This window comes from Cavia porcellus, unplaced genomic scaffold (assembly GCF_034190915.1).
Source record: "Cavia porcellus strain 051 isolate PalLab524CR breed Dunkin Hartley unplaced genomic scaffold, mCavPor4.1 scaffold_34, whole genome shotgun sequence".
NCBI classification, from domain to species: domain Eukaryota; kingdom Metazoa; phylum Chordata; class Mammalia; order Rodentia; family Caviidae; genus Cavia; species Cavia porcellus.
Genome location: NW_026947517.1, coordinates 2407205 through 2695562, shown reverse-complemented (window position 1 = coordinate 2695562; position 288358 = coordinate 2407205). Strand labels below are relative to the sequence as shown.

Sequence of the window (288358 nt, the reverse complement as noted above, 5' to 3'; positions counted from 1 at the left end):
AGCATATGTTGATAAGTTAGCAATACACTTGTTGATAATAACCCTTCCATCTACAGGTAAAACAAATTAACAAGCAAGAAAATTTTCAGGAAACTTACAGTTATCCTATCTGGAAGTTAATTTTCTGATGGGGCCTATGCCTAAATATATATCCCCCAAAAGAGTGCACAGCAAAGGACCAAAAGAATGAGAAAAGTGGCATTGTCTTGAGGGCAACAGGAAGAGTGAAATCTTCTTCAGAACACATAACTCTGCTAACCAGCCAGCCACCTGTCACTAGGCACCTCATATTTAATCAGAAAAGCAAGGAAGTGAGTGGACAATGGTAAAAACCTGAGCAGCCCCTGGGAGAGGTTCAAGGAACTCGCAGAGCAACAGATGATTCTAATTAAGAAAAACTATCCAGGAAGTCTCCTGGTGGCCTCAGCTGTGGCCTATCTTGTTCCTTGCAGTGTCTGCTCATTCTAAAATCAGTCATGCCCAGACCACACCACAGCCCTGCACATGTATTCATCTTCAACCCTATCCAACATCTCTCTCTTATTTTGTTTTGTTGACTCCCAGGATGGGTGGCCAGGTTAAGGTGGGGAAGCACTGAGGAGAACTCCAATTTAAACTAATCATAGTCCATCAGTTCATAACAGTAGTCATTTACCAGTATACCCAGCAATTGTCAGAGAATGTTAGTGATCCTAGCTTTCCCCACAGCCAAGCTTTTACATTGTACTATATCTTCAGAGGCCAGACCTTTCTGCAGGATGTCCAAGGCCAAGCTAACATGAGACCTGCGTTAACTACTGTCTTAGATATTTTTTACTTGTTTCTGAGACAAAATACCTGAAGCTCAAGTTGAGAAAAGAAAGGTTTATTTCTTCAGTTTTTGGAGGTTTCAGTCCACACTCAATTGGCTCCAAGGCAGATGGGCATGGCTGGGACACAGTTCATGGCAGCTGCAAACAGCAAGCAGGAACCAGCAAAAAGCAAGACACACTTTCTTCCTGCCATTATATTACATCCTGGCTTCATGCCTATGTGGGTGTAGCACCAACACCATCAATCCACGTACTACACAATGAACCATCACAAATGCACAATGTAAACTCATGAAGCCTGGGGGACACAGGCATAAACCATGACATTCCACCCCTGGCCCCCAGGACTCATGTACATCCAATATACAAAAGACATTTAGTCCACTTCCAAGAGTTGCCAACGTCCTATGTTTCAGCATTGCTGAACAGTCCAATTCCCAAATCTCATCCAAGATCTAAGGCAAACTCTTAACTGTAACCCCTGTACAAATGAAACAAGGTTAAACAGTTCTCAAATGCAAAGGCACAAGGTACACGTTACCACTGCAAAGGTTACAAGAAGGAGAATATAAAGCATTGGGAACAAAAGAAGTCCAGCAAGGTGAACATTAAGTCCTAGAATTCCATGTTCAGCATCAGAAGCAATCTGGTTGCAAACTCCAAAAGTTTGGATAATTCCACCCCCATGGCACTTCCACTGATTTTAACTCCCACAGCTTTTCTCTTAAATCTTCTCTGCTCTCTTTTTGCAGCTTCCCTTGAATCATCCACATTCCTGCCTTTTAAAAACTGCAGTCTATACCACACCTTTGGCTTCACCCTTACATCTTCACAAATTGCCCTCTCAGGGGCACACTTTTTGGCCTCCCAGGCACTTTACAGTTGATGTGGATGCCATCTTGCTTCAGAATTTGTTCATTTTCCTTGCACCTAAAATCAGCACCTTGTGGATACCACCAAGGTTTTCTGCTGACTGGAGCAGTACATAGGCTTTTCTGTCTTTTGGTTATAGGGTTCAGTTGCCTGGATTGCAGGGCTCTGTTTATCTGATTGTGAAGAAAAGCTTCTCCAAGTTGCCACCATTCTGGAACCTCAAGTGGCCTCTGTCACCATTCTGGAAACATGGCACTCTGCAGCTTTTCCCTCTGAGCAAATTCTTTCACTTTTGCAGTGAGGCTGCATAGGATGTGGACCCCTTCCTATGATGCCCCGCGGCCATTTTTCTTATCTCTCTGTTTCTCCTGAAGAATGAAAATCTCAATTCTGTCTTTGCAATCCACAGACTTCCTGGAATTTTTCTTCTGGCCAAACTCACAGCATTGTACACTATCATGCTGATCTCTTATGCTTTTGATATGCAACATAAATCTGGCTAAAAGACCCCAACAATAGCCATGCCACAGCCTCAAAGATTGATTGCTTTTTAATTTCTTTTTCAAGATTAATCAGTCCATTGCCCTTTGTCTCAGTCTCAGCAAAGTCTCTGGGCAGGAGCAAAATGCAGAAAACCTTCTGCCAAGCCATAACACACACATTGTGGAGTCCAACGACCAATGCAGTTCTTCTTCCCAACATAAACCTCCCAAGAAACCTTTACCATCAAAGCCACTATCAGACTTCTGGTCTCCTGAGCTCTGACCAGAGTCCCCTCTACAGAACAGCCTAAGCTGCTCCAGCTCTATGCATGCAGGTGACATGTCCAAACCTACCTACAAGCCATTTCCAAATCCTCTCAAAAAACATAGTCAAGTATAATCACAGCAAATGACCTCACTCTAGGTACCAATTCTGTCTTAATTACTTTTTACTTGTTGCTGAGACAAAATACCTGAAGCCCAATTTGAGAAAGGAAAAGTTTATATTTTACAGTTTTTGCAGGTTTCAGTTCACACTCAGTTGGCTCCAAGGCAGGCAGGTATGGCTGGGTCACAGTTCATGGAGGCTGAAAACAGCAAGCAGGAACCAGCAAAAAGCAAGACACACCTTCTTCCTGCCATTGAATTACATCCTGGCTCCACTCCCAATGTGGGTTTAGCACTGACACCATCAATCCAAGCACTAGACAATGAACCATCACAAATACACAATGCAAATGTATGAGGCCTGCAGGACACATGCATAAACCATGACAACTACAGTCAGTTACTTACTTCCTATCAAGGTCACTTAGGTCTTCTCAGGAGTTATCTTAGAACCATGCATAACATCTCATGGCTCTTCTGTCAGTGTCAGCCACTTAGAAGAGTCACAATCATTGTTTGACCACATTGCTCTCTGTGAAAGCTTGGAAGATTTTTCTCATGGTGAATCTTTTTAGGCACACCTTGCATTGAAGGTGACTTTCCTCTGTGGTCTCATCATCTTCATGATGAGACAACCAGGGACTCACTGAATATCTTAGGATGATGCAATAAGAAGTTATTTTATATCCTGGGTCTCCACCACCCTTGAAGTGCTGGGGTGAAAATATTGGCTATCCATTTATCCCATCTGTTTCTCTAAGTTTTGGCTTCCAAACCTTAGCTTTCAAACATCCAAAAGAAGTTTTTGTTAACAATAGAGTATATTAGAGGCAGTAAGTGTAACAGTACTATTTTATCTAAACATGAAACAACTTAGAACATTAAATGAATCCTATTTTCTTCTATCCATGTACATTTTAGCATTTGAATACCTAGAGTATTAACAGTTGCATATTTTACATAATATAGCAGGAATCAGAACCATACATAGTATTGTATCATGACAATAATGAGATTCTTGTAATAATCTAAATTCTTGTTTTGACATACAATATCCCATTTAGCCAATCACCCTTATCTAATACACAAGAAGTTTTTTGTGTATTATTGAACAACTTGTTGATCTTTAGTTGAATGTAAATCTCACAAGTCTTTGTTATTAGCAAAGGTGTGCACATGAGACAAAAATCTGTTACCATAAGTAATCCCCATTTTACAATCATGGAGTCTTATGCATCCAGCATTATGAATATATGCAATACATCATATAGTTGACTACAATCAACTGTCACAACCATGTGAAGCCTTTATACAAGCATCATCAAACCAAAAATATGTATTACTTCATTTGATAATGACCAATGTGAACATTTAGGAATACATTTCATAAATTTATGTGAGGTGTCTCCTATAATGCCCTGGATATCATTGAGGTCTCTAATCAATGGACAAAAACTGGTTAAAAGTGTTACCAGACTGCTGCTTTCTTATTTATCAATCAGAGCTTGGTCCACTAATCTCACTGCTAAGGGACTTTATTTATTTATTTATCTTTTTAAATTTATTTTTATTTAAAGAAAGAGAAAACAAAACAGAAAGCAGGCATAAATAGTACATACATTCAAAGAAAAGAATAAACAGTAATAAATCACTAGTTTGTGTTTACCTATTGTCCTGTTACAAATAATTGTTCAAGATACAAAAGTGGGCCATATAAATGGGAATTCAAACAGGGAGACTGCATATAGTTCTGTTCAACTATCTAATAAAAACTAAGTAATATGGAAATCAATCCTATACACTTAAACATGTATGTATTTATCCATATATTCATTTATGTTGAGTTTAAACAAACCAAAGCAGATTAAAATTACTCTAATTGAAGATTAATGGTATTGCTTGATTTCACATCATGACAGTATGAAATCAACACTGGGTACTTTAGTCCCTTTTTTTCTCCTTCAAAGTATTTGTTCATTTCATCATGTGTCATAAGATCAGTTATTGTAAATTGTTGAGAGGTTTTATGGAAGCATGCATCTTAACATGTGTTACTATCCTTTCTATATTAGAGGGAGAAACAGAACAAAGCAGGACAGAGCAAAACATAATCCTAGAGATACATAAAACTAAAAAGACATTTAAAACTGCTGTACAAGGAGTTCTACCATGGTTACTGTGTTGTCTCTTGTTATCATCAATAAAAATGGCTATATCATCAGATAAAGTATAATTGAATCTATCAGTGCATAACAGTATTAACGAAATAGAACTTTGTAGATAGTGTAGAGCTACAAAAATAGATATTAATCAAATCAGAATGGGTATTATAGTGAATCATTGCTATTTTCAGTAAAGATGTCTACACTCTGACGATACTATCAACCTAATGGTTTTGAATAAAATAGTCAATAATAAGAAGCAATCAAACAAATCAGATTTAACTAAAATCAGTAGTGATATAACAGTATAAGTTATAGAGGGATCCAGTTTAAGTTAACAGGAAATTAAAGATGATTACTGTGGTATATCCTGATATTTTTGGGATAGCTGTCTGTGCCCTCAGATCTAGTGCTTGTATAAAAACTGGAATGGAATAAGTTCTATCTAAGTAGAGTGGTACAAGTAATATGGGTTTTAATTCCTGATACACTTATAACAATATCTTCTTCTGTCTTTTTAAAGACTATTCTTTCCCTTTTACTCCCCCAGGGTGTACTGTGTATTTTTGGCTCTCCCTAACACCCTGGGTTTTATATTGTGGGGGGCAACCTGCTATTTATCTAAATGTTTCTGAACTTTCTCACTCCTGGCCTTGATTTCTAGTTGTATTCCTTTACTTATTAAAGCCCATCTTTCCAACCTACCCATAAATACTGGTCCAGTTGCCCCTATTACTCACTCATTCCCTATCACATCGAGTTCTATTTTCTTATATTCAATTTTGGTCCAAATACTCTTCTTCAGGTCAATTATAGTTCCTATAAAGAGCATCTTGGTTGGCCCTATTTCTTGATCCACTCTTCCTGTGATTATCTCATTTTTTCCTTAATTTAGTGTATATATGACATCTGCATTAGAAATTATATTGAACCTTCTCTGTCTCATTTCTGCTGTTCTCTTTTTCTGTCATCATTTGTCTTCTTCACTTTGATTTTTGCTCCATTCATTGTGGCCTCTCTACCACTGTTCCTGAAATCCTGGTGATTTTCTTTCTCTTTAGAATGTCCTATAGTATTCTCTGTAGGGTTGGATTGGTGGTTGTAAATTCTCCCGGTTCCTCTTTATCTTGGAAGCATCTTGTTTCTCCATTAATTTCTAGAAAAATTTTTCAGGATACATCAATCTGGGCCATAGGTTATTTTCTTTCACAACTTGGAATGATTCACTGAATTTTCTTCTCCATTTGATGGTTTGTGCCAAGAAGTCTCATGTAATTTTGATGGACTTTCCCTTATAAATGATCCATTTCTTGTCTCTGACAGCTTTTAATATTCTGTTCTTATATTGGATTTCTGGGATCTTGATTATTATATGCCTATGTGTAGTTCTGTTTTGGTTTAGGTGGGTGGAGTTCTGTATACCTCATACACCAGATTATCTTTTTCTTTTCCAATGCTTGGGATGTTTTCCTTATTTTTGTGAATAGCCTTTGTAGTTCCTTTATTTGTACTCCTGCTTCTTCATTCACATTCGTTTTTCTTAAGCTATACATGCTTTTCTCATCATCTAGCCTGTGTATTGTTACTACTTGTTTCCTTGTTATTTTTAAGAAATTTTTCCTTTCATGATCCCACAGTGCAAACCTGTCCTCTAGTTTCGATAATCTATTCTTAGTTTCTTGCAATCAAATTTGCCAGCTTTCAAAGGAGCTTTTAAATTCATGGTTGTCTCTTTGAACCAGCTTCCTTTATTCTATTTTTTCTCTATTTTCTTCATGAAATAATTATCCTCTTTTTTTTGTTTTCTGCCCTTTTTCCATGTTTTTTCTTGAGAGGTGCTTAGCATTTCTTAAATTATTCTATTTATATCTTGCTTTACTCGGTTAAAAACTTCACATTTCAAATTATCTATGCGTTCCTGAAGATATTGCTTTATATCTACTGGGCCCATGTCTGATATTGCATGTTTGTTGTCCTCATTCTCCTTTGCATTTACCTTTCCTGGATCCATGTTCTCATGATCGGGGAATGGGAACCCTTTCTTGTTGCTTCCTCTTATTATTTTTTGTTCCTTCCATACAGGTGTATATGGGAGGTCCAGGTTCTTTCTTTGTTGGTTACAGTTTGTCTGAAGTGCTGATTGTATATTCCCACCCAGTGCAGTGTACTATGTAGATACAGACCAGGGAAGCCTATGCTGGGTCCACCCCTCTGGATTAATCAGCCTGCTTAAGGCTTCACTGCAATAGGGTAAACTGACAGGCATTGGGACTGGTATGGGCTAGCCTATTGGTCTCAGCTTGAGGCGTGACACAGGTCGGGTGCTCCCCATCAATCCCACTTGAGAAGGGAAAAGCTGACTGAAGTCACTGAAACCCCTTGTTCTGGCCAATTTGCCCCATCATAGAATATCATCTCTTGGAGCTTTATGGAAGTGGTTTACTCCCGTCACTCACAACAGGTCGATGCAGGGGTCTCTTCCAGCTCAGCTGTCAGTTAAGATCACAAACTCCCATCCTCAGTGCGAATGCACCTCCAGTGAGATGAAACTGATGAGATTTTGTGTAGTTCCATAAATCTTGGCTGCATGAGATCAAGTGTAGGAGTGCAGCAATTTAAGTGGCAGCACCAAGACTGTAGCTGTTTCAGTAGAGGCACTGGGACTGTATTTTTAAATGGTTTCTCTCAGCTTAATTTGCTCCAGGCTTTGGAGGGTCTATCTTCCTCTGCCTGGGTCTTACTATGCTGTATTATTTTTGGAAACTAAGTTGACATCTCAGAGAGTCTCTGTAGCCTGCTCTTACCTATCCACCATCTTTTCTCCTCCAGGACTTTGTTTATTCATCCTAATAATATAATTTCTAAATAATGAGACTGTAAATCAGTGATGAATAACAACATATTGCATTCATATACCCAGTCTTTGTGACATTTGGAGCAGCTGGCAACTAATGTGAAACCATGTCTCGTAAATTCACAACCCAAATATATCTTTGATCAAACAATGCAAACTTGGAAAAAGAGAAAAGGTACTGAGCTTAAAATGAAAGGAACAGCTGTTCACATAGTGGACAATTGGACAAACAGACAGATGATCAGTGTGGATTCAAACAAACACAGAAATCAGCACACAATTTGTCAGGGTCTGTGATAATATTTAAGTTCCCCAAAGGCCATTTATATACTTGTACCATGCCTCTTTGTTAAACTAGCTGCCCTCTTAAACCCCATGCTCCCAGTGCTGGAACACCTGTTCACCTCAAGCATTCCATGCCCTCAGCATGATTCCCAGATATTCGGTGCCACTTGAGCAAGCCTGTATGGGTATTTTTGCTTTCTGCTTTACAGATATGAACAATGAGTAGCTCAGCAACTCCCAGCAACTGCTTAAAAATGGACTGGACAAACAGGCAACTGATATATGGACAGACTGATAAACATCTTACAAAATCGGAGTGCACTCAATCATATCCTTAATCAAGCCAAATTACAATACCTTCTTACAAATTTCAAATCTATAACTATGAATCAACCAAGTGGATTTGCTTTAGACCAACTGGTAGAGATCTTATAAAAAGGCTCAAAGGCCTGATTCAGGGAGAGTTGAAATGGTGGTATTGCATTTTGTAGCCTGTGATGCCAACTCATTCCCTACAGGGCTAACACGGTTAGCAATCCACACAAGACCTTAGCAAAAACACAGAGGATTCTCCTTCCCCAGATCAACAGAGGCATCAGCTCTAGCCCTCATGGGCCTTGGGGAGTTTTGTATAATACAAAATGGTTTGTCAGAGGTATATACTGGCAAGAATGTATTTGAATCAGGGAAGAAAAGAGTCTCATTGAGACAGACAACTGACCTAAAGTAAATAGCACCATGAAGAGAATAGGAAAAGCTGTGCAGGAAGTGCATTTTTCTTTTTTAATTGTTTAAAGAGAGGAAATGTTCTTTTCTTATTTTTTATTTAAAATAGACTAAACAAAACAGAAAACAGGTAGAAAAGATATATGCTTTCAAAGACAAACGAAACTATAAGAAAGCACTGGTTTATGTTTACATATTGTCCTCTTACAAATAAGTGTTCAAGATACAAGAGTGGGATTATATAAAGTGGGGATTCACATGATTCCCCATTATGTGGCCTTGAAGTCTTACAAAATTTTCACTTATTAATTGGAATGGCTTTATTCTGGGATGCTTGATATGGAAATATTTGAAGCTATAGTATATTAAATTATATTCAAATATTTCAAGGAAAAAGACAGACACTATGGTAACTACTATTAAGTTGGGTTATTTGTGGTGAAACACCAGGTTGCAGAAACTGTCACGCTTTGACCTATATTGTTATGTTTTTATGTCCTCTTTTATCTCAATCTCTCCATTATTCATTAAAAAATATTCAGTTATTTTTTATGATTTTTTAATTAAGGGGAAAAATTAAAAGAAATCAGCAGGATATATTATAGTAATTTTTTGATTTCCTATTAACTTAATTTGAAGTCCTGTAATACTCCCACTATCTTGTTGTGAATGATTAGAATCTATTCCATTCTGTATGATAGTATCAAGTTTAAGGGTATATGCAACTACTTTGAAGGCAATAAGATTCACTAAGATACCCATTCTGATTTGACTATTATCTCCTTTGGAAGTTCTGTAATGTTTACAATGTTTAGGTTTTATTGGTCTTATTCTCTACTGTTTAGTTCAACTTTATAGTACATAATGAGATAGACAATTCTTTTTAAGGAAGCAATAGGCATTATGGTAACAATTGTTGATAACCTTGTACTCTGTTTTTACATCATGTGCTATGTCTATCCTTGGTTTTCATTGACAGCTTTGTTTTGCCATATTTGACTTTATTCTCTTCCAAAAAAAGGTAATAAGAACTAAGGAGTAATAAAACCCCAAATGTGTAAATTGTGTTGTAAAAAGAGAGGGAAAAAATGTCTAAAGGATACAACAGCAAGGGTGTTTAGGGATGTTAAATAGCTGACCATATTAAAGTTTTTAGTTGGATTATTGAAGACAACTGTTTACAGTCTCACCGTTTGAATGTCCACTTTGTATGCTTTGATACTGTGACTTGAGCAACTATCTCTAAGATGATAATGTTTAATCTATTAACTGGTGATTACTTACTGTTTTTTTTGTAGTCTGTGTTACTTGTACGCGTTCACCATTTTGTTTTGTTTTTTCTCTTTTTCCTTTTAAACAATAATTTTTAAAAAGTGGGGATTCAAAGAGCAATGGATCAAAATCATGACTGTTCACTTGCAAGGCAGGCATTCATGCCACTGAGCTAATACTACAGCCCTGTGTTTGCAGAGGAAACAGCAGAGTACAGCAAAAAGGAAAAGTAAGCCTTGGTAAGTGCCAAGATAGTAGTGATTAAATTAATTCTAAGTACTATAGGTGTTCCAGTACATCTCAAGAGATGAGAGGGAATAGCATTGACAATGGAAATAAAATATCACCAAGTTAGTGAAGTACAAGAGAAACATCAGCTCCAGTAGCAAACATGAAAAGGAAAGGTCATCAATAGTTAAAGAGAGGCTTCGGCATGCATCTCCTATGGGAATAGCAGCAGACACCAAGTTGCAGTCAAATCTTTGATTTCCACAAATAACATGACAAGCTTTAGAGGAGACATGAGACAAGACAGTTAGTTGAGCTACAGATTCAGAAACATTTAGTTGAATGGGTACGAGAGATCACAATTGAATCAACAATATGCCTGCATAATCAGCATCAAAGATATAAAGAATCACAAAAGTGGCTATTTTTGATGCATGTGAACAGGAAAGAACCAGGCCAGCTGTCCCAGGAGGTAGGGGATCATGAAAAGTAGTAGGGACCTTATAAAACTTACCAGGGATTTCCAATGTAGGGCCAGGTGTCATAGAAATGTCTTTCAAAGAATTTTTGTACTCTGGCTTTGCATTTTTGTATGTTAATTGAGGTCAGACAGGTATATACTGCTATCATAAATATTTTTGGGAACTCAGGTTGTGCATCCTACATTTTTCTTCACATCAGAACATCAGTAAAAAACTTAAAGGACTTTCAAATTATTTTTCAATGAAAAATTACTGCCTCTGTGAGTGCATCCTTTAGTGACAATTTAGGTACACAGAGGCCAGACAGCATAGGTTGCAAAGGCTCATGTTCAGGTGACTGGCAGCACCATGCAGGTTCCTAACACACCTACTTCTTGCCCATGCAACACACAATGTAATGGCTTGATAGTGCTGGAGAAGCTATCAACAGTCCTGAAAATCAAGCTATTGATATAGCTGGGTTTCTCTCCAAGAGAAAAATGCCATATAACATTAGGTAACTAAAGAAATTTGTCCTGTCTCAAAAAGTCACATCTTATCCTTTCCCATCTGTTATAGTCATGGTTTTCGAGGAACGAGACTTAACATGGAACTTATAATTGATAAGATAATATAAAAATATTTATCCCAGAATGTCAGATTTAGAGAGATGTAGAGCTTTTCAGATACTAGAGACCAAAAAATCCAACTGAGTACTTGAATGCTATGACAATATCCAGCACAAGTACAGCTGAAGAATTTGAGCCCATGGCAAGCACAATCAAATTTTACCTGGAGACTTAGAGGCACTTACAATGTGTCATGAAAGTCTCTGTTAAGGTAGTACACTAGGAAGGCTCAAAGTTCAGTGTTGGAAGCTAGAAACTCTGTTCCTTTGGTCACAGAATCTATGCCACAGATTTGAGTGATCATTGCTGGAGCCAAGGCATAAAGCTCAAGATAAGAGCCAGAGATCCGCAAAAGAGAACAGTAGCCATGCACAGCAATAAGGAGGACCTGAGCTTCTTTGATGATGATGATGATGATGATGGCTGATACCACATCTGGAAAACCAGTGCTACCAGCTTCTCCATGAGAATCAATATCCCAGCTCCTTTCCCTCTAGTTCTCTTTTAATGCTGTTTTAAACAATCCATCAATGGATATTCTGTCCAAAACCATGATGACTTCATGCACTGGGTAATCCAAGTTGAACATTACTAAGCAGGCCACAGCACCAGAGCAGTTCTTTAGATACTTAAAATCCAAACAGGCTTTATATCACTCCATATATTAAAGTGGTCATCTGGTCTGCTTCTCATAAACAACAGTGAGAAAAAATGAGGCTCATTCTAATGAAATAATCAGGAACATAAACCTTCACAAAGTAGTCTTCACATCTGCTTTGACAAACCTCTTGCTGGAACTATGTGATATGTTTCTATCTGTGTGTCCTACACACTACATAACTGTGGGCATTTGAATGAAACTATAGTCAGGGTAATTGACCCTCTGATTATCCATGAAAATTTTAAAAATCTTTTCTAAGGAATGTATAAAAAAACAGTTATGTACACTTATGTTTCACTGCAGTACCCTGACAGCACTGAACCCAGGAGAGAATGTCACGAGGCTGGTGGCATGCACATCACCATCTCAAAAGGCCAAGGTTTCTCCAGATGCTGGAGGTAAAATAGTGGAAATGCTTTAACAACAAAAAGAGTTGAAGTAAAATATACTGAATACACTGAATATACCAAATCCTCACTAGGCCTGGTGGCTCGTGCATGGAGCCCATTACTTGAGACACTGAGGAAGAAGACTTGTTGAGACCACTCTGGTTTATAAAGTGATCTCAAACCCAGCCTGGACTTCATAGCAACATGCTTACTCAAAAAGATAAATATATCAAATCTAATGAACATAACAGTGTACTAGTGATTGCCTTGTGACATTAGCATGACTTTCATGTTTATACTGACCTATAGTCTACTAGGAAAACCTAACTCACAGCCCATTTCACAATAAAATATCACACAATTTACCAAATGGGTACACTGGTGAGTATTTATTGTTCATCACTGATACTTGGTGGTGATGGAGCAGTGCTTGCTGCTGCTCTCCACAGAAAAATGACAATTGCTGTAGTAACAGGAATCTGCATGCATCACTGCAATATGTCCTTAACTCTCTGAGGAAGAGACCCACTAAAGGAAGCACTGTACTAATGAGAATTACTAATTTTAGTCTTTTGAATACTTTAAAAACTGACTTCGGTAGTAGTTGAACTACTTACCTACATTTCCAACAACAAGGTTAAATAGTTTCTTTACTCCTGCTGTCTCATGTATGTTCCTTAGATCTTGTGGTGATTTGTTTTCTCTGCAATGAGATGATGTCCCAATTTGAATTTCTCTATTGGGCAAAAATCCTCAATAGTTCTTCAGGTATTTCTTGGCGAATTGTACATATGCTGAAAAATGTGTGTTCCTTTCACGTTCCTATTTGTTTTACGTGTTAGCTGTCAGGGAGTAATAGACAAAATTTCTCTCATTCTGAAGTTTATTTTGTCATTTTGTTTGACTTTTTTTGTGGCTTTTATGTTTATGCAGAAGAATTAAAATCTTACAAAGTCCTTTTTGCTTGTTTTGTCACCCTATCTTATTTTCTACACAAAACAGGAGCAATAGCATTAAGAAAAAATGTTTTTAATACCTCTACATTCAGAACATGGAATGCCTGGCTCTTTATGTTTCACTATGTTTTACTCTAATAGAGGCATAATTGAAAGTGCTGCACAAATTACGATAAAATGTACATTTCCTGAGTGAAAGAAAAATCACAATTTGCAGTAGCTATTCTTTTGTTGTAATGTTCTTCATTTTTATTCTTGACCTCAACTTACTTTTTTCCTTAAACTTCAAATGCAGGGATAAAAACAACTGCTTCACAGTCTGCTAAATCATCTAGCAGTTGCCACCCAAAGCCAGCTTCTAAGCCATGATCATCCCATCTCATTCTCTCCTGATGCTGGGACTAAAGAAATCACCATTAGCCCATCATTATAGATAACTCCTTACCAATGCAATTATTTAAATAAAAAATACTCAAAAATTGTATACTTTTTCTTAGTTTTTATAAAATAACAAGTAATATAAAAGTGACAATTCTGCTATACTCAATACAAGAATGAATGGGTTAAATTGACAACTGCCCCAATTATGCTCAGGATGGTCACTGCATAAAGAAATGGGCTTCCCAAGTGACTCTTGGGGATAACTGCTAGGTGGACAAGTGATAAAAGGACAACTATTGATGTGTAATTGTGAATATTAAAAAATGTTGATGCTGGGGAGGAAAGGGAGGAGTTCTAAAGCATTAAGCTACATCAGCAGAACTTGAAGATATATTTTGAGACAGTGTCACACTAATTGTATTGTTTAGACTCAAATTCTTCTTTGACTAATTTAAGCACCGTTAGGTGCTAGGATTACAAGCATGCATCAACAAAACCAGCAAGATTTACTTTCATGATAAAATGAGAAAGTACATGTACTCAGGATATATGTATTATAGATTCCATCTTCTATTATTAGCTGTAATACAAACTCCAAATTTTCCCATTGATGGTACGCAGAAATGTGCTTCAAAGAGTCTGGCCACATGCTGCAGTACATACAGGCTGACAATGTACTTTACAGTGGTTTTACTTTATGAAGTATGTCTGGTACTTCAGGTACAAAATAGATACAGTTTTAGTGGTGATTACACAACAGGTGAGTAATGTATTCTTCCAAGGATAATTGAGACTTGGGCAAGCTATCTTCACTGGATTAGGGGTATTTAATGAAATGCTGACTTGTGTTTTCATGACACCACATTTTTTAAAAACATAATTCCATTGGAACCTAAGCAGATTTTGAACTCAACAACACTGCATTAAACATGTTACAAATCACATGAATGTTAAAATGGAAGTGAAAACCACCAGACACAGAAAACCAACTGGGACTCATTGCCCCTTTTATGTGTTTAAAGATAATCAGCACACACCACAAACATCAGGCACTGGTCCTTATAAATAAAGAGATATGTCATTGTATAAATTCATAATTCAGTAAAACAGAACACAATCTGAAACTTAACTTAGCAAATTTACTTTTTACTGTGTTGACAGCTCAAAATTTAGGTTTCCCTTCGTGCCATTACTTTCAGTGTTTTAGGAAAAAGCTGTAATAATTGCAAAATATATAATGCATTCATAGCATCAAGAAATAAAATAAAGGCATTTGAATGATACATACAATAGCAACATTTTCCCCCAAAACAACTTCAAATTTAAGAAAAATTGATTTCAAAGTATGGTTACTCATAAATCATGCCAAATTTTATAATTTCTGGAGATATTAATATATTTTCTGATGTGCCATTAGAGACAAGTTATGGTTCTGTCAGTATGGGGCAATCAGAAATTCACAGAAGTATGGTTTACTTTGGTACATGTGGAGAAACATTACTAGCAAAGTAAAGATGCAATATAAACATAACAGGTAAAATTCTGATGGTTAGAAAAACAACAGTTTATTTAAGTGACAAATATTGGCACCACTGAGAAAGAAAATCAGGCAACATAATGTACATGGTATGATGTCCAGTGATGTTAGGGAATCAGCAGATATCTTGTCTCATCACAACATGGAAAACACAACATTCAATAATGTGCAATTTATGTGAAAAGAACACAACTTTATCAAAACCACATGCTCCAAGCCTTATAAATGTATATCTTAATGCCATATATTGCATCCACTTCAGAACCATCATTTATGAAAGAAAAAATGAAGCATGTGCATCAAAAGATTAAAGCAAATGCAGTGTTAAAATTACAATTCACCAAAAATAAGTGACTAGACTAATTAATAATACTGCTCAATTTTATATCACAATACTATAGAATTTGCATTGGGTTTCTTAGTGTCTCTTCTTCAGAGTATCTGTTCATTACATCGTGCATTATATAATTTGTTCCAATAAATAGGTTAGAAATTCTTCCCAGGTATGAATCTCTATGTGTACACCAATCCTTTCTGTATTATTGGAAAAAAAAAATCAAAACAAGACAACAAAACAAATTCGTATAAAATCATGATATGAAAAAGACATATAAGACCACAATATTAGGTGATGTACAGTATTTACTATGCTTTCTCTTGTTATTATCAATAGAATTGTCCACACTACCAAGCATTATATAGTTAAGCAAAACATTGCATAGTTATTTTTATAAAAACAACTTTGAAGACATTGTAGGATGTGAAAGCAGTAATAATCAAACCTGGAATGGATATCTTTTATTTATTTATTTATTTTTGGTACTGGGGATCAAACTCACAATCTCAAACTTGCCAGGCAGGTGCTTAAGCCACTGATCTAAATCCCCAGCCCCACAGTTCATATCTTTTACATCTTGTCATCTTCAGAGTAGTTGCCTCTACTCTTAGACTTGATACCAGCAAGCATACCAAATGTGAATAAAACCAGTTAAGGCCAAATAGCATTCAAACAAACCAGCTTCAAATAAGATCAGTCATAGTAAGACAATGTAAGTAATATAGAGTTTAAGTTAATAGGAAATTAAGGATAATTACCATGGTATAACCTGATATTTTTGGGTTATATGTCTGTGCCCTCAAATCTAATATGAGTAGACAGACCAGAACAAAATATAATCACACTAAAAAGACCAATAAATGTACTATAGCTTTTAAATCCTGATACACTTTTAAAAATGTACTCTGCCTTCTTTTTTTAAGCAATTCCTCACCTTTCTTCTTCTCAGGATACTATTATTCACTGTTCAGAGTGATAATAGTTGTCATGGTTTATGTCTGTGTACCCCAGGCCTCATAAATTTGAATTGTGCATTTGTTATTTGTTCAGTGTCTAGTGCTTGGATTGATGGTGTCAGTGCTCCACCCACAAAGGGGTGGGGCCAGGATGTGATGTAATGGCAGGAAGGTGTCTCTTTCTCTTTGCGGGTTTGAGCTTGCTGTTGGCAGCTGCCATGAACTGCGGTCCAGCCATGGCCACATGTATTGGAGCCAACTAAGTGTGTACTGAAACCTCAAAGAACTGTACGAAATAAATCTTTCATTTCCCAACTTTGGGCTTCAGGTATTTTGTCTCAGTGATGAGTAAAATGTAACTAAGACAGTAGTCTAGTCTCGTATGTTGAATTTCAGCATACATAAAGATAAAGACAGCTACTATGAAGAGAGTGAAAGACCTTATTGTAATTATTATCAACTTCCCCAAAATCAGTTCTTGAAGACCAAGAAAGCCTGCATCATCCTGTAATTATTTGATTAGTTCTATAATGTTCAGTATATATTCAATGCATGTGAAAATGGGAACAACTATTTAAAAGAAAACTAGAGACAGTAAGATAAACAGTGAACATCTCCAGTGGACTTGCTTTGAAATCTGTGTTTCTTTAACTTGTTTTCTTATGAACTGTTCTGTACTGTTTTGTCATGTTTAATCTTACCCTCTTTAAGATTAAAAAATAATTATGTAGGACAGATAAGCATATTACTATTTTTATTGGATCATTGAGCAGAACTATTCACAGTGTCATTATTTGAATGCCACTTTGTATGCTTTTATTTTTTAACCTGAACAACTATTTCTAAGATGACAATATGTAACTTATCAACTAGTGATTTCTTGTTTATTTTTTTGAAATTCTGTATTATTTCTTCCTTTTTCCTGTTTTTCTCTTTAAATAAAAAAAACATTACAATTCACCAAAAAATATAAAAATTAAGTTATAAAGACAAAACATTAAGTACATAGATACTGTTTTGCATTAAGAACTGGTAGTCAACTTAACGTCAGCTGGATTACATCAGCATGGCATTGAGCAAAAATGTTCCACCTGAGGTAAGTTGCCAGGATAAATACGTGGAGAAGAAGGGAGGTGATGAGGGTTGAGGCATTAAGGAAGCATTGTGGGTTGTCCTACGAGTTGCTGTCTGAGCTGTTGGTTCTCCTGAAGAAGCGTTGGTCCTCATATTGAGCATTGTTTCTTGGCTAGGAAGGGCTTGGATGGGAAGACATGTGCTGCTTGGTCTGCAGAATGAGCTCATCACACTGCTTCCGGACTGTGCTTCTCATCGGAGGGGCTCTGGGCCTCCACTAAGGATGGCTGTGGTGCCTTTCAGGATAGACCTGTTCTTGTTGTGAGTGTGACTTCTCAGCTCCAGCGTAGATCACTCATCCCACTAGCACAGCTCCATCATCCAGCTGGCATAGACTTTCTAGCTTCCACTGCTGACCCTTGAGTCTTTCCAGCATGGATCCATAAAAGAGACTCCATGAGTCCTTCTTGTGTGCTCTGGACCTCCAGTTGGACTAATAGTTGGCATTGTCCTGAGCTCTGGATTTTTATCTGGACTCACGTGGGGCATTGCTGTGGGGTTTAGGCTCTTGACTAAATAATCTATGTCTTTAGTGTTGTGGATAGACTTCCTGCAGTTTCCTGTGTTAACTCCCGGTGACTATTATAAAAATAATATTATAAACATTTGTCTTGATCCAATTGTTCTCTGTGTACACCCTGACTACAACAGTCACTATCCATACTTGAAAGTGAAAAGCACATTTCAGTTTAACATGTTTAATTACAAGATGCCATGTTGAAGCACAAAAACGCTTTTAAAAATCTAGAGAGGTAAATGTGATTAACTGAAAACCATAAAACTTGTGCACTTGAGGAGAGCTCCACCTCAGATTTGTCGTTTCTGGAAAATTTGTGATTATTTCTTCAGGTCTCCTAGGGATTTTTCAAGTAAACTTAGATCTAAACTGTCTGACCAGTGATGCTTTTAATATGTATTTAACAACAAATATGGATTGCTATATAACTCACATTGCTAATCCACATAGGATCTCAGCCCAGTGAGCTCTTTCAGATATGTAACAATGATCATGTGTGCTGAGAGGATTCCCATAACACATAGGATTTATCTCTTGCATGAGTTTCTTCACGTAAGTGAAATACATGGCTCTGGCTGCTGAAAGCATCTCCACTTGCTTACATAGCCAGTGGTTCTTCCCAGTGTGAATTCTTTCACATGTTTTACAATGACTGTGTACTTTAAAAGCTTGCCACATTGTTATATACATAGAGTTTCTCACCAGTGTGAAGTCATTGATGTCTTTTAAAATATCGATGTGTGGTGAAAGCTTTGCCACGTTCTTCACAAACACAGGGTTTCTCAACAGTGTAAACTTTTTCATGTATTGGACAGTGAGTGTTTCTGCTGAAACCTTTCCCACATTCCTTACATATATCACTTTTCTGCACAGTGTAAGATTTCATGCATTATGCAATATGTACATGTGCTCAAACCATTCTCACAATGCTTATATACACTGGATTTATCTAGAGTGTGAACTTTCATGTTGCTTACAATGTCCATGTTGGGCAAAAACTTTCCCACATTGCTTACACATGGAGGGTTTCTCTCCAGTGTGAATTTTTTCATGTTGCTTACAATTTTTAGGTTGGGTGAAACCTTTTCCACATTGCTTACAGACATAGCATTTCTGTCCACTGTGAATTCTTTCATGATTTTTACATTGTCCATGTGTGGTAAAAGCTTTCCCACATTGCTTGCATACATAGGGTTTCTTTCCTGTGTGAATTATTTCATGTCCCTTACACTGTCTACGTGTGGGAAAACCTGTCCCACATTGCTTACATACATAGAGTTTCTCTCCAGTGAGTTCTTTCATGTTGTTTATACCCTCCACGTGTGGTAAAAGGTTTCCCACAGTCCTTACATACGTAAGGTTTCTCTCCAGTGTGAACACTTTCATGTTGCTTACAAATTCCAGGTTGGGTGAAACCTTTTCCATATTGCTTACATACATAGTGTTTCTCTCCAGTGTGAATTCTTTCATGGATTTGACAATGAATGTTACTGCTAAAAGCTTTCCAAAATTTCTTACATATATACAATTTCTGCTTAGTGAAGTTTTTCATGGATTACACAATAAGTATGTGTGCTGAAAGCTTTCTAACAGTGCTTACATTTATAACATTTTTCTTCAGAGTGAAGATTTTCATGTACTTAACAATATGTACATGTTGTAAAAGCTTTCCTAAATTGCTTACATATGTAGGGTCTCTCTCCTCTGTGAATTCTTTCATGTTTCTTACAAATTCCATGTGTGGTAAAACCTTTCCGGCATTGCTTGCATACATAGGGTTTCCCTCCTCTGCAATATTTTTCATGGATCTGAACATCGTGGTGTGTTTCTGTTTATTTCACAATCAAATTACCTTCTGCAGTACAAAGAAATACTTCTTTACACTGATTCTAAGATGTATGTCCATAGGATTTCCCTAGCTTGTCATTTCTGTAAAGAAAAAAAATCACATATAGGATTAACAACCATATTATTAAGTCTTTGTTGGAGAGCTGAGCAAAACTGTTTGCAGTCTCGCTCTTTGAATCCCCACTTCATATGTTTCACTTTTGTATCTTGATTAACTATTTCTATGAGCACCATATGAAATCAATGACTAGTTATTTCTTACCATTTATTTTCACTTTGAAAATAGCATTATTTCTACTTATTTTGTTTTGTTTAGTCTTTCCTTACATAAAATTAAAAAAAAAATCACAGTGAAATGGTTCTCTGTGTTAATGACTCCATTAGTGTCAAGTTCTGACTTTAATGCCTGCTAAGGAATTCTGACAATGAAGCAACAGAATGGCCTTGTAAGATATGTTGAAAACAACCATTCCCAAAACACTAGTACACATTTGGAAATCTTAAAATTTGGTACCTTTTGAAATGCAGAATATTTAGCTTCACTTTGGGCCTGGGTTCATATGTGTATCACATACAGATCATTCTGATACATTTCTCAATCACAGTCTCCCTTCTGTCCTTAACCTGTAATTCCCTTTTCCAAACAGTCAGTGTTACCTTTCTCTATCAACCCTCTTTCATTTCATTCCACAATTAATAGTTTCGTATATCATCTAAAGGAAACCCTGTGACCTTTTAGGCTTTATATCTGAGCTATTTCACTGAATTGATGGGAGAGAGACTCACGCATTTCTTATTGTAAATGACATTATATTATTTGTTTTTTGAAATTATATAACATGTTTTTATTTTCCATGCTGGGAATGAACAACAGGTGTTAGCATAAAATCTCTAGGTTTTATATTTATTTTAAGAGATGTTCACTGATTATTAAGCTGTGAAGTTTGAACTTGAATTTGCCTTTCTGCAAAATCTGATTCCTAGGGTGCTGGGTTTACAAGAATGTACCATCACAGAGTGCCTATTAACATTTCCCTTCCCCAGAAATCCAGTTATAGATTGCTAAGCTGCTTCAAGGCCTTCTCTCTTATAACTTGATCTGCTTTGTATATGAGTAAGCATGTATCTGTATTTTATGTGGATTTTGAGGTTTTAAAAATATATCCAGGACAAGTATGAGGGGATCAACTTCTATAGATAAATGCATACTGATATTCAGAATGAATGCACTTAACATTCCACCAGCCTACTAAAAATTTTAATCAGAATGGCTGATTCTCTATAGCATGGCTGGGAAACACAAGCACTCGGTTTTATTTCAAATTCTATTGCAATCTTAGTAATTGTTAGATAATGAACGTGTTGTATTTGCAAGTATATATGGATAGAAAAACTGGAGGCAGAATGTCCTAACTCAAAGTGTATGCCTTTTGTACACATCTATATGCAATGTCATACATTTTCATGATTTAATTCCCTCATTATACATATCCTGGCTTATACATCTTGCGAGAATATTACTGACATTAAATTGAATGGTGCCTCATTTCTTTAGTTGTCATTTTTCTGTTCACAAACTGGTTACTCAGGAACATTCCTTCTCCTTGTGAGTGCGAATTACCTTATTATCTCCAGTAAATTTTGCATTCTTTTTCAGCTTCCTGGATATTCCCAAATCCTCCTGAATTGTAGCCATAGAAATACCAGGACTCATTAGAGTAATACATACAAATTAATAAATTTTGTTTAGATTTATGATATAATGTGTCAAGGTTTGAGTTATTTTTAAAAATATTTTCACATTCTTTTTAATGAAACAGCACTGATGAGCAACAAACATTCTACCAGCATGAGTGACAAAAAGATGTCATGCTTACCTATCGCAGTCAAGTTCCTAAAGATTTTGCCCATCACATCTCTGTAGAGGTTCTTTTGGGATGACTTGCAAAGTCCAGTCCTCATTGCTGAAGTTCACACCCACATTCTCAAAGGTCACCACCTCCTAAAGGATCATACATATATTCCTCAAAGAAGGTTGAGACCCCAGGTTTGGGATATCTTAAATTCTCTCCTACAAATCTGAATGAAAAGCAAAGTGTGTTGGTGTATATCTATAATCCCAGCACTCACAAGGCTGAGACAGGAGGGCTTTGGTGAGGTCAGGAGAATTCTAGGCTCCATACAGGGTACAAATCCAGCTGATATACATACAGAATGCTTGTCTCTATAAAACAAAACTCACCTAAACAAATAACACCAAACAGAACAGCTGAATGGAGACTCATTCATTCAAATCTTAATTCCATGTCTGAGTCCTTAATTGTGTGTATATAGACACTTTTGGAGACAGCAAGTTTGATGCTAGATTGCATCTCACTGCTAATTTAACAGCCATATAGGAGCACTGACTCTTGTGCTCAGTCACTGCAAGATTCCCTGTGTACTGTCTCTAAAGCAGAGCTCACAGTGAAAAGCCTGAAGGACCAGCATCCACAAAGTACAGAGGCAGATAAATATCTCATCAATCAACTGGGAAACCAAGCAACACATCCCGTCCCTGGTAAGTGGTGGCAGTCTGGCAGACTGCAGCCCTTCCAGGGGGAGAACCATCAGCAGCTCCTGAGATCCATGCTATATTGGAACTTAGGACACTGGGAAGCCAAGCAAGCACATGCCATCCCTGGTAAGCAGTGGTGGTTTGGCAGACGTGGCCCTTCAGGGGGAGAACCAACAGCAGCTCCTGATATCCACGCCATTTTGCAACTTAGGACGCTGTGAAACCAAACAACCAGCCTGCCTCCCTGCTAAGCAATAGTGAACCTACTGCTTCACAGCCTAGAATCAAATATCCCACTTCCCCCATCCCTCTTCTCCTATCATCCTCCTATTAGCAAATGGGAACCAGAAAACTGAGCATCTCCTGGGAAGCTGAACAAAGCAAATAAGGGGGACTTCTTCTACTATCTCATGGAAGGAAAATATTTTTATTACTGTTTTGCTGTTTTCTGATTAATGGTACTGCTCTATTCAATATTTTGTTTTGATAAGTTCTGTAATGCTCTGTATTTCATCTCATTTGGATATATGTGATTGAAAGAAAAACTATTATAAAGATAATGAAACATACTGTGATACCTATTATTATTGTCCCACTAACCTGCTGTGAAGTTCTGTACCAATTTTACTGTACAATCTTAGGTGGCCTTATTCTGTCTTGTTCTGTTGTATTTTACCACTTTCAAAATTAAAAAAAAAATAACACTATCTCATCAATCCCTTTGATAGACTACAGATGATGTCTCTTCAAATCTTATTTGAGTACTTTGTTCTTAATATAATTAAGTAGTATTTTGAAATATAAATTTGGTTTTAAGACAAATAATAAGCAAATTCATGCCTATTTAAGGATTGATATTCTAAATAGTTCCATAGCCCTCTAAGGAAGTCAGGAGTCACCATTCAAAGAAATGTATCCTTATCTTAAAGACTGACATTCTAAATAGTTCCTATCATCCTGATCAACTCAGTAGTTACCCTCCCAAACCCCTAAGTGAAGAGTCACAGCTGCCTAAGAACGCCTGCTTTCTGTGTGACTCCCTTCCCCCTTTGTTCCCAATTTAATCAACTTTACCTGAACTTATAATCTTATTGGCTACCATAACTCTGTCCCATCTTATGCCCATCTGCATTGTGAGTTCCTAGTTTTCCCCACCTTAAACTCATTTCACCACATGATTTTACTCTATAAAGTCCGTAGAAAGAACAGTGTTTGGCAACATGCTAAGAAACCCTTCTCTCTCTCAAGCAGCTTTATTTCTCTCAATAAGTGTATTTTCCCTTAAACACTTTTGTTCCTAAAATTCATTCTTTGACCTTGGAGAACATGAACTCATATCAGACATAGTAGACTGGGAGATTCATTCCCCTATAGCAATATCAGTATAAATTTTTCTCTTTCTTGAAGTCAGAGAAATCAGCAGTAGTTTGTATTCTACAATGTTGATGTCACCATTCCAGTCATACTTGCATTGAAGGGCTTTATCCCTGCCTCAAGTGCTGCTTCTGTTTTCTGAAAGTGAACTGCTCTGTAATTTTGGTTATGGCATCAACAATGCATTAAGGAAATGACTCAAAATATTTCTTATGAATGGTTTACCATCAGCCATGGAGGAAGACAGATAGCAAAAATTCTTTGTTTTGATTTCTTCATTCAAACCGAAGGATGTACTTGAAAGAATTTTGCCCTAGAAACAATTACAGGACCTCATGGTTGTAGTCCAAGGTGGAAGAAGTTGAAATCATGGATGCTTGCTCATATGGCCACTTCCTCTTTTCTCCTTGATTACAACTTCCTCTTTCCCAGGGGCCTAAAGAAAATTTCTATCAGCTCGTTGCATGACATCAATGTCCCCTCCAAGCACCACATCCAGTCAAAAGTCACATATACCCCAAAACCCCATAGTCAGTCAGAAAAAAAAAAAGCCAAACCCTTGGTGGCTGTGGGAACCTCTCCACATTCTTTAAATAAAAGGTCACTTTTCCATTTCTTATATGCTGCTTCTCTATTGTGCTAATTTACCTCTTCACTAACCTCAGTAATCTAACCCACTTTATACCTATCTCACGACATGCTTTTATTCTATAAAGTCCCTAGAAAAGACAGAGCCCTTTGCTACCTGCACAGAACCCCTCCTCTTTCTCTCAGACAGAAGCTTTCCAATAGGATTTTTGGTTTAGTAATGAAGAGAATATAAAGTCAAAATGGCCTTTATTCTAAGATGTTGGAGAGAATCCCATGACCACTGGGGTCTGGCTTTTTCTTCTGGAAATGTGTGGGGCACACATATAGTTTTGATTTGGGTGGTGCTTAAAGGTGGCATTGCTGTATTCAGGTGCCTGATTGAGACTCTTTTCTGGACACAGGTAAGTTGCATAGGGGATGGGAAAGTGATCTCAAGATAACAGTTTCCTGGCTCCTCATTCCATTGCCAAAATATCCTACTTAGGACAAAATACTTTCACGTACTTTCTCTAAATATATATATTCTGATCTTCACCTCTGTTGTTCCTAAAATTCATTCTTCCATTTTAGAGAACACAAACTCATACCAGACATAGAAAGTCAGGAATTTCATTCTACTATAACACGGTATGGCTGCCTGTATTTCTAATTAACTCAGCTGCCTGTAACTTTAAGAATTGTTTATCAATTTCACTTGGAATAATTGTAGCAAATACAATGTTCTTAATGAATATAGGGAAATATATCATTAAATTGAAAAAATGATTACCACAGTTTTTCTACCTAGCACCAGCCAACATTTTCAACTTTCAACTATGTGGGAAAACAAAAAATAAAAACAACTCAGAAAATAGCAATCCTATAGGGGACAGTATATCATTCACTGTAATTGCCATGTAATCTGCAGGTATTTCGTAGACCACAAAAGAAACATTGAGCCTATTAATTAACAAGTATCAGTCTCAATGAATGTGTTCATAGCACTGCATCATTGACAACTGTGAATTATTTTTTTCTGTGAGGGATTGAACTCATGACCTTCTGCTCTCCAGGCAGCTCATTGTATCACTGAGCTCAATCCCCAGCCCCAACAACTTTAGATACTAAATATGACTATTAACAATGCTTAATTTTCCATTTACATATTTAGTTATAAAGGTTTAAACCTACATTTTCATAAATGAAATTATTTTATTTCATTGCCATTTAAATTACTTTATTTTTTAGATACCGTGGATCAAATTTACAACCTAGCACTTTCCAGGCAGGTGTTTTTGCCTGCTGAGCTAAATCCCTGGACTGTATTAATGAATATTTTTAAATGTATAAACATCACTTTATTCATTCAAATAGTATTGTGATTTTAGCAAAGGATGTCAATGTAGACAGAAATTGATATACAATCAGAGAAGAAATGCAACCCCAAAGAGTCAATGCAAAATTCTAAATACAACATTCACTGCTGAAGAAAGCCATACCAGAACAAGAAGATGCAGTGACCATGTCTACACGATCCTGAAGAGAAAAACAACAGCTTGAAATGTACTACAGTTACCACCACCTCCTCCAGGAAGTTCAGATAGGCCTCAATTACCATACTCAATGACCAGAACAACTGGACTATTGTTCCCACAAAATGCCTTGGCTCTTTCCACATACCTTTTCTGGCTGACTTGTTCCCCTGCTGAATAATATTAGTTAAGCAGCTTTAAGCTTATATTTTGGTTGTAGTTTGAGACCCACACTGTACCCACATTGTGACTTTCCTGTTTAAATGACTCCTAACAATAGGTCTGTGGCCAAACACTGAAGACCACTCCTGAAAATTCAGGGCTACACTTCTCTCTTTTTTTCTAAGAAAACTTTTGAACTTCTTTTGGTTTGTGACTTCCTTTCTCAATGTTGTGAGCCATTAAACTTGGTGCATTTGACATCAAACAGGGCAGGTTATATTAATCTTATTTGAATTTGAATATGAAATGTCTGCTAAAGGCCATGTTCCAAAGCCTCAATTTCAAGCTGCTTCTTTGCCATGGGTTTAACATTTCCAAGAGCTTTTAGAAATCCTCAGTGTAGTGAATTTCAGATGTATTGCAGGAAGGAATCACTGTTGTACTGTAGCACAATAGGTGCCATTCCTAAGTCTGTGTTGTTCACTGTCTCCTGGATGCCACTACATGGATTTCTTTCCTCTGCAGCATCATTCAATAATTTCCATTTTAGAGAAGTCAACTTTCACACAGCTCTATTATTGTTTTTTTTTTTTTTTTTGAGTAGTCTTTCTCTCCCCTTGGTTGTTTATTTTTTTCATTTTAGTTTTTTGATTTAAAGACCTAGTCTCACTTTGGAGTTCTGGCCAGCCTTGCACTCACCTGTAGGTTAGGCTGTCCTTGAGTATATGGCCATTCTCTTGTTTTAGCCTCTTCATTGATGTGGAAAAGAGGTGGGCATTATAACACATGGCATTTTTATTTTTCTCCTCTCCTGTTCACTATTATTCTTTCATTTCAGTGGCACTGCCTTTTAATCATGGTGTTTACTTGTGTCAGTTAAGGTTTCTGCTGCTTGAGTTGAGTTATAGGAAACCAAGCTACCCAATTAAGAAATACGGAATTTCATTAGCTGGTCTCAGGACCACTTGTATACAGAAACACCACCCCCATTTCAGGATCTAAACAAGAGGCTCTAAAGTGGAAAGTTACAGATGTTTTAAAAAATAAAATCACAAAATATCCTGGTGGAAATCATTGAGCTAGAATCTTACAATAATTTTTGGATGATAACTGTATTCTGCTTCTTTTGCTGAGCAGGTTAATTTTTTTTCATTGGGTAGAGCTCATTTTGCTTTTCTCCTGGGACTTGTACCCTGAGTGATTTTCCATTTTGCTGGGTAAAATACAGGGCACCATTTAAATGCAAAGCTCAAAATGGCATCTATTATGCCAAGGTACAACATGACTAAGTTACAAGCCTCCATATTTCCTGGGGTAAAAATAATATATCTATAATCCCCACACTTAAGAGGCTGAAACAGGAGTGCTGCTTTGAGTTTAGGGCAATTCTGAGCTCTGTAAGGGGTTCAAATCTAGCTGACATACATAGAGAAAACTTGTCTCAATAAAATAAAACTAAACAAATAAATGCAAACAAAACAGCTGAATGGAGACTGATTCCTTCAAATCTTAATTCGATGTCGCACGCATTAATTATTTGTATATACACATTTTTTGAGACAGCAAATTTAATACTAGATTGGAACTCACTGCTAATGCTACAGCCAAATAGGAGCGCTGATGCTTGTGCTGAGTCAGTGAAAGGGTCCCTATTCACTGGCTCTAATGCTGAGCTTATAGTGGGAGCCTGCAGGATCAACTTCCAAAAGCACAGAGACAGACAAATATCTCACTCATTAATCACTTTGATGTACTACCAATGATATCTCTTCAAATCTCATTTAGGCCACTGAGTCCTTTGTTCTTAATATACTTAAGCAGCATTTTGATATTTGGATTTGGTTTCATAGAACAAAACATAAATAACATCAAATATGGTACATAAATAATAAATGTTCATGGAAAACTGCTGTAAGTAAAAAATGTATAAACAATGAAACCAGGTACAAGCTTCAAATTATAGCTCAGTGTCACCAAGTGATCACTTTACATTCAGATATAATAAATATATCTTGGGAGGCTGATGCAGGAGAACTGCCTTGAGTCTGGGGCTAGCCTAAGTTATAGAGCACTCTCGAATAAAGAAACCCTGACTGAGACTCCTCACAGACAATGTGAAATTTGAAGTGACTGCATGAGACATATTTGGTTTGCTTTAAAAAATAATTATAGCCATGCAATATACAAAAATTTCACAATATTCAACATTTTCTCAGGAACAATGTTGATATCATTCATAATATAGAGAAAACACTTTCAGAGCTGGGTATTTAGCTAGCAGCATGAAAACCTAACTGGCAAGCTTGAGATCATGTGTTCGATCATTGGTACAAAAAAATTCAACTTTCACTTTCATGATACCGGGTCATAATTAGAGATAATCAAAATTGGATCTCAAGTGAAGAACACAGAATTCATGGGTTTACAGAGATGTGGAATACTGATTGATACCAGAGCTGGTGTTATTCACCTCAAGGAAGAAACAATAAGCCACCTTTAACTTCATGCTTGCCCTAAGAATACCTGACTTTCAGTGTGGACGCTCTATGTTGTATGTCATGCTATTGTCACATTGTTTCCTGCCAGTCACTTCCACATCCTTTCCATGCTCTTCTGATCCCTCCTAAGCAGAAAACCCTTCATGCCTAAACTGTTGATATCCCTGCACAATTTCAATTTAGGACATCTTCACATGACTTAGTAAAGACCACTGCAGAGCATTTCCATATTTAAACAATGTCTATGATCAACCAAGCTATTAAATCAGCTGTTAATTCAGAGCTGACACCCATATTCCTTTCCATCCAGAATAATATCACCTGTATATGTTCATGCAAATGACTAAATTTAGGAATTTTTCAATGAGGATCTAACAGGCAGCCCTTTCTGGAATTTGTCCTTAGCAAATACACTTTACTCTGCCCTTGATAACGCTTTTAAATCAGTTTCATTTTAGTCAGAATTCAATGTTCTCACAAACATAGTCTAGGAGCAGGTGGGTAACAAAAAGTACATTCAGAAATTCTTTGCATTGTTCTGTGTAATTCGCAGGAGTTCCCCAGGTGTTTGGGAAGCCTTCCTCCACTGAGCCACATCACTACACATCTCTGAATTATTAGGACTTTTGCCAGCACCTGTCATGAGGATGGAAATGCGAGAATATACCATAAATTTAGATGATCCCTATAAATACAAAAAAGCACAAGTTTAAGGAGAGCCATTGTAGATATGAGGTCCTGCATTACAGATATTTATAAACTTTAGAACCTAAATATTGCTGCTAACTGGAATGAGAACAGAGACCAAGCTCAGTACTGCTGCTCCAGCTACAAAATGCATCAGAGTCAGGGTCTCCCCAAGCTCCTTCCTCTGCCCCCTATAATGGAGGTGCCAGGGTAGTAGAGAATTTCAAAGATGATACTCCAGTCTGTTGCTATCATAGTTAGGGCAGGGTTCTGGGAACACAAAATCATGCTTACTCCCAGCAGGAGTAAAAAGGGACAGTGGATGACCCAAAGCCAATGCTAGAATATATCAGGAGCTGAAGCTGTCTAAATACCTGTGTCTGCAGACACCAGAACTGCTTCTAACCACTTGTAACTGGTTTCTCTCAATTCCACCCAATTTCTGGCCTCCCATCCAAAGCCTCACCATTCTGTGGCTACAGCGTCTCCCAGGTTCTTTGCTAATCAGGCCACAGGACCCCGAAACTAGGAAATGAGATGCAGCAAGTATTCTGCTCCCAGTTTTGTGCTCCAAACAGGTAAATATTGCCTAGACAATGGAAGAGACCAAGAGACCCCCTGTCATGGCTCACCTAACTGGACATTTCATATAGCCTGCCTCTTCATCATTGATTGACTGCTGCTCTACTGCCCTTCTTCTGAGTCAAAAATAAACAGGGAAAGGAACTCCTTCCTGCAAGAGTGGATCCCAAATGATAGACTGTAGTCAGAGACTTCTGGAGCTGGCTGTCTTCTACAATGTTGATCTCAGCTGCACAGAGGAATATGTGTACCAAAGGGCTTTACTTCAGGCTTTTCATTTCCAAATCCATTTTATTTCAAGGATAAAAAATAAACTAAAATTAAATTTCAGAACATGTGAATCAGGGGGCAACACTGGTATATACATTGCATACTGTCATCCCCACATCATTCACCCAGAGCACAAGACATCTGTATTCAATTTTCAGAAAAATACTGTTATGGGAAGCTGAGTTAGTTAAATACTATTGGCAGTGAGACAGAGCTAGGTCCTCTAAGGAGCTCATACAGAAACCCAAATACCTTGCACCTATGGATAAGATGGATGTGATAGTTTGGACCCTGGAATAAAACCCAAGGAAGCAAGAAATTAAAATTTTGGGAGCAAAGGCTTTACTTTAGGCCTGGCCTGGCAATGCAATCTCCAGGAGCCAATTTGGAGACTGCCAGCCTTACAGCTAAAAAGGTTGGGTTTTAAAGCCACAAACCACAGGAATGTTGCAAACTTGGACCCAGTTTGATAACTTCCTTGTAGTTAAACTTTTCTAAAAGACAGCACATTGTATTGCAGATAGGCTGAAGGGGGTTGGGAGGATTACAAGAAAGTGAAACTTAAAGTTTACTTAATCTAAAAAGAATAGGGAGGGAAGGGGGATTTACAAGGAGATGAAATTTAAGTCTTTACTGTAGATGGAATTTTAATCTCTATTGAAATGGAGCATACAGAACAGAAAGGGGATTGGTCCATTGGTTAGAACTAGATTACAACAATGGACAGCTCCTGGGATGGGCCAAGCCTCAAGACAGAAAATCAACAAATTCATCCATACTCTAAGGACTGATATTCTAAATAGTTCCCTAGCACTCTGAGGAAGTCAGGAGTCACCATTCCAATAAATGTCTCCATATCCTAAAGACTGATATTGTAATTAGTTCTTATCAAGAGTCACCCTCCCAACCTCCTAAGGGAAGATTCACTGCTGCCTAAGAATGCCTGCTTTCTATGTGACGCCCTTCCCCATTTGTTCCCAATTTAATTAACTTTACCTGGACTATTTTTCTTATTGACAACCATAGATCTGTCCCATCTGATGCCCATCTGCATTTTGAGTTCCCAGTTTTCTCCAACTTAAACCCATCTCACCACTTGATTTTACTCTATAAAAGTCCTTGGAAAAGACAATCTTTGCCAACCCACTCAGGATTAATTCGTTCTCTACTACAGCTGTCTTTCTCCAAATAAGTATATTAATTGACTTTTGTTGTTCCTAAAATTCCTTTTTTGACTTCAGAGAACACAAACTGATACCAGCATAGTAGACCGGGAGTTTCATTCCCCTATAGCAACACCACTATGAATTTTTCTTTTTCTTGAAGTCAGAGAAATCAGTAGATGATTGTATTCTTAAAAGTTGATCTCACCTTTTAAGGGACACTTGCACTGAAGGGCTTTATCCTTGCCTTTGAGTGCTGCTTCTGTTTGCTGAAAGTGAACTGATCTGTAGTTTTGTTTACTTGTACAATGCATTAAGGAAATGACTAAAAACTTTTCTTGTGAATTGTTTACCACTAATTGTAGAAGAAGACACATAGCAAAATTCTTTATTTTCATTTTGTAATTCAAACTGAAGGATGTACTTGAAAGAGTTTTGCCCTAGAATAAATTACAGGACTCATGGTGGTAGTTCATCAGGGTTAAAGTTCAAATCAGCCATGCTTACTCATATGGCTACTTCCTCTTTTTTTCCCTGAATGCAACCTCCTCATTCCTTTCCCAGGGGCCCAAAGAAAATTCCTATCAGCTCCTTGCATGACATCAATGTCAGTGCCAGGCACCAGATAGAGCAAAATTCCATAATCCCATAATCAGTAAGAAAAAAAGGCAAACCCTTGGTGGCTGTAGGTTCCCCTCCACATTCTTTAAATAGAAAGGAAAATTTAAATTTTTCCTATATTCTGCTTCTCTTTTAGGCCACAAAATCCTAACTGATAAGATTATATAGTACGTCCAACAGATGAGAAGTTTAAAACAAAAGGGCCCTTTATGCTGAGAATGCGAAGAGAGAAAACAAAAGCCCCCTGATCACTGGAGTCTGGCTTTCTCTCTCATGGACTTGTGGCATGGGGGCATATAAGCAACCTAGGTTTGGGGTGGACCCTGAGGGGGCATTAGGGATGCACAAGTAGTCCATTGGTCTTTGTTTGGCATCATAGGTAAATTCCTAGGTGCAGGGAAATTTGAGTCACAGGTAAATTCTTGGGGTGGGGGAGATAGGAGCTCCTTGATTCTGCCTCACTGCTACAGTGTCCTGTCTCAGCCAAAACTCTTTCAGTAACAGTACTGATTCTTGTTTATGTATGAAGCTAATTTAGCTCTTCAGTAATTCTCATGTTAAATGCCACGAGAACCCAATGGAAATTAAGGCAGTTGCTGTTGCTTCACTCTATCAGTGTCAATGCAGTAAGTTTAATGCTAAGATAAAAATAAATCTTCATATAAATTTCAAAACACAAATATGCATCAAAATACAGCCAAGGTCCTAGAGACCTAAAGACAGCTTTCAATAATATAATAGAAGCCTTCTAGAAACTGACAAAAATACACAGTTTTTCTAATTAAAAATTGTTCAAGCAGCCAATAATGTAGAAACTTTTCTGAACAATTATAGTTGAATCTTTTCTTTAATAAGATATAACCTACTGCAATGGCAATGTCTAGTTCTTGCTAAATAATACACTCAAACCAATTATTTAACATTTATAATGACTGATATATACAATTTTAGATATTGCTAGGACTACAATCACTGTGATTTGTATTAATCACTTAAAACTGCAGGAGAAGAAGCAAATTTCTGACCTTATATAGTATAGTCATGTTAATTTGGCTCATGTTAATGGTATAGGGTAATGAAACTCCTTACCTACTATACGTCTGGTATGAGTTTGTGTTCTCTAAATTTAAAAAATGAATTTTAGGAATGATGGAGTTTAAGAATGGAACATATTTATTGGGAGAAGGAAAGCTTCTGAGAGACAGAAGGGGTCCTGAGTAAGTTGCCAAGACTCTGTCCTTTTGAGGAGCTTGTACAGAGTTAAACCATGAGGTCAGATGGGTCACAGAAGGGGAAAAATAGGAATTTTCAAGATTAGCATAAGGTGGGATAAGACTGTGGTTAACCAATAAGGTTAATTGCTCAGGTAAAATTGATTAAATTGGGAGCAAATAGGAGAGCAAGTCACATACTAAGTGGGCCTGTTTTAAAGAAGGGACACTTCTGGTAGGGGGTTGGGATGGTGACTCTTGAGTTCCTCACGGTGATCAGAGAACTATTTGGACTGTTGGTTCTTACCACTTGGTTGTATTACCTTGCCTTTTGTTTTGAGATTTGGCCCACAGTAGAAGGTGATTGTCTCTTCCAATGCTACAAGCAATCTGAACTTATTTTCTGGCTCCATTGAGGGCCCAGCCCTGTTGTTACAGGTAGCCGAGTTAGTTAGAAATATATAGCCAGGGAGACAGGATCAGGTCCTAGAAGTGGCCAGTGTAGAAGCCCAGACACCTTGCAGATACAGGGGAGACAGAAACCTCTTGTTATGGGCCAGGCTTCAAGACAAAATATGTCTTTAAAAATGCATATCAAGCAAGTAGCTTCATGCAAAGGGTTTGGAACACTTAGCAGAAGTTTTATATTCAAATGGAAATAGGACAAATATAATCTTGCCCTGTTTCATGTCAAATGCACCAAGTTTGTTGGCTCACAACATTAAGGAATGAAGTCACACACCAAAAGAAGTTCAAAAATTTTCTGGGAAAAGAGGAAGAATAGCCCTGGATTTTCAGGAGTGCTCTTCAGTGTTTAAGTCACAGACCTATTGTCAGGGGTCATTTATGCAGCAAAGTCACAATGTGGCTACAGTGTGAGTCCCAAACTACAATCAATCTATAAGCTTGTAGTGAGTGGCTTAACTAATATTATTTAACCTGGGAAGAAGTCACCCAGACAAAGTATGTTGAAAGAGCAAAGGCATTTTGTGGGAACAATAGTCCAGTTGTTCTGGTCATTGAGTATGGTAACTGATGCCTCTCTGGACTTCCTGGAGGAAGTAGTGGTAACTGTAGTACATTTCAAGCTATTGTTTTTCTTTTTTGTTTTTTAAAGAAAGAAAGAAAGTTTAATTTCTAGGAAGACTTGAAGAGGGAATTTATGATACACAGGAGAACTGGTAAAAAAAAAAAACTAAAGGCAAAGAGCCCATATTTTGCTTTCCTTATACAAGCACAATAAAACGTGAAATTGACCAATCATCAATATAAATAGTTTTCATAAAGATCAACACTTTTAAAACTATCTAACTACCTTGATTCCCTTCTCTTCATCACATGTGCTAATGTGGACTGTAACTTCGAACTAAATTTACATTTAAAATTTTTTTTAATTTTTATTTAAGAGGAAAAAGAGAAAAACACAAAACAAACCAAAGCGGCGTAAGGGTACACACAATACAGAACTACAAAAAAAAAAAAAAAAAAAAACCAAACAAAAAAAAAAACATAACAGTAAGAAATCACCTGCTAGTAGATTACACACTATCATCTTGAAAATAGTTCCTCAAATCACAGTATCAAAGAACACAAGGTGGACATTCAAACAGGGAGACTGCAAACAGCTGTGTTCAATGATCCAAAAACATTGATATAGTCAGCTATTTAACACCCCCAAACACTCTTCAGGAGGCATGTAGACATGGTCACTGCATCTTCACATTTATGTCTGGATTTCTTCAGCTGAGCCAGTAGAGGGATTGTTGTTTTTAGTTGTTTATGTTGACTTCTTTGAGGTTCCAATTCCTCTCTGACTGTATATCAATTTTTCTCTAGTTTCACTTCCTGTAGTAAAATCACAATACCATTTGACTGGATAACGTGATGCTTATACATTTAATAAAATATTATTCAATAGAGGCCACGGGTTTAGCTCAGCAGGCCGAAGCACCTGCCTGGGAAGTGCTAAGTTGTGAGCTTGATCCCCTGTACCTAAAAAAAAAAACAGTGTTTTAAACTGCAATGAAAGAAAATAGCTTCATTTGTGAACATGTAGATTAACAAGAGTTTTAATTAAATATGTCAATGATAAATTAAACATTGGTAATAGTGATATATAGAATCTGAAGATCTTGGGCTGGGTTTTGAGCTTAGTGGTCAAAGCAGTGTTCCAAATCCTTTGCATGAAGCTACGTGCTTGCTCTGAGTTTAAGATTTCGATGAGTTTTTTATTCTCTTCATTCTAGCAAATTGCAGATTTATTGGAAGAAGGAGGTCACTGTTGTGCTATAGCAAAATAGGTACCATTCCTAACTCTGTATTTGTCACAGCTTCCAGGATGCCACTACATGGCCAGCTGTCCACTGCAACATCATTCCATAATTGCCAATTTAGGTCAGCTTTCATTCAGCTCTATTATTTTTGTTTTCCTTTAATAGTCTTTCTCTCTCCCTTGGTTTTTTACTTTTTTCATTTTTTGTTTTTAAAGATGTAGTCTCACTTTGTAGTTCTGGCTGGCCTTTCACTCACTGCATAGTTTAGACTGTCCTTGAATAAATGGCCATTCTCCTGTTTCAGCCTCTTTAATGCTGTGGAAAAGAGGTGGGCATTATAACACATGGGGTTTTTCATTTTCTTCCCTCCTTTTCAGAATTATTCTTCCATTTCAGGGGCACTGACATTTAATCCAGAGGTTTGCTTCTGTCAATAATCTTTCTGCATCTTGAGGTGAGTTTGTGAACAACAGTATAGGAATCAAAACATCCAGAGGATAAATTTGGAATTTAAATATTTGAGCTCAAAACCACTTTTATACAGACCCCCTTCCCCATTTCAGAATCTAAACAATTGGCTATGAACTGGAAAGTTCAGCATTTTTAAAAGAGAGAATCACAGAAGACATCCTGTTGGAAACAATTTAGCTAGAATCTTACATTAATTTTTAATGACACTGTATCATGCTTCTTTTTTTAGCAGGTTACTTTTTTACTTGGGTACAGCTCCTTTTGCTTTTCTCATGGAACTTATACCCTGGTGATTTTTCATTTTTTTAGATCAAATACAGGGCACTAGATAAATGCAGGGTTCAAGATGGCATCTGTCATGCCAGGCTACAATACAGCTGAGCTACAGTGCCAAGCCTCAATATTTTCTAGGGTCAAAAGTCCATAATGTTTGAATATTTCACTGTTTATGATGTTCATCCTTATAGTAAAGCATGATCTATAGTCAGGACAAACGAAGCTCACCAGGACTCTCATTGCTTTCCACTGGTCTTTTTCTCATCATCCTTAAATACAATACTCTCTGAATTCTTAATACTAATGCTCACATTTGATGCATATTCCTACCCGTGACATTTCCTGTTTCTGCAGTAGTCTATCCTGGCATCCCAGGCTCATAAGAGATAGAAACACATCTTCTGATTCCCTACCCTCCAATGATGTTATGTGTTATACTGGACAATTTCCTTTAAGGGAATGGCAGTTAATAAATACATGTGTATCTCATTACTGTTTTTTCAGGTTTCAAATAACACCAGGAATTCTTTCAAGTTTTATGTGCACACCTGTAATCCCAGAACTTGGGAGGCTGAAGTAGGATAATCAGTGTGAATTGACTGGACTAAGATGTGAATCCGCAGTCAACCTGAACTGCATGGGGAAAACATGTCTCAAAGAAACAGAAAAAATATCATATTATTGTGGATATCCTTGGAAGAAGAACTCAAAAGTTTGAAACTCTTAAGATCATACCTATTATGTTTCATCTGGTGAGAATAAGAGACCAGTAAAACTACGTTCAAGGATATGGAGAAAACTCAAAAAATCTTATTGCAAACTGTCATATAGATGTAATGCATTGCCCACCAAAATATCAGTAGGATAGCTCACAAATGTACAGACAACATTTCTAAAATTCATCTGGAAACAGAAATGCTCTAGATCACCAAAGACATTGCTGGGCAACAAAGGCAAGTCAGCAAGCATCACAATTCCTGACTTGCTATTATACTAGAAAGCTACTATTAGAAAATCAGCATAGTTATGGCAGAAAAACAGACCTGAGAATCAACCAAAAAGACTAGAAGATGCAAATAGAACTACAAACACACTCTGATACTTTGTGTTTGACAAAGGAGCCAAACATGTTCACTGGAAGAGAGATAGCCTCTTAAATAAATGGTGCTGAAGAAAATGACTTTTCTCATACTGAAGACTTAAACTGGAGACAAGTCTATCACTATGAAACAAACAAAAGTCAAACTAGTTTAGATCTAAATATTAAAACAAAAACACTAATAAGGCTTCATGAACAAAATACAAATTTTAAAGAATCAACCACTGGGACCCCATCTTATTAAAAATATTTCTACATCAAAAGAAATCACTGACAGAGTGAAAAGACAATGCACAGAATGGGCCACTAATATCTTTCTCTTTATGATAATCTCTTCAATATCCTTTTCCAAAGTACTATAATTTTCAATATGTAAGTCCTTTACTTTCTTCATTAGGTTCTTTCCAAGTATTTTGTTTTCTGGGAGGCTATTGTAAAGGCTGTGCTTTCTGTAACTTCTCTCTTGGTGAGTTTGTTGATTGTGTACAGGAATGCTATTGATTTTTGATTGTCAACTATGTCCCCTGCTACATTATTGAATTTGGTTATTAATTCTAGGACTGTTTTGGTGGAGTCTTTGGTATCTTCTATTTAGAATATCATATCATCTGTGAATAATGATAGTTTAATTATTTTCTATTATATATTTATTCTTATTTCTCTCTTTTGTCTAATTGTTCTGCCTAATGTTTCCAGAGCTATATTGAATGGGGATGGTCATAGTAGTGATCCATGTCCTTTTCATAACTGTAAAATGAAAGTTGTCAGTTATTCTCTATTTAGTATGATGCTGGAATTTTTTTCTCATTGTTTGATTTTTTTGTCTTTTTTTATCAGTACAGGTGATCAAACTCATGACCACACAATTGCAAGGCAGATGCTTATGCCACTGAGCTAAATCCCCAGCCATGTCATTGTTTGATTTTATCAGCTTGAGGTAAAAGTCATCTGTCATTATTTACTATAGGGTTTTTATCATAAATCAGTGCTTGATTTTATAAGAAGCTTATTGTGCATTTATTGAGACGATCACCATGTGACTTTTGTTTTTGACTGTGTTGATATGACATTTAAATTTGTTGATTTGCATGTACTGAAACATCCCTGACTTCCTAGGATGAATCGAAGTTGATTAGGTTTTAAAATCTTCTTGATGATTTGCTACATTCACTTTGCTAGTATATTGTCAAGGATTTTTGCATCTTGTACATTAGGAAAACTGTTCTATAGTTTATTTTTTCTGGTTGGATCTTTCTCTGGTGTTAGTATGAGGGTAATACTTGCCTCCAGGAATGAGTTAGGGAGAACAGCTTCTCTTTCAATGTCATTAAACAGCAGTGGCCAGGGGTTGGGGATTTAGCTCAGCAGCATAAGCGCCTGCCTTGCAAGCAGGCAGTCCCTGAGTTTGATCCCTGGTACAGATAAAAAAAAAGAAAGAAACAGCAGTGGCCTTAAATTTTTTTCTACATTTATTGTAGAATTAAGCAGTAAATCCATCAGGACCTAGACTTTTTTATGTTGGTCATTTGCTTTTCTGTTGTCATTGTTTTTCTTTTTTTTAATGTGCTCATGAGATAGGCTCTCATTATTCAGTTCAGGTTGGCCTTGGGCTCACTTTGTAGCATTGTTTATTCTTGAACTCACAACAATCCTTGTACCTCAGCCTCCCAAGTTCGGCACCACCATGCCCAGCAGCTGATAAATTTTTAATTATATCTTCATTCTCATTTACTGATACTACATTTTCTAGAATTTTTATATCTTCTTGGATCAGATTTGGCATTTCATATATTTCTAGGAATCAGTGCATTTCTATATTTTCTAACCTATGAAAGTATAAGCTTTTCAAGTAGATATTGATGATCTTCTGAATTTTCACAGGATCTGTAATTATTTTATTCTTCTGATTCCTTAGTGCATGGTTTTCAGTCTTTATTTTTTTCTTTTATGATATGGTTGTCCAAGGGTTTATAAATTTTGTTTATTCATTCAGTGAACCACCTCTTTGATTCATTAATTATTTGTATTGTTTTCTTCTTCTGCATTGCATGAATTTCTTGTCTGGTCTTATAATTTCCTCCCTTGTATGGGATTTGTGTTTGTCTTGCCATTCTTTTCTGGAAGAATGAGATACAACATTACATTATTTGTTTGTGTTCTTTCTATTCCCTGATGTGAGGTTTGACTACTATAAATTTAACTATTTGGATTTCTTTCATTGAATTCCATAAGATACAGGATTTTGCATCTATGTACTTGTTAGTTTGTAGGTATTTTTAAGTTTCTTCCTTTACTTAATCTGCCAACCGTTGGTTGTCTAGAAGAGTGTTATTTAATTTCCATATAGATATGCAGTTTTTGCATCTTCTTTTACCATTATTTCCCAATTTAAATTCATGCTTAAGAATACTAGCCTTAGGCTGCAAAGCCAATCAAGTAATACAAGGATTAAGTTTTTTTATACCTCCATTGCTATCAACTCAGCGTGTGCTCTAAACCAGTCAGACTGTTGGTGGTGGGAGGAGGGGACTGTGGTGCTCATCTCCCAGCCAATGCAATGGCTAGCTCACAGGAAGTGCAAGTTACTGTCTTGTTTTTCTTCAGAGAACCCGAATAGCTTCCACAGAATCACAACATCGGCACATTGGCTAGTTGCCCCATATGACCTCCACCAGCTCATAACAAGGGCATATTAGCTTTCTATTTCTCCTCTCAAGCCTGGGATGGCTCTGGATTGTTAATTTTTTCTTCAGGATGACTTGGTGGAGACATATCATAAAACCTGCATATCTGTGTGTGTGTCCTACAGAAAATAATTCATATGTAGGTCATTGATTGGAGTGGAAATAATTGTCTTGAGGAAAGTTGTGTCATGTAAGAGGATTTGGCATTGGTGAACCAAAAAAATACAGTGCAATATAACAGCTTTTGTGTTCGTGAATTGTCTTAAACAGATTTGATACTTGTTCCTGTCATCATCCAACAATACCAGATGTCAGTGCTGAGTCTTTAAAACAGGTACATTTTATGTTTCATGTTGGGGTCTTTTCCTAGAAACCAAGATGCCAAAAAGGTGTACCAAAAAGGCTCTAAGAAATGAGAAACACAGCATGGTCTTCAGGGCTGCAGGAGGAGAGAGATCCTTGGCAGAACTCATCACTCTGCTAGACAGCTGGCCAACCTCATGCAGGCAGGAGTTGAGTGGACAATGGAGGAAACCTGAACCGGATCATGGGAGAGGTTCAAGACGTACTGCAAGCAACAGACGATGGTAACTGCAGAGAGCTATCCCACAGAAAGTGTCTAGGTGGCCTCAGCTGTGGCCTATCTTGTGACTTGAGGCATCTCTTTATTCTCAGTTCAATCATGCCTGTGCTACATCACAGCGCTGAATGAGTATTCAGCTTCAATGGCTCCAACATTTCCCTCCTTTTTGTTTGGTTGATACACAGATTGGTGACCAGCTGAAGATGTAGAAGTTGTGTTAGAGCTCCCACCACTGCACAGTCCATCCATCCATAATGGTAGTCAGTTACCAGCATAGATAGCAATTGTCAAATGATGTTAGTGATACGAGATTCACCCACAGACAATATTTTAGAATTGCACTGTACCTCCCAAGTCCAGACTTTTCTGCAGAAGGTTCAAGATAAAGCTAACATAAGGATTACGCTAAGGACAATGGGTTCGTTACTTCCTATCAAGGCCAGTTCTTATAACCATGCATAGCTCCTCATATCTCTTCTGTCAGTGTCTACCACCTGGAAGAGTCATGGCCATTGCTTGGCCATGTTGATTTCTGTGAAAATTTAGGAGATTTTTCTGGTGACTCGTGACTCTCCTTAGGCATACCTTGCATCAAAGATCACTTTCCTCTGTGGTCTCATCATCTTCCTGATCAGAATACTAGGTACTCACTGGTTATCTTCTGATGATGAAAGCAAGATTTCTTTTACATCCTGAGTCTCCTCCAAGCTTGAAGTGCTGTGGACAAAATATTGGCTATCCATTTAGCCCATCTGTGTCTCTCATTTTTGGTCCTAAACCTTAGCTGTTGGACATCCAGAAGAAAAGATTGATCACAATACAATACATTAGAGGCAGTAAGCTTAACATTACTATTTTATCTAAACATGAAACACCTTAGAACATTAAGTGAAATGTATTTTCTACTACCCATGGATATTTTAACATTTGAATACCTACAGTGTTAACAGTGACATATTTTACATAGTAAATCAGAAATCAGAACCATACATGTTATTGTATTATGACATCCTGGCAATAATCTGAATTTCTCTTTTGACATAAAATATCCATTTTAGTCAAGCACCCTTATCAAATACCCAAGAAGTCTCTTATGTATCATTGACCAATTTATTGGACTTTAGTGGAATGTGAATCTCACAAGTCTTTTGGATTAGGAGAGGTATGAACATGGGAAAAAAGTCTGCTACCATAAGCAATCCACATTTTACAATCTTGGAGGCCTATATCTCCAGAAATATGAATATATCAAATGCATCATCAATTTGACAACAATAAGCAGTCATGAGCCCATTTCATAATAAACTATCATATCATTTACTAAAAAGAGTACACTGATGAGTATTTCTTGTTCATCATTGGCATTTGGTTGTGATGGAGCAGTACTTGCTGCTGCTCTCCACAGAAAAGTGACTATTACTTCAGTAAACAGGAATATGCATGAATCACTGCAATGGGTCCCTAGACCTTTGAGTATGAGACCCACTAAAGAAGCACTGCACTTAGTGAACTTACTATGTTTAATCATTTGAATACTTTGAACACTGACTTCAGTAGTGGCTGAAATACTTGCTTACATTTCCACCAACAAAGTAAAATAGTTTCCTGATGTGTCATGAGTGTTCTTTTGATCTTGTGGTGATTTGTCTCTGTAATGACATGGTGTACTGATTTGCATTTCTCTATTGTGCATAAATGCTCAATAGTTCTTCAGGTATTTCTTGACAATTTGTACCTGTTCTAAAAAGTGTGTATTCATTTCACAGTTCTATTGGATTTACATGTTAGCTGTCAAGGAGTAACATGCAATCTTCTCCTATCCTGTAGATTGTTTCTTCATCCTTTATATTTGACTTTTTTTTGGTTTGTTTGTTTTTTGGCTTCTTCATTTGTGCACAACTATTAAATTATTATAGAATCATTTTTCGTGTTTTGTTGCCCTATCTTATTTCCTATAAAAAGCACCACCAATAGCATTGAGTAAAAAAGTTTTGATAATGCCTCTACTTTCAGAACCTAGAATGCCTTGCTCATTCATGTTTCACTATGTTTTACTCTAATATGGGCATATTTAAGACTGCTGCACAAATTACCATGATATGCACATTTCCTGGGCCAAAAAAAAAGAAATCATGATTTTCATGATTCAGCTATCCTATCCTACATCTATATTCTTGACCTAAACTTACCTGTTTCCTTAAACTTCAAATGCAGGTATAAAAACACCTACCACACATTCTGCTAAATCACCTAGCAAAATTGCTTCACAAAATCAGCTTCAAAGCTGTGATTGTACCGTCTCATCCTCTGCTGATGCTGGGACTAAAAGAATCACACTTAGCCAAAGGCTTTATACATAAGTCCTTACCAGTGCAATTATTTAAGTAAAAGATAATTAAAAATTGCATACATTTGTTAGTTTTTCTAAAATAACAGCAAATATAAAAATGACTATTGTAATGTGTTCAATACAAGAATCAACTGGTTAAAATGACAACTGTCCTGGTGTCTTAGTTACTTTATGGTCTTTGCTGAGACAAAATACCTGATGCCCAAGTTGGGAAAGGAAAGGTTTATTTCTTACAGTTTTTGGAGGTTTCAGTCCATACTCAATTGGCTGCAAGACAGGCGGGCATGGCTGGACTGTAGGTCATGGAGGCTGCAAACAGCAAGCTCAAACCAGCAAAAAGAGAAATACACACCTTCTTCCTACCATTATATCACATCCTGGCTCCACCCCTATGTGGGTGGAGCAGTGACACCATCAATCCAAGCACTATGCAATGAACCATCACAAATGAACAATGCAAACTCATGAGTCCTGGGGGACACAAACATAAACCATGACACCCGTTTACACTCAGTATAGTCAGTGCATAAACAGATGTGCTTCCCAGGGGATATTAGGGGTATAACTGCTGAGGGGCCAAGTAATAAAAGCATGATCCAAAAAATTCATACATATATTTCTCAAAGGAAGATTGAGACTCATGATCTGGGATATCTTAAATTCTCTCATAAAAATCTGAATCAAAAGCAGAGTTGGGGCATATTTATAATCCCAGGACTCAAGAGGCTGAGAGAGGAGGGCTATTGTGAAGTCAAGGAAATTGTGGGCACCATACGGGTTTCAAATCCAGTGATATACATAGTGAAATCCTGTCTCAATAAAACAAAACTAAACTAAACAAGGTAGAACCAAACATCACAGCTGAATGGAGACTGAATTCTTTAAAGCTTAATTCCATGTCTTGGTGATTAATTTTATGTATAGACACATTTTTTTGAAAAAAAAATTTGGATGCTAGATTGCAACTCACAGCCAAATGGGAGCACTGATTTTTGTGCTGAGTCACTGCAATGGTCCCTGTGCACTGTCTCTAAAGCAAAGCTCACAGTGGGATCCTGCAGGACAGCATCCACAAAGCAAAGGGGTAGGCAAATATGTCGTGAAACACTTTGATAGACTACAGATGATATCTCTTCAAATCTCATTTAGGTCACTGAGTCCTTTGTTCTTGATATACTTAAGCAGCATTTTAAAATTTGAATTTAGTTTCATATAACAAAACATAAATAACATCAAATATGGTACATAAATAACTCAAATAATAATGGAAAACTGTGTATGTAAACAATGCATAAACAATGAAACAAGGCACAAGTTGCAAATTATAGCTCACTGTCACGAAGTGATCATCTTTCACTCAGAAATAAGAAATATATCTTGGGAGGCTGATGCAAGAGAACTGCCTTGAGTTAGAGGCCAGCCTCAGTTACAGAGCTGTCTGAAATAGAGAGAAAAACCTTGAGTGAAAACCCCACAAAAAATGAAACTTGAAAATTGACTGCATAAAACACCATTGGTTTGTTTTAAAAATTATATCCATACAATAAAGTAACATTCCAAGAACATTCAACACATTCTGAAGAAGAATGTTGATACTTTCCATAATATACAAAAAACACATTCATGTTTGGGTATTTCTCTCAGGGGCATAAACACCTGTGTGGCAAACATGAGCTAATGAGTTCAATCCCTGGTACAAAAAAAAAAAAAGATTCAAAATCCTGCATTATGACACTGCCACATAATTAGAGAAAATCAAAATTAGATCTCAAGTATGGAACAAAAAATTCATGGGTTAACAGGTATGTGTAATACTGAATATTGACAGAGTTGGTGTTAGTCATCTCAAGTAAGAAATCAGAAGCCAAATTTAACTTCATGCTTACCCTAAGAACTACTCAATTTTCAGTGAAGATCTTCTGACATGTAAATCCTATTGGCACCTTGTATCATGCCAATCACTTGCACAATCTTTCCATTCTCCTCTGATCCACACTACACAGAAAACCCTTCATGCCTAACTATGGATATTCCTGCAGCACAACTTCTATTTAGGGATTCTATTTTACTCCACTTAGTAAAGTCCATTGCAGAGAATTTCTATAGATAAACAATGTATATTAGCAGTCAAGCTGTTAAATCAGCTGTTAATTCAGAGATGACACTCCTATTCCTTTCCATTCAGAAGGATATCATGTGTATGAGTCCATGCAAATGCATAAATTTTGGCATTTGTCAATGAGGGTTTAACAGGCAGGTGATTCTGGAATTTGTCCTTAGCAAGCACACTTTACCCTGCCCTTGATAACACTTTCATATATGCTTCAGTTTTCTCAGAATTCAAAAATCCATGGCTGTTCTCACAAACAGTCTGTGAGCAGAGGTGTCACCTAAATAATTATGTTCAACATTGTTTTGCATTGTTCTCTATGATGCACAGGATTTCACCAGGTGTTTGAGAAGCCTTCCTCCACTGAGGCACATCACTACACATCTTCAACTACTCAGTACCTTTGCCAACACCTGTCATGAGGATGGAAATAAAAGAACATACTATAAATTTAGGAGATCACTCTAAATACAAGAAAAAAAAACCCACAAGTTTAAGGAGAGCCGTTGTGGCTATGAGAAACCTGTATCACAGACATTTATAGACATCAGACCCTCCAGGCCTGCTTCTCACAGCAATGAGAGCAGAGACCTTCCTCAGTACTTTTGCAGCAGCTACAAAATGCATCAGAGTCAGGGTGTCCGCAAGCTCCTTCCCTCACTGAGCTTGTGGAGTTGCCAAGGCAGCAGAAAATTTCAAAAATGATATTGGAATCTGCGGCTGTCAAACTGAAGATAGTGTCACTCTTGCCACCAGAAAGAGGAAAATACACAATGGATGACCCACAGCCAATGCTGGAGGACTTCAGTAGCTGAAGCTAACTAAATACCTGAAGATTGAGACACCGGATCTGTTTCTAACCACTTGTAACTGGTTTAGCCCATTTGCACCCTATTTCTGGGCTCCCACCCACAACCTCAGCATTCTGTGGCTTGAAGATCTCCCAGGTTCTTTCCTAACCAGGCCACCTGACATTGAAACCACTAAATGAGATCCAGCAAACATTCTGCTCCAGTACTGTGCTCACAACAGGTCAATAATGCCCAGATAGGAAGACCTAAGAGACCGCCTGCTGTGGCCCACCTGCTTGGACTGTTCATACAGCCCACCTCTTCATCAGTGATTCAGTCTTTCTCTACTGCTCTCCTCCTGAATCAAGAATAAACAGGGAAAGGAACCCCTCCCTGCAAGTGTGGATCCCAAATGATAGACTGTAATGCAGACTTCTGGAGCTGAATATCTTCTACAGTGCTGATATCCACAGAGGAGTGCTTGTACCAAAGAGATTTACCTCAGGCTTTTTATTTCCAATTCCATTTGATTTCAAGGATAAAAATAAACTAAAACTAAATTTCAAAACATGTCAATCAGGGGACAACAATGGTAAATACTTTGCACACTGTCATCCACAAATCATTCACCCAGAGCACAAGACATTTGTATTCAATTTTCCAAACAATACTGTAATGGGCAACTGAGCTAGTCAAATAATGTTGGCAGTGAGACAGGGCTAGGTTCTCCAAGGATCCCACGCAGAATCCCAGATACCTTCAACTATAGGGAAGGCAGACACTTCCTGCTAAGCGTCAGACTTCAGGACAAAAGATTAAGCAAATGTATTCATATTGTAAGGATTGATATTGGAAATGGTTCTCTAGCACTCTGAGGAAGTCAGCAGTTACCATTCAACTAAAGCCTGATATTCCAAATAATTCCTATCATCCTAGTAAAGTCATGAGTCACCTTCTGAACCCCTTAATTGAAGAGTCACTACTGCATAAAAATGCCTACTTTCTGTGTGACAAGCTTCCCCATTTGATCCCAATTTAATCACTTTTACCTGAACTATTAATTTTATTGGCTCCCATATTTCTGTCCCATCTTATGCATATCTGCCTTGTGAGCTCCCAGCATTCCCACCTTAAATCCAACTCACAAAATGATTTTACTCTGTAGAAGTCCATAGAAAAGACAGTCTTTGGCAATCCACTCAGGACCACTTCTCTCTCTCAGACAGCTGTATTTCTCCCAATAAATATATTCTACTCTTAAATTCTGTTGCTCCTAAGATTTATGCTTTAATTTTAGAGAGCACAAACTCACACCAGACATAGTAGATCAGGAGTTTCTTTCCCCTGTAGCAATACCATTATAAATTTTTATCTTTAGTGAACTCAGATAAATGAGTAGTAGTTTGTGTTCTATAAAGCTGATCTCACCTCTTCAGGGTACTCTCATTGAAAGCCTTTATGCCTGCATTTAAGTGCTGCTTCTGTTTTCTGATCTGTAATTTTAGTTATGGTATATAATTTATTAAGGATATGACTCAAAATATTTCTTGTGAATGGTTACCACCAGCTTTGGAGGAAGACACATAGCAAAACTTCTTTATTTTTGTTTTGTCATTCAAACTGAGGGATGTACTTGAAAGAGTTTTGCCCTAGAATGAGTTACAGGACCTCCTGGTTGTAGTTGAACATGGTGGAAGGCCCAATCAGGGATGCTAACCATATGGCCACTTCCTCTTTTTCCCTGATTACAACTTTCTCATTCCATTCCCAGGGGCCTGAAGAAAAGTGCAATCAGCTTCTCACACTACAGAAATGTCTGCTTCAATCTCCACATCCAGGCAAAATTCACATATACCCCTAACCCCATAGATAAAAAAAAATTCCTTGTTTTTTGGGGGGGTCCTCCTCACATTCTGTAAATAGAAAGGCCACTTTTCCTTTTTCTTATATTCTGCTTCTCTATTGCACCAGAAAATGCTAACAGTACTGATTCTTGTCTATGTATGTACCTAATTTACCTCCTTAGTAATTCACATGATCAATGCCATGAATATATAATTGAAATTAATGTAGTGGACTGTTGCTTCACTCTATCAGTGTCAATGCAGTGAGTTTAAGCCTAAGATAAAAATAAATCTTCATATAAACTTCAATGCAGAAAAAGCATCAAAATATAAACAGGGTCCTACAGATGTACAGACTTCTTTCAATAACATAATAGAAGCCTTCTACAAAAAGGCAAAAATACACAGTTCATGTATCTTAAAATTGTTGAAGCAGCCAGTAATGTAGAAATTGTTCTGATTGAACTCCTTGTTCTACTCTTTTCCCCCCTCTCACTCTTGCACTTGACTAGTCTAAAAAAAAAGAAATTGTTCTGAACAATTTTAGTTGAACATTCACTTTTATATGAGATAACCCACTGCCATGGCAATATCTAGTTCTTGCTAAATTATACACTCAAACCAATTATTTTACATTTATAATGACTGATATATACAACTTTATACATTGCCAGGAATTCAAACACTGTGAGTTGTATTGATCACTTAAAACTGCATGAAAAGAGAAAAGGATTCAGACAAATCATAAAGACATTTATGTTAATTTGGCTCATGTTAATGATAGAGGGGAATGAAACTCCTGACCTACTATATGTCTGGTATGAGTTTGTGTTCTCTAAAATAGAAGAATAATGTTTAGAATGATGGAGTTTAAGAATGGAATATATTTATTGAGAGAAAGAAAGCTTCTGTCTGAGAGACAGAAGGGGTCCTGAGTGGGTTGTCAAAGACTCTGTATTTAGAGATTAGTAACAGGAGGTTAGATGGGTCAAAAGTGGGGAACACTGGGAATTTGCAAGATGAGCATAAGGTGGGATAGAGCTGTGTTCAACCAATAGGGTCAATTGCTCAGGGAAAATTGATTCAATTAGGAACAAATGGGGGAGCATGTCGCATAATAAGTGGGCTTGCTTAACAGCAGGGAGTCTTCCTGTAGGGGGCTGGGATGGTGAGTCTTGACTTCTTCAGTGTGATACAGAACTATTTGGACTATTGGTTCTTAGTACTTGATTGTATTTCTGTTGGCATTTGTCTTGAGATTTGGCCCAGAGCAGGAGATGATAGTCTCTTCCAAGGCTATAAGCAATCTGAATGTATCCTCTTGCTCCTTTGAAGTCCCAGCCCTGTTGTTACAGGCAGCTGAGCTAGTTAGAAATATACAGGCAGTGAGACAGGACTAGGTCCTAGAGATTGCCAATGCAAAAGCCCAGATACCTTGCAACCATGGGGGAGACGGATAGCTCCTGTTGTGGGTCAGGCCTCAAGACAAAACATCAAGCAATTGCATCCCTAATCCTAAGGGCTGAGCCAGAGGTGACAGACAGGCTTGGACTGGCTTTGACCTGGCTGCTGCCCCAGTCTCAGCCCCAGGCCAGGTCTCATTGTTCTGTTGCCCCCTGATCATATAAACTTTTTTTTTTTCTAGAAAATATCTGGTGGATCACAGCACAAGGAATCCAAAGGGAATTTATAATTATCTCTTAACTGTAGCTTTTAAACATCCAGAAGATTAATACCATACAGTACAGGACAAGCAGTAAACTTAATATAGAACATTAAATGGAAGTGTTATATTCTATTAACCATGGGTGTTTTAACATTTGAGCACTGAAAAAATTTGTGACATATTTTGAACTGCTCACTATTACATTACATAAATTTTTGTTAAAAATTATTATTTGACTGGTGACCTTGTATTGGCCTGATTTAAATCACCAGGCTGGAACACAAGAAAAAGGCATAAGACCTCTAGATATGAACGAAAACATTTGCCATCATAAATAATCACAATTTTATATTTAAAGACATGAAAATACCATCAGATCAGCAAAATGAATTGTCTTAGTAATATGAACTTTACTGGAACTTTTTCCAATGAGGCTAAAGAATTTATTTGGACCTCCCATCAGTGAACCTGACCTGGTTAAAGTACCTTGTTGTTCATGTGTAAATACCATATAGTCTCCCTAGTGGGAGAACTGGTAAGAGTACATAAGAGTGTGTGGTAATCCTGCTTCCCCATTACACTGCTTTGGAGCCTTGTAATATTTCCATCCATTACACAGAATTGTTTCATCCTGGGTTGTTTGATTTTATTATCTATGATTATTTGAACAGCTATTTTGAAGAAAAGAAGACATTATAATAGCTAGTGTTGATTTAATATCATCTTGTTTTGAAGTGCTAACATGCTTTTAGTCTTCTGTTTCCTTGGTTCTATCTTGTTGTATCTTATTGGATTGTATTATGTGTGATAGTATAAACATATTTTATGGACAAAGAGATAATATAGTAACCATTGTTCATAATATTTTGTTATGTTTGATAGTATTGTGTATGAAGATATACTCAACTACTTCAAGGAAAGAGACACTAAGGTAGCTACTTATATGTCAGGTTGTATGTGTTGAAATACTGTGTTGCTTAAACTGTTGTGCTCCAATCTCATTTGTTAAGTCCTCTTTTATTTTAATCTCTTTAAAATTAAAATACATTTTTCAAAAAGTTACCAGGTGGCCACTTTCTTGTTTATCAATTGGAGGGCTGTTTAATGTTGCCTCACCCCAAGAGATTTTGTTTAACCAATTTTAGCATCATTTTGACAAGCTGGCAACTTAGGTGGAAGCATGTCTTTTAAATCTGTTACCCAAATAAACCTTTACTACATGATCTGAAAATATAAATGTTGAAGGAAATAGTTGTTGAGCTCAAGTAAGAAGAAAAAGCTGCTAACAGAGCAGACAATTGGACAAATGGACAACAGATATATAAACTGACAATCATCTTATAAAATTAGAATGCACTCAAATATATTTGGCCAACTTGTACTATAATAGAGTGAACCTTCTTATAGATCAATTAATAGAGATCTCGTGAAATAAGAATACTAGAAAAGGAACCTAATTGATGGTTAAGCTGAGGTAGCTCAGAAAGTTAAAAAGAAGGAACACAACTATTAGTTAATCATTTAGGTCCAGCCTGTTCCCAAAGCAGCAGTAGAGATGAGCCCAGCAGGTGCATGTGTGGAATCAACATGGCTGCTGGCAACCATGTGGCCTGCCACAAGGCTGCAATGCCTGAGTATGCTGGGCAGGCAGAGAAAATGCCAATGCAGGGGAAGGAGAAAAAGAACCCTCAGATGGGACAGACGGCTAGAGCACGGGGATTGAGAAGTCAGAGCCTGTGAGAAATGCTAGGGGAAGGATGAGAGACCCTAGAGGAAGGATTGGAGACCCTTGGGAGTGAAGGAGGAGGAGAGGATGACGCAGGGGTTATAGAAACTTTTGGCTGAGAAAGCAGCGGGATTTGGTATGAGAGATATGGGGAGAAGCTGGAAAGACAGAAGCTGCATCATAAGTGAGGGGAAGGGAGCAATCCTGGTGGAGTAGAGTGAGCCAGGAGTACTTGGGTCATCACAGAAGACAGAGTGAGAGAAAACCACATGCTTAAAGTGAAGAAGGCCTAAAAATGAAGGGTTTTTGCCAACTTTTCACCATTTTGACAAAAGCATAAATAAAAGACCAGCTTTTTGGTTGTTGTAGCCTTTTAGAGGCCAAAAGCACCAAGGTTATGAACCAGGCACCAAGAGGTGTGTTTTCTGGAGGACAGGAAGTGGTTCCCATGACTGAATTATAAGGGAGCTGAGAGAACAATTTCACCTCAGGAACTAAGAGCTGTAGCTCCCCCAAGGAACGTGGAAGCTGTGCTTGGTCACATACAACATAAGAGATTATAATCTATTTTGAAAGTGTGTTAGGCAGAATCCCAACACCCTTTCTTCTTGGCAGGTAACCAAAGAGAGCAGGGCGGGGTCCCAGCACATAAAAATCTCCATGTTACCTCCAGCTGTGTGACCTAAGGAGCGTGGAAACTAGTAACCCTGTTTGGGGATGGCAGGATGTGTTTTCTGTCACAAGCTTGCTAAAGAACAGGAACAAACAAACAAACAAACAAGCAAACAAAAACCAGAAGGTATCTCACCCATGTTCAGTGAGTAAGGTTGCTGCTGCATACATATTAGCAGTGGCAAGTAACCAATACAGGAGGAAGAAACTGGTGGTTTTAAAGCAAAGGGACTCAAACTGGGAGGGATTCTTAGGAGACACTCAATCTGCCTTAGGGAACCAAATGATAGGATTTTTGGCATGGTAAAAGGGAGAATACACAGTAAAAATGTCATGTGGGGGCATACATATAGTTTTCCATTGGGGTGGTGCTTAAAGGTGGCATTACTGATGTGCAAGTAGCTGATTGGGATTCTTTTCATGCCACAGGTAAGTTGCAAAGGAGAGGGGAAAGTGACCTCAAGGTAAATGTCCCCTGGTCTCACCTCGCAGTGCTGAAACATCCCATCTAGAGTAAAATCCTGTCAATTTATTTCTCTTAAAAAATATATTCTGCTCTTACCTCCATTGTTCCTAATTATTCATTCTTCAGTTTTAGAGAACCTAAACTCATACCCAACAAAGTAGGTCAGGAGTTGCATTCCCCTATATCACTGTCTGACTGCTTATATTTCTAACTAACTAAGCTGCCCATAACATTAAGAATTGTTTATCAACTTCTCTTAGCATAATTGTAGAAAATAAGATGTACTTAATGGATATAGTGAAATATATGATTAAAATGAAAAAAATAATTATCACAGTTTCTCTATCTAGCATCACCAAATATTTTCAGGTTCAAGTATGTGGAAAAATAAAAACTAAAAACAACTCTCAGCAAATACCCAGAGTATAGGGGACAGTATATCATTCACAGTATTTACCATGTTATCTGTTGATATTTTGTAGAACACAAAAGAAAAATTGAGCCACTGAATGAACAACTGTCAATTTCAATAATTGTGCTCATAGCACTACATGGTTGACAATTGTAGAAATTTTATTTTTCATACCAGGGATTGAACTCATGACCTTGTGCTTGCCTGGCTGGTCCTTGTACCGCTGAGCTCAATCCCCAGCCTGAATAACCTTAGATTCTAAATACGACTATTACCACTCTTTAATTTGCCATTGAAAGATTTAGATTTGAAAATTTTGTTCATCTACATCTTCAAAAATGAAATTATTTTCTTTCCTTGCATTTTAAATCATTTTTTTAGGTACTTGGGATCAAACTCACAACCTGGCTCGTGCCAGGCAGGTACTTTTGCCTGCTGAGCTAATCTCCAGGCCACTATTAAATAATATTTTCTTAAATGTATAAATACCACTTTATCCATTCAAATAGTATTGTGATTTTACTACAGGAGGCCAAGGTAGACAGAAATTCATATACAGTAAGAGAGGAAATAGAACCTCACAGGAATCAATGTAAAAAACTAAATACAACAATCTCTGCTAGAGGCACAGCTGAAGAAAGCCAGACCTGAAGGTGAAGAAGCAGTGACCATGTCTACATGCCTCTTAAAGAGAAAAACAATAGTTTGAAATGTACTACAGTTAACACCACCTTCCCCAGGAAATCCAGATAGGCATCTATTACCATACTCAATGACCAGAACAACTGGACTATTGTTCACACATAATTCTTTGGCTCTTTCTGCATACCTTTTCTGGGTGACTACCTGCCCTTCTGAATAATATTAGTTAAGCAGCTATACACTTATAGGTAAATTGTAGTTTGTGACCCACACTGTACTCACATTCTGACTTTGCTATATAAATGACCCCTGACAACAGATCTGTGGGCTAAACACTGAAGACCGCTCCTGCAAAGGCAGGGCTATTCTGTCTTTTTTCCAAGAAAACTTTTTGAACTTCTTTTGATTTGTGACTTCATTCTTCAATGCTGTGAGCCAACCAACTTGCTGAATTTGCCATCGAACCAGGTAGGATTATATTTCTCCTATTTCAACTTGACTATCACACATCTGCTAAAGTCCATAATTCAAAGCCTTGATTTTAAGCTACTTACTTGCTCTGAGTTTGAAATTTCCATGAAATTTTGGACCTCCTGTCTAGTAGACTGCAGATATATTGGAGGAAGGAGGTCACTATTGTGATGTAGCACAATAGGTCCCATTCATAACTGTATTTTTCACTGCCTCCTGGGAGCCACTTCATGACCAGCTTTCCTCTGCAACATCGTTCCATAATTCCCATTTTAGTTAAGTCAATTTTCATTCAGCTCTGATATTTTTGTTTTCCTTTAATAGTCTTTCTCCGTTCCTCAGTTTTTACATTTTTTCATATTTGTTTTTTGTTTTTAAAGACATAGTCCCACTTTGTACTTCTGGCTCACCTTGCACTCACTATGTCGGGTAGTCTGTCCTTGAATACGTGGCCATTCTCCTGTTTCAGCCTCTTTAATGCCATGTAAAGAGGTGGGTATCATAACACATGGTGTTTGTCTTTTTTCTTTCCTCCTTTTCACTAATATTCTTTCATTATGGTGACACTGTATTTAATCTAGGTTCTTGCTTGTGTCAGTAAACCTTTCTGGAGCTTGAGGTCAGTTTGTGAACAACAATATAGGAATCCACACAGAAAAAGGATAAATTTGGAATTTAAATAGCTGTGCTCAGAACCACTTCTCCCATTTCAAAACCTCCCCCGTTTCAAAATCTAAACAAGTGATCCTGGACTGGAATGTTAAGAGTTTTTAAAAGAGAGAATCACAAAGAATATCCTATTGGAAACAATGTAGCAAGAATCTTATGTTAATTTTTGGTTGACACCTGTATCCTGTTTTTTGCTGTTGTTGTTATTGTTGAGCAGGTTAAATTTTTTTCTTTGGGTACAGCTCATTTTGCTTTTTTCATTGTACTTATATGCTGAGTCATTTTCCATTTTCCTGGTTCAAATACAATGCACTAGTTAAATGTAGGGCTCAAGATTGTATGATTTATGCCAAGCTACAACACAGCTAGGATACAATGCCCAGCCTTAATATTTTCTAGGTAAAAACACACATAATATTTGACTATTTCAATATTTGTGATGTTCAGCATTATAATAAAGCCTGATCTAGAGTTATGAAAGACTAAAGTCATCAGGTCTCTTATGATTTTCCACTGGTCTTTTTTCTCATCTTCCTTAAATACTCTCTTAATTCATAATACTGGTGCCCAAATTTCACACATATTCCTAGCTGTTATGTCTCCCATTTTTGCAGTAGTGTAGTCTGCTATCCTCAGACCATAAGAGATAGAAACACGTCTTCTGATTCCCTACACTCCAATGGTGTTATGTGTTAATTTGAACAATTGTCCTTTAAGAAAATGACAATTAATGAATACATGTGTATCTCATGACTGTTTCCTCATCTTTCAAACAACACCAGGAATTCTTTCCGGTGTCAGGTGCACACCTATAATACCAGGACTTGGAATGCTAAGGTAGGATTACCAGTGTGAATTTACTGGACTAAGATGTGAGTCCACAGTCAGCCTGAACTGCATAAGGAAACCCTGTCTCAAACAAATAGGAAAAAAAGTATCTATTATTGCTGATATCGTTGAGAAGAAGAACTCAATAGTTTGAAACTCTTAGGATCATACATTTTAGAATGCATCAGGTGAGTATAAAAACCGGTAAGACTATCTTTAAGGATATGGAAAACTCAAAAAATATCATATTGCAAACTCTAATACAGATTTAATGTAATGCCCATCCAAATATTATTAGTATAGCTCACAAATATAGAGAAAACTTTTCTAAAATTCATTTGGAAATAGAAAAGATCTAGAATACCAAAGACATTCCTGGGCAACAGAGGCTAGTCAGGTGGCATCACAATTTTTCACTTGCTATACTACTAGAAAACTACTGTCACAAAATCACCAGAGTCCAGGCAGAAAAACAGACCCAATAATCTATCTAACAGACTAGAGATGGAGACACAACTACAAACACACTCTGCTACCTTGTCTTTGATAAAGGAGCCAAATATGTTCACTGGAAGAGAGATAGCCTCTTCAATAATCCTGAAGAAAATGACTTTTTCCATACTGAAGACTTAAACTGGGTCTATGCCTATCACCATGAAATAGATTAAAGTAAAACTAGCTTGGAGATCTAAATATTACAACAGAAACACTAATGAGGCTTCATGAACAAAACACAAAATTTGAAGAATCAACTTCAAAGAATCAATCACTGGGACTCCATCTTATTAAAAAATATTTGTACATCAAAAGAAATCACTAACAGTAAAAAGACAATGCACAGTTTGGGCAAGGGATATCTGTTTGGGCAAGGGATATCTTTCCATTTTCTGATAATCTCTTCAGTATCCTTTTACAAAGTACTGTAATTTTCAATATGTAAGTCCTTGACTTTCTTTGTTAGGTTCATTCTAAGTATTTCATTTTCTTGGAGGGTATTGTTAAGGGTGTGATTTCTGTAACTTTTCTCTTAGTGAGTTTACTGTATACAGGAATTCTCTTGATTTTTGATTGTCAACTTTGTCTCCAGGTACATTATTGAATTTGGTTAAGTCTAGAAGCCTTTTGGTGGAGTAATTGACATCTTCTGCATAGAATATCATGTCACCTGTGAATAATGATAGTTTACCTACTTTCTGTTATATGATTATTCTTATTTGTCTCTTATCTCTAATTGTTCTGCCTAATGATTCCAGAGCTATAATGAATAAGAGTGGTGATAGTAATCATCCTTTTCTTGTTCTTAATTGTAGTGTGAAAGTTTTTAGTTTTTCACCACTTAGTATGATGCTGGGTGTATTTTTGTCTTTGCTTGTTTTATCAGAGTGAGGTAAAGGCTCTCTATTGTTACATTCTGTAGGATTTTATTACAAATTAGTGCTTGATTTTATCAAAAGCTCATCATGCATTTGTTGAGATGATCACTATGTGACTTTTGTTATTGTGTATGTTGATATAATGTTTAAATTTGTTGATTTGCATGTACTGAAACATCCCTGCCTTCCTGGGATGAATCCAAGTTGTCAGGTTTTAAAATTTTCTTGATAATTTGCTACATTCACTTTGCTAGTATCTTAGTAAGGATATTTGCAACTATGTTCATTAGGCAAACTTCCCTGTGGTTTTCTTTTTCTGGTTGTGTCTTTCTCTGGTATTAGTATCAGTGTGATGCTGGCCTCCAGGAAAGAGATAGGGAGAACTGCTTCTCTTTCAACTTCATTAAAGAGTAGGGGCCTTCAATTTTCTGTACATTTCTTATAAAATTCAGCAGTAAATCCCTGAAGACTTAGACTTGTATATGTTGGTCAGTTGCCTTTTTGTTGTCATTGTTTGCTTCATTTTAATGTATTTTCCAGATGGTCTTATTATGCACTGGAATGGCCTTGAGCTCACATTGTAGCCCTGGTTAGTTTCGAACTCACAACAATCCTTCTACCTCAGCCTCCCAAGTTCTGGGGTTACAGGCATGCACCACCTGGCCAGTACCCAATAAAATTTAATTAGATCTTCAGTCTCATTGACAGATACTGCATTATCTAGAATTTTTATATCTCCTTAGTCAGCTTTGGCAATTCATATGAATCTAGGAATTGATTCATTTCTATGTTATGCAACCTAGGGAAGCATGAGTTTTTGAAGTAGATACTGATGATCTTAATTTTCACACGATCTGTAGTTACTTTAATGTTTTCATTCCTCAATGAATCGTTTTGAGTGGTTCTTTTCTTCTTTTGATGTGGTTGGCTAAAGGTTTATCAATTCTATTATTCTTTCAATGAACCAACTCTTTGATTCATAAAATCTTTTTATTGTTTTTATGTTCTGCACTGCATTACTTTCTTCTCTGATCACTATAGTTTCCTTACTTTTATTGGCTTTGAGGTTTTCATGCCATTTTTTTTTTCTGGAAGTGTGAGGCACAACAGTATATCTTTATTTATGCTCTTTCTATTCCCTGAAGTGAAATTTGAGTACTATTAATTTCCCACTTTGAACTGCTTTCATTGAATCCCATGAGAACCAAGGTTTGCATCTATAATTTTGTTCTGTTGTTGATACTTTCAGGTTTCTTCCTTTATTTCATCTGTGACATATTGATTGTTTGCTAGAGTGTTACTTAATTTCCATATATTTATGAAGTTTTTGTACCTTCTTTTACAATTATTTCCCAATTGCATTGCACTATGGTCAGGTAAAATGCACGGGGTAAGTTCAGTTTCTTTGCATTTACTTCAGCATGTTCTGTGGACTAGTTTATGTGGCCAGTTGTAGAGAACCTCCCCTGCACAGCTGAGAAGAATGTTTATTCTGAATATGTTGGGTCACATACTTGGTAAACATCTATTCAGTTCATTTGCTCACAGATTCAGTTCTACTTTCTTATTTGTTTGCTGATTCTTAGTCTCAGTCACGTATTTGTGATAGTGGGATATTGAAGTCTCTTGGGTCAATTGTGTTATTTTTTGTTTGCATTATTTTCATGTCTTTTAACAATTGCCTTATCTTGTTGGGTGCTCTTGTATTAGATGCACACATATTTATGATTGTTATCTTATCCTTTTAAAAACTTTCCATTAACATCTATGCAGTGAGTCTCTTTATCTTTTTGGACATTCTTGGTTTTATGTTCATATTGTCTGCAAAGAGAATAGCTACTCATGCTTTTTTCTGGGCCTCTGTTGCATGGAAGGTTGTTTTCTGTCCTTTGACTTTCAGTCTATGAATTACTTTTTGAATTAAACAGTTTTTCTGTATACAGCATATTTTTATATCTTGTTTCTTGATCCATTTCACCCATCTATTTCTTTTGGATAATGAGGTGTGACCATTAACAATGATATGTATTGGTTTGTCTTTGTTGTAATATTGTTCTTCTGTTGATTCTCTGCTTTTCTCCACTGTTTAGTTACTTGTCCTGCCTGGTTGTTTCTCTGTTTTTCTTGTAATTTTTGTCATTTTTACCTCTCTCTAGTATAGCTTTCTTTTTTTTTTTATTTAAGAGGATTACTTTTTCTACGGTCAGTTTTGCAGTCATATATTTCTCAGTTTTTCTTTGTCATGGAAGTATCTTATGTTTCCATTAATTTTGAAACTTTTTCAGGATACACCAATCTGGATTGTATGTTCTTTCCTTTCAGGACTTGTACTTCTGTCCAACTTCAGGACTTGTTCTTCTGTTTCAACTACAGCTTTCTTCTTTACTTGAATATTTGTGTTGAGAAGACTGAGGTAGGTTCATGAACAAAAATAAAGGAATCAAAGCATACAAATTGATAAATTTGGAATTTGATTAATAGAGTTCAGGACCGCTCATTTAAATTATGCCAATTTCAGAGTCCAAACAAGTGGCTGAACTGGAGACTTACAAAGCTTTTAAACAGAGAACCACAAAGTTACATCCTATTGGAAACAATTGAGCTAGAATCTTACATTAATTTTTAGTTGACACCTGTATCATGTTTCTTTTGTTGAGCAGGGTAATTTTTCTCCAGGTGATGCAGCTCATTCTGCTTTTCTCACAGGACTTGTACTCTGAGTCATTTTCCATTCTTTTGGTTAAATATAGGCCACCAGTTAAAAGAAGGGCTCAAGATGATGTTAGTTATGCCAAGCTACAAAAAAGACTGCTAAGAATTTGATTTGCTTTCAATTATAAGTGATCTGTGTCTTTTCCTTAGTAGCATTTTATACTGTGTTCTTGTGCTGTATTTCTGGAATCTTGAATATTATATGTCTTGGTGTAGTTTTATTTTGGTTATGTCTGTTTGGAATCCTATGTGCTTTACTTATTTGTATGGAAAGTTCTTTAATCATGCTTGGGAAGTTTTATTCCATTATTTTTTGAAGTATTTTTTATAGTATTTTTGTTGGCCCTGGCTTTCGCATTGACCCCAATCAATCTCATGCAATTCTTCTTTGATGCATTTTGTACCTGTTGGATTGATCTCTCATAGTCCCTTGCTACTTTTAAGATAGCATTGTTTTCATGACAACTAGCTACAATTTTGTCTTCAAGATCTGAAATTCTAAACCTCTCTTTTGTTCAGTCTGTGCATATAATTTTAATCTCTTCTAGGTTTTATATATCTCTTATGCAGCATTGAACTTGTTGAACTCTTGTTTGCATCTCTTTCATGTATTCCATTTCTTCGCTATGTTGGACAACCATTGTTTTTCATATGTTCATCTATTCTTTTATTTGTGTGTTCTCTAATATATTTGACTTAAAGTATGTTTTTGTATCTGAAAGTTTTTCTCTGTAAACTTTTCCACTTTTTTTCAATTCTGGGTGATTAATGCAAACAATTTTGAGAATAGGCTCTAGCTGATGGGTTGCACTGTCATGCACCACATAGGATCTAATATACATTCTGGATAATAAATAAACCATGTGCCTATCATCAGTGTAATCAATATAAACTGCAAAGAAGTGTATATTGTATCAGGCAAGGGGTCCTTCAGGCAAATGCAGGCTCAAGAACAAAGCATCAACTGTCCTCAAGTTAAGACCTTGCTAATGGAGATTCTGGGACCAATCTTTCTATCATGGGAACGTGCACATTTATACTTTGCTCTATATACCACCTAACAGAGACACATGGAGATCTCACTGTGTGCTGACTGCCCCAGATCCCCAGAAGCAGCCCACTCTTTTGGAGACAAGTGAATCCACACTGCCACTATCTGGTGATGAATGAGTCATGAAACCGCAAAAATGAAAAGCAGGCAAAACTTCTGGAGGAGCCTTCAGTCTGGCTGCAATGTCCTGCCTTTGTAGCTCTGTTCAGATCACTGATTCTAGCAAAGTGTTCAAAACTGCTGTCTCCTCTCTGACCACAGGCTACAGTCTCAGAACTGGATGCATCAGTGACAGCTGAAGGCCTGCCCCTCTGTAACTGCTGTCTCGGAGGACAAAGCCACTTGTCCTCCTTCACCTCCCTCCCCACCTCTCCCACCCAGCTTTGAAGGCTGAGCTGCTACCAGACAGTCTGGGTGGAGATGCTTAGCAGGGCCTTGAACATATATTTACCTGGCACACAGCTTCTGAGTAATATATCATTTGAAGGAAAGTTATAGTAAAAAGTGACATCTGAGTGGCAGGAATCTTGCCCTGTACATCATGACTTCAGCAACAATGTAGTAGGGATCAAAACACATAGGGTTCTTGCCACAATCCACAGCTGTTCACAACACAGAATCCCTATTGCTGGTGGCACACGTGCTTGCCTCACACCAGCACACTGGCCTACAACCTCACTGTGCAGCTGGACTTGGGAAATCAATTCTGCTGTGATTCAGGTGAGAACACAATGGAAGCCTGGCAACTAGGTGACTAAAACAAAAGAATAATTGACGGTGGCCATATCCTGAGGCTGGTCACTGAGTCACAGTCCCATTGTACACAAGTGAGCCTTGCACCTCTCTCTGGTTCAGGTGCTGTCCAGCTCCTGAGGGGCCCAGAGGCTGGGCCATTAGAAGACTGACCACACTGCCACACCTTATGATATCTACCATTGCTCTTAGGACAGGAATGAAATGCATGAGCTCAGGGGGCAGGAATTTGCACGCAGACACATTTGGGCTGGGGCACACTTATTTGCCTTTATTCCAAAGTGTATCACATATCTGAGGGACTTGCTTCACGGTCTGGTGCACCCAGCCTCTGTTCCCTGAGCAGATACAATTCTGCCCATATCATATGAACCATTTCAAAGATACTGTATCTACCTGGATTCTTCCAGACAGGAGCATCTGCATTTGTCTCCCCACATATCCAGGAACATATGCATCACACAGGGACTCAAAGATTAGGTCAGGTCCTGGGTTGGTCCCCAATCAGGTTGATCTTGATCCCCCAGTTCTGACCAGCATGTCCTGAGGAGAACTCTAGAGCTTAGAGCCAAGAATAGAATTCCTGGTAGCCTCAGTCCCACATTGTGAATCAAGGACAACACATTTTGCTTCTAGTTTGTTGTGGGTGACAACAAATCAGCCATACCTGTGGGTACTGGATTCTCTCTTCTGGGGGAGTGCAGAGCAGCTCCCAGTCCAGCCAGGGCTAGCACAAGCCCAGATGTGTGCTCTTGAGAGGAGAAGTGTGTAAAAGAGGAGGATGGAGGGATGCCTGGGGAAAGAGAGAATGGAAGCTGAAAGAAGAAGCCTGAGAAGTCCCTGAGCTGTACAATGGTTGGCACTTCATTTTGTCACCCATCATACCTTTTGGCTGATGGCACCAAACTGCACCATATATTTTGGGCAGCTACACATGCAGTGTCTCCTCTTGTGGCTCCACCAAAAGGTTCAGAAAAGACTGGGGTGGACAAGGAAGGACCTGGGTAGACAATGTCAACCAGTCACACAATCTGGGTTGTGCAAATTCACTGCCAGACAGAGCCAATGTCCACTGCCACCCTGATCCAGAAATAGCAGGCCAGGAACTCCCTTGCTCAATGTAAGAGGCCCATCCTGATGCCCTCACAGGCACTGGGGTCCACACATCAGAGAAGGGCTGCCCACCTCTGTGGTTTCCACAGCACCTGTTCCTGCCCTTGTTTTGTGCCCTCTCTCATGGTGCTCAGCTCCCACATGGTGCCACACAGAGGGGCCTGGATTTTTCCATGCTACCTGGCACTGATCCTGTGCTTCAGCTTGCTGTGCACAATACCAGTTCAAGTGACTCCTCTCAGGCTCAGGGTGTAAGGGAGGCCACACTCCAAGTTATATTGCTGCCATGTGTGAAAGTGGGGCCAAGAGATGCTATTGCCCTGGACCTTCAGCCGGGGAATGATGCCCATCAGAGCAGCAAGCAAGGGAACGGTACATCTGCTGCTTGGAGAACCATGTACCAGTCCAGGTCAGGACACCTGAGACCCTCAGTAACCTGTGCGGCACAGGAGCAGGATGGAAGTGAGGCAAATGTCATCACAGGGCTTAGGAAATGATGCCAGGGAAGAAGAATGAAACTCATTCTGCTCTCAAAAGGTGTACTCACCAGGGGATTTGGTGAGTCATCAGTGCCATGGATCAGGGTACAGGGCATTTGGGCTTGTTCACTGTGTGTGAGATATGCCAGTCCTTGCAGGCACTTGGTAATAATGACCAAAGAGGATGAAGTTGCCTCAATGGACAATTCAGTCAAGAACAACCTGCAGCCCTCCCAGTGTACTGGTGGCCCTAAAGCAGTTAGCTGCTATGCAGGAGGAGATAGGGTTAAGCATTCATTCTTTAGGAAGGTGAGAGTTCAGGAAAATACTACTAGTAACTGCAAACACCCCTTTAAATTGTTTACTTATTTCAGATGACATCCTTAAGGTAATGAAAACCACAGAAGTCATTGTTTTAGGCTGAGGACTTCGCTCAGAAGCTTCAGCACCTGCTTAGAAAATGCAACGTTGTGAGTTTGATCCATGCTACTGAAAAAACCAAAACAAACATGAGAAATTATTTTAAACCAACCAAAAGAGCACACACACACACTCATCTAGAGTAAACAGTGTTTGTTACAATCACCCTATGAAACTGGCATAGTTGTACACAACTGAAATTCCCATACTATAGGAATCTGAGACAGGAACATCAGAAGTTCAAGCCTAGGCTGAAGAATATGGAAACTCAAAAAAAAAAATGGAGAGAGAGTGAGACAGAGACAGAGATAGAAAGAGCAAGGAAGGAAGCAAGACTCAAGACTCATAAGGCCATGAGTTCAGTCCACAGTGAGTGAGAGAGATAGAGAGAAAGAAGAGAGAGAGAGAGAGAGAGAGAGAGAGAGAGAGAGAAGTTAAACAGAAAAAAAGCTATGCACACATTATAATACCCAAATTTCTACTCAGAAGTGTTCTAATCCACCATTTGTTTAGTTTAATTTTGTCTTTTTGAAACAAGGTCTCACTTTGCAGTTCAGGCTAGACTTGAGCTCACTGTGTAGCCTAGGTTGGTCTCAAACTTTCAAGAATCCTGACTCAGCTTCTTGAGTGCTGCGATTACATGTGTGCAACACCATGCCCTGCTTCCACTATTTTTTAAAACACAGGCTTCAGAAAGGTTTGCTAGAGGGAGACACAAAATGCACTCAACCTTGGAATGTGGGTGCTCAAACAGATAAGTCACCTAATCCACCACTTTTGATGCACAGTGCACAATGCAGCATGATCTATAATGTGATTCCAGGAGAACAGGAAAGTGTCTCCCTCTAGAGGTGAGACCAGTCCTCCCCATATGGGTGTGATAGGTCTCTCCAGTACAATCCAGCTGCGCTTGTGTTGGGGAGGCAGTTTTGACAGTTACCCCAGCAGCTCTCTTCAATTGCCAATAGTCATGAATCTGTCTTCACTCTGCTATTCTCTGGCAGTGTATGCTTTTGGCATTGAACACTGCAGGGTGCACCCCCAATGCTGTTCCTTTAGTACTTAGGAAACAGTGTCAGCAAAACATAGGGGCCAGAGATATGGATTACTGAACATTTATCACAATTGTCAAGACTCTTTTGAGACATGAGCCTTCCATAATCCTGCCTCTTGGGCTGGGGGCAATGAACCAACCAGGTTGATGGCCGGGTGCAAGGAAGGCAACTGGCAGCCTAAATTTCCGAAGATGCAGGCAGATGCCAACCAATGATGATTCTGCTCTCAGTCAAATACTTACCAGTCAGGAGGTCATTTAGCCACTAGTCCATGAAATTAGTGCCCTCTGGAAGAGCATGGGGTGGGATGCAGCTGCCTCTGTTGTCTGTGGCCTGAGGCTCAGAGAATAGAAAGGGAGGTTCCCCAACATCTGCCAGGTCTCTCTGCCTGTCCATGGGAGCCTGGCAGGAAGTTAAAGGGTGCGGAGTAACCTCCCTGGGCACACACTCTACCTCCCTCCCAAACCTTGACCACATACTGGAATCCACAGTATCTTGTGCCTGGGACCCACCACACCCTGCCTGACATGGGGTTCATGCTCCAGGTGACAGAATATGGTCCCTTAGGGTATGGTTCCCACTGAGCACAGCTTCCATAGATGCCTCTGCCTTTTGGGGCCTAGGTTCACCCCTTCCCTGTTGGAACCTTTATTAAATTCTGCTCTGTTATTCTGAGACTGTGAGTCAGCTTCAACACAGACAGTCATGGCCTTGGCCATGACCAAGTGCTAGGTCATAGGTTTGAGCAGCCATAGAGAGCATGGATTGAGAGGACCACATGCAGTGTCTTGGTTGCTGACCCCAACACTCTATTCTGTGCACCCAGCATGAGGGGGGCTTCCTTCCTGTGTAGACAGAGCCTTGTGGTGGGGAAGAAGCCACTGCCCAGCTCCTGGTTGCAGACCACGTCATAGTGTTCTCTTTTGCTCTGCATAGTTCCCATGGAGCATGAAGCCCACTCTCTGAATGGACTTTTCCTACTAATAACGAACCCCAAACACATCAGGAGTCTGACTTTGACAGAAGCTTACTTTTTGGAGCTGAGCAGGCCTGAGCCTGGAAATTTTGGTGTGGGATTTCATCAGTCCAGGTTCACCATGATCTCACAGGTCAAAGTCCCGGTCTCAGACAGCACAAGGCTTGAAAAGTGGCCTGTGAGACACAAGGTCAAGTGCAGGTCTCTAATTACACAGGGCCAGCACTGCTCCTTTGGGTATCAGATGTGTGGTCTAAACGGGAAATAGGTTACACACATCTGAATTCAGCAGTCTGAGCAAGAATTCCTGAGGCTGAGAGCTTGGGACCATATAGCAGGCTGGGTCTCTTGTGTGCTGTCTTAGTTACTTTTCTCTTGCTGGTGAGGCAAAATAACAGACACCCAAATTTAAAAAGGGGAGGGTGTTTTAGTTCACAGTTTGGAGAGGTTTCAGTCCATTACCTGCTGGCTTCAAGGCAGGGTGGGACATGGCAGAGGGCAACAGTCCATGGCAGTGGAAAACAGTAAAAACAACAGGTGAGGAGGGCAGAGGAAGTTCCTTCCATCCCTTACAATGTAAGCAGGTACCAACCCTAGGGCAGGTGTGCCACAAACACCCTTAATCTCAGCATTAGACCATGAATCCATCACAAACTTAGTTTCAGCGATGTTTGAAAAACCCATTCTCCTGTGACTACATGAGGTTTTGGGGGTACAACCAGACACAAAATGTAATGTGTACAATATGTACTACCAGTGAGAGATGGTACAGCCTTCTGACCTGGCTCTAATGCAGAAACTTCAATACAGAATCTAGGGACTCACTGCTTAATTTCTAAAGAACTTTCCTGTGTACATAAGAATCTCTGTTACCCAAGTGCTCACTCAGGTGGCCCTGAGTCCCCAGCAGGAAACAGGAATAGAGATGGGGTTTTTTCAGGCCTCATATGCAAAGCAGAGGCCAGACATGCAGGTAGAGGGAGTTTCACTAGGGCTCTGAGGAAGACCACCTGGGGGCTGATAAGTGAGCCTGAGCTGGTCTAGGGTTGGGGAACCACAGGGTGAGAATAAATTCTAGATGGGGAGGGAAAGGGGGGCGAGATCAGCTTCCAGAAGGACCTAGCCTGGCTTCCCCACCAGGCCAGCAAGCCCGAGGTGCTGTCTGAAAGGCTGCCATGGGGAACTGTACTAAAGGACGTGGTTCATCACATGGCTGGTGGCTTCTGTGCTGTCACTAGAAAGGTGAATCCTTTCCCACTTAGGCAATCCCAAAACAGACAAAGTGAGACCTCCTGGTTTCTGTCCTGGCTGGCTGTTGGCTTTGAGGGCTTCCTGGATCATAAATGCTGGTGAACACCCCTTAATGACTCTCTGCTCTGTGGGCCTGGGTGTCCCTATAATCCCTACCATGGGGGAGCAGGGTTATGGGACAGTGCATGGCCCCTCCCAGCTCACTGTGCAGGGCAGACCCTGCAGCTCTATGTGCAGCCTGTGCTTCCAGAAGCTGCCATGTCTCTCTGTGCTATACTCAGAACTCTGGGAAGCTTTAGGGGAGTCCTGATGGCCCCATTCTCTGCTTGTCTGAGATATCAGAAGCTTCTTGCATACTACTAGTCACTGCACCAACAGTGCGTCCCATACATCAGCCTGGAGCAGGTCCCTGCAGGGCTGCAATCCACATACCTGTACCACAGTGGGGCCTCGCAATAACAACAGATGCCAGCAGGGGGAGAGAGTGAGCTAAGGGAATTCTGTAAAGAGGCCCAAAGTGGACAGGGGATATTCAGGGGCAGATTACATTTTCAGCACTTCCCTCAAGAATGTGTAAACAGCAGGCCTGTGTTCCTGCCCCCAAAGAAAATGGGGTCTAATTCTTCAACTATCACCTCCTCTCTGCTCAGCCAACTCGGCCAGGTGCCAGGTCACTGTCCACACATTAGTGGGAGCATCAGAATAGGGACATGGACACTAAGTCACTTCACCTCCTGTCATGATTTACTTCTGCTGTTTTAGTTCACTGTAACGCCTTGGCCCATTTATCCCTTTGGCACTGGTGTGACTGTGCTTCTACCCTGTCCCCAGCTCTGACACATCATCACATCAGCAGGGGTGCACTCACCCAAAACCTAGGCCCTTGCTACTTTGTCCATGTCTCAGGGAAAGTATCCAGCCCCTCAGGTCAGAGGTTGAGGCCCCACTAGGCTAAATGACATTGTACCAGGAGAGAGTGAACACAGCTACTCAGCCTTTCATGGCTAAGGAAACTGGACCCAATTTCTTCAGAAGCACCACAGGGAAGTACCCTGTGTGTCATCACATACAGGTCCGCACTCCCACACCCAGGACAATCCGGTTTTCTCATCTCCAGAATGTGTGGTTGTCACAGGACACGTGGGATGATACTCTTCATGTAGGAAGCTAATGACTTATTTGCTCACAACTGATCTGAAAATGCTATCATTTCTAACTGCTCGTTATGAAATTTAACCTTTGAGTATCACTACAGCTTCCAGCACTCACGGAGGGGCATGGCTGGGCCAGTAACTTCAAGCTTCCCACTGTCTCATCACAGACTGGAAATCAGTCAGTGGAGAACCTGGCAGTGGTCTGCACAGTGAGGGTGACACAGGCAAAAGGGCTGCACAGCCTGATGGAACCCCTGGAGCAGGACTTTCTGCACAGCTGCCCTATCCACAGCTCTTCCTTCCCAGGTCCCTCAAGGGCCAACATTTCCACCCCACAGGTGGGAAGGTGAGTTTGCTCTCAGGTGTACAGGTGCCACCTATAGCTGAGTCTTTGAAATGTGCTTATATCTCTCAGCCTCAGTTCATTGAGAATTGAGAATTGCACCCAGTAGCAGTACAATTCTCAGAACAGTGAATTGCACCTAAGGCCAATCTTACAGGGTCCCTATGGAACAAAATGGGGTTTCCAGGCAATTGCTGACCCCAGCCAAGGCTCTGTGGAAGGCCTGCTTGAGTAGCCATGTTTATTCTCCATTGAGCTGCTCTCTCCGTGGTAAAGGTTTGTTTCTCCTGTGCTAATACCTACACTGAATAAACATTCTCTCTTCATTTTAAAGGAGATTGGAGAGTTGCTCTATGGGTTTGGGATGTATTATTCAGAGCCAGATTCTCTGGGGACTGGCAGAGGCATCACACCCTTTTAGACATCAGGGCAGGAACCAGTTGGTACCATGAGTACACGAATATACATAGAGCTACACCATGCAAAGACACTATTCCAGGGACTGACCATGATCCAATGACCAGGAAGTATGTATCTACTCCCCTCTTGACCCTCCACACTAGTGGGGGCTACCCTGAATGGCAGATCATGTATCACTGAGATTATGGTACATGAGACCCCCTCTTGGCTTCCCTAGACAAAGATGCACAACAGTGGAAGAGGAGCCCAGAGGAAGCACAGAGTACTGGGTGGCAAGTCACTGCACAATCTAACAAATGGAACAGGACACATCCTTCTGTACCCTCGCTTCTCACATGTTTATGGAAGACAACCCCTGTTCCATAGCAGAAATTTTCCATCCCCCATGAAAGCAACATGCCACTGGGGAGCACTAGACAGATGTGTGTACAGCTTCCCTGAAGAAGGGAGAGATGGTCACCCCAGTGTCCACAGACTTTCCCATGGAGTCATCTGTCAGTCTCTCAGGGCTGTCTGGGCCAGCCCTGCTTCACTGGTGGTGGAGATAGAGTGAACTGGGCTCTCCACTGCTGGAGCAGCAGGCGGGTGTCGAACTCAGCAGGTTGCCTTGGGTTAGCAGTTTGGGAGGGAGGACCAGACCTCACACTCAGCTCCCCACACCTGTCTCCTCCAGAACCACAGCCCTGCTTCTTAGCTCTAAGCAGCAGCTGCAAACCCACATGGACCCTCCAATGCAACTCCACTTTGCTGAGCTGGAGCACTGTGAACCCACTGAGGCAGAAACAAGGGTGAGAAGGACTGGGTATAGGCTTGAGGGTATGTGAGGAGGACAAAGCTAAGGGACCACCCTGCAACTCTGAGCCACAGCAGTCAGTGGGTGGATGCAGTGTGGGAAACTTCCTGATAGTGTATTTTTGCACAGAGCTGTCTCTGACAGGCACTGGGAAGTTTGTTTGCTCTGCAAGGAACATGGGAAATTGATGATCTTTCCTCTCTTTACTGTTGAAGTGTTGGCTGGACACCATGTTCAAGGACCAGCTGAAGAGTTTGTACCTGATTCATCTCCAGTGCCTTCATCAGCTCTGGGACCACTGGAAGAGGCAGCACCAGGAAGCCCATCTCTGTCAGCTCAGATGTATGATTAACAGCTTCACAGCCAGTGTCAGCTCCTCAACTCCACTGAGGCCAGCTCCTGCTGAAAACCTGAATTTCCCATCTCCTCCACTATTTTTTCCATTTTCTTGCGCTTACCTCTATACTCTTTTTAAATATTATGGCATGAATTAATTTTAAACAAATTATAGGATTTCATTCATTTTAATTAAAATCCTCAGGGAAGTGGCACTATCACATTCTCAATGTGTACAGCCTTCATTTCTGCCCAGTTCCAGAATGTTTCCACCAACTTCATTCCCATTCGGACACCATTCCCTCTCTTCCCTGCCATCCCAGTCACCACTAATCTTTTTGCCGCTGTGATTTACTACACCATGTTTTCACATCAGTGCATCACAGCTCTGTTTGCCCAAGCAGTACTGGAAGAGATTAACTGATATTTGTCTTTGATAAAGGGGACTATCCTAGATAGACTATAGGATATAAGTAAAAATTAAATACATTCATCTTTGAGGTTGGAATTACCTTTCCATTTGTTTTGTGAGATATGAGATGAACTCTTACAATTCAAAAGGGGATCTGCTCATATGGCCAACAAGTGTATAAAATACACAGTATCCCAAGAAGATACATTAAGGAACACATCACTGAGATGTGCTGTGTCCCCATTTGACTTCAGGTTTTAAGGAGGGTGGGGAAGTGCAGTGGGGAGAAAATGGAGGGGCAGAGCAGAGCCCTTTCCCTCAGGTCCCATCAGACCTCTACACAGGTCCCTGGACCTCCTTTAGCTAAGCATAGAGGTTTCTTCCACACAGAGAGCTACACAACAACAACACACAAAAAATAAAGAAATGGCTGCATAACTTCTTAACTTTCCTTTCAAGATTGTTGTTCACAACACTGTTAGAAGCAGAAAGGAACTGGGACTCTCCCTATCCTGCAGGTAGATGCTGCAGGCACGAGTGTGGGCCATGGAAACCAGGGAAAGCTGTAGGGATTCTGAGCTCAGTCTCTCTATGCCCACAGGGAAAGAGGCCAAGGAATCTGGTCATGAAATAACCATGGATGCAAGATGGATGTGTGTGAGGAAGGTCTCAGATTTTACAATGAAATACCTCTGACATCAATGTGCATACACACAGAGATGTGTGTGAGGCGGAGTGACAGATGAGAGTGAGGCAGAGCCTGGGAGACTTGCCCATCACTTAATGAAGTGGAGCTGCAGAGGATGGAAAATGTGAACACTCTTCTTGGTTTTACTCTCAAAGTTCTTTATTGTACAATGACATCTTTGGGTGGGAAAGTGGCACAGGGAAGTAACAGGAACCTGGAGAAATAGATAAATATACCACGATTTTCTTTTTTTCTTTTTCTAAATATGGCATTTACAATAAGAGAGAATACATTAATGAAATACAAATAGTTCTCCAGTAGCAGAGTCATCCATGGGCTTGTCATTAGCAGACTCAGAAGACAGAAGGGTGAGGGAAGGGAAGGGAGGTCCATATAAAGGGGGAAATGGGGATTAACCTGAGTTGAAAAAAATGTCACCTGAGACTCCTTGCTTAAATCAAAGAGAGATGCCACCACTTCCCAGTGTGTAGGGGGGAGGGCGGGGATGCAGCACAGAGTACAAGGCTGGGTTGGAAGAGGTCCAGGGCTCAGCTGTGGGAGAGGGGATCACAGTATCCCTACAGGGCTACTATGTCTCTGCTTTTCTTCTGCAGTTAAAAACTAACAAGAAAACAACACAACTACCAGGTGAGAAGAGTTTCTGAAAAAGGAGCCACCAAAGACATGAACAATAGAACCATGTTAAATTTTTAAAAAGTATTTACATGTCAGCTGTTTGGACATTGGCTAGTTCTGTAGGAAAGGTGGGAAGCTGTGTACCACTCAGCTGCTCAACAGATATGAATGGTCTTGCTGTAGGGTCCCCTCATTAAAAATCCTTCAGTGTAGAAATATGAGGACTTAAGCTGAATACAGTCACTGAGATAATGGCATTGACACAGGGGAGAGACAATGTCTCCTCTTCTCCTGGAAAGGAAGGAAACTTGAAGATTGTGTCATTAGCAGCTCTGGGAATGTCTACCAGCCTCAGTACTCCTACAGTGAGGTGTCAGGGTGGCCCCTCCCACAAGTCACAGACCACGGGTAAGGTGGAAGTAGGAGAGTGTGTGGAGCATGCTGTGCACGGTTGCTGGAGAGAACCCTGCCCTGGCACCATGCTCTCAGACTACGGATTGCACTATGTGTTTACATAAACTCCCATCATGATTTCAGGTTGGGTGGCAGCCTCTTGTCTACTGGAAATTATTTTTCAAGTTTGGGCATATAAAACTTTAGACAATGTGCTTAGCCAGTTGAGCAGAAATGACATTATTTGGAAAAATCTAGGAAACACATTTTGCAGTGGCAGATTCAAGCTACTGAATCTACTGAAACCCATATTTTGGGGATAAAAAGACATGAGTCAGGGTTTGCTGTACAAGATGCTGGAGGCACAGAAATGTGCCCAAGTTCACTTTCTGCTTCGCTTCACTCATTCTACCAAGCTGCAGAGTAGATTCTGAGCATCCAAGAACTTAAGGTTTGAACTGCAGTAGAAATCTGTAAAAACTCAGGCAAGTGGAGAATAAAAACAAAAGAAAACCTTTGTTGGCAAAATGCAGTTTTAAATATATGGTTAAATAAATTTTAAAAAACCCAAAAATGAAAAAGAACAAAGAAGAAGAAAAGGTAATGTTAATGCTGTGTTTTGTTCCAATGCTGCAGCCATAGTCAGAAAGGAGAGGAGTGAAATTTGAAGACTGGAAGGGTCACTGTGGTAAACGCACTTGGCCTAGGAGGCTGAGGGTGTGTAGACCTACTATGCAAGCAACACCCAGGCAGTATCAGGCACCTGGTGGAGGCGGACTTAGGACTGATGTGGCAGAGTCTAGGCTGCATCCTGGCAGCTCTGCCTTGCTGTCCCTGCAGGGCTGCTGCATGGATGTGGTGGGGGAGAGGAGTGTAAAGCAGGCGGTGCTGGGATCCTCTGCACACTGCACACTCCGTGTTCAGCCTGGCAGCAGGGAGATTCAGGTCCTCCTCACTGGTAAAAGAGACTCTGAAGAAAATCTCTTGTTGTCCTCTGAGAGTTATTGGCACAGGTGAACCGGTGCTTTCTAGGGTAGGAGGGCAGCACCTCCCCACCATGGAAGGGATCCACAGGTGTTAAGGTTTTAAAAATTAGTCATAAATGATGTGTTGTTTTTCTGAATAACAAAACTCCTTATTTTATATATCTATAAGATGACGTTTGAAGTTTCTGTACTATGCATATCCTTCATTTTACATAAATGAAAATTAAGTCATCCATTTTCACTCATCTGTTTGAGAAATTACATACTATTTTTTTCTTAACTAGGTTGGTTACAAGAGAAGAAATAGTGAGTTGGACACTAGAATAATTCAATGGAAATTAAAAATTGAAAAACCACAAAAGCATCCCTCCGAGGATGAGTGGTCTGCCACTGACCAGCTCCTCTCTCCTGTCCTCGCCTACTGTGCTGGCCTGTGTCTCTTCACTGATGGGTGGAGAGAGGGCTAGGACACAAGCTCCTGTCATCTCAAGTAAGACTGGGGACATGGCCTAGGACATGGCCTTCTTTCAGCATTTTCAGTGCCTGTAAGTTTATAATTCACTCAGCAGCTTTGCTGTCATAGGTTCATGGCTTCTAACCTTTGACACCTTAACTGACTAAGCATAGAATATGGGAAACTGTAAATCTCACTTTTTGTTATGAAGACTTAGCAGTGGATATTCCAGGAAAAATGTATACATGTTGAATTTCATAGTGACAGATTTCACACCTGAAGTCTCCACATTGAGTTGGAGCCTGGAAGAGCAAGTCTAGGGTGTGCTCAGATCCCTGTGGAGATCTGATGTCAGTGGAAAATGGTCCAGGCAGATGTAGAGGACACCATGGCACCAGGGGCAAGAAAGGCCCAGGTCCAGGCCTCCTGATCCACAAGTCAGCTTCCAGCAAAACAGCATACACTGCACACTGGACAGAAGAGGGCTGGTGTGGCCCTGCTCCCAGAACTCCTTCCTGAAGGCCCTAGGCACCTTGGCTGACTCAGGGAAGCACTGTACGAGAAGGTCAGCCTGTTACAGAGCCCACCTTGACTGAATGTCTTCCACCCAGGTGCAGATTTCAACTGCCGCATGTGGACTCACCACAGCTATGGAGCAGGGCAGGTGTTTACAGGGAGCAAATCAGGAGATGGGGACACTGCAGGCAGGCCAGAGTATGAAGCCTGAAATAAGATACAGGCACCTGACCAGCTCCAGTTTCCTTCAGCAGTAAACTCCCGACAAGAACAGTGTGCATTAAAGACTAAATAACTGAAAGGAGTTACTGACAAAAATATATAAAATACACAAGTAAATGGCTGCATCCCTAAGTAAAATGAGATGTGACCATTAATGGAATGTGGTCACCTTTGGTGTCACTTACCCACACCCATAAGGAACAAACACACTGATGAAGAGAGCAAAAATTAATATAGGCTATGGGTCAACAATCAAAACTCATTAATAACAACCACATAACCAGGATAAGACAAAAACACAGTGATTTTTTTCAAGTGTATAACAAAAAATAAATAATAATCATTTTTGGATGCTTCCAGGAAATTGAAGGGAAAAATCCAACACCAACCTCTTTTAGATGACAAAGTCACCCTGAGAATGTAGCCAGACCATAATGTATTGAAAAATAAAATAATAAAATAAATGAAAGCACCCTATTGACCAATATTCCTAATAAACATAATCAAAAATTTTCAGCTAAATACTTGTTATCTAAATTTGCCAGCACCTGCAAAAGTTAAGCACCACGAACAACACTCGGCTCAATCTCAGTGATGCAAGAACTGTCCCACTGTAAAAACCATTCGGTGTCACTTGCCACTCTCACAGAATGGGATAGATGTAACCTCTCAATAGATTTGGAAAAATAGCTTTGAAAAATACTGAGTTTCAACATTTTCTCATTGTAAGAACTACCCACACACCATGTATTGGAAGAATGGACCCCAGCACATCAAAGATCATGCATGAGAAACCCATCCCTAACACTGTGCTCAGAGGCTGACAAGCTGCAAAATTTTCTTCTCAGATCAGGAACCAGACAAGGCTTGCAATGCCTTTCAACACAGTACTCCAAGTCCTCTCCCTAGAATTTACTCAAGAATAAGAAATCAAAGGATTCCATACCAGAAAGGAAGAATTAAACATGTTCTCTTTTTCCTGAGGACACAAACTTTCATATAAGAAACTTATATCTCACTGAAAACCTTTTAGAACAAATTCACAAATCATATAGGGTGCAGGGTACAAGATCCACATGTCTTAAACAATTCATATCTATGTGCTTCAAACAAACTGCAGCCTCAAATACAAAGAACACAATTCACTTCATAATTCATCAAATAGAATTAACACTTAGGAAAAATTTAATGAAACTCACCTGTTGTTTAAAATTTGTAGAAATTGATGCAATCAGTGAAATAGCACTAACAGAAGAAAACACATAGCACAATGGTGGATAGCAAGAATTTATGTTGTTATAATATATGTGCATCCTAGAGCAACCAGCCATTTCAAAGCGTTCCTGTCAAAATACCACTATTTTCCTACAAATCGAAAAATTCAATATGAAAATTCACAAAGAAGTACAACATCCTCTAGCCATGTAAAGAACATTAAACTTAGAAGTACCAAAATCCCTGGTGTCAAGGTATATTTTAAAGTGACAGCAGTCCAAAAGTTCTTATACTGCAATAGTACCGCAGATTAAAATCACTAGCCCAGATTCAAAAGAACTCATAGAATCACCAGGAACTTGGTATTGTATCTTCCTTCCATTCCTGTCCTTCCCTATATTTTCTTTTTCTTTTTCTGGTCCAGGACTCCCTCTGTCTCTCTGGCCTGAGCTGAAATCAGAGTGTGTTTCAGGCTTGTCTGGAATCCTGCTGCCTCAGTGGCCTGAATGCTGACATGACAGGCATTTTCACCAATCCCTGTGCAGCCAATGAGTTTTTAAGAACACCATGATGAAATCACATCTGGTGGTGTGGCTTGTAAGCTTACCACTCTGGAAGACTAAAACAGGAACATCATAAATTCAAGGAGAGACTCACCAACTTAGTAACTTATTAAGAAACTCCTCAAAAAAGGAAGACTTTTAAAAGTGGAAGGTAATGGAACTAAATACAAAACTTCTGTATTCAATTCTAGAGACTAAGTGTAAAACCAAAACCATAACCAAAAAAAAATTGGAAAGTAGAAGGGGAAGGCAAAAATGTTTTACCCTGGCCTGACCTTCTGGAGGGCAGTGGGCCCCAAGCAGCTTTAATGTTCACATCTTTCTTGGGATTTGACGTCAGTCATCAATTGCCATGAGTGATCAGAGAAAAAGAGACTGTGCTTCAAGGGTACCAAGCCTCAGTCCCACAGCAGAAGGCATTTGGGGTGATCTCCTGACTCCCAGGCTGACCACTGTTACAGTTGAAAAGCAGTGACTCTACTAATATTGTTAATGGGATTTTCAGTCTTGCTCACTATGAAAGAAACTGTGGATTAGGAAGGTAGGAGATAGCTTAACTAGATGAATTCTTTCTACAAAGAGTCTAAGGATCAAAGCCAAGAATTTTATTCCATGTATACACAAAATTACTGTGAATTGTCAACTCAGGATAATGTACACCTGTAATTCCAGCCCTCTGGGAGTGAGAGGACGGATGAGGAAGGGTTTAACTCTAGCCTGGGAAACTCGGAGAACTGGTGAGGCCATGTCTTAAAATCTTTTTTAAAAACTTACAAAAGTATGAAATTATTGATCATTAAGCAATCCTGGAAATCACTGTGCAAGGTACTTTAATATTCTACAATTATTTTTATCTTTCCATAGTCTTAAAAAGAGTATCTTTTATACGGTCCTTAGTTTTATTTTAAAAAATAGCAATTGCTTGATCAACTTCTGATTCTAAATATAAATTTAGGAAATGGAAAAAAGCAATGATCATATTCTCTTCAAACTGAGCTACGCAAGTCCTAAGAAGGTATATCCAGTAGCATATCTACAGTCATCTCAGTAAAACATTAAAAAAAATTGAAACAATGCAAACTTGGTAACACATCAATGTCTACATGATGGGAAACCTTATGCTAGGTGTACTGACTAAAGTACACTTGTTATAAAAACTCACATATGTTTTTATTCTGAATTCACAGTCAATATTTGACTTTGTATTTTTAATTGTTCTTTTACCTATTCTTTCTTTCTCTCTTTCTTTCTTTCATTCTTTGTTTGAGACAGGCTTCTGCTATGCAGTTGAGCCTGGCCTTGATCTTCCCTTGTAGCCCAGGATGACCTCAAACTTACAACAATCCCCCTGCCTCAACCTCTAGGTACTGGAATAACAGGTGTGTACCAACATTGCTGACCCCGTTTTCCTTTTAAATTTTCTCCAAAAAATACTTACTCAGAGTTATGTGATATTCTTATATTTTCTCAGGTTGATTATACAAAATCAAATCAGAAACCACAGAAAATACAGTTTCAAAATCCTCACCAACATATAACATAATGTAAAATAACATAGCATAGCACAGTATACTATAATAAAACAAATCAAAATAAAATGAAAAACAACCACCTAACTCTGCTAAACAACTGCTTGCAATGATACTTTAAGAATTTCTAAGTTAGCCATAAACTGCAATGATCCAGTAATTTCACATTTAAGTAGTTTTTCTTTAAAAGTCTGCATTGACTCAAGCCCATGTATAAGAATGGCTATGGCAGCTCGTTTTCACAGGTTGACCCAGAAACACAAGAAATGGCCATCAGCAGATGGGTGAGGGGTGCATGAACAAGTCACAGCTGGTTTCTTTCAGCACCACAATGGCATGTGGTGGCAGCACACTGGGAGCCCAGCATGGAGACACTGCTTGAAGGAGACCAACGAAAGAGCGTTGTGCCTGATCAGCCTCAAGGCCATCACCTCTAGGAAAGGTAAACTGCCTAGCAGGGACACAAAGTCCATGGTCTATTTGGGATGGGAGGACAGGAAGTCATACCAGTTGCTATGAGGCAAGTTCCCCAGGAGGCATGTACATGTGTCTTTCCTCAGCATGGGGTGATAATGTCCATAGCCTTGGAAAGCCACCCCTTGCAATCACCACCTGCTGACCCCTCCACAGGTTGTCAGAATGTGGAACACTACAGTGATATCAGTAGCTATGAGACAAGTTCCCCAGGAGGCATGTGCATGTGTCTTTCCTCAGCATGGGGTGATGATGTCCATGGACTTGGAAAGCCGGCCCTTGCAATCACCACCTGGTGACCCCTCCACAGGTTGTCAGAATGTGGAACACTACAGTGTGTGGTCGAGTGAAACATCTAAAGGTAAGTAATCATTCATATGCATGTGAGAGTAAAACTTGCTAGGAATCCTCCCCTAGACATATGGGGGTTATAATATGAAACATTCACATCCTTTGGGAAAATTATTATGGGTATTCTGGGAACTTACCTAAAGGAATTGAAATGAAACTAACATGAAGCCAGGAAAGAATCTCATCCTAAAATTTGACAGATCTCTAAGTGAAACCTAATTCTCAATGAAAAGAACTTTTGGATGGAAATGTGCACTTGGCAGCCAACCTGCCACATCTGAGGCATCTACATGTTGGTTGTATTAAAAATTTCAAAGTGAAGAAAAGTGTAAAACCACACTCAATTTTCTAGTTTTTCACTTGCTGTTTCTAAGGAACACAATAAAAACAAAGGGGGCATCAGAGGGGGCAGGGCAGCTATGGACCCGAGCACATGACACAACTTCCTTGGCAACCGGTCTAAACAAACCTCTGAAGGCTCTGGTCACCAGGCACCTTGTTCTGGCAACAGTTGACCTTTATAGGCACTTGGTTCAAGAGAGTGACCAGTGAATATACTATGCTGCTTTCCAAGGCCTTGAAGCCCCAGCCTCAAGATCCCACAGGGGAAAACCACATGGGAATGAAGGAAAGGATGGTTCACCAGGCCAAGATGCTACAGGATGCTTACCAGGAACTGCTCAAATGTCAAGGGCAGCATAGGCTTCCCAAGAGACCAGAGACAAGAGGGATCCCAGGACAGGTGTCCCTAGGCTCGGCCACTTGCCACTCAGAGACACCAAGTACAGGACAGGTACATTAAGGCCTGGCCACCTCTGTGAGTTCTCCTAAACATTTCACATTGTAAATCATCAGTGAAAGGGCTCTGAGGACAGACATCAAGGGCAGATGCTCTGCAGAAGGGGCAGGTGCTGGGATGCATGAGCCTGTGCTCATGTGAAGTTCCCACCCAGGACAGGGCAGCCTCGAGGTTAAGGAAAGAGCTCATGTCTATTCACAGGCTCCAGAGTCATCTCTTGTCCTCCTGGGTAGACGTCTGGTACAGATCTGTGTGTCTTTAAGGAACATAGGTTATCTGGGTTCACAAAGTGAAACCTGTGGTGTCTGAGTCTCAGGCTTCTTGTTGGCGTCTGGGCACTGCCCCACCTGAGCTGCATACAGGACATCAGCATGGAGATGGACCCTGGAACCTGTGTGCCACATCCCTGATCCAGACATGGTACCCACAGTAACAACATATATCAGCTACGGTGCAGGGTGTGTGAGCAGAAGGGACTGTATGGAGACCCACAGATGACTGAGAGGAACTTTGTGTCAGATCAATCCTTCCAGCACCTCCGTCCAGGGCTTTTCAAACACTGGGCCCATGGTCCTGCTCCAAAGGAATCTTGACTCCAAGTGCTCAACTACTATATACTCTCAACTCTGTCTCTACCTTGTCACAGGCAAGGTCACTGTACACATATCAGTGGGAGCAGGAGAAAGGGGACAGACGAAAGTCATTTCATTTCTTGTCATGATTGAATTCTGCCATTGCACCTTATTGTCAGTCCTGAGCCTGGTGTCCAAGGACAATTAGTGAGCTGTCTTTCCCCTGCTGTCTCCAGCTCTTACACAGCATCATCTCGCTAGAGATGTGCTCACCTCAAATGTCATCCACTCTGTCCATTTCTCTGGCACTTGTCTCATGGGAATTTGCAACCTTTGCAATTACTGTTGCAGGATCCTCTGGGCAAAATGAGCAGAAGAAGAGATCATTGAACACAGCTGCTCAGCCTCCCATGGCAATGGAAGAGGAACTTAATTCCTTCCTGGGAACTTTTCATCAGAAAACTGAGAATTTCTGTGGTGTCTCATTAATGGATCTGGACATCCAGAATGAGCCTCCTTTTCTCATCTTTAAAATGAGGGGCCGTCTTAGGACTCATACCTTTTGTTCATGCATAGACTTCTTTTCAACCTCTCTATCAAGATGATCTGAGCATACTAGTATTCCTAAGTGTTCCTTGTGAAATATAACTTTTAATATGAGAATTCCTTTTTCTGCAAGGACCATCCTGTGAGCCCATTACCATGAGACTCTGTGGACCAATTGGAGTGTGGGCTTTGCTTCATCCCCAAACCCTCCTAAGAAGCCACATGCAGGACATCAATTCCATATCCAGCCACAGTCTCACCACATTCTCAGAAGTCAGGCAGCAGAGAGCCTGGCAGAGGTCTGTACAGGAAGCACGGTGCAGGCAGATGGGCCTCACAGCCTGAAGGAGCCTATGGAGCTGGCTTCTGGATAGATCCTCCAGATCTATCCAGATCCCTGGACTCCTCCAAGGATCACATCCCTACCCCACAAGCACCAAGGCTGAGAAGGGGAGTTCTCACCTTAGCAGCCCAGTGGGACTTGGCCATCTTTGGATTCAGGTCCTGGCCATATGCAAGGCCACAATCGACCCTAGTTTACAATGCTGAATGGGTGGGGTCTGAGTGGATTCAGAACTTAGGGTCACTAAGGATGAAATGGAGGCTCCATGCCAAGTGTGGCCTTGGCCCCATGAAGACCTACAGTGGAGGCTGTGATGATTCTGAAGGATGATCTCCCATCTCATTCACTGACCAATACTTGGTGGTTGCAGTTCTGTTCATTGGGAAGGAGATTGGAGAGTAACTTTGTGGACTTCAGGGTTTGTTCAACACAGGAAATCTTAAGAACAGCAAATTTTCCATGGCTGTCAGATGTCATGGAAGAGCAGATAGATGTCATCAACCCACAAATGTACATGAAGACACACTGTGTGCAGACACTTTTCTGGGCATTGACCATGATCCTATAAGCAGAGCCAGTGCAACCACTGCCCTTTTGAGTTTTGATGTTCTTTGGAGTGCACAGAGTCACCCTTGGCAGCAGAAAATATATTGTTCACCTCAAGGCCATTGTTCTGGTCCCCAGGCCTCTCTAGATGTGGGGACAGACCATAAACAAGGAGTTATACAGAGGCTAAGAGAACTGGGCAATGCATCACTGCCTGAGCTAGAGACTGCAGAGACACAGGACAGACACTGATTCATCCCTCACTTCTCAGATATTTATGGAGAGGCAGCCCTGAGCCCTTGAGTGCAAAGACAGTGAAGATTCAACTCTCTCTGTTCACCAGACTGAATTGCACTGAGGATGGGCAGGTAGAAACTGTGTCAGGATTCCTTGTACAAAGCAGAGGTATGATTCAATTGAGCAAGAACTCCCACCCACTGAGACTTCTGTCAGCCTCTAAGAGCTCCTTGGGCTGTAACTGCCCAATTATGGGTGGGTGAGGATGGGGATGCATGTTGTACAGACTGGACAGGAAGCCCATGCACCCCTCTCTACAAGTGAGCTGTGCAGACATTGTGGCAGGAAAGGCCAGGCCTCTCACTCTGTTAGCTCCCTGTCTCCCCAGGTCTTCTGTGCTTGATGCCCCCTTGGAAATGTATGCCCATGTGGATCCCCAGGCTGAGCTTCTCTTGGAACAGCTGGAGCCTCCTGAACCACCAGGGACTGAGCCCTAAAATAGGTAGCCCTGGTGTGTGGGATGTGGGCTTGTGGGAGGTAATGGCCTTGGAACTCAACAAAATGCCCAGGTGTTTGGTGACCCAGGAGCGTGACACACTCAGCAGTCAATGTGTGAATACAGTCAGGGAGGCTTTGCTGGGGCTGTATTGGTGCACATGGCTGCCTGGACAGGCCATGGGAAGGTTTTGTTCAGGAAGACCATGGACAGTTGGCAATCTTTTCACTTCCTGCAACTACAGGGCCAGGTTCATCCCATGCAGAAGTTACACCTGCAGACCTTGTGCCAGCTTCACCTGCAACTCCCTCACCAGCTGTGATCCCAGAGCAAGAACCAGCACCTGGATTCCTTTGTCCAGCAGTTGGAGATCTAAGCCTCCTGGTGCCTCCACTCAGGAGTCATCTCTTGAGGTCTACCTGTGGGCAGCTCTTGACCCACACCTTCCATTCCCCTCTTTTCCATATTTACTTATTACTGTATTCACTGCTACACTTATTTACAAGAGATAAGTTAGTGATAGAAGAAACATAGATAAAATTTAAGATTTTAATGTTGTTTAAAATAATCAGCTTGCTGGCATTCAGTGCATTCTCAATTTGAAGCTAATTTCCCCAAGGTCCACTTCCAGAATATATTCTTCAAATGTTTACACAACAGTGTTTTCTTTTCTTTCCCTTCTTGCACCATCCCAGCCACCACAGATTGTATATTCTCATAATTAACCTATATTACATTTCCCACATCAGTGCCATAAAGTTCAATTGGCCAGAGAATGCTGGTAATGACTTTCTAGGGTTAGAGTTAAGTTTAGGATTTGGCTAGAATTTTAAGTTTAGGTTTGGGCTAAGCTCCCAAATATTGTATCATTACCCACTGTATTGGTCATAAAGAAAGGACAATCAAGACAAAGCAGCACCTTGTGTTGCCAATGTCTTAGTCCTGAGATGTGTGCTCAGTGCACAAAACTTTGAGAACAGTCACTGGTTGTTGGATTGTACCACTGTGCACAAGATGGGGCCTAATTTCCATTCTATGCATCACACTTGCAATGGACCTATCACCAATGTAATCAGCGTACACAGTATATAGGTACTAATAAAAATATACAATAATCTGTAAACAAAACACAAAGCAAGAAAATATATTCAGACATGTGGGATAAAAAAGAGCAAATGATGAAAAACCTCACACAGGAAGGACACACTCTAACTGGCCAGCAGTGGGTCCTTCATGCGGATGCAAACCTATAGAGCAAAGCATCAGCTGTCCTCAATCTACATCCTCTTTAATGGAATTTCTGGGGCTAACCATCCTATCATAGGAATATGCACTTTTATACATTTGTCTATGCACTACCTAACAGAGACACATAGAGGACTAACTGTGCTGAGTACCAGAGATCTACAGAAGCAGCTCAATCTTGGGGAGACAAGTGAACCCACACTGCCAACAGCTGGTGTTGATTGAGTCATGGAACAGAAAGTGAAAACCAAACACAGGAAAGTCTTCTGGAGGAGCCCTCACTCTGGCTCCCAAGTCCTGCCTTTGTAACTCTGTTCAGACCCCTGATTTCTAGCAAAGTGGTCAAAACTACTGTCTTCTTTCTAACCCCAGAATAGAGGCTCAAAAGTGGGTCTAACAGTGACAGCTGGAGGTGACCCTTGCCCGTCTGTAACTGCTGTCTTCGAGGAGAAAGCCCCTTGTCTGCCTCCTCCTTCCTCCCCTGTCTCTCCCACTAAGTTTTGAAGGCTGAGCTGCTGCCCAGAGGTCTGGGAAGAGATGCTCAGCAGGGCCTTCAACACACTTTTATCAACATACTTTTATATGTGACATACTGTGTCACATACAGACAGCTTTCAAGTAAATTATCATGAGATAGAAAGATGTAGTAAAAAGTGACAGTTAGTTGGAAGGAACCCTGCTTTATACATCAAGATACCCACAACAATGTGGTGGGGAAGGAAATGTATGGGATTCTTGCCCCACTCCATGGCCACTCAAAACTCAGCTGCCCCATTGCTGATCACACAGATGCTTGCCCCACCCCTCCACACTTGACTAAATTCTCATGGACATCAGGACTTGAACACTAGGTATTTCCCTCATGATCCAATGAGCAGGAAAGTGAGAACACAGCAGTGCCTGGCAACTAGCTGGCCACACAGAAAAAAGAGATGACAATGGCCATGACCACCTTAACCTGAAGTTCAGTCACTGAGAGGCACATTATGCACAGGTGAGCCTTGGGCCATCTCCTTTCCACGTGTTGTCCGCTCCTGAGGGGCTCAGAGATATAACAATAACAGGGTGGTGACAATTCCAGGCCTTATAACATGGTCATCTTGTCTTGGGACAGAACAGAGATGTACTATAACAGTTGGGAAGAACTTGTCCCCAGACACAGTTGGGCTTGGGCACCCTTATTTCCCTTCCTTCAAATGTGTGGTCCAGATCTCAGAGTCCTGCTTCAAGGTCTGGTGCACACAGCTTTTGTTCCCTGGCCAGATCCAATTCTGCTCATCCTCCAAGAGCTATTTCAATTACTGTTTCTACTTGGATTGTGCCAAACAGGAGCATCTGCATTTGTCTCCCCACATATCCAGATACACATGCATCACATGGCAACTCACAGTTTAGATCAGCTCCTTAGATGCTCCACAGATTGGAGTTTCCAGACTGACCTTGAGACCTCTATTCTAAGCACCATATTCTGAGAACTTCTAGAGCTGTGAGCCAACATTAAGGGCTTCTAAGTACCTCAATCCTAGGCCTTGGGCCAAGAGCAACACAGGTTGGATTAAGCTTGTTCTAGGTGATAATCAATACTTGTGGGAACAGGATTCTCTCTAGGGCAAAAAAGTATGGAAGGGGCCTAGAGCAGCTCCTCAGCCATCCAGGGCTAGCACAAGCCCAGCTGTGTGATCTTAGAAGGATAATAGCATATAGAAGGAGGAGGGAGGGATGCCCGAGGAATGAGGGAATGGAAGAAGGAAGATTAGAAAAAGGCCCCAAATTACTCAGTGATGGACACCACTCAGTGATTTTGTTACCCACCATAACTTTCAGGTGACAGCAGACACCAGTGACACTGGATTTTGGGCAGCTACACGTGCATTGCCTCCTCCTGTGACTCCATTCAAAGGTCCAGTGAAGATTGGAGTCGTAAAGGGGGGCCCTGGGTATACAAAGTCTGGTAGGGAAATGACAAAAGAATGACCTTGTGGGAGGATGTCCTGGTCATGGGGCAGTGGTACACACTCTGTTTTGCCCAACGTGGCCCGACATAGCCAGTGTCCACTGCCACCCTGACCCAACACCCCCAGGCAGGGATATCCCTAGGTATTCAAGAGGGCCATCCCTATATCCTGACAGACACTGGGGTCCACACATATCTGAGAAGGGCTGCCCAACTCTATGGGTTCCATAGCACCGGATCCTGCCCTTGCTTTGTGCTCTCCCTCATAGCACTCAGCTACCATGTGGTGCCACATATTAAGAACAGATGGCTTGCAGAGTACATGGGGAGCTGCCTTCAGGAGGGTTGGTGCTGGATATAGGTTCTATCTACTATGTGTTAATGCTGTGCCTGGTTTTAACACACTATGATACACAGGAATAACGAGTCTCCATGTGTTCAGGTATCAGGGGAGGCTAAAATATGCTGGCAAGTAGCTCCACCCATGTGAGAGAGGGGCCAATGGACCTTATTGTCCTGGCCTATGGCCTGGGACTGACTCATCTCAGACCATGGTCCCACAAAGCTGCTCAGGAACTGCACGTCTGCTGCTAGGGGAGCTGTGTTCCACTTCCAGGTCAGAACATTTGTGAATATTAATGCCCTGTGGAGTACAGAGAAGTGATAGAAGTGGGGCAAATGTCCATCACAGGGCTTAGGAAGTGATCACCAAGACAGGCATAAAACTCGGTCTACATTCTTAAGCTGTATCCCAACAGAGAATTGGGCTTTTGGATGTGATGATTGGCTTGGAACAGGGCACAGGGAGTTTAGTTTTGTGGGGTATTAAAAGGGTCTGTGGTATGATATTTTCTCAGAGTTAGGGAGGTGAGTGGGTATTTTAGTGGGTAAGATCCCCAGGGAGAAGAAACCACATAGAGCCAACATTAGCAACAGTAATAAGCAAGCATTTTTATTATCCAGCCTGTATATATCAGCCATCCTCAGGCATTCTTTCTTGCATACTGTCACAAGCCTGAGCACATTCATGGCTGTCTATGTTAACTCATGCTTATATAACTGTGTCCATGGTGTGCACATGCCAGTCGGTTGGGTGAGGTCCATACAAGTCCTCATACCCTTTGATATTGAAACAATATGCAGTGGTTTTTCTCATTCCACCAACTCAAAAATCAGGGAAAATGTGCTTATTGTAAGTGACTCATAGGGTGGACTCACGTATGCAAAGAACACAACAACTGTAAATGTACAGCATAATACCACTAATCCCACCACAGTGCAGGTTATGGCCATGCAAAGCTAGGTGGGTCCCAAGGATTCCCACCACTGCATGAGCAGGTCCTGCTTCAAGGAATCAAAGGCACAAAACTCCAGGTACATTACTTTTTTTTTCATTTTTTAAATTGTTTATTTAAAGAAAGAAAACAAAATTTTAAAAAACAAAATACAAAAAGCAAAAAGGTATAGAATATAGAATTCAAAAAAATTAACACCATAAAATTACTAGTTGATATATTATGCATTGTTGTCTTAAAAATAGTTGTTAAAGTTACAAAAACAAAGCATAAAAAGTCACTGAACACTAAAACATTGACCATGCAAACCCTCATGTTCAACGATCTAACAGAAATTTAGTAATATGGTCATCTATCTTACATGCTATACATACCATTATATCCTTTAGAGCACTTTTCTACCCTTTCTTTTTTATAATATCTATTATACTTTTTTGGGTCCCATTACTTTGTCAGTTTTTATTATTTTTTACACTAGAGAGACAATGTGACATTTTCTAATGTGAGTCTTATTTATTTTACTAATGAGGATATTCTTGTTACCTCAAGATCATCCTTTTCTGTAGCTGAGTAGTATTCCATTGTGTAAAAATACAATTTTTTCATCCACTTGTGGTTGATGAGCAGTTTGGTTGTTTCCAAGATTTAGCTATCACAACTGTGCTCCACATATGGGTGCACATATATCACTGTGACATGATATTTTCAATTTTTCTGGGAAAATACCCAGGAGTGGAACAGCTGGATTAAATGAAACTTCCATGCTAGGTTTTGATGAATTTCCACATTGATTTTGATAGTGCTTTCACCAGTCTGCATTCCCACCAACAGTGGAGAAGTTCCTTTTTCCCTTCATGCTCGCCAACATTTGCTTCAGTTTATTTTTTGATGGTAACCATTCTTCACGGAGTAAGATGAAACCTCAGTGCTGTCTTAATTTGCATTTATCAAGTGACCAGTTATGGTAAACATTTCTTCATACATTTGTTTGCCATTTGTATATCTTCATCCTAGAACTGTGTGCTCATTTCTGATGCCCATTTTTGGAAAGGGACTTTGATGTTTTTTAATTCTTTATATGTTCTGCATTTAAGTCCTGTGTCTTATATCCAGATGCTTTCTCAATCTGTTAGTTTTTTTTTCCTCACTTGTCTGATTTCTTTTGAAGTATAAAAACTTTTAGTAATATGACATCTCAGTTGTTGATTCTTTGAAATATTTCCTATGCACTTTGCGTTTTATTCATGAATTCTCGGTCTACTCCTATATCTCCAAGATTTCCACCTACCTTGTCCTCCAGTAGATTTTTGTTTCTTTTTTAATATTTAGATCCTTGATCCACCTGGACTTAAGTTTAGTGTATGATGATAGTTAAGGGTCTAGTTTCAGTCTTTGGCATGTAAACTCAATATTTCCAACAGCATTTATTAATGAGGCTATCTTTTTCCAGTGAACATGTTTAGTCCCTTTGACAAATGTAAGGTGGCTCTGTGTCTTTGTAGTAGTGTTCGCATCTTCTAATCTGTTCCGTTGATCCTCGGGTCTATTTCTTTGCCAGTACCATGCTTATTTTATTACTGTGGCTTTGTAGTATAGTTTCAAGTCAGGAATTGAGATGCCTCCTGTCTTGCTCTTGTTGCCAAGAATCATCTTTGTTATTCTAGTTTTCTTCTGTTATCAGATTACTTTTAGAAATATTTTCTCTATATCTGTAAATATATTAATGATATTTTGATTGGGATTGCATTGAATCTGTGTAAGAGTTTTGAAAGTATGTCCATTTTCTCAATGTTGGTTCTTCCTAACCAACAGGAAGAAATATCCGTTCATTTTCTAAAATTCTCTTGAGTCTCTATTTTCAGAGTAGTATAATTTTCATCATATATTTTTTACATTCTTTTAAGTTGATTCCTAAGTATTTCATTTTTTCAGATGCTACTATGAAAGGCTATATTTCCATAATTTTTCTCTCATGCAGATTTTGTTTGTGTGTAGGAATGCTATTGATTTTTGAGTGTTGACTTTGTATCCAACTATGCTGCTGAATTTGTTTATTACCTCCAGTAGTCTTTCAATGGAGTTTTTGATGTCTTCTATGCAGAGTATCATGTTGTCTTCAAATAATGATAACTTAACTTCTTCTTTTCCTACTTTTTCCTCGTTTTATTTCTCACTCTTGTCTGATTGCTCTGGCTAGTATTTCCAGAAGTATATTGAATAGGAGTGGTGATAGTGGACATCCTTCTCTTGTTCCTGATTTTAGTGTGAAGCTTTTCAGTTTTGTCCATTTAGTATAAAATTGGCTGTAGATTTGTCATACATTATCTTTATGAAATTGAGGTACATAGTGTATATTCTGAGTTACTATAGGGCATTATCATGAACAGGTGTTGTATGTATTTATTTTTCATTTGTATATCTTCATCTGAGAACTGAGTGCTCACCTCTGATGCCCACTTTTGGAAAGGGTCTTTGAATTTGGGGCTTGACATTTTTCAGTTCTTTATATGTTCTGCATACAAGTCCTTTGTCTTATATCCAGATTCTTTATGACTCTGTGGGGTTTTTTTTCACTTTGTTTGATATATGTTTAAGTACACAAACTTTTTAGTAATATGAGATCCCAGTTGTTGATTCTTTGAAGTATTTCTCGTGTGGTTGTGTTTTATTTATGAATTCTCTGCCTACTCCTATGACCTTAAGTTTTCTACCTACCATGTCCTCCAGTAAAATTTTGTTTCTTTTTTAATATTAAGATCCTTGATCCATTTTGCCTTTAGTTTAGTGTATGGTGATAGGTATGGGTCTAGTTTCAGTCTTTGGCATGTTAACTCAATGTTTCCAACAGCATTTATATACGAGGCTATCTTTTTCCAGTGAACATATTTAGCCCCTTTGACAAATGTAAGGTGGCTCTGTGTCTTTGTAGTAGTGTTTGCATCTTCTAATCTTTTCCTTTGATCCTCAGGTCTATTTCTTTGCAAATACCATGCTGATTTTATTACTGTGGCTTTGTAGTATAGTTTCAAGTCAGGAATTGAAATGCCTCCTGTCTTTCCATTGTTGCCCAGAAATGCTTTTGTTATTCTAGGTTTCTTCTGTTACCAGATGAATGTCAGAAATATTTTCTCTAGATCTGTAGGTATGTAATGATATTTTGATTGGGATTGCATTGAATATATATAACAGTTTTGGAAGTATGGCCATTTTCACAATATTGATGCTTCCTAACCAAAAGCATAAAATATCCTTCCATTTTCCAATATCCTATTGAATCTCCATTATCAGAGTAGTATAATTTTCAGCATACAGGAGTTTTACATTCTTAGTTAGGTTAATTTCTAAGTATTTCATTTTTTTGGATGCTATTGTGAAAGGCTACATTTCAGTAATTTCTCTCTCATGGGGTTTTTTGTGTACAGGGATGTTACTGTTTTGTGAATGTTGAGTTTGTATTCAGCTATTCTGTTTAATTTGTTTCTTAACTCTGTAGTCTTTCAATTGAGTATTTGGGGTCTTCTATGTAAAGTATCATGTCATGTGCAAATAATGATAATTTAACTTCTTCTTTCTCTATTTTTATTTCTTTTATTTCTCCCTCTTGTCTGGTTGCTCTGGCTAATATTTCCAGAACTATATTGACTAGGAGTGACAGTGGACATCATTGTCTTGTTCCTGATTTTAGAATGAAGCCTTTCAGTTTTTGTCCATTTAGTATAACATTGGCTGTAGGTTTGTAATAAATGGTCTTTATGACATTGAGGAATATAGCATCTATTCTGAGTTACTGTAGGTTTTTTTTTATCATGAACAGGTATTGTATGTTATCAGAAGCTTTTTCTGCATGCATTGCGATGATTACACGATTTTTATTTTTGGCTCTGTTGATGTGGTGTATTACATTCACTGATTTGTGTATGTGGAACCATCCCTGCATTCCTGGAACAAATCCTACTTGGTTATGTTGTATAATCTTCTTGATGATTTGCTACATTCTATTTGCCTATATTTTATTGAGAATCTTTACATCAATGTTTATTAGTGGGATTAGTCTATAGTTCACTATTTGGTTGGATCTCTCTCTGGTTTTGGTATCAGAGTGACACTTGCTTCCAAGAATGAGTTAGGGAGGACTGCTTCTCTTTCAATTTCATTGAAGAGTTTAAGGAGTATTGGAGTCAGATCTTCTCTGAATTTCTTATGGAATTCAGCCCTGAATCCAGCAGGATCTGGGCTTTCCTTTGTTGGTAAGTTTTTAATCATGCTTTTGATTAAAGTAGCTGATATTGGGTTATTCAAAATTGGTATATATTCTTGATTGAGCATTGATAGGTCACATGTTTCTAGAAATCTATTTCTTCTGTTTTCCACCCTATGTGAGTAGAGATGTTCAAAGTAGGTGTTCATGATGTTTTGAATTTCCATGGGGTCTATGGTAATTTCCCTTTCAGTCCTTACTGTGTGTTTTTTTCTTGATAAGCTTGGCTAGAATTTTATCAATTTTATTCTCTCAAAAAACCAATTCATTGATTCATTTATTCTTTGTACTGTTTTTTTGTTTCAATTTTATTAATTTCTTCTCTAATCTTTAGAATTTCCACTCTTCTATGAAAGTTGGGTTTTATTTGCTCTTCCTTTTCTAGAAGCTTGAGATGTAGCATTAGGTTATTTGTTTTCATTCCATTTTCTTGATGTGACTACTTATTACTATTTATTTCCCACTTAGGACTATTTTGTGTCCCATAGGTTTTGGTATGTTATTCTGCATTTTTCTTGTGTTATAAGTATTGTTTTATTTCTTCTTTAATTTCATCTGTAATCCATTGGTTGTTCAGAAGTTTGTTATTTAATATCCATGTATTTATGCAGGTTTTGCATACTTTTTGCCACTGATTTCCAATTTTAGTGCACTATGGTCCCATAATACACATGGGATAATTTTGATCCATTTGCATATACTTAAAAATGTTTTATGGGATAAAATATGGTCTATTTTGGAGAATATCCATGTAGATCTGAAAAGAATGTATGTTCTGATGTGGTTGAGTGCAATACTATGTAAACATTCACTAAGTTCATTCACTCACAGGTATGATTCAGTTCTGTTATTTCTTTGCTAACTTTTTGTCTAGTTGACTTATCTCTTTGTGACAGTGGAGTGTTAAGGATTCCTATTGCAACTGTGTTCTTATTTGTTTAGTTCTTCTTGTCCATTAGGATTTGTCTTACATAGTTGGGTGCTTCTATATTTGGTGCATACATACTTATAATTGTTAGTACTTCCTATGTATTTTTCAATATACAAGTTTGTAGTGGCCTTCATTAACTCTTTTAATCATTTTAGGTTTGAAATTCACTTTGTCTGCAAACAGAATAGCTACCCTTGCTCTTTTCTGGTTTCCTGTTGCTTGGAAACTTTTTTCCATGCTTTGATTTTTAATCTGAGATTCTTTTTGAGTCAGATGTGTTTCTTTTATGCAGCATACTGTGAGATTCTATTTCTTGATCCATTATGTCAATCTGTTTCTTTTGATGGGTGAGTTGAGCACATTTACATTTATGGATATCACTGATATGTACTGGCTTGAATTTGTGTTCCTGTTTTTGGTTTCCTGTTTTCCACCATTGTTTAGTTTTCTGTCCATTCTGGTGGTTTCTTTCTGTTGTTCTGGAGATTGTGGTCATTTTTATCTACATCTAACATGTCTTTCAGTATTCTTTCTAGGGTTGATTTGGTGGGCCTGAATTTCTTCAGTTGTTCTTTATCATGGAACTATCTTCTTTCTCCATTAAATTTGAATGAAAATCTTGCTGGATATGTCATCTGGGCTGAAAGTTGTTTTCTTGTAGGACATGAAATACTTCACACCAAGCTGATCCTTAACCTGAAGACTTGTGCTGAAAATTCTGCTGTGATTCTAATAGGCTTTCCTTGATAGGTGAGTTGTGTCTTTTTCTCTAACAGTTTTCAGTATTCTGTTTCTATGCTGTGTGTCTCAGATCTTAATTATTATATATCTGGGTGTAGATTTATGTTGGTTGTGACTGTTTGACAGTCTGTATGCATCACTTTCTTGTATATCAGACTTTTACCACCTTTGGGAAATGTACTACTATTATTTCTCTGAATAGTTTAGTTATGTCATTAGTATCAACTCCTGTACTTTCACTGTCTGTTACTGTTATGTCTCTCTTCACATCATCTTGAAGCTACTGATTTGTTATTTCATGTTGCTCTGTTGTTTCTAGAAGTTCTACCCTATCATGATCACTATGTATGACACTGTTCTCAAACTATCCTCAGCTTCTTATAAATAGCTTTACCATCTTTCAATAGTTTTTTGTCTTGTATATCTAATTGCACTTGTTTCATGGATTCTGCTTATTTTTTTACATTATTCATTCAAAGTTTCAATCAAATTCCCATGTTCTTGTCTTTTTTTAAAATCTATTTCTTCTCTAGCTATGTTGTGCAAATAGTTTAATAAGGTTGGTATTTCTGTCTTTACATGGGACATTCTTTCTAATTTGATTTCTGCTATAGCCTCATGGATTTACCTCTTTACTTCAGTTGCTATCTTTACAGCGATTTATGGTATATGATTTTTAAGACCCTCTATTTCAGTGTTACCTGTACTTGCTCCTGATTGACTAGATGTTTGAGATTGCATTTTGCCAATTCACCTTGTCATTTTCATCCTTTGGGTGCATATTTGGTCTTCCAATCCCAACACAGTTTGGATTTTAGGGTCATATTGTGTGGTTGATTTTTGTGCAATTACTGGGTACCAAAATGAAAAGAGGAGCCCGTCACCCGAATTCCTCCAGCAGGGCCTGTTTTGTGAGTTCTATACTCTTCCTGGACTAACTAGCCTAAAAGAATAGATCTAGTTCTTGCTATTGCTGTGTCTTCAGGTTGTTGCAGGTCACTAGATCTCCCTGTCTATAGTGTTTGTGTCAGCTGAGGCCCTATTGTGTCACTGTGTGTTTTATAAGCTCTTTTAATTTTCTCCAAGTGAGGGGAGGCCTTATTGGTGTACTCCTCAACTTGTCTGATGTTCTCTGTGTGGAGTGTTACTCACTCTCTTTCTAGGATTGCCAAGGGCTTGTAGCTGGAGGGAGCTTCATTTCTGCTCCTATTTATGCACTGCAAACCTCTATTTTAGGGGCACACTCACCACACTGACTGGAGCCTGCTGACAGCTTCTGTTTGCGTGAGGGGTTCCTGAGTCTCACATTGAGCCAGCATGGTAATCCACTGAAGTCCAAAGTTTGAAGAGAAAGGGTCAGAGCCAAAGATCTACTGTAATACTAGGTCCAGAGCTGGGGGAGTTTCCAACTCTGTGGGCCTGAGTGGCAGTCCAGTGTGTCCTTGGTTGATGGGTTGTGGAGCAGACCCATGGTGGCAGTCTGGGAGTCTCAGCTGAACATCCATTTATTGGAGGGCCTCTTGTTCCTATCTTTATTGGTCAGAGATATAAATGTCATATTCTAATGAAAGACGGCACAAATACCTTGTTGGGTTGCGGTTCCCAAATCAAGGCTCATGTGGTTTTGCAAAACCACCTTTTACATTTGAGAAGTTTCATCCATGAGCAACACCAAGCCTAGCAAGTAGAGTTAATGGCGTGGGCCCTGCATTAACAAGGGTTTAGGTCCATGCTTTTTGTCCTTGGTAGCAACACAGCCACCAGAGAAAACCACTAGGCCATCTGTACAATATGGTGGCACTTATAGAACAGTTTCACAATATTGCAGTGTGTCCATAATAATGGGTTTGATGGTGTCATGGATATATGGGAATACCCAGGTGGTGTCCTGGTCAGTGTAGGATAGTTATGGCCAGCCCTAGCTCACACAGCTTTAAGAGGCTTCCACAGTAAGCCAATCAGTGGGCATCACCCTGATGAGCTTGTTGCCACCCCAAATGTCTGCATCATTTTTCAGTGATACACAGTTACACAGGTGAAGTCATATCCACACCACAATGGGCTGCTCCAATGCTGCATTTACCTGTTGAATAAAAGTGGGGCTGCATCCAGTTATGCTCCTTTGTTCCCTGTTATCCATCCCCAGACACTGTACATAACAGGCCCCAGTCCCTGTGGTGCAGTCATGCTCTCCATATCAGCACCTTGCTGGTCTGGCATCTCTGATCCCAGCTGCTGCTGTCAACAAGTAATCAAAGTATGCTTATCTGCTCACAAGTTGTCCTTTTCACATTCTGTATAACTTGTCACATAGAGGCAGTGCTGGCTGGAATAAATTTGGCACATCTTCTGTGGGCTCAACTTTGTGTTATCAGCCCCATTTTCCCATAGCTATAACACCCATGTTGGGACAGTTTCACTCACATTTTAATTCAAATGTTTCACCAGCTCCCATATTCCAGGGCTATACAGATTGTATACATATATCATGATTAGAGAGGAGCAGTCCTTCAAGTCCCCTTCCTTGGGCTAGGAGTTCCTCCACCTCCTCCTTCTGTCAAGGAGCAGGTCTGAGGGAACTCACAGAGACTGTCCTGGTCATGGGGCCTTAACTTCAGAAGGAGGCGGAGCTCCCTGGTTCATGCAGTGTGATTTCAGCAGGAGCTTGCAGTGATTCGAAGGCCTCCATGGGATCCACATGTCTATCACTTCTGAAGGCCTTCCACATGCTCTTGGGAGTTATATGGATCCTTCCCAGTTCGTGCATGTCTCAACATTATAAGTAATCAGGTAAGTGAATATTCATCTCACAAGGAAAAACCCTGCTCATGTATTGAAGAGCACTAAGAGCCGACTTTGTTTTTTAGGTCAAAGTACACTGCTATTGGTGAGGAAGGAGACTCCTTTTGCATTGTTAGTGGTATATTCACTTCAGAAATCATTTTGGTATTTAATTTAAGAGTAGCGCATCTGCCTACCTTAACATTCTGTGCATCCTCTCTATGTCATGAAGAGAATTTCACAAGATATTCACATCAGGTTTGTTTTCAATAACTGAAAACTACAATGTGAATATTCAGTAACATCTAAATGAATAAAGAATCTACAGCAAGCCATGACTTGAAATTCTAATTAAAAATATAAAAACATTGTAGAGTAACCTCAGAATGATTGATTGGTGAAAGAAGGCAGAGAGGACAAATTTTGTCCAGGCATTACATACATTTGCAAAATATTAAAAAATACAAGGCAGGTCAGTCTGTGCCTATCTGATACATGAGATAATACTCTGTTCTAATAAGAGTTGCTGTGGATCAGGAATCCAGAAGTCTTTTCTGAGGCTGCTACCATAGTAGTTTGGTGCACCGAGCTACATACTCAGTGAACATGCCACTAGGGCAGAATTTGCTCTCAGGCTTTGTCCTTTGTGTACAGGAAGGACTCAGGACAAAAGCCTAATGTCTCCTCTGTCTGTTTTCCCTTTTGTCACTCAAGGTTCATCAGCCTCTCCTCAGGAAAGCTGCAGAGATAGCAGCAACTTCTTTGGAGCCAGAGATCCAGAGAGGGACCAAAAAAAAAAAAAAAAAAAACCCACCATACTGGGGAGAACAAAGGAAAAGATCAGGAGATTGGTCACAGTTATTTTGTGTGAACCATCGTAGTACCATCACATAAACTCTCCCATATTCAGTTATTTAAGAGTGAGTCAGGAACTGGAGAGAGAGCTCATGATACAATACTTGCTTACCATGCATGAGGCCCTGGGCTCAATTTCAGCACTGCTAATGCAAAATTAAAATAATAATAATAATAATAATAATAATAATAATAATAAGCCACAAAGTTTGGACCATAGCGCTGGGGATTTCGCTCAGTGGCATAAGTGCCTGCCTTGCAAGCAGGCTGTTGTGAGTTCAATCCCCAGTACCGATAAAAAGGAAAAAGACAAGAAAAAAAAGTTAGGACCATAATATAGGCAACAGGCTACTCAGGATATGGCCATCACAAGATGAACTTTCAGCTACTGAGTAGGAGCACAGGCCATAGGCCTGGTGGCTCACACAGGTGTGAATGTAGGAACTATGGATTTAGATATGGGGATGTAGCTCCATCCATAGCACTTGCTCAGCCTGTGTGAGGTCCTGATTTGATTCCACAGCACCAATATTTAGAAGAAATTGAGATGGGTAGGGAAAACATGGATGGCTGAATCAATGCATTTCCACACCCTCATGAAGCCACCAGGGAAACATGTCCAGGAGGTGAGTCTCATTTCTACCACCACACAGCAGGAGCCAGCATTGTGTGCACTGTGTTCCACCTCCATCCTACCCTTTCCTGGATTTCACTTCTAATTCTCTGCTCTACGTATACGTGACACCAGCCCACAGATTTTACAAATGTCATCTCACACCACTGATAATGTTCCCAGGTGGCAGATGCCAGGATGAGCTCCATAGAGCACACTAACACTTTGGAAGGTCCTGAGAGACATGCTGTGTTGTCTAGGTTGACAAAGGAAACAAGTAAAATAAGTTCTATCCAAATCCCTGACTTTTGCCTGAGAGGTGAAACACTTCCTGCACTGCTGTTTTTTCTTAGCCTTGGGAAAGCGTTGCCTCCGGCCAAGGATCCATCACTTGAGTGAAAAAGCTGTTGTTTATTGTGAAGGACAATGGAGAGTCATTCCATGGGATTCCCTATTATCTAGAGCAAGAATTTCTGTGAGATATCATGGTCCACACAGAAATCATGCAGGAAGCTGCTGGATGCATTTAATTATCAATTTACTAGGCTCTGATAGATGTAATGACCAGATTAAACATAAACACTGTTGTCTTGTGCTTTAATGTTGTGCAGGCCACACAGTCACCCTGGAGAGAACACCATGTAATACCCACATTACTGTGAATGTGCCTGACTTCCTGGCCTCTGTACATGTGAACACATAATAGGGTTAGGGGAGTTCCTCTAAGGCACACAGAATGAGGTGATGCATCATTATATAAACTGAAGATGGAGGAAAGGCAGGCAGAACCCACACTCTCTGTCCACTCACTTTGCAGATATTTATAGTACAGCACCCCTGTAGAGTGACCATGAGTAGAGTAACACTGCAGCCACCACTCTTGCTCAGAGACAACAGGCCACGAGGGTTGGAAAGGGAGGTTTATGTTAGGCTTACCTGAAGAAGAGAGGACAGGTGGTCACAGCACTATTAGGGACTTCTCTCAGCATGTGAGGACAACCTGGGCCACCACTACCCCATTCAAGGCAAAGAAAAGGCTGGGGCAGGGCTCTGCAACTGCACCAGGAGGTTGATGTCCAAATCTATAAGATGCCCAGTTGAGTTGGACCCATCTGAGCTCACTGAAAATGAGAACTGCAGTCAGAAGGGTTTGGCCTGGGTCTGTGGGCCTCTGGGGAGTGCATGGGACACTTTACACAGACAAAGACTCCAAGATTTGGGGCCTCCTGCAACACTGAGACATGCAGAAGTGAGTGGGTCAAAGAAGAATGGGAAGCTTTCCTGGGGTGGATTTCTGCACAGAACTGTCTGTGACAGGCACTGGGAAATTTAGGGCCTACAAGGAACAAGGATAGTTGGTGACTTTTCTCCTTCTGCTGTCACAGGGTAGTAGCTAACTGAGCTCCAGTTCCACATGCAGAGTTTATGCTAGATCCATCTCCAGTGACCTCACCAGCTTTGGGATCAAAGTGAAAACTAAGGCCAGGCAGCCTGTGTTGAGGAATTCTAGAGCTGAGGCTTTTACTGGCTCCACAGCAAGCATTCTGAGCTCCAGTTAGGGCCACTCCTGCAAAGCACCTGCCTTTCCTTACCCCTCTCCTTGTACACCTTGTATTATTTTCAGTTTACATTTCTACTCCTAAGTCTCTAATTCTTCTAGACATTAAATTCTAGTACAATATACCTTAAAAGTTAAGATACCATTAATTTCACTATGTTCAGTTCTGTAGCATATAAGTACATCATCTATTTGTACAATTTCCACATCTGTTGATTTCCAGCTCTCTTCTCAGTATTGGAATTACCCATACCCTTGTCCTCTCCTGCTATACCCCACCCACCTCACACATTTTTATCACTGTGATTTAGTACTCTGGGTCTTTAATAATCATTTATCAGACTTTATTCAGTCAAATTTTACAGAAAGACAGTGGCTGATGTTGCTCTTTGATAGAAGACAAAATCCCAGGTAGACAATTCTATCAGGAAAACATAGTGAGCATTTTGTATCTACTCATCTTTTCATGTTGGAAAAGTGTTTCCGTGACTTCAATGATAGAATGGAGCTAGAGAGGTCTGATTCATTGCATTTGAAAAACAGAAAAAAGAATAATGTAGAAACTACAACAAGAAACCTTTCCTTACAAGCCATAGTCAGATAGTTTGTGATACAGGTGTAAAAGTGGTGTCATGAGTCCATTCTGTGAGAGATGAAAAATTCTTATAAATCAAAAGAGAATCACCACAGGTGGCTAACAGGGGCAGAAAACACTGAGCCTCCAAAGCTGATTCATGCAGGCACACATCCCTGATATGTGCGATATCTCCATCTGATGGCAGGTTTTAAGGCAGGTGCTGAACAGCACTGGGGAGAACAAAGGGGGCAGAGCAGAGCCCCTTCTGGCAGCTCCCTTCAGAGCACTACACAAGTGTCCCTGGACCTGGGAGGGTTAAAAATAGAGGTTTATGACTTACAGAGAGCTGCACAACTTTGCAAGATTGCTTTTCAGGAGTTTGATTCACAGCTGTTTGAAGCAGGAAGGAACTGGGACCATCCCTATCTTCCACATAAAGGGTGTGGGGCATCAGTGTGTGCCACAGGAAGCAGGGAAACCTGGGGGGGGGGTGCTGAGATTGTTCTCTGTGGGTCCACAGAAAAAGAAGCCATGGAATCTGATCATGAAATAATACATGAATGCGAGAACAAGGATCTCAGTTTTCAAAGTGAAATGTCTCTGACATTATGGGGTTCTGTCCTATATCTTGGATCTCCCAAACTAGTTTATGGTGGAGGTTAAATAAAAAGTGAGGAATTATATGATATGTAGGGCTTCTATGTGAGGGTAAATACAAAGGATTCTCTGTGTCAGTCCACTTATATTAGGACCAACGACAAAGGGCAGAGAAACAGAGGAAAGTACAAGCAATGAGCAGGACCTTGGGAGTCACTTCAAGGATGTCTCCAAGTAATGAATCAAGTCAATTCAGTAGCACTGTCTTATCATGAAGACATGGTAGAAGTGATCTGTAGGAGTAATGTTTGCAGCTGCAGTCTCTACCTACTTAATTGGGGTTGGAGCCAGACTGTCCACAGCTTGGCCTTATGTTACCTTTTGAGATATCTCTGGCCTCACAAGCCACTACAGACCTCAGTCAGGACCTGTGATTCATAGAGGTTCACTTACTATGAATCAGCTCCCGTCTCCAGGCAAGGGGCCTGGGCCTAGGACAGATTCACAGCTAAACATAGAAAGCCATTAGTAAAATTTAAATCCTGCTCAGAGCCACTTCAACTCCTAGTGGTTTCCAATATGACATCAAGGTGCATCCACACATAGGCATGTAAGAATCTATGTCCAAGAATGTTGTCTCAGCACTGTAGTTCCTTGTGGTGACCCTGGCTCAAAATAAAAAAGAATATTAAAACAGAAGTTAGTCTAGTTCAGTGCAAGTCCCTTGTCACAATTTATGTCTGTGGCCCCCAGGCCTCATGCATTTATATTATGCCTTTGTGACTGGTTCATTGTTTATCCCTTGGACTGGGGGTGTGAGTGCTACACTGACCTAGGGTTGGAGCCAGGATGTGATGTAATGGCAGAAAGAAAGCCCATCTTGCTCTTTTGCCTGTTTCCTCCTTGCTGTTTGCAGCAGCCATAAACTGTGGCCCCACCATGCCAGCCTTCCTTGGAGCCAACTGAGCATGGACTGGTACCTCCAAAAACTGTAAGAAATAAACCTTTCATTTGCCAACTTTTGGCATCAGGTATATTGTCTCTGCAACCAGGAAAATGTACCAAAGCCAGCCCTGCATTCAATTCCCAAAACTGAGTTAAGGAAAAAAAAAACAAAACAAAAAATAAAAACTGGGAGCAAGGTGAGGTGCTACAGGGTACCACTGCCTGGTCGTTCTGAAGAGCAGTGTGCCCCAAGTACCTTCACACCTTTCTTGGGCACTCTGATTTTTAATATGATCAATTCCATGAGGGATGGGGAAAGGAAGATGTTCTCCTAAGAATACAAAATCTTGGGCACAGTGGAGAACAAATTTTCACCTCTCTACTAAACTGCATGGTGACCACAGTTAATAAGAAGGATAACTTTCAAAACTGCTAAACAGTGAGATTTGCAGTCCCAGTCACTGTGAAAGATTTTGTAGGTTGGGAAGGTGGTAGACACATTAACTAGATTGATTCTTACTACAAAGGAGCCATTGATCAAAGGCACATTTTATCCCATAAACATATATAATGATTGCTAATTTCTAAGTAAGAATAGCCTGTAGATTCCCAGCAATCTGGGAGGCTAAGGAAGGAGGACCACAAATTTAAATCCAACCTGGGGAATTGAGTGAATTATTTAGACTCTGTCTCAAAATTTAAAAAAAATTTTTTTTAAATTTTATTTAAAAGGAAAAAGAGAAAAACACAAAACAAAACAAAGCAGTGTAAGTGTACAAGTAATACAGAACTACAAAAAAACTGTAAGAAATAACCAGTTAATAAATTACATATTATCATCTTAGAAATAGTTGCTCAAATCACAGTATCAAAAATACAAAGTGGACATTCAAACAGTGAGACTGCAAACAGTTGTGTTCAATGATCCAACCAAAGTCCTGTAATGTTTGCAATGCCTAAGTTTTATTGGTCTTGTTATCTACTGTTTTGTTCAACTTTATAATATCTAATGAGATAGAGAATTTTTTTAAGGAAACAAGAGACATCGTTGATAACCATTGTTGATAACCTTGTACTCTGTTTTACATCATGTGCTATGTCTATCCTTGGTTTTGACTGACAGCTTTATTTTGCCATATTTGACTTTATTCTCTCCCCCCCAAAAAAGTAATAACAACTAAGGAGTAATAAAACGCAAAATGTGTACATTTTGTTTTTAAAAAGAGAGGTGAAAAAAAGAGCTCTAAAGGATACAACAGCAAGTGTGTTTAGGGGTGTTAATTTTTTTTTTTTAAATTGCACAGCCATATATCTCCTGCAGAAATCCCCAGGATAATGGAACATAGTATGTAAACTGCATAGCATGAAAACTGCATAGTATGAAATTACTACACTGTTTCATATTATATAGTTATATAAAGTATATTATAGTTTCATAGTATATAAACTGCATGGTATAAAAACTTTAATCTATTTATAAAAGTGTTTTCATATTTTCTTTATTAGTATCTACTTATGCTACATTAAAATAAGAAAAGACGAAAAAGGGGTTGTTTTGTTCTGAGACAAGATCCTTCTATGTACTACAGCTTGACCTTGAACTCATCAAGTATTTCAGGCTAGCCTGGTATTCCCTGTGATGCCCCTGTCTAACTCTCCAGAGTGCTACAATTATAGGCATGAACCACCATGCCCAGCAAGAAAATGGTTTTTTTTAAATTTTTTTTTATTTTAAAGAGAATAAAACCAAATGAAACAAAACAGAATAGTCAGTCAAAACAAAAACATGAACATGTTACATGACTTAAAAACAAAATCCTACAGTAGGTTGTGCGGCCTGCCTCTCAGCCTGCACAGAAAATGACTCAACATCTCGCTGAACTCCAAACTTTCCAAGATAATTGGACAAATACCTAGATTTTGAAAGATGTAAACATGGCTTGTTTAGGCACCAGTTCATGTCAAGTGTCAGGGAAAGAACAGAGAACTCTGAATTAGTATTTCCAAATTCTGGAATTTATCCCAAGAAAAAATGATATATGCTCAATGCAATTTTTCTAAGAGGAACTAGACTTTTGTACATGGTCAGTAACAGGATAACTAAATAAACCTCTACCTATGTGTATAAATATTCAACATTATGCAAATATATAAATCATTTGAGCAGAACTGGCTAGTAGTGGTTAGAGACAGCAGAATATGGGCAAGATGGATATTCTGTAGCAGGGTTCAACAATGTGTGTGAATTATTTTTATTTGTGGATTTAAATTTTTAAACCCTACTGATCACACTTTGCCTTGTTGTCAAAGCCCCATGCTGCATTCAGTCTCCTTATGTTTACAAAACATAAACACCCAAGTGGCACCAATATTAAAAGAAGCAGAAACCCCTTATCAATGGAAGGGACTTCAGCCAAAGCATGTGCGGGAGAATAATAACTGCTATCTTACTGTAATATCTTGGTCCTCTCTCAGTCTCTGCAGGGAGGAGCTCGGAATGGAATGAAATCGTCGTTTTGGGGGTAAATGTCGCCTGCTCAGCACAGCCAGGCTCACTGACAGCAGAGGCCATGTGAGACCTGAGCCGCCTCCCGCAGGTCCCACACCAGAGCCGGGCTCCCAGCAGCACCTGGCTGGGGCCAGGGACTCCGGGCCGCGAGTCATTCCTGGCTGTGCGGACCCCTGAAGGAGAGAAGGGAGGAAGGGAGAGAGGGGCCTTGCGGGCTGCGGCCGGGTCGCCCCCAGAGCCGCTCCCCCCGCCCTGGGCCAGCGACCCCGTCGGCAGGACTCCCCGCTGAGGCACCTGCGCCCGCTAACCTCGGGGCCACCGGGCCGTGCTGCTGCTCACAGCTGGCTCCCGCCCACCTAACTGGCCCAGCCCCCAGCCCCCGCCCAGCCGCAGGCCAGGCCGCTGAAGAAAGAGCGTTCAGGTCTCCAGAGGGCTTCTCTAGCGGCAAAATGGCGACTCTGTGCACGAGACCGGCATCCACTGTGAGGGCGAGGCCAGAGGCGGCATGGGACTGAGTGGGATGTGCGGGCACAAGGCGAGGGACAGTCCGTGGGCGCGGCACACGCAGGTTGGGCCAGGTTGAGTGTAATCTTCGCTTGAGGCCAGTGGTGGGGCTCAGCGGCTTGGGAGGCGGGGCAAGGGGCGTGGCCAGAAAGTTAGGACCCAATAGGTATGTAGTCCTCATGTGGCAAGGGGGGGGGAGGATGAGGAAGGGAGCATGGCTTTGGGGGTTGGGTCAGGCTGAAGCGAGGTGTGGTTGCAGGTCTCTGATGAGGCTTGTGGGAGACTCTGAGCCCCAGGCCTGCTATGACAGGAAGCAGAGCAGTGGACTGAGTCTGAGGCTTGGAATTTATGGATGTCTGGACTCAAATCTTCCCAGGCCTGACACCTTAGGCACACTGCTTCTCTTCTGGGAGCCTCAGGATCCACTATTGTTATTCTCCTATTATTTCGCTTTGAAATATTGTGGGGTGTTTTCCATTAAAAAAACAAAGCATTATGAAAGGCAATACTCATCTCTTGGCACTACTGTGAAGATCCAAAAAAGAGATCTTCCCATGGTTCCTAGCATATAGCAATTGCTCAGATACAATTGTTATTTGTGTTGTTGTCCTTTTATTACAGAGAAATGAGTGCTTTCAGTATCCATCGTCTGATTTCTTTATATCTTAAAAGTATCTTTACATGGGGGCTGGGGATTTAGCTCAGCGGCATAAGCACCTGCCTTGCAAGTAGGCTGTAGTGAGTTCGATCCCGGTGCGGATAAAAAAGTATCTTTACATGTTAATATAACATATTAATAAGCACGTAGCACTTATAGGTGTCAGGACAGGGCCCCTTTGAGACGCTTTACATATGTTAATTCTTACAACAGTGTTAGTTAGGAATTATCTTCATTTTCATAGCTGTGTCAGCTTAGACAACAACATTAAATACCTTTTCCAATAACAAAGCAGTGGACAGAATTTTAACCGAATGGGCCCAACACCAACCTCTCTGTTAACTAACCCATAATTAGCACAGCACCACTGCAGTTCTGCTTTGGATTTTTCACATGAGCGAGGCATGAGATTGTTCAGGGGAGGTTGCACAGGTAGCTGGAGGCATTTTGTGTCAAGGTGCACTAGAAGATCAGATTTAATTTGTGTGTGTGTGTGTGTGTGACAGATAAGGATTTACAAAGGAGGCTTAGGTTGGCCATCTGCAGAGCCTGGTGGAGAAGAACACAAAAGTGCCAGGTGCTCATTTGAGATGCAAAAGATCCACCCATAAGTCTAAGGCCTGGAGCTCACAGCAGAGTCCTGGGAGAGTCTCTAGCAGAAAGCAGAAGAATCTGCACTAGGATCCTGGAAATGACACCTAAGTTGATGGCAAGGACTCAAACTCTTCTGAAGAGGCAGAAGCTAGACTTTCTCCTTTCCATTTTTACTGCCTCCAGGATGCAGGACTATTGGTTTCCCACCACACACAGGGAAGGTCTTCCATCTTCAATGAGTTAGTAATCTACACACAAACACAAAACTGTGATAAAACAATCACCTAGGTGTTCTGTGCTTGTTGGCTGTTAGTTTTTTGAGACAGGATTTTCTTTGGAGCTCAGGCTGGCCTTGAACTCACTGTGTTGCACAAGCTAGTCTCAAACTCAGATTTTGCTGCCTCAGCCTCCCAAGTGCTGAGTTTACAGGTATGCACCACCACACCCAGTTCTTCCTTCATTTGAATGCACTGATTCCATCATTCTTTCCATTTTCTTCTGAATCAATTCTGGAAGTCCTCTTATAAGGATCTTTAGTTTTGCTGTTGTGGCTGCCTCAATGTTTGAAGCAGTTCAAACTATTTACTTTTCATGATCATTTTGATTTTGGAGAAGAGTCAGAAGTCACAGGGTCCAGATCTGGTGAATCAGGTGGATAAGGACACACCATAATGTATTTATGAACTGTTCTTGCCATTGGATGGCACTCAGCAACAGCACTCACTATATTTTTTATCTCAATTTGTAAAGACACTTGCAAAAGAGGACTTCCAAACTGCTCCAAAAATTGCAAGAACAAATGGAGAAGTGTGTTTGAAGCAACGAGGTATATTTTATTTAATTTATTTTCAGAATGTGTTTTTTAAGGAGGATTAATGAGTATGTATCTCTTATTGTAATAAATTTAAAGAATTTGAATCTTAGCTGTATATTTTGATCAGCTCTTGTACTTCTTCCTTGAGGTTATTAATTGAACATCCGCATTATTACGTGTCATTTATACAAAATGCTTGGGACAAGAAGTGTTTTGAATTTCTGATTTTTTTATTTATTGGAGAACTTGCATAGACATAATAAGTTGCCTTTAGGATGTGACCCAAGTCTAAACATGAATTTTATTTATAGTTCATATATACTTCATACTCTGAGCCTGAAGATAATTGTATACAATATTTGTATTAATTTTGTGATTAACGTGTGTATTGTGTTGTTTCTCGGGTGTGGGAAACTGAAAATGTAGATAAGAACTAAAATAAAATAGATATTTGAACATTTTCTAATGAGATGGGGAATTATGGATGAGGGGGGGAGAAAGGAAGAAGGGAAATGAAAAAAATGATGAGAAAAAAGGAAACAAGCCTTCCATAAATAAGGAGGGGAAGGGAGTTGAAGGAAAGGTAGGGGAATGGAGAAAACAGATTCATACCATGTATGGTACACATTTCCCACGATTAACATGATCATTATTTTTATCTAAAATGTACCAATTATCTTAATTAAATAACATTTTGTGTTTGAAACAAAATTTCTTTTTGTGGAATTTCTCAATTTGGCACTACATCAGTACTCAAAAGTTTTGGATTTTCAAGCATTTCAGATTTCAGATTTCAGATTAGGAATTTTCAGGCTCTACTTGGATAGTGATTTGATAAATATCCCCCTACCTCAGTAGACCATAAGCTTCATGCTGAGAGTATGAGATCAGTCTCTTTGCCTCTACTGGTGTGATAGTTTATGTCAGTGCCCCTCCCAAGCATCATGTAATAATGAATGTGGCCAAATCCACTATTACTTGTTGGTTCATGGTCTAGCACTCAGATTGGTGGTATGAGTGCTACACGTGCCCAGGAGTGGAGCCAGCATACAGTGTACCTGAGGGAAGAAGGCATGTCTCTCTCTTTTGCTGTTCATGCTTGCTGTTTGCAGCCACAATTATCTGCTTCCCCTCAAAATGTCACTTTGCCTTGAAGCCAAATGAGTAGGGACTGAAACCTCTGACCTGTAAGAAATAATCCTTTCCTTCTTGCATGTTGGGTGTCAGGTATTTTGTCTCAACATCCAGTGAAAAGTAACTCACACAACTGGTAATCACTGTTTCTCAGTACCCAACTCAATGCCTGACACAAGAATGGTGCGCACTTGTTGACAGAAAGAAAACCAGCAGTAGCACACAATTATAGATTTGTATCACACAGAATTTCACTGCTTCCAAGGCTCTGCAGTGAAATGAGGTCTCATCCGTTTTCCTCTCTGTAGGCACTAAGCTTGTCATTTCTTTTGCTTTATGATAGCGAATAATGCTCCTCTATCCATGTTCCATTCTCCCTATGGTCTTAAAAATCAACTGTAAGCTGTTATACAATCTCATGCTGGGCATGGAAGTCAGGACATCTTGCATGCTAGGCAAGTGCTCTACTCTCAAGATACGTTCTAGTCCTCCCTTTCGTATTGCTGGACTTTAGGCCATGGGAATGTACTGCAGTTTTAGCCCCAAGCTGACTGAAGTTATTTGACAGGACACTGTAATCAATAACTACCCAACTGAGCCTAGTAAAACCAGAAAATTGAGTGCCAATTATAAAATTTTGCAATAAGGCACTGAGTTTGGGAATGCTTTGTTATACAACAATGGCTAATGAGCAAGATAGGAGCAAGAGAGGCACTATTCACAATAACCAAGGCAAGCAATCAGTCTAGGTATGTGTCAGCAAGAGAATGGGCAAAGCAAACGTGGAATGCACATGTGCACACATGCACACATGCACACACAGACACAGACACAGACACACACCCTATTCAACCATAAAGAAGAAGAAATCCAGTCATATGCAGAAAAATTTAGGGAAGTGGAGGATATCATGTTAAACAAAATAATTCAGACAGAAAAATATTGTGTGTTTTCTATCATATGTGGAAACTAAAAAATAAAGTAGAAGAGGGGCTATACAGGCCTGGGAGGACAGTTAGGTGAGAGCGAGAAGATAGGAGAGGGGTTGACAAACTTGACCAATACACAGTATATGCGTATATGAAAATATCATAATGAATCCCCTTACTCTATACAACTAGTATGCATCAATAATTATAATGTGTAAAAAGGAAAAGAGATGGAACAAATTTTAAAGCATGTGGGCAGGTACATGATAATGCATATGTTGCTTAATCCCTTGCTAATCCCATACACCTGGGGGGGTTTGCAGGCAATAGGAGTGCAGTGATTGCTGGGAAAACATCATTGGCCATATCCAAGGCTCAGACACTTGCATGTGGAACATGAATTAAGAGGCGCAAGCCTAAGAAGCTAAATGATAGAAGGTCCCCTCACCCCAAGCCATGCACTATAGCAAAAAGATCCCCTGCCTTCATATGGTAGGGAGGTAGCTGCCAGACACCAGGAACAGGGTCTGCATGCTGACTCTCCTATTGTAGAAATGACCTTGAACAGATCTGGTCACTTTTCCACACTTAGTTTTCTCACTTACAAATGATCACTTATGTTAGCAGCAGGATAGAGACTGGAGGTGAGAAACAGCATTTCCATGGTGTTCATGAGTTAGAGGTGGCCAGCAGAAACTGTTTTGCAGCATCTTCTTCAGCCTTGCATCTCTGGCTATCAAGGATGAAGAACAAGGCTCTTGATTTTCCCTAAGGAAAACAAGAGGACAATGGGTTGTCCTGCACTAGGAGTCAGCAGAGGCCTAAATCAGGTCACCATGCTGGGGAGCTTTGAAGGTTCATAATTGAATCCTCTAATTTTTCTTTTTCTGTTTGCCTTTCAATCATTGATTTGGTAAGTATGATAATATTTACACATTTCAAAAAGTCCAACAAACAAGGAGAAAAATTAGAAATATTTGCTGTTTTTCTATGTAGAGAGGTAACTATCTTTGGTACATTTTTTAGCCACCCTTTTCCTGTTAACAATTTATTGTAGATGTGGTTCCAGGGTGATTAATTTAGGTTTACATCATTGAAACAGGAATCAGTGAAATAGGAATTAGGATTCTACCAGGCATTAAGGACAGCAGCACCAAAATCGAGTCAGGAAGACCAAAATGGAGCCTGCTCTGTTGTGACATTTCCGGAACCTTACAAAAACATCTGCTGACTGTCCTGCAGTTTTTTTGGGACCTGTCCAGAGCATGATCAGGCAGGACATTGGCTGAAGGATATATGCGCTGTGCATGGGCACTGTGTAAGCACTTTTGGCCTGTTTTGGGGACTCAATGAAGATTTTGTTGGGTAGTGCACAAAATTAGAGAATGTACATGTTGAAGACATCAGCAACATTGGTAGGCAGAGTGGAACGGAGCAGAAAACCATTGTTCTTGTATAATTCTTCCACAGGTTGTTATCTCGTATTTACCTTCTTGTGTAGTGTTCTAACCTGTTCATGGGAGTTCACTCGTGCTAAGTTATGGTTACATAACTGTACCCCACTGTGTGCCTGTGCAGACAAGCAGGGTCATGTCCTCAGTTGTCTTTAGATGTCACAGAACTGTGAATCAGTCTGAGTGGTTCTCCACAACACTACATAGATTGAACCCTGAAAAGTAGGCAGTCTTCCATAGGGTAGCTCTTTTCTAAACCCATTAACAACTTCAAGATAAAGACTCCCTCGTGGGTATCCTACTCAGAACCCACTCCTTGCTGGTGGGAACTTTACTCCCTTGCCTTTATGTCTATTGGAGAGGAGGAGGCTAAGGGATAAATTGCTTGTGCGGTCCCCAAAAACAGCAAGGAGGCAGACCTAAGCACATCAGCAGCAGCAGGTATCAGGCAGCAGGCAGGGAGAGTTGTGTTTTTATCGTCCAGCCTCTGTATATGTTGTTATGTTTACATTCTTGCATGCTGGCCTCCCAGTAATGCCACATGCTGATAACCAAGCCTGTACCACAAGGACCGCTGAGGGACAATTACAATCCAAAGCCTCACACACACAAACAAGAAGCATTACTCATGTGTGCATCACTCAGGGGCCAACACTGGTGTCCAACTCAGGTCGCCTGCACTTCCTTCCCCTCAGTGGGACACTGCACTTCTTACAGCAGAGGAAAAAGAATTTTTACTAATTATTCAATGTCAACTACAAAAAATAGATGCCTAATGAAATGGTACATGGGAAACCGTGTTGCAATTCAGGTGCACACCCTCGAGGCAGCCCCATAAAACAGATGCAGTGAAGTTTGTTGTAGAGGATTCCCAGAGTTATTTTCAGAGACAGCTCCATGATTACGCAGACTCCTGAGTCACATGTGCATCTGACTGTTAGTTAGCAAGGATGTTCCTGGGTGAGAGGTGTTGGAGGAGGAGATGAAGATGTTCATTTGTTCTGTAAGTCTAGGAACGTCCTTCAGTTTCACCTTCAGCGGGTTTGCATACTGCCCTGTGGCCATTTCCTGACTTACCTCAGAAAGTCTTAACTTTCCTGATTTTATTTTCTTTCACAGCCCTGACTCTTAAAGCTTCTAGTGGGTAGTGACATGTGTCACTTGCATTCATGTTTGACAACTATTCTCTCCTTGTCCAAACCCTAGTCAGGATCCTCTGGTCACCTGACAAGGTTTGAGAAGTCTCCGCAAAGAGGAGATGGGGACCTCCACTCATCCTGGGCCTGGTGCAGAGGTTCCTGTCTTGTCATGGAGGAGAATTGCTATGTATCCCTGTGAGAGGCTCAGGTAAATTTAGTCAGCAGATTCAAAGATGCAGGCAGTCAGAACAGAGTGCAGGTGCTCAGAGAATGAGGCCTATTGTGGTCTAGGGCTGGGCAGCTTCTGTGTTATGAGGGATGGAAATCTGTGGAATTTGTGAATCTATAGAAGGCAGGGGTTCAAGTTACAGGCAACAGGCAATGGCCCATTTTCTAGGTAAAAGGCAAGAGAAGGCCCAGTTTAAGGCCTTATTTTATCTTTAAGATAGTGGATTTTTTTTTCAGTGAGGTTCTTCGAAGGAAAAAAAGACATTGCAACTTTTGATACATTTGTATCCTGAAGCTGGGATTTCCCAGGGCCCATCTCTGGCTATACCTGGCCTTCTCATTTACCAGTCCTCTGGACACATCTTAGCAAAGCAAATTGTGCTGTCCCAGCAGCATTCCATTGAGACTCTGGGGTCTGCATTCATTAACTTAAACAGAATACATTTGTAAACCTTCCTTCAGAACAAACACTCATATGGCCTAGTATAGCACAGAGTCCTTGGTGTGAGGAAAAGTTAATCTAGTTTAAGTTAATCTGTTATCCATATCTGGGTTAAATGGGACCAGCAATCCTAGATTTTAACGAATCTCCACACTTATTTCACAGGGATACACCAGTCTATGCTCCCACCAGCAGTGGAGAAGCTTCATTTTTCCCCACAACACCTCTAGTATTTCTTATTGGTTGATTTCTTGACATAGACATTCTTTTCAGGGTGAGGTGGAATCTCAGTGTTTTAATTTTTCACCTATATTTATTTCATCTTCCTCACTCTCAGTTCATTTTTGGCTTCTGTGTTCATATCTGCATTGTCCAATTTTAGCAAGTGTCCTGCTAAGGCAGTTGGCCATAAGCCCCAATCCCTAATGTCTGATCACCCTTAACATCCAATTGGCCCCTCATCCTCCACAATCTGCAACTCACCCCTGTCCAGCTTGGCCTGCCCTCTGCAAGCATCCCATCAGCCTGGGTCAGGAAACAGCTCCCTTCCATCTGCTGCTCACTCTTAGTTTTGTCAGCTCCCTGACCTGAACCTGGCTTGAAGCTGTATATCCCTAATTTTCCTAGGTGCCTGTGGTGTTCTCTGTCCTCCACTGTTGAACTCATCTCAGTGGCATCTGCCTCTCTCAGGATGGTCCCCATATTGTGAGAAACTTTTTGACAACACAAACAGGGCCCAAAGTGGTGGCCCAGAAGACTGTGGCAACTTCCTGAATGAACTAAGTCAAGAAAAGCCCTCAGTGTAGCTGCCTACTGCTTCTATGGTTGGTTGTTCTGTCCCTGTCCCAGGACAATTTTTGTTGAGATCAGGAGAATCTCAGGTACAGAGTTATGACTTCATATGTTTAGAGCATACAAAAATAACAAGTGCTCTCTGTCACAGTGTACATCTAAAGGTTAAACAGCAGTAAAATATTTCAACATCTCTTTGGTCAAGTTACCTAAATTTTGATCTACATCTAGTGGAATTTATTAAATAAGCATTTTGTTATTGCATAAATAAGATACAATTGTATTGGTTAATAACTATATATATATATATATATATATATATATATATATATGGTCGTTAATGCTGTATCCTAAATCTATTAGATTTCTACAGATGTCTGTTAAAAAATCTAAATTTTGCCTAAAGTGTCAAATCTAGGTAAATGCACCCAAAGTTTTTATATGGCATTGAAATTAATTATTGCTAACCTCACGGTACATCAAATACATTTCTTTTATGAAGTGTGTAGGGTTTTATATGATATAGCATGTGAGAAAGACATCTTATCATATTGAACTTTAAACTACAGTTGTAGGTGGGATCTGGGGTATGTAGGAGAGATGGCAACCATAGGAAGTTGATTAGGTTGATGACTTTGTCCCACTCCATTTGTGTGCACATGCAGGTTTGGGTCGGAGAGTGGTGTTTGCAACAGGTCCCTAAAATGGTGTTTGCACAGTGACAGGGCTTGGTTGGTTGGCTGGCCCTCTCACTCAGCCCAGCTGCACCCTCTCTAGTCCAGCACTGTAGTTCACAGAATGGCCAAGAAGTGGCGTCGGAACAGCAAGTCAAATTTAACAAGTTTTGTAGGAAGGCAGCAGGGAAAATGAAGCTTTGGTAACGAGGAATAATAAAGGAAAATGTTGAATTCAATGAATTTTCAGAAATGAAATTAACATTCACCTTTTATGCACTTTTCTGGCTGCTTCTCCTCTCCTCCCCCAAGATAAATCCTATCCAGTGATTAGTTTGTCCTGTTTTTATCAGTTATACATATGCATATGCATTTATATCCATGTATGTGCTCTTACAGTTTGTGTTTTCTGATGGTCTGCCTTCTTCATTTATCTTTATGTTTGCGAGATTTACACACTGACTCATTCACAAAGCCATTACATTATGACCTGCTTCATGTAGTTGTAGATGTCTTTCTTCTCATGGCTCCGTGTTTCTCACCTTCATTTGTTCCTTCTCCTGGCTGGTCTCTTCTCCTCACAGGTTGATTCCCATCTTGAACTGTATAGTGAGACTCTGTCTCAAAAAGTCAAAAAAACATTAAGTCAATGAAAACACTGGGGATTGCATTTGTTACTGTGGATCATCTTATGCTTTTGGGCTACTGTTTTCAGCTTTGAATTATATTAAATCTGATACATGAAACAGAAAAACAGATGACTTGAGTATGGTGTGTGTTGCTCTGAAATGAGTGCAGTATGAGCCAACGTTTGACAAACTATAGTGTGCATGCAACAGCAACGATAATATAAATTGTGTGAAAGCATACCTTGGTTGCTTCCTTCACTTTTCAATAAAAGGTTGTATCATTGAAAGCTTTGTGATTGTGTTTTTCTCTCGAGACAAAATATGTCAATGGATGAGTAGTTTTATCTAAACTAAAACTTCTTTTCAGTATTCAGATCTAGTTGCAGTGTAGGTATGCAATAAATAAGTGGGTTTTGGCTTGCACTTTGGGCCATTGTTCTCTAAAAGGTTTCCCCTAACTGATCCAGGAGGCCTGAGGGGAGAGAATTCCATCCCCAGCTTACCTGTCACTCACTGGGGTCTCTGACATGGACAGGGCATTCAAACAGGGTCTCTTCCCTCCAGCTCACCCAAAGCAGACCCCAGCTTGCAACATCAGTTCACTGGAAACTGTGAGAGTCAGCAACTAAGTTTGGGACACAGCCAATCAGAGCTCTGCTGACCTTGTAATAGCAAAAGTTGATTCATCTAGCTCTTTCCCCTAAAACACAGAAAGTGGAGCATCCACACACTCATCCTGCAAAGGCCAGCATTCAGGGGGCATCTAGGCTTCACCGGGGAGTGAGGAGCTTCAAGGTGTGTGTCACCAGGCTACTGATTTCCATGGTGTAGAAGGGGACAGTTGCTAAAGAGTTCACATCAATGCAGAACTGACCCTAACTTGGATGTGACTTGGGTCCAGACTGTCTTTGTTCCTACTGCCCCATGTGCCAAACAAATCCATCAGGTGGAGTGTAGTCTGAGGCTTCCAAGAACCAGGATCAGTGCCAGCTGCTTGATTAGATGCTGTGACCAATCCCTGGTCCAGAGGATTTCAGTGAGAAATCCAAACATCATGTTCTGTTGGTGGGGTTGTAAAATGGACTGGCTGTTGTAGCGAACAACATAGCTGTCTTCCCCAAATTCTATAGAATTATCCTATGGTTCAACCAATCTAAATATGCTTATACAGCTTAACAGAAATCAGGAGCTCAAGCAGATACTTGCATTCCTATGTTCACTATAGGATTATTTCCATGAACCAAAACATGGAAACAACTCCCAAAGGGTGGATGAACAAAACGTGGTTGCTATATATCCTGCAATATTATGTTAAGCGAAATAAAACAGAGAGAAAAGGAAAATGTTATATGATTCCAAATATGTGATGGTCCAGAAAAGTCCAATTCATGGAGACAGATAGTAGAATGGTGTTCCCAGGAGTTGAAGGAAGGGAAATGATGCTATTGTTGGGAGGGCTCACAGTTTCAGTTTGGAAATAGAGTTTTGGAGCAGGATGGTGCTAATTGCACAAGATAAATGCCTTAACTCACTGAACTGGTCACTGACAAAATTAGTGGATTTTGTGTTGTGCATATTCTAACATATTTTTGATAGTAGATACAAGATGATAAATTCGACAGTAGAGATGAATGGATTCAGGGACAATTTTGTTACACCCTGTTCATTATTTGAGGAGTAATTCTCTCACTATTCCTAATCATAACACACATCCCATATGTTACTCAAAGGACAGAACATACAGTTAAAACTTCCTGCCTCCTGACTATGCACATGTGATTCTTCACCTAAACTCAGTAACACATCTCTGATCACTTCATTCTAAGCAAAGAGAAGAAAAGAAGCATTTGGGAAAGGTCTCCATGACCAGTGATGTCCTTAGGAAGCTCCCACTCTACAGGTCTGTGGTGGGGGTAGGCAGATTCCTCATCTGCTCTTCTTTCTTTATTAAGGCAAAATTCAATCTAAAATTCAGTATTTGTCCACAAGCACACAGCTCAGTGGCATTTCATGCACTCAGGGCTGTGAGAAACTCACCATGCCTGGTAAAGAACATCTTCACCATCCTCAGTGGTAACCTAGGTTCATTAAACTGTCATTCTCCATTCCCCATGCTCAGCCATGGACCACTATTGTGCCTTCTAAAATGTGCCTGGTCTGGATATTTATATAAATAGAGGCATAAAAATATATATTTACATTTGACAATAATTTAATTTTATTAGTCACAAAAGTTCTAAATCATGAAGAATACATTTAACAGTATATTTGTACACAGCTCATTTAAATGGGTAAAAAAATTGAAAAAAATTCCCATATCTGATGTGAAAGTAAGGGTGAAATTATGGTAAATTCTATACAAGCTGTGTAGATTGAAGCTCATATGTGAACATAAACCAATTGTCTTGGTCAAGCTTTCCCATTAATAGGACACAGAATCCAAGACCCACAATTGAGCAGAGTGTAAGTTTAATCTGGCTTATGGTTTCCGGGGATTCATTCCTGCCTGGTTCCAAGGCAGGGACACCACAGCAGAAGGGTGTGATGGAGCAAAGCTGCTCAGTCCATGGTGTCCAGGAAGCAGAGAGGAGGGACAGTGCCAGGGAGGAAGGGGCCAGAGACCAGATGTAATACCTAGGGTCACTCCTCCTTGGCTCATACAGGTGAGCCCAGAAGTACACTTTGCTAATCCCTGGACAGCTCTCACACCCATCAACTTGACAATGAAGATTAATCACATAGCAGAAGTTTTATGATGTTAAAATTATAGGTGATTTATATATCTGCATATATACAGTATTTTGGGGTTTTTACACCTTTAAAATTCTAACCAAAGTCAAAAAATGCTGAATTTTATGTAATAAAAATAACCTTCTATAAAATCATTTCAAAAAGACTGAAAAACACAATAACAGGGTTTAAAAACACTCACAGGAAGAGCCAGAAATCTTAATTCTTCTTTGAACAACTACGCTGAAAGACAGTTAAAAATTCAAGGCACTAAATATTCAACTTCACACTAAGTACCTTCCCTGGGGAAATGAATGCTACAGCTATACAAAAGCAAGAATGACTGCAGCAACTTTGTTTTTAAGATTAAAACTAGAAACAACACACAGGGCCTCAGCCGATGGACACATGAGGATCTCTGGTTCATTCATACAGTGGGATGTGATGGCTCAGCCACTGACAAGGAGCAGCACATGGGGGCTTACATGGTTATGAGGATTGAAAATACTCTACCAGCCCCCCCCCCCAAACTAAAACAAAAACACTCTGTATACTGGGTGGTTACAGACCTGTCACCCCTAGAAAATACAAAGTGTTTCCCAGAGACAAAAAGCAGGTGCATTGCTTAGGATAGAAGGAAGCAATTGTAAGGAGCAATAAGGAAAATTTGAACATGACGTACGTATTACCACTAGGTGTTGGTTTTCAAGGGGCTCATGTATGTCAAGTTTTCTAGGGGATTTTTTTCAGTTTGAGTTTTGTTTTGTTTTTGGTATTTAGGAACCAAATTCAGGAACCTGTGCTTGCAAGGGAGCACATTGCTGCTGAGCTATATTCTTGGTCCATGTCAAGATTCATCTAGTTTTGTACTTTAGACATGAGAGTTCATTGTATGTCAATTATAAAGAAATAAAATTGCTTTTAAAACACTTCTCATGTGAGCTATCCAGCATAGATTTTGTTTACTGATAGATTTACTTACAAGCAATTTTGTTTATTTATAAATTTATTTCTAAGCAGTTGTGTTTATTTATAGATTTATTTATAAGAAGTTTTGCTATTTATAGATTTATTTATTTTTGACAGTGCTGGGGATTTAATCCAGTGCTTTGGTCCTTTTATCATAATGTATTTTATTTTTTTATTTTAGATTTTTTTGTCTTTTTCTTTTTTATCGGTACCAGAAATTGAACTCTTGACCGCCTGCATGCAAGGCAGGTGCCTATGCCGCTGAGCTAAATCCCCAGCCCCTATCATAATGTATTTCCAGACAGGGCCTTGCTAAGTTGCTAAGGTGTTTAGGTTGGTCTTGAATTTCATCACATTTATTAGCATTTTTGTAAACTGAAATATAACAAGGGTAACTAAATTGTGTAGTCTCAAGTAAATCAATAAATACAACTTAACAAACAATAGCTTAATGTGATGGTACATGCCTTTAATACCAGCCTGTAGGAGGCTGTGACAAGAGGATTGTTGCAACTTTTAGGCCAACCTAGTTTACACAGTGATTTGAAGGTCAGTCTGAACTACACAATGAGTGTCTCATAAAATAAGTAAGATAAAAACATGGACTAAGGCAAGGAATTGTCTTCTAGTCCAGAGCATGGGCATCTTCAGAGGATTTACTTTAGAAGGTGATATGGTTTGTATCTGAGTGCCCCCCCAAAAGCCTCATAAAGTCACAGAGGCAGCTAAAGCTGGCATCAGTGATTGGTTCATTGTTTAGTGCTGGGATTGGTGATGAAAGTACTTCAAATTCCTGGGGTTTGAATTACGAGTGTAAAAGACGTCTCACTAGTCCGTTTTGTGAGAGAAGTGAGAAAGTCTTGTAATTTAAAAGGAAATCACCACCTGTGGCCAACAGGTGCAGAAAACATTCAGCATCCTAAAGCTGATTCATGCAGGCACAAATCACTGACATGTGCTGTGTCCCCATCCACTGGCACATTTTAAGGAAGGAGCTGAACAGCACTAGAGAGAACATGGAGGCAGATCAGAGTCCTGTCCTGCAACTTCCATCACAGCTATATATACAGCCATCCCTAGACCTCACAGGACTAAGAGAGATTTCTTCAACATCAAATGCTGCAAAAATCGTCAAGATTTCTTTTCAACAGTTTGATTCACAGTACTGTTTGAAGCAGGAAGGGGCTGGGACCCTCAGTAGCCTCCACGTAGAGCATGCACAGGAGAGCTGTTTGGAGGATGCTGCCCAAGGCTTTTGGAGAGAACTGTGCCCTGGGCCATGGAGGTGCAGGTCTAGGTGTGAAAAACTCATGGCACAGCAAGGTTTTCAAAGGGTCAGCCAGTGCCCTGGGAGTCTACACTGCAAAGCAGTGATTCCCCAAACAAGGACCAGCCCTGAGCAAGGGCATTTGTATGCCAGGGTGGCCAGTCAGGTGAGGGTCAGCCCTGCCTGACACAGATGAGCAAAGAGGATCACTGCAGAGCTGAACCTCCAGCAGTTCCACCTCACTTCATTCTTTAGGTCTGTCAGCAAGGACTTCACACAGAACCACAGCAACAGGACTGAAGTTTGCTCAGACTAAATTGTTTAACTTCCTTTAAAGAAATGATTGAAAACAACCCTGAGAACAACATTCTGCATGTTGTATAAATAAAGTGACCCTTTACAAGTCAGGAAAATAAAACACATGGGTAGGTCTGCTATAGCAGAGGTTTGAAATCACATGCATGCAGGTTTTACAACAGCAAAAGAAAAATTCTAAATAAATGCTACATGTACATGACTTCACTTCTGCACTGCACTACAGGAAGGAAAATCCCAGCAGCAATCTAGATTTACTGAGCCACCTCAGTAAACTCAGGGCAAAATTCACCAGATGATTCCATCACGCAACTGTGAAGGCTCAGCAGCTCTGTTCCCTGCTTGATGCTGCTGCTGGTTGACAATTTTCAGGTGTTTCTGCATAAGCGATCTCCACCTCTCTCAGCTTATGCTGCCAGGATGTGGATCAGACTGTGTTTACATAAAATCCCATCATGATTTCAGGATGGGTGGCAGCCTCTTGTTTACTGGAAATTATTTTTTAAGTTTAGGCATGATAAATCTTACACAATGTGCTTATCCAGCTGAGGGGAAATGAGATTGTTTGAAGTAAATGCAGGAAATTCATTTGTCACTGGAACATTCAGGGAGTACTGAAGCCCATACTTTGAGGGTAAACAGGTATGATTCAGGGCTTGCTGTACAAAATGCTGAAAGGACAGCAGTGTCCCCAATTTCAGTTTCTGATTTGTTTCCCTCATTCTACCAAGCTGGAGAGTGGATTCTCAGCATTCAAGCACATAGGGTTTGAACTACAGTAGAAATCTGTAAAAACTTCTCTCAACTGAGGAGTGAAAAGACAAGGAAATGTTTATTTGGCAAAATGCAGTTCTAAATATATGCTTAAATAAACAGAGAAACCAGGAAAAAAGGAGAAGAAAAAGAAATGTAATGACAATGCTGTGCTTTGTTTCAAAGCCACAGCCTCAGTCAGAAAGGAGAGAAGCAAAATTTGCAGATTGGAAGGGTCACTGTATCAGTGGTCTTCCTCCCCTGGGGGCTAGAAGGTGTGTCCAGCCCATTAAGCCAGATGAATGCAGGGCAGCACCCTAATCCTGGTGGATCCTGCAACCAGGACCCCATAACTGAGGCCCCTGGGGCTGAGGAGGCAAAATCTTTGCTGCATCCTGGCTGCTCTGCTTCCCTTGCCTGCAGGGCTACAGAATGGATGTGGTGGGGGAAAGGGGTGCAAGGCAGGAGGTGGTGGGCTCCTCTGCATGCTGCACACTACCTGTGCTGCCTGAAAGCAGGAAGGTCCAGGATGTCTTTGCTGGAAAAATAGACTGAAGAAAATCTCTTGCTGTCCTCTGGCAGTAGCAGGCACAGGTGAACATAGTGGCTTCTAAGGTAGGGAGGGCAGTGACACCCACCACAGCGGGATCCTCATGGCTTTATGTGTTGGAGTTTTTAAAAGTTAGTCATGAATGATGTGTTGGCTTGCTGAATATCAAGCCTCCTTATTTTATATATACAATAATATTTGAAGTGTCTGTATTGTGCATAACTTGCATTACATATAATGAAATTAAATCATCCATTTTCACATACCTATTCAAGAAATTATCCATTATTAAATATTAACTGAATTGAATAAAAGGAATATTGATTACAACACTATAAATAATGCAATGGAATGGAAAATGGAAAAAAAAAACACCACAAAGGCATCTCTCCCAGGATCAGTGGGCTGCCCTGAAGGAGGTTCTCTCTACTGTCCTTAATGGTGATTTGGGTCTGTGTCTGTTTATTGCTCGGTAGAGAGAGGCCAGGCCATGAGCTCCTCTATCATCTCAGGTAGGACTGGGGACATGGCCAAGGAATTGACCTTCTTTCCACATTTTCAGTGGTCTAGGACAAGGACTTCTTTCAGCATTTTCTGTGACTGTAGTTTTATAATTGACTCACCAGCTGTGCTGAGACAGATTCACGGTTTCTAACTATCCACACTCATAACTGAGGAAGAAGTGATTGCAGGTGTCTGTCAATCTCATTTTATTATAATGAGGCATTAGAAGTGGAATTTCCAGGTTAAATGTATGTAAATTGAATTTCCTGGTCTTAGAATTCACACTATTACTGAGCATAGAGTTGGAGCCTGGAAGGGGAAGCCTGGGGATGCTCAGGTCTCTGTGGAAATCTGAAGTCTGGAGAAGATGTACCAGGCAGAGTTGGAGGACACCACTAGTAGGGAAACATCAGCAAGAAAGGCCAAGGTTCAGGCATCCTAGTCCTTCATTCAGCTTCTCAGCATAGCAGCACACACCGCACGCTGGATAAGAGAGGGCTAGAATGGCCCTGCTGCCAGACCTCCTCCCTGCAGGCCAGAGACCCCCTGTCTCATTCAGGGAAGCTCTTTATGAGAAGGTCAGCCTGTTACAGAGCCAACCTTGGCTGAATGTCTTCCACCCAGGTGAGATCTCAACTGCCGCATGTGGACTCACCACAGTTGTGGAGCAGGACAGGTGTTTTACAGGGAGCAAGTGAGGAGGTGGGGACACTGCTCAGGCAGGTAAGCGAAAAAAGCCTGAAATAAGAGACCCAGCCCTAGCCTGCCCCAGTGTCCTCGAGGAGTAACTGCACACTGCAACAATGTGCATTAAAAGACTAAATAACTTAACAAATTGCTCACAAAAATATATACTGTAGGGGAAGATTGAAGATACAAAAGTAAATGGCTATGTCCCGAAGTAAACTGAGACATGACCCTTAATGGATACATGATCTCCTTTGGTGTCCCTGACCCACACTCTGAGGAGAAAACACACCATTTGACAGAGCAATAACAAACAGGCAATGGGTCAACAATCATAACTGCTTAATAAAAAACAAACACTAGGATATGATAAATGCACTGCTTAGTTGTATCAAGTGTATAATAAAGAATAAATACTGGATCTAGCCATGTTGGGACTTAGGCAGCTGAACAAGAAAACAATTCTCAGGGCTTCCTGGCAAGCACCACTTGTGGGATCCAGGAGGAGAACCAGGCACCATCTCCATTAAGCCTATTGGTTCATGGACTGAGAACCATACATCCCACTTGCTCATCACCTGGTTAGCAACAGGAGGCAGAGTTCTGAGCATCTCTTGGAAATATGACTGTGTACAATATAGAAAATATGGGGGATTTCCTTCTATCTTCTGTTTGAAAATAAATGTCTTTAATCTTTTGCTTTGTTATGATTAATTGTTTTTCTCTATTCAATATTCTCTTTTGACAGGTTTTGAAATGTTGTTTTTTGGTTTGATTATGCTGTAACTTATTGAATGGAAAATTACTGTGAAGATAACAAGATATACTATGTTAACTTACTCTTACTTGTTATCATGGTACCATAGTGTGAAGTTCTGTACCAATTTCACTGCATTGTCTCGATTTGCTTTATTCTGTCTTACTGTCTTGTACTTTTCTACCTTCAAAATAAAATTTTGAAAAGAGTAAATACTAATCATCTTTCATGTCTTTCAAGGGAAGGGACCTACCCCCAACTCCTTTTAGATGATGAAGTCACCCTGATAACAAAGCCAGACCATAATGCATTAAAAAATGCTAATACTCTAATGGCCAACATTCATAATGAACATAGACAAAAATGTTCAACTAAATGATCATCAGCTTAATTAACCAGCACATTCAAAAGTTAAGCCCCACAATAAACACTGGGTTCACTCTCAGTGGTGCTAGAATGGTTCCACTTGCACAAATTATTCATTGTCATTTGCCACATTCACAGCATGAGGCACAGCTAACCCCTCAAGAGATTTGGAAAAATCACTTTGGAGATTCAAAAGTTCACCATCCTTTCATGATAAGAACCATTCACACACCATGTGTAGGAGGAATGAATCTCAGCATAGCAAAGAACATAAATGACAAGCCCATCCCTGATATCCTGCTCAGAGGCTGACAAGCTGCAAGCTTTGCTTCTTAGGTCCTCTCCTCTCCTCTCCTCTCCTCTCCTCTCCTCTCCTCTCCTCTCCTCTCCTCTCCTCTCCTCTCCTCTCTTCACCTCTCCTTTCTTCTTCTCTCCTAACCTCTGCTGCCTCGCCTCTGCTTTACTTCACTTCCTTTTGTTTAGTTATCTTTCTTTTTCTTTTTTTGGTCAAGGTCTTCCTGTGTAGCTCTGGCCTGAGCTGAACTCAGAGTGTGTGGCAGGCTTGTCTGGAACTCCCAGGAATCCTGCTGCCTCAGCCTCCTGAGTGCAGGCGTTACAGGCATTTTAACCATTCTTTGCTCAACCAATGAGTTTTTAACAACACTATGATGAAACCAGGTCTGGTGGTGTGGCTTTTAATGCCAACCGTCTGGATGGCTGAGGCAGCAACATCATAAATTTAAGGACAGCCTCAGCAATGTAGCCACTTATCAAGAACCTGGATGAAAATAAAAAGCATTTTAAATGTGGAAGGTCATGGAGCTAGTGCAAACCTCAGTATTCAATCCATAGTAATTGAGTGCAAAACAAAAATCTTGCAAATTCTGATGGCAGAGAAAATAATATTTTACACTGTCCTGGCCTTTGGGAGGGCAGTGTGCCCCAAGTAGCTTTAATTTTCACATCTTTCTTGCAGTTTGACTTGAAACAATAATCACATACATGAGGGATATAAAAAAATATAGAACGTGCTTCAAGGACACCAAGCCTCAGTCCCAGTACAGAAGGCATTTGCAGCGATATTCTGAAGTGCATGATGACCACAGTTACAAATCAGAGAATCTACCAACAGTGTTAATGGGATTTTGAATCCTATTCACTGTGAAAGAAACTGCAAGTCAGGAAGGTGGTAGATAGCTTAATTAGATTGAATTTTTCTGCAAAATATCTAAAGAGCAAAGCCAAATATTTCATTCTATGAATGCACAAAATTATTGCTGATTACCTACTCAAGATAATGTACACCTGAAATCCTAGCACTCTGGGAGGGGAGAGAGATTGAATATGGAAACGTTTAAGCCTGACCTGGGAAACTCATGATCTTAGTGAGATCATGATTTAAAATTTGTAAAAACATTAACAAATTTTACAAATGTATGAAAATATAGATCATTAAGAAATCCAAGGAATCATTGTGCACAGTACGTTACCTAATGTTATTCTCTCATTATCATTCTGTATAATTTTTATCCTTCTATAGACTTAGAAATAGCATCTTTTATATGGTCTTTAGTAATATGTACTTGAGTTACATTAAAATAAGACAAAAAAGTCTTTAAAAAAAACAGTAATGTAATGCTTCACTCAAATCCTATGTCCATACATGAATTTAGTTCAAAAATAAAAAGAACCATCAAATTCTCTTCATACTAAGCTCTCCAAATCCTGAGAGGGTATATTCAGTAACATATCTACATTTATCTCAGTTAAAAGGTCAAAATATTGAAATGGTTCAACTTCTTGGCAGTAGATCAATGTCTACTGGATGGCAAACCTTCTGCTTGGTGTGCTGACTAAAGCACATATATAAGAAAAATTCACCAAGGTTTGATTTGATTTGTAGATGATTTTTGTCTTTTTTAACCTTTTTAACTGTATTTTGATTTGGATTTATTTATTTACTTTTGAGACAGGGTTTTGCTAAGAAGTTCAGACTGCCTTGAACTCAGGTTGTAACTCAAGCTGACCTCAACTCACAGGAATCTTGCTGCCTGAGTCTTGTAACTTCTGGCATTACAGATGTTTACTACCAAACCTGGCTCTCATTTCCTTTTTAAATTTTCTCCAAAATAAAATTACTCAGGATTATGTGATAATCTCATAGTTTACAAAATAAAATCAGAAAGCCCTGAAAATACACTGAAGGAGATTCAAAATCCTCACCAACAGAAAACATAGTGTAACATAACATAATATAATATAGTATAAAAACACAACAAAACAAAACAAGAAAACAGGGATGGAGGTCTAATTCAGCAGTATAAGTGCCCACTTCGCAAACCTGAGGTCATAAGTTCAATCCCCAGTACCAAAAGAAAACAACCACCTAACTCTGATTTTTAAAAATGCTTCCAAGGATACCTTAACAGTTTGTTAGTTAACCATACACAAGACATAAAATCTGGCAATTTCACACTTAAGTATATTTTTCTTTGAAATTAAAGTCTATGTCCACTCAAGACCATCTATACAAATGGTTATGGCAGCTGGCATTCAAGGGCCAACCTGGAAACAGAACAAATGGGATCAGCAGAGGGGTGATATACGCATGAACAAGTCACACTTGGTTGGTTCAGCCCCATGAGAGTGTGTGGTAGATCAACCACCAATAAAAAGCAGCACAGGGGGAGTCCAGCACAGAGATGCTGCTTGAAGGAGACCAAGAGCATCAAGACTGAACAGGCTCAGTGCCATCACCTCCAGGAAAGAAAAACAACCTAGCATAGACCCAAAGCCCATGGTCTTTTTGGGATGGGAGGACAGGAAGTGACAGCAGTGGCTAGGAGACAAGTTCCCCAGTAGTAATGCCCATGTTTCCTTCATCAGCACGGGGTGATGATGTCCACAGCCTTGCAAAACCTTCCCTTGCATTCACCACCTGCTGTCCCCCACAAGATGTCAGAGTATACAGCACTGTAGTGTGTGGCTGAAGGAAACATCTAAGGATAAATAAGTGATCATTCATAGGCACGTCAGAGGGAAACTTGCTATGAATTCTCCTCCCCTGGACACATGAGTGTTATAACATGAAAGGTTTCATATCCTTCAAGGAAAATTATAATGGGCATTCTGGGAACATCTCCATGCTCCTTAATGAAATTGAAGTGGATCTAACGTAAGCCCAGAAAAGACAGTCAAAATAAAACTTGACAAATCTCTAAGTGAAGACACTGTGCACCTCATCCTCAAGGGAAAAGATCTTTTGGATGGAAAAGTGTGTTTGGCACCCTGCCTGCCACATCTGAGACATCTACCTGTTTGTTGCATTACAATCTTCAAAGTGCAGAAAATTCTAAAAGCACACATTTTTTGAGTTTTTTAACTTGCTGTTTCTAAGGAGGACAAAGATGAGCTCACAATAAAAACAAAGGAGGCATCGGATGGGGAGCCTCAACTGTGGACCCCAGCACATGACCTCACTTCCTTGGTGACAAGTCCAAACAGAACTCTGAAGGCTCTGGTCACCAGGCACCTTAGTCTGGTGACAGTTGGCCTTCACAGACCGTTGGCTTGAGAGAGTGAACAAGCAACATGTTGTGCTGCTTTCCCAGGTCTCGTGGCACAGCCTCAAGATCCCATGTCATTGAACCACAGAGGAATGTATAAGAGGATGGTTCACTTGGCCCAGATCCTTCAGGAAGCTCACCTGGAAACATGCAACCATCATAGACAGCTCAGGCCAGCACTCGCCAGCCCAGGCCAGATGATCCCAGAGAAAAGAGGGAGCCCAGGACAGGTATCCCTAGGCTCAACCACCAGCCACTCAGAGACACTGAGCCCAGGACTAGTTCAGATACAGGGAAGTTATGTTCTCACCTGAGCAGCCCCGTGGGACTTTGCCACCTGTGCATTCAAGTCGTGGCCATGTGCAAGCACCTCAGCCTCGGTTTACAACACTGAACTTGGGGGTGCCCCATTCAGGGCACAGTGATGGCTGGGGCTGGGCTCTCTGTAGCTGGAGCAAGAGGCTGGTACCACTCCACAGGATGTCTTGGGAGGGCAGTTTGGGAGGGAGACCAGACCTGTACTGCTGCTTACACCTGTCCTCCCTAGGGCCAGTGCTTCCCTTAGTGACTCCCGGCAGGTGCTGCTTACCAAGTTGAAACACCCAGTCCAAACTAATCTGGGTCTTTTGGAACAACCTGAGCTAACTGAAGCTGAGAACTATAGTGAGCAAGGTTTGGCTTCGGTCTATTACTCTCTGGGTAGGGCACGTGGCACTTTACATGGAGAAAGGCTCTCAGACTTGGGGCCTTCTGCAACACTGAGGCATGCACAAGTGTGTCGGGTGAGTCAGTACAGGAAACTCTCCTGGGGTGGATTTGCACACAGTGTTGCCTCTGAGAGGCCCTGGGGGGCTTCCTGGGGCCTACAAGGATCAAGGACAGTTGGTGATTTTTCTCCCTCCTCTGAGGCAGGGCTTGTACCTGGCTGAGCTCAAGTCCTACTTGCAGAGCTTGTGCCAACAGCACCTCCAGTGACCTCACCAGCTCTGGGATCAGTGTGAAAGCTATGCCCAGTTCAGTACCAGGTCTTCATGAATTTCAGAGCTGGGGCTGTTGCTGGCTCCATGGTAGACATCCTGAGCTCCACTTAGGGCCAAGTCCTGAAAAGTACTTGATTTTCCCTTCCCTCCCTTTGTACCCCTTGTACCCCTTGTATTTCCTTCAGTTTTCACTTCTGCTCTTATGTCTGTAATGCTTATAAAGATTACATTTTAAGTTAATCTAAATTAACAGTTAAGATTTCATTAGTTTCAACATGTTCAAATCAGTAGCCCATAAGTGCATCACCAATTTGTACAATCTTCACATCTGTGGAGTTTCAGCTTTCTGCTGTTTTGGACCCATCCATGGCCTGTACTCTCCTGCTATTCCCCATGTGCTTTTAACATTTCTCTTGATGTGATTAGCTACTCTGAATCTTTCACATCAGTGCATCAGATTCTGTTTGGCCAAACATTAGTGGAGAAGACTGGCTGCTATTGCTCTTTGATAGAAGAGAAAATACCAGATAGACAAAGCCTACAGGGAAAATGTAGAGACCATTGTGTATATACTTATCTTTTCATGTTGGAACAGCTTTCCCATGATTTCAGTAACAGAAGGGAGATTGAAAGTTCTGATACGTCACATTTGAAAAATAGAAACAAGACTAATGTAGAGACCACAGCAGGAAACGTTTCCATACAACCAATATTCAGATAGATGATTGTTATTACAGGTGTGAAAGATGTCTCAAGAGCCCACTTTGTGAGAGAAGTGACAAATTCTTGTAACTCAAAGGCAATCACCACACATGGCCAACAAGTACAGAAAATGCTGACCCTCCCAAAGCTGATTTACACAGCGACACATCCTTGAGATGTGCTGTGTTCCCTTTTGATGGCTGGTTTTAAGGCAAGTGCTGAACAGCATTGGTGAAATTATGGTGTGCACAGCAGAGCCTTGGCCCACAGCTTCCATCAGAGTTATACACAGGTGTCCCTGGAGCATGCAAGGCTAAGAATAGAGATCTCTCCCAGAGAGAAACTTTCACAATTTTTCAAGATTTATATTCAAGGGTTTGAGTTCACAGTACTGTTTGAAGCAGGAAGTTACTGGGTCCTTCTCTATCCTCCACATAGAGTGTGCACAGGACAGCTACCTGGAGCATGCTGGGCATGGTTGCTGGAAAGAACTCTGCCCTGGCCCCAGAGCCACAGATATGAAAGTCTAGGGGTGACACTCTTACAGCAGCACAAAGCTTTCCAAGGGCCAGCCAGTGCACAGGGAATCTCTACTGCAATCCAATGCTTCCCCAAATCATGACCAGCATGGGGCAAGGGCATTTGGATATCAGGGTGGCCAGTCAGCTAATGAGCACCCCTGCCTGACACAGCTGTGCAAAGCATGTCCCTCTGGGGATAACCCTCCAGCAGGTCCAACTGACTGCCTTTTTCAGGTCTGGCAACAAGGAAGTCACACAGAAACACAGCAACACAATTGAAGTTTGCTCAAACTAAATTGCTTAGCTTCCTTTGAAGAAATGATTGAAAATGCACAAGTCTGGAGAAACAAGGCTGAGAAAAGTGCTCTGCATGTTGTGTAATAAGCTGGCCCTTGACAAGACATGGGAATAATGCCCATGAATGGGTCTGCAATGGCAGAGGCATAAAATCCCATGCATGCAGATTTCATAAATGCACATAAAAATGGCAAATAAATGCTGCATGTACATGATTTCCCTTTGGCATTGCCCTGCAGAAAGAGAAATCCCAGCAGCAACCTGGATTTACCATTCCACCTCAGTAAACTCAGGGCAAAACCTACCACACCTTTCCATCACCCAACTTTGAAGGGTCAGCAGATCTGGCCCCTGCATGTTGCTGCTGCTGGGTGACTATTTCTATCTGCACAAGCCATCTCTGCCTCTCTCAGCTCATGCCTGCTAGGGTGTGGTTTGAAGAGGGAGCCTAGGCCAGACATCTCTAGGTTCTGCCACCAGCCACTCAGAGACACAGACTCCAGGACATGGCTATTTAGGCCTGGCCACCACTGTGAGTCTGCATAAACAATTCCCTCCCTAGGTCATCAGTGTGAGAGGGCCTGAGGACAGGCCCTGAGGGTAGATGCTGCTGGGCAGGGGCAGGGAAACTGAGCCTGGGCCACTGTCACATTCATGTTCCATCTAGGACAGGGCTGGCAGGAGGAGAAGGGCAGTGGCCATGTTTATTCACAGCCTACAGGGTCATCCCCTCTTCTCCTGGGTAGAAGTCTGGGGCAGTGCTTTTTGTCTTCGAGGAACATAAGGTTACGTTGTTTAACAAAGTGAAACCTGTGGTTTCTCAAAGCCTCAGGCTTCCTCTGGGTTCTGGGCTCTGCCAAAATGGAGCTATACACAGTACATTGGCATGGAGCTGGACCCTGGGCCCTTTGTGCCACATCCCTGCTCCAGACATAGTACCCACAATTACAACAGGTATCAGCCCTGGTGCAGGGTGTGTCAGCAGAAGGGACTGTATAGAGGCCCATAGAGGACTGAGACAAATTTAGGGTCAGATTGACCCTTTAAGCACATCCATCCAGGAATGGTCAAACACTGGGCCTGTGGTCCTGCTCTCAAGGAATCTAGACTCCAAGAGCTCAACTACCATATCCTCTCTGCTCAGTTTCTACCTTGTCACAGGCAAGGTCATTGTACACATATTGGTGGGAAAAAGAAAAAGGGGACACAAACACAAAGTCACTTCATTTCTTGGCATGATTGAATTCTGGCATTGCATCTCATTTTCAGCCCTGGGTCTGGTGTCCATGGACCATTAGCTGGCTGCCTCTCCACCCTATCCCCAGCTCTTACACATCATAAACTCACCACAGATGTGCTCACCCCAAATGTCAGTCCACTCTGTCCATTTCTCTGGCACTTGTCTTACGGGATTTTTTTCAGGCACTGCTGTTCCTATCACAGGACCCTCAGGGCTAAATGAGCACAAGAAGAAATCAGTGAACACAGCTGCTCACCTTCCATGGATATGGAAGAGTAACTTAATTCCTTCCTGGGGAAATTATATCAGGAAACTGGGGAACATTCTGTGGGGCCTCATTAATGGATCTGGACATCCAGAATGAGCCTCCATTTTCCCATCTCTAAAACTGGAGCCTGTCTTAAGATGCATAGGTTTTGTTAATACATAGACTTCTATTAAGCGAGTATGGTAGTATTCCTTAGTGAGCCCTGTTCCACAGGCCTCTGTGGACCATTTGGAGTGTGGGCTTTGTTTCAGCTCCACACCCTCTTGAGAAGTCAGTACAGCAAGCCCGGTGCCAGCAGATGGACCTCACAGCCTGAAGAAGACTCTGGGCTTAGTCTTCCTAGATGGCTTTCCCAGCTCCAGCCACTCCTCTCTAGCTTTCTCCAGGGCTGACGTCTCAGCCCCACAGGCACCAAAGCTGAGAAGGTGAGTTCTTACCTTAGTAGCCCAGTGGGACTTGGCCACCTGCAGATTCAGGTCCTGGCCATGTTCAAGTTGATCATTCAATGCCAGTTTACAATGCTGAATGGAGAGGTGCTGAGTGGATGGAGAACTCAGGGTCACTGAGGATGAAATCGAGGCTCCATGCAAAGTGGTTAGCTGTGGCCTTGGCCCCATGAAGACCTACAGTAGAGGATGTGCTCATTCCCATGAATGATCTTCCATCCCCTTCACTGACCAGCACTTGGGGGAAGTTGTTCTATTCTTTGGAAAGGAGATTGGAGAGTCACTATATGGGCCTCAGGGTTTGCTCAATGCAGGAAACCCTGAATACAGCAAAGAATCTATGGCTGTCTGATATCATAGAAGAGCAGATAGGTGTAATCATACTACAAACACACATGAAAACACACTGTGTGCAGACAAATTTCCGGGTATTGGCCATGACCTTGTAAACAGAACAGATGCAACTCCTGCCCTTTTGAGTTGCAATGTTCTTTGGAGGCCACAGAGTCACCATTTGCAGCAGAACAGATATTGCTCACCTAAAAGCCATTTTTATGGACCCCAGGCCTCCCTCAGTATGGGTACAGACCATGCATAAGTGGGTACTGCAGTGGATTACTGCCTAATAGAGACTGCAGAGAGGCAAGACAGATACTGACTGACCTCACACTTCTCAGATATTCGTGGAGCAGCAGCCCTGATCCATTGAATGCAAAGACATGGCATATACCAGTCACTGCCTTCACCAAGCTGACTGCACTGGGGAGGGGCAGGGAGACAATGTGTCAGAAAGTACAAGTGTGATACAACTATGCAAGGTCTCCCTCTCACAGAGACTTCTTTCAGCCACTAAGGGCTCCTTGGGCCCAAAGTGCCCCCACTGTGAGTGGGAGAGGCTGTGGCCAGAACTGTACAGGCTGGGCAGAAGGCCTACCATCCTTCCCTAGAGATGAGTTGCTCAGGTATATCAGGCCTCTCACTCAGCTGGCTCCTTTCTGCCCCAAGTCCACATCTTCTGTTCCTGACTCTTCATTGGAATTTAACTTCCATGTAGATCCCCAGGCTAAGCTTCTTCAGGAACAGCTAGAGCATTCTGAACCTCCCAGGCCTGAGCTCCAGAGTTTGTGGGCTTGTGGGGAGGGATATGCCTTGGAACTCAGCAAAGTGCCCAGATGCTCTGTGACCCAGGAGTGACTTTGAGAACAGTCACGAGTTGATGGACTGCACCACTGTGCACAAGGTAGGGCCTAATTTCCATTCTATGCATCACATGTGCCATGGACCTATCAAAAACACAATCAGTACACAATCTAAATAGGTACTAATAAAAATATGATAATTTATAAGCAAAATATGCAGCAAGAAAATCCACTTCTGATATGTGGGAATAAAAGCACAACTGATGAAAAACCTCATGCAGGAATGACACACTCTACCTGGCCAGCACTGAGTCCTTCATGCAAATGCAAACCTGACAATCAAAGCATCAGCTGTCCTCAAACTAAGACCTCACTAATGGAATTTGGGGCCAACCTTACTATCATGGGAATTGCACTTTTATACTTTGCTCTATGCAAAACCTAAGAGACACATAGAGATCTCACGGTGTGCTGACTACCCAATATCCCCAGAAGCAGCTCACTTGGGAAGACACGTGAGCCCACACAGCCAACAGCTGGTGACGACTAAGTCATGGAACAGAAAGTGAAAACAAAATGCTGGCAAATCTGGAGGAGCCCTCAGTTGGGCTCCCAAGTCCAGCCTTTGTAGCTCTGCTCAGACTCCTGATTTCTAGCAAAGTGATCAAAATGGCTGTCTCCTCACTGCCCTCAGGATATAGCCTCAGAAGTGGGTGTAACACTCACAGTTGGAGGTGCCCCTTGTTCTTCTATATTTTCTGTCTTTGCAGAGAAAGCCTCTTGTCTTCCACTGCTTTCCTACCCTGCCTGCCCAACGGAGGTTCAAAGGCTGAGCTGCTGCCAGGCAGGCTGGGTGGAGATGGCTAGCAGGGAATTCAACATACATTTATCAACATACTTTTATATGTGACATAATAAGAACAGGTGCCTTGCAGATTACATGAGGAAATGATTTCAGTAGGGGTTGTGATGGACATGGGTTCTCCCTACCACACATTAATGCTGTGCCTGGTTTTAACACACTATGAACCACAGGAAAAGTGAGTCCCAATGGGTTCAGGAATCAAGGGAGGCTAAGATATTCTGGTAAGTAGCTCCACTGTGTGACAGTGGGGTCAACAGATAACACTGTCCTTGCCCTTCAGCCTGGGGATTGACTCATCTGAGCCTTTTGTCTGACCAGTCTGCTTGAAGGCTGCACATCTGTTGCTTGGGGAGGTGCATTCCAGGTCAAGGTCAGGACGTTTTAGAACTTTAATGCTCTGTGCATACAGAGGAGGGATGGAAGTGAGGCAGATGTTTGTCACAGGTCTTAGGAAGTGATCTTCAGGGTGCAGGCATGAAATTCAGTCCCTTTTCTAAAGCTGTACCCCAACAGATATTTGGGCTTTAGGATGTTATGTGTGCCTTTCAACAGGGTACATGGGTTTTAGTTTTGTGGGGTATTAAAGTTCTCTGTGTCTGTGGTATGAGATTTTCTCAGAGATAGGGTGGAGAATTTTAGTGGATAAAAGGAAAAGAAACCACACAAAGCAACATTAGCAACAGCATTAAGCAAGCATCTTTATTATCGAGCCTGTATAGATCATCCATCATTAGGCATTAAATTCTTGCATACTGTCACAACCCTTAGTGCATCCATGGCTGTCTATGCTAAGTCATGCTTATAGACTTGTGTCCATGCTGGTCATATGCTATTCAGTTGGGTCAGGTCCATACAGGTCCTCAAAGCCTTTGGGGTTGAAACAATGTGATGTGATTTCCCTCATTCGACCACCTCAAAGATCAGGGAAAATATGCTTATTGTAAGTGACCCATAGGGTGGACTCATGCGCACAAAGACCATAACAACAATGTAAAGCATAATACCACTAATCCCACCGCAGTGCAGCTTATGGCCAGCCAGAGTGAAGTGGATCACAAGGATTCTCTCCACTGCATGTGCAGGTCTTGCTGCAAGGCCCGGAGGGCAGAGAACTCCACATCCATTTCTTTTAAATTATTTTTTTGTTTAAAGAAAGAAAATAAAATTAAAAGAAACAATAAAAACGTACCATACAGATCTCAAAAAAATTAACATAATCAAATCACTAGTTGATACATTACATATTGTCATCTTAAAAATAATTGTTAAAGTTACAAAACCAAAGCATAAAAAGGGGCTAAACACTCAAACATTTATAGTGCAAACCCTTCTTATCAATGATTAACAGAAATTTAGTAATATGGTCATCTATCTTACACATAATACATACTGCTTTATCCTTTAGAGCACTTTCCTTTCTCTTTATAATATCTATTATAGTTTTTGGATCATATTACTTTGTCATTTTTTAGTATGTTTTACACCATAGATGCAATGTGACATTTATTAGTGTGAGTGTTGTTTTTTTCACTTGTGAGGATATTCTCAAGTTGCCTCCACTTACCTATAAAGAACTCAAGACCATCCTTTTCTATATCTGAGAAATATTCCAATGTATAAAAATACATTTTTAATCCACTCTGCAGCTGATGACCATTTTGGTTGTTTTCAAGATTTAGCTATCACATATTGTGCTGCCATGAACATGGGTGCACATATATCATTGTGACATGATATTTTCAGTTTTTCAGTGAAAATACGCAAGAAAGTAATAACTGGATTGAATGGAACTTCCAATCCTAGTTTGAGGAATCTCAATACTGATTTTCACAGTGGTTGCAGCCAGTCTGTACTCCTACCAAATCATCAAGAAGATTATACACCATGACCAATTGGGATTCACCACAGGAACACAAGGGTAATTCTTGATGTTCCTTTTATCCACAGCCTCACCAACATTTGTTATCAGTTGATTTCTTGATGGCAGCCATTCTTTCTAGAGTCAGAGGAAATCTCAATGCTGTCTTAATGTGTACTTCTGAAATGATCATTATTAATGGTGAACATTTTTTCATCTATTTGTTTGCCATTTGTATATCTTTGTCTGAGAACTGTGTGTTTATTTTTGATGCCCATTTGTGGAGATGGTCTTCGAACCTGGGGGGCTTGATGTTATTCAGTTCTTTATATGTTCTGAATATAAGTCCTTTGTCTGAGTGGCTGTTTGCTAAAATTCTTTCCCATTTTGTGAGTTTTCTTTTCATTTTGTTGTTGATTTCTTTTGAAATGCAAACATGTTTCAATAATATGAGATCCCAGTTGTTGACTCTTTGAAGTATTTCCTATGTGGTTTGGATTTTATTCACAAATTCTCTGCCAACCCCAATGTCCCCAAGATTTGAACCTACCTTGTTCCCCAGTTGATTTAGTGTTTCTTTTTTTAATATTCAGATCCTTGAACCATTTGGACTTTAGTTTAGTGTATGGTGATAAACATGAGTGTAGTTTCAGTGTTCAGCAGGTGGTAAGCCAATTTTTCCAACACCATTCATTATGGAGGCTATCTTTCTTCTAGGGAACAAATTTAGCTCGTTTGTCAAATGTAAGGTGGCTGAGTGTCCCTGTGGTAGTGTTTGCATCTTCTAATTTATTCCATTGATCCCCAGGTCTCTTTGCCAGTACTATGCTGATTTTTACTACTGCGGCTCTGTAGTATAGTTTGAGGTCAGGAATTGAGATGCCTCCTTTGTTACCCAAAATCACCTTTGTTATTCTAGGTTTCTTCTATTTCCAGATGAATTGTAGAAATATTTTCTCTAGATCTGCAAGGTATGTTAATGGTACTTTCATTGGGATTGCATTGAATCTGTGTAACAGTTTTGGGAGTATGGCCATTTTCACAGTGTTGGTTGTTTCTAACCACAATCAAGGAATATCCTTCCATTTTCTAATATCCTCCTAAATCTCTTTTTTTAGAGTAGTGTAATTTTCAGCACAAAACCCTTTTATATTCTTGGCTAGGTTGATTACTAAGTACTTCATTATTTTAGGTGCTATGATGAAAGGCGATATTTCCATAATTTCTCTCTCATGGCTTTTGTGTACAGGAATGCTATTGATTTTTTGAGTATTCATTTTGTATCCAGCTATGCTGCTGAATTTGTTTATTACCTTTAGTAGTCTTTCAATGGAGTTTTTGGGGTCTTCTATGTAGAGTATCATGTCATCTGCAAGTAATGATAATTTTACTTCTTTTTAAATTTTTATTCTTTTGTTTCACCCTCTTGTCTCATTGCTCTGAATAATATTTGCAGAACTATATTGAATAGGAGTTGTGATAGTGGACATCTTTGTCTTCTTTCTGATTTTAGTGTGAAGGCTTTCAATTTTTGTCCATTTACTATAACGTTGGCCGTAGGTTTGTCATCAATGGTCTTTATGAGATTGAGGTGGATACTATCTATTCCAAGTTTCTGTAGACTTTTCATCATGCACAGGTTTTGGATTTTATCAACAGCTCTTTCTTCCTCTTTTCAGATGATCATGTGATATTTATTTTTGGCTCTGTTGATGTGGAGTATTTCACTTATTGATTTGCATATTTTGAACCATTCCTGTATTCCCACTTGGTCATGGTGTATAATTCTCTTGATGATTTGCTGCATTCTATTTGCCAATTTTAGTGAGAATCTCTGCATGAATGTTCATTAGTGATATTGGCCTATACTTCTCCTTATTGGTTAGGTCATTTTCTGATTTTGGTATGAGAGTGATACTTGCCTCCAAGAATGAAGTTAGGGAGGACTGATTCTCTTTCAATTTCATTGAAGATTTTAAGGAGTATTGGAGTTAGGTCTTCTCTAAACTTTGTATGGAATTCATCCATGAATCCATCAGAATCTGGGCTTTTGTTTGTTGGTAAGGTTTAAAATTGTTTTCAATTTCAGTAGCTGATGCTGCATTATTCAAAATTGTTTTATCTTCTTCAATGAGTTTTGGTAGTTTATGTTATTAGAAATCTGTCCATTTCCTCTGTGTTTTCCACCCTATGTGAAAAGAGATTTTTAGAGTATATATTCATGATCTTTTGAATTTCCATGGAATCTGTAGTAATTTACCTCTTTTCAGTCGTTATTGGCTGGAATTCAGTTTTTTCTTTCTTTTTCTTGATAAGGCTGGGCAGGGTGTGTCAGTTTTGTTTATTCTCTCAAAAACAAAAACAAAAACAAAGGCAAAACAAAACAAAAAAATGAGCTGATTCCTTAATTCTTTGTAACATTTTTTTAGTTTCAATTGAATTAATTTCTGCTCTAATCTTTACAATTTCCTCTCTTCTATCAGTGTTGGGTTTGACTTGCTCCTTTTCTAGAAACTTCACATGTAGCATTAGGTTATTTATTTGTGTTCATTCCATTTTCTTCATGTGACTATTTATTGCTATATTTTTCCCTCTGAGTACTGCTTTCATTGCGTTCCATAGGTTACAGTATGTTATATCTGTGTTTTCATTGTATTATAAGAATTGTTTTATTTGCCCTTTAGTTTCATCTGTAACCCACTGGTAATTCAGAAAGTTGTTATTTAATTTCTATGTATATGAAGGCTTTGCACTTTTTTGTCATTGATTTCCAATTTTATTGAGATATGGTCTGATATTATGCATGGGATAATTTTGTTCCTTTTGTATTTAGTTAAGCACATTGTGTGGGTTAATATATGATCTGTTTTGGAGAAGGTCCCATATGCAGCTAAGAAGAACGTATATTCTAATATAAATTGTGATGTGGTTGGGTGGAACACTCTGTAAACTCCATCAAGTCCATTTGCTAACAGGTATTATTCAGTGCTGTTATTTCTTTGCTGACTTTTTGTCTCATTGATCTATCTCTAACAGTGGGGTGTTAAGGTCTCCTATTGCAATTATATACTTGTGTTTGGTTTTTCACATCCATTAGTATTTGTCTTATATAGTTGGGTGCTCCTGTATTTGGTGCATATATATTTGTAATTCTATCTCTTGCAGTTTCTCACTTACACATATGTAGTGGCCTTCTTTATCTCCTTTAAACATTTTAGGTTTAAAATTCACAATGTTTGAAAACAGAATAGCTACGCTGCTTTTTTTGGGGGGTTCCTGTTTCATGGAAAACTGTTTTCCATCCTTTGTCTTTTAACCTATGAAGTTTTTTTTTTTTTTTTTTTTTTTTTTTTTTTTTAGTAAGATGTGTTTGTTGTATACAGCATATTGTGGGGTCCTGTTTCTTGATCCATTACATTAACATGTTTCTTTTTATAGGTGAGTTGTGCCCATTTACCTTTATGGATATCACTTATATATACTGGCTTGACTTGCCATGTTGTATTCCTCTTGTTGATTTCCTGCTTTTCTCCCTTGTTCAATTTCTTTCCCAGCCTCGTCATTTCTTTCTGTTGTTCTGGAGATTGTGGTCATTTTTATCTCTATCTAGCATGTCTTTCAGTAATCCTTCTCGGGTTGGTTTGGTGGACATGAATTCCTTCAGTTGTTCTTTGTCATTGAAGTATCTTCTTTCTCCATTAAATTTTAAAGACACTTTTTCTGGGTACATCAGTCTAAGTTGAAAGTGGTTTTGTGTTAGGCCTTGAAATTTTTCACTCCAAGCACATCTTAACCTGAAGGTTTGTGCAGAAAAGTTTGCCTTAACAGTAATCATAGTCTTTCCTGACAGGTGAGTTGTGTCTTTTCTCTAACAGTTTTAGTATTCTGTATTTATGCTTTAGTCTAGGATCTTAATTATATGTTTGAGCATAGACTTATGTTTGTTGTGGCTCTTTGGCACTTTCTGTGTCTCACTTATTTGTGTATCAGAATTTTCCTCATGTTTGGAAATTTTTCTGTTATTATTCATGTGAATATTTTAATTATGTCAATTGCATTGACTCCTGCATCTTCACTGATGTCTATTAATCTTACATTGCTTCTCTTGGCATCACGTTGAAGCTGCTGGATTGTCATTTCATGATGCTTTGTTATTTTTATACGTTCTACACTTTCATGATCACTTCCTGCAGTACTGTCCTCAAATTGTGAAATTCTATCCTCAGCTTCATTTAAATGGTTTTGCCAGCTTTCAATATATTTTTTTGTTTCTTGTATATCTATTTGCATGTGTTTCATAGATTCTGCTTGTTTTCTACATTATTCATTCATAGTTTCAATTTACCATGCTCCTGTATTTTTTTTTTATCTATTTCTTCCCTAGCTATGTTGAGGAACTTGTTTGCTACAGTTGTTATTTCTGTTATGTCTTTACATGAAACATTATTTCTAATTTGATTTCCTCTATAGCATCATGGATTTGTTTCTTTACTTAATTTGCTATGTTTTGAGGTTTCTGATTTGTGACTTTTAAAGTCCTCTATTTCAATGTCGGTTGGTCTTGCTTCTGATGGAGTAGATGTTTGAGACTGCATTTGCCTTTTCTTTTTGTAATTTTCCACAGGTATAACAACCATGGTATAACACCTTTTGCTTTAACTCTTTCGGCCACTCCCATATTCCAAAGCTGTCTAGTTTATACACATGTATTATGGGTACAGAGAAGCAGTCCCCTGAGTCCCCATCCTGGGGCTAGGGGCTCCTCTACCTCCATCTTCTGTCAAGTAGTAGGCCTGTCATGCAATACCAGGGAACTCTCACAGGGACTGTCCTAGTTATGGGGCCTTAACTTCAGGAGAAGTCAGTACTCCCTGGCTCATGCTCTGTGACTTCCACAGGAGCCAGCTGTGATTCCAAGTCCTCCATGGGATTCACAAGTGTATCACTTCTAAGGCATTCCACATGCCCTTGGCAGTCACATGAACCCTTCCCAGTTTCTACATGCCTCCTATCATTGTCAAATATCAGGTAAGTGAATATTCATCCCACAAGAGAAATCCTGTTTATGTTTTGAGGAGCACAAAAGCAGACTTTCTTTTTTTTGGTGAAAACACACTGGTATTGGTGAGGAAGTGCATGAAGGAAATTTCTTCTGTCTTGCTTGTGGTACATTCACTTCAGATATCATTTTGGCAGCCAATTTCAGTTTAACTCATCTGAATATCTTAGGATTCTGTGCATACAATCCTCTGTATGTCATGAAGAGAATTTTATAAGATATTCACATAAATTTGTTTCCAACAACTGAAAACTGCAATGTGAATATCCAATAACATTTGAATGAATAAAAAAAAAACACAGCAAACTATGAAGTGAGAACCTACTAAAGAAAATCCATAGGAAAACACGGTACAGCAATCTCATTGTACATAATCTTTAATAATTATGATTGGTGAAAGAAGGCAGAGAGGTCAAATTTTGTCCAGTCATTACATACATTTTCAAAATATGACAAGACACATCTAATAGAAGACAGGTCAGTTCATATAAGAGATAAAATCTGTTCTCTCAAAGTTGCTGTGTATCAGGAATCCAGGAGGCTTTGCTGGGTCTGCTACCATCATATCTCTATGAAGACAGGCTCAGGGGAGATGGCACTAGGGCAGAATTTGCTCTCAGGCTCTGACCCTTGCTTACAGGCAGGATCCAAGGCAAAAGCCTGATGCCTTTTGGACTGTTTTCCCTTTTCTCATTCAAAGATCATCAGCCTCACCTCTTGCAAGCTTCAGAGAGAGCAGTGGCTTCCCCTCAGCCAGAGATACAGAAAGGGAAAAAAATAAATACTAAAATGTAAGAGAGAGCATAAGAGGGAAAGAACAGAAGATGGGTCACAGTTATTTTAATGCTTGAACCTTAGTATTCACATCACATGATGTATGCCATATTCAGTTATTTAAGAGTAAGTCAGGAGCTGGGCAAAGAGCTCAGCGCAGAGTACTTGCTTACGATGCATGAGGCCCTGGGCTCAATTTCAGCACTGCTAATGCAAAATAACAACACTAATAATAATAATAATAACAATAATGCACTAAGTGTGGCCCATAATGTAGGGTATGGGTTACTCAGCTTTTGGCATCAGTAGGTCAGCTGTCAGCTGAGTAGGAGTCAGCTCATGGGAGTGCTAATTCACACAGGTGTGAATGTAGAAGCAAGGCCAGAAGTTTTGGGATATGGATGGTGAAACTCCATCGATAGTGCTGGCAAAGCCTGTGTGAGGTTCTGACTCAAGGCCATAGCACCAGTACACAGAAGAAATTGTGATGCTTAGGGAACATAAAGATGATTGAATTGAAGAACTTCTGCCCCCGCACGATGCCACCAGGGAATATGTCCAGGAGGGCAGTGTCATTTGTGCCACCAGGCAGCACTGTATTTCACGTTGATTGCAACCATTCCTGAATTTAACCTCTAATTCTGTACACTATGTACTCAAGACACCAGCCAACAGGCATTATAATTGTCATCTCAGACTGGTGATAATGTCTGTAGGAAACAGATGCCACGATGACCTCTATAGTGCTTGGGGACACTCTGTGAAAGACCTGAGGCATGGTGTCTTGTCTAGGTTTACATAGGATTTTAGGAGGAGGATTTGTGTCTAAACCCAAATCTTTCTCCTCAGAGCTGTGACCCTATCAGCATTACTGGTTTTTCTTAGCCTTGGGGAAGCGTTGCCTACTACCATGGATCTGTCACTTGGGTGAAGCTGTTCTCTTCATTATGAAGGACACCGGAATGTCATTCCATGGGCTTCCAAGGTATCCACAGCAGGAATCTCTGGGGGATACCATAGGACACAGGTTTACACAGACATTATAAAAGGAGCTGGTGAGTGCCTTTAACCACCAATTTACTAGGCTGTGACCATGATGCAATGACCAGAGCAAATGTAGCCACTGTTCTCTTGTGATTCCATGTTATCCAGGACACAAGTCCCTCTAGAGAACAGATCAGGTACTACCCACATTACTGTGAATGTGCCTAACCTCCTGGCATCTGCATATATGAACACATAATATGGGAAGGGGTGTCCCCAGAAGGCTCACAGAATGGAATGATGTATCACTATATGAAGTGAAGAGGAAGGACTGGCAGTCAGAACACACTCCCTCTGAGCACTCACTTCAGAGATATTTATAGTGCACCAACCCTGTAGAGTAAGCACAAGTAGAGTAACACTGCAGACACCATTCTGTTTCTCACAGAGACAACACCATGAGGGTGGGAAAGGAAGATGGATTTCATGCTTTCCTAAAAAATGGAGGACAGGTGGTCACAGCAATTTTAGGGACTACTATAAGCAGGGGAAGGCTTCTTGGACCAGCACTCTCCCATCAAGGCAGAGAGAAGGCTGGGCTGGGCTCTGCAACTAGAGCAGGAGGCTGGTGTCCAATTCTACAAGATGTCCCAGCTGAATTGGACCAACCTGAGCTCACTGAACCTGAGCCCTGCCTTCAGAAGATTTTGGCTTTGGCCTGTGGGCCTCTGATGAGTGCATGGGACACTTGACAAGGAGAAAGACTGCCAGTCTTGGGACTTCCTGCAACCCTGAGGCATGCAGAAATGAGTTCATCAAAGCTGAATCAGAAACTTTGCTGGGGTAGATTTGTGCACAGAGTTGTCTGTGACAGGCACTGGGAACTTCTGGGGCCTGCAAGGAGCAAGGACCGTTGGTGATTGTTCTACTTCTTCTGATGCAGGGCTGGTACCTGACTAACCTCAAGTCCCAACTGCAGAGCTTTGGTCATCTCCACCTTCAGTGACCTCGCTAGCTCTGGGATCAAAGTAAAAACTAAGGTCAGGCACCCTGTCTTAAGGAATTCCATAACTGGCACTTTTACTCATGCCATGATAGATGTCTTGAACTCCACTTAGGCCAAGTCCTGCAAAGCACCTGCTTTTACCTTCTCATCCCCTTGTAACCCCTCCCCTTGTATTTCTTTCAGTTTTGATTTTTACTCCTATGTCTATATTCTCAACATCAAATTCTAAGGTAATTTAAAGGTTAAGATATCATGCATTTCAACATATTCAATTCAGTAGCACGTCATCACATCACCAATTTGTACAATTTCCACATTCATTGAGTTACAGCACTCTGCTCTCCTTCCATATCCTTGCACTGTCTTGCTACTCCCCACTCACTCTGACTTTTTCACCCTGTGATTTAATACTCTGGGTCATTAATGTTCATGCATCAGATTACATTTGGCCAAATATTCCTAGAGGAGACTGGCTGCTATTGCACTTCGAGAGAAGAGAAAATCCCAGGTAGACCAAAACGTACAGGTAAAATGTAAAGACTATTGTGTATCTACTCATCTTTTCATGTTGGAAAAGCTTTCCCATGATTTCAGTGGTACAAGGGAGAGAGAAAGATCTGATTCTTTACATTTGAAAAAACAGAAACAAGAATAATGTAGAATCCACAATTAAAATCTTTGCTTACAAGCAGCAGGCAGATAAATAGTTTGTATTAGAAGTGACAAAGAGGTATCATGAGTCCATTCTGTGAGAGATGAAAACTTCTTGTAATTCAAAAGAGAATCACCACATGTAAACAAATGTAGAAATTGCTGAGCTTCCCAAAGCTGATTCATGCAAGCACACATCCCTGACATTTGCTGTGTCCCCATCTGATGGCAGGTTTTAAGGCAAGTGCTGAACATCACTGGGGAGAACATGGTGTGCAGAGAAGAGCCCTGTCCAGTAGCTCCCATCACAGCTCTACACAGGTGTCCCTGGACCTTGCAGTGCTCACAATAGAGATTTATCCCACACAGAGATCCACATAACTTTTCAAGCTTTCTGTTTAAGACTGTGGTTCACAGCACTGTTTGAAGCAGAAGGACAGTGGGTGCCTTGCTACACTCCACATAGAGAGTTCAAGTCATCAGAGTGGGTCACGAGAACCAGGGAAAGCTGTGGGGATGCTGAGCTCAGTCTCTGTGGGCCCACAGGAAAGAGGAAAAGGAATCGGATCATGAAGTAATACACTGATGAGAGAAGGATGTGTGCATGGAGGATCTTGGTTTTGAAAATGAAATGTCTCTGACATCAGTGTGTGTCCACATACAGACATGTAAGAATCTATGCCCAAGATTGGTGTCTCAGCAGTGTACTTATGCAAAACCTGACTCAAAATAAAAAAGAAATTTAAAAACCGAATTTACTGTAGTTCAGTGCATGGGCCTGCATTCAATTCCCAGAATTGAGTTATGGAAAAAAATTGGGAGCAAGATGAAGGGCTGCAGAACACCACCACCTGTTCTTTCTGGAGAGCAGTGTGCTCCAAGCAGCTTGAGGCTCCACATCTTTCTTGGGCACTTTGATTTTAAAGAATGATCAGTTCCATGAGGGATGGAGAAAGGAGGATTTTCATCCAAGAATACAAAGTCTCATTAACAATGGAGAAGAAATTTTCAATGATTACTAAACTGCATGGTGACCACAGTTAATAAGAAGGATAGCTTTCAAAACTGCTAAACAATGGGATTTGCAGTTGTAGTCACTGTGAAAGCCTTTGTAGGTTAGTAAGGTGGTAGACACATGGTAGACACATTAACTGGATTGATTCTTTCTACAAAGCAGACATAGATCAAAAGCAAATGTTACCCCACAAACATTTATAATTATTGTGAATTATCAAAGGAAGATATCCTATACCTGTACTCCAAGAACTCAGGGAGAGTAAGGAAGGAGGACCACAAGTTTAAACCAAACTTGGAGATCTGAGTAAAATATTTAGAGATTGTTTCAAAAATAAAAAAAAAAACAACGACAAATTTTTAAAATGCATGAGCATATAGCTCATACAGAAATCCCTGGGATCATTGAACACAGTGTATTAACCACTATTCTGTTATGAAAAAAATCTATTTATAAAAGTGTTTTCATACTTTATTAATATCTACCTGTGCTATATTAAAATAAAAAAGAAGAAAAAATTGTTTGTTTGTTTGTTTGTTTTATTTTCCTTTGAGACAAGGTATTCCTATGTACTGCATGCTGACCTTGACTCAACAAGTATTTCAGGCTAGCCTTGAACTCCCTGTGATCCTTGTGTCTAAACCTCCCATGTGCTGGGATTACAGGCATGCAACACCATGCCTTGCAAGAAAAGTGTTTTTTTTAATTGTCAAGAGGATAAAACCAAATGAAATAAAACAGAATAGAGTGAATCAAAACAAAAGGCTGATCATGGTACATCAGTTAAAAATAAAATCCAACAGTAGGTTGTGTGGCCTCTCAGCTGGTATAGAAAATGACTCAACACCTTGCTGAACTCCAAATTTCTCCAGATAATTGGGAAAATACCTAAATTTTGCAAGGTGTCTATTGTTAACATGTCTTGTCTAAGAAGCAATTCATATCAAGTACCAGGGAAAGAACACAGAACTTTGATTTACTATTTCCAATGTCTAGAATTTATCCCAAGAAAAAAATATATATGTTCAATGCAGTTTTTCTAAGACGAACTAGACTTGTGTACATGGTCAGTAACAGGATAACTAAGTAAAACTCTACCTATGCATATAATATAAATATTCAACTGTATGCAAATACACAAATGATGTGAGCAGAACTGGGGAGTATGGTAAGAGACAGCCGAATACGGACAAGATGGGTATTTTGCAGTAGGTTCAACAATCTGCGTGAATTATTTTTATTTGTGGATATAAATTTTTAAACTGCTGATCACACTTCCTAATCCCTCAAAGCCCCATGCCACATTCAAACTCCTCACAAAGCTTAAACACCCAAGAGGTGCCAATATTAAAACAAGCAGAAAGCCCTTATCAATGGAATGGACTGGAGACAAAGCATGTTCAGGTAGAATAATAACTGCTATCTTAGTATAGCATCTAGGTCCTCTCTCAGTCTGCAGGGAGGAGCTCCAAGCGGAATAAAATCGTCCTATTGGGGTAAATATCCTTGGCTCAGCAGGGCCAGGCTAACTGAGAGCAGAGGCCATGTGAGACTCTGAGCTGCCCTGCGCACAGGTCCCACACCAGGGCTGGGCTCTCTACAGCACCTGGGGGGGCGCTGCAAGGATCCCGGGCTACACGTTAGGCCTGGACCCCGAAAGAGAGGAGGGAGGAAAGGAGAGAGAGCCCTGAAGACCTGATGCGAGGTCGCCCCAGTGCTGCGCCCACCGCCTCCCCGGACCCCCGACCAAGGGCACCTGTGCAGCTAAAGTCGGGGCCACCAGGCCGCACCGCCACTCAACACCGGCTGCCGCCAGCCTACCTGGCCCAGACCCCAGTCCCAACCCAGCCACAGCCTAGGCCCAGGAAGGAAGGAAGAGTGCTCAGGTCTCCAGAAGGGGTCGCTAGCGGCAAAATGGCCACTCCGTGCATCCCCTGTGAAGCGAGGCCGGGGGCGGGGCGGGACTGAGTGGGATGTGGAGGCCAGTGGCTAGGGACTGTCCCTGGGCTCGGGCCCCCAGGTTGAGCCAGGTGGAGTGTAATCTTCTCTCCAGCTCGCGGCCAGGGGGTGGGGCCAAGCGATGTGAGTGGCGGGGACAGAAGCTGGGACCCAGGAGGTGCAGAGCCCTCCAGGAGGCAAGAATGAGGCGGTGGGCGTGGCAGTGGGGGTTAGGGTTTCTCTGACGCTGGGTGTGGCTGCAGGTGGAGCTTCTGGGAGACTGAGCCTCAGGCCTGCTGTGAGAGGAAGCAGAGGAGTGGACTGAGTCTGAGGCTTGGAATTTATAGATGTCTGGACTCAAATCTTCCCAGGCCTGACACCTTAGGCACACTGCTTCTCTTCTGGGAGCCTCAGTTTCCATTATTGTTATTCTATTATTTTGCTTTGAAATATTGCGTGGTTTTTTCCATTAAAAAAACAAACTGTGATGAATGGCAATACTCCTCTCTTGGCACTGTTGTGAAGATTCAATGAAAACCCTGCAGAGTCTTCCCATGGTTCCTACCATATAGCAACTTCTCAGATGCCATTGTTATTTGCGCTGTTGCCCTTCTTTTATTACAGAGAAATGAGTGCTTTCGTTATCTGTCATCTGATATCTTCATAACTTAAATATATGTTTACATGTTAATACAGCATACTAACAAGCATATGTAACACAGGTGTAAGGCTAGGGCCTCTCTGAGGTGCTTTACATATGTTAATTCTTACAAGAGTAGGAGTTAGGAATTATCTTCATTTTCATAGCTGTGTGAGCCGAGACACCAACATTTAATACCTTTTCCAATGACAAACGAGTGGACAGAATTTTAACCCAGTGGGCCTCATATCAACACCTCTCTTAACTATCCCATACTTTGCACAGCACTGCTACATGGATTTTTCACATGAGTGAGGCCTGAAATTGTTCATGGGAGGTTTCACAGGTAGCTAGAGGCAATTTGTGTCAGGGTTCACCACAAGGTCAGATTTAATTTGTGTATGTGTGTGTATGTGTGTATGTGTCACACGTAAAGGATTTATAAAGTAGGATTAGAATGGCCATCTGCAGAGTCATGGGGAGAACACAAAAGGGCCATGTTCTCCTTGGAAATGCAGAAAAATTGGCTGAAGGTTACATGGGCTGTTCATGGGCACTGTGGGAACACTTGTTGGCTTGCTTTGGGAACTCAAGGAAGATTTTTTTGGATGAGGTCCCAAGGTTAGAGAATGTACATGTTCAAGACATCAGCAACAGTGGCAGTCAGTGTGGAGCAGAGCAGAGAACCACTGTTTTTGTTGTATAATTCTTACAGTTTGTTATCTCATATTTGCATTCTTGTATAGTGCTCTATGCAGTCCATGGTGGCCAGCAGAGTAGAGGGACAGCACAAGGGAGGAAGGAGCCACAGACCAGATGGAGTACCTAGCGTCATTCCTCCATGACCCATACAGATGAACCCAGAAATACACTTTACTAATCTCTTGGACAGTTCTCAAGCCCATAAAGTTGACAATGAAGTTAATCATCACATAGCAGAAGTTTTGTGATGTTAAAATTATAGGTGATTTACATATATGCATATATACAGTATTTTGGGTATTTTCCACCTTAAAAACTCTATCCAAAGTCAAAAAATGCTGAATTTTATGTTATAGAAATAAACTTTCCTTAGATAAATTTTATAAAATGAACTGAAAATGACTGAAAAATAAATGAACATGAGTTTTAAAAAGAACAGGGTTTAAAAATACTCACAGGAAGAGCCAGAAATCTTTACTCTGCTTTGAACAACTACTTGAAAGACAGTTAAACAATTTCTGAGTTAAATATTCAAGACTTGAAATATTCAACCTCAGACTAAGTATCTTGCCCTTGGAAATCAGTGCTACAGCTATACAAACACAAGAATGACTACAGCAACTTTATTTCTGAGATCAAAACTGGAAACACCACACAGGGCCTCAGCTGATGGACACATGAGGATCTGTGGTTCATCCACACAGTGGGATGGGATGGCTCAGCCACTGACAAGGAGCAGCACTTAAGAAACTTAACATGGCTATGAGGATTGAATAAACCCTACCAGCTCCCCCCAAAACAAAAACAAAAACTAAACACCCTGCATCCTGTGTGATTACAGACCTGTCACCTCTAGGAAATACAAAGTGTTTCCCAGAGACAAAATGCAGACACATTGCTTGGGATGGAAGGAAACAATTTTAAGGAGCCATAAGGAATATGTGAAGGTGACATATACATCACCACTTTGGTGACTATTTTCAAGGGGCTCATGTATGACAAGATTCCTAGAGGATTTTTGTTTGTTTTTAGGTTTAGTTTTGTTTATTTTCGTACAAGGAACCAAATTCAGGACCCTGTGCTTGCCAGGGAGCACTTTGCCACTGAGCTATATCCCTGGCCCATGTCAAGATTCATCCAATTTTGTAGTTTAAAACTGTAAGTTCATTGTATGTCAATTATAATGAAATAAAATTGCTTTTAAAACACTTCTCATCTGAGCTACCCACAAAAGATTTATTTACCTATAGATTTCCTAATAATCAATTGAGTTTATAGATTTATTTCTAAGCAGTTTTATTTATTTATAGATTATTTTATAAGAAGTTTTATTTATTTACAGATTTATTTATTTTTTGCTGCGCTGAAGACTGAATCCAGTTCCTTGCTCTTTTTATCATAATTTATTCCCAGACAGGGCCTTGCTAAGTTGTTAAGTTGTTTACATTGGGCTGAAATTTTATTGCATTTACTAACATTTTTGTATACTGAAGTATAACAAATGTAACTAAATTGAATAGTCTCCAGTAAATCAATAAAAACATCTTAACAAACAATAGCTGGGTGTGAGGATACATGCAGGTAATCCTGGCACTTAGGAAGCTGTGGCAGGAGGATTGTTGCAAGTTCTAGGTCAGCCTAATTTACATAGTAAAATGAAGGCCAGCCTGAACTACACAGTGAGAGTCTCAAAAAACAAATTAATAAAATAAAATAAGATATACCCTGGACTAAGGCAAGGAATTATCTTCTAGTCCAGAGCATGGGCATCTTCAGAGGATTTACTTTCAAAGGTGTTATGGTTTGTATTTGGGTGTCCCCAAAAGCCTCATGAAGTCACAGAGACAGCTAAACCTAGCATCTGTCATTTGTTCATTATTTAGTGCTATGATTGGTGATGAAATTGCTTCACCTTCCCGAGGTTTGAATTACCGGAGTAAAAGAGGTCTCACCAGTCCATTTTGTGAGAGAAGTGAGGAAGTCTTATAATTCAAAACCACCACCTGTGGCCAACAGCTGAAGAAAACATTCAGCCTCCCAAAGTTGATTCACTCAGTCACAAATCACTGAGATGTGCTGTGTCCCCATCCAATGGCACATTTTAAGGCAGGAGCTGAACAGCACTGGAGAGAATATTGGGGACAGAGTAGAGTCCCATCACGCAGCTCCCACCACAGCTATATTTGGAGCCATCCTTAAACATCACAGGACTAAAAGAAAGGTTTCTCCAACACAGAATGCTACAAAAATTTTCAAGATTTCTTTTCAAGAGTTTGATTCACAGTACTGTTTGAAGGAGGAAGGAACTGGGACCCTCCCTAGGCTTCACGTAGGGCATGCACAGGAGAGCTGTTTGGAGGATGCTGTGCATGATTGTTGGAGGGAACTCTGGCCAGGGCCATAGAGGTGCAGGTCTAGGGGTGAAAAACTCATAGCACAGCAAGATTTTTCATGGGCTAACCAGTGCGCTGGGAGTCTACACTGCAAACCAGTGCTTCCCAACACCAGGGACAACACTGAGCAAGGGCATTTGGATGCCAGAGTGGCCAGTCAGGTGAAGGGCAGCCCTGACTGACACACCTGAGCAGAGTATCCCTCTGGAGCTGAACCCCCAGCAGGTCCACCTCACTTCCTTTTCAGGTCTGTCAGCAAGGACATCACACAGGAGCATGGCAACACAATTGAAGTTTGCTCTAACTAAATCATTTAGCTTCCTTTGAAGAAATGATGGAAAATGCACAAGTCTGAGAAAAACAAGGCTGAGAACAGCATTCTGCGTGTTGTGTGAATAAACTGACCCTTTACAAGTCATGGAAATAATGCCTGTGGGTGAGTCTGCAATGGCAGAGGTGTGAAACCTCATGCATGCAGGTTTCACAATTGCAAAAGAATAACTCCAAATAAATGCTACATGGACATGACTTCCCTTTGGGACTGCACTACAGAAAAGTCCAGAAAAGACAGTCAAAATAAAATTTGAGAAATCTCTAAATGAAGAAACTGTGCACCTCATTCTCAAGGGAAAGGATGTTATGGATCAAAAACTCTAAAAACACACATATTTTGCCAGGTTTTTAACTTACTATTTCTAAAAGGACACAGATTAGCTCACAATAAAAACAAAGGAGGCATCATAGGGGTATCAGGTGTGGCTTGTAATCCTAGAGGCATCAGGTGTGGCTTGTAATCCTAGCAGTCTTGAAGGCGGAGTCAGGAACATCACAAATTCAAGGTGAGCCTCAGCAATTTAGCCATTTATTAAGGACCTGGCTCAAAACAAGAAAAGTGTTAAAAGGTGAAGACAAAGAAGCCAATGCAAAGCTCTGTATTCAAATCCTAGAAATTGGACAACAACAACAACAAAAAAAAACCTTGCAACTGACACCAGGAGGGTAAATAAATTTTGACACTGGCCTGGCCTTCTGGAGGGGAGTGTGCCCCAAGTAGCTTTAACCTTCCCACCTGTCTTGCGATTTGACTTCAAACAATCATCAAATTCCATAAGGGATCAAAGAAAAAGAGAATGTGCTTCAAAGACACCAAGCCTGAATCCTAGTGCAGAAGGCATTTGGAGTGATCTTCTGAAGTGCCTGCTGACCACAGTTAGAAAAGCAGAGAATCTACTAACAGTGTTAATGGGATTTTAAGTCCTACTCACTGTGAAAGAAGCTGCAGGCTAGGAAGGTGGCAGACAGCTTAACTAGAGTGACTCCTTCTACAAAGTGTCTGAAGACCAAAGCCAAACATTTTATTGCATGAATACACAACATTGCTACCAATTGCCAACTCAGGATAATATACACATGTAATCCCAGCACTCTGGGGGGGTGATGATGAGGAAAGGTTTAAGGCTAGCCTGGGACATTTAGAAAATTAGTGAGACCATGTCTTAAAATTTGTACCAAACCAAAGCTTTTACAAATGTATGAAAATATTGATCTTTAAGAAATCTCAGAAATCACTGAACAAGGTACATTAACCACTATTAATCTATACTTATTTTATCTTTTTATAGACTTAAAAAGTGTATCTTTATATGATTCTTATTATTATTTCAAAATAAAAATAGTAATCCCTTGCTCAAATTCTGGTACTAAATATAAATTTAGGACAGAAAAAATAAAAAAAACAGAATGATCAAAATCTCTTCATACTGAACTACCCAAATCCTAAAAGGATATATTTAGCAGCATATCTGCAATCATCTAAGTAAAAAGCATTTAAAAATTGAAAGAGTACAAACACCAGGAAGCACATCAATGTCTCCATGATGGTAAACCTTATGCTAGGTGTGCTGACTAAAGTACACATGCAAGAGGACCTCACAAAGATTTTTCACTAGAAAGTCTATTTTTGACTTTTCATTTTTATCATTTTTTTTTGCTCTCTTTCTTCTTTCCTTTTTGCTTCCGACAGGGTTTTGCTAAGCAGTTCAGTCTGGCTTTGATCTTCCCTTGTAGCCCAGGATGACCTAAAACTCACCACAGACTTTCTGCCTCAGCCTTCAGAGTCCTGGAATGACAGGTGTGCACCAACATCCCTGATTGTGTTTTCCCCTTTAAATTTTCTCCAAAACAAAACTCCTCAAAGTTTTTGATTTTCTCAAAGTTCATCAGGTTGGTTATAAAAAACAAATCAGAAAGTACTGAAAACACTCTGAAGGGCTTTCAAAATCCTCACCAACATATAACATAACATAACAGAGCATAATATAGTATAGCATAATATCACAAAACAAAATAAAAAGAAACCACATAACTCTCCTTTAAACATCTGCTTCCAAAGATACAGTAAGAATTTCTAACTTATCCACACACCAGCAAAATGATGCATTTTCTTTGAAATAAATGTTGGTATCCACTCAAATGCTTGTGTAAGAATGAGTGTGGCAGCTTCCTTTTGAAATCCGACCCAAAAACATTAAAAAAAAATGGCCATCACAAGAAGGGTAACAGGTGCATGTGCTTGGTTTCACCACATAATAGTGGGTGGTGGCAGCACAGAGAGAGCCCAGCATGGAAACACTGCTTCAAGGAGACCAACCAAAGAGTATTACAACTGAAAAGGCTCAGCACCATCACCTCTAGGAAAGGGAAATTACCCATCAGGGACACAAAGCCCATGGTCTGATTGGGATGGGAGGAAAGGAAGTGACAGCAGCAGCTAGGAGACAAGTTCGCCAGGAGTGATGCACATGTGTCCTTCATCAGTACGGGGTGATGATGTCACCTCCTCTTGTACTCACCACCTGCTGTCCCCCCTCCCTGGAGATCAGAGTTCAGAGCACTACAGGGTATAGCTGAGTTGAACATCTAAGGATGAATAAATAATCATTCCTAAAGCATGTTAGAGTAAAACTGGCTATGAATCCTCCTCCCCTGGATATATGGGGTTTATAACATGATACCTTCACATTGTTGGGTAAAATTATTATGGGTATTCTGCTTCCTAATGGAACTGAAATTAAACTAACATAAGCCCAAGAAAGGAAGTCATCCTAACATTTGACAAACCTTTAACAGAAGACAATGTGTCTTTCATCCTCCGAGACAATGGACCCTTTGGATGGACATTTGTGTTTGGCACACAGCCTGACACATCTGAAGCATCTACATGTTTGCTGCATTAAAATTTTCAAAGTGCAGCAAAGTCTAAATGTATACACAGTTTTCTAGCATTTTAACTTGTTGTTTGTAAGGAGGACATGGATTTGTTCCACAACAAAAAGAAAGGTGATATCACAGAGGAAGGCCAAACTGTGGACCCCAGTGCATGACCTCACTTCCTTGGCGATAGGTCCAAACAGAACTCTGAAGGCTCAGGTCACCAGGCACCTTGGTCTGGTGACAGTTGGTCTTCACAGACAGTTGGCTCAAGACAGTGAACAGGGAGCAGGTTATGCTGCTTTCCCAGGACACGGGACCCCAGCCTCAGGATCCCGAATAGGTAGACTATGTGGGAATGGCTGAAAAAATGGTTCACTCATCCCAGAGCCTTCAGGATGATTGCGGGCAAATGCCAAATGAAAAGGGCATTAAAGGACAGGGCTCACTGTCCCCAGCCTTCTGGGACCCAGAGGCAGGAGAGAGACCAGGTCAGGTGTCACTAGACTCAGCCACAAGCCACTCAGACTCACTGAGTCCAGCAGAGTAACATTAAGGCCTGAATACCACTGTGAATCCCCCTACACAATTCCTGACCTAAGATAAGTGTGACTGGGTCTGACATGCCCTGATGGCAGATACTCATGGGCCGGTGCAGGTGCTGGGAGGATGCAAGCCTGGGCCACTGTCAGGTTCCCACCCAAGACAGGGCTGGCAGAGCAGAAGGGCAGCACCCCAGTCTAATCCACAGTCTCCAGATTCCTCTTCTGTCTTCCTGGGTAGAAATATGGGACAGAGCTGTCTGTGTTACAGAAATATAAGAATGTCTGTGTTCACAAAGTAAAACCAGTGTTGTCTCAGAGCCTCACAGCCTCTGGCTTCCTGCCAGAAGCTGTGCTCTGCCTCAGCAGAGTGGCATATAGGACACCAGTCTAGAGGCGGTCACAAAGCTATGTGTTCCATGGCCTTGCAGCAGATTCTGGGACCCACAACAGGTACTGGCTCAGGCACAAAGTGTGTGTACAGAAAAGACTATAGAGACTCTCAGATGACAGAGAGTATCTTCAGGTCAGTGCTACACTGTACTTAACTGTCAGCATTTCATGAAACTCTAGCCAGGGTTACTGACACTCTGATTATCCATGGAAATTTTAAAAAATGTTTTCTAAGGAAAGTAGAAAAAGAAAAAGTTATGTACAGCTATGTTTCACTGCAGTACACTGACAGCTCTGAACCCAGCAGACAATGTCATGAGGCTGGTGATATGCACATAACCACCTCAATAAGGCCAAAGTTTCTACAAATGCTGGAGGTAAAATATAGAAATACTTTAACAACAAAAACAGTTGAAATAAAATATTCTGAATATGTACTTAATATACCAAATATAAACTAGGCCTGGTGGCTCTTGTGTGGAGCCCAGTACTTGAGACACTAAGGAAGGGGAATTGTTTGAGACCACTCTGGGTTATAATGTGCCCTCAAAGCCAGCCTGAACTTCATAGCAACATGCTTCCTCAAAAAGATAAATACATCAAATCGAATGAACGTAATAGTGTACTAGTGATGGCCTTGTGACATTTGCATCACTATCATATTTACACTGACCTGTAGTCTACTGGAAAACCTAAGTCACAGCTGACTTCACAATAAAATATCACATCATTTATTAAATGGAATACACTAGTGAGTATTTGTTGTTCATCATTGGTATTTGGTGGTGATGGAGCAGTGCTTGCTGCTGCTCTCCACAGAAAAATGACTATTGCTGCAGTAACAGGAATCGGCATGCATCACTGCAATATGTCCTTATACTCTTTGGGGAAGAGACCCACTAAAGGAAGCACTGCACTAATGAGAATTACTAATTTTAGTCTTTTGAATACTTTAAAAACTGACTTCAGTAGTAGTTGAACTACTTACCTACATTTCCACCAACAAGATTAAATAGTTCCCTTTCTCCTGTAGTCTCCTGAATGTTCTTTAGATCTTGTGGTGATTAGTTCTCTCTGCAATGAAATGATGTCCCTATTTGCATTTCTCTATTGTGCAAAAATGCTCAATAGTTCTTCAGGTATTTCTTGGCACTTTGTACATATTCTGAAAAATGTGCATTCCTTTCACGTTCCTATTGGTTTTACATGTTAGCTGTCAGGGAGTAACAGGCAAAATTTCTCTCATTCTGTAGTTTAATTCTTCATCCTTTTGGTTTGACTTTTTTTGTGGCTTCTATGCTTGTGCAGGAGGATTAAAATCTTACAAAGTCCTTTTTGCTTGTTTTTTCACCCTATCTAATTTTCTACCCAAAACAACAGCAATAGTATTAAAAAAATGTTTTTTAATACCTCTACATTCAGAACATGGAATGTCTGGCTCTTTCATATTTCACTATGTTTTATTCCAATAGAGGCATATTTGAGACTGCTGCACAAATTACCAAAAAAGTACACTTCCTGAGTAAAAGAAAAATCACAATTTTCAGTAGTGATTCTTTTATCCTATCGTACATTTATATTCTTGATCTCAATGTACTTGTTTCGTTAAACTTCAAATGCAGGCATAAAAACAACTGTTTCACACTCTGCTAAACCATCTAGCAATTGCCTCCCAAAGTCAGCTTCAAAGCCATTATTATCTCATCTCATTCTCTCCTGATGCTTGAACTAAAGAAATCATCTTTAGCCTAATCTTTATAGGTAACTCCTTACCAATGCAATTATATAAATACAAAATGATCAAAAATTGCATACTTTTTGTTAGTTTTTTTAAATAACAAGGAATATAAAAGTGACAATTCTACTGTATTCAATACAAGAATGAATGGGTTAAATTGACAACTGCCAAAATGATGCTCAGGATGGTCACTGCATGAACAAATGTGTTTCCCAAGTGATTCTCCAGGATAACTGCTAGTTGGCCAACTGATAAAAGGACAACTACTGATGTGCAATTGTGAGTATTAAAAAATGTTGATGTGGGGCTGGGGATTTAGGTCAGCGGCATAAGCGCCTGCCTTGCAAGCAGGCAGTCATGAGTTCAATCCCTGGTACCGATAAAACAAAAAAGACCAAAAAAAACGTTGATGCTGGGGAAGAAAGGGAGGAGATCTAAAGCATTGAGCTACATCTGCAGAACTTGAGGATATATTTTGAGACAAGGTCACTCTAATTGTGTAGGTTAGACTCAACTTCCTCTTCCACTAATTTAAGCCCACTGAGGTGCTAGGATTACAAGCATGCATCAACAGGACCAGCAAGATTTACTTCCATGGTAAAATGAGAAAGTGCATGTACTCAGGATATATGTCTTATAGATTCAGTATTCTATTATTAGCTGTAATACAATCTCCAAATATTCCCATTGATGGTAAGCAGAAATGTGCTGCAGGGAATCTGGCCACAAGCTGTAGTGCATAGAAGCTGACAATGTACTTCACAGTGTCTTTTACTTTGTGAAGTATATCAGGTTCTTCAGGTACAAAATAGATATAGTTTTAGTGGTGATTACATAAGAGGTGAGTAATTTATTTTCTCAAGGATAATCGAGACTTGGGCAAGCTATCTTCACTGGATTAGGGTTATTTAATGCAGTGTTCACTTGTGTTTTCATAATACCACAGTTTTTAACAACATAATTCCTAAGCAGATTTTGTATTCAACAACACGGCATTAAACACATTGCAAATTACACCAATGTTAAAATGAGTGTGAAAACCACAGGCCACAGGAAACCAACTGGGACTCATGGCCCAGTGTATGTGTTTAAAGATAATCAGTACACACCACAAACATCATGCACTGGTCCTTATAAATAAAGTGATATGCCATTGTATAAATTCACAATTCAGTAAAACAGAACACAATCTGAATCTTAATTTAGCAAATTAAACTTTTTACTGTGTTGACTGCTCAAAATTTAGGTTTCCCTTCATGCCATTACTTCAGTATTTTAGGAAAAACAGTAATAATTACAAAATATATAATGCATTCACAGCATCAAGGACTAAAATAAAGGCATTTGCATGATACATCCAATAACAACATTTTCCCCCAAAACAACTCCACATTTAAGAAAAATTGATTTCAAAGTATGGTTCCTCATAAATCATGCCAAATTTTATAATTTCTGGAGATATATATATATATATATATATATATATATATATATATTGTGATGTGCTATTGGAGACAAGTTATGATTCTTTCAGTATGGCACAATCAGAAATTCACAGTAGTATGGTTTACATTTGGTACATGTGGGGAAACCTTACTAGCAAATAAAGATGTAATATAAACATAACAAGTAAAATTCTGATGGTTAGAAAAACAAAGGTTTACTTAAATGACAAATATTGGCTCCACTGAGAAACAAAATCAGGCAACATAATTTACATGGTATGATATCCAGCGATGTTAGGAAATCAGCAGATGTCTTGTGACAACTTGGAAAATATAACATTCATTAATGTACAAGTTATGTGAAAAGAACACAACTTTGTCAAAAACACATACTCCAAGCCCCTACAAATGTATATCTTAATGCCAAATATTGCCTCAACTTCAGAAATATCATTTATGAAAGAGAAAATGAAGCATGTGCATAAAAAGATTAAAACAATGCCATGTTAAAATTACAATTCCCAAAAAAATAAAAGACTAGACTAATATCACTCTGAACAGTGAATAATAGTATTGCACAATTTCATATCATAATGCTACAGAATTAGCATTGGGTTTCTTAGTTTCACTTCTTCAGAGTATCTGTTCATTACATTATGCATTATAGTATTTGTTCAAAAAATAGGTTAGAAATTCTTCCAATGTGTGGATCTCTATGTGTATATCTATCCTTTCTGTGTTATGGGGGAAAACAGATCAAAATAAGACAACAAAACAAATTCCTAGAAAATCATGATATGAAAGAGACATATAAGACCACAATATTACTTGATATACAGTACTTACTATGCTTTCTCTTGTTATTTTCAATAGAATTGTCCTCTTCATCAGGGACTATACAATTAAGCATAACATTATATAGCTATTTTTATAAAAACACAACTTTGAAGATGTTGTAGGAAGTGAAAGCAGTTAATAATCAAACCTGATGTAGAACCCATAGTTTCCTTCCAGGACCAGCAAGTCACGCCAAGGCACAGAATCCTTTCCCAGTTTGGGGTAACTCTCTCTCACCTGGGGACTAGCCCACGGATTCTGCTGGGACCACGGAGTGGGGCCGAGGAACAGATTCCAATTCGAGTCTGGGGGAACTCCCTATGTTGCTTCCAAGTTCGGCCGAGGCATGGAATCCCGTCCCATTCTAGTGAACTTACTCCCTCAATTGGAACAACACTTGAAGCTTGAAAATACAGCAAAATGACAAAATGAAAGACCAAAATGCAATCTCAAACATTCATCCCATCCCCAAGAAGCCTAGGAGCCATGTGCATAGAAGAAAACACATTCCACTGAAATCCCTGAAATAATAGTAACTGAAATAAAGAAGCAACTTTGGGAAGCATTAAAGAAATTCAAACTAGAAATAATCTCGTAGGTAAAAAAAAGAAATGAAGGAGATTCTGAACATATCTAAAGAAGACACAGTTAAAAAATTGGAGGAACTAAACAAAAAGATAGAATCCCTGGATGAACTCTATAAGAAACAAACAGAATACATAAAGCAGATGCAAACTGATATACAGGAAATCAAAAACTCCATTTAAAGTTGTAAAAACTGCCTCAGTGAATGTGAAGATAGAATCTCAGACCTCGAAGACAAGATTGCAGCTAGTGAACAGGAAAGGAAAGATCTTTTAAAAATAACAATAAATCAGGAAGTAACTATTCAACACCTGCAAGATGATGCAAAGCAGAACAATATAAGGTTGATAGGGATAAATGAAAAAGAAGGGGACATCGTAAAGGATGTCAAGAGGATATTTAGAGAAGTAATAGCTGAAAATTTCCCGAACACAAGATTGGAAATTGATATAAAGATCAATGAAGCATATAGAAATCCAAATAGCCATAACCAAAATAAATCTACACCCAGACATATAATAATGACCATCCCAGAAATTAAGCAATATAATAGAATATTAAAAGCTGTCAGAGAGAAGAGACCGATCACCTATAAAGGAAAATGTATCAGAATCACAGCAGACTTCTCAGCACAAACAATAAAGTCAAGAAGAGCAGGCAGTGAAGTATTTCAGATCCTAAAGGAAAATGATTTCCAACCTAGACTGATGTACTCTGCAAAACTGTCCTTCAAAAACAATGTAGAAATAGGATACTTCTATGACAAAGAAAAGCTGAAAAACTTCATGATCACCAAGCCAACCCTGCAAAGAATACTGAAAGACAGCCTAGATACATTTAGGAAAAAACCTCTAAACAAAACAGACAGGGTGCTGGGGATTTAGGTCAGCGGCATAAGTGCCTGCCTTGCAAGCAGGCAGCCATGAGTTCGATCCCTGGTACCAATAAAAACAAAAAAGACCCCCCCCAAAAAAAAAAAAACAAAACCAACAGTTAAAAAGAGCAGAATGATAAAGATGCAACAGCAGAAAGATAACATGTCAACAATAAACCAATATGTAACAGTTCTAACCATTAATGTAAATGGTCTCAATGGACCAATAAAAGAAACTGACTGGCAGAATGGATTAAGAAACAAAATCCAACCATATGCTGTCAACAAGAAACCCATCTAAACCCAAAAGGATACTCACAGACTGAAAGTCAAAGGATGGAAAGCAATATTTAATGCAACAAGAACCAAAAACAAAAACAAAAACAAACAAACAAAAAACAGAGGTAGCTATTCTGTTTGCAGACTATGTGAACTTCAAGCCAATAATGATCAGAAGGGATAAAGAAGGTCACTAAATCCTGGTTAGGGGAAACCTCCACGAGGAAGAGAAAACTATCTTAAATTTATATGCACCAAACTCCAGAACACCTAATTATATAAAACAAGTACTAACAAAAATGAAAAATCAAATTAGCAGTAACACAATTCTAACAGATCTTAACACACCACTGACACCAATGGACAGATCAACCAGACAGAAAATGAGCAAAGAAATAAAAGAACGGAATCACATCTGTGAATAAATGGACTTAATAGACATATACAGAGTATTCCACCCAACAACAACAGAATACACATTCTTCTCAGTATTACATGGGTCATTCTCTAAAATAGAATATATATTACCTCACAGAGCATATTTAAATAAATGCAAAAGGGTTGAAATTATCCCTTGCATGCTATCAGACCATACCACTATGAAATTAGAAATTAATGATAAAAGATACTGCAAAAATCCCACAAAAACAGGGAAACTGAATAACACTCTTGAGTAATCAGTAAGTCACAGAGGAAATTAAAGAAGGAATTAAACAATACCTAAAAACAAATGGAAACACAAATAAAACGTACCAGAATCTGTGTGATGCAATGAAAGCTGTCCTCTGAGGAAAATTTATTGCACGAGTTCCCACATTAGGAAAACAGAACGAATACAAATAAATAACCTGATGTTATACCTCAAACATCTAGAAAAAGAAGAGCAAGTCAAGCCCAAAGCCAAAAGAAAAGAAGAAATTATAAAAATCAGAGCAGAAATCAATGCAATAGAGACTAAAAAAACAATCCAAAAAAATCAATGAATCAAAGACATGGTTCTGTGAAAGAATAAATAAAATCAAAAAGCCCATAGCCAACCTTATTTAAAAAATGGAAGAAAAAGTTCAAATCCATGCAATAAGGAATAAAAGAGGTGAAATTACTACAGACCCTATTGAAATACAGAAGATCATCAACACGTATTTAAAAAACCTCTACTCTCAAAGGTTTTATAACACAGAGGAAATAGACAAATTCCTAAAGCATATGAAGTACCAAAGCTAGGTCATGAAGATGTAAAAGTACTGAATAACCCAAATTATATTAATGAAATTGAAAACATAATAAAATCGTTACCTACAAAGAAGAGCCCAGGCCCAGAAGGATTCAATGAAAAATTGTACAAGAAATATAAAGAAGACCTAATGCCAACACTCCGCAATCTCTTCAATGAAATGGAAAGGGAAGCAATCCTTCATAAATCGTTCCTAGAAGCAAATATTACTCTAGTACCAAAACCAGAGGAGGACCCAACTGAAAAAGAGAACTACAAACCAATCTCCCTAATGAACAAGGATGCAAAATTTCTCAATAAAATATTGGCAAATAGGATGCAGCAAATCAACAAGAAGATCATATATCACGACAAACGGGGATTCATCCCAGGCATGCAGAGATTGTTTAATATATGTAAATCAATAAATGTAATACACCATATCAATAGAGCCAAAAGTTATAATCACATGATCATTACTATAGATGCAGAAAAGGCTTTTGATAAGATCCAACATTCATTTATGATAAGAGCCTTGCAGAAAATTGGAATAGATGGTCCTTACCTCAATATAATTAAGGCTGGCAATGACAAAACAACACCCAGTACCATACTAAAGATCAAAAATTGAAGGCCTTTACTTTAAAATCAGGCACAAGACAAGGATGTCCCTTATCATAGCTCCTATTTAATACACTACTGGAAATACTGGGCAGAACAATTAGACAAGAGAGAAATAAAAGGCTTAAATATAGGAAAAGAAGAAGTTAAATTATCATTATTTGCAGATGACATGATACTTTATATAGAAGATCCCCAAAGCTCTATTGAAAGACTCCTAGATATAATAAATTCAGTAATGTAGCTGGATACAGAATCAATACTCAAAAATCAATAGCATTCCTATACACTAACAACAAAGTCACAGAGACAGAAATAAGAGAGGCCACACCCTTCACACTAGCAATCAAAAAAATGAAATATTTAGGAATTACTCTCACGAAACAAGTGAAAGACCTATACAGGGAAAATTATAACACACTCAAAAATGAAATTGAAGATGATCTCAGAAAATGGAAAGACATCCCTTGCTCATGGATAGGAAGAATAAATATTGTGAAAATGGCCATTCTCCTAAAATTTTTGTACAGATGCAATGCAATTCCGATAAAAAAACCATCATCATACCTCATAGAACTTGAGAAATCACCCCTAAAATTCATCTGGAATGAGAAGAAACCTAGAATAGCAAGGACAGTTAGAAGCAGCAAAAGCAAGGCAGGAGGTACCACAATCCCTGACTTGAAGTTATACTACAAAGCAACTGTAGTACAATCAACATGGTACTGGAACCAAAACAGAGCCAAATATCAGTGGAATAGATGAGAAGATACAACCACCACTACAAACACACTCAACTACATTATCTTTGATAAATGGGCCAAACATGTTCACTGGAAGAATGACATTCTGTTTAATAAATGGTGGTGAAAAACTGGCTCTCCATATGCCTAAAACTAAAACTAGACCCATGTCTATCATCATGTACTAAAATATAATCTAAATGGATCAAAGATCTAAATATTAAAACAGAAACACTAAATCTATTGGAAGACAAATTGGGCAAAAACCTTGAAGACAAAGAGTAGGTAGAGAATTGATGAACAGGACTCAAACTGCATGGGAAATGTTTCCCAGAATCAATAATTGGGATCACCTCTTATTAAAAAGTTTCTGCACATCAATAGAAATCTCCAGTATAGTGAAAAGAAAACCCACAAACTGGGAAAAAGTCTTAGTGAACTGCCCCTCAGACAGAGGGCTTCTGTCTAAAATATATAAAGCATTTTAAAAAATGAGACCACCAAAATTCAGAGACCCAATCCAAAAATGAGCATATGAGATGAATAGACAATTTTGAGATGAAGAAATACAAATGACAAATATATACATGAAAAAATGTTCACCATCAATGGTCATTAAAGAAATGCAAATTAAAACCACACTGAGATTTCATCTCACTCCTCAAACAATGGCCAAGATCAAGAAAATCACCAACAACAAATATTGGAGACGCTGCTGGGACAAAGGAAGTCTCCTGCACTGTTGGTGGGAGTGTAGACTGGTAGAACCATTGTGGAGGTCAGTCTGGAGATTTCTCAGAAAGCTGGGACTGGAAGCACCTTTTGACACAGCTATTCTACTTCTAGGCATATTCACGGAAGAACTGAAAGCATCATTCCACAGTGATATATGTACACCCATTTTTATAGCAGCACAGTTTGTAATAGCCAGATCTTGGAAACAACCTAAGTATCCATCAACTGAGGAATGGATAAAAAATTCATGGTATTTTTATACAATGGAGTACTACTCAGCTATGAAGATTGATCACATTGACATATAAATAAATGGGTGCAGCTTGAGACCATACTCATAAGTGAAATAAATCAAACTCACATGTACAAATACCAAATATATTCCCCAGTATAAGAAATGATAACCCATAGAAGTATGTGGCAATCATAATACCCAATCATATTGGTTTGAATCCATATAATGTTTTCACTCATTAAGTGCAATGGTTTTACACTGAGTTTTTCGATTTTAGTATCGGTGATAGTATGAATAGCTATTCTGAAGAAAATAACACGTCATAAAAGCTAGTGCTGATTTAATATCATCTTCTTTGGAACTCCCATCAAGCTGTTGTACATGTTTCCACTGGTTTTAACATGTTGTATCTTAATATATTTTACCGTATGTGATAGTATAAATAAAATTTTTCACAGGTGAAGAGATAATATAGAAATTGTTGTTCATTTTCTGTTAACTGGCTCTAAATACCTTGTAATTCTTTCATTCTCTTGAATGGCTACACACTGTCTTGATATGATTGATTCTATATTATACAAAATTATACACAATTCAAGGAAAGAGGCACTATGGTGACTAATATTATGTTAGATTATCTGGTGATGAAACAAAATCATGCTTTAATTGTTCAGTTCTGACCTGTGTTGTTCTATTACAATGTCTTTTATCTCTATCTCCACCCTTTTTAAAAAAATATTCTATTTTTTCTTATTTTTTTCAATTAAAGGAAAACTAAATTAAAAAATAGCAGGATATATTATAGTAACTTTTTTGTTTTCCTATTAACCTGATTTTAACCCCAGTATTGCTCTCCCCATCTTGTTCTGTCTGATTTTACTATATTCTATTTTGTTTGATAGTATCAAGTTTGAGGGTATAGGCAACCATTTTGTAGGCAATAAAATTTACTATGATGCCCATTATGGTTTGACTATTATCTTCTTTTGAAATCCTGTAAGGTCTCCAGTGTAGATTTTATTGGTCTTGTTCTGTACTGTTTTGATCAATTCTATTACACCTGATGATATAGCAACTCTTTTTTAAAAATACCAAGAGGCACAATGGTAACCATTTTTGATCACCTGATATTCTATTTTTGCATCAAGTACTATGCCCATCCTTATGTTCTAACCAACTCTGTTTTGTTAACTCACTTGAGGTTTTATTCTCTTCAAAAAGAGTAATAAGAACTATAGGAGTAAAAAAAAAAAAAAAACCAAAAGTGTAATTGTTATTGTGAAGAAGAGAGGAAAGGAAGGTGGTCTAAGAGATATAAGTGCCTGTTTGAGTGTGTAGGGAGGAAAACCATATTACTGAGCTTTGTTGGATCATTGAACGGAACTGTCTGCAAAATCGCTGTAGAAATGTTCACTTTATACGCTTTAATTTTATAATTTAGACCACTGTTTCTAAGAAGACAATATGTAACCTATTAACTAGTGATTTCTTACTGTATTTTTTTCTTGAAATTCTGTATGATTTGTACCCTTTACTGCTTTGTTTTTTTATGTTCTTTTTTCTCTTTAAATAAAAAATTAAACCTGGAATTTATATCTTGTATTTATTTTTTGGTACTGGGGATCAAACTCATGACCTCACACTTGCCAGGCAGGTGCTTAAGCCATTGAGCTAAATCCCCAGCCCCCCAATATATATCTTTCACATCTTATCATCTTCAGACTAGTGGCCTCTCCTCTTGGACTTGATACCAGCAAGCATACCAAATGTGAATAAAATCAGTCAAGGCCAAATTACATTCAAACAAACCAGCTTCCAATTAGATCAGTCATAGTAAGACAATGTAAGTAATACAGGGTTTCAGTTTCAGTTAATAGGAAATTAAGGACAGTTACCATCATGGTATAACCTGCTATTTTTGGGTTACCTCTCTGTTCCCTCAAATCTAATATGATTAGACAGACCAGAACAAAATATAATCAAAATAAACAAGGCAACAGAACTACTGTAGCTTTTAAATCCTTATACACTTTTAACAATGTTCTCTGCCTTCCTTTTTTAGGCAATTCCTCACCTTTCTCCTTCTCAGGATACTATTATTCACTGTTGAGATTGATAGTAGTTTAGTCTCTTATGTTCAGTTTCAGCATACATAAAAATAAAGACGTCAACTACGAAGAGAATGAGACACATTATGGTAAGCATTATCAACTTCCCCTAAGTCAGTCTTGAAGATCAAAAATGCCTGCATCATCCTGTAATTATTTGATTAGTTCTATATGTTCAGTATATATTCAATGCTTGTGAAGATGGGAACAACTATTTGGAAGAAAACTAGACACTGTAAGTTAGACAGTGAACATCTCAGTGGACTTGCTTTGAAACCTGTGTTTCTTTAACTTGTTTCCTTATGAACTGTTCTGTTTTGTTTTGTCATGTTTAATCTTACCATCTTTAAGATAAAAAACAAGTTTGTAGAACATATAAGCATATTAATAAGTTTTTGTTGGGTCACTGAGGTAAACTGTTAACAGTGTCATTATTTGAATATCACTTTGTATGCTTTAATTTTGTAACTTGAACAATTACTTCTAAGATGACAATATGAAAGTAATCAACTAGTGATTTCTTATTGTTTATTTTTCAGAACTTCTGTATTATTTCTACACTTTTTGGCTTTTTTCTTTAAATAAAAATAATTCACAAAAAATATGAAAATTAAGTTTTAAAGACAAAATATAAAGTACATAGACACTATCCATACTTGAAAGTGAAAAACCCATTTCAGTTTACCATGTTTAATTATAAGATGCCATGTTGAAGCTAAAAGACACATTAAAAACTCTAAAGAGGTATAAGTGATTAACTGAAAACCATACAAAATGTGTACTTGAGTAGAGCTCCACTTCAGATTTGTTGTTTCTGGAAAATTGTGAAGAAATATTGACATCAAACTTCTGTATTGATTATTTCTTCAGGTCTACTTGGAATGTTTAAAGTAAACTTAGATCTAAACTGTCTGAAGAGTGCTGCTTTTTCTATGTATTTAACAACAAACATGGATTGCCATATTTCTCACACTGTTAATACACATAGGATCCAGTGAGCTCTTTCAGATATGTAACAATGATCATGTGTGCTGAGAGTATTCCCATAACACATAGGATTTATCTCTTGTGTGAGTTTCTTCATGTATTTCACTTACAATCTGGCTGCTGAAAGTGTCTCCACTTGCTTACATAGCCAGTGGTTCTTCCCAGTGTGAAGCGTTTCATGTGTTTTGCAATGACTGTATGTGGCAAAAGCTTTGCCACATTGTTATATGCATAGGGTTTCTCACCAGTGTGGAGTCACTGATGCATTTTACAAAATCCATGTGTGGTGAAAGCTTTCCCACATTCTTCGCATAAACAGGGTTTCTCAACAGTGTAAATTTTTTCACGTATTGGACAATGAGCATTTCTGCTAAAACCTTCCCCACATTCCTTACATATATAAGTTTTCTGCCCAGTGTGAAGTTTTTCACGCATTATGCAATATGTACTTGTGCTCAAAAATTTTTCATGATGCTTATATACACTGGTTTTATCTTGAGTGTGAACTTTCTTGTTGCTTACAATGTCCATGTCGGGTAAAAGCTTTCCCACATTGCTTACATATATAGGGTTTCTCTCCAGTGTGAATTCTTTCATGAACCTTAAAATTTGCACGTGTGTTAAAAGCATTCCCACATTGCTTACATACATAGGGTTTCTCTCCACTGTGAATTCTTTCATGTTTCTTAAAATATCCCCATGTGTTAAAACCTTTCCCACATTGCTTACATACATATGGTTTCACTCCAGTATGAAATCTTTCATGTTGCTTACAATGTCCAGATTTGGTGAAAACTTTTCCACATTGCTGACATACATAGAGTTTCCCTCCACTGCAATATTTTTCATGGATCTGAACATTGTGGTGTGTTTCTGATTCTTTCACATTCACATTACCTTCTGCAGTACAAATGAATACTTCTTTACACTGATTCCAAGATGTATGTCCATAGGATTTCCCTAGCTTTTCATTTCTGTAAAAAAAAATCACATATAAGATTGATAACCATATTACAAAGTTTTTATTGAAGAGTTGAACAAAACTGTTTGCAGTCTCACTGTTTGAATCCCCACTTCATCTGTTTCACTTTTGTGTTTCATTAACTATTTCTATGAGCAGCATATGTAATCATTGTCTTTAGATTTCTTACTGTTTATTTTCACTGTGAAAGTGGTATTATTTCTACTTATTTTGGTTTTTTTTAGTCTTTCCTTACATTAAATAAAAAAAAGAAAAATTCACAGTGAAATGGGTCTCAGTTTAATGACTGCATTAATGTCAAGTTCTGTTTTTAATGCCTGCTAAGAAATTCTGACCATGAAGTAACAGAATGGCCTTGTAAGACATGTTGAAAACAACCATTCCCAAAAGACTGGCACACATTTGTAAATCTTAAAATTTGGTACTTTTTGAAATGCAGAATCTTTAGCTTCACTTTGGGCATGGGTACATATGTGTATCACATACAGATCATTCTCATATGTTTCCCCATCACAATCTCCCTTCGTTCCTTAACCTGTAGTTCCAGTTTCCATACGGCCAGTCTTACTTTTCTCTATTAACTCTCTTTCATTTCATTCCACAATTTATATTTTGGTTTTTCATCTAAAAGAAACCCTGTGACATTTTATGTTTTATAGCTGAGCTATTTCACCGAATTGATGAGAGAAAAAACCACCTATTTCTTATGTCAAATGATGTTATATTCTTTATTTTTTGACATTATATAACACATTTTTTTTTCTTTTCCATGCTGGGAATGAACAACAGCTATTAGCATAAAATCTATAGCTTTTTAAATCTGTTTTAAGAGATTTTCGCTGATCATTAAGCTGTGAAGTTTGAACTTGAATTTGCCATTCTGCAAAATCTGATTCCTAGTGTGCTGGGTTTACAAGAATGCACAATCACAGAGAGTCTATTAACATTTTCCTTCTCCACAAATCCAGTGATAGATAGCTAAGCGTCTTCAAGTCCTGATCTATTATAACGATCTGCTTTGTATATGAGTAAGCATGTATCAATATTTTATGTGGATTTTGAATTTTTAAAAATATATCCAGGACAAGTATGAGGGGATCAATTTCTAGAGACAACTGCACACTGATATTCAGAATGAGTGCACTTAACATTCTACCAGCCTTCTAAGAATTTTACTCAGAATGGCTGATTCTTTAGAGCATGGCTTGCAAACACAAGCACTCTGTTTTATTTCAAATTCTATTGCAATCGTAGAAATTTTTAGATAATGAATGTGTTGTATTCACATGTATATATGGGTAGAAAAACTGAAGGGAGAGTGTCATAACTCAAAGTGTATGCCTTTCATACACATCTATATGCAATGTCATACATTTTCATGATTTAATTCACTCATTATACATACCCTAGCTTATATGTCTTTGGAGACTATTACTGACAATAAATTGAATGGTGCCTCATTTCTTTGGTGGTCATTTTTCTGCTGACTCACTAATTACTCAGGAACATTCCTTCTCCTTGTGAGTGCGAATTACCTTAAGTATCTCCAGTAAATTTTGCATTCTTTTTTAGCTTCCTGGATATCTCAAAGTCCTCCTGAATTGTAGACATAGAAATACCAGCGATCATTAGAATAATACACACAAATTAATAGATTTTGTTTAGAGTTATGATATAATGTGTCCATGTCTGAGCTATTTTTAAAAATATTTTCACATTGTTTTTAATTAAACAGCACTAATGAGTGACATACAACATTCTGACAGCATGAGTGATGAAAGTATTTTGTCCTTACCAATTGAAGTCATGTTCCTAAAGGTTTTGCCCATCACACCTCTGTAGAGGTTCTTTTGGGATGGACTCAGCAAAGTCCACTCCTTATTGCTGAAGTTCACGACCACATCCTCAAGGGTCACCACCTCCTAAAGGATCATACATATATTTCTCACACGAAGGTTGAGACACCAGGTTTGGGATATCTTAAATACTCTCCTACAAATCTGAATCAAAAGCAAAGTGTGGTGGTGCATATCTATAATCCCAGCACTCAAAAGGCTGAGACAGGATGGCTTCGGTGAGTTCGGAAAATTCTAGGCTCCATAGGGTGTTCAAATCCAGCTGTTATACGTTCAGAAAGCTTATCTCAATAAAACAAAACAAAACTAAACAAAAAACCTGAATGAAGACTGATTTCTTCAAATTTAAATCCATGTTTTGGTCATTAATTTTGTGTATATACACATTTTTGAAGACAGCACATTTGATGATAGATTGCAACTCACTGCTAATGTAACAGTGAAATAGGAGCACTGAATTTTGTGCTGAGTCACTGCAATATTCCTTGTGTACTATCTCTAAAGCAGAGCTCACAGTGAGAAGCCTGCAGGACCAGCATCCACAAAGCACAGAGGCAGATAAATATCCCATCAATCAACTGGGAAGCCAAGCAAGCACCTCCCCTCCCTGATAAGTGGTGGCAATGTGGCAGACTGTGGCCCATCTAGGGGGCAAACAAGCAGCAGCTCCTGAGATCCATGCCACGATGGAATTTAGGACACTTGGAAGGCAAGCAAACCACTTCTCTCTGATAAGCGGTGGCAGTCTGGCAGAATGCGGCCCTTCCAGGGGTAGAACCAGCAGCAGCTCCTGAGACCTGTGCCATGTGGGAACTTAGGACGCTGTGAAACCAAACAACCAGCCTGTCTCCCTACTAAGCAATAGTGAACCTACTGATGCACGGCCTAGAATCAAACATCCCTCTTCCCTATTCCTCTCCTCCTGTAACCCCCCGTTATCAAATGGGAACCAGAAATCTGAGTGTCTACTGGGAAGCAGACCATAACAAATAAGGGGGACTTTCTTCTACTATCTCTTTGAAGGCAAATATTTTTATTATTGGTTTGCTGTATTCTGATTAATTGTATTGCTCTATTCAATATTCTGTTTTGATAAGTACTAGAATGTTCTGTATTTCATCTCATTTTGATATACGGGTTTGAAAAAACAACTATTATAAAGATAATAAAATATACTGTCATACCAATTACTGTTATCCCAGTAACCTGTTGTGAAGTTGTGTACCAATTTCACTGTATGATCTTATTCTGCCTTGTTCTGTTGTACTTTATCACTTTCGAAATTTAAAAAAAGAAAAAAATTTCATCAATTACTTTGATAGGCTACAGATAATGTCTCTTCAAATCTCATTTAGGCCAGTGAGTACTTTGTTCTTAATATACTTCAGCAGCATTTTGAAACATGAATTTGGTTTCATAGGACAAAACATAAATAACATCCAATATGGTACACAACTAATAACTCAAATATTAGTGGAAAATACTGTTTTTAAAAAATAAGTATATAAAATGGAACGAGGCCCAAGCTGTAATTTATAGCTCACTGTCACCAAGCCATCACTTTCAATTCAGATATAAGAAATATATCTTGGGAGGCTGGTGAAGGTGTTCTTCCTTGAATTTGGGGCTATTGTAAGTTACAGAGCTGTATAAAATAGAGAAACACTGACTGAGACACCCCACAGACAAAGTGAAACTTGAAAACAGACTACATAAGACACCTTTGGTTTGTTTTTAAAAATTATAGCCATACAATACCAAAAAATGCCAATAATGTTCAACACTTTCTGAGAAAAAATGTGCATATCTTCCATAGTACACAGAAAACACTTTCATAGTTGGGTATTTAGCTCAGTGGCATGACCGCCTTCCTGGAAAGCATAGGTCATGAGTTCGATCCTTGGTACAAAAAAAAATCCAAATTTTACCTTCATGACACTAGGGCATAATTAGAGATAATCCAAATTAGATCTCAAGTATGGAACAAAAAATACATGGGTAGACAGGGATGTGAAATACTGATTGTTGCCAGAACTGGTGTTGATCACCTCAAGGAAGCAATCAGAACCCAACTATAACTTCATACTTATTCTAAGAACTACCTGAATTTCAGTGAAGACCCTCTCTTGTATGTCCTGCTATTGGCTTCCTGAATCCTGTTAGTCACTTGCACATCCTTTCCATACTCCTCTGATCCATCCTCAGCAGGAAACCCTTCATGCCAAACTATTGATATCACTGCAAAATTTCTCTTTAGAGCTTTTCCTTTACACCACTTAGCAAATTCCATTGCAGAGCATTTACATATTTAAACTGTCTATGAACAACCAAGCTACTAAATCAGCTCTTAATTCAGAGATGACACCCTATTCCTTTCCATTCAGAAGGATATCATGCGTATATGTCCATGCAAATGCCTAAAATTTGGCATTTTTTGATGAGAATTTAACAGGTAGCCCTTTCTGGAATTTGTCCTTCACAAATTTTACCCTGTCCTTGATAACACTTTCATATTTGCTTCATTTTTCTCAAACTTCAAAACTCTATGGCTGTGCTCACAAACCTAGTCTGTGGGCAAGGGTGCCATATAAATAATTCAGTATGTTCAGAAATCATTTTGCACTGTTCTGTATAATACACAGGAGTTCACCAGGTGTTTGGGAAGCTTTCCTCTACTGAGGCACATTCCTATACATCACTGAATTCTCAGGACCTTTGCCACTACCAGTCATGAGGATGGAAATATGAGAACATACTATAAATATAGGAGATCACTATAAATACAAAAAAGCCAAAGTTTAATTTGAGCCATTGTGACTATAAGGCCCTGTTTTACAGGCATTAATGAACTTTGGACATTCCAGATCAGCTACTCTGAGGAAAGAGAGCAGAGACGTAGCTCATTACTGCTCTACAAGCTACAAAAAGCATCATAGTCAGGGTCTTCCCAAGCTCCTTCCAATGCCTAAGATTGTGGAGTTACCAGGCCAGCAGTGAATTTTAAAGATGATACTTGCGTCTGCTGCTGTCATAGTGGAGCCAGGGTTCTGGGGACCCTAAGTCACCCTTGCCAACAGCAAGAGGCAAAAGGGACAGTGAATGAACCATGGCCAAAGCTTGAGGACCTTAGGAGCTGAAGCTAACTAAATACCTGAGGACCCAGACACCGGAAGGACTCCTAAACACTTTTAACTGGTTTCACCCAATCCACCATATTTCTGGGCTCCCATCCACAACCTCACCATTCCATGGCTTCAGGATCTCTCAGGTTCTTTGCTAATCAGGCCACAGGACATCAAAAGTACTAAATGAGATCCAGCAAGCATTTTGCTACCAGTATTGTACTCAGAACAGATAAATCATGATGAGACATCAGAAGAGACAGAAGTCACAGTCAGCAATGGCCCATCTGATTGGACAGTTCATATAGCCTGCCCCTTCATCACAGATTGACTCCTGCTCTACTGCCCTCCTTCTGAGTCAAGAATAAACAGGGAAAGAAACCCCTCCCTGCAAGAGAGGATCTCAAATGATAGACTGTAGTGCAGAGACTTCTGGAGCTGCTGTTCTTCTACAGTGGTGATCTTGACGAGAGGAGTGTTTGTACTGAAGAGCTTTACCTCAGGCTTTTAATTTTCAAATCCATTTTATTTCAGTGAAAAAAGAACACATCAACTAAAATTAAATTTCAAAACATGTCAATCAGGGGGCAACACTGGTATATATACTGCACACTGTAATCCCCAGATCATTCACCCACAGCACAAGACATCTGTAATCAATTATCCAAACAGTACTGTTACAGGCACCTGAGTTATTTAAATAGTATTGGCATAAGGCAGGGCTAGGTCCTCCAAGGAGTCCATGCAGGAGACCAGATACTGTCCAACTATGGGGAAGACTGACACCTCATGCTATGGGCCAAGGCTCAAGACAAATGATAAGCAAATTCATCCATATCATAAAGACTGACATTCTAAATAGTCCCATAGCACTCTGAGGAGGTGAGCAGTCACATTCAAAGAAAAGTATGCTTATCCTAAGGACTGACATTTTAAATATTTCCTATCATCCTGATGAACTCAGGAGTCACCCTCCCAAACCCCAAAGGGAAGAGTCACAGGTGCTAGAATGCCTGCTTTCTATGTGACTCCCTTCCCCCTTTGTTCCCAATTTAATCAACTTTACCTGAACTTACAATCTTATTGGCTACCTTAGCTCTGTCCCATCTTAGGCCCATTGGCATTGTGAGTTCCTAGTTTTCCCCACCTTAAACTCATTTCACCACACTATTTTACTCTATAAAAATCCCTAGAAACGACAGTGTTTGGCAACCTGCTCAGGACACCCTCTCTGTCTCAGGCAGCTTTCTTTCTCTCAATAAGTATATTCTTCTGTTAATTTCTGTTGTTCCTAAAATTCAGTCTTTGACTTTACAGAACAAAAGCATCATATCAGATATAGCAGACCAGGAGATTGATTTTGTTATAGCAATATCAGTATAAACTTTTCTCTTTCTGGAAGTCAGAGAAATCAATTGTAGTTTATATTACACAACGTTGATCTCACCTTGCCAGGGATACTTGCATTGAAGGACATTATCCCTGCCTTTAAGTGCTGCTTCTTTTTCTGAAACTGAACTGATGTGTAATTTTGTTTATATTATCAACAATGCATTAAGGAATTGAATCAAAATATTTCTTATGAATGGCTTATCACCAGCCATGGAGGAAGACAGATAGCAAAAATTCTTTGTTTTGATTTCTTCATTCAAACCAAAGGATGTACTTGAAAGAGTTTTGCTAGGACCTCATAGTGGTAGTTCAATGTGGAAGAAGGTGAACTCAGGGATACTTACTCATATGGCCACTTCCTCTTTTCTCCTTGATTACAACATCCTCTTTCTTTCCCAGGGGCCTAAAGAAAATTCCCATTAACTCCTAGCATGACATCAATGTCCCCTCCAAGCACCACATCCAGTCAAAAGTCACATATACCACATAACCCCATAGTCAGTCTGAAAAAAATAAAAGCCAAGCCCTTAGTGGCTGTGGGCTTGTCTCCACATTTTTTAAATAAAAGGCCAATTTTACATTCTTATATTTGGCTTCTCTATTGTGCTAAGCTACCTCCTCAGTAATCTCAGTAATCTAACCCACTTTAAACCATTTTCACCACATGATTTTATCCTAAAAAGTCCCTAGAAAAGACAGAGTCCTTTGCTACAGGCTCAGAATCCCTCCTGTTTCTCTCAGACAGAAGCTTTCTGATAGGATTTTTGGTGTAGTAAAGAAGAGAATATAAAGTCAAAATGGCCTTTATTCTAAGAATATGGAGAGAATCTCATGACCACTGGCGGTCTGGCTTTTTCTTCTGGAAATGTGTGGGTGGCATACATATAGTTTTTGAATTGGGTGGTGGATAAAGTTGGCATTGCTGATATACAAGTAGCTGATTGAGATTCTTTTCTGGCCACAGGTAAGTTGAATAGGGAAAAGGAAAGTGATTTCAAGGTAAAAGTCCCCTGTTTCCAACTCCCACTTCCAAAATATCCTACTTAGAGCAAAATACTTTCACTTTCTCTCCCTCAATAAATACATTGTGCTCTTCAACTCTGTTGTTCCTAAAATTCATTCTTGCACTTTAGAGAACACAAACTCATCCCAGACAAAGAAGGTCAGGAATTGCATTCCACTTTATCACGGTATGGCTGCCTGATTTCTAACTAACTCAGCTGCCTGTAACTTTAAGAATTGTTTATGAATTTGACTTGGAATAATTGTAGCAAATAAATGTTCTTAATGGATATAGGGAAATATATCATTAAATTGAAAAAATGTTTATCACAGTTTTTCTCGCTAGCATCAGCCAACATTTTCAACTTTCAAGTATGTGGGAAAACAAAAAATAAAAACAGCTTAGAAAATAGCAATCCTATAGGGGACAGTACATCATTCACTGTAATTGCCATGTTATCTACAGGTATTTCATAGACCAAAAAAGAAACATTGAGCCTCTTAATTAACAAGCATAAGTTTCAATAAATGTGCTCACAGCACTGCATCGTTGACAATTGTGAATTTTTTTTGTATGAGGGATTGAACTCATGACCTTGTGCTCTCCAGGCAGCTCCTTGTATCACTGAGCTCAATCCCCAGACCCAACAACTTTAGATACTAAATATGACTATTAACAATGTTTAGTTTGCCATTGATATATTTAGTTATAAATTTTGTAAACCTACATTTTCACAAATGAAATTATTTTCTTTCCTTGCAGTTTAAATTACTTTTTTTTTTAGGTACCAAGGATCAAAGTTACAACCTAGCACTTTCCAGGCAGGCATTTCTGCCTGCTGAGCTAAATCCCTGCTTTGTATTAATGAATATTTTTAAATGTATAAACATAAGTTCATTCATTCAAATACTATTGTGATTTTAGCACAGGATGTCAATGTAGAGAGAAATTGATATACAATCAGAGAGGAACTGGAACCTCAAAGAGTCAATGCAAAAAACTAAATACAAAAATCACTGCTACAGGCACAGCTGAAGAAAGCCAGACCTGAAGGTGAAGATGCAGTGACCATGTCTACATGGTCCTGAAGAGAAAAACAACAGCTTGAAATGTACTACAGTTACCAATACCTCCTCCAGGAAGTCCTGCTAGGCATCAATTACCATAATCAATGACCAGAACAACTGGACTATTGTTCCCACAAAATGCCTTGGCTCATTCCACATACCTTTTCTGGCTGACTTGTTCCCCTGATGGATAATATTAGTTAAGCAGCTTTAAGCTTATATTTTGATTGTAGTTTGAGACCCACACTGTACCCACATTGTGAATTTCCTGTATAAATGACTCCTGACAATAGATTTGTGGCCAAAATACTGAAGACCACTCCTGAAAATTCAGGGCTATTCTTCTCTCTTTTTTTCTAAGAAAATTTTTGATGTTCTTTTGGTTTGTAACTTCTTTATTTCTCAATGTTGTGAGCCATTAAATTTGGTGCATTTGACATCAAACAGGGCAGGATTATATTTCTCTTATTTCAATCTAAATACGAAATGTCTGATAAAGGCCATGTTCCAAAGCCTGGATTTCAAGCTGCTTGTTTGCCTTGAGCTTAACATTTCCATGAGCTTTTATAAGTCCTCCATTTAGTGAACTGCAAATGTATTGGAGGAAGGAGGTCACTGTTGTGCTGTTGCACTATAGGTGTCATTCCTAAATCTGTGTTTGTCACTGCCTCCTGGATGCCACTACATGGCCTTCCTTCTTCTACATCATCATTCAATAATTCCCATTTTGCATAAGTCAACTTTCACTCAGCTCTATTATTGATTTTTTTAAATAGTCTTTCTATCACCTTGGTTGTTTATTATTTTCATTTTAGTTTTTTGCTTTAAAGACATAGTCTCACTTTGGAGTCCTGGCCAGCCTTGCACTCACTATGTAGGTTAGGCTGTCTTTGAATACATGGCCATTCTCCTGTTTCAGCCTCTTCATTGCTGGGGAAAAGAGCTGGGCATTATAGCACATGGTATTTGTCTTTTTCTGCTCTCCTTTAAACTACTATTCTTTCATTTCAGTGGCACTGTCATTTAATCCTGATGTTTGCTTGTGTCAGTAAAGGTTTCTGAAGCTTGAGTTGAGTTTGTGAACAACAATACAGGAATCCAAGCAACCCAACTGAGAAATGTGGAATTTCATTAGATGGTCTCAGGACTACTTGTACTCAGAACCCCCACACCCATTTCAAGATCTAAACAACAGGCTTTGAACTGTAAAGTTAGAGATGTTTTAAAGATAGAATCACAAAAAGATCCTGTTGGAAATAATTTAGCTAGAATCTTATAATAATGGTTGGATGACAACTGTATTCTGTTTCTTTTGTTGAGCAGGTTAATTTTTTTTCTTTGGGTACGGCTCATTTTGCTTTTCTCCTGGGACTTCTACCCTGAGTGATTTTCCATTTTTCAGCGTAAAATACAGGACACTAGTTAAATTCAAAGCTCAGGATGGCATCTATTATGACAAGCTACAACACAGCTAAGTTACAAGCCTCAATATTTTCTAGGGTAAAAACACACATATCTATAATCCCAGCACTCAAGAGCCTGACACAGGAGTGCTGCTTTGAGGTTAGGGCAATTCTGCACTCCAAAAGGGGTTCAAATCTAGCTGACATACATAGAGAAAACATGTCTCAATAAAACAAAACTAAACTAAACAAATAAAACCAAACAAAACAGCTGAATGGAGACTGATTTCTTCAAATTTTAATTCCATATTCTGGGGATTCATTTTTTGTATATACACATTTTTTGAGACAGCAAATTTGATACTATATTGCAACTCACAGCTAAGTAACAGCCAAATAGGAGCACTGATTCTTGTGCTGAGTCATTGCAAGAGTCCCTGTGCACTGTCTCTAATGCAGAGCTTATAGTGAGAAACTATAGGCCCAGCATCCATAAAGCACAGAGGCAGACAAATATCTCATCAATCACTCTGATGTACTACCAATGATATCTCTTCAAATCTCAATTAGGCCACTAAGTCCTTTGTTCTTAATATACTTAAGCAGCATTTGGATATTTGAATTTGGTTTCACAGAACAAAACATAAATAACATCAAATATGGTACATAAATAATAACTCAAATGTTCAGGGAAAACTGCTGTATGTAAAAAACATATAAACAATGAAACCAAGTGCAAGCTTCAAATTATAGCTCAGTGTCAACAAGTAATCCCTTTCCACTCAGATAGAAGAAATATATCTTGGGAGGCTGATGCAGGAGAACTTCCTTTTTGGGGCTAGCCTAAGTTACAGAGCTGTCTGAAATAGAGAAACCCTGACTGAGACACCCCACAGACAATGTGAAACTTGAAAAGTGACTGCATAAGACACCTTTGGTTTGCTTTAAAAATTTTAGCCATACAATATAGAAAAATTCCACAATGTTCAACATTTTCTGAGGAACAGATATCATCCATAATATACAGAAAACACTTTCAGAGCTGGGTATTTAGCTAGCAGCATGAAAACCTAACTTGCAAGCTTGAGATCATGAGTTCTATCCTTGGTACAAAAAAAAAATTGAAATTTCACCTTCATGATACTGGGTCATAATTTGAGATAATCAAAACTAGATCTCAAGTGAAGAACACAGAATTCATGGGTTTACATGGATGTGGAATACTGGTTGTTAGCAGAGCTGGTGTTATTCACCTCAAGGAAGATATCATAATTCAACTTTGACTGCATGCTTACCCTAAGAACTACCTGACTTTCAGTGAAGACCCTCTCTGTTGTATGTCCTGCTATTTGCACACTGTGTCCTGCTGGTCACTTCCACATCCTTTCCATGCTCGTCTGAACCACCCTAAGCAGAAAACCCTTTATGCCTAAACTATTGATATCCCTACACAATTTCAATTTAGGGCATCTCCTTTACAGGAATTAGTAAAGTCCATTATAGAGCATTTCCATATTTAAACAATGAATATGATAAACCAAGCTATTAAATTAGCTCTTAATTCAGAGATGACACCCATATTCCTTTCCATTCAGAAGGATATCACGTGTATATGTTCATGCAAATGACTACATTTAGCAATTTTTCAGTGAGAATTTAACAGGCACCCCTTTCTGAAATTTGTCCTTAGCAAGCACACTTTACCCTGCCCTTGATGACACTTTTATATCTGCTTATTTTTCTCAGAATTCAAACCTCTATGGCTGTTCTCACAAACATAGTCTATGAGCACATGTGTCACATGAAGTATGTTCAGAAATTCTTTGCACTGTTATTTATAATACACAGGAGTCCACCAGGTGTTTGGAAAGCCTTCCTCCACTGAAGCACATCACTACACATCTCTGAATTCTCTTGATTTTGCCAACACCTGTCATGAGGTTGGAAATGTGAGAACATACCATAAATTTAGGCAATCCCTATAAATACAAAAAAGTACAGGTTTAAGGAGTTCTGTTGTGGATATGAGGCCCTGCATTACATACATTTAGAAACTTTAGAACATCAAGATTAATGATTCCTGGAATGAGAGCAGAGACCAAGCTCAGTACTGCTGCTCCAGCTACAAAATGCATCACAGTCAGGGGCTTCCCAAGCTCCTTCCTCTGCTCCTTATGATGGAGGTGCCAGGACAGTAGAAAATTTCAAAGATGATACTCCTGTCTGGTTCTATCATAGTTAATTCAGGGTTCTGGGGACACAGAATCATCCTTGTTCCCAGCAGGAGAAAAAGGTAAAGTGGATGACCCAAGACCAATGCTAGAAGAGCTCAGGAGCTGAATCTAACTAAAGACCTGAGTCGACACACACCAGAACTGCTTCTAACCACTTGTAACTGGTTTCTCCCAATTCCACTCTATATATGGGCTCCCATCCAAAGCCTCACCATTCTGTGAGGGTCTCCCAGATTCTTTGCTAATCAGACCAGAGCACTTCGAAACCAGTAAATGAGATCCAGCAAGCATTCTGCTCCCAGTTTTGTGTTGAAAACAGGTAAAAAATGTCTACACACTGGAAAAGACTCAAGAGACTTCCTGCCATAGCTCGCCTGATTGGACATTTCATATAGCCCGCCTCTTCATCACTGATTGACTGCTGCTCTACTGTTCTCCTTCTGAGTCCAAAATAAACAGGGTTAGGGTAGGGTTTAAGGAACTCTTTCCTGCAAGAGAGGATCCCAAATGATAGACAGTAGTCAGCGACTTCTGAAGCTGGTAGTCTTCAACAGTGTTGATCTCAACTACACAGAGGAATATGTGTACCAAAGTGCCTTACCTCAGGCTTTTCATTTCCAAATCCATTTCATTTCAAGGAAAAAAAGAAAAAATAAACTAAAACTAAATTTCAAAACATAGGAATTATTGGGCAACACTGGTATATACGTTGCATACTGTCATCCTGGATCATTCACCCAGAGCACAAGACATCTGTATTAAATTTTCCTAAAAGTACTGCTATGTGGAGCTGAGTTAGTTAATTATGATTAGCAATGACACAGGGCTGGGTCCTCTGAGGAGCCCATCCAGAAACCCAGATACCTTTCAACTATGGAGAAGATGGACAACTCCTGCTACGGGCTAAGCCTCAAGACAGAAGATCAACAAATTCATACATATTCTAAGGACTGATATTCTAAATAGTTCCCTAGCACTCTGAGGAAGTCAGGAGTCACCATTCAAAGAAATGTATCCTTATAAGGATTGACATTTTAAATAGTTCCTATCATCCTGATGACCTCAGTAGTCATGCTCCCAAACCCCTAAGGGAATATTCACTGCTGCCTAACAATGCCTGCTTCCTATGTGACTCCCTTCCCCTTTTGTTATCAATTTAATCAACTTTGCCTGAACTATTTATCTTATTGGCTACCATAGCTCTGTCCCATCTTATGCCCATCTGCATTGTGAGTTCCCAGTTTTCCCACCCTTCACACCATCTCACCACATGATTTTACTTTATAAAAGTCCTTGGAAAATACAGTCTTTGCCCATCCAGTCAGGACACATTTGCTCTCTCTCACACAGCTTTCTTTCTTCCAATAATTATATTATCTTGACTTCTGTTTTTTTCTAAAATTCATTTTTTGACTTCAGAGAACACAAACTCATATCAGACATAGTAGACCTGGAGTTTCATTACCCTATAGCAATAACAGTGTAAAATTTTCTCTTTCTTGAAGTCAGAGAAATCAGTAAATGATTGTGTTCTTAAATGTTGATCTCTCCTATTAAGGAACATTTGCATTGAAGGGCTTTATCCCTGCCTTTTAGTGCTGCTTCTGTTTTCTGAATGTGAACTGATCTGTAGTTTTGTTTATGCTATCTACAGTGCATTAAGGAAATGACTGGAAATTTTCCTTATGAATTGTTTACCACTAACCATGGGAGAAGACACATAGCAAAAATTCTTTATTTTCATTTCTTAATTTAAACTGAAGCATGTACTTTAAAGAGTTTTGCCCTAGAATAAATTACAGGACATCATGGTGGTAGTTCATCAGTGTGAAAGATCAAATCAGGGATGCTTACCCATATGGCTACTTCCTCGTTTTTCCCTGAATACAACTTCCTCATTCCTTTCTCAGGGGCAAAATATAATTCCAATCAGCTCCTTACATGATATCAATGTCCGTGCCAGCACGACCAAATTTCAGATATACCCTATAATCCCATAATCCATCAGAAAAAAAGGCAAACCCTTGATGGCTTTAGGCTCCTCTCCACATTCTTTAAATAGAAAGGACACTGATACTTTTTCTTATATTCTGTGAAAGGGTTTTGGCCCAGACAGGACTCTGTAGCTGGGAAAGGCTCAACTGGAAGCAGGAAGACCCTATCTCCCCCGCCCCTAGGAATTTACATGTGATGCCATCTTCTCGCACCTGGAAATTTACCTATGGTGCCAAACCTATGACCAATGGGCTACCTGTGCATCCCTAATGCCCTCCTTAGGTTCCACCCCAAACCGAGGCTACTTACACACCCCCACCCCACGTATCCGCCAGAGAGATCACTGGACTTCTGCAGTGGGGGGGTACCAGACATCTCTCTCCATGTTCTCAGAATAAAGGCCTCTTTTTGTTTTATACTACTCATCTTTTGGAAATATTTTTCATCTTTTGGAAATAATCCTATCATTGGGCTTCTCTATTGGGCCATAAAATCCTAACAGTACTGATTCTTGTCTATGTATGAAGCTAATCTACCTCCTCAGTAATTCACATGCTCAATGCCATGAGTATCCAGTGGAAATTAATGCAGTGGGATTTTGCTTCACTCTATCAGTGTCAATGCAGTGAATTTAATACTAAGATAAAAATAAATCTTCATACAAGTTTCAAAACAGAATTATTTGTCAAAGTATATATAGTAAAGGTCCTAGAGGCCTACAGACAGATTTCAATAATATAATAGAAGCCTTCTAGAAACTGAAAAAATACACAGTTTATCTAATTAAAAATTGTTCAATCAGCCAATAATGTAGAAATTTTTCTGAACAATTATAGGTGAACCTTCTCTTTTGTAAGATATAAACTAGTGCCATGGCAAAGTCTATGTCTTGCTAAATAATACAATCAAAGCAATTATTTTACACTTATAATGACTATTGTATACAATTTTAGATATTGCCAGGACTATAATCACTGTGAATTGTATTAATCACCTAAAACTGCAGGAAAAGGAACAAATTTCAGACATTAAAAAAGTATAGTCATGTTAATTTGGCTCATGTTAATGGTATAAGGGAATGAAACTCCTTACCTACTATATATCCGGTATGAGTTTGTGTTCTCTAAAATTGAAGAATGAATTTTAGGAATGATGGAGTTTAAGAGTGGAATATATTTATTGGGAGAAGGAAAGCTTCTGTCTGAGAGACAGGAAAGTTCTGAGTGGGTTGCTAAAGACTCTGTGTTTTTGAGAAACTTGTTTAGAGTTAAATCATGGGGTTAGATGGGTCCAGGGGAGGGGAAAACTGGGAATCTGAAAGTTAAGCATAAGGTGAGATAGAAATGTGGTCAACCAATAAGGTTAATTCTCAGGTAAAATTGATTAAATTGAGAGCAAATGGGAGAGCAAGTCATAGTAAGTGGGCAGGTTTAAGAGCAGAGACTCTTCTTTTAGAGGGTTGGGATGGGGGCTCTTGAGTTCCTCAGGGTGATCAGAGAACTATTTGGACTGTTGCTCCTTAGCACTTGGTTGTATTTAATTTACGTTTTGTTTTGAAATTTGGCCCACAGCAGGAGGTGATTGTCTCTTCCAATCCTGCAAGCAATCTGAACTAATTTTCTGGCTCCTTTGAGGGGCAAGCCTTGTTGTTAATAGGCAGCTGAGTTAGTTAGAAATATATAGCCAGGGAGACAGGATCAGGGCCTAGATGTAGCCAGCTCAGAAGCCCACATACCTTGCAGCTATGTGAAGACAGATAACTCCTGCTATGGGACAGGCCTCAAGAGAAAATACCAAGCAAATGCATCCATGTTCTAAGAATTGATTTTCTAAATTGTTCCCTGTCACCCTGCTGAAGTCAGGAGTCATCCTCCCAATCCCATAGAGGAGAATTACTGCTCTGTAAAATGCCTGCTTTCTATGACCTCGCTTCCCCATTTGTCTGCAGTGTAAATGATTTTGCCCGAACTATTAATTATACCGGCTAAACATAGCTCTGTCCAAATTATGCCCATCTGCCTTGTGAGTTCCCAATTTCCCCCACCTTAAACCCATCTCACCCCATGATTTTATTCTATAAAGACCCTAGAAGATACAGAGTCCTAGACAACCCACTTATGACCCCTCCTGTTCTCTCAGACAGAAGCTTTCTGATAGGGTTTTCACTGTGGTAAAGGAGAGAATATAAAGTAAAAATGGCCTTTATTCTAAGAAGGTGGATCACATGACCACTAGATGTCTGCCTTTTTCTTCTGGATACATGGTGAAGGGGCTTATATCTACTTTTTGACTGTGGTGGTGCTTAAAGTTGGCATTGCTGATGTGCCAGTAGCTGATTGGGACTCTTTTCCTGCCACAGGTAAGTTGCCTAAGGGAGACGTAAGTGACCTCATGGTAAATGTCCCCTGGCCTGCTTCCCATTGCTATAATATCCTATCTAGAGCAAAAACCTTTCACTTTTTTCTCTCAGTAGTATATTCTGCTCTTTACCTCCTTTGTTCCTATAAATTCATTCTTCTATTTTATAGAACACAAACACCTACCAGAAATAGTAGGTCAAGAGTTTCATTCCATTATATAACTATCTGACTGCCTATATTTCTGACTAACACAGCTGCCTGTAACATTAAGAATTATTTATTTATTTCACTTAGCATAATTGTAGCAAATAAAATGTACTTAGTGGGTGTAGTGAAATATCCGATAAAATTGAAAAAAATTATTATCACAGTTTCTCTATCATCACCAGTCATTTTCAGCTTTCAAATATGTGGGGAAAATAAGAGCAGCTCTTAGCAAGTAGCAATGGTATAGTGCACAGTGTATTATTCACTGTAGTTACCATGTTATTTGTAGGTACTTCATACACAACAAAAGCAACATTGAGCTTTTTAATGAACAACTAACAATTTCAATAGTTGTGCTCATAGCACTACAGGGTTGACAACTGTAGATTTTTCTTTGGTACCAGGGATTGAACTCCTGACCTTGTGCTTGCCAGGCAGGTGCTTTGACCACTGAACTCAATACCCAGCCCAACATCTTTAGATTCTAAATATGACTATTACCAATGTTTAATTTGCCATTGACATATTTAATGAAAAATCTTGTTAATCTACATCTTCAATGAAATTATTTTCTTCCATTGCCGTTTAAAACAGTTTTTTTTTTTTTTTTTAGGTACCAGGGATGAAACTGACAACCTAGCACTTCTCAGGCAGGTGCTTCTGCCAGCTGAGCTAAATCCCAGGCACCCATTAAATAATATTTCATTAAACATTTAAACATTACTTTATTCATTCAAATAGTATTGTTATTTTACTAGAGGAGTTCAAAGTAAAGAGGAATTGATATACAGTCAGAGAGGAAATGGAAACTCAAAGGAGTCAGTGTAAAAACCTAAACACAACAATCCCTGCTAGAGGTACAACTGAAGAAAGCCAGAAGGTGAAGATGCAGTGACCCTGTCTACATTCCTTCTGGAGAGACAAACAACAGTTTGAAATGTACTACAGTTACCACGACCTCCTCCAGGAAGTCCAGAGAGGCATCAGTTACCATAATCAATGACCAAAACAACTGGATTGTTGTTCCCACAAAATGCCTTGGCTCTTTACACATACTTTTTCTGGATGACTTCTTCCAAGAGTTGAATAATATTAGTTAAGCCACCACAAGTTTATAGGTTGATTGTAGTTTGAGACCCACAATGTATCCGCATTGTGACTTTCCTGTAAAATGACCCCTGACAATATGTCTGTGCCTTAAACACTGAAGAACATTCCTGAAAACCCAGGGCTATTCTTCTCTCTTTTTTCCTAGAAAGGTTTCTGAACTTCTTTTGATTTGTGACTTCATTCCTCAGTGTTGTGAGTCAACCAACTTGGTGCATTTGACATCAAACAGGGCAGCATTATATTTGTCCTATTTCAATTTGAACATGAAATATCTGCTAAAGGTCATGTTCCAAAGCCTTTGTGTGAAGTTACTTGCTTGCTGTGAGTTTAAGATTTCAATGAGCTTTTGGACCTCTTCATTCTAGCAAATTGCAGATTTATTGGTGGAAGGAGGTCACTGTTGTGCTGTGGCACTATAGGCACCATTTCTAACTCTGTATTTGTCACTGCTGCCCAGATGCTACTACATGGCCAGCTTTCCTCTGCAACATGATTCCATAATTGCCAATTTAGGTCAGCTTTCATTCAGCTCTATTGTTTTTGTTTTCCTTTAATAGTCTTTCTCTCTCCCTTCTTTTTTACATTTTTCATTTTTATTTTTGATTTTAAATACTTAGTCTCACCTGTAGTTCTGGCTGGCCTTTCACTCACCATGTAGGTTAGATTGTCTTGCATACATGACCATTCTCCTGTTTCCGCCTCTTTAATGCTGTGGAAAAGATTGGGCATCATAACACATGGTGTTTGTGATTTTTTCCCACCTTTTCACAATTATTCTTTCATTTCAGGGGCACTGACGTTTAATCCTGATGTTTGCTTGTGTCAGTAAATCTTTCTGCATCTTGAGGTGAGTTTGTGAACAACAGTAAAGGAATTCAAGCATCCAAAGTATAAATTTGGAATTTAAGTAGCTGAACCACTTATATACAGACCACCCTCCCCATTTCAGAATCAAAACAAGTGGCCCTGAACTGGAAAGCTAAGCATTTTTAAAAGAGAGAATCACAAAAGACATCCTGTTTGGAAACAATCTAGCTAGAATCTGAAATGAATTTTTATTTGACACCTGTATCCTGCTTCTATTTTTAGCAGGTTACTTTTTTTCTTTGGGTACAGCTCCTTTTGCTTTTCTCATGGAACTTATATCATGAGTGATTTTTAATTTTCCTATGTCAAATACAGAACACGAGATAAATGCAGGGCACAAGATGGCATCTGTTGTGCCAAGCTACAAAACAGCTGAGCTACAGTGCCAAGCCTCAATATTTTCAAGGGTACAAAGTACATAGTTTGAATATTTAAAAAATTGCGATATTCATTCTTATAATAAAGAATGATCTATAGTCAGGACAAGCTAAGCCCACCAGGTCTCTCATTGCTTTCCACTGGTCTTTTCCTCATCATCATTAAATACAATACTCTCTGAGTTCTTAATACTAATGCTCACATTTGATTCATGTTCCTACCTGTGACGTCTCCTGTTTCTGCTGGTTGTCTGGTCTGGCATCACAAGCCCATAAGAAATAGAAACACATCTTGTGATTCCCTACACTCCAATGATATTATGTGCGAAATTAAACACTTTTCTTTAAAGGGAATAGCAGTTAATGAATACATGTGTATCTCATGACTGTTTCTTCATGTTTCAAAAAACACCAGTAATTCTTTCAAGTGTTAGGTGCACACCTGTAATCCCAGGACTTAAGAGGCTGAAGTAGGACAATCAGTTTGAATTTACTGGACTAAGAAATGAGTCCACAGTCAGCCTGAACTGCATAGGGAAATCCTGCCTCAAACAAACAGAAAAAAATATCATATTATTGTTGATATCCTTGGGAAGAAGAACTCAACAGTGTGAAACTCTTAGGATCATACATATTAGGTTTCATCTGGTGAGTATAAGAGACCAGTAAAACTACTTTCAAGGTTATGGAGAAAACTCAAAAAATCTTGTTGCAAACTGTCATATAGATGCAATGCATTGCCCACCAAAATACCATTAGGATAGCTCACAAATGTAGAGAAAATTTTCTGAAATTCATTTGGAAACAGAAATGCTCTAGATCACCAAAGTAATTGCTGGGTAACAAAGGCAAGTCTGGAAGCATCACAATTCCTGACTTGCTATAATACTAGAAAGCTACTATCAGAAAATCAGCATTGTACTGGCAGAAAAACAGACCTGAGAATCATCCAAAAAGACTACAAAAGGCAAATAGAACAACAAATACATTCTGCTACCTTGTCTTTGACAAAGGAGCCAAATAGGTTCAGTGGAAGACAAATAGCCTCTTCCATAAATTGTGATGAAGAAAATGACTTTCCTCATACTAAAGACTTAAACTGGACATGTCTATCACCATGAAATAAATATAAGTCAAAGTAGATGAAAGATCTAAATATTAAAACAGAAACACTAATGAAACTTTGTGAACAAAATACAAATTTTAAAGAATCAACACTGGGACCCCATCTTATTAAAAATGTTTGTACATCAAAAGAAATTACTAACAGAGTGAAAACACAGTGCACAGAATGGGCAAGGGATGTTTTTCTATTTTCTGATAATCTCTTCAATATCCTTTTCCAAGGTACTATAAATTTCCATATGTAAGTCCTTTACTTTCTTTGTTAGGTTCTTTTCAAGTATTTCATTTTGTTGGAGGCTATTGAATAGGGTCTGGTTTGTGTAACTTCTCTCTCGGTGAGTTTGTTGATTGTATACAGAAATGCTATTGATTTTTGAATGTCAACTTGGTCTCCAGCTACATTATTGAAGTTGGTTATTAATTCTAGGACTGCTTTGGTGGAGTTTTTGGCATCTTCTATTTAGAATATCATATCGTCTGTAAATAATGATAATTTAACCAATTTCTATTATATACTTATTCTTAATTCTCTCTTTTGTCTAATTGTTCTGCCTAATGTTTCCATAGCTACATTGAATAGGAGTGGTCATAGTAGTCATCCATGTCCTTTTCATAACTGTAGAATGAAAGTTTTCAGTTATTCTCCATTTAGTATGATTCTGGATTTTCATTGTCATTGTCTGATTTTGTTGTTGTTGTTTTCTTTTTATCGGTACTGGTGATCCTACTCATGACCACACAATTGCAAGGCAGGTACTTATTCCAATGAGCTAAATCCCCAACCCCATCATTTTTTGATTTTATCAGCTTGAGATAAAGGTCATCTGTTGTTATTTAGTGTAGGGTTTTTATCACAAATCAGTGGTTGACTTTATCAAAAGCTTATTGTGCATTTATTGAGATGATCACCATGTGACTTTTGTTTTTGCCTGAGTTGATATGACATTTAAATTTGTTGATTTGCATGTACTGAAACATTCCTGCCTTCCTGGGATGAATCCAAGTTGTTCAGGTTTTAAAATCTTCTTGATGATTTGCTACATTCACTTTGCTAGTATCTTGTTAAGGATTTTTGCATCTATGTTCATTAGGAAAACTGTCCTATAGTTTTCTTTTTCTGGTTGGGTCTTTCTCTGGTGTTAGTATCAGAGTAATACTTGCCTCCAGGAATGTGTTAGGGAGAACAGCTTCTCTTTCAAAATCATTAAACAGCAGTGGCCTTAAATTTTTTTCTACATTTATTGTAGAATTCAGCAGTAAATCCATCAAGAACTAGACTTTTTTTGATGTTGGTCATTTGCTTTTCTGTTGACATTGTTTTTCTTTTTTTTAATGTGCTCATGAGACAGGCTCTCATTATTCAAGTCACGATGGCCTTGAGCTCACTTTGTAGCCTTGTGTAGTCTCAAACTCACAACAATCCTTGTACCTCAGCCTCCAAAGTTCTGGGATTACAGCAGTGCACCACCATGCCCAGCAGCTGATACATTTTTAATTAGATCTACATTCTCATTAAGTGATACTGTGTTTTCTAGAATTTTTTATCTTCTTGAATCAGATTTGGCATTTCATATGTATCAAGGAATCAGTGCATTTCTATATTTTCTAACCTATGAAAGTATAAGCTTTTCAAGTAGATATTGATGCTCTTCTGAATTTTCACAGGATCTGTAGTTATTTTATTCTTCTGATTCATCAATGCATGGTTTTCAGTCTTCATTTTTTTCTTTTATGATATGGTTGTCCGAGGGTTTATGAATTTTGTTTATTCTCTCAGTGAACCACCTCTTTGATTCATTAATTCTTTGAATTGTTTTTTTTTTTTTTTGCATGAATTTCTTGCCTGGTCTTATAATTTCCTTTCTTGTATGGGATTTGTGTTTGTCTTGTCATTCTTCTTCTGGAACATTGAGATGCAACATTTCATTATTTGTTTGTGTTCTTTCTATTTCTTGATGTGAGATTTGACTACTATAAATTTCCCTATTTGGACTGCTTTCATTGAATCCCATAAGGTACAGATTTTGCATCTATATTCTTGTTAGATTGTAGGTATTTTTAAGTTTCTTCCTTTATTTCACCTGTCACCCATTGGTTGTTTAGGAGTGTTTTATTTAATTTCCATATACTTATGAAGTTTTTGCAACTTCTTTTACCATTATTTCCCAATTTAAATACATGCTTAAGAATACTAGCCTTAGGCTACAAACTCAATCATGTAATACAAGGATTAAGATGTTTTTATACCTCCATTGCTATTAACTCAGCATGTCCTCTAAGCCACTCAGATGGTTGGTGGTGGGAGGAGTTGATTGTGGTGCTCCTCTCCCAGCCAATGGAGTGGTTAGCTCACAGGAAGAGTAAGTTATTTTCTTGCTTTTCTTCTGAGAACCAGAATAGATTCCACAGAATCACAACATGGACACATTGGCTAGTTTCATCTACTATTCCCCACATGACTTCCACCAGCTCACAGGAAGGGCAGATTAGGTTTCTATTTCTCCTCTCAGGCCTGGAATGGCTCAGGATTGTTAATTTTGTCATCAGCATGACTTAGTGGAGTTATATCATAAAACCTGCATATTTATGTGTGTGTCCTACAGAAAATAATTCATATGTAGGTCATTGATTGGAGTGGAAATGTCTTGAGGAAAGTTGTGTCATGTAAGAGGATTTGGCATTGGTGAACCAAAAACATACAATGGAATAGAACAGTGTCAGTATACTTAAATTGTCTTAAACAGGTTTGATACTTGGTCCTGTCATCATCCAACAATACCAACAATACCAACAATATTTCAGTGCTGAGTCTTTAAAACAGATACATTTTATGTTTCATGTTTGGGTCTTTTCCTCGAAACCAAGACACCAAAATGGTGTACCAAGAAGGCTCTAAGAAATGAGAAACACAGCATGGTCTTCAGGGTTGCAGGAGGAGAGTGATCCTTGGCAGAGCTCATCACTCTGCTAGCCAGCTGGCCAATTCATGCTGGCAGGAGTTGAGTGGACAATGGAGGAAACCTGATAAGGATCTTGGGAGAGGTACAAGCCCCCCTCAGAGCAACAGAAGATGCCAACTGAAGAGAACTATCCCACAGAAAGTGTCTAGGTGGCCTCAGCTGTGGCCTATCGTGCCCCCTGAGGCATCTCTTCATTCTCAGTTCAATCATGCCTGTGCCACATCACAGGCCTGCATGAGTAATCAGCTTCAATGGCTCCAACATATCCCTCTTTTTTGTTTGGTTGATACACAGTTGGGTGACCAGCAGAAGATGGAGAGGCTGTGTTAGAGCTCCCACCACTGCACAGTCCATACATTCATAATGGTAGTCAGTTACCAGCATAGCCAGCAATTGTCAGAGGATGTGGGTGATCCGAGATTCACGCACAGACAATATTTTACATTGCACTGTACCTCCAGAGGCCAGACTTTTCTGCAGAAGGTTCAAGACCAAGCTAACATAAGGACTGCACTAAGGACAATTGGTTCATTACTTCCTATCAAGGCCAGTTAGGTCTACTCAAGAACAATCTTATAACCATGCATAGCTCCTCATATATCTTCTGTCAGTGTCAGCTACCTGCAAGAGTAGGGCCATTGCTTAATCACACTGATTTCTGGGAATGCTTAGGAGATTTTTCTGGTGATGCATGACTCTCCTTAGGCACACCTTGCATCAAAGTTCACTTTCCACTGTGGTCTCATCATCTTCCTGATCAGAACACTAGGTACTCACTGAGTTTCTTTTGATAGGGCAAGCAGGGCAAGCAGAATTTATTTTACATCTTGGGTCTCCTCCAAGCTTTAAGCGCTGGGGCCAAAATATTGGCTATCGATTTAGCCCATCTGTGTCTCTCATTTTTGGTCTCTAATCCTTAGCTGTTGGACATCCAGAAAAAAAAAGATTGATAACAATACAGTATATTAAAGGCAGTAAGCTTATTTGAGAGTATAATGAGCTTGTTCAATGATTGCTTGTCCAATGGCATTATAGGGGATACAAGTTACATGAGAAATGTCCATATGGAACAAAAGGAAGCCAAAGCCTGTGAGGTATACGCTGGACCATTGACAGTTTTAAGAAAGGAAGATACGCCCATGACTGCAAATGTAGTCAGGAAATGTTGAACTACATGTCGGCCATATTCACCATGCAGTGGTGAAGCCCAAATAAAACCAGAAATTGTATCAACAGAAACATGAAGAAATGAAAAAGAAATAAAGGAACAGTGTGTGGCATGTTTACCAAGGGTCATTGGAACAGAGGCCATGAGAGTTGATAGCATTACAGGGAAAATGGTGAGGCATGGCAGCACAATGGAAACCAGTGGAAATAAAAGCTTTAGCTTCAGAAATTGGAATGTGAAACAATTTATGCAAGGCACAAGCTTATTGTTGAAAAAGGCATGGCTTTGCTTAGTGTTATCAAAAAGAGGGTAGACTACAGAGTAAGCCCAAGGCCAGACTGAACTGCATAGGGATAACCTGCCTCAAAAAGGCCAAAAAAAAGGGTGGGGGCTGTAGAGTATGTGCAATCCTTGATCAGAAATAGCATTATCTTGTAAAAAGCCAGGTAGGTATAAATGACTACATATATGTAAAGGAAAAAGAGCAGCATTATGAGGGCAAAGAAGAATCTGTAAATGTAAAAAAAAGACACTAAGTGTGAGTCCATTGCCACAGAAGAGATAAAAAAAGAAGATAACTTAGATGAAAACAGAAGAAAACTAGCTCACTTCTTACACTCCGTGTTCCCAGTGCTGGAACACCTGTTCACCTCCAGCACTCCATGCCCTCAGGACATTTCCCAGATGTTCTGTGCACTTGAGCACTCCTGTATGGGCAGTTTTGCTTTCTGCTTTACCTGTATGAACAATCACAAGCTCAGCAACTTTCAGCACCTTCTTAGAAGCCGACTGGACAAACAGGCAACTGATATGTCAACAGACTGACAAATATAAAATCAGAGTAAACTTGAGCATATCATTAATCAAGCCAAATTATAATACCTTCTTACAAATTTAGAATTTACAACTACAAACAAACGAGTTGTATTTGTTATACACCAACTGGCAAAGATCTGGTATAAAAGGATCGAAGGCTTGATTCAGGGAGAGGAGAAATTGTGGAATTATGTGAGTAGCCTGTGGTACCAAGTCATTCCATGCGGGGAAAACACAACAAGCAGAAATCCACACAAGGCAATAACATAGAAGCATCCCATCTTACCCAGTTCAGTAGGGGCACCTGACCCTGCCTACGTGGCTCTTGGGGTGTTTTATATAATATAAAATGCTTTGTTAGAGGTATGCCCTTGTGAAAATGTATTTGAATCAGAGAAGAAGAAAGCCTTGTAGGGAAAGACAAGTAACAGAAAGTGCACATGGACAGAATAGTAAAACTTGTGCAGGAAGAGCATTTTTCTCCTTTAATTGTTTCAAGAGAAGAGATTTGAGTGAATAATGAGCTTGTTCAGTGATAGTGTGGCTACTGGGATTAGAGGGGATACAAGTTACATAACAAATTTGCTATGTGAGACAACAGGAAGCAAAAGGCTGTGAGGTGTAGGCTGGACCATTGTCAATTTAAAAAAGGAAGATACACCCTTGATAGCTAATGCAGCCAGGAGATGTTGAATTACATGTCAGGCAGATTCACCAAGCAGTGTTGAAGCACAAATAAAAACAGAGAATGTATCAACAAAAACTTGAAGAAATTAAAAAGTTTTAAGGAGGAACACTGTGTGTAGCATGTTACCATGAGTCATTAAGCAGAGGCCAGCATCACAGGGAAAAGGGTGAGGCATGGCAGCACAATGGAAACCAGTGGAAATAAAGGCTCTAGATGCAAAAGGTGGAATGTGAAACAATTTGTCCAAGGAACATGCTGATTGGTGAAAAAAGGCGGGGCTTTCTTTAGTGTTATCAAATGAGGGTAGACTACAAATTAATCTCAAGAGCAGCTTGAGCTGCATATAGAGACACTGTGTCAAAAAGACTTTGCCCAAAAAAGAGGTAACAGAATATTCAGTGCTTGATAATAAGTAATAGCATTATCATATCAAACAACAGGTAGGGCTTAATGACTACCTATATGTCAAAAAAAAGAGGGGCATGGGGAAGGCAAAGAGGAGCCTGTAGATGCAAAAATGAGACATTTAGTGTGAGTCTATTGCTACAGGAGAGATAACAAGAGAAGATCAGTGTGGGATAGCATTATGTACACAAAAAGAGGCAGTAACTGTGTTAAGGACTTGGTATGAAAAAAATTTGCAAAGCAAGTATAACACAGAGAGCTCACTGCATTGACCAGAGGTGTGTGGTAGTGAACACAGGTGTTTCCAAGTATTATAAAAACATATGTTACAGCTTCATGATGGGGGTTCCATTAGTGAAGACAGTGAGGGCACTGTTTAAAGTGGTGCTAACCAAAAACGTTTGAAGAGAAAAGGGAAGAAGGGTAAATAGAGACAAAAGTGATCATGGGTCATATCAATAAAAATGGAGCCAACATAGACAGCCAAAGTCACTTGCAGAGGATTTTTTTTTTTTTGGTCCCAAGGATCAAACTCATGACATTGTAAGGCAGGCACTCATGTCACTGAGCTAAATTCTCAGGCCTGCATCTTGCCGAGTAAACAGCAGAGAACAGCAAAAAGGAAAAGTCGGCTTTGGTAAGTGGTAAGACAGTATTGATTAAATCAATTCCAAGGACTATAGGCATTCCAGTACATCCTCAAGAGATGAGAGGGAATAGCATTGGCAATGGGAAATAAAGTATTGCCTGGCAAGTGGAGTAAAACAAAATCATCATCTCCAGTGTGTAACAAACCTGAAAAGGAAAGGTTGTCAATAGTTACAGAGAGGCTTCAGCATTCATCTACTGGGGGAATAGCAGTAGCCACCACAGTAGAGCCAAATGCTTGATTTCCTTGAGTAACATCACAAGTTTTAGAGGAGACAAGGCAAGACAATTAGTTGGGCTACAGATTCAAAAAAAATTAGTTGAATGGGTAAGAGAGATCACAATTGAAGCAACAATATGCCCGTATAACCAGCATCAATAATGAGGCCAAGGATAACAAAAGTGCCTCTTTTTTGATGCAGGTGAACAGAAAAGAACAGGCCAGCTTTCCCAGGAGGTAAAGGATCATGAAAAGGAGTAGGAAGCTTCTAAAACTTACCAGGGAATTCCAAGCTAGTGTCAGGTATCATAGAAACATATTTTAAAGCATTTTTGTAGCCTTGGTTTGCATTTTTGTATGTTAATTGCTTTAACAAGATAGAGGCTACTGGGGCTGTGGATTTAGCTCAGTGGCATAAGCACCTGCCTTGCAAGCAGGCAGTCATGTGTTTGATCCCTGGTATTGATATAAAGGCAAAAGACAAAAAATAAAAAATAAAAAGATAGAGGCTCCTGTGTTGTTGTCTACCTGGCATTCAATAGCTTTATTTAAACTTCTATAAAGGCAAGGCAAGGTTCAGTGTCCTCCTATTTGATAGTACTAAAAACCTTGTGTGTCCACTGCTTCAGAAATTCTTTTTCAAGCTTTTAAAGCAATTTGAAGATAATAGCCTGACAGTGGCAATGAACTTGTTGACAAATGTCTGAAAAATCTCTCTCCCCTCATAATTCAGCAGCTCTTATAGGAATATAGCAATCTAAATTAATAATAGCTTGCATGTCCTCAGCACCAGTATGTTCTTAAGACACACCTGATGTTGGGCTGGAGTGATAACAGTACACACTGAGACGTTCCAATCCAAAGGTGTCATTTCACAATAATGAATGATACCTTCAATAATGTCAATTACAAAAGTACTTTTAAATCCATATTCCATGAGAGCCATTTTAAACTCTAGATTTTACTTGTTTTTATTTTTTTGAAACATGGGATTGAACTCACAAACTTGAGTGTGTCAGGCAGCTACTTAGGCCACTGAGATTACTCCCTGCACCTTTTAACTCTTTAAATAGAGTACTGCAAACTTTTAAAGTGGGGCTCTTTTGCTGTTGATACAAAACAGGTCAAGCAATTAATTTGCCATGTTGTTTACCTTCTTGAGCCATCTTTTCCTGGGAGTTCCAAGAGGTGAAGAGTTGCCCAGACATTTTACAGGGTTTGCATATTTTGGGGGTAGCAGCAAGAGGAGGTGGAGAAGCAGCACAAGTGAGGCATCCAGGAAAACTGGGAAGTGAATCGTGTGTTGTTCCATGTGCCTGCCTGCCAAATGTCACCACATCCCAGCAAAGATACCAAGTGTGCAAGACAGAGAACAGAGCTCAAGGCTCCTCAATGCAGCAGTTTATGTATGTTTCTCCCAATCTGCCACAGTGACCACACCAACCTCAGAATAACAAGCAGAATGATCATGAATTTCCCACAAGAGGTGCACCAAACTATCCTTGGAAGTAACATGGCCCGCTGTCCTAAGGAAATGCATTTCTGCATTTTGTTTCTGTTGCACTTCAGACACAGAATTCCCCATGATTTAATGGGTGAAGTGATTTTTTTCAAATAAAAGAAAGGATTTTCCAAAGAAAGTGAAATAAACATTCTTTGGGGGCTGTATTCCACTCCAGAAATTCAGCAAAAGTAAGTTACACTCTTCATCAGTCATCTCCACTCTAGAGTCCCTGTTGAGGCACCAAGACTTTGGGTTCCATTCCTGGATCCCCAGCTCCTCAAACAGGTTCATGGGAAAGGCCCAAAACAATGAAACAAGTGACACAATCTTTAGGGCTGCAGGAGAAAAATTCTTGGCAGAGCTCATAAGTCTGCTAGCCACCTGGCTGAATGATGCTGGGTAGCAAGTATTTAATGAGAACCAGAAAGGAGTTTAGTGGACAATGGAGGAAACCTGAGCAGGATCTTGGGAGGGGTTCAAGGATCCCTCAAAGCAACAAATGATGCTAATTTAGGAAAACTATCTTGCCCTTTCTGTCCCCCTGTGATGTCTCCTCATTCTCAGTTCAGTCATGCCCAGGCCATGCCACAGGCTTGCATATGTATTCAGCTTCAATGGCTCCAACATTTTCCATATAATTACATCAATCACAAGTGCACATCACTCAGGTCTCATTCATCACTGCCACTTTCTCTCACTCACAGACCTGGCCTTTCAGTTTTACTGCATACTGATAGACATTTGCCCTATCTCATCACATTTATGCTTAGTCACCATGCTCAACAGGAGAATTTGTCAGTCTGAGCCATGAGATGCTGAGGACAGAGTAACACTTTTTTTGATCAATACTATTTCTCAGTGTGCATAATACTTTTAGACCAAGTGAGTATGAAACTCACAGTGGTGATAATAAGGAAAAATTAAAAGTGCAAGATGCTGTAAGAAAATGAGAAAAAGCAGTGTGAAATTCACTAGTGCAAATGAAGAGTAAAATTGCTTTTTACCTAGAGTTGCTTGAATAACACAAATAGGTTACCCAGACAATGTAAAAATAGCATTGATGGCAGAAACAGCAGTTTGAAGCAAAGGCGAGGGTCTGCTGACCATAGAGACATGGCATTGTTACACACTGTGTAAATGTAAACTAAAAAGGAGAAGAGAGGCTCTGAGAAACTTAGCCCTCTTGTGTTTGTAAAAGTTAGTAATATGTTGCAGAACCACTTAGGTTCAAGGTTGATTCTAGATGGAATAGGAGGAGCCTATAGTTGAATTTCCATGAGTTCAGATAGGTCTATAGAGTTGTAATAATTGATTATTGGGAACTCAGATTGTGCATCCTACATTTTTTTTCACATCAACAAAAGCAGTAAAAGATATGGGAGACTTCAAATTATATTTTTTTCAGAACAGAACAATTTAAGCAACTCAGTATTTCACCACAAAACAACCCCATATATCAGTAGCTACCTTAATTTCCCTTTCCTTTAAATAGTTGAGTATACCTTCATATACAATAATATCAAATGTAACAAAATAAATAAAATCATTAAAGAAAATGAAATTATTATAGGACATTCAAAACCTAATAACAGAAAATCAAAAATTGTTACCATATTACCTCATTATTTATAAAAGATTTGTTTATACTATCACACATAATAAAATCAATTAGATAAAACATGATGTAACCAATGGAAACAGGAGGACAAAACATGGTAGCACTTCAAAGCAAGATGATATTAAATTAGCATTGGTTATTATAATGTGTTGTGTTCTTAAATATAGCTGTTCATACCATCACAAATAACAAAATCCAACAACCCAGGATAAAATCATTACAACTAATCAATGGGAACATTATAAGTGTCCAAAGCAATGTAATGGGGAATCATGATTACCATAAACTCTTATGTACTCTTATCAGTTCTTACACTAGGGAGAGTATACAGTATTTGTTCATGTGAGTTTGATTGATTTCACATATGAGTAAGGTCTCAAGTTGCACCCATTTATTTATAAATATCTCAATGTGATCATTCTTTATAGCCGAGTAGTACTCCATTGAATTAAAATACCACAGATTTTTATCCATTCCTCAGTTTACAGACACTTAGGCTGTTTCCAAGATCTGGCTGCTATAAAATTTGTGCTGCTATAAAAATGGATGTACATATATCACTGAGGTATGATGCTTTCAGTTCTTCTGGGAATAGGCCTAGAAGTGGAATAGCTGGATCAAGTATGACTTCCTGTCTCAGTTTTTTCAGAAATCTCCATACTGAGCCCAAAATGGTTTCACCAGTTTAAACTCCCATGAACAGTGCAGGAGAGTTCCATTTTCACCACAGCCTCTCCAGCATTTGTTGTTGGTAATTTTCTTGATCCTGGCCATTCTTTCTGGAGTGAGATGGAATCACAGTGTAGTTTTAATTTGCGTTTCTCTAATGAGTAATCATGATGAACATTTTTTCATGTATTTATTTGCCAATTGTATTTCTTCATCTGAGAATTGTGTATTCATCTCAAATGCTATTTTTAGATTAGATCTTTGCATTTTGGGAGTCTGACTTTTTTCAATTCTTTATATGTTTTATACAGAAATCCTTTGTCAGAGGGATGGTTCACTAAGATTTTTTTCCCAGTTTGTGGTTTCTTTTTTTTTTTTTTTCACTATGCTGGAGATTTCTTTTGACATGCACAAACTTTTTAATAAGATGTGATCCCAGTTGTTGATTCTGGGAAATGTTACCCATGTGGTTTGATGACTGTTCATGAATTCTCTACCTACTCCTAAGTCTTCAAGGATTGTACCCTATTTATCTTCCAACAGATTTAGTGTTTCTGTTATACTATTCTTATCTTGGATCCAATTATATTTTAGCTTAGTACATGGTGATAGGCATGGGTCTATTTTTAGTTTTTGTCCTATGGTGAGCCCGTTTTTCAAGCACAATTGATTAAAGAGACTGTCGTTCTTCCAGTGAACATGTTTGGCCCCTTTATCAAATATAAGATGGTTGAGTTTGTTTGTAGTTGTGGTCGTATTTTCTAATTTTTTCCATTGATCTTCAGAACTGTTTTTATTCCAATACCATGTTGATTTTATTATAATTTCTTAGCAGTATAAGTTCTACTCAGGGAATGTGATGCCTGCTCCATTTCCTTTGCTGTTTAGAATTATATTTGCTATTCTAGGTTTCTTCTCGTTCCAGAATAATTTTAAGACTGATTTCTCTAGATCTATGAGGTATGTTGATGCTATGTTCTTTGGGATTGCAGTGAATCTCTATAACAGTTTTGAGAGAAAGGCCATTTTCAAAATATATATTCTTAATATGCACGAACAAGCTATGTCTTTCCATTTTCTGAGATTCTCTTCAATGTATTTTTCAGGATATTAATTTTCCTTATATAGATTTTTTTAACTTCTTTTGTGAGATTAATTCCAAAGTATTTCATTTTTTGGGGTGGTAGTGTGAAGGGTGTGGCTTCCCCTATTTCTCTCTCAATAATTTTGTTGTTAGTGTATAGGAATGCTATTGATTTTTGAGTATTGACTTTGTATCCAGCTACTTCGCTGAATTTATTGTATCTAGGAGACTTCCAATGGAATTTTGAGGGTCTTCTATGTAGAGTACCATGTCATCTGCAAACAATAATAATTTATCTTCCTCTTTTCCTGTCTTTACCCCTTTAATTTCTATTATCTCACTGCTTTGGCTAGTATTTCCAGTACTATTTTGAATAGGATCAGTAATGAGGGGCATCCTTGTCTTGTGCCTTGTTTTAAGGTAAAGGCCTTCAGCTTTTGACAATTTAATATGATGCTGGCTGTTGGTTTGTCATAGATGACCTTTATCATATTGATCATCTATTCCAATTTTCTGTAAAGTTCTTTTCATGAATGGAAGTTGCACCTTATGAAAAGCTTCTTCTGCATCAATAGAAATGCTCATGTGATTCTTACCTTTGGTTTTATTGATATGGCGGATTATATTGATTGATTTACATATGGTGGAACATACCAGCATGCCGTGATGAATCACACTTGGTTGTGGTGTATCATCTTGATGATTTGCTGCATCCTGTTTGCCAATATTTTATTGATGATTTTTGCATCTGTGTTCATTAGGGAGGTTGGCCTGTAGTTCTCTTTTTTAGTTGGGTATTTCTCAGGTTTTGCAACTAGAATAATATTTACTTCCAGGAATGTTTAAGGAAGAATTGCTTTCCTTTCGATTTCATTGAAATGTTTGAGGAGTGCTGGCATTAAACTTCTTTGTATTTCTTATAGAATTCCACAGTGAATCCAGCTGGGCCTGGGATCTTCTTTGTACCTAAGGAGAATTATTATATTTTCAATTTCATTAACATAGATTGAGTTATTCAGTAGTTTTACATCTTCTTGATCAAGCTTTATACTTCGTATGTTTCTAGCAATCTCTCCATTGCTTCTGTGTTATTAAACCAATGAAAATAGACAATTTTAAAATAGGTGTTGATGATCTTCTGTATTTCACAAGAGTCTGTTGTGATTTTGTCATTTGCCTTCTTTATTTCATGAATTTGAGCTTTTTCTTTCCTTTTTAAAATAGGGTAGGTGAGGTGCTTATCAATTTTATTTATTCTTTCACAGAACCAACTGTTTCATTCATTGATTCTTTGGATTGTGGCCTTAGTCTCTATAGCATTAATTTCTGCTCTGATTTTTATAATTTCCTCCCTTCTTTTGACTTTGGGCTTCACTTGCTCTTGTCTTTCTAGACATTTGAGGTGTACCATCAGGTTGTTTATTTGTATTCATTATGTTGTGGGAAGTCAGTGCAATAAATTTTCCTCTAAGGACTGCTTTATTGCATCCCACACATGCCAGTAAATTGTATCTGTATTTTTGTTTGCTTTTAGGTATTTTTTAATCTGTTCTTTAATTTCCACTGTGACACATGGATTGCTCAAGAGCGTGTTATTCAATTTCCATGTGTTTGTGTGATTTTTGCAGTTTTTTTATCATTAGTTACTATATTTATGGCACTATGATCTTATAATATGCATGAGATAATTTCTTTCTTTTTTTTTTGTCTTTTTTCATTTTGATCGGTACCAAGGATCGAACTCATGACTGCCTGCTTGCAAGGCAGGCGCTTATGCCGCTGAGCTAAATCCCCAGCCCCCAACATGAGATAATTACAACATTTTGCATTTATTTAAAAATGTTCTGTGGCTTATTATATGATCTATTTTAGAGAATATCCCATGTAATGCTGAGTAGTATATGTATTCTGAAATTGTTGTGAGGAACACTCTGTATATGTCCAGCAGCTTCATTAGTTTACAGGTCTGATTCAGTTCTGTCATTTCTTTGCTGACTTGCATCTGGTTGATATGTCTCTTGGTGTCCATGGTGTGTTACGTTCTCCTGTTAGAATTGTGTTATTGCTTATTTGATTTTTCATTTCCATATATACCTTCTTTGGATAACTTTGTGTTCTGGAATTTGGTGCATATATATTTAAGATAGTTATCTCTTCCTCTTGAATTTTTCCCCAAACCAGTATGTAGTGTCTTCTTTATGTCTTAGAATCATTCCTGATTTGAAATTCACATTGTCTGCAAACAAAATAGCTACCCTTGTTTTTTTTTTTTTTCACTTTCTGTTGCATGATGCATTGTTTTCCATCCTTTGATTTTCTGTCTGTGAGTTTCATTTTGGGTTAGATGGGTTTCTTATAGACAGCATGTGATTGGCCATTATTTCTTGATCCATTCTACCAGCCTGTTTCTTTTAATTGGTGAATTGAGCCCACTCACATTAATGTTTATAACTGTTATATATTGGTTTACTGTTGACATGTTATCTTTCCATACTGGTTAATTGTTTGGCTTGCTTAGTAGTTTTATTCTATGAGTATCTAAACTGTCTTTCAGTATTATTTGCAGGGTTGGCTTGGTGTTCATAAATTTCTTTAGATGTTCTTTGTCATGAAAGTTAAAGATGCAACAGCAGGATATAACATGTCAATAGACTCACAAGTTAATTGTCAATATAAAATGACTGCGTCTGTGAGTGGATCCTTTTTGGCAATTAAGGTACACAGAGGCCTGACAGCATAGGCTACAAAGGCTACGGTCAGGTGACAGGAAGCACCATGTAGGTTCCTAACACCTGTGCTTATTGATCATGCAACACAGAATGTAATGGCTTAATATCCATAGAGAATCTCTCAACAGTCTTCAAAACCAAGCTATTGGTATAGCTGGGATTCACATGGGACATTAGCTAACTAAAGAACTTTGTCATGTCTGAAAAATGTCACCTCTTAACCTTTCCCATCTGTTGTAGTCAGGGTTTGCAAGGAAAGAGATTTAATATGCAACTTACAATTGATAAGATTTTATTAAAATATTTACTCCCAAAAAGTCAGATTTAGAGAGGTGTAGATCTGTCCACATACTAGATACCTAAAGAATCCAGCCGAGAATCTGAATTCTATGACAATATACATCTTAAGTCATGCTGAACACCTAGAGCCCATGGCAAGGACCACAACAAGTTTACCTGGAGACCTAGAGGAACTGCCAATGTTCATGCAAGTCTCTATCAAGGTTGTGTACTAGGAAGAGTCAAAGTTCAGTGCTGGAAGCTACAAAGTCTCTGCACTTGGGCGCAGCATGTGTGCCATCAGGCTGAGTGATCAGTACTGGAGCCAAGACAAAAAGCTCAAGTTGAGGGCCAGATATATGCAAAAGAAAACAGTAGCCATGCAGAGTATTAATGATGTCCTGAGATCCTACTCCTCCTCTGATGATGATGATGATGTCTGTGTTTATATCTGGAAAACTGTGATACCAGCTTCTCCATGAGAATCAACAGCCCAGCAAGTTCCCCTCCATTTCTCCTTTGACGGTGTTTGCAACAACCTTTCAATGGATGCTCTATGTCCAAAACCATTGTGCCTCAGTTCTCTGGGTGATCCAAGTTGACATTACTAAGTGGGCCACACCACCAAAGCAGATCTTTAGATACTTAAATTTCAAAACAGACTTTATAGGGTGCTGACGATTGATCTCAGTGGCTTAAGCATGTGCTTAGCAAGGTCAAGGTCATGAGATTGATCCTCTGTTCAAAAACAAGGACATTATGTAACTCCGTATCTTATAGTAGTCATCTGGTCTACCTCACATAAACAACAGTGAGAAAACCTGAGGATCACTCAAATGTAATAATCAGGAACACATACCTCCAGAGAGTGGTCTCCTCATTTGCCTTGACAAACCTCTCATGGGAACTATGTGATCTCTTTCCTGTGTGTGTGTGTGTGTGTGTGTGTGTTACACTCTGCTTAACTGTGGGCATTTGCATCAAACTGTAGACAAGGTTATTGATTGTATAAGGCAATTTTAAAATCTTTTTGAAGGAAAGTAGAAAAACAAGCAGTTATATACATTTGTACACATAAGTCTCACTGCAGTACACTGAAAGCACTGAACCCAGGAGAGAATGTCATGAGGCTGGTCGCATGCACATCACCACCTCAATAAGGTCTCAGTGGTTATAGATGCTGGAGGTAAAAAGTGGAAATACTTTAACAACCAAAACAGTTGAAAAAAATACTGAATATACATTTAACCTACCAAATCTAAACTGGGCCTGATGGCATGTGTGTGTAAGCCACGTACTTGAGAGGCTGAGGCAGGTGAATTGTTTGAGGACCCTCTGGGTTATAAAGTGATCTTAAAGCCAACCTGAACTTCATAGCAAGATGTTGCCTCCCAAAGTAAAACAGTTGAATTTAATAAACATAGTGTAATAGTGAGGGTCTTGTTACATTAGCATGACTATCATGCTTATGTCATGCTTATCACGCTATGAAAAGCTAATTTAGAGCCTATTTCAAAATAACATATCATATCATTTACTAAACGGAGTACACTGATGGGTACTTGTTGTTCATCATTGGCATTTGGTAGTGATGGAGCAGTGTTTGCTGCTGCTCTCCACAGAAAAGTGACTATTGCTGCAGTAAACAGGAATATGCATGAATCACTGCAATGGGTCCTTAGATCTTTGAGTATGAGACCCACTAAAGGAAGCACTGTACTTAGTGGGCTTACTATGTTTAATCATTTGAATACTTTGAACACTGACTTCAGTAGTGGCTGAAGTACTTGTTTACATTTCCATCAACAAAGTTAAATAGTTTCTTTTCTCCTGCCATCTTATGAGTATTCATTTGATCTTGTGATGATTTGTCTCTGCAATGAGATGGTATAGTGATTTGCATTTCTCTATTGTGCATAAATGCTCAATAGTTCTTCAGGTATTTCTTGACAATTTGTACCTGTTCTGAACAGTGTGTATTCATTTCACATTTCTATGGGATTTACATGTTAGCTGTCAGGGGGTAACATGCAATCTTCTCCTATCCTGTAGATTATTTCTTCATCCTTTTTAAATTTGATTTGTCTTTTTTGTTTGTTTGTTTGTTTTGTTTTGTTTTGTTTTTTGGCTTCTACATTTGTGCACAAGTATTAAAATTTTATATAATCCTTTTTGCTTGTTTTGTTACCTTATCTTATTTTCTACAAAAAGCACCAGCAATAGCATTGAGTAAAAAAAGTTTTGTTAATGCCTCTACTTTCAGAACAGAGAATGTCTGGCTCATTTATGTTTCACTATGCTTTACTCTAATACAGGTATATTTAAGACCGCTGCACAAATTACCATAAAAAGCACATTTCCTGAGCCAAAATTCATGATTTGCAGTTTGCTTCAGTTATCCCATCCTACATTTATATTCTTGACCTAAACTTACCTGTTTCCTTAAACTTCAAATGCAGGTATAAAAACAACTGCCACACATTTTGCTAGATCATATAGCAAAATTTCCTCGCAAAGTCAGCTTCAAAGCCATGATAATCTGATCTCATCCTCTACTGATGCTGGGACTAAAGGAATCACACTTAGCCTAGGGCTTTATTCGTAAGTCCTTACCAGTGCAATTATTTAAATAAAAGATAATCAATAATTGCATACTTTTTGTTAGTTTTTATCAAATAATAAGAAATATAAAAGAGATTATTGTAATGTATTCAATATAAGAATCAACTGGTTAAAATGACAACTGCTCCAATGATGCTCAGCATAGTCAGTGCATAAGCAAATGTGCTTTTCAAGTGATGTTAGGGGATAACTGCTGAGTGGCCAAGTGATAAAAGTATGATCCTAACGATTCATACATATATTTCTCAAAGGAAGGTTGGGACTCATGGCCTGGGATATCTTACATTCACTCATAAAAATCTGAATCCAAAGCAGAGTTGGTGCATATCTATTATCCCAGCACTCAAAAGGCTGAGAGAGGAGGGCTTTTATGAAGTCAAAAAATTGTAGGCACCATGGGGGTTTCAAATCCTGCTGATATACATAGTGAAAGCCTGTCTCAATAAAACAAAACTAAACTAAACAAAGTAAAACCAAACATCACAGCTGAATGAAGAATGAATTCTTCAAAGCTTAATTCCATGTCTTGGTGATTAATTTTATGTATAGACACATTTTTTGTAAAAGCAGTTTGGATGATAGATTGCATCTCACAGCCAAATGGGAGCACTGATTTTTGTGCTGAGTCACCGGAAGTGTCCCTGTAGACTGTCTCTAAAGCAGAGCTCACAGTGGGAGCCCACAGGACCAGCATCCACAAAGCAAAGGGGTAGACAAATATCACACGAATCACTTGGATAAACTACAGATCATATCTTTTCAAATCTCATTTAGGCCACTAAGTCCTTTGTTCTTAATATACTTATGCAGCATTCAAATAAATTTGAATTTATTTTCATACAACAAAACATAAATAACAACAAATATTGTACATAAATAATAACTCAGATGAAAATGGAAAACTGTATGTAAACAATGTATAAACATTGAAACAAGGCACACATTGCAAATTATAGCTCAGTATCACCAAGTGATCACCTTTCTCTCAGAAATATCAAATATATCTTGGGAGGCTGATGTAAGAGAAATGCCTTGAGTTGGAGGCCAGCCTCAGTTACAGAGCTGTCTGAAATAGAGAGAAAGACCCTGACTGCAAAACACCACAAAAAAAATGCAACTTGAAAATTGACTGCATAAAACATCATTGCTTTGTTTTAAAAATTATATCCATACAATATAGTAACATTCCAAGAACTTTCAACATGTTCTGAGGAAGAATGTTTATACTTTCCACAATATACAGAAAACACATTCATGTTTGGGTATTTATCTCAGTGGCATAAACACCTGCCTAGTAAGCATGAGCTAATGAGTTCAATCCCTGGTACAAAAAAAAAAAAAAAAAAGATTCAAATTCCTACTTCATGACACTGGCACATAATTAGAGAAAATTAGATCTCAATTGTGGAACACAGAAATCATGGGTTAACAGGTATGTAATACTGATTATTGACAGAGCTGGTGTTATTAATCTCAAGTAAGAAATTAGAAGCCAACTTGAACTTCATGCTTACCCTAAGAACTACTTGATTTTCAATAAAGATCCTCTCATTTGTAAATCCTGCTCTTGACACCCTGTATCATGCCAATCACTTGCACATCCTTTCCATGCTGCTCTGATCCACACTACACAGAAAACCCTTCATGCCTAACAATGGATATCCCTGCAGCACACCTTCTATTTAGGGCTTCTATTTTACACCACTTAGTAAAGTCCATTTCAGAGAATTTCTATATATAAACAATGTGTATTAGCAGCCAAACTGACAAATCAGTTGTTATTTCAGAGATGACACCCATATTCCTTTCCATTCAGAAGGCTATCATGTTCTTACAGGAAGCTGACTTAGTTAGAAATATATAGGCAGTGAGACAGGACTAGGTCCTAGAAGTGGCCAATGCAGAAGCCCAGATATCTTGCAACTATGGGGAGAGGGATACCTCCTGTTGTGGGTCAGGCCTCAAGATAAAACACCAAGCAAATGCATCCCTATCCCAAGGGCTTAGCCAGTGCTGACAGACAGGCTTGGATTGGCCCTGACCTCGTTGCTGCCCCAGTCTCAGCCCCACTGCTGGTCTCTTTGTTCTGTTGTCCCCTGCATCATAGAACCTTTTTTTTTTTTTAGAAAATATCTGATGGATCCTAGCACAAGAAATCCAAAGGGAATTTATAATTATCTCTGAACTGTAGCTGTTAAACATGCAGAAGATTAATACTATACAGTGCAGGACAAGCAGTAAGCTTAATATAGAACACTAAATGGAACTGTTATTTTCTATTAACCATGGGTGATTTAACATTTGAGCACTGAAGAAATGTGTGACATATTTTAGACAGCTCACTATTACATTACATAAATTTGTGTTAAAAATTATTATTTGACTGGTGACCTTGTATTGTTCTGATCTAAGTCAACAGGCTCGAACACAAGAAAAAGGCATAAGACATCTAGATATGAAAGAAAACATTTGCTATCATAAACAATCACAATTTTATATTTGAAGGAATGAATATACCATGAGATCAGCAATAATGAATTGTCTTAGTAATATGAACTTTACTTGAGCCTTCTCCCATGAGGCTATAGGGTTTACTTGGACTTCCAGTCAGTGAACCTGACCTGGTTAAAGTACCTGGTTGTTCATGTGTAAAAAACATATAGTCTCCCTAGTGTGAGAATTGGTAAGAGTACATAAGAGTTTGTGGTAATCCTGCTTCCCCATTACATTGCTTTGGAGCCTTATAATATTCCCATTCATTACTCAGAATGGTTTCATCCTGGGTTGTTTGATTTTATTATCTATGATTATTTGAACAGCTATTTTGAAGAAAACAAGACGTTATAATAGCCAGTGCTGATTTAATATCATCTTGTTTTGAAGTGCTAACATGCTTTTAGTCTTCTGTTTCCGTTGGTTCTATCTTGTTGTATCTTATTGGATTGTATTATTTGTGATAGTATAAACAAATATTTTATGGACAATGAGATAATATAGTAACCACTGTTCATGTTGTGTTATTTGGTTCTGAATAATCTGTAATACTTTCATGCTCTTAATGGCTTTATAATATTTTGTTATGCTTGATACTATTGAGTATGAAGATATACTCAACTACTTCAAGGAAAGAGACATTATGGTAGCTACTGATATGTCAGGTTGTATTGTGTTGAAATACTGTGTTGCTTAAACTGTTTTGCTCCAATCACATTTGTTAAGTGCTCTTTTCTTTAAATATCTTTAATATTAAAACAAATTTTTTAAAAAGTTACTAGGTGGCAACTTTCATTTTTTTTAAAATTTTATTTAAGGAGACAAAAAAAGCAGAGAAAGGGTACAAGTTATACAGATTTACAGAAAAAAATAAACAGTAGAAAATCACTAGTTAATGAATTACATATTGTCATCTTAGAAATAATTGTTCAAGTCACAAAGTTAAAGCTTGTAAAGTGGACATTCCAACAGTGAGACTGCAAACAGTTCTGTTCAATGATCCAACAAAACTCAGTGATATAATTTTTTATCTTATGCACTTAAACATACATGCACTTATACCATTTAGAGAACTTTCTTTTCCTCTCTTTTGTACAATGACAATTACACATTTTGGGTTTTGTTACTCCCACAGTTCTTATTACTTTTTTGGAAGGGAGTAGAACCAAATGTGACATAACAGAACAGAGTCAATCAAATCAAAAGGGTGGACATAATAGATAATGTAAAAGCATAATACAAGGTGATCAATAATGGTTACCATAATGCCTTCTGCTATCTCTAATAGAATTGCCTATATCATCAGTTATAATAAAATTGAACAAAACAGTAAAGAACAAAACCGACAAAACCAAAACATTGGAGACATTGTAGGTCTTCAAAAGTAGATAAAAGTCATCGAGAATGGGCGTCATAATGAATCTTACAATCTTCACAGCTGTTGCCTAAACTTTCGAACCTGGTACTATCAAGCAAAGCAGAATAGGGGGACATCAGTCAAAATCAAGATGATGAGAATAATACAGGGCTTTAAATCAAGATAATGGAAAGTCAAAGTGGGTTGCCATAATATATCCTGCTATTTTTCTTTATTTTTCCCTTAATTAAAAGGATAAAAATAAAAAAGTAAATAATCGAGTGGAGATTGCGAGGGCATAACAGCAAAACAACACAGATCAAAACATAACCATTTAAGCAGAATAGTGTTTCAAAACAAGATAATCCTGACATAAAAGTAGTTACCATATTGTCCCTTTCCTTGAAATCCTTGAGTACAACTTTGTATATTGTAACATTAAATATATCAATGTAAAACCATTTAAGAGAATGACAGAATTACAGGGTATTTGGAATAAACTAACAGAAAATGAACAATGGTTTCTGTATAATCTCCTTGTCTTTAAAAGTTTTTGCTTATACTATCATACATAATAAAATCCAATAAGATACAACCTGTTTAGACCAATGGAGATGGAAGAACAAAAGTTTGATGAGACATCAAAACAAGATGATACTAAATCAGTATTACCTATTAAGACGTCATTTTCTCCAAAATAGCTGTTCCTATCATCCAATCTTCTCTGCCTCATTTCTGTTGAGCTCTTTTTCTGTCATTAGTTGTCAGTTTGTCTTCTTCATTTTGTTCTCCACTCCATTCATTGTGGCCTCCCCGCCACTATTTCTGTATTCTTTGTATTTTTCTTTTTTAGAATATCCTGCAATACTCTGTGTAGAGTTGAATTAGTGGTTGCAAATTCCCCCAGTTCCTCTTTATCCTGGAAGCACCTTGTTTTTCCATCAATTTGCAGGGACAGTTGTGCAGGATATCAATCTTGGCTGGAGATTATTATCTCTCAAAGCTTGAATTATTTCCCCCCACGCTGTTGATGATTTGATGGTTTGTGCAGAGAAATCTGCTGTAATTCTGATGGGTGCTCCCTTGTAAGTGGTCTGTTTCTTGTCTGTGACAGCTTTTAATATTCTGTTCTTGTATTGAATTTCTGGAATTTTTATTATTATATGCCTGGGTGTTGCTCTGTTTGGGTTGTAGGTGGCTGGGGTCCTGTATGCCTCATACATCTGAGTATCTTTACCTTTTGCTAAATTAGGAAAATTCTCCTGGATTATTTCTGTGAGTAGCTTTTGTAGTTCATTTGTTTGTGTCCCTACTTCTTCTTTTATGTTCTTAATTCTTAAGTTATGGCTCCTCTTATCATCTTCTTGTCTTTGTATTATTGCTGTTTGTTTCTTTGTTACTTTTAAGAAGTTTTTCATTTCATTCTCCCATATTACATATCTGCCCTCCTGTTCAGATAGTCTGTCCTTAGTTTCTTTCAAGCTGTTATGCCAGTTTTCGATAGACTTTTTAGTTTCCTGGTAGTCCCTTTGAACCTGCTTCACATATTCTATGCTTTCTCTATTTTCTCCATCAAACAATTCTACCCTCCTTTTCTGTTCTTCCATTCCACCATCTGTTTTTTCTTGGGTGGTGCTTAGCATTTCTCTAACTATTCTGCTTACTTTTAGCTTCAGGTCATTGATAAATTCATTCCTGAACTGATCTATGAGGCTCTCCAGATGGCGCTTTATGTCTATTGGTGCGGTGTCCACTATTACCTGTTTCTCAGGATTGGGGGCCGAGGAGCCTTTCTTGTTGCTGCCTCTTCCCATATTCTTTGTTCCTTATATATGCAAACTTATATAGGAGGCCCAGCTTCCCTCCCTGTCAGCCACAGCCTGATCAAATTGTGCCAGGTAGGTGTTCCCGCCCACTGCAGCACACCAGGAAGTTGCAGATCAGGCAGCCTATGGGTGCCCGCCCCTCCAGGCCACCCTCAGGCTCTGGGATCTGGGTTGGATTAGCCTACTGGGTCCGCCAACAGCATCATGTAGGCTAGGCACTTCTCAACAATCCCGCTTGAGAGGGGGATACGTGGCTGAAGTCGCCACAGCGCCCTGCTCCCACAAGTTTGCCCAGTCCCAGAATGTCCTCCGCTGGAGTCAAACTGTGGTAGAGTGTCAGTTTCTCTCACTCACCTCACCACAAGTCAGTGCACGGCTCCACGCCCATCCCACTCTCAACTCTGTTCACTGATTCCCATTCTCAGAGCTTCCATGTGTCTCTCTCCTTGCGGAGCCAATGTAGACGCAGCCGCCGTGCAGCGGGAAACCCAAATCGCAGCTTCCAATTGCGCGTGCTCCAGCCTCCACAGTGAGGCTTTTCTGTTCCTGTTCTAGCACCAGGACTGCATTCCAAGTTGGTTTCTCTCAGCCAAGTTTGTTCCTGGGTCAGCAGAGCATATCTCCACCTGCTTATGACTCCTTACTCTGCATCATTCCTGAGTTATGAGCCGAGTCTTTCAGAGAGCCTCTGTAGCTGCTTTTATCTGTCTGCCATGTTCTCCCAGAATTCAAACTTTCTTGTTTATCAATTGAAGTGCTGTCTGATGTTGCCTCACCCCAAGGAATTTTGTTTAACCAATTTTAGGATCATTTTGACCAGCTGGCAACTTAGGTGGAAGAATGTCTTTTAAATCTGTTACCCAAATAAACCTTTATTACATGATCTGAAAATATGAATGTTGAGGGAAAAAGTTGTTGAGCTCAAATAAAAAGAAATAACCACTAACAGAGGAGACAATTGGATAAATAGACAACAGATATATAAACTGATAATCAGCTTATAAAATTAGAATGCACTCAAATATATTTGGCCAACTTGAACTATAATAAATAGATTAGAGTGAACCTTCTTATAGATCAATTAATAGATATCTGTTGAAATAAGAATACCAGAAAAGGAACCGAATTGATGGTTAAATGGAAGTAGCTCAGAAAGTTAAAAAGAAGAAACACAAATATTAGTTAATCTTTTAGGTCCAGTCTGTTCCCAAAGCATTAGTAGAGATGAGCCCAGCAGGTGCATGTGTGTAATCAACATGGCTGCTGGCAACCATGTGGCCTGCCAAAAGACTGCAATGGCTGAGACCGAGTGTGGTGGGCAGGCAGAGAAAATGGTGATGCAGGGGAAGGAGAAAATGAACCCTCAGATGGGACAGACAGCAAGAGCAGGGGAATTGAGAAGCCAGAGCCTTGTGAGAAATGCTAGGGGTAGGATGAGAGACCCTGGGGGCGGTGGAGACCCTTGGGAATGAAGGAGGGGGAGCAGATGATGCAGGGTGTATAGAAACCTTTCATTGAGATAGCTGTGGGATTTGGTATGAGAGATATGGGGAGAAGCTGTACAGACAGAAGCTGCATCATAAGTTTGGGGAAGGGGAGAGATCCTGGTGGAGCAGAGCAAGCCAGGAGTACTTGGGCCATCATAGAAGACAGAGTGAGAGAAAACCACGTCCTTAAAGTGAAGAAGGCCTAAAGATGAAGGGTTTTTGCCAACTTGTTACCATTGTGACAAAAGCATTAATATAAGATCAGCTTTTTGGTTGTTGTAGCCTTTTAAAGGCCAAAAGCAACAAGGTTATGAACCAGGCACCACAGAGGCGTGTTTTCTGGAGGACAGGAAGTGGTCCCCAGGACCAAATTATAAGGGAGCTTGGAGAACAATTTCATCTCAGGAACTAAGAGCTGTAGCTCCCCCAAGGAATGAGGGAGCTGTGCTAGGTCACACACAACAATAGAGATCGTAATCTATTTGGAAAGTGTGACAGGCAAAATCCCAACACCCATTCTTCTTGGCAGGTAACCATGAGAACAGGGCGGTATGTCAGCACACAAAAATCTCAGTGTTACCTCCAGCTGTGTGGCCTAAGGAGTGTGGAAACTAGTAACCCTGTTCCGGGATGGCAGGATGGGTTTTCTGTCACAAGCTTGCTAAGGAACAGAAACAAAAAAACACCAGATGGTGTCTCACCCATGTTCAGTGAGTAAGGCTGCGGTTGTATGCAGATCAGCAGTGGCAAGTAAACTGTCCTGGAGGAAGACACAGGTGGATTTAAGGCAGAGGAACTCAAAATGGGAGTGATTCCCAGGAGACACTCAATCTGCCTTAGTGGTCAGGGAACCAAATGATAGCATTTTTGGCATGGTAAAAGAAAGAATACAAAGTAAAAATGTCATGTGGGGGCATACATATAGTTTTCCATTGGGGTGGTGCTTAAAGGTGGCATTGCTGATGTGCAAGTAGCTGATTGGGACTCTTTTCATGCCACAGGTAAGTTGCATAGGAGAGGGGAAAGTGACCTCAAGGTAAATGTCCCCTGGTCTCACCTCCCAGTGCTGAAATGTCCCATCTAGAGCAAAATCCTCTCAATTTCTTTCTGTCAAAAAGTATATTCTGCTCTTACCTCCATTGTTCTTAATTATTTATTCCTCAGTTTTAGAAAACCTAAACTCATACCCAATATAGTAGGTCAGAAGTTTCATTCCCCGATATCACTGTCTGCCTGCCTATATTTCTAACTAACTCATCTGCCTATAAATTTAAGAATCATTTATCAACTTTTCTTAGCATAATTGTAGTAAATAAAATGTACTTAATGGATAGAGTGAACTATATGATTAAAATGAAAAAAATTATTATCATTGTTTCTCTACCTAGCATTACCAAATATTTTCAGCATTCAAGTACATGGAAAAATAAAAACTAAAAACAACTCTCAGCAAATACCCATAGTATAGAGGACAGTATATCATTCACTATATTTACCATGTTATCTGTAGATATTTTGTAGACCACAAAAGAAAAATTGAGCCATTGAATGAACAACTATCAATTTCAATAATTATGCTCATAGCACCACATGGTCGAGAATTGTAGAAATTTGCTTTTTGGTACCAGGGACTGAACTCATGACCTTGTGCTTGCCTGGCTGGTGCTTGTACCACTGAGCTCAATCCCCAGCCTGAACAACCTTAGATTCTAAATATGACTATTACTACCATTTAGTTTGCCATTGACAGATTTAATTGAAAATTTTGTTCATCTACATCTTCACAAATGAAATTATTTTCTTTCCTTGCAGTTTAAATTACTTTTTTTTAGCTACTGGGGATCAAACTCACAACCTGGCACTTGCCAGGCAGGTACTTCTGTCTGCTGAGGTAAAACCCAGTCCCCTATTAAATAATATTTTATTAAATATATAAATATCGCTTTATCCATTCAAATAGTATTGTGATTTTACTACAGGAGGCCAAAGTAGACAGAAATTGATACACAGTCAGACAGGAAATGGAACTTCAAAGGCATCAATGTAAAAAAGTAAATACAACAATCACTGCTAGAGGCACAGCTGAAGAAAACCAGACCTGAAGGTGAAGATGCAGTGACCATGTCTACATGCCTCTTAAAGAGAAAAACAATAGCTTGAAATGTACTACAGTTACCAACACCTTCCGCAGGAAATCCAGATAAGCATCTATTACCATACACATAGACCAGAACAACTGGACTATTGTTGCCACAAAATTCCTTGGCTCTTTCTGCATACCTTTTCGGGGTGACTTGCTGCCCTTCTGAATATTAGTTAAGCAGCTATACACTTATAGGTACATTGCAGTTTGAGACCCACACTGTACTCATATTCTGACTTTGCTGTATAAATGACCCCTGAAAATAGATATGTGGCCTAAACACTGAAGACCACTCCTGCAAAGACAGGGCTATCCTGTCTTTTTTTCCAAGAAAATTTTTTGAACTTCTTTTGATTCATGACTTCATTCTTCAATGCTATGACCCAACCAACTTGCTGCATTTACCAACAAACAGGGTAGGATTATATTTCTCCTATTTCAATTTGAATATGAAACATCTGCTAAAGGCCATGATGCAAAGCGTTGATTTCAAGCTGCTTGTTTGCTCTGAGTTTGACATTTCCATGAGCTTTTGGACTTCCTGTCAAATAAACTGCAGATGTATTGGAGGAAGGAGGTAAGTATTGAGATGTAGCACAATAGGTCCCATTCATAACTGTATTTTTCACTGCCTCCTGGGTGCCACTTCATGACCAGCTTTCCTCTGCAACATCATTCCATAATTCCCATTTTAGCTAAGCCAATTTTCATTCAGCTCTAATATTTTTGTTTTCTTTTAATAGTCTTTCTCTGTTCCTCGGTTTTTTATATTTTTCATTTTTGTTTTTAAAGACATAGCCCCACTTTGTAGTTCTGGCTGACCTTGCACTCACTATGTAGGGTAGTCTGTAATTAAATACACGGCCATTCTCCTGTTTCAGCCTCTTTAATACCAGGTAAAGAGGTGGGTATCATAACACATGGTGTTTGTCTTTTTTCTTCCCTCCTTTTCACTATTATTCTTCTATTAAGGTGACACTGTATTTAATCCAGGTGCTTGCTTGTGTCAGTAAACCTTTCTGGAGCTGGAGGTCAGTTCGTGAACAACACTATAGGAATCCATACAGCCAAAGGATAAATTTGGAATTTAAATAGCTGTTCTCAGAACCACTTCTATACAGACTCACTTTCCCAATTTCAAAATCTAAACAAGTGATCCTGGACTGGAAAGTTAAGAGTTTTTAAAAGAGAGAATCACAAAGAACATCCTATTGGAAACAATGTATCTAAAATCTTAGGTTAATTTTTGGCTGACACCTGTATCTTGTTTTTTTGTTGAGCATGTTAAATTTTTTTCTTTGGGTACAGCTCATTTTGCTTTTCTCACTGGACTTATACACTGAGTCATTTTCCATTTACCTGGGTCAAATACAAGACACTAGTTAAATGAAGGGCTCAAGATGGCATGATTTATTCCAAGTTACAACATATCTTGGATACTGTGCCAAGCCTTAATATTTTCTAGGTTAAAACACATATAATATTTGACTATTTCAATATTTGTGACATTCAGCATTATAATAAAGCCTGATCTAGAGTCATAAAAGGCTAACGTCACCAGGTCTCTCATTATTTTCCACTGGTCTTTTTCCTCATCTTCCATAAATACTCTCTGAGTTCATAATATTGGTGCTCAAATTTGACACATATTTCTAGCTGTGACATCTCCCGTTTTTGCAGGGGTGTAGTCTGTTATCCCCAGAACATAAGACATAGAAAAACGTTTTCTGATTCCCTACACTCCAATGGTATTACCTATTAATTTAGACACTTTTTCTTTAAGGAAATGACAGTTAATGAGTACATGTGTATCTCATGACTGTTTCCTCATCTTTCAAATAACACCAGGAATTCTTTCAGGTGTCACATGCACACCTGTAATCCCAGGACTTGGAATGCTGATGTAGGATTATCAGTGTGAATTTACTGGACTAAGATGTGAGTCCACACTCAACCAGAACTGCATAGGGAAACCCTGTATCAAACAAATAGGGAAAAATATCTATTATTGCTAATATCCTCTAGAAGAATAACTCAATAGTTTGAAACTCTTAGGATTATACCTTTTAGGATAAATCAGGTGAGTATAAAAACCAGTAAGACTATTTTTAAGGATATGGAAAACTCAAAAAAATCATATTGTGAACTCTTATACAGATTTAATGCAATGCCTATCCATATACTATTAATATAGCTCACAAATATAGAGAAAACTTTTCAAAAATTCTTTTGGAAACAGAAAAGATCTAGAATAACAAATACATTCCTAGGCAACAAAGGCAAGTCAGGAGGCATCACAATTCTTCACTTGCTATAATACATCACAATTCTTCACTTGCTATAATAGAAAGCTCCTGTCACAAAATCACCAGAGTACTGGCAGAAAAACAGACCTGGTAATCTATCAAAGAGACTAGAACATGGACACACAACTACAAACACATTCTGCTACCTTGCTTTGATAAAGGAGCCAAATATGTTCACTGGAAGAGAGATAGCCTCTTCAATAATGCTGAAGAAAATGACTTTCCCCATACTGAAGACTTAAACTGGATCCATGCCTATCACCATAAAATAGCAAAAGTCAAACTAGATTGGAGATCTCAATATTACAACAGAAACACTAATGAGGCTTCATGAACAAAACACAAATTTTGAAGAATCAACTTCAAAGAATCAACCACTGGGACTCCATCTTGTTAAAAAATATTTGTACATCAAAAGAAATCATTAACACGGTGAAAACAATGCACACTTTGGGCAAGGGATATGTTTCCATTTTCTGAAAATCGCTTCAACATCCATTTACAAAGTACTGTAATTATCAATATGTACCTCCTTGACTTTCTTTCATTCCAAGTATTTTCTCTTCTTTCATTCCAAGTATTTCATTTTCTTGTAAGTTATTATAAATGGCATGGTTTCTGTAATTTCTCTCTTAATGAGTTGATTGTGTACAGGAATGCTCTTGATTTTTGATTGTCAACTTTGTCTTCAGCTACATTATTGAATTTGGTTAAGTCTAGAAGTCTTTTGGTGGAGTAACTGATATCTTCTACATAGAATATAATGTCATCTGTGAATAATGATAGTTTACCTACTTTCTGTTATATGATTACTCTTATTTGTCTCTTATGTCTAATTGTTCTGCCTAATGTTTCCAGAGCTATATTGAGTAGGAGTGGTGATAGGAATCATCATTTTCTTGTTCTTAATTGTACTGTGAAAGTTTTTAGTTTTTCACCATTCAGTATGATGCTGGGTGTATTTTTGTCTTTGCTTGTTTTATCAGATTGAGGTAAAGGCTCTCCATTGTTACATACTGTAGCATTTTATTACAAATCAGTGATTGATTTTATCAAAAGCTTATCATGCATTTATTGAGATGATCACTATATGACTTTTGTTTTTCCGTGTTGATATGACATTTAAATGTGTTGATTTGCATGTAGTGAAACATCCCTGCTTTCCTGGGATGAATCCATGTTGATCAGGTTTTAAAATCTTCTTGATGATTTCGACATTCACTTTGGTAGTGTCTTTTTCTTTTATTTAAAGAGAGAAAAAAAGAAAAAAAAAGAAAGGACATAAAAAACAATGCAGTATAAGGGTACAGTATTTCTAGAAAAAAATATATACAGTACAAAATCACCAGTTAATAGGTTACATATTATCTTCCCAAAAATAGTTGTCCACATCACTAAATTAAAGCATATAAAGTGAACATTCATACAGTGAAATTGGAGACTGTTCCGTTCAATGATCCAACAAAAGCTCAGTTATATGGTTTTCCATCCTACACACTTGAACATACCTGCGGTTATATCCCTTAGTCCACCTTACTTTCCTCTCCCTTTTACAATAACAATTAGACTTTTAGGGTTTTATTACTCTCACAGATCTTATTACTTTTTTAAAGAGAATAAAAACAAATGTGACTAAGCAAAACAGAGTCAGTTAGAACAGAAGGGTGGGCATAGCATGTGATGCAAAAATAGAATACCAGGTGATCAAAAGTGGTTACCATTGTGCCTCTTGCTATTTTTAAACTGAGTTGTCTATATCATCAGGTATAATAGAATTGATCAAAACAGCACAGAACAAAACCAATAAAATCTACACTGAGGACCTTACAGGACTTCAAAAAAAAGATCATAGTCAATCCATATTGGGCAACATAGTATATCTTATTGCCTTCAAAGTGATTGCCTATACCCTCAAACTTGATACTGTCAAACAAAACAGAATATATAATAATCAGACAGAACAAGATGGGGAGTACAATAGTGGGGTTCAAGTCAGGTTAATAGGACAACAAAAAAGTTGCTACAATATGTCCCATTATTCTGTAATATAGTTTTCCCTTAAAAAATGAGAGAAAATAGATTAATTTAAAAATAGGGGGAAGATTGAGATAAGATAGGACAGTGTAATAGAACTATGCAGTGCAAAATCTAGCAATTCAAGCATCATTGTGTTTCACCACCGGATAATCTAACATAGTAGTAGTCACCATAGTGCCTCTTTCCTTAAATTATTTGAGTGTAACTTCACATGCTATAATATCAAGCATTTTTAGACAGTGTGAAGCCTTTCAAGAGAATGCAAGAATTACAGGGTATTTAGAACCTGCTAATAGAAAATACACAATCCATTTTATCTCTTTGCCTATAAAGAATTTTGTTTATACTATAGCATATGGTGAAATATAGTAAGGTACAATATGTTAAAACCAGTGGAAACAGATGTACTACAGCTTGATGGGACTTCAAAACAAGACGATATTAAATCAGCACTAACCTTTATGTTGTGTTGCTTTCTTCAAAATTAGCTATTCGTGCTATCATAGATACTAAAATTGAAAAACCATTGCAGTTAATGAGTGAAAGCAGTATATGGCTTCAAGCCAATATGATTGGAAATCATGATTACCACATACTTCTAATGTATTCTTATCATTTCTTACACTAGGGAAACTATTCGGTATTTATACATGTGAGTTTGATTTATTTCACTTATGAGTATGGTCTCAAGCTGTGTCCATTTATTTATAAATGTCTCAATGTGGTCATTCTTTATACCTGAGTAGTACTCCATTGTATAAAAATACCACAAATTTTTATCCATTCCTCGTTGATGGACACTTAGTTTGTTTCCAAGATCTGGCTATTATAAATTGTGCTGCTATAAACATGGGGGCACATATATCACTGTGGTATGATGCTTTCAGTTCTTCTGGAAATATGCCTAGAAATGGAATAGCTGGTTCAAAAGGTGCTTCCCATCACAGCTTTCTGAGAAATCTCTAGACTGACCTGCACAATGGTTGCACTAGTCTACACTCCCAGCAACAGTGCAGGAGAGTTCCTTTTTCCCCACAGCCTCTCCAGCATTTGTTGTTATTGCTTTTCTTGATCTTGGCCATTCTTTCAGGAATGAGATGAAATCTCAGTGTGGTTTTAATTTGCATTTCTCTAATGACCATTGATGGTGAACATTTTTTCATGTATTTATTTGCCATTTGTATTTTTTTTTTTTTGGTCTTTTTTGTTTTTATCAGTACCAGGAATCGAACTCATGACTGCCTGCTTGCAAGGCAGGCACTTATGCTGCTGAGCTAAATCCCCATCCCCTCCATTTGTATTTCTTCATCTGAGAATTGTTTATTCATTGCAGATGCCCATTTTTGAATTGGGTCTTTGAATTTTGGTTGTCTGATTTTTTTTAAATTCTTTATATGTTTTAGACTGAAGTCTTTTGAGGGACAGTTCACTAAGATTTTTTTCCCAGTTTGTGGGTTTTCTTCTCATCACGCTGGAGACTTCTTTTGATGTGCAGAAACTTTTTAATAAGAAGTGATCCCAGTTATTGATTCTGGGGAGTATTTCCCATGAAGTTTGAGTACTGTTCATGAATTCTCTACCTCCTCCTATATCTTCAAGGTTTTTACCCAATTTGTCTTCCAATAGATTTAGTGTTTCTGTTTTAATATTTGAATCTTTGATCCATTTAGATTTTATTTTAGTACATGGTGATAGGCATGGGTCTAGTTTTAGCTTTCAACATATGGAGAGCCAGTTTTTCCAGCACGATTTATTAAAGAGACTGTCGTACTCCCAGTGAACATGTTTGGCTCCTTTATTGAAGATAAGGTGGTTGAGTGTGTTTGCAGTTGTGGTTGTATCTTCTAATCTACTCCACTGATCTTCAGCTCTGTTTTGGTTCCAGTACCATGTTGATTTTACTACAGTTGCTTTGTAGTATAATTTCAAGTCAGGGATTGTGATACCTGCTGTACTACCCTTGCTACTTAGAACTGTCCTTGCTATTATAGGTCTCTTCTTACTCCAGATGAGTTTTAGAAGTGATTTCTCAAGTTCTATGAGGTATGTTGCTTGTATTTTTATCGGTATTGCATTGAATCTGTATAAAAGTTTTGGTAAAATGGCCATTTTCACAATATTTATTCTTCTTATGCATGAGCAAGGGAAGTTTTTCCATTTTCTGAGATAATCTTCAATTTCATTTTTTCAGTGTAATATAATTTTCCCTGTACAGGTCTTTCACTTCTTTCATGAGAGTAATGCCTAGATGTTTCATTTTTTTGGTTGCTAGTGTGAAGTGTGTGGCTTCTCTTATTTCTTTTTCTGACACTTTGTTGTTAGTATATAGGAATGCTATTGATTTTTGAGTATTGATTTTATAGCCAGCTACATTACTATATTTATTTATTATAACTAGGAGTCTTTCAGTGGAGTTTTGGGGATCTTCTATATAGAGTATCATGTCTGCAAATAATGATAGCTTAACTTCTTCTTTTCCTATCTTTACACCTTTTATTTCTCTCACTTGTCTAATTGCTCTGGCTAGTTTTTGCAGTACTATATTAAATAAAAGTGGTGATAAGGGACATCCTTGTCTTGTGCCTGATTTTAAAGTAAAGGCCTTCCATTTTTGGCCATTTAGTATGATATTTGTTGTTGGTTTGTCATAGATGGCCTTTATCATATTGAGGTAAAGATCATCTATTCCAAATTTCTGCAGGGTTCGTATCATTAATGAGTGCTGGTCCTTATCAAAATCATTTTCTGCATCTGTAGAAAAGATTATGTGGCTCTTACTTTTGTCTCTATTGATATGGTATATTAGTTTTTATTGATTAATGCATATTGAACCATCACTGCATGCCTGTGATGAATCCCACTTGGTCATGGTTTATGATCTTCTTGATGGTTTGCTGCATCCTATTTGCCAATATTTTATTGATGATTTTTGCATCTGTGTTCATTAGGGAGATTGGTCTGTAGTTCTCTTTTTTAGTTGGGTCTTTCTCAGGCTTTGTTAATAGAGTAATATTTGATTCCAGGAATGCCTTAGGAAGGATGGCTTCCTTTTCAATTTCATTGAAGAGTTTGAGGAGTGTTGGCATTAGGTCTTCTTTGTATTTCTTGTAGAATTCTGCAGTGAATCTGTGTGGGCCTGGACTCTTCTTTGTAGGTAAGGATTTAATTACATTTTTGATTTCATTAATAGAAATTGGGTTATTTAGTAGTTTTACATCTTCATGACCTAGCTTTGGTACTTAGATCTTCTAGGTACTTATGTTTCTAGGAATCTGTCCGTTTCCTCTGTGTTATCAAACCTTTGAGAGTAGAGGTTTTCGAAATAGGTTTTGATGGTTTTCTGTATTTCTATAGGGTCTGTAGAGATTTCTCCTCTTTCATTCCTTATTGCATGAATTTGAGCTTTTTCTGCCCTTTTTACAATAATGTTAACTAGGGGCTTATCAATTTTATTTATTTTTTAAAGAACCAACTCTTTGATTCATTGATTTTTTGGATCGTTTTTTAAAGTCTCTATTGCATTGCTTTCTGCTCTGATTTTATAATTTCTTTTCTTCTTTTGGCTTTGGACTTGACTTGCTCTTCTTTTTCTAGATGTTTGAGGTGTAACATCAGGTTATATGTTTATTCATTCTGTTTTCCTGATGTGTGAACTCAGTGCTATAAATTTTCCTCTGAGGGACAGCTTTCATTGCATTCCACAGATTCTGGCAAGTTGTATTGTGTTTTCATTTTCTTGTAGGTAGTGTTTAACTACTTCTTTAATTTCCTCTGTGACCCACTGATTACTCAAGAGTGTGTTATTCAGTTTCCATGTGTTTGGGGAAATTTTGTAGTATCTTTTATCATTAATTTCTAATTTCATGGCACTATGGTCCACAAGGGATGATTTCAACCCTTTTTTATTTTTTAAGATATGTTTTGTGAATTAATATATGGTCTATTTTAGGAAATGACCCATGTACTGCTGAGAAGAATGTGTATTCTGTTGTTGTTGGGTGGAATACTCTGTATATGTCTATTAAGTCCATTTGTTCACAGGTACGATTCAGTTCTTTTATTTCTTTGCTGATTTTCTGTCTGGTTGATCTGTCCACTAGTGTCAATGGTGTGCTAAGATCTCCTGTTAGAATTGTGTTACTGTTAACTTGGTGTTTCATTTCTGTTAGTACTTGTTTTATATAACTGGGTGGTCTCGAATTTGGTTTTCCCCTAACCAGTATGTAGTGACCTTCTTTATTCCTTCTGATCATTGTTTGCTTGAAGTTCACATTGTCGGCAAACAGAATAGCCACCCCCACTTTTTTGGTGGTTCCTCTTGCATGAAGTATTGTTTTCCATCCTTTGACTTTCAGTCTGTAGGTATCCTTATGGGTGAGATGGGTTTCTTGTAGACAACATATGGTTGGATTTTGTTTCTTGATCCATTCTGCCAGTCTGTTTCTTTTAATTGGTGCATTGAGACCATTTACATTAATGGTTATAACTGTTATATATTGGTTTATTGTTGACATGTTATCTTTCTGCTGTTGCATTTTTGTCTTTTGGTTCTTTTTAATTGTCTGCTTTGTTTAGTGGTTTTTTTCCTAGATGCATCTAGCCTGTCTTTCAGTATTCTTTCCAGGGTTGGCTTGGTGATCATGTAGTTTTTCAGCTGTTCTTTGTCATGGAAGTATCTTATTTCTCCATCCATTTTGAAGGACAGTTTTGCACGATACATCAGTCTAGGTTGGAAATCATTTTCCTTTATGATCTGAAATACTTCACTCCATGCTCTTCTTGACTTTATTGTTTGTGCTGAAAGTCTGTTGTGATTCTGATAGGTTTTCCTTTATAGGTGATCTTTCTTTTCTCTCTTACAGCTTTTAATATTCTATAATTTGTTCAATTTTTGAGATGGCCATTACTATGTGTCTGGGTGTAGTTTTATATTGGTCATGGCTATTTGGAGTTCTATATGCTTCACTGATCTTGATATCAGTTTCCAATCTCATGTTTGGGAAATTTTCAGCTACTACTTCTCTAAATAGCCTCTTGACATCCTTATGTTGTTCCCTTCTTTTTCATTTGTCCCTATTAATCTTATGTTGTTCCTTTTTGTGTCATCTTGCAGGTGTTGAATTGTTATTTCCTGATTTCTTATTTTTATAAGATCTTTCCTTTCCTGTTCACTGGCTGCAATCTTGTATTCAAGGTCTGAAATTCTATCTTCACATTCATTGAGGCGGGTTTTACAACTTTTGATGGAGTTTTTGACTTCCTGTATATCTATTTGCATCTGCTTTACATATTCTGTTTGTTTCTTATATTGTTCATCCAGAGATTCTATCTTTTTACTTATCTCCTCAAGTTTTTTAACTGTGTCTTCTTTAGATATGTTCAGCATCTCCTTCATTTCTTTTATCATTTCTTCTTTTACCTGAGAGATTATTTCTAGTTTGATTTCCTTTAAGGCTTCCCAGAGTTGCTTCTTTATTTCAGTTACTATTATTTCAGGTATGTGGCATATATTTTCTTCTATGCACATGGCTCCTAGGCTTTCTTGGGATGGGCTGGATGTCTGAGACTGCGTTTTGGTCTTTTGTTTTGTCATTTTCCTATATTTTTGCACTTCAAGTTTTGTTCCAAGTGAGGTAGAGAGGTCAGCCAGGCTGGGACAGAATTCCCTGCTCCCTCCTTACTCACTGTTTCTGCCAGAAAGCTGGATCCTGGGCCCCAGGCAAAGGAAACAGTTCACCGGGCTGGGACAGGGTTCCTTGCCTCTGCTGGACTTACCCCACAGACAGGAACCTGAAGACTGGCCCCCAGGCAAAGAAGAGAGTTTCAGGCCTCCGCTGGAATTACATGACCCACAGGCAGCTGGATCCTGGGCCCCAGGCAAAGAAAACAGTTCGCCGGCCTAGGCCAGGGTTCCCTGCCTCTACTGGTCTTACTGGACCAACAGGGAGCCTGGCCCCCAGGAGAAGAGGAGAGTCTGCTAGTGTTTTATTAAGGATTTTTGCATCTATGTTCATTAGGAAAACTTGCCTATAGTTTTCTTTTTCTGGTTGTGTCTTTCTCTGCTATTAGTATCAGTGTAATGCTGGCCTCCAGGAAAGAGATAGGGAGAACTGCTTCTCTTTCAATTTTATTAAAGAATAGGGGCCTTCAATTTTCTATACATTTCTTGTAAAATTCAGCAGTAAATCCATGAAGACTTAGAATTCTATATGTTGGTCAGTTGCCTTTTTGTTGTCATTGTTTTGTTTCATTTTAATGTGTTTTGCAGAGGGTCTTATTATGCACTGGAGTGGCCTTGAGCTCACGTTGTAGCCCTGGTTGGTTTCAAACTCACAACAATCCTTCTACCTCAGCCTCCCAAGTTCTGGGGTTACAGGCATGCACCACCTGGCCAGTAGCTGACAACATTTAATTAGATCTTCAGTCTCATTAACTGCATTGATACATAACAGATACTGCATTATCTAGAACTTTTATATCTTCTTGAGTCAGCTTTGGCAATTCATATGTATTTAGGAATCAATTCAATTCTATATTATTCAACCTAGGGAAGCATAAGTTTTTGAAGTAGATACTGACGATCATCTTAATTTTCACACCATCTGTAGTTATCTTATTGTTTTCCTTCCTCAATGAATGCTTTTGAGTGGTTCTTTTCTTCTTTTTATGTGGTTGGCTAAGTGTTTATCAATTTTTTTATTCTTTCAATGAACCAACTCTTTGATTCATTAAACCTTTTTATTGTTTTTATGTTTTGCACTGCATTACTTTCTTCTATGATCATTATAGGTTCCTCCCTTTTAATGGCTTTGGGTTTATCATGTCATTTTTTTTGTAAGTATGAGGTGCAACAGTAGATCTTTATTTATGTTCTTTCTATATCCTGATGTGAGATTTGAGTGCTATAAATTTCCCTCTTTGAACTGCTTACATTGAATCCCATGAGAACCAACTTTTGCATCCACATTCTTGTTGTTTTGTAAATATTTTCAAGTTTCTTCCTTTGTTTCATCTGTGACCCATTTATTGTTTGACAGAGTGTTATTTAATTTCCATATATTTATGAAATTTTTGTAACTTCTTTTACAATTATTTCCCAATTGTATTGCACTATGGTCAGGTAAAATGCATGGGGAAACTTCAGTTTCTTTGCATTTACTTCAGCATGTTCTGTGGACTAGTGTATATGGCATGTTTTAGAGAACCTCCCCTGCACAGCTGAGAAGAATGTTTATTCTGAATATGTTGGATCACATATTGGTAACCATCTATTCAGTTCATTTTTTCACAGATTTAGTTCTACTTTCATGTTTCTTGGCTGAAACAAATAGATGAACTATTTGTGATAGTGGGATATTGAAGTCTCTTGAGTCAATTGTGTTATTCTTTGTTGCATTATTTTCATGTCTTTTAACAATAATTGCCTTACATTGCCAAGTGCTCCTGTATTAGATAAACACATATTTATGATTGTTATCTTATTCTTTTTAAAACCTTCCATTAACATGTATGTAGTGAGGCTCATTATCTTTTTAGTCACTCTTGGTTTGAAGTTCATAATGTCTGCAAAGAGAATATCTTCTCATCCTTTTCTGGGCCTCTGTTGCATGGAAGATTGTTTTCTGCCCTTTGAATTTCAGTCTCTGAATTTCTTTTTCAATTAAATGTTTTTTGCTATATACAGCATATTTTTGTATCTTATTCTTGATCCAATTCACCCATCTATTTCTTTTGGTTGATGAGGTCCAACCATTAACAGTGATATGTATTGGTTTGTCTTTGTTGTAATATTGTTCTGCTGTTGATTCTCTGCTTTTCTCCTCTGTTTAATTACTTGTCCTGCCTGGTTGTTTCTGTGTTTTTCTTGGAATTTTGGCCATTTTTACCTCTCTCTATTATAACTTTCATTACTTTTTCAGTGGTCAGTTTTGCAGTCATGGATTTCTTCAGTTGTTCTTTGTCATGGAAGTGTCTTATGTTTCCTTTAATTTTGAAAGTTTTGCAGGATACCTCAATCTGGATTGGATGTTCTTTCGTTTCAGAACTTGTACTTCTGTCCAAATTCAGGAGTTGTTCTTCTGTTTCAACTACAGTTTTCTTCTTTACTTGGATATTTGTGTTGAGAAGACTGAGGTAGGTTAATGAACAAAAATAAAGGAATCAAAGCATACAAATTGATAAATTTGTAATTTGATTAATAGAGCTCAGGACCACTAATATAGATTACCTGCTAATTTCAGAATCCAAACAAGTGGCTGAACTGGAAACTTACAAAGCTCTTAAACAGAGAACCACAAAGTGACATCCTATTAGAAACAATCGAGCTACAATCTTAAATTAATTTTCAGTTGACAACTATATCATGTTTCTTTTGTTGAACAGGGTAATTTTTCTCCAGGTGGTGCAGATCATTCTGTTTTCCTCACAGGACTTGTACTCTGAGTAATTTTACATTCTCTTGTGTTAAATATAGGGCACCAGTTAAAAGCAGGGCTCAAGATGATGTCAGTTGTGCCAAGCTACAACAAAGACTGCTAAGAATTTGATGTGCTTTCAATTATAAGTGATCTGTGACTTCTCAGTAACAGCATTTTATACTGTGTTCCTGTGCTGTATTTCTGGAATCTTGAATATTATATACCTTGATGTAGTTTTATTTTTGTTATGTCTGTTTGGAGTTCTATATGTTTCACTTATTTGTATGGCAAATTCTTTATTCATGCTTGGGAAGTTTTCTTCCATTATTTTTTGAAAATTTTTATGGTATTTGTGTTGTCTCTGGCTTTCTCATTGACCCCAATCAATCTCAAGCAATTCTTCTTTGATGCATTTTGTACCTGTTGGATTGATTTCTCATAGTCTCTTGCTACTTTTAAGATTGCATTGTTTTCATGACAACTAGCTACAATTTTGTCTTCAAGATCTGAAATTCTAAACCTAACTTTTGTTCAGTCTGTGCGTATAATTTTAATCTCTTATAGGTTTTATATATCTCTTATTTAGCACTGAAACTTTTGAACTCTTGTTTGTATATCTTTCATGTATTCCATTTTTTGCTATGTTGGGCCACCTTTGTTTTTCATTGTTTTCCTATGTTCATCTATTCTTTTATTTGTGTGTTCTCTAATACATTTGACTTAAAGTATGTTTTTGTATCTGAAAGATGTTATCTCTAAACTGTTCCACATTTTTTCAGTTCTGCGTGATCAATGCAAAAAATTTTGAGAACAGTCTCTACTTGATGGGTTGCACTGTCATGCACCACATAGGATCTAATATGCATTCTGCATAATAAATAAACCATGTGCCTATCATCAGTGTAATCAATATACACTGCAAAGAAGTTCTAGTAAAAAAATCATAAATTACAAACAAAACAAACAGTAAGAAAATCCACTACTTACTTTTGGAGAAAAAAAGAGTAACTAATGATAAATCTTTCACAAGAAGCACACCCTCCAGGCATCAGGCAAGGGGTCCTTCAGGCAGATACAGGATCAAGAAAAAATCATCAACTGTCCTCAAGTTAAGAGCTTACTAACGGAGTTTCTGGGACCAATCTGCCTATCATAGGAACACGCACTTTTATACCTTGCTGTGTGCACAACCTAACAGAGACACATGGAGATCTCACTTTGTGCTGACTGCCCCAGATCCCCAGAAGCAGCCCACTCTTGGGGAGACAAGTGAATCCACACTGCCAATAGCTGGTGATGACTGAGTTATGGAACAGAAAGTGAAAATGAAAAGCGGCAAATCTTCTGGAGGAGCCCTCAGTCTGGCTCCAATGTCCTGCCTTTGTAGCTCTGTTCAGATCCCTGATTTCTAGCAAAGTGATCAAAACTGCTGTCTGCTCTCTGACCACAGGATACAGGTTCAGAAGTGGATGTAATAGTGAGAGCTGAAGATGCCCCCTGCCCCTCTGTATCTGATGTCTTGGAGGACAAAGCCTCTTGTCCTCCTCCACCTCCCTCCCCACCTCTCCCACCCAGCTTTGAAGGCTGAGCTGCTGCCAGGAAGTCTGGGTGGAGATGCTTAGCAGGACCTTCAACATATAATTATCTGGCACACAGATTCTGAGTAACTGATCATGGGAAGGAAAGTTATAGTAAAATGTGATATCTGAGTGGCACGAATCTTGCTCTGTACATCATGATGCCAGCATCAATGTGGTGGGGATCAAAATACCTAGGGTTCTTGCCACAATCCACAGCTTTTCACAACACAGCAGCCCTATTGCTGATGGCACAGGTGCTTGCCTCACACCAGCACACTGGCCTACAACCTCACTGTGCAACTGGACTTCGACAGTCAATTCTGCTGTGATTCAGGTGACAGTGGGCAAGAAAAGTGAGAACACAATGGAAGCCGGACAACTAGGTGGCCAAAACAAAAGAAGAGCTGATGGTGGCCATATCCTGAGGCTGGACACTGAGACAGAGTCACATTGTACACAAGTGAGCCTTGTGCCTGTCTCCTGTCCAGGTGCTGTCCATCTCCTGAGGGGCCCAGAGCCATGCCATTAGAAGTCTGACCACACTGCCACACCTTATAATGCCATCCATTGCTCTTAGGACAGGACTAAAATGCATGACCCCAGGCAGCAGGAATTTGAATGCAGACACATTTGGGCTGGGGCACACTTATTTGCCTTTATTCCAAAGTGTAGTACAGATCTGAGGGCCCTGCTTCACAGTCTCGTGCACCCAGCCTTTGTTCCCTGAGTAGATACAATTCTGCCCATATCATATGAGCCATTTCAAAGATACTGTGTCTATCTTGATTCTGCCAGACAGGAACATCTGCATTTGTCTCTCCACATATCCAGGAACACATGCATCACACAGGGACCCAAAGCTTAGGTCAGGTCCTGGGTTGCTCCACAATCAGATTGATCTTGATCCCCCAGTTCTGACCAGCATGTCCTGAGGAGAACTCTAGAGCTTAGAGCCAAAAATAGAATTCCTGGTAGCCTCAGTCCCACGTTGTGAACCAAGGACAACACATTTTGGTTCTAGTTTGTTGTGGGTGACAACAAATCAGCCATACCTGTGGGTACTGGATTCTCTCTTCTGGGGGAGTGCAGAGCAGCTCCCAGTCCAGCCAGGGCTAGCACAAGCCCAGATGTGTGCTCTTGAGAGGAGAAGGGTGTATAAGAGGAGGATGGAGGGATACCTGGGGAAAGAGAGAATGGAAGCTGGAAGAAGAAGGCTAAGAAGTCCCTGAGCTGCACAATTTTTGGCACTTCATTTTGTCACCCATCATACCTTTTGGCTGATAGCACCAAACTGAACCAGCTATATTTTGGGCAGCTACACATGCAGTGTCTCCTCTTGTGGTTCGAACAAAAGGTTCAGAGAAGACTGTGGTGGACCAGGAAGGACCTGGGTAGACAAAGTCAGGCAGTGACACAATCTGTGTTGTGCAAATTCACTGCCAGACAGAGCCAGTATCCACTGCCACCCTAACCCAGCAACAGCAGGCCAGGAACTCCCTTGTTCAATGCAAGAGGGCTATTCTGATGCCCTCACAGGCACTGGGGTCCACACATCAGAGAAGGGCTGCCCACCTCTGTGGTTTCCACAGAACCTGCTCCTGCCCTTGTTTTGTGCCCTCCCTCATGGTGCTCAGCTCCTACATGGTGCCACACTGAGGGGCCTGGATTTTTCCATGCTACCTGGCACTGATCCTGTGCTTCAGCTTGCTGTGCTACAGTGCCATTTCAAGTGACTCCCCTCAGGCTCAGGAAGTAAGGGAGGCCACACTCCCAGTCATATGGCTGCCATGTATGAAAGTGGGGCCAAGAGATGCTATTGCCCTGGACTTTCAGCCCTGGAATGATGCCCATCAGACGGTGGTCAGAGCAGCAAGCTGGGGAACCGCACATCTGCTGCATGGGAACCATGTTTCAGTCCAGGTCGGGAAAACTGAGGCACTCAGTGACCAGTGGAAAACAGGGGCAGGATGGAAGTGAGGCAAATGTCATCACAGGGCTTAGGAAATGATGCCAGGGAAGAAGAATGAAACTCAGTCTCCTCTTTAAAGGTGTACTCACCAGGGATTTGGCCTTTGGTTAGTCATCAGTGCCACGGATCATGGAACAGGTCATTTAGGTTGTTCACTGTGTCTGAGGTATGACAGTTCTTGTAGGCATTTGGTAAAAACAACCAAAGAGGATGAAGTTGCCTCAATGGACAATTCAGCCCTCTCATTTTCCTAGGGCCCAGAAGGAGACATTCCCAAAGTAGTTAGCTGCTATGCAGGAGGGGATAGGGTTAAGCATTCATTATTTGGGAAGGTGATGGTAAAGGAAAATACTACTAGTAATTGCAAACACCCCTTTAAAATTGTTTACTTATTTCAGGTGACATCCTCAAGGTAATGAGAACCACAGAAGGCATTGCTTTAGGCTGGGAACTTAGCTCAGCAACTTCAGCACCTGCCTGGAAAATGCAAGGTTGCTAGTTTGATCCATGCTACTAAAAAAATCAAAAACAAAAAATGAGAAATTACTTAAAACCAACCAAAGAGCACACACACACACACACACACTCTCTTGTAAGTCATCTAGAGTAAATAGTGTTTGTTCCAATCACCCTATGAAAATGGCATAGTTGTGCACAACTGCAATTCCCATAATGTAGGAATCTGAGACAGGAACATAAGAAGTTCAAGCCTAGGCTGAAAAATATGAAGACTCAAATATATATATATATATATATATATATATATATATATATATATATATATAGAGAGAGAGAGAGAGAGAGAGAGAGAGAGAGACAGAGAGACAGAGACAGAGAGACAGAGACAGAGATAGAAAGAGCAAGGAAGCAAGCAAGACTCATAAGGCCATGAGTTCAATCCCCAGTGAGAGAAAGAGAGAGAAGTTTAACAGTAAAAAGCTATGCATACATTATAATACCAAATTCTCTACTCAGCAGTGTTTTAATCCACCATTTGTTTAGTTTAATTTTGTCTTTTTGAAACAGGTCTCACTTTGCATTTTGGGCTACACTTGAGCTCACTGTGTAGCCTAGGTTGGTCTCAACCTTTCAAGAATCCTGACTCAGCTTCTTGAGGGCTGGGATTACAGGTGTGCACTAACATGCCCAGCTTCCACTATTTTTTTAAAACACAGGCTTCAGTAAGGTTTGCTAGAGGGAGACACAAAATGCACTCAAGCATGGAATGTGGGTGCTCAAAGACATGAGGCACCTACTCTACCAGTAGGTGCACAGTGCACAATACAGCATGATCTATAATGTGATTCCAAGAGAACAGGAAAGTGTCTCTGTCTAGAGGTGAGGACCAGTCCTCCCCACATGGGTGTGTTAGGTCTCTCCAGTACAATACAGCTGCCCTTGTATTGGGGAGGCAGTTTTGACAGTTACCCCAGAAGCTCTCTTCAATTGCCAATAGTCACGAATCTGTCTTCACTCTGCTATTCTCTGGCAGTGTATGCTTTTGGCATTGAACTCTGCAGGGTGCACCACCAATGCTGTTCCTTTAACAGTTATGAAACAGTGTCAGCAAAACAAAGGGGCTATAGATATGGACTACTGAACATTTATCATGATTGTCAAGACTCTTTTGAGAGATGAGCCTTCCATAATCCTGCTTCTTGGGCTGGGGACAATGAACCAACCAGGTTGATGGCCAGGTGCAAGGAAGGCAACTGGCAGCCTGAATTTCTGAAGATGCAGGCAGATGCCAACCAATGATGATTCTGCTCTCAGTCAAATACTTACCAGTCATGAGTTCATTTAGCTACTATTCCATGAAATTAGTGCCCTCTGGAAGAGCATGGGGTGGGATACAGCTGCCTCCTGTGTCTGTGGCCTGAGGCTCACAGAACAGAAAGGGAGGTTCCCCGACATCTGCCAGGTCACTCTGCCTGTCTATGGGAGCCTGGCAGGAAGTGAAAAAGTGCAGAGTAACCTCCCTGGGAAGATGCTCTACCTCCACCTAAACCTCAACCACATACTGGAATCCACAATATCTTGTACCTGGGACCCACCACACCCTGCCTAACATGGGCTTCACGCTCCAGGTGACAGAATATGGTACCCTAGGGTATGCTTCCCACTGAGCACAGCTTCCATAGATGCCTCTGCCTTTTGGGTCCCAGGTCCACCCCTCCCCTGTTGGAACCTCATTACTCTGTTATTCTGAGACTGTGAGGCAGCTTCAACACAGACAGTCATGGCCTTGGCCATGACCAAGTGCTAGGTCACCAGTTTGAGCAGCCATAGAGAGCACGGGTTGAGAGGACCACACATAGTGTCTGGGTTGCTGATCCCAACACTTTATTCTGTGCACCCAGGAGGAGGAGGGCTTCCTTCCTGTGTAGACAGAGCCTTGTGGTGGGGAAGAAGCCACTGCCCAGCTCCTGGCTGCAGACCGCCATCGTGGTGTTCTCTTTTACTCTGCATAGCTTCCATGGAGCATGAAGCCCACTCTCTGAATGGACTTTTCCTACTACAATCAACCCCAAGCACATAAAGTGTCTGACTTTGACAGCAGCTTACTCTTTGGGGCTGAGCAGCCCTGAGCCTGGATTTTTTGGTGTGGGGTTTGGTCAGTCAAAGTTCTCCATCATCTCACCGGTCAAAGGGTTGTTCTCAGAGAGCACAAGGCTTGAAAGGTGGCCTGTGAGACACAAGATTAAGTGCAGGTCTCTAATTACAAAGGGCCAGCACTGCTTCTTTGGGTATCAGATGTGTGGTGTATACGAGAAATGCATTACACTCAGCTGAATTCAGCAATGTGAGCAAGAATTCCTGAGGCTGAAAGCATGGGACCATATAGCAGGCTGGGTCTCTTGTGTGGTGTCTTAGTTACTTTTCTCTTGCTGGTGAGGCAAAATAACAGACACCCAAATTTAAAAGGGGGAGGGTTTTTTAGTTTACAGTTTGGAGAGGTTTCAGTCCATTACCTTCTGGCTTCAAGGCAGGGTGGGATATGGCAGAGGGCAACAGTCCATGGCAGTGGAAAACAGTAAAAACAACAGTTGAGCAGGGGAAAGGAAGTCTCCTTCCATCCCTTACAATGTAACTGGGGTCAATGCTAGGACAGATGGGCCACAAACCCCCTTAATCTCATCATTAGACCACAAATCCATCACAAATTTAGTTTCAGTGACTTCTGGAAAAACTGTGCTCCTGTGACTACATGAGGCTTTGGGGCTACATCCAGACACAAAATGTAACATGTGCAATATACCATGAGAGTGCCAGTGAGAGATAGTACAGCCTTCTGACCTGGCTCTAATCCAGAAATGTCAATCCAGAAGCTAGGTACTCACTGCTTAATTTCTAAAGAACCTTCCTGTGTACATAAGAAGATCTGTTACCCAAGGGCTCAGTCAGGTGGCCATGAGTCCCCAGCAGGAAGCAGGAATAAAGATGGAGTTTTTTCAGGCCTCAGATGCAAAGCAGAGGCCAGGCAACCCAGGTAGAGGGATTTTCACTAGGGCTCTGAGGAAGGCCACCTGGGGGCTGATAAGTGAGCCTGAGCTGGTCCAGGGTTTGGGGAACCACAGAGTGAGAATAAATTCTAGATGGGGAGGGGAAGGTGGGTGAGATCAGCTTCCAGAAGGACCCAGCCTGGCTTCCCCACCAGGCCAGCAAGCCCCAGGTGCTGTCTGAACGACTGCCTTGGGGAACTGCAATAAAGTACCTGGTTCAATACATGGCTGGTGGCTTCTGTGCTGTCACTAGAAAGGTGAATCCTTCCCCACTTAGGCAATCCCAAAGGAGACAAAGTGAGACCTGGTTTTCTGTCCTGGCTGGCTGGTGGCTTTGAGGGCTTCCTGGATCATAAATGCTGGTGAACACCCCTTAGTGACTATCTGCTCTGTGGGCCTGGGTGTCCCTATCATCCCTACCATGGGGGAGCAGGGTTATGAGACAGGGCATGTCCCCTCCCAGCTCACTGTGCAGGGCAGACCCTGCAGCTCTATGTGCAGCCTGTGCTTCCAGAAGCTGCTATGTCTCTCTATGCTATACTCAGAAATCTGGGAGGCTTTAGGGGAGTCCTGATGGTCCCTTTCTCTGCTTTTCTGAGATCTCAGAAGCTTCTTGCACACTACTAGGCACTGCACCAACAGTGCTGCCCCAGACATCAGCCTGGAGCAGGTTCCTGCAGGGCTGCAATCCACATACCTGTACCACAGTGGGGACTCGCAGTAACAACAGATGCCAGCAGGGGGAGAGAGTGAGCTAAGGGGACTCTGTAATAGGGCCCAAGGAGGACAGGATATTCAGGGTCAGATTACATTTTCAGCACCTCCCTCAAGGGTGTAGTAAACAGCAGGCCTGTGGTCCTGCCCCCAAGGAAACTGTGGTCTAAGTCTTCAACTATCACCTCCTCTCTGCTCAGCCAACTCGACCAAGTGCCAGGTCACTGTCCACATATTAATGGGAGCATCAGAATAGAGATATGGATACTAAATCTGTTCACTTCCTGTCACGATTTACTTCTGCTGCTTTACTTCACTGTTAACTTCTGGAAACAGCTATCCCTTTGGCACTGGTGTGACTGTGATTCTACTCTGCCCCCAGCTCTGACACATCATCACATGAGCAGAGGTTCACTCACCCATGTCTTGGGGAAAATATTCAGGCTCCTCAGATCAGAGGTTAGGGCCCCACTAGGCTAAATGACATTGTACCAGGAGACAGTGAATACAGCCACTCAGTCTTTCATAGCTAAGGAAACTGGACCAAATTTCTTCAGCAGCACCACAGGGAAGTACCCTGTGAGTCATCACATACATGTTCCCACTCCCACACCCAGGACAAGCCTGTTTTCTCATCTCTAGAATGTGTTGTTGTCACAGGATACATGGGATGATACTCTTCATGTAGGGAGTTAATGACTTATTTGTTAACAAACTGATCAGAAATGCTATTATTTCTAACTGCTCCTTATGAAATTTAACCTTTGAGTATCACTTCAGCTTCCAGCACTCATGGGGTAGGGGCATGGCTAGGCCACTAACTCCAAGCTTCCCACTGTCTCATTACAGACTGGAAATCAATCAGTGGAGAACTTGATGGTGGTCTGCACAGTGAGAGTGACACAGGCAGAAGGGCTGCACAGCCTGATGGAGCCCCTGGAGCAGGACTTTCTGCACAGCTGCCCCATCTATGGCTCTTCCTTCCCAGGTCCCTCAAGGGCCAACATTTCTACCCCACAGGCCCCGATGGTGGGAAGGTGAATTTGCTCTCAGCTGCACAGTGTGACTCGGCCACCTAAAGCTGAGGCTTTGAAATGTGCTTACATCTCTCAGCCTCACTTCACTGAGAACTGAGAATTGCACCCCGTAAGTGCAATTCTCAGAACAGTGAATTGCACCTAAGGCCAAGCTTACAGGGTCCCTATGGAACAAAATGGGGGTTTCCAGGAAATTGTTGACCCTGGTCATGGCTCTGTGGAAGGCCTGCTGGAGTAGCCATGTTTATTCTCCATTGAGCTGCCCTCTCCATGGGAAAGGATTGTTTCTCCTGCAATGATCCCTACACTGAGTAAATTTTCTCTCTACATTGTAGAGGTGTTTGGAGATTTGCTCTATGGCCTTTGTGATGTATTATTCAGAGTCAGATTCTATGAGAGTGGCAGAGGCATCAGGCCCATTCAGACCTCAGAGGAGGAACCAGTTGGTACCATGAGTACATGAATATCCGTAGAGCTCCACCATGCACAGCCACTTTTCCAGGCACTGACCATGGTCCAATGGCTAGAAAAGATGTATCTATTCCCCTCTTGACCTTCCAAACTAGTAGGGGCTACCCTGGATGGCAGATCATGTACCACTGACATTATGGTACATGAGACCCCATCTTGGCTTCCATAGACATGGATGCACAACAGTGGAAGGTGAGCCCAGAGGACGGACAGTGCACTGGGTAGCAAATTACTGCACAATCTAACAACCGAGGAAAGGTGGAACAGGGCACATTCCTTTGTTCACTCACTTCTCAAATATTTATGGAACACAACCCCTGTACCACAGCAGATACTTTTCCATCCCCCAAGAAGGCAACATGCCACTGGTGAGCACTAGATAGATATGTGTACAGCTTCTCTGAAGAAAAGAGAGATGGTCACACCAGTGACCTCTCCCATAGAGTCATCGGTCAGTCTCTCAGGACTGTCTCAGACAACACTGCTTCACTGGTGGTGGAGATAGAGTGAACTGGGTTCTCCACAGCTGGAGCAGCAGGCAGGTGTCCAACTCAGCAGATTGCCTTGGGTGAGCAGTTTGGGAGGGAGGACCAGACCTCACACTCAGCTCCCCACACTTGTCTCCTCCAGAACCACAGCCCTGCTTCTCAGCTCTACGCAGCAACTGCAAACCCACATGGACCCTCCAATACAACTTCAACTTGCTGAGCTGGAACACTGTGAGCCCACTGAGGACAAGGCTAAGGGACCACCCTGCATCTCTGAGACACACAGCAATCAGTGGGTGGATGCAGTGTGGGAAGACTTCCTGATAGTGGATTTATGCACAGAGCTATCTCTGACAGGCACTGGGAAGTTTGACTGCTCTACAAGGAACATGGGAAATTGATGATCTTTTCACTTTTTGCTGTTGAAGTGTCAGCTGCACACCAAGCTCAGGGACCAGCTGCAGAGTTTGTACCTGATCCATCTCCAGTGCATTCACAAGCTCTGGGACCATGGAAACAGCCAGGACCAGGAAGCCCATCTCTGTCAGCTCAGAGGTACACCTAACAGGGTCTCCACAATATGTGGCAGCTCCTCAACTACACTTAGGCCACCTCTTGCTGAAATCCTGACTTTCCCATCTCCTCCACTATTTTTTCCATTTTCTTGCCCTTACTTCTATACTCCTTTTAAATATTATGGCATAAATTAATTTTAAACAAATGATAGGATGTCATTCATTTTTAATTAGCATCCTCAGTGCAGTGGCATGTACACATTGTCAATGTGTATATTTCTGCCCAGTTCCAGAATATTTCCCACAATTTCATTCCCATTTGGACAACATTCCCTCTCTTCCCTGGCAGCCCCAGCCACCACTGATCTTTCTGCCTCTGTGATTTACTACTCCAGGTTTTCACTTCAGTGCATCACAGCTCTGTTTGGCCAAGCATTAATGGAAGGGACTAACTGATATTTCTCTTTGATAAAGGGCACAATCCCAGATAGATCCCAGTTTATAAGTAAAACTTAAATACATTCATCTTTGAGGTTGGAATTGATTTTCCATTTGTTTTGTGAGGTAAGAGACAAACTCTTGCAGTTCAAAAGGGAATAAATTCATATGGCCAACTAGGGTACAAAATGCACAGTATTCCACTGAAGATACATTCAGGGACATGTCAATGAGATGTGCTGTGTTCCCATTTGACTTCAGGTTTTAAGGTGGGGGTTAACAGCAGTAGGGAGCAAATGGTGTTAGGGAAGCAGAGCCCTTTCCCTCAGCTCCCATCAGAGCTCTACACAGGGTCCCTGGACCTCGCTGAGCTAAGCATAGAGGTTTCTCCCACACAGAGAGCTGCAAAACAGCAACACAATAAAATAAAGAAAAATCTTCATAACTTTTAAACTTTCTTTTCAAGACTGTTGTTCACAGCACTGTTAGAACAGGAAGGAACTGGGACCCTCCCTACCCTGCAGGTAGAGGGTGCAGGGCACCAGTGTGGGAAACATGGAAAGTTGCATGGATGCAGAGCTCAGTCTCTCTGGGCCCACAGAGAAAGAGGCCAGGGAATCTGATCATGAAATAACCATTGATGCAAGATGGATGTGTGTGTGGAAGGTTTCAGTTTTCACAATATAATACCTCTGACATCAATGTGTGAACACACAGAGATGTGCATGAGACAAACAGAGTGACAGAGGCAGAGCCTGGGAGACTTGCCCATCACTTAATGAATGGAGATGCAGAGGACCGGAAATGTGAATGCTTTTCTTGGTTTTACTCTCAAATTCCTTTATCATACAATGTCATCTTTGGGTGGGGAAGTGGCACAGGGAACTAACACAAACCTGGTGACATAGATAAATATACCAAGATTTTCTTTTTTCTTTTTCTAAATCTGTCATTTATAGTAAGAGAGCATATATTAATGACATACAAATAGTTCTCCAGTAGCAGAGTCCTCCATGGGCTTGTCATTAGCAGGCATAGAAGACAGAAGAAGGGTGGGAGAAGGGGAGAAATGTCCATATAAAGGGGGAAATAGGGTTTTCCCTTAGTTGAAAAAAAGTCACCTGAGAGTATTTACTTAAACCAAAGAGAGATGCCACCTCTTCCCATGGAGTGGGGCAGGGTGGGAGGGCAGCACAGAGTACAAGTCTGGGTTGGAAGAGGGCCAGGGCTCAGCTGTGAGAGAGGGGATCACAGTATACCTATCAGGGCCATTAGGATGAGTGGTCTGCCATCCATCAGCTCCTCTCTCCTGTCCTTGCCTGCTGTGAGGGCCTGTGTCTCTTAACTGCTGGGTGGAGAGAGGGCCAAGCCATAAACTCTCTCTCACCTCAAGTAAGACTGGAAACACGGCCTAGGACATGGCCTTCTTTCAGCATTTTCAGTGCCTGTAAGTTTGTAATTCACTCAGTAGCTTTGCTGTGGTATGTTCATGATTTCTAACTTTTCACACCTTAACTGAGAAACAAGAGAATATGGGTGTCTGTTAATCTCACTTTTTATAATGAAGACTTAGCAGTACATTTTCTGGGTTAAATATATACATGTTGAATGTTATAGTCACAGATTTCACACCTGAAGTCTCCACATTGAGTTGGTGCCTGGAAGAGGAAATCCAGGGGTGCTCAGATCTCTGTGGAGATCATATGTCAGGAGAAAATGTGCCAGGCAGTCGTAGAGGACACCGTGGCACCAGGGGCAAGAAAGACCAAGGTCCAGGGCTCCTGACACAAAAGTCAGTTTCTCAGCAAAGCAGCATACACTGCACGCTGGACAGAAGAGGGCTAGAATGGCCCTGCTGCCAGAGCTCCTTCCTGTAGGCCTGAGGCCCCCTGTCTCACTCAGGGAAGCACTATGTGAAAAGGTCAGTCTCTTACATAGCCCACATTGACTGAATTTCTTCCATCCGGGTGCAGATCTCAGCTTCCACATGTGGATATACCAGAACTCTGGAGCAGGACAGGTGTTTACAGGGAGCAGGTCAGGAGGTGGGGACACTGCAGGCAGGTCAGTATATGAAGCCTGAAATAAGAGACGGGCACCTGATCAGCTCCAGGTTCCTTCAGCAGTAACCATCCAACAAAAACAGTGTGCATTAAAAGTCTAAGTAACTGAAAGGAGTTACTGACAAAAATATATACTGTAGGATTAGTTGGAAGATACAAAAGTAAATGGCTGCATCCCTAAGTAAAATGAGATGTGACCCTTAATGGGAATGTGGTCTTCTTTGGTGTCACTGACCCACACCCATCAGGAACAAACACACTGACAGAGCAAAAAATGAATATAGGCAATGAGTCAACAATCAAAACTCATTAACAACAACAAAACGCAGGATAAGATAAATGACCCAGTGAATTTTTTCAAGTGTACAATAAAGAATAAGTAATAATCACTTTTGGATTCTTAATAGAAATCGAAGGGAAAGAACCAATACCAACTACTTTTAGATAACAAAGTGACCCTGAGAATGAAGCCAGACAATAATATATTGAAAAATAAAATAAAATAAATTGAAAACCCCTACTGACCAATATTCCTAATTAACATAAGCAAAATTATTCAGCTAAATGCTTGTCAGCTAAATTCGCAAGCACATGCAAAAGTTAAGCACCGTGGTCAGCACTCGGCTCAATCTAAGTGATGCAAGAACTGTTCCACTATAAAAACCATTCAGTGTCACTTGTCACTCTCACAGAATGAGACAGAGCTAACCCTTCAATAGATTTGGAAAAATAGCTTAAAGAAAATATGAAGTTCAACATTTAGTCATGTTAAGAACTACTCACACACCATCTATAGGAAGAATGGACATCAGCACAGCAAAGATCATATGTGAGAAGCCCATCCCTGGCATTGTCCTCAGAGGCTGACAAGCTGCAAGATATTGTTCTCAGATCAGGAACCAGACAAGGCTTGCAATGACTTCAACACAGTACTTCAAGTCCTAGCCCTAGAATTTACTCAAGAATAAGAAATGAAAGGCTTCTAAATGAGAAAAGAACTAAGCATTGTCTCTGTTTCCTGAGGACATAATCTTTCATATAAGAAACTTATATCTCCACTGAAAACCTTTTAGAACAAATTCACAAATCACACAATGTGCAGGGTACAAGATCCACATGTCCTAAACAATTCATATCTATGTGCTTCAAACAAATTGAAGCCTTAGATACAAAGAATACAATTCATTAAAAAGAATTAATGCTTAGGTAATATTTAACCAAACTCACATGTTCTTTAAAATTTGTAGAAATTGATGCAAGCAGTGCAATAGCACTAACAGAAGAAAACAAATACCATGATGGTAGATTAGAAGAATTCATGTTGTTATAATGTACATGCTACCCAGATCAACCAGCCCTTTCAAAGCATTCCTGTCAAAATACCACTGATATTTTCCTCAAAATTGAAAAAACAATATGGAAATTCACAAGAAAGTACAATGAGTCATCCTCTAGCCATGTAAAGAACATTAAACATAGAAGCAAAGAAATAACCTGGTTTCCAAGTATATTATAAAGCAATGGCAGTCAAAAGGGTCTTATACTGCAAGAATAGGACCGCAGAATAAAATGACTAGCCCAGAGACAAACCAACTCATAGAGCCACCAGAAATTTGGATTTGTTTCTCCATTCCATTCCTGTCCTTTCCTATATTTTCCTTTGCTTTTTCTGGTCAGGTTCTCCCTCTGTCACTCTGCCCTGAGCTGAACTCAGATTGTGTTGTAGGCTTGTCTAGAACTCCCAGTAATTCTGCTGCCTCAGCAGCCTGAATGCTGACATTGCAGGTATTGTCACCATTCCTTGCTCAGCCAGTGAGTTTTTAATAACATCATGACAAAACCACGTCTGGTAGTGTGGCTTGTAATCTTATCCCTCTGTAAGGCTGAGGCAGGAACATCATGAATTCAAGGATAAACTCACCAACTTAGCAACTTATTGAGAAACTCCTCACAAAAGAAAGACTTTTAAAAGTGGAATGAAATGGAGCTAAATGCAAAAGCTCTGTATTCAATCTCTAGAAACTGAATGGAAAACCCAAACCATAACCAAAACAAAACCTTGGAAAGCAGAGGGAAGGCAAAAATGATTTATCCTGGCCTGGCCTTCTGGAGGGCAGTGTGCCCCAAGTAGCTTTAACCTTCACATCTTTCTTGGGATTTGACAACAATCATCAATTTCCATGAGTGATCAGAGAAAAACCGAAAGTGCTTCGGGAATACCAAGCCTCAGTCCCCCAGCAGAAGGCATTTGGGGTGATCTTCTGAAGCATATGTTGACCATAGTTTCAGTTAAAAAGCAGTGACTCAACCACTATTGTTAATGGGATTTTCAGTCCTACTCATTGTGAAAGAAACTGCAGATTAGGAAGGAGACAGACAGCTTACTTAGATGGAGTCTTTCTACAGAGGGTCTAAAGATCAAAGTCAAATATTTTATTCCATGAATACACAAAATTACTGCCAATTGCCAACTCAGGATAATGTACACCTGTAATCCCAGCCCTCTGAGAGGGTGAAGAAGGATGATGAAGGGTTTAAGCCTAGCATGGGAAACTCAGAAAATTGGTGAGACCATGTCTTAAAATCTGTAAAAATTACAAATGTATGAAATTATTGATCATTAAGAAATCCTGGAAACCACTGTGCAAGGTACATTAACCACTGTTATTCTACCATCATTTTTATCTTTCCATAGACTTAAAAGAGTATCTTTTATATGGTCCTTATATTACTTCAAAAGCAATAGCAATCCCTTGATCAACTTCTGATTCTAAATATAAATGTAGGAGAGGAAAAAAGCAATGATCACATTCTCTTCATACTGAGCTACCCAAATCCTAAGGAGGTATATTCAGTAGCATATCTGCAGTCATCTCTGTAAAACATTCAAAAAAATTGAAACAGTGCAAACCTGGCAGCACATCAATGTCTACATGATAGGAAACCTTATGCTAGGTGTGCTGACTAAAGTGCACTTACAAGAAAAACTCACATATGTTTTTATTCTGAATTCACAATGATATTTGACCTTGTATTTTTAATCTTTTTCCTTTTTCTCTTTTTTCTTTCTCTCTTTCTTTCTTTTATTCTCTTTTTTTGAGATAGTGTCCTGCTATGCAGTTGAGGTTGGCCTTGAACCTCCCTTGTAGCTCAGGATGACCTCAAACTTACAACAATCCCCCTGCCTCAATCTCTGAGCAATGAAATGATACATGTATACCAACACTCTGACTTTGTTTTCCTTTTAAATTTTCTCCTAAAAACCATACTCAGAGTTATTTGACATTCTTACATTTTTCTCAGGTTGAATATACAAAATCAAATCAGATACCATAGAAAATACAGTTGCAAAATACTCACCAACATATAACATAATGTAACATAGCACAGCATAGCACAGTATAGCATAATAAAACAAAACAAAAAGCAACCACCTAACTCTGCTTTAAACAACTGCTACCAAAGATACTTTAAGAATTTCTAAGTGAGCCATAAACCAGCAATATGATCCAGTAATTTCATATTTTAAGCAGTTTTTATTTAAAATGAAATTCTGCATCCACACAAGCCCATGTATAAAATGGCTGTGGCAGCTCGTTTTCAAGGGTTGACTCAGAAACAGGAGAAAAGGCCATCAGCAGATGGGTGAGGGGGTGCATGAACAAGTCACAGCTGGTTTTGTTCAGTCCCCCAATGGCATGTGGTGGCAGGAAAATGGGAGCCCAGCATGGAGACACTGCTTGAAGGAGACCAACCAAAGAGCATTTCACCTGATCAGCCTCAGGGCCATCACCTCTTGGAAAGGCAAAATACCCAGCAGGGACACAAAGCCTATGGTCTATTTGGGATGAGAGGACAGGAAGTGATAGCAATGGCTATGAGACAAGTTCCCCAGGAGTGATGTGCATGTGTCCTTCCTCAGCATGGGATGATGATGTCCATGGCCATGGAAAGCCTCCCCTTGAATCACCACCTGCTCTCCCCTCCACAGGATGTCAGAGTGTGGAGCACTACAATATGTGGCTGAGTTAAACATCTAAGGATGAATAAATAATCACTCATGGGCCCATGAGAGTAAAACTTGCTAGGAATCTTTATCCCCTGGACATGAGGAGGTTATAACAAGAAACATTCACATCCTTCAAGGAAAGTTATTATGGGTATTCTGGGAACCATCTCCATACTCGCTAATGGAATTGAAATGAAACTAACATAGCCCAGGAAAGAAACTCATCCTAAGAGTTGACAGATCTCTAAGTGAAGCCTAATTCTCAATGAAAAGAACTTTTGGGATGGAAATGTGCACTTGGCACCCAACCTGCCACTTCTGAAGCATCTACACATTTGTTTTATGAACAATTTCAAAGGGACAGAAAGTGTAAAACAATACCCCATTTTCTAGTTTTTCACTTGCTGTTTCTAAGGAACACAAATTTGTTCCACAATAAAAAGAAAGGGGGCATCGGATGGGGCAGCCCAGCTATGGACCCCAGCACATGACAAAACTTCCTTGGCAACAGGTCTACACAGGACTTTGAAGGTTCTGATCACCAGGCACCTTTGTCTGGTGACAGTTGACCTTCACAGGCACTTGGCTCAGGAGAGTGACCAGTGAATATTCTGTGCTGCTTTCTGAGGCCTTGAGGCCACAGCCTTAAAGACCCTGCATGTGAAAACAACATGGGAATGAGTGAAAGGATGGTTCACTCGGCCAAGAGGTTTCAGGACACTCACTGGGAACTGCCTAATGTCAAGGGCACACAGGGCAGGGCTCATGAGCCCCAACCCCCAAGAGATCAGAAACAAGAAGGACCCCAGGACAGGTGTCCCTATGCTCAGCCACCAGCCGCTCAGAGACACCAACTAGAGGACAGTTCATTAAGGCCTGGCCACCTCTGTGAGTTCTCCTAAACAATACCCATCCTAAATCACCAGTGTAAGGGCTCTGAGGACAGGCAGTGAGGGCAGATGCTCTGGGGCTGGGGCAGGTTCTGGGAAGTGTGAGCTTGTGCTCCTGTCATGTTCCCAACCAGGACTGGGCTGGCAGGAGGAGAAGGGGAGAGCTCTTCCCATGGTTCCTAGCATGTAGCAAGTGCTCAGATACCATTGTTGTTATTTGCATTGTTGCCTTTCTTTTATTACAGAGAAATGAGAGCCTATGGTATCCGTCATCTATGTCTTCCTATCTTAAAAGTACATTTACATGTTAATATGACATACTAACAAGAATATTTCACATTGGTGTCAGGCCAGGGCCTCTTGGAGGTGCTTCACATATGTTAATTCTTACAATAGTGTGAGTTAGGAATTATGTTTGTTTTCATAGCTGTGTGAGACTAGACACCAACATTAAATACCTTTCCCAATGACAAAGCAGTGGACAGAATTTTAACCCAATGGGCCTTGCTCCAACACCTCTGTTAAGTAACCCATACTTAGCACAACACCACTGCAGTTCTGCTTTGATTTTTCACATGAGTGAGGCATGAAACTGTTTATGGGAGGTTGCACAGCTAGGTAGAGGTAGTTTGTGTCAAGGTTCACTATAGGATCAGATTTGATTTCTGTGTGTGTGTGTGTGAGTGTGAGTGTGAGTGTGTGTGTGTGTGTGTGTGTGTGTGTGTGTGTGTGTGTTATAAAGGATTTACAAAGGAGGCTTATGAAGGCCTTCTGCAGAGTCAGGCAGAGAAGAGCGCAAAAGGGCCATGTGCTTCTAGCAGATGCAAAAACTCCACTCACAAGTCTGAGGCCTGGAGCTCACTGCAGAGTCCCTGGAGAGTCTCTGGCAGGAAGCAGAAGAATCTGTGCTTGGAGACTGGAAGTGACACCTAAGGTGATGGCAAGGACTCGGACTCTTCTGAAAAGGCAGAAGCGAGACTTTCTCCTTTCCATTTTTACTGCATCCAGGATGCAGACCTATTGGTTGCCCACCACACACAGGGAAGGTCTTCCATCTTCAGCGAGTCAGTAATCTATACACAAACACAAAATTGTGATAAAACAATCAGTCAGGTCTTCTTTGTTGCTTTTTTTTTTTTTTTTTTTTTTTTGAGACAGGGTCTTGCTATGGAGTTCAGGCTGGCCTGGAACTCACTGTGTTGCCCAAGCTAGTCTCAAACTCAAAGATTTTTCTGGCCTCAGCCTCCCAAGTGCTGAGTTTATAGATATGTACCACTATATCCAGTTCCTACTTCCTTTGAATGCACTTATTCAATCATTTTGCCATTTTCTTTGAAACAGTTCTGAAAGTCCTCTTATGAGTATCATTAGTTGTGCTCTTGTTCCTGCCACAATGTCTTGAATCAATTCAAAATATTTATCTTCCATGTTCATTTTGATTTTGGGAAGAGTCACAGGGGTCCAGATCTGGTGAATCAGGTGGATGAGGACACATCATAATGTATTTATGAACCTTCCTTTCTGTTGAATGGCACTCAGCAGCAGCGTTCACTATATTTTTTATCTCAACTTGTAAGGACACTCACAAAAGAGAACTTTTAAAACTGCATCAGAAGTTGCAAAAACAAATGGAGAAATGTTTTTGAAGTGAGGAGCTATATTTTATTTAATTTATTTGTCTAAAGAGGTGCTTTTTAAGGAGGATTAATTGCCTCGTGTCATTATTGTAGTACATCTAAAAATTTAAGTATTAGCTGTATATTTTGGTCACCCCTTGTACTCTTCCTTGAGGTGTTTAATTAAACATCTACATATTCAGTGTCCCTTATACAACATGATTGTGACCAGAAGTGCTTGGAATTTCTGAATTTTTTATTTGTTAGAGAATTTGCATATACATAATAAGTTATCTTGAAGATGGGACATAAGTTTAAACATGAAATTTATTTATAGTTCACATATACTTCATATGCATGACCTGAAGATAATTTTACACAATACTTTTAATAATTTTGTGTTTGACATGTGTATTGTGTTGTTTCTCTGGTGTGGGAAAATGAAAATGTAGATAAGTACTAACTAATATAAATATTGTGAACATTTTTGAATGGAATGAGGAATTAGGGATGTAGGAGGGAGAAAGAAAGGAAGACAAAGGAAACAAATGAGAAAGGAAGGAAACAAAGCTTTCATAAATAAGGAAGAGAAGGGAGTTGGAGAATAACACATTCAAGGTTTTAATGTATGGAACCAATTTCCCATGGTTTACATGATCATTATTTACACATAAAATATACCAATAAACTTAATGAAAAAATACTTTGTGTTTTTTTTTTTAAATTTTATTTAAGGAGAAAAAAAAGAAGAGAAAAGGTACAAGTTATACAGATTTACAGAAAAAAACAGTGGGAAGTCACTAGTTAATGGATTACATATTGTCATCTTAGAAATAATTGTTCAAGTTACAAAATTAAAGCTCATAAAGTGGACATTACAGCAGTGAGACTGCAAACAGTTCTGTTCAATGATCCAACAAAACTCAGTGATATCATTATCTATCTTATACACTTAAATATACATGCAGTTATATCATTTAGAGCACTTTCTTTTCCTGTCTTTTGTACAATGACAATTAGACACTTTGCATTTTGTTGCTCCCACAGTTCTTATTACTTTTCTGGAAGAGAGTAGAACCAAATGTGACATAACAGAACAGAGTCAGTCAAATCAAAAGGGTGGACATAATAGATAATGTAAAATCATAATACAAGGTGATCAACAATGGTTACCATAATGCCTCCCGCTATCTCCAATAGAATTGCCTATATCATCAGTTATAATAAAATTGAAAAAAATAGTAAAGAACAAAACCAAAACATTGGAGACATTATAGGTCTTCAAAAGTAGATAATAGTCAACCAGAATGGACGTCATAATGAATCCCACTATCTTCACAGCTGTTCCCTAAACTTTCGAACCTGGTACTATCAAGCAAAACAGAATAGAGAAACATCAGTCAAAACAAGATGGTGAGAGCAATGCAGGGTTTTAAATCAAGATAATGGAAAGTCAAAGTGGGTTACTATAATATATCCTGCTATTTTTTATTTATTTTTCCCTTAATTAAAAGGATAAAAATAAAATAGTAAATAGTAAAATGGAGATTGAGATAAAAGAGGGCATAACAGCAAAACAGCACAGATCAAAACATAACCATTTAAGCAAAATAGTGTTTCACCACAAGATAATCCCGACATAAAAGTACTTACCACATTGTCTCTTTCCTTGAAATCTGTGAGTATAACTTCATATACTGTAGCATCAAATATATCAAAAAAATGTAAAACCATTTAAGAGAATGACAGTATTACAGGGTATTTAGAATCAACTAACAGAAAATGAACAATGGTTTCTGTATAATCTCATTTATAAAAGTTTGTGCTTATACTATCATACATAATAAAATCCAGTAAGATACAACCTGTTTAGACCAATGGAGACAGAAGAACAAAAGCTTGATGAGACTTCAAAACAAGATGATACTAAATCAGTATTACCTATTAAGACATCATTTTCTCCAAAATAGCTGTTCCTATCATCCAATCTTGTTTGCCTCCTTTCTGTTGAGATCTTTTTCTATCATTAGTTGTCAGTTTGTCTTCTTCATTTTTTTCTACTCCATTCATTGTGGCCTCTCTGCCACTATTTCTGGATTCTTCATACTTTTCTTTTTTAGAATATCCTGCAGTATTCTCTGTAGAGTTCAATTGGTGGTTGCATATTCCCTTAGTTCCTCTTTATCCTGGAAGCACCTTGTTTTTCCATCAATTTCCAGGGATAGTTGTGCAGGATATATCAATCTTGGCTGGAGATTATTATCTTTCAAAGCTTGAATTATTTCCCCCCACACTCTTCATGATTTTATGGTTTGTGCCGAGAAATCTGCTGTAATTCTGATGGGTGTTCCCTTGTAAGTGATCTGTTTCTTCTCTCTGATGGCTTTTAATATTCTGTTCTTGTATTGGATTTCTGGAAATTTAATTATTATATGCCTGGGTGTTGCTCTGTTTGGGTTGTAGGTGGCTGGGGTCCTGTATGTTTCATACAACTGAGTATCTTTACCTTTTGCTAAATTAGGAAAATTCTCCTGGATTATTTCCGTGAGTAGCTTTTGTAGTCCATTTGTTTGTGTCCCTACTTCTTCTTTTATGTTCTTAATTCTTAAGTTATAAATCCTCTTATCATCTTCTAGTCTTTGTATTATTGCTGTTTGTTTCTTTGTTATTTTTAAGAACTTTTTCATGTCATTCTCCCATATTACAAATCTGCCCTCCAGTTCAGATAACCTGTCCTTAGTTTCTTTCAAGCTGTTATGCCAGTTTTTGATAGAGTTTTTAGTTTCCTGGTAATCTCTTTGAACCTGCTTCACATATTCTATGCTTTCTCTATTTTTTTCCATCAAACAATTTTCCCCTCTTTTTCTGTTCTTCCATTCCACCATCTGTTTTTTCTTGGGTGGTGTTTAGCATTTCTCTAACTATTTTGCTTATGTTTAGCTTCAGGTCATTAATAACTTCATTCCTGAACTCATCTATGAGGCTCTGGAGATAGCGCTTTATGTCTTTTGGTGCTGTGTCTGCTATTGCCTGTTTCTCAGGATTGGGGGCTGAGGGGCCTTTCTTGTTGCTGCCTCTTCCCATATTCTTTGTTCCTTATATATGCAAGCGTATATAGGAGGCCCAGCTTCCTTCCCTGTTGGCCACAGTCTGATTGAATTGTGCCGGCTAGGTGTTCCTGCCCACTGCAGTGCACCAGGGAGTCACAGACCAGGCAGCCTATGTGGGGCCTGCCTCTCCAGGTCACTCAGGTGCTGGGACCTGGGTTGTGCTAGCCTACTGGGTCTCAGCCAGCAGCGTCATGTAGGCTAGGCACTGCTCACCAATCCTGCTTGAGAGGGGGATACGTGACTGAAGTCACTGAAGCACCTGTTCCACAAGTCTGCCCAGTCCCAGAATGTTCTCTGTTGTTGCCTCCTAGACCATGGGAGAGTCCCAGTTTCTCTCACTCACCGCAGGTCAATGCACAGCTCCCCACCTGCCCTGCTCTTGACTCCATTCACCAATTCCCATTCTCAGAGCTTCCGTGAGTCTCTCTCCCTGCCGAGCTGATTCAGATGCAACAGCGGTGGCAGGAAACCCAAATCACAGCTTCCAATTGCACAGGCTCCAGCTTTCACACTGAGGCTTTTCTGTTCCTGTTATAGCACCAGGATTGCATTCCCAGTTGGTTTCTCTCAGCCCAGTTTATTCTTGGGTCAGCAGGGCATATCTCCACTTCCTTATGATTCCTTACTCTGCACCATTCCTGAATTCTAAGCTGGATCTTTCAGAGAGCCTCCATAGCTGCTGCTATCTGTTCGCCATGTTCTCTGAATACTTTGTGATTCAAAATAAATTTCTTATGTAATTTTTCACTTTTGGCACTGTATCAGTACTCAGAAGTTCGAGACTTTGAAGCATTTCAGACTGCAAGATTCAGATTAGGAATCCTCAGCTGATATTTGGATAGTGATTTGTTCAATATTCCTCTACCTCAATAGACTGTAGGCTTCATGGTGAGAGTATGACAGCAGGCTCTTTGTCATGGTTAATCTCAGTGCCCCCCCAAGCTTCATGCAATCATGGATGTGATCATATCTATATTTTCTGATTGGCTTTTGTCTAGTGCTCAGGTTGGTGGTATGAGTGCTACACCTGCACAGGGTGGAGCCAGCTTTCAGTGTAAGGAAAGAAGGCATGTCTTTCTCTTTTGCTGTCAATGCTTGCTGTTTGTAGCTGTCATAAACTGCTGCCCCTCGGCCATGTCATTTTGCCTTGGAGCCAGCTGAGTATGGACTGAAGCCTCCAAACTGTAAGAAATAAACCATTCATTCTTTCATGTTGGACATCAGATATTTTGTCTCAACAACCAGTGAAAAGTAACTAAGACAACTGCTAATCACTGTTTCTCAGTACCCAACTCAATGCCTGACACAAGAATGGTGCACTTTGGATGACAGAAAGAAATTAAGCAGTAGTACACAATTCTAGATTTGTATCACACAGAATGTCACTCCTTCCAAGGCTCTGCAGTGAAGTAAGGTCTATCAGTTTTCCTTCCTGTAGGCACTAAGTTTACTATTTCTTTTGCTTTATTATAGCGAATAATTTTCCTCTATCCAGTTTTCATTCACCCTGTGGTCTTAAAAATCTCTTGTAAGTTGTTATGAAATATCTTTTTTCCCACAGTGCTGGGCATGGAACTCAGGACCTCTCCATGCTAGGGAAGTCCTCTACCTCAAGATACATTCCAGCCCTCCCTTTTTTATTCCTGGAGTTTAGGCTATGGGAATGTACTATGGTGGATGTCTAGCCCAAATGACTCACCAGCGAACTGCTGTTTTAGCTGCATGCTGACTGAAGTTATATGAGAGGCTACTCTAAGTAAGAATACCCAATTGATTCTAGTAAAACCAGAAAATTGGGTGATAATTGTAAAATTTTGCAATAAGGCACTGAGTTTGGGAATGCTTTGTTATACAACAATGGATAATGAGCAAGAAAGGAGCAAGAGAGGCACTATTCACAATAACCATGGCAAGCAATCAGTCTAGATATCTGTCAGCAGGTGAATGGGCAAAGCAAACATAGCTTGCACACGTGAACTCATGCACACACACACATCCTACTCAACCATAAAGAAGAATGAATTCTGATAATATGCAGAAAAATGCGTGGAAGTGGAGCATATGTGTTAAACAAAATAATTCAGACACAGAAAAATGTTGCATGTTTTCTCTAATATGTGGAAACTTAAAGTAGAAGAGGGCCTACACAGACCTGGGAAGAGGGTTAGAGGAGAGAGAGAAGGTAGGAGAGGGGTGGACAAACTTGATTGATGCACAGTATATGCAAATATGAAGCTATAATGAATCTCATTCTGTACAACTATTATATGTCAATAATTATTGTTTTTAAAACAGAAAAGAGATGGAATAAAATTTAAAGCACGTGGGCAGTTACATGCTAATGCAGACATTGCTGAATCCCTTGCTAATCCCTTGCCTCTTTGGTAGTTTTGATGTGATAGGAATGGCTAGATTGCTGGTAAACATCACTGGCTATATTCAATGGTCAGACTCTTGCATTTGGAACATGAATCAAGAGGCTCAAGGCTAAGAATCTTGTTATCATTTGATAGAAGTTTTATTTTTTTGCAAGCAATGTACTACAACAGAATGATTCCCTGCCTTCAGATAGCTAGGAGGTGGCTGTCAGACACCAGGAACAGGGACTGCATGCTGACTCTCCTACTGCAGAAATGACCTTGAACAGATCCTGTTGCTTTTCCACAGTTAGTTTTCTCCCTGAAAAATGATCACTTATGTTAGCAGCTGTAGAGACTGGAGGTGAGAAATAGCATTTCTGTGTTGTTCATGAGTCAGAGGTGGCCAGAGAAAAGTGTTCTGCAAGTGCTTCTTCATCCTGACATCTGTGGCCATCAAGGTTGAAGAAAAGGCTGTTGTGTTTCCCTAAGGAAAAGAAGAGGACAGTGGCTTGTCCTGCAGTGGGAGGCAGCAGAGGCCTGAATCAGGTCACCTCACATGAGGGCTCTGAAAGTTTCATCATTGATATTTTCCCCATCCTCTAGTTTTTGTTTTTCTTTTTTTGCCTAAATTAATCTTTTGGTAATTATGATAATATATACAAATTTCAAAAAATCAAACAAACAAGGAAAAAAATGTAGAAAGGTTAGCCATTTTTCCATGTACAGAGGTAACTATTGTTTGTATGGTTTTAGCCTCCCTTTTCCTGTTAACAATTCATTGTAGACATGGTTCCAGGGTGATTGATTTATGTTTACATCATTGTAACAAGAATCACTGAAATAGGAGTTAGTATTCTACCAGGCATTAAGGGAAGCAGCCCCAAAATGGAGTCAGGAAGTCCAAAATGGAGCCTGCTGAATTGTGATCCTCCAGGGACCTTAAAAAAACATCTCCTGACTGTCCTTCATTTGTTTGGGACCTTTACAGAGCATGATCAGGCAGGCCATTGGCTGTAGGGTACATGGGATTTGCATGGGCACTGTGTGAACATGTGTTGGCCTGCTTTGAGGACCCAAGGAAGATTTTCATGGGTGAGTTCCCAAGATTAGAGAATGTACATGTTCAAGACATCAACAATAGTGTAGGCAGCGTGAAATCGAGCAGAGAACCCGTTTATGTCGTATAATTCTTACACAGGTTGTTATCTCATATTTACATTCTTTTGTAGTGCTCTAACCAGCACATGGGAGTTCACCTGTGCTAAGTAATGGTTACAAAACTGTAGCCCACTGTGTGCCTGTGCAGACACCAGAGTCATGTTCTCAGTTGTCTTTAGACATCCCTGAACTGTCTGAGTGATTCCCCACAACACTACATAGATTGGACTCTGAAAAGTAGGTAGTCTTCGATACGGTAGCTCTTTTCTAAACCCAATAACAACTTCTAGACAAAGACTCCCTCATGGGTATCCTACTCAGAACCTCCTCCTTACTGGTTGGCACTTTACTTCCTTGCCTTTATATCTATCAGAGTTGAGGAAGCTAAGGACATCTCCAAAGATAGCATGGAGGCAGACATCAGCACAGCAGCAACAGCAGGCAGCAAGCAGAGAGAACAATTGTGTCTTTATCATCCAGCCTCTGTATATATTGTTATGTTTACATTCTTGCATGCTGGCCTCACCAGCACGTGTGTGGTCATCTCATGCTAAGTCATTGTTACCTAAGTGTATCCTACTCTGCACATGTACTAGACAGCAGGTTCATGTTCTCAGGTGTCAGTAGACTCCCTGGGGTTTGCTGTAATCTGCTGTGGTTCCTCACCATATTCTTCACTTATTAGAGATAGTGTATCTTTTCAGTGAATTTGCTTGCATCCGACCCCTTCCATATGTGGTTTCTTTTCTCACTGCTATGGGAGACAACCTTGGCATTTTGGTGTCACCATCATTATGTGAACAGTGGACAAAGAGCACAAATTTAGGAACCGGTAGCTGGGCTCACTTTATTTCTCTTCTCTTCAGCTATGTGACCCGAGCAAGACCCTTAACTCTTCTGGACCTGTTTCCTCATCTATGAAATGGCAACAATCACGGAAGTTACTTCATGGGGCTGTCATGACAGCCAAGTGAGTTGTACTTTAAGCGCAGTTGACCAACTATTTTCTGTTAGCCATATTTAGGACTACTGTGTTCTGAATGGGTCATGAGTTTTTAAAATTAATCCCTAATTTTGGGTGCTTTGTAAAACCTGTTTGGTATGATTACCCAATTATTTCCTCATGGTAAATTTCTAGAAGTAAGTTTGTTGGGCCAAGAAAGTGTGACCTTTTCCAATCTGGTTATGTAGGCATTTTGAATTAATTTATATTCTCACCACAATATCCCTATTTACTCATCAACCTTGGCACCACCAAGTTTTTATGTTGCCTGAGTTGATGGTCAATGTTTCTTAGTTTTTTAAAATTACTTGTCCAAATCAAGCTGTCCCTTGTTATGCTGGCCAAACTGCCAGCTGAATATCATCTTTTCTCCCCCACCCATCATATACTGAGTACTTCTATATGCCAGGGCTTAGAGGTGGGATCGCAGCAGGAACCAGAAAACTCCCACTTCCAAGACAACCCAGTGGGCCAGCCACTACAAATTAAGAAGTTAACAAATCCTGCTTTAATACCCTGTAAACTGTACTGCACATGTCCAGTACTTACAAGCAGTTGTATAGCATTTCTTTTCTAAGCATATCAATAGTATTATTATTTTATATTGATGTGGAATTCAGGACCAGACCAAATGGAGACACAGTACCACAGGGACTTTAGAAGACAGCTTTATTATGCTAGCGGGCTGATGGGAATCTCAGTTCCAAATCATCAACCCTGACTGGAATTTTCCAATCATTTCTCTGTGTTTCCAAAAGGAAGCACAAAAGGGAGATGACATAATATCTATGTTGGTTACACATGTCTTTGTCACTAAGTGCTAGGCAGAATTCACTCTTACAGAAACAGCAACTGAATGAGGTTACTATCATGCAACACAGAGGGAGAATGCATCATTGGTTGAGACTAGGCAGAAGTGTCCTTGAAGTGGTTACTCTCTGGGGCTTGGAAGTAAGAGAAACATTTCTTTCTAGCTGAGTTACTCCCATCTTGTAATTGGCACCTGGAGTATCAAGGCTCATTAAGTCTGTAGATTTCTAACTATGTGAATGGGCTGTGTCTCCTGGTCTCATTCTTGAACAGTCTTAGAAATATGCTTAGTATTAGAAATATAATTTTTAAAATTTTCTCTGCTTTAAAGTAGTTTCTACAGTGTGACATTCATTATAATGATGATAATACTGTCAGCATCTTTGGCTATAATACTTCAGAAGTTGCTGCTCTTACCTGACCCTCAGTTTCCTCATCTATGAGTAAGTTAGTGCCACCAACCTCCTAGAAGACTGTTGGGAAACAGACTTGAACCATGAATTTATGGCACCTGGCAATGAACCAAAGCCACAGTGAGGTTGAGATAAGCCACACACAATGATTGCTCTTCCTTGCAGCTATTCTGGGTACTGTTGAGTCACAGCAGCAGCCCACCTCCCAGGAATTGTTGGTTCTTCATACCCATAATTGGAAAAAGCAATCAAGGCAGCACTTCTCCCAGCACAAGTCTACTGGGTCTCCTTCTCTGCCAGAGACCATCATCTCCAAGACCCTAAGCTGGAATCATCACCAACAATCTGCAAATCATGTTCCTCTTGCTTGAGCTTCTAAATACCTCATTCTGAGTTGGAGTCTGTGGAGCCCACTGATATCCTTCTCCACCTGCCCTACAACCATCTGAGAAGCAGAGTTCCTGGCTATAAACTTACAGGTTATTTCTTATTCCTGCACTGAAAACCTCTGCTAGCGAAGACTGAAGACATGGGCCCTGGGCCTTGCTTCCTGGTGACTGAACTTTTCAATTATGGATGTGAAGAACCAACAATTCCCAGCCAGTGAAAGCTGCTTACTATTATTAGTGTTCAGCAAAATGTAAATTAAAGCTCAGTGATTTACTACTTTGCATGTACAATGGTACTTTGGTTCATGAACTGTATTCCCTCCACAACTGTAGTGGAAACAGAACTGGATGAAAACCCACTGAAATCTCACCACAAGATCCACATTGAACCTAATCATTGAATTTGATTCACTTCTCATTCAATTCAGTTTGTGACCAGATTATGCAAAGAATTAAGTTTAGCTATATGACTAAAAATATGTTTAAGTATAGTTTAGTTCTGAAATGTCCCTCAGAGGCCCCTGTGTTAGAACTGTGGTCTGCAGTCCATGCTACTACTAGAAGGTGGTGGAACCTTTAGGAGGTCGAGCCCAATAGGAGGAAGTTAGATCACTGAGACGTGCCCTTGAAGGAAAATAGGACCCTGGCATTTCCTCTTTTTCTTTCTCCCTTTGCTTCCCAGTGGCCATGACATGAACAGGTTTCTTCCACTGTATTCCTACCATGATGTGCTGTGCTACCACAGGCCCAAAGCAAGAGTCAAGTGACCATAGAGTAAAACCAGGAGCCCACATCACCTGTTTTTTAAATTGAATATCCCAGGTATTTTGTCACAATAATAGACATCTAACAAGCAACAATACTGTTGGTAAAGAAGTGAAGGGATGAGAATTCACATAGATGGTCATTGGGAATTTGAAACAGTAAACTTTGGAAAGCAATTCTGTGGTTTCCTATAAAATCAAACCTACACTTACAGTACAATCCAGCAAATATCTCCAAGACACTTACCCTAAAGAAGTGAAAACATTCACTATCAACAAACTTTGTACATGAATATTCATAGTAGTTTTTAATATTGTCACCAAAATTTAGAGGTGTCCAAATGTCCTTTGGCTAGGAGGTGGATTAACATAGTATAATACAATTTGACTCATGGATTCTTCTAAAAACTGTTGTGTGAATGACAGAAAACACTGTATAAACATTCTGCAACCCCTTTATATGAGATTATAGAAAGGGTAAATTTAATCTATGCAGGCAGAGATTAAATTGCCTACACCTGAAAACAAAGAAGGGAAAATTTTTACAGTGATTGAAAAGTTTTTAGTCTCAAATAGCAGGATAGTCCATGTAGAGGGATTACAATTTATGACATATAAAGGGTGCCTCTATAAAGCTTATTTTAAAAACCTGTCTTGTCTGAGAAACACACCCTGTGCCCTGCATGCTGGACCCTGTGGACCTGTCAGTTGTCACCTCATCTGTCCCAACTCACTCCCCTGTATTGGTCTATGTCTCATTACCATAATGAACTATCTGTAGCTGGATACTTCAGAGGAAACAGAATTTATTTAGTTCACAATGCTAGAGGTTCAGTGTGAAGGTCTGGCATCAGTTCAGCTCTGGTGATGACATCATGGTGAGTGACCATTTCACCCCAGCATTTTTAGAAAAAGTCCAAAGAGGCATCTCTTCCTTTCCAGGAATCCTACTTCCACGTCCATCTAATTGTTCAAAATTCACTTCCATGACCACACAGTGCAGCAAAGGATGCTGGGAAATGAAGTCTTTTCCTATGCTCATTGTTGCCCCATGAGAAGATCAGCAGTTGTGGAACAACTGGAGGAACTGTTGTATGAATTGGAAGTACTGTGTTTATGTTTTTAAAAATTGTTAAAATGCAGTGCTGGGCCCGTTGTCAGATTCCTGTTTCAATATGGTTGGAGTGAAACACGAGCACTGATGTTTCTAAAACAAGACCCAAGTTGATGCTATGCTAGAGTCCCAGTATCACACTTCAAGAGTCATCCTCTCAGAGCTCTGTTTCTAAAGAGACAGAGGACACAGACATTGGGGGCTACTTGGCAACCCCATTAGAGACAAGAAAGGCACCAGCCCATGTCCCACAAAGGCCCACAAACAGCATGAAGACCTTGCTTCACACATGACCTGTACTCCACATTCTTTGTTAAATGTATAAAATATACCCCCAGGGCAGAAAAGATAGTTCTTTGCTGCATTTATAATATCAGTTTCTAAATCATTTGGTTACAAGTGATTCATTCAATTTAAGAGCCACTGTGGTTTCTAAGCAATTACCTTGTGTGTTGCTTTTTTCGAGACTTCTTGCAAAACAAACAAAAAAATCTAACCTACATGTTTTTTGCTGACCTGAAAATTTCATGAACACTAAGTCTAACCATAAAGACGTTGAGTAAATGGTTACATTTTGTGGACATTTAAATAAATACATAGGTTTTTTGATTTTGCAGGGCTTTCAAAAGTTTTGGGTGTAATAGAAATTTTTAGGTCTGAATTACAAACCAAGATCTTTATGGACTGGGGCTGTAGCTCAGAGGTTAGGAACATTGGACTAGCATGGGCAAGACCCTGAGTTTCAGCTTCAGCACCACAAAAATATCAAAAATGAATTAAGTCCTTTGAAACATTCATAAATGTGGATCTTCTGAAAAAGATTTCACCATATGAAGCAGACTCTCCCTGGAGGCCAGGTGTGCAAGCCCTCAAGGAGTCCCTCTGCCTACAAACACTAGCAAAGTCACTTCATGGAAGAACATCTGTGTCCTCTTCAATATGCATGGGCAGCCAGGGCCAACAGTGGCTGAGATAAACAGGCCTTGTCTTGATATCAGGAACCTGCCAGAGCCGCTGCACAAGGGCTGAGTTGTCTAGGGAGATAGCACTGTGAAGAGCAATCAGCATTTCTCTGTTGGCCAGAAGAGGCTGAGTCCAGCTGCAGTAAAAAATGAAACCCAAATATTAGTGCTCACTGTCTTAGCTCTCCACTCCTATGGTGAGATACCTGAGATAAGCAACTTCAAGGAATTCAGGCTTATTGTGGCCTGTGTCTTCAGATTTTCAGTTCATGGTCACTTGGCCCTTTTGCTTTGGACCTGGGGCAGGGATGACTATCACCACGCAGAGCAAAACTGCTCAATGTATAGTGGCTAGTAATTAGAGAAAGTGGCAGGGGTGGTGTCTGGAGTCCTGATAGTCCCTCATTGCCTCCCAGAGAACACCCCTAATGTCCTAACTTCCTCTCACTAAGCTCCATTTTCTAAAGGTCTGCCCCTCACAGTGGTGCCCCAGGCTGATGACCAAGCCTTTCACACAAGGATCTCTGAGGGACAATTACAATCCAAACCATCACACACACAAACAAAAAGCATTTCTCATGTGTGCGTCCCTCAGGGGCCAACAGTGGTGTCTAAATCACATTGCCTGCACTTCCTTCCCCTCAGTGGGACACTGCCCTTCTTACAGCAGAGGACAAATAATTTTTACTAATTAGTCAGTGGTAACTAAAAAATATTCAAGTCAAAAGAAATAGTACATGGGAAACCGTGTTGCAATTCAGGTGCCCCCCTACAAGGCAGCCCCATAAGGCAGATGCAGTGAAGTCTGTGGTAGGAGATTCCCACAGAGTTATTTTCAGAGGCAGCTCCCTGACTAGGCAGACACCTGAGTCACACATGCATCTGACTGTTAGTTAACAAGGATCTTCCTGGGTGAGAGGTGTTGGAGGAGGAGGTGAAAAGCTTCAGTTGTCCTCTAAGTCTGGGGAACATTCTGCAGTTTAACCTGCAGTGGGTTTTTGTACTCTCATGTATCCATTTCCTGACTTACCTCAGAAAGTCTTAGCTTTCCTGATTTCATTTTATTTCCTTTCATAGCACTGACTCTTAAGGCTTCTAGGGAGTAGTGATATGTGTCATTTGCATTTGTGTCTGACAACTATTTCCTCCTTGTCCAAACCCTAGTCAGGATCTTTTGGTCCCCTGACAGGGTCTGAGGAGTCTCCATAAAGAGGAGATGGGGACCTCCACTCATCCTGGGCCTGGTGCAGAGGTTCCTGGCTTGTCATGGAGGAGAATTGCTGTGTATCCCTGTGATAGACACAGGTAAATTTAGTAGTCAGAGTCAAAGATACACGCAGTCAAAACACAGTGCAGGCACTCAGAGAATGAGGCACATTGCGGTCTAGGGCTGGGGGCTACTGTGTTGTGGGGCGGGGAAATCTGTGAATTTGTGAATCTATGGAAATCAGGGGCTCAACTGACAGGTAACAGGCGATTGCTCATTTTCTAGGTAAAAGGCAAGAGAAGGCCCAGTTTTAGGCCTTATTTTATCTTTAAGACACTGGATTATTTTTTTTTTTTAGTAAGTTTCTTGCAAGGGAAAAAAGACACTGTAAGTTTAGATACATTTGTATCCTGAAGCTGGATTTGTTTTCTTCTTCTGTCTGGTTTTTTTTTGTTGTTGTTGTTGTTTATTTTTTGTACCTGGGATCGAACTCAGGATTGTGCCCTTGCAAGGCAGGCATTTATCACACGGAGCTAAATCCCAAGCCTCATGGAGTTGTTTTCTATACAAGCAATTTTAAAATTATGATTTTTGGAGGGGTCTCCTTTCAACTTTTACTTCTTTCTTTTTTAATTTTAAAGAAGAAAAAATAAAACAAAATTTCAAAACACGATAGATGTTACCATGATAGATGTAACAATGGTTAATACATTACATATTGTCATCTTTAAATTAGTTTCTCAGAGTTCAAGATGTCTACATTTAGTTGTCTGAACAATATTTGCACAAACCTTTCTCTTCAATGAACTCAAAGACTTCAGAGGTATGTCTATTATCTATCATCTACACATGTATGGAAATCTGATTTACTTCCTTTATGAGTATAGTCTCTAGTTGCATCCATTTACTTACAAAATTCTCAAATTAATCATTTTTTATGGCTGAGTACTACTCAATTATATAAAAATACCACATCTTTTTTGTTTATTCTTCAGTTGATGGGCATTCATGTTGTTTCCAAGGTCTGGCTATTATAAATTGTGTACTATGAACATGGGCCACATATAGTGCTGTTGTGTGATGTTTTTAATTTTTCTGGGAAGGCAGAAGAGGAATAGCTAGTGTTGATTTCTATGAGGAGACAGTGCCCAAAAAGAAGGTGTGGCAATGAAAAGAAAACAAGAGAACAAGTTATGGGATGAGGGAGAGGTAGTAGCCTCTAGGACTGAGCCCCAAGTACAGTTCTCTCTGGCTTTTTATGAGAGTCTTTTCTTTCAGAAGAACAGAAGTGGATGTCAGAAGGGCAAAGGTCAGATAGGTGGTAACTAATTGTTTAACTTTCCCAGGGACCATCTCTGGCTCTACCTGGCCTTCACCATTACCAGGCCTTTGCACACATCTTTGCAAAGCAGGTCATGCTGTCCCAGCAGCATTCCACTGAGATTCCAGGTTCTGCATTCATTACCTTAAACACAATGCATCTGTAAGACTTCCCCGAGAACAAACAGTCCTAAGGCTTAACATAGCACAAGATCCCTGAGGTGAAAAAAGGTTCAACTAGTTTAAGTTAATCTGATATCCACAGCTGGGTCTAATGGGACCTGCAGTCCTAGTGTTTTGAGGAATCTCCACACTGATTTCCACAGTGGCTGTAGGCTACACTCCCACCAGCAGTGGGTAGGATTCCTTTTTCCCAACAGTCCCTCCAGCATTTGTTATTGGTTGGTCTCTTGACATAGTCATTGTTTCCAGGGTGAGGTGGAATCTCAGTGCTGTTTCAATTTACCAACCTGTATTTATTTCATCTTCCTCACTCTGAGTTCATTTTTGGCTTCTGTGTTCATATCTGAATTGTCCAGTTTTAGGAAGTGTCCTGCTAAGTAAGTTGGCCAGAAGCCTCCATTCCTGATGTCTGATCACCCTTAACATCCGATTGGCTCCTCATCCTCCACCATCCCACAGCTCATGCCTGTCCAAACTGACCTGCCCTCTGCAAGCATCCTATCAGGCTGGGTGAGGAAGCAGCTCCCTTTCATCCACTGCTCACTCTTAGTGTTGTCAGCTCCCTGACTTGACCCTGCTCTGCAGCTGTGCATCCTTAATTTTCCTAGGTGCATGTGGAGTTCTCTGTCCTCCACTGTTAAACCCTTTGCAGTGGCACCTGCCTCTATCAGGATGGTCCCCATATTGTGAGAAACTTCTTGACAACAGAAACAGGACCCAAAGGGAAGCAGAGAGGACTGTGGGAACTTCTTAACTAAACTAACACAAGAAAAGCCCTAGGAGCAGCTGCCTATGCTTTGGTGGTTGGTTGTTCTGTCCCCGTCCCAGGATAATTTTTGATGAGATCAGGAGAAACTCAGATACAGAGCTAAGGCTGCATACATTTAGTGCATACAAAAATAACAGGTTGATCTCTGCCACACAATGTACATCTAAAGGTTAAACAAAGCAGTAAAATATTTCAACATCTATTAAAGTGTCACTGTAATTAAAACTTGATCTACATTAACCAAAATTTATTAAATAAGTGTTTTGTTACTGCAATAAATGAGATACAATTGTATTGGGTAATAAGTCTTTATATATAGTCATTAACACTGTTTCCTAAATTTATTAAATTTCTAGAGATGTGCTTTAATTTTTGTCAATGCAAAATTGACAAGAATTCTGTATACATCAGTTTAAAAAAATCTAAATTTTGCCTTAAGAATAAAATAAGTAAGTACATGCAAATGTTTGTATTGTACAGTGTTGAAATTAATAATTGCTAACCTCATGGTATATTAAATACATTTGTTTTCCCAAGAGTATAGTTTTTTTTTTAAGATGTAGGATGTGAGAAAGACATCTTATCCTATTAATGACTCCAAGCTACACTTATAGGTGAGATTTGGGGTGCCTAGGAGAGATGGTGACCAGAGGGATGTGACTAGGCTGATGACTTTCTCCCACTCCATTTCAGTGCACATGTGCATTTGGGGTCTGAGAGATGTTGGTGGGCAGAAGGACCCTACAGTGTTTTTTGCACACTGAAAAGGCTTGGCTGGCTGGCTGGCTTTGTCTTCTGCCCAAAGTATTAACCAGCATCCCTCTCACTCAGCCCAACTCTGTCAGTAGCTCTTTGTAGCAGAGCACTGTAGTTCACAGAATGGCCAGGAGATGGAGAGGGAGAAGGGAGTCAATTTTGAGCAGTTACGTAGAAAGGGCAACCAGAAAAGTGAAGGTTTTGTAACAAGGAATAATACAGGAAAATGTTGAATTCAATGAATTTTCATGAATGAAATGAACATTCGCCTTTTATGCTCTTTTCTGGCTGCTTCTCCTCTCCTCTCCCAAGATAAATCCTATCCAGAGATTAATTTGTCCTGTTTTTATCCGTTATATATATGCATGCTCATTTATATCTGTGTATGTGCTCTTACACTTTGTGCTTTTTGAGGGTCTGACTTTTTCACTTATCTTTATGTTTGTGAGTATTACACACTGATCCATCCACAAGCCATTACATCTAGGACATGTTTCATGTAGTTGTAAATGGATTTGTTCTCATGACTCTGTGGTTCTCAACTTGATTTGTTCTTTCTCCTGGCTTGTCTCTTCTACTCACAGGTTATGGATTTGGGATAATTGCTAGTTTGGGGCCATTATGAGTTCTGTGGCTATGAAACTTGTGCATGTCTTTTTAGTGGTATATATGCTACATGTCTTTTTATATCTTGGAGCTATATACCTGAGTGGCACTGAGGTTATACATGTTTCTGCCCTATTACCTGATATGGCCAATGTATTTCCCATGCCATTGAGTATATTCATGATCTCAGAGCCATCTCTTGTGCTTATCTGAGATTTGTTGTTTTTTGAGAGGCAAACATTAAACTCACAAGCTTGAATGATATTCCTGCCTCAGCTTTCTGAGCATCTGGGTCTCCAGGCATGTAGTAGCATGCCATGTTAGATCTCTCCTTAACCTTTTTCTTCAGTAGTTTTTAGGCAATTGTGTCAGGCACCTTGCTACATAATACAAGTGATGTTAAAAATACCTGACAGTGTTGGGCCCATTGCTCAATGGCAGAGCTCTTGCATAGCATGTGCAGGTCTCTTGGCTTAGTAACCCTTGACATCTGATCCTCACAGCCTACAGGGAAGATAGATGTGCAGGTGTTTATCTGACCACTGTGATCGTGATTCAGTGTGTGATGACCCAAAGGCTTCAGGTTTTCCAAATCTTTAACTGCAAATGGGATAGACGGATGTCAAAGTGCAAAAGCTGACAGATGAGCGGGGGGCTGAGCTATGATGCCTGACCATGCACTGACTGGGAAAAGAAGCTTGCACTTCACATCGAGGACAGAGGAGGACAGTCTGCCTCCCCCACTGAAGGGTCTTTGCCACTTTTTACTATCTCCTGCAGTACTCAATACAGTGTCTAACACACCATGAATTGTTATATTAGCTTCCCAGGGGTAGCTTAAAGTACCACAAACAAAATGGTTTAAAACACCATAAACATGTTTTTAAAGGTCTGGGAACTCGAAATCAGAAATCAAGGTTTTACAATGGACATTCTCACTTTGAGGTCACAAAAGGAGACTCATTGTTCAGCTCTTCTGGTGACTGCTTTTCTCCTGGGTACCTCTTGACGTGTACCTGCCCCACATCTTTCTCTGCCTGTTGTCACAGGGCACTTTACCCTTGACCTGTGACTCTGCTCATACTGAAGGTACTGTTTTTACTAATGCAATATTTTAGCTTTGAGTCTTTTTATAAATGTTGAAGCTTAATATCTAAGATTTAGTGAAGAGATGTTCTAATTAAGAGGCTGAAACTTCTTTCATGTTATGCTGTCACCCTGGCATATTTAAATCAGCATCATATTTAGTTGTTTGTGAAGAATTTAGGAAAAGTATGTCAAGAATATATATATTTGGCCTGGCTGTGATATTAGCAAATGCCTCACAAGGTAGGAAATGCACCCAGATGCCTTTTTCAGAGCAGGCCAAAAATGGTGGTCAGTAAAACATTGCTTCCTTGTGCTGATGGCCACAAAATTAAAGAGGAATCCCAACTAAAATCACTCTCATGTTATTTGAAAATTGTAGAAATTAGTGAAATGAGTGAAGCTGCACTAAGAGAAGAAAACCCAGACAGTGATGAGGGATGGGAAGGATTAATGTTGCTATAAAGGTCATGCTACCCAGAGCAAGCAGCTGTTTCAATGCCATTGCTGTCAAAATATCAATGCTATTTTCCTAGAAATGGAAAAAACAACATGAAAATTCACAAGGAAGTATAAAAAGTCACACTCTTTCCATGGAAAGAGCATAAAGCTAGGGGCATCAAAATACCTGGTTTCCAGGTACTTATAAAGTGACAGCAGTCAAAAGGGTCTTATACTGCAAGAACAGGGCTACAGATTAAGATGGGCAGCTCAGATTCAACCAGCTCATACAGTCACCAGGAATTTTGTTTTGCTTTTCCTTTTCTTTTCTTTTCTTTCCTTTTCCTTTTTCTTTCTTTTTCTCTTTTTGTTTTCCTGGTTCAGGGTCTGTCTGTGTACCTCTGCGCTGTGCTGAACTCACACTGTGTTGCAGGCTTATCTGGAACTCACAGAATCCTACTGCCTCAGCTTCCTGAGTCCAGGCATTGCAGGCATTTTCACCATTCCTTGCACAGCCGATGAGTTTTAACAGCACTATCATGAGACCAGGTCTGTTGGTGTGGCTTGTAATGCCAACAGTCTGGGAAGCTGAAGCATGAACATCACAAATTCAAGGATACACTTAGTAATTTAACTACTTTGTTAGAAACTGTCTCAAAAGAAGAAGAGTTTTAAAAGTAGAAAGCAATGGAGTTAAGTGCAAAGCTCTTTATTTAATCCCTAGAAACTTAATGCAAAACAAAAATACTTGGAAAGTTGGTTGGAAGAGCAAGTAATGTTTTACACTGGCCTGGCCTTCTGGAGGGCACTGTGCCCAAGGAGCTTTAATCTTCACACCTTTCCTGGGATTTGACTTCAAACACTCACCAAATTCCATTAGGGATCAGAGAGAAAGAGAATGTGCTTCAAGGACACCAAGCCTCAGTCCCAGAGCAGAAAGCATTTGCAGTGATCATCTGAAGTGCATGCTGACCACAGTTAAAAAGCAGAGAATCTACCAACAGTGTTAATGGGATTTTCAGTCCTACTCACTGTGAAAGAACCTGTAGGCTAGGAAGGTGGTAGATAGCTTAACTAGATCAACTCTTTCTCCAAAGTGTGTAAAAGAGCAAAGCCGAACATTTTATTCTGTGAACACAAAACATTGTGACCAATTGTCAACTGAGGATAATGTACACCTGTATCCCAGCACTCTGGGAGGGTGAGGAAGGATGAGGAAAGGTTTAAGCCCAGCCTGGGAAACTTAGAAATTTAGTGAGACCATGTGATTACATTTTTAAAAAAACAAAAGTTTTGATAATTGTGTGAAAATATTGATCATTGAAAAATCCCAGAAATCATGGTGCAAGGTACATTAACCATTATTAATCTATAATTATTTTTAGCTTTCATAGAGTCAAAAATATCTTTATATGGTTTTTATTATTATTTCAAAAATATTAACCCCTTGAACAAATTCTTCTTCTAAATATAAATTTATCACAAAAAAGATAATAGAATGATAAAATTCTCTACCCAAATCCTAAGAGGGTTTATTCAGTAGCATATATGGAGTCATCTCAGTAAAACATTGAAAAAATTAAAATCATGCACACCTGGCAGCACATCACTGTCTACATGATGGCAAACCTTATGCTAGTTCTGTTGACTAAAGTATATGTGCAAGAAAACCTCACAAAGATTTGATTTCTCAATTGACAGGCGATCTTTGACTTTTCATTTTTATCTTATTTCTTTTTCTCTTTTTGTCTCTCTTTCTTCTTTCCTTCCTTCCTTCCTTTTTTTAAGACAGGGTTCTGCTATGCATTTTAGCCTGGCCTTGATCTTACCTTGGAGCACAGGATGACCTCAAACTCACAGCAATCCTCCTGCCTCAGCCTTCTGAGTACTGGAATGGCAGGTGTACACCAATACCTTGACTCTGTTTTCCTTTTTAATTTTCCCCAAAACAAAACTACTAAGAGTTATGTGAAATTCTTTAATTTTCTCAGGTTGATTATACAAAATCTGACCACAAAGCAATGAAAACACAATGAAGGACTTTGAAAATTCTCACTCACACATAACATAATGCAATGTAACAGAGCATAGCATAGTGTAGTATAATAAAACAAAACAAAACAAAAAGCAACCACCTAACATAACTCTGCTTGAAACAACTGCTTCCAAAGATACTTTAAGATTTCTTAGTTAGCCATAAACCAGCAATATGATCCAGTAATTTCACATCTAAGAACATTTTCCTTAAAATAAAAGTCTGTATACACTTACACTCATGTATAAGAATGGCTGGGGCAGCTTGCTTTCAAGGGTTGACCCGGAAACAGAACAAATGGCCATCAGCAGATGGGTGAGGGGTGCATGAACAAGTCACACTTGGTTGGTTCAGCTTCATGATAGTGGGTGGTGACAGCACAGGAGGAGCCCAGCACAGAGACACTACTTGAAAGAGATCAACAAAATAGCATCACCACTGAACAGACTCAGCGCCATCACCTCTAGGAAAGGCAAACTACCCAGCAGGGACACAAAGCCCATGGTCTGCTTGGGATGAGAGGACAGCAAGTGATAGCAGTTGTTAAGAGATAAGTTCCCCAGAAGTGACTCACAAGTGTCCTTCATCCGCATGGGGTGATGTTGTGCACAGCCTTGCAAAGCCTCCACTTGCACTCACCACCTGCTGTCCCCCCACACATGAGGTCAGAGTGGAGTGCCTCACAGTGTGTGGCTGAGGTAAACATCTAAGGATGAATAAGTAATCATTCATAGGCACATGAGAGTAAAACTTGCTATGAATCCTGCTCCCCTGGACATACTGGGGTTATAACATGAAACATTCAAGGAACATTATTATGGATATACTGAGAACACCTCCATGCTCACTTTTAGAACTGAAATGAAACTAACATAATCCCAGGAAATAAAGTCACCATAAAATGTGACAGATCTCTAAGTGAAGACTCTGAGTCCCTCATCCTCAGAGACAATGGACCCTTTGGATGGAAATGTGTGCTTGGCACCCAGCCTGCCACATCTGAAGCATCTACAGGTTTGTTGCATTAGAATCTTCAAAGTGCAGCAAAGTCTAAAACCACACACAGTTTTCTAGGCTTTTAACTTGTTTTTTCTAAGGAGGCTACAGATTTGCTCCACAATAAAAAGAACCCAACTGTGGACCCCAGTGCATGAGCTCAATTCCTTGGCAACAGGAGTAAGCTGAACTCTTAGGGCTCAGATCATCAGACACCTTGGTCTGGCGACAGTTGGCCTTCACAGACAGTTGGCAGGAGAAAGTGAACAGGGAACAAGTTGTGCATTTTTGCAAGACTCCAGGCCCCAGCCTCAGGAGCCCGCATTAGGGGACCATGTGCTAAAGACTGAAAAGATGGTGCACTCGTCCCAGATGCTTCCAGATGATTGCTGGTAAACATCCAACTGACAAGGGCAGCAAAGGACAGGGCTTACTGTCCACATCCCTCAGGTGCCCAGGTACAAGAAGGAGCCCAGGACAGGGGTCACTAGGCTCAGCCACCAGCCACTCAGAGACACTGAGTCCAGCACAGGTACATTAAGGTCTGGCCAAAACTGTGAGTCCCCCTGCACAACACCTGCCCTAGGTCATCAGTGTGAGGGGGTCTGAGGACAGGCACTGAGGGCAGATCCTCCTGGGCAGGAGCAGGAGCTGGGAAGCTGTGAGCCTGGGCCACTGTCACATTCCCACCCAGGACAGGGCTGGCAGGAGGAGGAGGGCAGCACCCATGTTTATCCACAGTCTCCAGTCATTTCCTGTCCTCTTGGGTAGAAATAGGGGACACAGTTTTCTGTCTTAGAGGAAAATAAGGTTATCTTCATTCACAAAGTGAAACCTGTGGTGTCTTAGAGTTTCTGGCTTCCTGCCAGGTGCTGGTCTCTGCCACAGCAGAGCTGCTCATAGGACATTGATCTGGAGCTGCTTCTGGGCCCTGTTTGCCATGGCCCTGCTCCAGACTCTGGGACCCACAACAGGTGCTGGCTCAGGTGCAAGGTGTGTGGGCAGAAAGGACTGTAGAGGCCCAAAGATGACAGAGAGGAACTTTGGGTCACATTACAATTTTAGTACCGTCCTCCAAGGCTCAGCAAACACTAGGCCCATGGTTCTGCTCCCAAGGAATCTGGACTGCTGGCCTCAGCCTCCATATCCTCTCTACTCAGCCTCTACCTTGTTATAGGCAAGGTACCTTGTCCTCAAATCAGTGGGAGCAGAATAATGGTGACATAGGCACAAAGTGACTCCATTTCCTGTCATGATTTAATTCTGCCACTGCACTTCATTATCAATTCTGGGGCTCAGTCCATGGACCATTAGCTGGTGTCTTTCTACCATTACACATTGTGACCTCTCCAGAGATGTGCTAACCTTAAATATCAGGCCCATGCTACTCTGTCCATTCTCTGGCACTTGTCTCACAGAATTTTTCATGCAGTGCGGTTCCTATTGCAGGAGCCTCTGGGTTAAATGAATTCCTGAAGAGGGCAATGAACACAATGTGTCAGCCTTCTATGGCTATGGAAGAGGAATTTAATTCCTTCCGGGGGGACTTGTGCTGGCAAAGGCTCTGTCAGAAAACACATGGTCAGTGCAAGCAAATTTGATTATAGTCACTGGATCATGGATTGTACTATAATGCACCACATCGGGCCTAATTTCTATTCAGCACATTTAATGTACCATGTGCCCTTTATCACTGTAATCAGTATGTAGTATAAATAGCAATAAAAATATATAATAAACCATGAACAAATATACAGGAAGGAAATCTACATCCAAGATGTCAGGCGAAAAATGGCAACTAGTGAAAAATCTCACACAGGAAACAGATCCTCTACCTGGCTGGCAAGGAGTCCTTCAGGGAGAAGCAAGCCTGAGAACAAAGCCCCAGCTCTCCTCAGGATAAATCCTTGCTAATGGAATTTCTGGGACTAATCTTGTTATCATGGGAACATGCACTTTTATACTTTGCTCTAGGCAAAACCTAACATAAATACATAGAGATCTCACTGTGTGCTGACTACCTGAGATCCCCAGAAGCAGCTCACTCTTGGAGAGACAAGTGAACCCTCACTGTCAATAGCAGGGGAAGACTGAGTCATGGAACAGAAACTGAAAACAAAACACAGGCAAATATTCTGGTGGAGCCCTCAGTCTGGGTCCCAAGCCCTTCAATCATGGAAGTTGTAGCATTCTTTTGATTCAGCTTCTTTACAGGTGTATAAATTTCCTCTGTAGCTCTGCTCAGACCTATGATTTCTAGCAAAGTGATCAAAACTGCTGCCTCTTCAATGGCCTCAGGATACAGGCTCAGAAGTGGCTCTGACAGAGACAGCCAAATGAGCCCCCTGCCCTTCTGTAACTGCTATCTCCAGGATAAATCCCTTGGTCCTCCTCCACCTCCCTCTCTAGTTCTCTCCCACTGAGCTTCCATGGTTGAGCTTCTTCCAGGTGGTCCAGATGGAGATGCTCAACAAGGCCTTCAGTATACATTTATGTATACTGTATATATGGGACTGTCACATACACCCAGCTTTCCAGTAAAAGGTCATGGGATGGAAAGCAGTAGTAAAAAGTGACATCTGACTGGAAGGACCCTGCTCTCTACTTTACGACCCCAGAATCAATGTGGTGGGGAATGAAATACATGGGGTTCTCACACCTCTCTGCAGCCTCTCAAAACTCAGGTCCCCCAATGCTGATTGCACAGATGCTTGCTTCATCCACCACACTGAAGCCTCTTGGCCTGAAGCCTGAGCTCTGAAGCCTCACTGGACACCTGGACCCAGGTGCTGTGACTGTGTAGCAGAGGGCAGGAAGATGAGAACACAGTGGTAGTCTGGCAACTAGCTGGCCAGACAAAAAGAACTGATCCCATGGTTCTTGACCACCACACCTGAGGGAGAACAAATGGGACAGAGGCACATTCCACGTGTGCATTTTACACAGGTGGGCCTTGAGCCCATCTCCTATCCAGGTGCTGTCCAGCTTCTGAGGGGCAAGGGACATGCCACTAACAGGCTGAATATACTTCCAGGTCTTATAACACAGTCAGCAGGTCTTGTCACAGGACAGAGATCCATGGGCCCAGTGCGGAGGAATTTTTCCCCATATACAGTTGGGCTGGGGCTCCCTTACACCCTGCTTTCCAATGTGTGGTCCAGATTTGAGGGCCCTGCTTCATGATTTGGAACACCCAGCCTTTGTCCTTGACCAGATTCCATTCTGTCCATGCCCTGAATCATTTCAAAGGTACTGTGTCTACCTAGATTCTTCCAGACAGGAGCATCTGCATTTGTCTCCCTATGGATTGAGATACACATGCATCACACAGGGACCAGACCTTAGGTCACATCTGAGATGCCCCATAGTAAGAGGTCTCCAAATTGCTGCTCACGGTGCTCAGCTCCCACATGGCACCACACATGGGGACCTGGATTTTTCCATCCTGCCTGGCACTGATCCTGTGCTTCAGCTTGCTCTGTGCCATGGTACCAATTCAAGTGACCTCCCATAGGCTCAGGTAGTAAGGGAGGCCACATTCCCTGGTACTTGGCTGCCATGTGTGAAAGTGGGGCCAAGAGATGCTATTTCCCTGGGCTTTCAGCCTGGGAATGACTCCCCTCAGACCATGGTCAGAAGAGCAAGCTGGGGAATTGCACATCTGCTGCCTGGAGAATCATGTTCCAGTCCAGGTCAGAACAGCTGAGACCCTCTGTGACCTGCAGGGCCCAGGGGTGGGGTGGAACTGAGGCACATGTCCATCACAGGGCTTAGGAAATGATGCCAGGGCAGAAGAATGAACCTCAGTATCCACTCTAAAGCTGTGTCCACCAGGGATTTGGGACTTAGAATGTGATGAGTGCCTGGGGACAGGGCACAGGGCTGTGTCCACCAGGGATTCGGGACTTAGAATGTGATGAGTGCCTGGGTACAGGGCACAGGGCACAGGGACTTAGAATGTGATGAGGGCCTGGGGACAGGGCACAGGGCCTGTGGGTATTGAAGTTCCCTGTGTCTGGGGCATGAGATTTTCTCAGAGTTTGGGAAGTAAAGGGGTATTTTGGCAGGTAAGATCACTATGGAAAAGAAACAACACAGAACCAACATTAGCAGCAGCAGTAAGCAAGCATCTTTCTTATCCAGTCCATGTATACTGGCCATTGTCAGGCATTAGATTCTTGTGCATTGTCACAAGCCTGAGCACATGCACAGTTGTCTATGCTAAGTCTTGCTTATATAACTGTGACCATCGTGTGCTAATGCTACATGGTGGGGACATGTCCTTACTGGTCCTCCAAACCTCTGGGGGTTGAAGCAGTGTGGAGTGTTTTCCCACATCCCACCCCCTCCAAGTTGGAAAACTGTGCTTATTGAAAGTGACCCATCAGGTGGACTCGTGCACACAAAGATAATAAAGGTAAAGGCATAAAACTACTAAAAATGCCACCACAGCACAGCTTATGGCCACACAGAGCTAGGTGGATCCCAAGCATTCCTAGTACTGGATGAGCAGGTTCTGCTGTGCCACCTGGAGGGCAGAGAACTTCACACCCACTTATTTCAAGGCTTCTTGTTCCTGCCTCTGGTGATCAGGGGATATCAATGCCACATTCTGCATGCAAGAGGGCACAAGTACCTCCTCTGCTGTGTTTCGTAAAGCAAGGGTCATGTGGTTTAGAATTTGAGAAATTTATCCATGAGCAACATCAAAGCCTGGCAAGTGAGGTTCAGAGCCTGGGCCCTGTGTTGCCAAGGGTTTCAGCCTGGAGGACTGGGTCTATACCCTTGGCCCTGGTAGCAACACAGCCACCAGATAAAACAACCAGGCCACCTGTAGAGTATGGTGATACCTGTTGAGTATGGTGGCACCTATAGTACAGTGTCCCAATAGGGCGGTGTGTCTGTGATGATGGGTTTGATAGTGCCCTGGATATATGGGAATCCCCAGGTGCAGTTTCCTGCTCAGTGTGTGGATATTTATAGGCAGCACATGGCCCATATTTATAGGCAGTTCATTGACGTATGATGCTGCTATAGTTAGCTAATCAGTGGACATCACTCTGGTGAGCTTGTTGCCACTGCAAGCGTTTCTGTCATTTATCAGTGATACATGGTTACACAGGTCAAGTGGTACTTATGCCACAGTGGGGTGCCCCCATTCCATCTTGACCTGTTGAATACAAAGTGGGGCTGCATCCCGTTATGCTCCTTGGTTCCCTGTCACCCACCCCCAGCCATTGAACAAAACAGGCCCCAGTCCCTGTGGTGTGGCTGTGCTCTCTGAATCAGCCTCTTGATGGCCTAGCATCTCTGTTCCAAGTCTGCTGCCATCAACCAGTTTATCAAAGTCTGCTTATCTCCTCACAGGCTGTCCTTGGCATGTTCTGTAGAACTTGTCGTATAGAAGGAGTGCTGCTTGGAATAGCCTTTGGGACACTTCCTGTGGGCTCAGCTTTGTGTTATCAGCCCCATTGTCCCATAGCTGTAAAAGACACATTGGGACAGTTTCACTCACCTTTTATTTGAATTATTTCATCAGCTCTGATGTTCCGCAGTCATGTAGGCTGCATACATGTGTTACAGGTAGAGATGGATGGTCCTGAGAGTCCCCTTCTTGGGCTAGGGGCTGCTCCACCTGCACCTTCTGTCAAGAAGCAGGCCTCTCTTGCAGCACCAGGGAACTCTCACAGGGACTGTCCTGATCATGGGGCCTTAACCTCACGATGGGGCGGTGCTCCCTGGGTCATGTAGTGTGGCTTCTGTAGGAGCCAGCTGCGATTGCAAGTCCTTCATGGTATTTGTATACCTATCACTTCCAAGGCCTTCAACATGTCTTAGAGTGTCAGAATGACCACTTTTCAGTCTCAAGGGCCTCCAGCACTACCAACACCACCTATGGTTGACAACGACAGCTGAGGGGAAGTCTGTCTACAAACCCTCAGGGTTATCCCTTATTGTCAGTTTCTGTTTTCAGAGACTCCCAGAGGGACACTCACTTCATCCTGCCCACTATGCCACTGGTCTGGGTTGTGAAAATGAAGGCGTGTTTTCCAGGTGAGGTCCACAGTGATAACAAAGCATGCAGAGACTGCATTAGCAACACAGCAAGTAAGTGTCACTACTGTTCATCCTGCATTACTGGCCACTGCCAGGCATTCATTCCTGTGAAGGGCCTTCTCTGCTCATCTGAGAGCTCAACACCTTTCTCGGATCTCAGATGGTGCCAGCTTTGGCCAAACACAAAGTCATCTGTATGGCTTGGACTCTGGTTTCTACTGACACTCCCTGTCTGGGTTATCCTTGTGCTCAGTCCAGATGACTGCCACACAGGTTCCCATTCACAATGCCATCTCAGCTGACACAGCAGCACATTCTGACCTAAACCCTAGATCAAACAGCTGTTTAATGTGCCTGAACTTGCGAACCACTACATTCTGGCACTCAACCTCCAAATGGTGGGTAAACTAGGTTGGCCATCTTGACTGCTTTCTGGAGAGCAGGACATAGGTGGGCCTAACTCTTTTCTCTTCTTCCCTCACATTCCCTGAAAGACGTTTGAGGATTTCTTACTTCACATACACACCACACTCACCAGCCCTCTGTGGCAAATCATTTTTTGTATACAGCAGCATGAATCTGAGTTCAGTAGGCTGCATAATAGGCAGGTTTTCTATCTCAATATTCTCTGTTTTGTAGGAAATAATTCCAGTTATACTCAACATGTAGAGATCTATAAAATTTATTTCAGACATACTTAGATATGTGTTGTATAATGCTGAGGTCATAAAAGAGGTAGCCAGTGTCTAAGGGCAACTGAAAAGAGATTTGGAGAAAAATGTTTATATCCAAGCAACAGTAATGAAAGATTTCACCAAGAAGCAAGCCCTCCCTGGGAACCAACACTATGTGTGGGACACCACCACCAGGGGGACAGCCAGACCATGAGTCAGCACCATTTGCAGACTATGGGGGAAGAGAACAAGAAATCACCAGGAAGGAAACCTTCCCTGTGAACAAGTGCCATGCCTGGGCCATTGCCAGCAGTGGAGGTAAGGTAGGGGACATTCAGATCCCAGGGTTTTGCCATGAGTCAATGCCATTCATGGACTTTGGGGGAAGAGAACATGAATTCACCAAGAAGCAAGTCCTCTGGACAAACCTCTCCTCATGCAGGTTTTTGCCACCAATGAGTAGATAGACACACTCCAGTCCCTTCTGGCCTGTGTGCTGGGAAACAAGAATAGCCAGCCCCTCAGACACTACCGCCACTACCACCACCATCACCTTCACCACCACCAGTAAGCGACTGGCCCATCTTCAGAAACTCAGGTTGTGATGAGAGTTATTGAAGTGAAAAGCGATTGGATGCCTGTGGTGTTTGGTGTTTCACTGACTTTGCAGATGTAGGGCGCATGGTCAGATCATCTACTCAGAGGATACTGGTATGCAGTGTGGCATCTATGGGGCACTCCTTGTGAAAGTGGTAGCCATTGTTAAATACCCTATCCTCTTGTTTTGATTTCCTGTATCATTTCCATTGTTTTGTTGGGTCAGGTTTTATTTTGTTTTGTTTTGTTTGATTTTCTTATATTCGAAGTCATGGGCAGCTATTTCAAGATAACAAGATACTATATTAAGAGTAACAGCCTTTTTGGATTTACTCCTGTCTTGTTTTGAAGTCTTTATTGCATTCTTTGGTTTTTATTGGTTCTATTCTGTTCCTTTTGATTTTTACCATGTCTGAATTTATCTGCAGCTATTTGGAAGACAAGAGGTATTAAGACAACTATTGATTTCCTATTGTTTTGAAGTCTTGTGTCACTTATTTTAGTTTGTTTTGATTGGCTTTATTCTGGTTTATCTTGCTTGGTTTTATTCTCTTCAAAATAAAATTTAAATATTTTTAAAAAGAAACAGTTATTGTAAGTGAAAGGACAAGAATAGAGATCCCATAGAACTATGCATACGTGGAAAATTGACTTTCCAGAAAATTCCACAGCATTTAAGTGGAAGAAGAGAAACTTCGATGATAAGTGCATCTCTACACGTGTCATATGTGTGTATAGTCCATAGAGAGCAACATAAAAAAGAAGTTCTTAACCCTTATCTCTTACCATATCAGGATTAACTGAAAAATCAGAAAGGATCAAGGAGCAGAACCAAAACATAAGCCCAAAGTAATGCTTATGATTGAGATGTAAATTTTCAATCAAAGGCTCTTGTGTGTAGAGGGTAAATTTATCATAGGGGTTCTATGCTTCTATATGGGTTTATCCACTGATGAGTTCCAGGGCTGGAGTTGTTAACACAATGTGGGCTCTTCTGGGAGGTGGGTCAGGGGTTGAGGAGGGAAAATGTGTATCATCCTCCCTCCTGGCACCTCACTTCCTACCTTGCTTCTGTGTCATTAAGTCAATAGCTTTCTGCCTCTACCACTTCTACTAGGTAGGGCCTGCCTTGGAGTTGACCCTGGACTAACACCACTGACAGCCAGCACAGACCTTCCCACCTTTAGTTGTGGAATTCAGTATTGTATCCCAGCAATGTGTAAATAACAAATACACATTATATGGAACAAAATTGGACTTCTCCAGGAACAGGTAGAAAATTCCAATGAGCAACATTGTAAACATGATCCACAACAGAACAAAAAATGATACATTAGGTTTCATTGAAATTATGAAGTGCTATAGAAAAGACTTGTTACAAGAATAAAAGGACAGCTAGAGTTATAGCTCAGTGGCACCAGCACCTGCCTGACAAGTGCGAGGTCCTGAGATCAATTCCTGATACAAAAAATAAAATAAAATACAACAAAATGACAAGTGACACATTGACATAAAATATTTGGAAGTCATGTATTCGAGAAACACTTCTTTCTAGGCCATAAAAGAAATAGAAAACACAACAGTGATCAATTTCAAATTATGGAAAACACAGGCAAGAGAATTGGAGATAATATTTCAGCCAGGAACACAACTAGACTGAAAATAAACTCAGACATGTTTATTATCATTCTCAGTTACCAGGTGAGTGAATGTTCATCCCACAAGGATATACCAGTGATTATGTTTGAACAGCACTGAAGAGCAGACTTTATCCTTTAGGTCAAAACACATCTAACGTGTTGGTGAGGAAATGCAGGAAGGAGACTCCTTCTGCCTTGCTAGTGGTACATTCACTTTGGATTTCATTTTTGCAGTTAATTTAAGAGTAACACATCTGACTAGCTTAGGATTCTGGGCATCCTATCCTCTCTACTTACTACAGATAATTTTATAAGATAGTCATGTCAACTTTGTTCCCAATAACTGAGGCCTGGAATGTAAATATCAAATATCAGCTGAAAGAACAAACTACAAAGGTGCTGTGTATCAGGAATCCAGGAGACTTTGCTGGGGCTGCTACCATAACAGTTTACCGAACTCAGCTACAGACTCAGTAGAGACATCACAGTGGCAGAATCTGCTCTCAGGCTCTGTCCCTTGCTTACAAGCAGGACTCAGGACAAATGCCTGGTGTCTCCTCTGCCTGTTTAACTTTTCACTCAAGGCTCCTCAGTCTCTCATCAGGGAAGCTGCAGAGATAGCAGTGACATCCTAGAGCCAGACATTGAGAGTGATAAAAAAACAAACAAAATGAAACAAAACAAAAAGCCAGAATGTAGGAAAGAATACAAGTGCGAACCAGCAGGAGATTGATGACAGTTATTTATGTGTGGACCTTAGAAGACACATCACATGGCGTCTGCCTTATCTGGTGGTGAAGCATGAGTGAGGGATTGGGGAGAGAGCTTGGGGTGGGGTAGAGCACTTACTTACCATGCATGAGTCCCTGGGCTCACATTCAGCACTGCTAATGTTAATTAACAACAGTAATAAAAACTGAGATCCATACTTAAAGGAACAAGAAATGCTTTACTCAGAATGTGGCCATCAGAAGGTGAGCTGTCAGCTATTGAGTAGGTGCCCAGGTCATGGCTGTGGTGACTCACACATGTGTGAACCTAGAAAAAATGCCAGTAGATTTGGGGGTGTGGCTCCACCCATAATGCTTGCTTAGTCTGTGTGAGGTCCTGACTCAAGACCACAGAAACAATGCATAAAAGAAATTCTGATGCTTAGGGAACATAAGGATGGCTGAACAGATGGACTTCCACCACTTCAGGATGCCTCCAGGGAAACATGTCCAGGAGGTGAGTGTCATTTCCACCACCACACAGGAGGAGCCAGGTCTGTGTGCACTGAATTCATCTCCATCCCAGCCCTTCCTGGATTTCACCTCTAACTCTCTACACTTTGTACACATGACAACAGCCCACAAGTTTTACAAAGATCATCTAATACCACTGATGATGTCCCTAGCAAGAAGATGCCAGAATGAACTCTGTAGTGCAGGGGACACCCTCCGAATGTCCTAAGAGGAATGGTATTTTATCTAGCCTTATAGAGGAAATTAGAGTGAACAGTGAGGTCAAAGCCAGGTCTTTATCCTCAGAGCTGGGACCCTGGCGGCCATGCTGTTTTTTCTTCCTCCTGGGGAAGTTTGGCATCCTACCAAGGACCCCTCACTTGAATGAAGCTGTCCTGTTTATTGTGAAGGACACTGGAGAGTCATTCCATGGGCTTCCATGGTACTCAGAGCAGAAATCACTGGGGAATATCAGAGGACCCCAGTCCACACAGACATCATGGAAGGAGTTGATTGTTGCCTTTAATCATCAATGTAGGAGCCACTGACCATGTTGCAATGACCATTGCAGAAATAACCACTGCTATATTGTGACTTCGTGTTATTCAGGCCACACAGTTGCCCTGAAGAGCAGATCAGGTACCACCCACATTACGGTGAATGTGCCTAAGTTCCTGGCCTCTGTACATGTAGACACAAAATAGGGGAATGGGAATCCCCGGAAGCCACACAGAATGGGGTGATGCATCAGTGTATGAACTGAAGGTGGTGGAAACGCAAGTAGCATGCACTCCCTCTGTCCACTCACTTCTCAGATAGTTACAGAGGAGCACCCTGCAGAGCACCCAGGAGTAAGAAAAGAGGAAAAAGGGGTTGTTTGTTTTGTTCTGAGACAAGGTCTTGCTATCTACTGCACGCTGACCTTGAACTCACCATTTATTTCAGGCTAGCCTCCAACTCTCTGTGATCTTAATGTCTAACCCTTCCAATTGCTGGGATTATAGGCATGCACCACCATACCTTGCAAGAAAAAGTTGTTTTATTAGAAAGAGGATAAAACCAAATGAAATAAAGCAGCATACAGTCAATCAAAACAAAAGGATGAATGAACATGGTACATGACTTAAAAACAAAATCTAACAGTAGGATGTGTGGCCTGTCTCTCAGCCTGCAGAGAAAATGATTCAACACCCTGCTGAACTCCAAATTTGTCCAGATAATTGGGCAAATACCTAGATTTTGAAAGATGTCTACTGTAAACATGCCTTGTTTAATAACCAATTCATATCAAGTGCCAGGGAAAGAACACAGAACTTTGATTTAGTATTTCCAATTTCTGGAATTTATCCTGACAAAAGAAGATATATGCTCAACACAGTTTTTCTAAAAGGAACTAGACTTGTGTACACAGTCAATAGCAGGATAACTTAGTATAAGTCTACTTATGCATATAATATAAATATCCAACATTATGCAAATATATAAATGATATGAGCACAACAGGGTAATAATTGTTAGACACAGCGGAATATGGGCAAGATGGGTATTCTGCAGCAGGGTTCAACAATATGGGTGAATTATTTTTATTTGTGGATTTAAATTTTTAAACCCTACTGATCACACTTTGCCTTGCTGTCAAAGCCCCATGCTGCATTCAGTCTCCTCACAAAACCTAAACACCCAGTGGTGCCAATATTAAAAGAAGCAAAAACCCCTTATCAATGGAACCAATTGGAGCCAAAGCATGTGCATGTAGAACAATAACTCCTATCTTACTATAACATCTGGGTCCTCTCTCAGTTGCTGCAGGGAGGAGCTCCTGAGTGGAATGAAATCCTCGTTTTGGAGGTAAATGTCCAGCTCAGCAGGGCCAGGCTCACTGACAGCAGAGGCCATGTGAGACCCAGAGTCGCCCCACCTCAGGTCCCACACGAGGGCTGGGCTCCCAGCAGCGCCCAGCAGCGGCCAGGGATCCCTGGCCACTACTGAGGACTGGCCATGCAGACCCCCAACAGAGAGGAGGGAGGAAGGGAGAGGGGCCCTGCGGACCCGAGGCCAAGTCGCCCCAGCGCCACACCCGCTGCCTCCCCTGGACCCCGACCCTGGGCACTCTACCTGGACTCCCCGCCAGGGGCACTTGCGATGGTAACGTAGGGGCCCCGGGCCACGCCACCACTAGCCGCAGGCTCTTGCCTGCTTACCTGCCCCATACCCCAGCCCTGGGCCCGCAGCCTAGGCCACCATGGGAAGAGTGCTCAGTTCTCCAGACAGCGTCGCTAGCGCCAAAATGGCGACTCCATGCACAAGACCGGCAACCATTGAGAATCGAGCCGGGGCAGGGCAGAACTAAGCTGGGATGTGGAGGCCCATTGCTCAGGGCCGTACCTGGGCGCGGCCGCCCTAGTTGAGCCAGGTGGAGTGTAATCTTCCATTGAGCCCAGGCGGTGTGAGGAGCGGGGTAAGGGGCGGGGCCACAAACTGGGACCCAGTAGGCGCAGAGCCCTCCTGTGAGGCAAGAGGGAGGCAGCGGGCGTGGCAGTGGGTGGTTAAGGTCCCACTGAAGCTGGGTGTGGCTGCAGGTGGAGGTCTCTGATGACGCTTCTGGGAGACTCTGAGCACCAGAACAGCTATGAGAGGAAGCAGAGGAGTGGACTGAGTCTGAGACTTGGAATTTACAGATGTCTGGACTCAAATCTTCCCAGGCCTGATACCTAAGGCACACTGCTTCTCTTCTGGGAGCCTCAATTTCCACTATGTTATTCTCCTATTATTTCGCTTTGAAATATTGTGGGTTTTTTTCCATTAAAAAAACAAACTGTGATGAATGGCAGTACTCATCTGCTTTGCACTGCTGTGAAGATCCAATGAAACCTGCAGAGCTCTTCCCATGGTTCCTAGCATATACCAAGTTCTCTGTTACCATTGTTATTTGCGTTGTTTCCCTTCTTTTATTACATAGAAATGAATGCTTTCGGTATCCGTGGTCTGATGTCTTCATAACTTCAAAGTATGTTGCACTTACTGGAGTCAGGCCAGGGCCTCTCTGCGGTGTTTCACATATGTTAATCCTGTGAGTTAAGAATCATCTTCATTTTCATAGCTGTGTGAGCCAAGACACCAACATTAAATACCTTTTCCAATGACAAAGCAGTGTACAGAATTTTAAGCCAGTGGGCCTGGCACCAACACCTCCATTAACTAACCCATACATAGCACAGCACCGCTGCAGTTCCGCTTTGGATTTTTCACATGAGTAATGCATGAAACTGTTCATGGGAGGTAGAGGCAGTTTATGTCAGGGTTCACTGTAGGATCAGATTTAATTTCTCTCTCTCTCTCTCTCTCTCTCTGTGTGTGTGTGTGTGTGTGTGTGTGTGTGTGTGTGTGTGTGTGTGATATAAAGGATTTACAAAGGATGCTAAGAAGGCCATTGCAGAGACAGGTAGAGAAGAGCACAAAAGGGCCATTTGCTCCTTGGAGATGCAAAAATTCCAAACAGAATTCTGAGGCCTGGAGCTCACTGCAGAGTCCCTGGAGAGTCTCTGGCAGGAAGCAGAAAAATCTGTGCTAGGAACCTGGAAATGACACCTAAGGTGATGGTAAGGACTCAAACTCTTTTGAAGAGGCAGAAGCCAGACTTTCTCCTTTCCGTTTTACTGCATCCAGGATGAAGGCCTATTGGTTGCCCACCACACACAGGGAAGGTCTTCCATCTTCAGTGAGTCAGTAATCTACACACAAATTCAAAACTGTGCTAAACCAGTCAGATTGGTGTTCTTTGTTTTTTTTTTTTTTTTTTTTGAGACAGGGTTTTGCAATGGAGTTCAGGCTGGCCTTGAACTCACTTTGTTGCCCAAGCTAGTCTCAAACTCAGATTTTCTGAGTTGCCTCAGCCTCCCAAGTGCTGAGTTGGGAGGTATGCACTACAGGTATGCTCTACACCCAGTTCCTCCTTCCTTTGAATACACTGATTCTATCATTCTTACCATTTCCTTCTGAATCAATTCTGGAAGTTCTCTTATAAGGATCTTTAGTTTTGCTGTTGTGGCTGCTTCAATGTCTTGAATCAGTTCAAACTATTTACCTTTCATGGTCATTTTGATTTTGTGGAAGAATCAGAAGTCACAAGGGTCCAGATCTGGTGAAACAGGTGGATGAGGACACACCATATTATGGATTAAGAACTGGTGGTCAACTCAACACCAGCTGAATTACACCAGCATGGCATTGAGCAAAGACGCTCCACCTGAAGAAAGTTACCAGGATAAATAGGTGGAGAAGAAGGGAGGTGTTGAGGGTTGAGGCACTAAGGAGGCATTGTGGGTTCTCTTAGGAGTTGCTGTCTGAGCTGGTTGGTTCTCCTGGAGAGTCTTCAGTCTTCATATTGAGCATTGCTTCTTGGTTCTGGAGAGGAAGACATGTGCTGATTGTTCTCTAGAATGAACTTGTCATGCTGTTTCCTGGCACTTACAAGACTGTGCTTGTTATCTTAGGAGCTTGGGGCTTCCATGTTGCTGAGGATGGCTGGTGTTGCCTTTCAGGATAGCTCTGGTCTTTGTTGTGAGTGTGACTTCTCGGCTCCAACATAGGACCCTGATCCCATTAGCACAGCTCCTTCATCCTGCTGGTATAGACTTTCTGGCTTCCAACGCTGACCTTTGGGTCTTCCTGGCATGGATCTGTAAAAGAGACTAGCATGAGTCCTTCTTGTGGACTCTGGGCCTCAAGTTGGACTCATGGGAGGCATTGTCCTGAGCTCTGAGTTTTTATCTGGACTCATGTGGGACATGTGCTGTGGGGTTTAGGCTCTTGACTAAATAATCTATGTCTTTGGTGTTGTGGATAGATTTCCTGCATTTTCCTGTGTTAAGTTCCTGTGACCATTATAAAAATATAAACTCCATGTCCTAATCCTAGTCGTTCTCTGTGTACAACCCCTGACTACTACACACCATAAAGTATTTATGAGCCTTCCTTTCTATTGGATGGCACTCAGCAGCAGCACTCCCTATATTTTATCTCAATTTGTCAGGACACTCACAAAAGAGGACTTCCAAAACTGCTTTTGAAATTGCAAGAACAAATGAAGAAGTGTGTTTGAAGCAAGAAGGTGCATTTTATTTAATTTATTTTTAAGGAGGTGTTTTTTAAGGAAGATTAATGGACATGTATGTTTTATTTTAGTAAATTTAACAAGTGTGAATATTAGCTGTATATTTTAATCAGCCCTTGTACTTCTTCCTTGAGGTTGTTAATTAAACATCTACATATTTAATGGCCCTTATACAAAATGATTGGGACCAGAAGTGTTTGGAATTTCTGAATTTTTTGTTTATTGGAGAAATTGCATAGACATCATAAGTTGTCTTGAGGATGAGACCCAAGTCTAAACATGAAATTTATTTATAGTTCATATATACTTCATACTGATAGCCTGAAGTTAATTTTATACAATATTTTTAATAATTTTGTGTTTGACATGTGTAGTGTGTTGTTTCTGTGGTGTGGGACTCTGAAAATATAGATAAGAACCAAAATAAAATAGATATTGTGAACATTATCTAATGAGATGGGGAATTAGGGATGGAGGAGGGAGAAAGGAAGGAAGGGAAAAGAAAAATGATAAGAAAAGAAGGAAACAAAGCTTTCATAAGTAAGGACTTGAAGGAAAGTTAGGGGAATGGAGAAAAAAAAGATTCATATCATGTATGGTACAAATTTCCCATGATTAACATGGTCATTATCATGTTTACATTAACATGGTCATTATCATGTTAACATTAACAGGTTAATACCTAAAATATGCCAATAATCTTAATTTAAAACCATTTTGTATTTGAAAAAGATTTCTCGTTGAGGCATTTCCCACTTTTGGCACTACATCAGTATTCAAAAGGTTTGGACTTTAAAGCATTTCAGACTTCAGATTTCAGATTAGGAATGCTCAGCCTATATTTGGAAAGTGATTTGATAAATATCCCCTCTACCTCAGTAGCCTGTAAGTTTCATGGTGAGAGTAAGAGTGCAGGCTCTTTGCCTCTACTCATGTCATGGTTTATCTCAGTGCCCCTCCCAAGTGTCATGCAATCATGGATGTGGCCAAATCCAGTAGTTCTGATTGCTTCATTGTCTAGTGCTGAGATTGGTGGTATTGTGTGCTCTAATTCCCAGGGGTGAAGCCAGCATACAGCGTACCTGAGGGAAAAATTGTGTTTTTCACTTTTGCTGTTCATGCTTGCTGTTTGCAGCCAGCATAAACTGCTGCTCCTTAGCCATGTCATTTTGCCTTGGAGCCAACTGAGTATGGACTGAAACCTCCAACCTGTAAGAAATAAACTGTTCCATCTTTCATGTTGGATGTCAGGTATTTTGTCTCAACATCCAGTGAAAAGTAACTAAGACAACTGGTAATCAGTGTTTCTCAGTACCCAACTCAATGCCTGACACAAGAATTGTGCACTCTTGTTGATAGAAAACAAGCAATAGCACACAATTATAGATTTGTATCACACAGAATTTCACTACTTCCAAGGCTCTGCAATGAAATGAAGTCCCATCAGTTTTCCTCTCTGCTGTCATTTCTTTTGCTTTATTATAGCAAATAATGCTCCTCTGTCCATGTTCCATTCTCTCTATGGTCTTAAAAATCAATTGTAAGCTGTTATACAATCTCATGCTGGGCATGGAAGTCAGGATCTCCTGCATGTTAGGCAAGTGCTCTACCCTCAAGATATGTTGCAGTCCTCCCTTTCTTATTGCTGGACTTTAGGCCATGGGAATGTACTATGGTATATGTCCAGCCTAAAGGACTCACCAGGGAACTGCAGTTTTAGCCACAAGCTGACTGAAATTATATGACAGTAACTGTAATCAAGAATTACCCAACTGAGCCTTGTCAAACCAGAAAAAATTTGCAATAAGGCACTGAGTTTGGGAATGCTTTGTTATATAAAAATGGCTAATGAGCAAGAAAGGAGCAAGAGAGGCACTATTCACAATAACAAGCAAGAAATCAGTCTACTATCTGTCTGCAGGAGAATGGGCAAAGCAAACATGGCATGCACTTGGGCACAAACACACACACACACACACACACACACACACACACACACACACATATCCTGTTCAACCATAAAGAAGACTGAAATCTGGTCATATGCAGAAAAATTCAGGGAAGTCAAGGATGTCATGTTAAACAAAATAATTCAGACAGACAAATATTGCATGTTTTCCCTTGTACATGGAAAATAGAAAAAAAAATAGAAGAGGGGCTACACAGGCCTGAGAGGGCAGTTAGGAAAGAGGGAGAAGGTAGGAGAAGGGTTGATGAACTTGATCAATGGACAAAATATGCATATATGAAAATATCGTAATGAATCTCCTTACTCTGTATAACTAGTATGTGTCAATAATTATATTTTTTAAAACAGAAAGGACATGGAACAAATTTTAAAGCATGTGGGCAGTTATATGCTAATGTTCAATTTGCTTAATCACTTGTAATCCCTTGCCCCATTGGGGGTTTGTAGGATATAGGAGTGCCTAGATTGCTGAGAAATCATCACTGGCCATATTCAAGGCTCAGATCTTGCATGTGGAACATGAATCAAGAGGCCCAAGGCTAAGTATCTTGCTATCTTTGACAAAAGTTTTTTTTTTCCCCCCCAAGCAACGTACTGTACCTTTGTCATTCCCTGACTTCAGATGGCGGGGAGGTAGCTGTCTCACTCCAGGAACAGCGTTTACATGCTGACTCTACTATTGTGGAAAAGACCTTGAACAGATCCTGTCACTTTTCCTCACTCAGTTTTCTCACTTAAAAGCGATCACTTATTTTAGCAGCTGTAAAGAGACTGGAGAAGAGAAATAGCATTTCCATGGTGTTCATGAGTCAGAGGTGGCCAGAGGAGACTGTTTTGCATCTGTTCTTCAGCCTTGCATCTCTGGCCATCAAGGATGAAGAACAAGGCTCTTGTGTTTCCCTAAGGATAACAGGAGGACAATGGCTTGTCCTGCAGTGGGAGGCAGCAGAGGCCTAAATCAGGGCACCTTGCAAGGGGGCTTTGAACATTTCATCATCGAACCCTTTCCCCATCCTCTAATTTTTCTTTTTCTCTTTGCCCCTCAATCACTGTTTTGCTAATTATGATAATATTTACAAATGTCCAATAAACAAGGAAGAAAAATTAGAAGTATTTGATCTTTTTGTATGTAGAGAGGTAACTATACTTGGTACAATTTTAGCCACCCTTTTCCTGTTAACAATTTATTGTATACATGGTTCCAGGGTGATTATTTTAGGTTTAAAGCATTGTAACAGGAATCAGTGAAATAGGGTTAGGATTCTACCAGGCATTAAGGACAGCAGCCCCAAAATGGAGTCAGGACGTCCAAAATGGAGCCTGCTGAGCTGTGACCCTCCAGGGACATTACAAAATATCTGACGACTGCACTGCAGCTGTTCAGGATCTTTCCAGAACATGGCCAGGCAGGCCATTGGCTGAAGGGTACATGGGCTGTGTATGGGCACTGTGTGAGAACTTGTTGGCTTGTTTTGGGGACTCAAGGAGATTTTCTTGGGTGAGGTAGCAAGGTTAGAGAATATACATGTTCAAGACATCAGCAACAGTGGTAGGCAGTATGGAGCAGAGCAGATGACCAGGTTTTTTGTTGTATAATTCTTATACAGTTTGTTATCTCATACTTACATTCTTGTGTAGTGCTGTTACCAGCTCATGGGAGTTCACCTGTGCTAAGTCATGGTTACATACAGTTATGTACCCCCCTGTGTGCTTGTGCAGACAAGCATGATAATGTCCTCAGTTGTCTTTAGATATCCTGAACTGTGAAGCAGTTGAAGTGGTTCCCAATTGAACCCTAAAAACTAGTTATTCTTCAGTAGGGCAACTCTTTTCTAAACCCATTAAAACTTCTAGACAAAGGCTTCCTCATGGGTGTGCTACTCAGAACCCCCTCCTTGCTGGTGGGATCTTTACTCCCTTGTCTTTGTATCTATCAAAGTGGAGGAGGCTAAGGGGTGAATTGCTTGTGAGGTCCCCAGAGACAGCAGGGAGGCAGACCTCAGCACAGCAGCAGCAGACAGCAAGCAGAGAAAACAACTGCGTCTTAATCGCCCAGCCTTTGTTTATGTTGTTATGTTTACATTCTTGCATGCTGGCCACGCAGTGGTGCCATAGGCTGATGACCACACTTCAGCCACAAGGATCTCTTGGGGACAATTACAATCCAAACATACAAACGAAAAGCATTTCTCATATGTGCGTTCCTCAGGAGCCAACTGTGGTGTCTGAGTCACATCGCCTGCACTTCCTTCCTCTCAGGTGGACACTGCCCTTCTTACAGCAGAGGAAATAGAAATGTACTAATTATTCAGCATTAACAACAAAACAAAAAGACGTCAAAAGAAATAGTACATGGGAAACAGTATTGTAATTCCGGTGCACTCCCTCAAGGCAGCCCCATAAGGTAGATGCAGTGAAGTCTGCTATAGGGGATTCCCAGAGTTATTTTCAGAGGCAGCTCCCTAAAGGCAGACACCTGAGTCACACATGCATCTGACCATTAGTTCACAAGGATCTTCCTGGGTGAGAGGTGCTGGAAGAGGAGGTGAAATCTTCAGTTGTTCTCTAAGTCTAGGGAACATTCTGCAGTGTCACCTTCTGCAGGTTAGCGTACTCTCCTGCAGCCATTTCCTGACATACTTCACAAAGTCTTAGCTTTCCTGATTTCATCTTGTTTTCTTTCACAGCAATGACTCTTAAGGCTTCTAGTGGATTACTACCCACTAGACACAAATGACACTACCCACAAATGACATGTGTCATTTGCAATTGTGTCTGACAACTATTCTCTCTTCGCCCAAACCCTAGTCAGGATCCTTTTGTCCCCTGACAGGGTCTCAGGAGTCTCCACAAAGAGGAGCTGGGGACCTCCACTCATCCCAGGCCTGGTGTAGAGGTTCCTGTCTTGTCATGGAGGAGAATTGCTATGTATCCCTGTGAGAGGCTCAGGTAAATTTAGTAAGCAGACTCAAAGAGGCAAATAGTCAGAAGACAGTGCAAGAGCTCAGAGAATGAGGTACATTATGGTCTAGGGCTGGGGCTTCTGTGTTCTGGGGGATAGAAATTTGTGGAATTTGTGAATCTATAGAAAGCAGGGGCTCAGGTTACAGGCCACACACAATGCCCCATTTTCTAGGTAAAAGGAAAAAGAAGGCCCAGTTTCAGGCCTTATTTTATCTTTAAGATACTGGATTTTTTAAAGTGAGTTTCTGGAAAGGGAAAAGAGATATTGTAACTTTGGATACATCCTGAAGCTGGGATTTTTCAGGGACCATTTCTGGCTCTACCGGGCCTTCACATTTACCAGTCCTTTGGACAAATCTTAGCAAATCATGGGGTGCTTTGCCAGCAGCATTCCACTGAGACTCCAGGCTCTGCAATCATTACCTTAAACACAATGCATCTGTAAGATTTCCTCCAGAACAAACACTCTTATCACCTAGTATAGCACAAAGTCCCTTGGGTGACCAGAAGTTAATCTAGTTGAGGTTAATCTGTTATCCACATCTGGGGCAAATGGGACCAGCAATTCTAGTTTTTTGAGGAATCTCCACACTGATTTCCACAGTGGATGCACCAGTCTATGCTCCCACCAGCAGTGGACAGGATTCCTTTTTCCCCACAGCCTCTCTAGCACTTCGTTTTGGTTGATTTCTTGACATAGACATTCTTTTCAGGGTGAAGTGGAAACTAGGTGTTGTTTTAATTTTTTACCTATATTTATTTCATTTCCTGACTCTGAGTTCGTTTTTGGCTTCTGTGTTCATAGCTGGATTGTCCAATTATAGCAAGTGTCCTGCTAAGGCAGTTGGCCACAAGCCTCCATCCCTAATGTCTGATCACCCTTAACATCCAACTTTCTCCTCATCCTCCACCATCATGCAGCTCACACCTGTCCAGCCTGGCCTGCCCTTTGCAAGCATCCTATTAGGCTTTGTCAGGAAGCAGCTCCCTTCCATCTGCTCCTCACTCTTAGTGTTGTCAGTTCCCTGACCTCATCCTGCTCTGCAGCTATGCATCCCTAATTTTCCTAGGTGCATGTGGAGTTCTCTGTCCTCTACTATTGAACCCCTCACAGTGGCACATGTCTCTTCTCAGGATGGTCCCCATATTGTGAGAAACTTCTTGAAAACACAAACAGGGCCCAAAGTGGTGGCACCAAAGACTGTGGCAACTTCCTGAATGAACTAAGTCAAGAAAAGCCCTGAGAGCAGCTGCCTACTGCTTTGGTGGTTGGTTGTTCTGTCTCTGCCCCAGGACAACTTTTTTTGAGATCAGGAGAATCTCAGGTACAGAGTTAAGACTGCATATGTTTAGAGCATACTAAAATAACAAGTGCTCTCTGTAACACAGTGTACATCTAAAGGTTGAACAAAGCAATAAAATATTTTGACATCTCTTTAAATTTGGTCATGATACTTAAAGCTTGATCTACATCTACTGTAATTTATTAAATAAGCATTTTGTTATTGCATAAATAAGATACAATTGTATTGTTTAATAGGTTTAATATATATGGTCATTAACACTGTCTTCTAAATTTATTTGATTTCTAAAGATGTCTGTTAAAAAGTCTAAATTTTGCCTTAAGTGTCAAATCTAAGTAAATGCATGCAAAGTTTTTTATATGGCATTGATATTAATTATTGCTAACCTCATGGTATATTAAATACATTTCTCTTCCCAAGAGTCTAGAGTTTTACAAGATATAGGATGTGAGAAAGACATCTTATCATATTGATGACTCTAAACTACTGTCATAGGTGAGATCTGGGGTACGTAGGAGAGATGGTGACCAGAGGGAGGTGACTAGGTTGATGACTTTGCCCACTCCATTTGTGTGCGCATGCGGGTTGGATCAGACAGATGCTGTGTGCAGAAGGTCCCTAAAGTGGTGTTTGCACAGTGACAGGGCTTGGTTGGTTGGCTGGTTTTGTCTTCTGAAAAAAGTATTAACCAGCATCCCTCTCACTCAGCCCAGCTGCCCCAGGAGCCCTCTGTAGTCCAGCGTTGTAGTTCACAGAATGGCCAGCAGGTGGCGGC

The 288358-nt window shown here is 39.9% G+C and overlaps 1 long non-coding RNA gene across 3 annotated transcripts; it reads left to right on the top strand.

Annotated features, from left to right (window-relative positions):
* Positions 1 to 35728: 35728 nt before the first annotated feature.
* LOC134474640 (uncharacterized) lies at positions 35729 to 40456 on the top strand. Of its 3 annotated transcripts, none has more exons than XR_010045505.1 (3): positions 35729 to 35841; positions 36639 to 36886; positions 40288 to 40456. It is a non-coding gene; the product is annotated as an uncharacterized LOC134474640 (long non-coding RNA). The 3 variants fall into 3 exon arrangements; XR_010045506.1 differs by lacking the exon at positions 40288 to 40456 and adding an exon at positions 38071 to 38158; XR_010045504.1 differs by lacking the exon at positions 40288 to 40456 and having other exon boundaries at positions 36639 to 37195.
* Positions 40457 to 288358: the final 247902 nt, after the last annotated feature.